General features: G+C 38.7%; 4 protein-coding genes across 12 annotated transcripts; 2 read left to right on the forward strand and 2 right to left on the reverse strand.

Moving 5' to 3' along the window:
- Positions 1 to 20,736: 20,736 nt before the first annotated feature.
- FTCDNL1 (formiminotransferase cyclodeaminase N-terminal like) lies at positions 20,737 to 192,466 on the reverse strand. The gene is made up of 10 exons (XM_042995018.1): positions 192,250 to 192,466; positions 190,313 to 190,381; positions 189,178 to 189,265; positions 179,091 to 179,207; positions 144,155 to 144,279; positions 141,153 to 141,231; positions 122,994 to 123,016; positions 118,021 to 118,188; positions 24,832 to 24,982; positions 20,737 to 21,013 (listed from the first exon to the last, which is right to left on the reverse strand). Exons 5-10 carry the CDS (start codon positions 144,267 to 144,269, stop codon positions 20,818 to 20,820), a joined length of 732 nt encoding a protein of 243 aa, XP_042850952.1. The 5' UTR covers positions 144,270 to 144,279; positions 179,091 to 179,207; positions 189,178 to 189,265; positions 190,313 to 190,381; positions 192,250 to 192,466; the 3' UTR covers positions 20,737 to 20,817.
- Positions 192,467 to 192,593: 127 nt separating this feature from the next.
- Positions 192,594 to 219,200, forward strand: CC1H2orf69 (chromosome C1 C2orf69 homolog). 5 transcript variants are annotated; one of them, XM_042995011.1, is made up of 5 exons: positions 192,594 to 193,035; positions 203,273 to 204,167; positions 205,166 to 205,238; positions 216,015 to 216,176; positions 218,676 to 219,200. In XM_042995011.1, the coding sequence occupies exons 1-2, from the start codon at positions 192,697 to 192,699 to the stop codon at positions 204,098 to 204,100; spliced, it is 1,167 nt and encodes a 388-aa protein (XP_042850945.1). In that variant the 5' UTR covers positions 192,594 to 192,696; the 3' UTR covers positions 204,101 to 204,167; positions 205,166 to 205,238; positions 216,015 to 216,176; positions 218,676 to 219,200. The 5 variants fall into 5 exon arrangements, with proteins under 5 accessions (XP_042850945.1, XP_042850946.1, XP_042850947.1 ...); XM_042995012.1 differs by lacking the exon at positions 216,015 to 216,176; XM_042995013.1 differs by lacking the exons at positions 216,015 to 216,176; positions 218,676 to 219,200 and adding an exon at positions 207,752 to 207,931.
- Positions 210,063 to 229,907, reverse strand: TYW5 (tRNA-yW synthesizing protein 5). Of its 2 annotated transcripts, XM_007094731.2 has the most exons (8): positions 229,713 to 229,907; positions 224,907 to 225,061; positions 220,114 to 220,183; positions 217,211 to 217,255; positions 216,020 to 216,157; positions 213,491 to 213,578; positions 212,992 to 213,108; positions 210,063 to 210,662 (listed from the first exon to the last, which is right to left on the reverse strand). In XM_007094731.2, exons 1-8 carry the CDS (start codon positions 229,788 to 229,790, stop codon positions 210,406 to 210,408), a joined length of 948 nt encoding a protein of 315 aa, XP_007094793.1. In that variant the 5' UTR covers positions 229,791 to 229,907; the 3' UTR covers positions 210,063 to 210,405. The 2 variants fall into 2 exon arrangements, with proteins under 2 accessions (XP_007094793.1, XP_042850949.1); XM_042995015.1 differs by lacking the exon at positions 216,020 to 216,157.
- Positions 229,805 to 239,708, forward strand: MAIP1 (matrix AAA peptidase interacting protein 1). 4 transcript variants are annotated; one of them, XR_006220877.1, is made up of 5 exons: positions 229,805 to 230,558; positions 235,465 to 235,536; positions 236,155 to 236,281; positions 237,579 to 237,732; positions 239,404 to 239,477. XR_006220877.1 is itself a non-coding variant. In XM_042995016.1 (5 exons), exons 1-5 carry the CDS (start codon positions 230,118 to 230,120, stop codon positions 239,480 to 239,482), a joined length of 867 nt encoding a protein of 288 aa, XP_042850950.1. In that variant the 5' UTR covers positions 229,826 to 230,117; the 3' UTR covers positions 239,483 to 239,708. The 4 variants fall into 4 exon arrangements, 2 of the variants coding, with proteins under 2 accessions (XP_042850951.1, XP_042850950.1); XR_006220876.1 differs by lacking the exon at positions 237,579 to 237,732 and adding an exon at positions 237,440 to 237,541 and having other exon boundaries at positions 229,816 to 230,558; positions 239,404 to 239,490; XM_042995016.1 differs by lacking the exon at positions 237,579 to 237,732 and adding an exon at positions 237,394 to 237,541 and having other exon boundaries at positions 229,826 to 230,558; positions 239,404 to 239,708.
- The last annotated feature ends 48,650 nt before the right edge of the window (positions 239,709 to 288,358 follow it).

Consider the following 288,358-nt stretch of genomic DNA (forward strand, 5'->3'; position numbering starts at 1 on the left):
TTGTGAGAAAGAACGGGCTGCTTAAATGAATCCTATATTCCGTCTCCCAGGCATCCCAGGGTGCATCTCCCAGACATGCACCCCAGGATCCTAAGGGAACTTCTAGGCATGATTGTGAGGTGACTTAGGGCAATCACTGAATCACGAAGACACTGAGATATGTCAGGAGACTGAACAGAACAGACTCCCTTTGGATTTTCAGAAGGTGGTCAATACAGGGTTTGGGAGCAGATTCTAGAAACTGTAAGTAAGTAGACATGATATTGTTATCTTGAAAAATCCTGGAAAGGACAATTAAAACAGGTGGGCTGTTGACCCTAACAAAACAAAATGCTGATCAGTAGGATCTGGTGTGTGTTCATAATGAAAATCCACTCCAAATGTGCTTCATTCCCTGTATAGTAAACAGAGTAAATAGATGAGCAGGTAATAAACATGCACCATAAACCTGGCACAGAGGAACTCTTATCAGGTAGTCTCTGTAAACACCAATGTGAGAAGCAACTTTTCAGCAACCTTTATGCCACAAGGGATTTTTTTTCCTTTTTAAAAAATAATTTATTTTCTAAATATATAAGCAATATTTTTTAAAGCATGTGGACATACAGTTCTTTTCCGACTCCAAGATGCAATTCATTTTGAGATAATGCAGCAATATAAAAACAGCTTTTGGGGTTGAGAAAGGAAATACGTTAAATATATAATACATCTTAATTTATGAAGCACTAAAATATGAAAAATGTACCTTAGAATTGAGGAAACGCACACACACACACATTTATAGGACTAAAATCATACATTTCATTCACTTGACATCTGATTATAATCTTTGACTCCATGTCATTTAAAACTCTATAAACATAGGGGCGCCTGGGTGGCTCAGTCGGTTGGGCGTCTGACTTCGGCTCAGGTCATGATCTCACAGTTTGTGGGTTTGAGCCCCGCGTCAGGCTCTGTGCTGACAGCTCGGAGCCTGGAGCCTGGAGCCTGCTTTGGATTCTGTGTCTCCCTCTCTCTGCCCCTCCCCCACTCATGCTATGCTCTGTCTGTCTCTCAAGAATGAATAAACATTAAAAAAATTTTTTTTAAACTCTATAAACATAATTTCTAATGGATCCATAACACATTATAATTTATTCAGTCATTACTCTATTATTCTGAAAATTTTTTGTTTTTATGTAAATAATTTTGCAATTTATTATTCAGAAATAATTACCTGCATTTCTGATTATTTCCTTAGGACACATTTCTAGAAGTGAAATTATGGAGCAAAAAGATGTCTTAAAGATTCCTGATACACAGTACTGAACTAATTCTTTGAAAGCTTGCACCAATTTACATCACTACCGGAACTGGTTTGAGAAAAAACCCATTTTACTATGATTCAAAATAATCTTTCCTTTTCAAATTCTTTGTTGATTTGGTAGGCAAACAGAGCAAACAAACAATCTCAAATTTTCTTTCAATTTGGTTTGGATTTTATTGACTAGAGCAACACTGAGTATTTGTTCATACAAATATTACCATTTGTGTTTCTTCTGTAAATTGTTATTCTTTTATTCATTTTTCTAATGGAAAATTTTTTTTATTTTGTCAATTAGTATGGGGTCTTTATATATCAATGATATTAATCACTTTTTGTTCAATTAGTTGTAATTTTTTATGTTTTTATAGTAAACATTTGTGTCATTTGGTTTAAATCTGCCTATTCTTTATCTTTTCTTAAGCTCATCCTAAAGAATATATGCTTTTAGAAAGCTTGCAACACTTACTTCAATTGTTATACCTGATATTTAACTTTACCTCTAGTATTTTGTTTATTCCTTCTGTTTCTGGGTAATGTCTTGCTGTTTATTTTGTGTGTGCCTGTGTTTTGCTCTATGATTGGTGTTTTGATTGCTTTTATCTTCCACAGTGATTTGGAACGTAGACATCTTATCTTTTTTTATTTTACTTGTGATTGCTGCTAAGTTTTTCAAATCATATGGGAACTTGTATTTCACAAGATATCAAATTCATGAATGAAACAAAACCTTTGATTCTCTTTGTGTGATATTAGGAATTTGGTATATTTATATTCTCCCTATCTCATTCACTTTACTTCATGCACTTTCTGGCCTTTATTGATATAATCTGGGATTTAGAGCTGGATCATTACTCCTCAATTATTAATTTTCCATTTATAACTTTTAAGATATTTTTATATTTCCTTTCAGAGGAATTATTTTATGTTTGCATTCAATTTTGTTCTCATGTAATACTGATCATTTTTATTTAAATGTATGTTTATTTGGTTTCATTGCTCACACGCAGCAACAGTTCTTTTACATTAGAACCTTAATGTTTCTGGGTCCTGGATATTTTATGTAATTATCAGACAGCTAGATTTTGAAAGGCTAGAACAATAGATTGACCAGATAAAATTTAACAACGAAGATGGAGAAGTAAGGATGGAGAGGTTCTTGACTGGCAATGATTGTAATGAAAAAGACCAGGAGATTTGAGTTGTTATAATCTCAACATGAGGGGCATCTGGATGGCTCGGTAGGTTAAGCATCTGACTCTTGATTTTTGCTCAGGTCATGATCTTATGGTTCGTGAGATGGAGCCCTGTGTTGGGCTCTGTGCTATAAGCTTAGGATTTTCTCTCTCTCTCTCTCTCTCTCTCTCTCTCTCTCTCTCTCTCTCTCTCTTTTTCCCTGAAACTCCCTCTCCCCCCGCTTTCTCTCTAAAAATGAATAAACATTAAAAAAATAATCTCAATATGAGCAAACCATGAAAATGATGGTTAATAAACCAAATGTAACTACAATTGTCATGCTAATAAGAGTAAGTCATAGGAAAATACAGTAGTAATTCCACTTTACTAGTGCACTTTGGCTGGTGTACTTAGGTCAGTTCTGAGGCATAACATTTAAATCTAGCAAACATCCAGAAGCACAATTAAGAGAGAGAAGAGTCTAAAAATCATGTCATATAAAGATTGATTGAGGGAACTTGGGGCTTTAAACTGGGAAAAATGAGATTTAGGAGCATGTAGTAGTCATGTATTTAAAGGGCCATGATAGGTAATAAAGACTCATTGTTCCTGGAGGCAGACGTAGGAGAATGAATCAATTTGCAGAGGAGAAGACTTTGACACAAAGGAGAAAATTTCCAACAGTTAGAGCTGTCCAAAATTGATATGTGCTGTCTCACACACTACCATACTTCCCATCCCCTTACAGAGTGGAGGGCATCAGTTGAAGAGGGCATATGACCTACATGATTTAGGCAAAGAAATGATTAATTAGAAATGTCCTTGGGACAAATATATTATTATGTGTGATCTCCCAGCTTTCTCCTCTTTGCTACACAACCTTCCCTCACCCCCACTCCCAATACTTCTAAGGTTCTCTTCTGCTAAAGAGAACCTTGCTTTCACCTGCTCATTCTTCTCCTCATTCATCTTTAAAGAGAGTTCTGCTTTTGCAGGGTAAGGCCCTGGGCTTGTTGTACAGAGATATCAGGTCTGGAGAAGGGGAAGGAAATTGGGAAACACTCTTGCTTGCTGGCTTAGTTTCTAGAATCACTTGGTTACTGAGAATCCAGGAAAAGTATGATTAATATTTTTAAAAGAATTGCCTGATTCTTGAAAAAAGTTAAATGGATAGAATGCTGTGAGAAAAGAGAGAATGGCCAAGCTTTGTCTCTGAATGTTTGCAGGTTTTAGAGTATGAGAAGCTCTGAATGTCTGTGAGATATTGCAGGGCAGGAGAGAAGAGAAAAGTAGATATGAACAAGTTCAGAAGACTGACACCCTGAAATAAATAATATTCCCTGCCTAGACTGGCTTGAGACAAGAGTCTTATGGAACAAACAAAAGATGAGAAGAATCTAGAAGAGTTTCTGGATCTTATTTACATAGGCAAGTCACAAGACTCTCAGTGGGAAGGAAGTAGAATTTTAAACAAAATCCCTTCCCCCACTTTAAATATTATGCAAATGGATATATGTACTGGCTAGTATTAATTATCTGGCAAAATGTATAGTGTTGTCATTTCATAATGTGAATCCATTCATTCTCTATTAACTATTCCCTGCTTTCACAAAATCTAACTATGAACTCCTGTGTGTGTGTATTTGTATTGCTTCCTATCACAATCAAAATTGTGCTGCCCAAACTGGGAAAAAAGAGAAAAGCAACACTCTCCTTCAAATGCAGCTATTGGCTATCATAATGGTTAACTTTATGTGTCAGCTTGGCTGGGACATGGTTCCCAGATATGAGGCCAAACATAGTATTCTGAGTTTTTCTGTAAGGGTGTTCTTGGATGAGATGAGCATTTATATCAGTGGACTTTGAGTAAAGCAGATTGCTCTCCATAACGTGGGTGGGCCTCATCTAATCAGTTGAGGGCCTGAATGGAACAATAGGTGGACCTCCCATAAGTAGGAAAGAATTCTGCCAGCAGGCAGCCTTCAAACTTGAACTGCAACATCAGCTCTTCCCTGGTCTCCAGGCTACCAGCTCATCTTGCAGATTTTGGACTTGCCAGCCTCCATAATTATGTGAGCCAATTCTTTAAATATTCTTTTTATATATACACACGTCCTATTGGTTCTGTCTCTGTGGAGAACCTTGGCTAATACAGGTTTTCCATACACTGGAGCTATAAAAAGTCACTCCATCTTTTCTTTGAAAGTCTCCATCTTTTATTTGAAAGACCAGACCACATGAACCTACAACTCTGGGCCTACTCTGAGATTTTATATTCTAACAGGCTCCAGATTCCATATAAAATTACAGCACATTGTTTAACAGACACAGTGTTTATATGGACAGGGTTGCAACTCACCAAAACTTTGAAAATGTCTTAATCTACTTACAAATAGATTAGGCAAAAATATTCAGGAAGGTACTGTTTGGGTTGAGTGATGATAATCAAGGCATATGTATATTATGTATATTATCAAAAAATGTGAGTAAATTCTTGAGTTAAAACAGAACTGGTGGCAAGTAATAGATTTCTTCTCCTGCTCAGACCCTTTCACTTAGAGAACACCTATCTAAAATGGATTACTTATCATCAGATGCTACAGTGAGAATTCTTCTATAGGAAGCATTTTATAGGTTCTCTTCAGAACAGAGAGAAGATAATCTGTCCTCCAGGAATTCATATTCAAGACAGATTATTCAATGACATCATTTGGGTGTCCTATTCTGCAACTGTAAGGAAGGGACACATTGTTTTCAAAGACCAAAGTCCCTTTCATCTCTCCCCCCACTATACAACTCCATTTAGGTCTGAAGTTTTGCATCCATCCAAAACTATGAGCTTTTAAGACTTAGATCTGATTCATCACAATCCTTTCCAAGAAAAATTATCTTGCAGTTTCTTCCAAATTAAAACAGCAATAGAATGCTATTCCATTAAAAGCACAATGACATTATGTGAATTGTGAATAATATATTAAAATAGAGTTTGTATTTGGATGAAGTTGCTAAAATAAAGAGCAGAGAAGAACAAATGATCATGATGAGTCACAATGCATATGATAGGGCCTGCCTTACTGCTTACATATGCTAGAAAAACAATAAGTCGTAGGGTCCTTTTTTGCCACTCAAATATTCATATTTCCAATCAAATACAAGTTCAAATCCAGTGTATCACTCAGGGGAATATTAAAATTTAAATTTCCTACAGCTTTAATAGGCTTGTTTTGAACACTGCCAGTGACAATCTCATGTGAATGACATTTCCATATAAGTGGGAAGTTGGCTAAGTGGCCTTCAAGATCCTACCCAAATCAGATACTCCGGAGCTTTCTTCTGGGAGAATGCAATTGGCTGGTGGAAGGATGAAGTGGCCCATTCACATTCTTGACAGAATTTTCCTTTGATCCTGAATGTATTTTTGTATTCACGCACTCTTAGGGTAATACCTGACTGAGGCATTAAGACTTTCAATTCCCTGTGGAAATCATAATTCTCCATCTTTTGTCTTAGAGCTTACATTTTCTACGGCAGTTTGCCCAGGGATATATGGCAGCCAGCAAAGTCATGTTGTTTGAAAAAACAAGAGGATTGAGAAGTATTCAGTTTGCACACATGATGATCTGCTGCTATCTGTTCTCTCTGGTAGGTGCCTAGAAGTCAAGGTCTATGCCCACTTTAATTGTTAGTATAATCCACCGTGTGTGGCCAGTGGCCTATGGGTGCTTAATAAACACTGTCAGGTAAAGTGATGATGGGTAACTGTTGCTGATGTTGTTATCACTTGCCCAAGAATTAGACTACATTATACTTTCAGTAATTACCTCTTATGCCAAATTGTTTCCATATGGACCCAAACATTGCCACATTAGGCTGGATTCACATGATAGCAGTGATTACTTAATTATTCTACTGCGAACAGAGGCCGGTATGCAAAAGAAACAACTTTCACAACTCACTAAACAAACCTTTGGTTTGCAGAGGGTATGATCATGGCCCAGTTGAGAATGAGATGGGAGTGGGATGCAGCAACTTTTACTGAAGACAGATGGCGCTGTAACTGCCCTGCTTTCCAGAGCCATGGTGCCTAAAGTCCCACATCTTTTCAATAAAGCAGTTACATTGCTAACCATCTCAAGTATGAAACCTTAAATGAGGTATACACAAACATGCATTATATCAATAGCATTTTTGTACTGAATCATGTGCAACTTTGATGAAAGAATCTGAAGGTATGGATTGGGATAAGGCATATGCTGCCACAGACTCAGGCATGCTCAGCAGACCACAGCCCTACCCTCCTCTTTTCAGTTAATACTCTCAGTTTCCAAATTCTCTGGATTAAATACCCACAGTGTTGAATAAGAACATTTTTACTGAATCTCAGATTAGGTGTCAATTTAGTTGACAGGGGAGAGAGGAGTTGGGGGCAGGGCAGATTTTAGAGAGTATCAAAGTCACTTATAATCTTTTTTTTTAAGTTTGTTTATTTTGAAAGCACACAAGCAGGACAGGTGAAGAGAGAGAGAGAGAGAGAGAGAGAGAGAGAGAGAGAGAGAGAATGAATGAATGAATCCCGGGGGAGAGAGAGAATCTGCACTGTCAGTGCAGAGCCCCATGTGGGGCTCCAACCCATGAGCCACAAGATCATGACCTGAGCCAAAGCTGGAAGCATAACCAACTGAGCCACTCAGGTGCCTCTAAAGTCACTTACAGTCTTTAAGGAACATTTCACTTCTAAGCATGAGGTACATATAATTTCTTTCTAAAAATTATTAATTTGGTAAATAATAACTTTTGAGAAAATATATATGCTTTTTTAAAATGTGGCAATAATACAGGTGACATATCTAGGAATAGATTTAAACTACAAAGGATGGTTGTACTTAAGCTTCTCCACAAACAAAGGTTTCTGTGGTTTTCTTTTTTCCATTGAGTCTGTAATCTTTTATGATGATCACTTCATTAAAATTTACCACATGCTGACTTGTATTTCCTCTGTGGAGTTGTGCTTCTTCCGTGATGATGTTGCTTTCCCTTTCTCTGGACTGATCTTGATTTGACTGAAATAATGCGCAGTCAAAATAATAACTTAAAGATGTAAAACCTTTTATTCCAGATCATGATATAATCAGCGTCAGTAATCTATAATGGAAACACTAATACAAAGAGAAACACCAACCCAGAGGCATATAAGGAGAAGAAATATTCAGCCAATATTGACCACCATTTAGTGCCTTCGGCAAGAATATGACTCAAGTGACAGGATTTTGAAATAGAGCCTTAGATTGGATAAAAGTGCCTTTATCCAGATACTGTACTACCTCAAGAACCTCCTAAGATACCCTCCTCCCCAATACACACATACATCATCTTTCTATCTATACTTCAGGCCACCCATCCATTCCATATTATATTCATTTGACTGTACAGATTTTTCTCAGCCAAATGTCTCCCAGAATTTACAGGTAGCTCCATTCTTACTGTGTGGCTGATCAGCATTACAGTCTTGTTATAATTCTAATGTGCTTATGCATGCATATATAAGGGGAAAAATTAAAGCAAATCTTTTAAGTAATCCGGTTAAGTTGCAACCAATTTATATAATTCAGTCAATAAGTGTTTTGAAAATACTATACTCCTAATCCAATGTTGCAGGAATATAGAACCCAATTTCTGCACCCAAGAGCTTGTAATATTAACCAGATACAGAATGCAACCTCACAAACAAAAGTGACAATACAGCAACTGATATTAAAATATAGGCTAGTAGAAGTTTAGAGAAAGAGCCAGTGTGTGAAAGATAAACCAATTGGAGCAATCAAAGGCTCCCCTTGACCTGACATGTTCCTGGAAAGCTCTAGGCTCTTCTTCACTTCATATGTGAGAAAGATCTGACTGAAGTCTTAATCTGTAGCACGAATAGCTATGGAACATAAATCCTACATTTTACTTAGTAGACCACTGGGAAAATTTCAGTTAATAACTGAAAACTAATGTGGGTTATGGCAGGACAGCTGGGGAAGTATCCCAAACTCACTGCACACCCCAGAAGGAAGCCAGTGGGCTATCTCCACCGTTCATCATGAGTGTGAACAGAGATAGGATCATGTTGGTAAAAAAAAAAAAAAAAAAAAAAAAATCAATTGGTTTTCTAAAAGGAAACCTTGGGTAGTCAGATTTATTTTTCTTTGTCATACACTATGAATAAAATGATACTCATATCACTGCATGGTTCAAATTATTTCCTGGAGTGCCGTTGAGCTTTGGAAGTCAGTGATTTTAAAGTAATTTTAAAGTAATTCTCGGGGGTGAGGGGCAAAAGGAGTTGGCATTGCACAGTGAAGCATTTCATCACCTAAGCTCCCTTACCCCCTACCCCCTAAAAAAGAGAGAGAGAGAAAAAGAAAAAACTCTTTATATTTTAGGTACAAAAATTCTATTACTTTAGCCTGAGATTGAGTTTCATCATTCCATAGGTTCAGTTAACACACTCCAAATGAAAGAATACAAACAGACATTTGATAAGCTATCTACCATGTATTGAGTCCATGCCAGGTGATTAGACGAATATATTCTGAAATGACTAGCACTTCTTTGACAATACTAATTTATTACCTGTCAAGCTGCAAGGTACGCTTTTGATATGCAGAAGTGAAATAATATTGAAATAAAACTAACACAAAGTTAAAGCAGGAGTCATGCTATTCCAAATAGATCCCAGATGACTACGAAAAACTTATTTGTCTGGAGAATAATAATTAGATAAGTGACACATGGTTATTACATAGATGACAAACTTCAATGCAGTATACTGTGTAAGTGCTTCTACCCTATTAAAATACAAGACAACACTGAACCCAGGAACACAAATGGAATATAAATTTGGAATTAGGAATTTGAAGAGTGATATATGGCAAAAGTTTGGTAAGTAGCATCAAGGATATGAGTTATTTCCTTCAAGTCAGTTAAGAAAACATCAGGAAAAGTCAGTTTACCTCTGAGTTTCAGACCCATACTTTAGAGAAAATGTGTTATAATTGGTTCACTTTGGGTGAAATGACTGATATTTTCAACATACGAAACCTGTTATTTTGTAGCTGAGGTTTATCCTGCTTTCCTATAGCTTCACAAACTTTCCATTTTAAATTACAGAACTTCCATGCTAATTATAAACTTTTATCTTTAAAAGTGCTGCTGCCTTTAATCATTTGCTGTAGTTGAACCTTACAGAAACAGTACTGTTCTTAATTTTGACCAAGAAAGATTTTATTCGTTTCGCAGAAGCTCAAGGTCTTATTGATATTCTAGGAAGTCTTGGTAAAAGGCAGAATTTGATGCAAAGCAAGATGTTTAAACACAAGAATTTATCCTTAGAAGATACAAATGTTTATCTAGGTTAGCAAAGGAAAGAAAAGTTCTCATTGTTTTCTACCTGTGGAATATATTGAGTACTATTTCTCCCTTTCTCAAAATTAGCCATGGCTGGGTTGGCTCAGGTAATGAGGAAAGCTGTAGTCAGCTCATGAGGGGCCAGTTAGCATTATTCTCTTCTCTATCATCTCTAGCTGTGCCCTAAGCTTGAAAATCTGTGCCTCCGTGCCTCTGGAGGTGAAAGTTGAGGGGTAAGTGCAGATCCATCTCCAAAGAAGCCTAAACTGCTAAATATATGTGGCCCAGGGATAGTGGTTCAGTAGCCTTAACCTCAAGTGACAAAGAAACACAGGAATGAATGGGCTGTGGAAGACTACATTAATGCTAGTCATTAAGTACCAGCCAGTGTAAACAGCAACAATAATAACTGTGATTTAATTTAGTACTCCTTAAGACCAGGCATTGTGCTACGTATGTCCTCCCTCTGTGTAATGTGTTTTTGTCTACATTTTACGGAGGCTCAGAGTCTATATAATTTATGCAGTGATGGACCCATGATTTGAAGCAGGCATGCCTCATCCCAAAGCCCATGCTTATAATCCAGAGGCTTTCAAACCTGGTTCTATAGACCAAGAAGATCAGAGTCACCTAAGAAGTTTCTTGTAAGCATATTTCCTGGCCCCAGGAGCCAAAGAATTTGATTCTGTGAATCTAGGGGCAGCCTGGAAGTTTGGTGTCTCCTTTTTTTTTTTTTTTTTTTTTAAACTGTTCTCTAGGGGATCCTGACCCTGATCTAGACTTGGAACCCATTGCTTTAACCAGTGTCTCCCAATCTTGTTCACATCAAGCCACATTAATAATGACACTATCTGTATGGTTTACAGGGAAAGACGGACAAAACTACTCCCAAACAGAAGTGATGGGTCTGGATCTAGCCAACACTGATCCTACCCAGGCTCAAGGGGTCAAAATTCCAGCACACAGGTAAGCCAGTCCAAGAATACTAGTGGGATTCGTGTTGCCTCAGTTAGGACTCCCCAATCTAACACCCTAAGCCAGGCGGTGAGAGCCCTACACTGCTTCGTGTTTTGATACCATCATATAGAGAAACACTTGTATCAGAAACCAAAAGAACCAAACTTATGAAATGGCTTCAAAGTTTCCAAGCCTGTAACCCACTCCCCAGGAAAGGCTGCTGTCCTGAGAGCTATATTACTCATTGGTCTCAATCTTGGCTGAGAAGTGAATTACCTTTCAGACAAAATGTAAGGAGCTTAGAAGTGGAAGGTTGGAGAAGAGAAGGGAGAGAATTTTTCGTCACTTGTTTCATGAAGGTGATTTTTCTAATCTTGATAATACAAAATTAGCCCATAAGCTAGCAAATACTCAACAGATGGATAGGTTTCTTTGAACTTCTCTGTAATGTATAGGGAGGATGGGGCAAGGGTCTACCTAAATGCACTCTCATGCAGCTTTGCTCGTAGGTTTTTGTTTTTTTTATTAAAAAAATTTTTTAATGATTATTTTTGAGAGAGACAGAGAGACAGAGCATGGGTGGGGGAGGGGCAGAGAGAGGGAGACACAGAATCTGAAGCAGGCTCCAGGCTGTAAGCATATAACCTGATGCGGGGCTTGAACTCAAGAACCATGACATCATGACTCGAGCCAAAGTTGGACACATAACCGACTGAGCCACCCGGATGTTCCTGCTCATAGATTTTTAAATCTGGGTTTGCATTCTGACTCTGTCACTCACCAGCTTTATGATCTCCTTAACCTAATCACGTGAACCTCCTATGAAGACTACATGAGACAGTATGTTGCACAGCAAGCATCCTTTAAATGCTGGCCTTATTGTCCAACCACATTCATTGTGAATGAATGGTAGCCTGCTTGGTGAGACAGGTGAAGGATTCCCCCCTGCCCAACCTTTCTGTATTTTTAGGGTCATGCTGTGAGCAATTAAATGTGGCTGGTCCCTTATGTTCTGAATAATGAAGGGCCACCCTGGCACCAGCGCACACCCATCCATGAAATGCCACCATGAAATGCCCAAGCTGGAAATCTGGGAGTCACCATGATTCCTCCTGCCTAGACGTGCTGGAAGTCTTTCAGTTCCACTACTGCAGCATTATTTACAATAGCCAATAGCCAAGATATGCCCACTGATAGATGAAAGGAGAAAGAAGAAATGATAAACGTACACAATGGATAACAGCTAAAATAGATGAAGGGGGTTAACTTACAGTTAAAAAATAAATAAGTCATACAGATTTAAAAAAATACAGCATACAGAACATAGTCAATGATGTTGTAGTAACATCATATAGTGACTACACTTAACCTGGTGAGCATTTCCTAGTGTATGTAACTGTTCAATCACTATGCGGTACACCTGAAACTAATATAACATTTTTTTAAGTTTATTTATTTATTTTGAGAGACAGAGAGCATGCAAACAGGGAAGGAGCAGAGAAAGAGGGAGAAAGAGAATCCCAAGCCATTCCGTATTGTCAGCAGGATTGAACTCACGAACCATAAGATCATGATCTGAGCCGAAATCAAGTCGGATGCTTAACTGACTGAGGTACCCAGGTGCCCCAATATTTTATGTCAACTGAACTTCAATAAAAACAGACCAAAAACCCCACCAATGCCTCTTTGTTCTCTCTCTGTGTGTCCCCTCAGCCTAGAACACTCTATTTTTCATCTTCTTCTCTTCTGGTTAACTTTCTCCCAAAGATGCCAATTCCTTTGTAAAGACCCCCTCTGATGCTAGAGTCTGGCTCAGGTGTCCTCCTGCAGCTTTCCCAACACCCTGTATGTCCAGTATCTTAACACCCACTGACCTGCATCGTAATCGCTTGCTTCCTTGTCTAGATGAACCTTCTGCTACTAAAAATGTTGTAAAGCGACAATCTTGTCTTTATGTTTATCTCCCCAACACAGAACATAGCGGCTGGCATGTAGCAGCGACTGATAATTATGTGTTGAATAAGAGATTTAACTCTGCCAACCTTCCCTATTTGAAACAAGAAATGTCCTAGGTAATTAAAACTCCCTTCTTATTTAACCAAGACCTAGGCAGCGCTCTCGTCAACCCTCTGTGTTCACTTTAAGAAAGAGGTGTTGGGGCGCCTGGGTGGCGCAGTCGGTTGGGCATCCGACTTCAGCCAGGTCACGATCTCGCAGTCCGTGAGTTCGAGCCCCGCGTCAGGCTCTGGGCTGATGGCTCGGAGCCTGGAGCCTGTTTCCGATTCTGTGTCTCCCTCTCTCTCTGCCCCTCCCCCGTTCATGCTCTGTCTCTCTCTGTCCCAAAAATAAATAAATGTTGAAAAAAAAAATTAAAAAAAAAAAAAAAAAAGAAAGAGGTGTTGTCTTTAAATTGTTGGCTCCTGGCTCAGGACTGCACAGGATGGGAGAGGGGAAGGATATAAGGTGGAGAACCACAATGGGGTGCCTGGGTGGCTCAGTCAGTTAAGCTTCCGACTTCGGCTCAGGTCACGATCTCGTGGTTTGTGAGTTTGAACCCCTTGTCAGGCTCTGTGGTGACAGCTCAGAGCCTGCAGTCTGCTTCGGATTCTGTGTCTCCCCTTCTCTCTGCCCCTCCCATGCTCATGCTCTGTCTCTCTCTGTCTCTCAATAATAAATAAACGTATAAAAAAAAACAAGGTGGAGAACCACAGGACCTGAGTTCTATTCCCCTGTAGCACTCTGAAAACATCATTTCATGCATTCAGGCTCAATTTTTCATCTATAAAAGGAGGAAGGTTAGACAAAAAGACCCTTTCTAGTTCTAAAATTCTGTATCAGAAAAAGCACATGCCTGGCTTGGAAGCAACATCAGTGCCGTTCTGTCTTTGGTTGATACTGAATTCCTTCATTCAGGGCCATGATGATAAAATACCTGCCCCAAGCCTTTCCAAGTACACATCCTCGAGTTTTTTTGTTGCCCCCTTTTCCTGCCCTCTCTATAACCACCATGTAAAGAGCTGCGCATAAAGAAACTACTCAGGTAATGTTCATTTGAATTAAGTGGGGTCATTTTATTTACCTTAATAGAGAATAAAATAAAAGAATTTTTAATAAAAGAAAATTAATAAAAGAGACTTTTTCTAATGCCTTAAGTCTCAGCATTTAGATCAAAAGAAGTTAGGGGTGCCTGGGTGGCTCAGTTGGTTGGGTGTCCAGACTTTGGCTCATGAGTTAGGGCCCTGCGTTGGGCTCTGTGCTGACAGCTCAGAGCCCGGAGCCTGTTGGGATTCTGCGTCTCCCTCTCTCTTTGCCCCTCCCCCACTCATGCTCTGTTTCTCTCTCTCTTTCAAAAATAAACATTTAAAAAATTAAAATAAAAAAAGAAGTTAAAAAGTTGGTGATGTAAGGAATAGGGAGTAAGGCAGAATACTCATTCCTAAGAAAACTTAAGGTACATAATACAGGACTCCGGTACTATCTTTGTCATTTAGGTATATCCATGTTTCCCACCATCCAAAATAGGAAGCTGGAGGTCATCCCAGTTGTCTTCTTCTTCTTTTTTTTTTTAAATCATTCATATATCAAATATTTATTTAGCACATATTATGTGCCAGGTAGTGTGTTTGGGCTATAGGCAAAAAAAAAAAAAAAAGAACAAAGATCTAGCTTCTGACTTCAAGGTTGTCTCAGACAGTTTGGGTTAACAAAAAAAGCCATAATAATTACAAGATCTATTGCAGATGCCTTCCTTTTTTGATCTATCACATTCAAAAAGTCACACTGGTAATTCTCATTTGATCAACAGAAACAGTCTTCTAATATATCTCTTGGCCTATAACCCTACCCTTCTCCAGGACAATTTTCATGTTTCTCTGGAGGGCGATCTGGCAATATGTATCAAAGTCATTGTAATTGTTCCTAATCCGTCAGCTGGCAATTGAACTTTTAGGAATATATCTTAAGAACCTAATCACATATGGGCACAAAGATGTATATACACAACGATGTTTCATGGGCTGTTGTTTATGACAGCAAAAACATATGAAAATAATACCTATATCCAATAATTCTTTCTCAATTGGAATTCTTCTCCATGATGGAATGTTACGCAATTGCTAAAAGTCATTTTGTAGGGGCACCTGGGTGGCTCAGTCAGTTAAGCATCTGACTTTGGCTCAGGTCATGAACTCAGTTTGTGGGTTCGAGCCCTGCGTAGGGCTCTGTGCTGACAGCTCAGAGCCTGGAGCCTGCTTCGGATTCTGTGTCTCCTCCTCTCTCTGCCCCTCCCCTGCTCACACTCTGTCTGCCTGTCTCCCTCAAAAATCAACATTAAAAAAAAATAAAAAAATAAAAATAAAAATCATTTTGTAGAAAAAAATTGATATGGTAAAATGTTCAAAATACACTCACTGTAAAGTGAAAAAACAGGTTATCAAACAGCTAGTATGAAGCCATTTAAAATATGTGTGTGTGTGTGTCTGTGTGTGTATATATACACACACACACACAGATAGATACATACTACAATATATACATATATAGAAGAGTGATCAGAAAAATCTATACCAAAATGTTAACAATAGTCATCTCTAAGTTGCTGGAGTATTAGCATGTTGAGGTTTCCATTATATGTGTTTAATGTGTTGCATTTTATAATAGAAAATATATTATTAAGATGCAACCACAGAAATCCAATTATGTCGACTCTTTGAGTGATTAATTACCTCAAAAAGCAAAATCCTAACATGGCACCTAAGAGCCCTCCCAACCCAACTCCTGCTTAACTCCTGCCTAACCTCGGTCCTCACGCTCCCTTCCATTCACTTCACTCTCCAACGCTATCAGACCTGCTTCCTCTTTCACCCACTGTGACTTTGCACACACTGGGCTCTCTCCCTGGAATCCCCTCTGCCTTTCGTGACTGGCAAATTGTAACTGACCCTGCAGAGACCACCGCAGAGAGGCTCTCCTCAGAGACAGAGACGCTTTCCCTTCCTCTTCTGCCGCAGGCCTGTGAGGTGGTCACAGCTTCCTTTGCGCTATGTCCAAGGACACCCCCTTCCACTAAGGTTCTACGTTAACTTTTCTGTTTTCCCTACAACACTGTGAGCTCTGAGAAAGCAGGGACCAGGTCTGGGTCTCACCAGAATTAAGCACTGAGGTGGAACATTTTTCAGGGATTCAAAAATTACATGTTAGATTGAAACAAGTGACAGAAATTGAAGGAGGAATTTCTGCTTCCTCTGCATTTTTGGTAGTTAGGCTTCAAGTTCACAGCTGGCTTCCTCTACATTAATTTACTCCAGGTTCTGAACTTTTGGACCCAATGAAATTTGCATGCCCAAACTATACAAGCTTAAGCATCTTTCAAAGTAGCTAATTTCCATCAGATAAGCTCATTAAAATAGTGAAATGACCCACATATACAAATACAGCTAAAGTCGATAAATAAAAAATGAAGAACAGTTTCACTCCTGAGTAAAATGGTTTCGAGATCCAAGAAGAAAAGTGTGGTACTTGTTACGTTGCATTGCTTTTGGTTAAATGTTTTGGTGAGAATAAATATGGCCAATTTTTATCAACACTAAATAATTGTTGACATAAGAGCCACATTTTGTAGAATTATATTTTTCTATGTAAATATTTTCCTCCAAGAAAACCCCAAACTACTTTAGTCATGCCAATGTTATAAATGGTAAAGTGTAAGTCCAATAAGATCATAAAACTGGAAATAAAAATTATTTTTAGTTTGGTCGTTTTACCAGAATTTCTCAACTTTGGAGGTAAAATATCATTAGCATTTTAAAAAAAATTTTTAACATTTATTCATTTTTGAGAGACAGAGAGAGATGGAGTGTGAGTGAGGGAGGGGCAGAGAGAGGGAGACACAGAATCCAAAGTGGGCTCCAGGCTCCAAGCTGTCAGCACAGAGCCCCACGCGGGGCTTGAACTCACGGAGTGTGAGATCATGACCTGAGCAGAAGTTGGTTGGATGCCCAACTGACTGAGCCACCCAGGTGCCCCTCATTAGCATTTTTTTTTTAATTTTTTTTTTCAACGTTTTTTTATTTATTTTTGGGACAGAGAGAGACAGAGCATGAACGGGGGAGGGGCAGAGAGAGAGGGAGACACAGAATCGGAAACAGGCTCCAGGCTCCGAGCCATCAGCCCAGAGCCTGACGCGGGGCTCGAACTCACGGACTGCGAGATCGTGACCTGGCTGAAGTCGGACGCTTAACCGACTGCGCCACCCAGGCGCCCCTCATTAGCATTTTTAAAACTGTTCTATACTGTTCTTTTGCCACATCATCATACTATGGGTGATTCTGCCTTAAATGCAAATCCAGCTGAACATCATTCATTATTCATTTTAGCAAATATTATAGCTTTGACGTTCTCAAGTTTCTCTTCCTCTATCCCGCGCATGTACCTAACTTTATGAGATTGGTATTTAATGTGCAATTGTCTTCCAACTTTAAAAAAACAAATTATTGACCAATAACAGCAGGGCAAGAGACACAAAAGGTTTTATTGATAGAACTCATAGAAATAACATACTGAGATGACTCTCAGAAATTTCTCCACTCATGCATCTATATTCTTGAAATAGCTTCTATTAAAATATAACAACACTCATAAGGTATATTCTATGCTATTAAGTCAAAATTTAGAGCAAACAAGTGAGGGCAGAAGAAAATGTGTAAGAAGAATGGCAAAAAAAGACATTATCCAGATCTTTTTTTTTTTTTTTTGATGTAACATAGATCAGACTAGCTTCATTCTTCCAAGGCCTCAATAATACTCTACCAGGCATTAATTTTAAAGCCTCAAGCCACCTTGAGTCACTCAATAGAAACAAAAATCTAAGCAGGGGGCAGAGAAGACTAGCAATTTTTTTTTAAAGAAATGCAACTAGAGAAAATGAGATGTGTTTTGTTCCACTAGAAATATGACTCTTCACTTTCCCAATCTAACCAGAGCTTATTCTTGTAATATGAATAATATAGCTGTAACTCATCAGAATTGTCTACATTCTAATTTGAAAAATAGTTCCTATGTTAATCTTTAATAGCCTGTCTTCTGGACCAACAGAAAGAGTTACAAAAGAAGTCATTTACAGTGGCTTAATTAAGGCCTATGAGAAGCATATTTAGTAATGCGGTGCTGTTCTCCTTTTCATCCAATGGCCTTGCTGGTATATAGATCCACCATTTGATCAGTGCATCTGGCCCCAGGGGCTTCATGGTCTGCAAGCCACAACCTACTAATAAGCACCCTCCAGCTTGTTTGCTAAACAGATCAGTCCTGGCAGGCACCCAAAAACTCCAGTCCTTGAAACTTGGAGCTCTTTAACTTGCAGGGTCTATTGTGTGGCAAGCAAGAGAATAAACTATGTACCTCATAAATGCAGAGCAATTATGGATCAGTTAGTAATACAGCTGTGGCTCAAAAGATTGCTTACCTAAACCAAATCGAGACCTAATTTATTTTTGTATTGTCTTTGTTAAAAACCAAACAAACAGCTCTACAGAGCTTAGATACACAGTTAAGAAAATGGCTCCATTTTCCTTATAAACAAGATGGCAACTACTGGCTAAAAGAAATCATACTCACTAGCTGAAGGTTTTCATTCTGAACCGAGCCATTGCTTGCTGTAGATTTATTAGGTTGTTTAAGGAGACATGTGGAATGTTTTATCTGACAGAAGTTCAATGTGCTGGAGGCTGGGGGACTATATGGTGCTATTTCCAGTTATAGACACCAGGTAAGGTACCATCAACTTCAGGCAAAAGGATTTAAAAACAAAATAGCCTTCATTTAAAAAGAAACAGTAATGGAAATCCTCAGCATACTCAATAAATATTTTCCCAAATGCTTATTTCAATTTTTGGTAAATGAATATTAGCAAATAACCCCTGGCATGAATTCTGAAATGTTCCCAAATCAGTCCTAATTTCATAGGACTCTTTTTCTAATGGCCCCTCGGAGGTCAACTGAACCATGCCTCTAGCAGAATATAGCTCTGACTAGAAAGGACCTCATATATACAGTGTTACCCAAATGCTAAAAGGTGAGAAACTGAAGAAATTTATAACCAAGAGTTCCTAAATCAATTCATATCTCTCAACATATTCTTAAAGAAAGAAAGAAAGAAAGAAAGAAAGAAAGAAAGAAAGAAAGAAAGAAAAAAAGCAGCAACAAAGAAGACTACATAAAAACATGCCCTCAATGTGAATAAAACTCTGAATATCCAAACTTCAAACTATTTCAGGTAAAAAAGTATACATCATATCCCAGAAAGCCACCTTCATGCTCCTATTGCCCTAAGCCTCCAAGAGGAGAAGGGCAGTCTGGGGAAGACTTCAATATGGCAAAAGCCATAGACTGAACTAAATTAACAGAAAGTGAAAGTCCATCCTGCATGTGAAAATGTTGGAAAGGAATCACGGTCAATCAGAGCAGAACTAGGGAAGAGATTTAGTGTCTGCAGGATTAGAGGTAGCATCTTAGAAAAGCAACTTTTCCAGAAAAGGGGGAAGGGGAAGCAGTTAAATGGGAAGGGAGAGGTAAGTGCCTTACAAAACTGCATAGTGATGGGGGAGAAAGCAAGAGTGGAGAAGTTGGGATCCTTGAAGACAAAAGATTACTAAAAAACATCAAAGAATGCATAACTCTTCCTCCCATCAGTACCCTCAACACACACAAACACAGACACACACACACACACACACACACACATACAAACATACACAGAGGCAACCAGTAAAAAACCACCGACCAACCAACCAAAAAATCTCACCCATACTTTGCCACACCAACAGCAGAGGGAACTCTTGAACTAGGAATTGTGCAAACCATCCCAAATCACCACCCCATATGTAGAAATGCAGAGATGTTAAGAAATTTTTATTTAAGGGGTACCTGGATGGCTCAGTCAATTGAGCTTTTCTTGATTTCAGCTCAGGTCATGATCTGATAGGTTTGTGAAATCAAGCCCCATATGGTGCTCTGCACTGGGAATCTTTCCCTCTCTCTCTGCCCCTTCCCCACTCTCACTCACTACTCTCTCTCGCTCTCTCCCTCTCAAAATAAATGAATAAATGTAAACAAAGAAAAATTTTTATTTAAAAAAATATCATAAAATAAAGATTAAAAAAATTCTGCTGATGAAATTTACTGCCTCCCCCCCCCCCCCACACACACACATACACACACACACACACACACACTCCCCAGTAAGTCAGGTTCCTTGGAAGCCTCCACTCAGGAGTCAGGACTGTTCTGCTAAGACACATGCTCAGATAAATGTTTGCTTGTGAGGTCATGGCCCCTGAAACAGCAAATGAAAGCACAGAGGCCAGTTAAGAGATCATGAAAGGGAGACAATGTTGGAATGCTCTAGGAGAGGTGGTGAAAAGTAGTAGGATTCAAGATGTATTTTAAAAGTGGCACCAGAATTGTTGATGGACTGCATATGAGATGAGGAGGGGGGAAAGTAAATATATCCTATGGTTTTTGTCTGGATAGCCGGCAGAATGTAGGTACTATGGGCTGAGACAGTACTGAGGGAAGTGAGTGAGAATCAAGAATTTGGTCTTGTTAACTTTCAAATGGCTTCTAATACATATTTACAAATTTCATGGGTTTTATGCCATTATAAATTGTATTTTTCTTTTAATTTTAATTTCTAATTGTTTAGTTCCAGAATATAAAATCATACTTCATTTTTATACATTAATCATGTGTCCTGCTACCTTGCTAAACTCACTTATTAGTTCTAGTAAGTTTTTTTATAGATAACTTAGGATTTTCAATGTATATAATCATGTCATCTGTAAGTAAAAGCAGTTTTATTTTGTCTAGTCTAGTACATACACTTTTTATTTATTTTTCTTGCCTTGTTGCTCTGGCTAGGACCTCTAATACAATGTTGAACTGGAGTACTCTGAGTATATATATTTGCCGTATTCTCTGTCTTAAGGGGAAAATACTCAGTGTGATGTTGTAGATTCTATGTAGATGCCCTTTATCGTGTTGATCAATTTCCCTTCTGTGTCATTTGGTTCCCCAAGGAAGTAGATGCCAAGACTTGATGAGATGTGCAAGAGATTCACTGGGGGGAAGGATAAACGCGGGGCGGAAGCGAAGTATTCAGGAGAGACTTCATATCTGCTGCAGGTCCAACACCTGTGAAAGGAGAGTAGGAAATACTGGTAGCTAACTCAGTGATATGAACCAAACCTTCACACTTCATGGGTCTGAACTCTTGGTAATAATACCTTTTTCAGGCAGAGATTGCCACACATGTCCATTCACAGTTACAATAGGGTAAAAGAGTACCAGGGGGTGCCCAGGAGGATCACCTGGGTTCCACATGTTGAGCCTTTGAATATTTGAGTCTGACTCTGGAGCTCAGAGAAGAAGTCTAGTCTGAAGCTATAAATCTGAGAGTCGTGTGGCATAAGTGTTTCTCCAGAATTGATTACACTGTATGGAGATAGCACGCCTCTCAACCCTCAAGGCAGCTGGCTGAGAACTGTCGCCTGGACCCGGCCAATAGCTCCAATAGAAAAAAATGTTAAATATATATTATTTTTACCTATGGTACTAGAAGAGTTATATGAAGAAGAAGAATATAGAGCAAAGGGTTAAGCCCTGGGCATTCTAATATTTAGAGATTTGGGCAAAAAGGGAAAATCTATCAAGGGAAGTAAGAAGAAGCACTCGTGTAGTAGGAGAAAACCAGGACAGCATGGTTTACTGAAGGCCAAGTGACTAAGATGTTTTAAGAAGGCTACAGTGATAAAATGGTGTCAGAGGTTAAGTAAGATGAAGAATTGAACACTAGATTAGGCAAAATGGAGAATTAATAATCCAGCAAGAGTATTTTCAGTGAAATGGTGAGAGAAGTGAGGGAAGGAAGCAGACAAGTTGTCCTGAAGAGGAGCAGAGAAGGCACCTAGAAAAGAGGGGAGGTGTGTGGGGGGATGGGTGAAATAGGTGATGGGGATTAAGAAGTACACCTGTCGCCATGAGTGCTGGGTGATGTATGAAAGCGTTGAATCTCTATATTGTACACCTGAAACATATAACACTATATGTTAACTAACTGGAATTAAAATTAAAACTTTAAAAAAAGGATGAAGAAAGTAGGATGGATTAGTTTTCAAAGACAAGTGTTCTTTACAGAGAAGTCCTATTTATTTCTATAATAAAAGGTCCCAGTGTTGCCACAGAACCTCTTTTGTACCCCTAGCTTGCCCCATTCACAGATTTTTTTAAATTACCTTTTCCATATACAATTGATCCTCATTATTTGTGGATTTCATATTTTCAAATGCCAAAATCAGGATTCATAGCATTTTTGTGGTCATTTGCAGATGTGCAGAATGGTGAAAATCTGGAGTGGCCCAAGGTGTGCATTGCTAGCTGACGTGAACAAGGCAACACACTGTCTCCTGTTTCAGCTCTGAGGCTGTAAATACGTGTCCCTTCACAACCTATGCAGTGCCACATTTATCACATTTTTGTGCTTTTTGTTGGTGAGTTCACTGTTCAAAATGTCCCTCAAGTGTAGTGCTGAAGTGATATCTAGTGTTCCTAAGAGAAAGAAGGCTGTTTATACCTTATGGAGAAAGTGTATGTGTTATATAAGCTTCCTTCAGGCCTGAGTTATAGTTCTGTTGGCCATGAATTCAAAGTTCATGAACCAATAATGTATTTCACATAAAATGTCAAACACACCATACACTGACCAGCTGACAACAGTGTTGTGACCAGAGACTCACAGGATCCTAACCCTGTTTTCCCCCTAAGAGCAGTGATTCAGTGGTTGCCAATTAGCAGCAACTTTATAGAACTTACCTGTTGCAAATTAATGAGAATTGACTGTATATGTTTTTCTTTATTTTTTTAAATTTCTTTTAACGTTTATTCATTTTTGAGAGACAGAGAGCGTGAGCAGGGGAGGGACAGAGAGAGAGGAAGACAGAATCTAAGGCAGGCTCCAGGCTCTGAGATTTCAGCACAGAGCCCAACGCTGGGCTCGAACTCATGAACCACGAGATCATGACCTGAGCTGAAGTTGGATGCTCAGAAAGACACTCAAAAAGAAAGTATGGTATAGTACAAAAAGCACTAGACCAAGAATTTAAGACTTTGGTTCTAGTTCTGATTCTTCCAGTAACTAGTTGTATATCCTTCAGTGAATACTCTGGCTTCACTTGTTTTCTTCATCTATGAATGGAACTCTTTGAATTAGATTATTGCTAAGGCTCCTGAAAGCCCTAGCATTCTATGACCTTGACTTATCAGGCAGGGAAATTCCCAATGATAGTCACTTCCCAAGAAAGTCTCTCCTGCTTTAGATCTAACCACCTCACTCCGTAAGAGGAGTGCAAGAGGGAATAACGATCTTTTTTATTTTTAATCTTTTTAATGTTTATTTATTCTTGAGAGAGAGAGACAGAGCATGAGCATGAGCATGAGCAGAGAAGGCACAGAGAGAGAGGGAGACACAGAATCCGAAGCAGGCTCCAGGCTCTGAGCTGTCAGCACAGAGCCCGACATGGGGCTCTAATTCATAAACCGCGATATCATGACCTATGCTGAAGTCGGACGCTCAACTGACTGAGCCACCCAGGCACCCCTAAATAACAATCTTATAATAAGACAAATGAGCACCATATTCTAGAGAGTGCCACAGAGATAAAATAAAATACACTGATTTTAAAAAAAACTGGGAAGTTTTCCCAGGAAAAGAGTTGCTTATGTCTTTGGAAGTCATATCAAAATAACCCCCACATGTTAACAGTACATGTCACATTAAGAAATAGATATTAATGAGGGATTTTAAAAGAAAACAGCCACAGTAGGTTTAAATAGGGTGCAGCCTTCTGATGACAGCTTTGAACACAGAGTGCCAAAATGCAGCCAGACTGAGTGAGGTCTGGGCACATTGCTAAAATTATAAGGAATACAAAGAGTACGCTAAGGTGGCAACCTGAATTCACACTCAGGGTTTTTAATATCAGAAGCAAGAAAGCCATTTGCAACTCTTTGCTAAAGGATGAGGCTCTAAGTGTTAAGAATACAGGCCCATATGTGTAATGACAGAAGGTGAATATCTTACGGGGGATGCAAGGGGGCAGGGAGGGGATTGAAAAGTGAAAAGAATTCACTGCATAATTTGGCTTTTTTTTTTCTTTATTAGAAAAACATTTATAACAGTAACTTGAAAAAAGTCAGGAATAGATTTTCTTTTTTAAGTTTTTCCCTGAGTAGCCTTTGGTGCTTTGTGTGGACCTCGATACAGGGTTGTTGGGGACCTACACCCCATCATGGGTTCTTGTTTGTATGGGATCATGCTGTTTTACAACACTGGAAGTGAGGTTTGCCAGCTGGTCTGTGTGGGTCAGAAATGCTATCAGGAAATTGATGGCAAAAATCAAACTGGGGTAGTTTCAAGAGAGTTTTTAAAGGGACCATTAAAAAAAAAATCATGTGGAGGGTTGCCTGGGTGGCTCAGTGGGCTGGGCATCCGACTTAGGCTCAGGTCATGATCTCACAGTTCATGAGTTCGGGCCCTGAGTGGGGCTCTGTGTTGACAGCTCAGAGCCTGGAGCCTGCTTTGGACTCTGTGTCTCCCTCTCTCTGTCCCTCCCCCACTTACACTGTCTCTGTCAAAAAATGAATAAATTTTTTAAAAATGTTGAAAAAAGGGTGTGGGGAAACCACAAAGAATAGGGCAGTCCCCTAGGACTGGTAACAGTGAAAATGTTGCCACCCTTCTCTAGAGCAGATGAAGGGAAAGATGGGTTTCCAGATCCTGCGTTTGCAGACACTGGAATGAATCATGAGGAGAAGGTCATGAGAGTCATGAGGAGTCATGAGGAGAAGGTCACCTTGGGAGGAGCAGTGAGAACTGGTCAGTCATCAGCCAGCCCAAGACAAGTCTACAGGAAGGGAACTATAGAACATATATTGCAATTGTACCCACGTCTCACCTCCTGATGGCTTGCCTCTGTTGCTCACTGCACAACCGGAAGCCAGAGAGTAAAAGGCCTGATGATGTGGCCCAGCCAGGAGAAGCCAAAACAATTCCAGGCAGAAGTTGCTGATTACTTTCAAGGTAAAGGTAGTCTGAATAAATACACACTTTGGTCAAAAAAGGGAAAAAAAAAAAAAAAAAAAGACCAAGAATGAAAATCTATATCCAGCCAAAGCTAAAAATCGCCATCATTGAATGAACCTAAGAGATGCAAGAATAAATTTGAATTTTGTTTCAGAATTATTTATTTTTCAAAAAAAATTTAGTTAAATTTTAATAGGGCAAGAGAAACAATTATTCAGAACTGCTCCTAACCTGCTCCTGCAGTCACTGCAGCATTTGGGATGTTAAGTTGGCCTTCACTTCAACTGGCACTTTCAGTAATGTCACTAATCTTTTATATGCAAAAATATACAGTTCAGAATATTTTGAGTAGTGTGCTTTCTAGAAGAAACCCTATACCTATAATGCACTGTTATCCCTTATCTTCAAGAACTTAAAAATGGTTAGCAAACGATAGGAATCATTTAGTAACTTTTTAAAAAATGTAGGCTCCATTTCAGGGCTGCCAGAGCAAAGTACTGTAGACGAGGTGGCTCAAAACAACACTGATTTATAGTCTCACGGTTCTGGGGGCTAACCCTCAGAAATCAAGGTGTTGGCAGGGCCACCCTGAGTCTCTGGGCAGATTCCTTCCTTGCCTCTTCCCCTCTTCTGGTGGTGGTGGGCAACCCTCAGTGTTCCTTGTCTTATAGCTGCATCCCTTTACTCTCTGCCTTTGTGGTAACTGGCCTTCTTCCCTCCTGTGACTCCATGTTCATATGATCTTAGAAAGACACCAGTCAGGGAATGCAAATTGATGCAGCCACTCTGGAAAACAGTATGGAGGTTCCTCAAAAAGTTAAAAATACCCTAAAACCCAGCAATTGCACCACTAGGTATTTATCCAAAGGATACAAGGTTGCTGGTTTGAAGGAACACATGTACCCCAATGTTTAAAGCAGCACTATTGACAATAGCCAAAGTATGGAAAGAGCCCAAATGTCCACTGACTGATGAATGGAGAAAGACGATGTGGTATATATATTATACAATGGAATATTACTTGGCAATCAAAAAGAATGAAATCTTGCCATTTGCAACAGCATGGATGGAACCAGAGTGTATTATGCTAAGTGAAACAAGTCAGAGAAAGACAAATATATGACTTCACTCATAAATGGAATTTAAGATACAAAACAGATGAACACAAGGGAAGGGAAGCAAAAAATAATATATAAAAACAGAGAGGGAGATAAACCATAAGAGACTCTTAAATACAGAGAACAAACTGAGGGTTGATGGAGGGGTGTTGGGTGGGGGTGATGGGCTAAGGACAAGGGGCATTAAGGAGGACACTTGTTGGGATGAGCACTAGATGTCATATGTAAGTGGTGAATCACTAAATTCTATTCCTGAAATCATTATTACACTATATGTTAACTAACTTGGATTTAAATTTAAAAAAAAAGAAAAAGAAAAAGAAATGTTTGAAGCTGCATTGTAGTGGTGGCTACAAAAATGTATACATTTACTAAAAGCCATTGAATGGTACCCTTACATGGGTAAATTGTATGCTATCTAAATTACAGCTCAATAAAGCTCAATAAAATTTTTCAAAACCCCCCCTCCCAAAAAAAAAGACCTCAGTCATCCTGGATTAAGGGCTCACCCCACTGCAGTATGACAGTGTCTTAACTAGTTACATCTGCAACAATGCGATTGCCAAATAAGGTCACGTTCTGAGGCACTGGGGTTAGAATTTCAAAATATCTTAAAAAAAAAAAAAAAAAACTAGAAGTTTTCACCTCTGTTTTTCTTTTTATTTCAAGTTCTTATTTAAATTCTAGTTAGTTAACATATATGATAAAAATGGTTTCAAGTATAGAATTTAGTGATTCATCACTTACATGTAATACCCAGTGCCCAACACATGGAAGTTTGCACCTCTTAATCCCTTTCACCTATTTCACCCATCCCTCCACCTCCTCCCCTCTGGCAACCACCAATTTGTCCTCTGTATGTATAAATGTGTTTCTGATTTTTTTTAGTGTCTTTATTTATTTTTGAGAGAGAAGGAGAGTGCATGCAGGGACGTGGCAGAGAGAGAGGGAGACACAGAATCCGAAGCAGGCTCCAGGTGCTGAGCTGTCAGCACAGAGCCCAACGTGGAGCTTGAACCAGTGAACCGGGAGATCATGACCTGAGCTGAAGTCAGACGCTTAACCAACTGAGCCACCCAGGTGCCCCAATATGTCTGTTTTTGTTTGTTTGACTTGTTTTTTAGAGTCCACATATATATGAAATCATACAGTATTTATCTTTTTCTGTCCGACTTATTATATCACTTAATATAATACCTCTAGGTCCACCCATGTTGCAAATGGCAATATTTCTTTCTCAAAATGTCTTTTTGGGAGACACAATTCAAACCATAATAGTGCCATCAACTCAAAATAACAGGCAATTGCTTCTTAAATTTTTTTTAAAAAGTTCTTTAAGTTTATTTATTTTTGAGAAAAAGAGAAAGCACAAGTAGAGGAGGGGCATATAGAGAAGGTGAGAGAGGATCCCAAGCAGGTTCTTTGCTGTGAGCACAGAGCCTGACATGGGGTTTGATCTCACAAACCATGAGATCATGACCTGAGTGAAAATCAAGAGTCGGAGGCTTAACTGGCTGAGTCACCCAGGCACCCCTTAAAGCATTCTTTAGTGAAGTTTTGTAGAATAAAACAAATGTGTTCAGAGTTCCCCATTTTTCACTAATTTTTCTTCATCTGGTGCATTTTTAAAATTCTTTATTATGTCTGGATCTTTAATTTAAACCATCGTGAGCAGTATTCTACTTGGTTTAGATTTCCTTCACGTAAAAATTTAAGTTTACGGTACTTTCACCTCTAGTTAAGATGGAATATAGGAGCCATATTTATCCTTCTGCTTAAAACACCTGAAACACCAGACAAGACATATAAAATGTTCTTTGGGACACTGGGCATCAGGCAACAAAGGAGAATGATTCTTAATACATGGAAACAAACTAAGTAAGCCCTACAATTGATTCAGTTTATAGCCTGGAGAGAGTTTCCAAAACACAGCACAGGGAAAGAGAAGCCAGGCAGTGCCCAGAGATCTGCCAGAGGAGGAGAAACAGGGCTGGGAGTTACCTATCACATACCGTCTCCTAATGGTACTATTAACTCTCAATCTCTTTGCCTCCTTGTTTAAATATTTGAAAGTTCTTGGTAATCATTTTTAACATTGTAATATTTATTCTTAATATCACTACTAATTATTAGTGTGACATTTTAGTCTTATCATAACTATGACACATTTATACTTTGATTGATAGAACTTTAAAATACAAGAAAATGTTTTTCTTACTAAAAGACCTAAAAGGCCTACCTATATTTAAAAGGACTAAGATATTAGCAATATCTGAATGTTAGCAATCTGAATGACATGTCTTACTTGTAATATTATTATTAGACCGATTAAATAAACTTATCTAAGCACATGATTATTGATCATACGTAAGTTCAGGGACACCAGAAATGACATTGAAATCTCATCTATTTTGACTTGCAGTGGCTGAAACCAAAACCTCACAGTGGAATTGGGCCAAATACCAAGACTAAATCAAAATATGGTATATCCTAACAAGGGAATGAGAGTCATATTGACTTTGGACATCAAAATAATTGAATTCCAGAAGTCAATGGAACCATATTTCAAGAAGTCTGAAGGAAAACTTGAATTTAGAATTCTACAAAACCAGGACTAATAATTTTAAGAACACAAAGTGAAGACATGTTCATATATGCAATGATTCAAAAGGTTCACCTCTCATGTCCACTTCCTGAAAACATTAAGGATATGCTCCAGCAATGCAAAGAAGAAATCCAAAGAAAAGGTAAAGTCCTAAGAGTTAAGAAACAGTAAAACAACTAAAGGGTTCAAAGGAAAAATAATCAGTCCTAAAATGAACTGTGTATCTGGCTCAAAAGACAGTATGTCCAGGGGCACTTGAGTGGTTCAGTCAGTTAAGCATCGGACTTCAGTTCAGGTCACGATCTCACAGTTCATGGGTTCGAGCCCCACATCGGGCTCTGTGCTGACAGCTCAGAGCCTGGAGCCTGCTTCAGATTCTGTGACTCCCTCACTCTCTGCCCCTCCCCCACTTGCGCTCTGTCTCCCTGTCTGTCTCAAAAAATGAACATTAAAAAAAATGGTTAAAAAAACCCCAATATGTCCAAAATTAACCATCAATAGTATTTGTCTCCTATTAACATCAGACATGAATACAACATTAAACATGACTATAGTAACAGAATAACATGTAAACGTTACAATTTATGGCAGGGCAAAAATAACGATACGGGAAGAGCAGGGAGACGAGAGAGGAAGGGAAGTGTGGGAGGTTAATTTCTAAGAAAATGATAACAGATTGAAATGTGATAGATCAAGAAAGAGGCTTAAGTATTTTATTTAAAATGGTAAGCTAAATAATAGAAGAACCAAAAGATAAAGTTTAAACTAACAAATTGAAAGGCAATGGGAAGAGATGGACTAAGTAAGCCAAAGTTCTCATCTTTCAGACCTAGAAAACAATCGATATGATTAAAGTTAATAAAGAGAGAAAGAAAAGGATACACACTTTTTTTTATTATGGAGATAACAAACAAAAAACTGAGAAAAGAAAGAGTCAACAAAAGTTACTTCTCTAAGAGTTGAACTACAGGTTGGGAACACAAAGAGACACGCTTGTTTTCTCATTTTACATACTTCAATACTGCCTGAATTTTCATGGTCATGTGTACATTGAACTCTTTATCATGGTTTTAAGGTAAGAATTTTTAAAATGTCTTTCCCCCAAAAAATATGATGTGTAAGATAAAAAACCATATATATTATCAAGTTTATTGACACAAAGTATAAATATTTTTCAGACTTTTTTATTACCAGTCTTATAGTGATATCATATTCAATTCACAATCAGAAGAAAAAAATTATTTTGAAAGTGTGGTCTTTTGTCTGCTTAGAGCATACAACTTAAAGAACCAGGTCTCCACACTTCCTCTTAGCACCTATAATCTGGAAGTCTGCCATATCTTAGCTACAAAGGAGGTCTTTGACACCTAGGTTCACCTGCAGCAATATGAAAGCTCTCTCAGTCCTGAATGGCTCATGGTACCAAATCTTGTCTTTATTCAGTAATTTTATCAGAAAAAAAATTAGTTCAAATACTCCTGGGTAAGAATTTCCCTCAAAATTCCTTAATTGTTTTGACTTACATTTTTTGAAATATATTATGTTTGAAGATGTTAAATAATCTCAAGTAGTTAAATAATCTCAATAATCTTAATTATTATACATAAATTTATTTTCCTTCCCAGACCTCACATTTCCTAGACAAAAAATGGAAACAACATCCTCTAAATATGTACATGTTATCATGTAGATTGTGGGAAAGATTTTAAAAGTCACCTGAATCTCATTCTTAATGTCCCTTATTGTAACTTCAAACTTTCCAAATATTTAACACTAAATCTCCAAGACAGAAATCATTTGTAAAAAGCACAAGTAAACACTGCCGAGCAGACTCACTGTCATCATAGGCAGTCTTCATGTCATGAAATTGAAGGGGGTGTGGAAGATCCTCTCTTCCCCAAACACACCCACTACTGGTTCCCAGATCTCACTGTGGGAGCAATATTCTTATGCACTGAACGGTAAAAATGCAAATCCAATATGCCTACCAACCATCCATACCTAAGTGCAAACTGAATTCTCCCTCTTTCCAAGTAGACAAGTTAAAGTTGATGGTGGGAAGAAAGTCTCCAGATGAGAGCAAGCCTGGCTGAGGAGTGCTGGGAAGCCTGAGAGACGAGGACGCCTATGGGGCCATAGAGTGTGGGACCCCTGCAAGACAGAAAGGGCCACAGATACAGGAATGGGCAGCCTCTGCTTGTACAAGGATAGCAGAATAGAAACACAGATGCCTGATTCCCATTGAAGCCATCTCACCTTCCCTGGATACTTGCCTTCAACCTTCTTTTTACCTAAGTGGGAAATACATCTCTACTTTGAGTCGGTGTTATTTTGTGTTGTTGATACAACTAATCCTATCTGTTACATAGGAAATCATCTCATTTAATCATCCCAGCAACCCTAGGAGGTACGTAGTATCATTACCTTTACTTTACAGATGAGCAAACTGAGGCACAGAGAGGTTAGGTTTCTTGTCTAATGTGACATCAATGGTAAAAGGTATTGCCAACAGGGCAAGGAGAACGACAGAGAGTAGAAAAGGGTTGACAAGAGTAGCAATCAGAGTAAGGGCACAGGAATGGGTCCCTAAACCAGCAGATTAATCCACATCCAAAACGCATCCTTTCACATTTTGTCTATAGGAATATCAGTCCTGAATTGTCTGAAGTCTTTAGAAATTGACTACCACAGGTAAAATGGGATCCTCAACTATACAGCCTATACAAAAGAAAAAAGCAAGAGGCACACATAACAGATTTTAGAGCAGAGAAGTAGCAGCCTCAGGACACCCTGGTAATTGACGGTTCCCTTTTAATTCAAGATTGGGCACAAACACTATTTTCACTCTCCTTTCAAAACTTTATCAATTGGTTTTCCTGCTTTACTAAGTGTAACGAGGATACTGTTAGTTTTATTTGACAAATGATGATCTAGAAATTGCTCCAAACCATTACACCGGATAAAACAGTCACCTTGGCAATTCAGAGGCCATGGTGGCCACCGATGAGCTCCCGATTTCAGACCTTGCAATTGACATCCTGGGTCTCTGTTTCCTCATTTATTAATAAAGATGGTTGCACTACTTCATATTTTCTAAGGCCTTTCCAAAAGTCCTAATTGTCAATGATTCTGAATATAATTATATCCCGTATAAATGAAGAAAAAGTAGAAGGCGTTTCCCGAAGGTTTTTTTTTCTTCGTAATTCCCTGTGAGGAAGTTGTTTAACTAACCCTGTTACCTAGCCTCCCTGCACCCTGAAACAGCAGCATGCAGTAAAAACATGAGATTGATGGAGGTTCCTGATTATTTAGGAGCTGCTTAAATAGGACTTTATTATAATACTATTTACCATGAGGCCCGAGAAAATTGGTGGGATTAGAGTTACAGCCCTAATAATTTGCCTTTATAGATTTAACCTGAAATAACAGGCTGAAAGGACAAATAAAATTAGCAGTTTCCTGAATAATTCCTGGATAAATGTAAAGTATAAAATCCTGTTGAAAAAAAAAAGCAACAAGTTGGTAGCTATGGTTCAAAAGAGGCAGAAAGGGAAATAGGTAGGGTTACTCAGACCCCAATTAAGGTCTTGGCAAAGTTCTGGCTCCTGTAGAGTGCCTCACCTTGGAGCCGTTCTGTTCCTTTTCTTGCAGTGTTAGGTGTCAGAATGACAAATGTCTTTCTTTGTGGGCAAAACCTCCCTCATGTGGCACTTTGCCAGGTATCCAGTAATAAGCAAGATGGGGGGAGGGGGAAGCCCTCTAAGGAATCCAACAGGGACTATGAATTTAGTTTGTGTCCTTAATATAATCTCATTCATTCATTCATTTATTCATCCACTCATTCATTCATTCATTCATTCATTCAAGTGCCTTCCTTTTGTTGGCATTTGTCTAGGGGCTGTGGGACACAAAAAGATCTAGAAACTATAGAAGATATAGCTATCTCAGTCATCATGGAAATCCCATGGAAATGATACTTCAGCTTCCACCAACAGAAGGGTGTTTTTAAAAATTTTGTTTTACTGGGTGTTGTATGGAAACCAATTTGACAATAAATTTCATATATTGAAAAAAAATAAAAAATAAAAATAAATAAAAAAAGAGAAAAAGAAAAAAAAGAATATATTATCAAAAAGAAAAATTTTGTTTTTACCTTTGCATATTGATTTAGTACGGACTTTGGCAATTTTAATGTTCATCCTTACCTTTACCTTTGCCTCCCAAACCTCCATCTTTGTGTCTCCTTTCTAAAAAATTTTTCAACGTTCTCCAATATTTCTTTAGAATTGCTCAGAAGAGAGAGAATCTCACGGCAGCAAATGGCCACATGACAAGGAGACATTTTCTGCTTCATCAGGCATAGCAAAGCCTGTTTTCACTGTCATTTCATAGAAAAATATTACAACCAACAAGGACTGTTTCCAGGTCTTTATAAAAGCACCTTTCTACTAAGAGGAAACAAATTTCAGCGGTGATGCAGACACAACGGATTAGCACTAGCTCACTCCTATGTGATCATGAAGGTAAGCAGGGCAGGATTTCAGAGCTCTTCAAGGGGCAAAGCTTCACTCCCAGGGCGGGACAAATTAAACCCACTTCATCACTTCCAGCACTGTCAGCAGTGCCTGAGCATCCTGGCCCAGTCATTTTCAAAGAACAAGATCCTGATTACAGATGCAGCCAGGAGATCTACAACTGACTAACTTGCTACTCTACCAACCATGGGAAATAGGCCAGGGGCAAATGCTGTAGCAACACAATCATCCCTGGATTCACTGCTCAAAACGTTCTCTTAATTCTCCTGCAAAAATGGCCTAACTAATGTTTCCAAAGAACTTTTGAATTGTATGATGCCAATGAAGCTGTCCTTGGGAGTTCTTAATTTCCTGTAATAAAAATTGGGCAAGACTGATGAAGAGAAGAACTTTATAGCATAATATGAAATTGGATTTGGCTGGTGAGTTACTATGCACATTAGTTTCCTAGAGCTGCCCTCACAAATTACCACAAACTGGCAATAAACAGCTTAAAACAGCAGAAATTCATTGTTCTGGAGGGCAGAAATCCAAAGTCAAGGTGCTGGCAGGGCTGAGATCCCTTCCAAGTTTCTCGGGGAGAATCCTCCCTTGCCTCTTCCACGTCTCGTGGCTCCAGATGTCCGTTGACTTGTGGTGGTACAACTCTAATCTCTTTTTGTGTCTTCACATGGTCTTCTTCTCTGAACCCTTTTCCATTCTTCTCATCTAAGGACATTTGCCATTGGATTTAAAATCCGACCTCAACTAAGATGATTTCATCCTGAGATCCTTAACTTAAATTTTATCTCTGTAAATATCCTTGTCCCAAATAAGTTGATATTCATAGGTTCCAGGTAGACAGGTCTTTTGGAGGCCATTCAACACACTATACTATGTAATTCTTTTAATTAGACCTTATCCACTTCAGAAAGTTTTGTACTGGATGCTAGTTGAGATCTTCCTGCTCTTTAAGATACAGATGTAATTTGCTAGAATCCCTATTCCATGCCCTGGGAAAATCTGCAGATTCCCGGAATTGGGTGAGAGAGATAGGCAATAACCTCCACAAATTAATTCAGTTCATAAATTGTCTCAATGTCTATTATTTCTTTCCTTCACTTTGTAGACCCAGAAACACAATTTGATCTAGTTCTTCAATTAAAAACAGCCATTCTCACAAGGCTCTTACAGAAATAACAGATTTTAGTGGATTATAGATAATAGGGGGTTGAACACAGGAAGGCAAATCCCTTTAAACTGAATATAAGAAATTCCTGTTCTTAAATTCTTCAGCCACATTCCCTGTGACTTGGCCATCATCCCTCTTCTCTTTCTTTACTACCTTCTCATTCCTATTTATTTCTTAGTAGGACAGCTTCATTACCTACCTTCTTTCCTCTGTCAGCAAGGCTTGCCCTTAGGGGCTTACCTTTTACCCTGACATCTTATTAAACTAGTTTCCTTTTAGGGACAGTCTCAACCTGAGAAGAATTCTGGTATAAGCTATCAAGATTCTAATCCCCTCTTCCCTGCCTACTGCAAATCATTTAAGATCTATTAGAAAAGATCTTCAAGATCAAAACCTCTGTGCTAACACTGTTCCCACAGGAATATTACAAATTAACCTTACTACTTTTTACAAAATTTATTCCAGTGCTGCTATTTAGACAATAAAAAAGAAGAGAGGGAAAGTGCAAAAAAGAAGAGTCTGTATTAATGACTAGAGGAGTTGCTGCTACGATCATATCGAATCTGATCTGTAATTTAATCACACTGAGGCTGTACTGATTCCCTCATTTAACAATATGAAGTCACAGGTCACTTTCTTCCTTTCTTCGGAGAAATGTGAGCCTCTACCAAAGCTTGTGAGCTGCAATACTCAGAGTGACACTAAATGAGCAGCAGGACATGATTGATTAATATGTGCTGATTTTCCAGGTTTCCAACAGCCCTAGACTACCAAGTGCTAAAAGTGCAACCCCCAGCATGGATTTGTCCTTCCAGATACCCGGGAGGGGGGAGGGCAGGGAGTGGGGGGGGGGGGGCTAAGAAGAGAAAGGTGTGAGGAAGCAGCTGTTGCCAAAAATGTGGATAGACCTACAACACTGAGGTCTAAGGCAAACAGTCAAGGCCATTGAGAAAAGAACCTTCACTTCCTCAGTCAACTACCTTGGGATGAAATGAGAGAATAGACAGTGTTCGGAAAATAAAAACTGGAATGTATAGAGACGATGGCTTAAATAATCCTTTTAAAGGCACAGGTCTGACACACGAATGTCTATTTCTGGGATTAGGCCTGATTTCAAAGTCCATCCATTACCAGGTCATGGCTCATTGATGCTGATGGAATTGTAGCCTAAATGGAGATGAAGGAATGAAATGGCAGACTTCAACAGCCAATCTACCTGAAAGAATTTATGTCCAGAGAACCGTATTTAAAAGATGAAGAAAGGGGCACCTAGATAGCTCAGTCAGTTAAGTGTCCATCATGATCTCTCTTGGGATTCCCTCTGTCTCCCTCCCTCTTTGTCCCTTTTCTGGTGGTGCTCTCTCTCTCTCTCTCTCTCTCAAAATAAATAAATAAACTTTAAAAATACATATATATAAAATTAAAAAAAATTTTTTTAAAAGATGAAGAAAAAGAAGTTAAGAACAATACAATTAAATAGATGATCTGGACTCTCACATTTTACCCCTTCGTTAACATAAAAATAGTGCCCCCTAGGAATTTGAGTTTGCTGAATCAGTTACTATAGCACAAGCTAAGGGCTTACAGATAATTGCGAGCTAAGAAGTTCTCCACCAGGAAACATCCCTGAGAAGTCATCTATGTCAGCTCCTTTGCTATTAGATAAGAACACTGTTATACTCTTCTTAGAGACGAGAAACAAATTTGCTTTAAACGTCTCAAAAGGGGGACTCATAGTTATCCTGGATGTAACAATTCTCATGCTGACTCTTCTTATGTTCACAGTTCTCTCTGTAGACAGACAGCAGTGATTGTCGCAGTTACAATATTATCATGTTCAAAGACTCCATTGTAGTCTTCCTTCCTAGCCCTTATTTTTGACTTCTCTAATCTTTTTTAGCCTCCTCGAATCCCCCATTTATGTTCTTCATGTTTCACCCTAACTGTGAATACCAAATATGAGCTGTCCTCCAGGAAATTTCTTTAGGCCACCACAAGTGGTTCACGTTACTTGTGTCCTAAACAAAAAGTTAAAAAGTCAAAAGAGCTTGGGAAATCAAGTCAACTCCACAAACATTTACCAAGTACTCATATGTGCAAGGCACTGTGCTAGGTTCGAGATAAGAGAGAAGCAGGTGTTTGTAATAACACAAAAGCAAAAACAATCCTTATATGCAGTGCTTAAGTGACCTCTGCTGCCTCCATTCTTGGAATGCTATGGGCCAGTTACAAAGTCAGGCAGATCTATGGGTATTGATATGATCACATTTCTAAGACAGATTGCTGAATGACATAGATAAGTTGCAGAACAAAAGTAATAATAGCTAATTCTAATATAGGTCTTGGCATGTGTACTCAAAAACCAAAACTACTTCAACAGTCATACATGTAAATACAGAAAAAAGGAAAAGGTGTCAAAAAATGTATCCCAAACAACTAAACACAGGATTATGGTTACCCAGGAGACTGAGATTAGGAGAAGTGATCAAGGGAAAATTACCTTTCTCCGTATTGCTTGATTGTTTTTATGACCAAGGGAATTTATATATTTACTCAGTAATTAATAACTTTTATTTAAAGGATTAGTAAAAGTCATGGCCCTTCACTTCAAACTGTCCATAACTGAGTTGGGGTGGTGGTGAGGAAAAGCAGAGGGAAGCTGTTCAATCTAATCCACAAAGCTATGCTGGGCAGAATAAGTGAGAGGTCCAGTTTGTTACAGAAAGGACAGAGCACATCCCCCAACAATGACTTCTCTGGGAAGATGGTATGTGACATAAGCTTGAGAGGTGAGAAGAAGGCAAATGTCAGGATACTGGAGCTGGGGGGCATTTTAAGCCAAGAGGATAGCATGAGAAGAAGGTAATGGGCAGTAAAGAGGAAGGCAGGCAGTGCTTAATTTGACAGACAGCAGGGAACCTTAGAAGATCTGTGAGCAAGGGGTGATGTAATTAGGGGTGCGGCTGAGGAATGTTAATTCTGCTACAGCGGGAGGTGCCTCCGACTGAACTGAGGCTGGAGTGGCCCAGCAAGAGTACCTCTCCAGAAAGGTAGCAACAGCAAGAGAGAGAGAAGAGAGATGCCTGAGGAGTACAAGTTATGGGTATGGGAAATGGCAGAATCTAAGATGATGCCAAGGCATGAAGCCTAAAAGAGCATCACTGAACATTTAAATGTGAAATATTCAGAAATATGTCTCATAAATGGAGCTACTGCATCTAGGAAAGCAGAAAGATGGCAGTTGAAAACCACACATGACAAAAGTTAGAAACCACCGATGTCAGGAGCCGGAAGCAGAACATCCATAGGATGATAAGTTGTTGTTTCTTCCTGCTCCATCTGCCAAAGCACAGCTACTCAAAGTGTGGTCCGTGGACCAGTGCAGGTCCGTGAGCTATTTGTTAGCCTTGTGTAAGGCTATAGGAATTGAAATTGAGAGACAGTATTTAGAAACTTTTATACCAATTTAACGGATTAATCTTGTGTTTATTGTCTCTAATCATTCTTCAAATTGCACTTATATTTTTGTATGTCTTTTAAATTTCATTTTTCTAGCAATTCATTATTGTATTCTATAAAAGTTTCAACCCACAAAAGATTGAAGGGGAAAAAAACTCATTCACCAAAAATAGTTTGAGAATTACTATTATAGATATGCTTCACACTTAAAGATTTGATAGTTCTTTTTGTTATTTCACTTTATCCTGAGAAACATATTCAAATAAGTACTACAAGCCTGTTTCCCCCAATTTTACACAAGGAAAGACCCAGTCTTAGAAGGGTTTTATAAATTATCATAAAATCACACAAAAATGCAGGGGGCTGATGAGGGGTGGGGAGCAGGTCTGGAAAGCTGAGTTTCTGACTGACTATGAGCCAAAGAATTTCCAGTATTCCAGGTTTCCAGAATTTCTAGTATGGTATAGGCCAAAATTGCTTTCTAGAAGACAGATGAACCATTTTGCTTTATAAAACATGCAACCTGTACTGCAGGGTTCTCAGAAGCAAATTTAAGATACCATTGGATAGAGGCAAAAAGCTTCCAACTTTTTACTTTCTCTTAACTCAAGGATCTCAAATGAATCTCAAAGAGCTAGGCTGGCATCAACAAATATTTTAATAAATTACTAATGATTATATAGTAGGCAGGATATTTGGAGATGATCAAACTTTCCCAAATATCCCCTTTTTGGGAAATCTTTTAGAGTTGATATTTAACTTAAAAGCCATCTTTATATCAAATTATTTTTCTTATTTTTGCTCTGTGCCCAACAAATTTGAATGACACACCATCATCAAAGGCTGTGAACACGTTGGTATTTCAAATAGCACCAGAATGATTGGTTCCTGTAAATATAGAATCATGAAGTTCAAATTTTGTTTATTCTCAGAAACAGTGGCAGAAAAAGGATAGCTTGCTGGAGGATTCACCAAGCTCCTAGACAATGAAAGAATTCTAGAAAAATAACATTCTGATGAGCTAAGTGTAAATGAACTAGGGATATGTAGATTAAATTTCTTTTGAGACACACATGGTTTTTTAAAAATTACCGAAAGTGCTTGGCAAATGTGCTAAAGGAATATGCCAAACCCCAAATGTTTGACAGACAGTTGGAGAAATGAGGCCAATACAGAATCTCTGGTTGGTCATCCATTCCCTCTAGGTACTAGCCACAAAGGTGTCTTAGACCCCCATCAAGGCTACAGGAGACTAGAATATTCTTAAGCTACTTTACTAGTCAAACAAACAAACCCCATCAACTTTAAAAAAAACTGATCATTTTTCAGGGAAATTGGTCCTAAATTAGCCTAGTGATTAGCAAGACAGAAACTCTAAGAAAGGCTTGATTTTTAAAGAGAAATTGACCATAGGGCTGAATGACCTAATCCTAATTTTGACTCCTGAATTGATCAAATGTTGGTCAAGGTATGGAGGACAACTACGTGCCACATCACTGACGCTGTGCTTCCGTGCAAGCACACCAACATTAATGACATAGACTAAATGTTCAGCTTTATGAGATCCATTGTACATAAAAGTATTTTATAGAGTAAATGGTTGGTTTGATTTACCCAATAGTGAATACTACTCTGCTTTTTCTTTTTTTTTTACTTGTGTCTAACAAATTAAAGTTTACAGCTTAAATTATTATCGGGGCCTATTCCATGCTTCCTTGGTTTTTCCCTAGACATATCTTTAGTGATAGGCAGGAAGATTTGTATCTGCCCCTCAGGTAAGAGCTTCTTTTATAGAAATGGGCAAAGAAAACAGGAGAGTTCTTGTTTGTCTTCGTATGTTTGGTAGTGAAAGTGTATGTATCCAGATACCCCATTTGCGGGCTTCTCTCTCACTAAAAATTGTAGCTTTTTGGAGGCAGCATTCTCATCTGCCTCATTCACCACTCTACTATCATTCATAGCATACCCCTAGGCAGAAAGAAGGCACTCAATAACTATCTGTTGAATATTTATGAATGAATAAAGCAGACCCAGAATAATTCGCATCTATTTTTCTCTCAGAGACTCACATCTGACAGTGGACAAAGCCATCATCTGAGTATGTACACTATCTTCTAATAGCCTTTCCCTTCATGGTGCTGAAGTCATTCAGAACGTTCCAAGATTTCCTGCCCAGCAAAGTTGTTGGAATAACCAGTGCCAAACCTGAATAGCTTTGAGACTGTTGAGAAGTGAGTGGGACAGAGGGCATTTTTATCAGTCAATCAGCTCCAGCGGCAACCGCCTTTAAAAAGTGCTTTCTGATAAGTAAAGCTCCCCAAGCCCCGAGGCACTTAAACATTGATCTGTAAATATTTAACAGTGATAAAGAGATATGTGGAGGTAAATGGATCATCCTGCTGATCTTTACAGAGCAAAGAGACTACCCACCTGACTCTTAAAAACATTCCTCAGGTTTTGAGTCTGCTGCCTTTCAGAGCTTCCATGAGCCTCCTTGGATCACTGACCTGCCTTAACCAACCTTAAACAAATACGGGTTTGTCCTCTGGCCTCCAACTTGTTCTTCCAGAGCCTTAGGGGATACCTGACTTGCTTATTGGCTTTAGAACTCACAAATGTGGGCACTAACCTTGACTTTGTGGATAGAAGAAAATCTTCTCAAGTATTGTCAGCAGCATTCTCCCTTAAAGGTATAAATAACAGTAGGCCTCTGTCCTTTATTTCATCTTTTCCACTGTATTATATATTCAGTCCATTATTTAAACCATTTAGCTGCCTTCACAGAGGAATAACAACATTTAACTTGCTTAGATTCAGTCAGGGAAAAAGCAAATGCCCTTTCCACAGAGTCAAGTCTGATGATTTGGATTTTGATAGTGAAAAATTGGGACTAATGTCACTTAGCATCACAGTGCTGGCACATCACTTCAATCAAAGGTTGTGTCTGCACTGCCCTGAAACACCCAGATGCCCATTCACTCAGTTCAGATAACCAATCAATCAGCCAAGTCAAATAAGCAGTCAGGAAAACTGGTGATTTAACCGAGTTCAATGGTTGTTTGACTGAACTGATTAATTCAGTTCAAAGCAGTCATCCTGGGGCCCCATGTTGTCCATACCTGCCTCATGGTGGAATGAGCGCTGACTATAGAGGACACACAGAATTATAGGACTGTCTGGCAGAAGGTGACTGGCTGCCAGACTGCTTGACCATAGTACCTGAATGGTCATGGAATAAACTTCCAAACCAGCAACGTGTCCAAGGGGCGTGATGTATAGGGAAGGGGTATAAACTCTGGAATCAAGACTGCCTGGGCTGAAATCTCAGCTCGGTCATTTAGCACCTTTGTGACCTACATGTACCTAACTGTTCTCTGCCTCCAATCTATAATTTGAACATAATATGACTTTATCTTAAAGGGTTGGGTGTTTGATGGATCAGTGAGGTAACATAAAGCACTTAGTAAGTACCCAATAAATGTTTGCCATTGTTTTTATTATTATTATTTAACAGAAAGAAACTTCAGATCAGTTGGAGCCTTCACTGTATGACTAGAATTTCCCAGTGCCTTGGATGCTTTTAAATTTGAAATGATATATCTCCCAGCAAAAACATTTTCATTTGTCAATAAATATTTTATTTTTCAAGAGTTCTCTAGGTACTCATAGTTTATACTAGGTGTAATATCAACAGATAGGTTACCTGGAATTATCCTGTGGAAAACTTCCATATCGGCTCCAAGATGACCAGAAATCTTCTTGTGCTCACTGAAACGTATCATCTTTTAGGAAGGTGAAATATGTGGGAAAAATACATATTGAGTGGAGGGCGAGGGCCAGTGTGTGTCCTAGGTGCGGAGGTGACTTCAGAAGTGTATAGCCTGTGAGGTTTCATAGTGCAGCATGCGAAGAAGTCCCTGCACTTGGTGCGAGGTGCCGCTGTTCTCGTCTGGAGATTCTTAATAACTTTTGAATAAAAAGCGCTGCAAATCATTTAGCTGGTCCAGACTGGGTGTGGCCTACTATTGGTAACTAAGATTCTAGAGTAACTAATACACCTCCACAGATCAGAGCCTGTTAGAAGATTTTAATAAAATATTGATTAGCTCAGCTGGTGTGATACTCGTAGCTGAAATATGAGTTTTCCTGTGGTTATTATCCGTGAAGGAGCTACTTCGGATGACCATGTGACCATGACTGCCTCACAATACGGACTCACAAGACAGAGCCACAGAGTGTCTCCATGAAGCACTTCACTGGGTTCTCAGATCGGGGGATGCTGATGAGCAGGAGTGATTGGGGGTCATTTCTCTCATGTGTGATTCACTCGTGTCAGCTCGTTATTCAAGAATGTATGTTGAATAATCTCAAGAGCCTAAAAGTATCTCATACCAAACGCTAGAATAAAGATTTGGATTCTCTGTCCTTCATCCAGCCTTCCTTAGTTCACATCCCATTCGTAAACTCTTGACATGATCTCTGTATTGTTTTTCTACGGCATGAGACAAACCACTGTTTTAAGTTGTTTGATTTTTACTGTGTGATTAGTCTAGGCATGACAGAGAGAAAAGCACGTAAAGCATTATTTTATTTGAAAGCCAGAAGCGCATAATGTTTATTAATAAAGAGCCTGGTTTACATAGATTTTATTATTATTGAGCATAAAATGGTTTATATTACAAGCAAGGGTGAAATTACTAACTAATTAGCCTGTGAAGATCATGTTTAATGGAATATATAAATCTAGGGTGTTGCTTTTTTTGCAAACCTTAAGGGTCTTATTCATTAAACATGTATATATGCAGCCTCTATGCTGAAACAGGGGGCTGTGATACACAGTTCAAGGTCAAATGATTCATTTTGTGTTTCTCAAAGTCCAAAATCGAGGACTTTAAATTCCTTAATCCTTATCAAAGTCAATTTCAATATACAGCTGCCTTAGTGTGAACAATGAATTCAACTATAAATGATGGCAATTGAAAAAGCAAAAGTGAAGAATTTAAGGGCTACATTCTCCCTCTCTCGCTCTCTCTCTCTTTGGGTACTACAGCTTAAGACCCACTTAACTCTTCCAAAGGAACTTTGTTTCTATTAACTTAGAGGGTTGCACAATCTTTGTAAACACACCATTCTCATATATTTCAGTTTAAATTTTGTAATAGCACCATAAAATGTGTCAAGCATTGCAATAAACTATCAGTCACAGGAAGCACAAATTGTATGGGAAAATTACTAGAAACCATGTCTTAGAAGGAAGAAAAAAGCGAAATTCTTCAAGAAGTTGGAAAAATAATCCTAAATGTTTCCTTAAAATGTGTGTTTCTCATTTTTAATAAAAATAAAGACCGTGTGTTTTAAGTCAGATTTCCAGGTTTGAAGCAGTTGTGGCTCCTTTAATCCTCAACAAATGCTGGTTCCTCAAGGCCACTGAAGAGCAGATAACCTTCCCTCTTTACCCAGCCCCCGCCGCTTTGGAGTGAGGGCATTGTTAGCAACAGGGGGCTAAAGCAGAGAGATGCACAGGAAAGCATGCTGCTGTTTCTTTCATCTCAGAAAACGTTCTGTGTGTAAAACTTAGAGGACATTGGGTTCGTCGTATATTACACTGTTGGCTAAAAGTTGACTTGTGACAGATCCTGAACCTAGTCCTTTCACTCAAAATCCAGCTCAGCACAGGTGAACGATTCACTTCAGTTCTGGGAGGCTATAGAGTGCTCATTCGAAAGAATAAAGAAGCCTCATTTGATTGAATGACACCCAGTTGTCTCTCTTTGGTCTCTTGCTTGTTTGAACAGCCTTAGGGAGACTACAAAAAGCAAAATCGAACCCAAACAAAAAACTCCGTTTAGCTGCTATGATAATACCACAGTGATTTTCACTTACTCTGTGACCATCCCCAAAACCCCAAACTATTAAAACATTAGTCACAATGATGATAAGGCAGTGTGCTGCCATAAAGTCTCCAATGTTCTGTTTTATGAAAGTGCTTTGTTTTAATGTCACAACTAAGAGCAAATCTAGACTTACCAAGCCATAGATTTGTATTCAGGAAATTTGTGTTTAGGAAGAACCTTGAATGTTTGCTCTGGGGGGTCTGGGATTCTTGGACAGGGGCAGGCGTTTGCAGGCTCCAAGTTGGGCCAGCCAGGTTCACGTCATTTAAAGATGAACACTGCCCCCTGCTGGGAAGAGGCCACATTACCTCCAAAGAACCACATTTGAAAGTGAAAAGCCACACTGTGTAACTAGGGAATTTAATTTTTATTTTTTCATCTTTTTTCAGTTCTTAGCTTGACAGCTAAATTCAGAAGAATTGTAACTTTGGAGAAACATTATTGCATTTCAAGACAATCTTATTCTTGTTACTCAGCCCATTATTATGAACTACCAGCCCTGGCAGAGAATCACCCAAAAGAAAGGATAAGAAAAACAAAGGCAGTGACTGTGGTAACTGGGGGGTGGGGGGGAGGGGGGGCTTTCGAAATAGAACAAGACATGGAAAAGAGAAAACTCTGCAAAAGGTTTTGATAGTTGATAGTTCGACTGTAGCCAGCGACACCACCAAAAGCTAGAGAGAACCAAAGCTAAATTATCGTGCTCAGAAGAGCTCGCAAACACGTCTGAATCGCCTTATTTTCTGCCCATACCTTTTCCCCTAAACCGAGCACCCCCGACAGAGCTGCCTGGAAGAATGTGTGGTGCTTAGGGCTGGAGACCAAGCCCTAAGGAAGGGGTAGAACACTACAAGGACGTTCCACGCCCTGCCCTCACCCTGACTCCCTTCCTGCTTCCTGGGGTTTAATGCAGTTGAGCTGAACATCAAGAGCTGCAAGGGAGAAAGACTTGGAAACAAAGAGCTGCCTGCTCATCTTGCCACCTCAAAGGCAGTGCATTTTGTGGAACCTCCGGAAGCCCTCTTTGGTGAGGAAAACGTGTGGCTCGGTTGCTGAAGGGACCCTGTAAAGCATAGCTCAGATTCATCTGACAGGGAGCCGACAGTCCCGGGGAGAGGTCACAAGTGACTACTCTCGATTTTGAAAGTCCAATCATGCAGACTGAGGAAGCACCCATTTCCCTGCTGCTAGAAGACAGCACCAAGACCTGCTTTTATTGAATGGTTCAGCAAATGTTATTGAAGGCCCACAATATACCAGGTTCCTCTAGTGTTTAACAAGTACTCATTTTGGGAGTTCTGTCTAGTTCACAAAGTACTTTAATGCCATTCTATCATCACAATTCCTGGAGGCAGGAGACAGTACTTGTCACCTGTACAAGTTAAGAAATTTGGAATTAAAAAGATTAAATACCTTGCTCATGGTCATGCAGTTAGTAGGTTGAATAGACCCTGTGTTCATCCTACTTTATACATCTCTAGACTTGACATAGCTCTGCTTTTCAAAGTCACTGTATCTATCTATCTGAAAGAATAAGACAGGAGAGAGAGAGAAATGTGCTACACTGAGTAATCCAAGAATTCTATTAAATATTCACCCAATTTGTTGATAAATTCCCTGTAAGAAGTAGGGCACCACCATGCTTTGTAAATAAGAACTAATTCAATATTTTAGTTTTTAATTAACAATCCCTTTAGATTATGTGACATTTTCATTGCCCAATTCCAGAATAATATTATACTTATAGAACAAATTATTATATTCCTTTAAAAACATCTTTCCTTCATAGAAGTTAACCCTAAATAAAATATGATAATATGCCACTCCCCTCCTTAAAGTTATTCATGATTCTCTGAAACTGAATGTTAATAGATGCTCAATATAAAAAGTATTCAAAGGGCGCCTGGGTGGTTCAGTTGGTTGAGTGTCCGGCTTCAGCTCAGGTCATGATCTCACAGCTGGCGAGTTCGAGCCCCGCTTTGGGCTCTGTGCTGACAGCTCAGAGCCTGGAGCCTGCGTCTGCTTCTGTGTCTCCTTCTCTCTGCCCCTCACCCACTCGCATTCTGTCTCTGTCTCTCTCAAAAATAAAGAAACATTAAAAAAAATTTTTTTTTAAGTATTCTAAAATCACATTAGTTTAGAGAAAGGTTCATTTTATAGCCTCCTCTTGGTATACTAACAGCTCTAAACAAAATCTTACAGTAAGAAAAACTATTTAATTTTGTTGTTAACAAACATTTCTCAAACTTATTGGGCCACAGAATTTTGTTAACAGAATATCTACTAACATATCAAGGAATCTAGGAAATGCAGTTTAGGGAACACTGGCTTTCAGGATAAAATCTAGACTCTTCAGCTCAGCACATAAGCCTTTCATAAACCAATACTTGCCCACCAACTCCAGCTTCATTTCCCATCAGTCCCCTCCATGTGCCATGGACCATGGCTGTTTCCTGAATTCATCTTGTTCTCTCATGCCTGTATGTCTTTAAAAATGCCAGTCCTTCTGCCTGGAACATCTTTGGACTTCCTTTTCTACCTGGCCATCTCCTAACCATTCTTTCAAGTCTCAAATCAACTCTTCTCTTCTCTGAAGACTCTCCTTCCCTAACTTCCCCTAGGAAGATTTAGACACTGCTCCCTCTGTATCTGGACCTTTATGGGTACCTCTCTCCACTCACCACATCAGTGTGTACTTTTTCCTCTGTTTCCCCACTAGCTCTTCCAGGGACTCAAAAGTTATCTGTTCCTCAGGACTTATGGTACCTGGAACACTCATGGATCCTTGCCTGGTGGATTTATTCTGGGATTTCCTTCTTTATTTACCATCCTTTTTTTTTTTTTAATAATTTTTTTAATGTTCATTTATTTTTGAGAGGGAGATGGAGTGCAAGCAGGGGAGGGGCAGAGAGAGGGGAGACACGGCATCTGAATCAGGCTCCAGGCTCTGAGCTATCAGCACAGAGCCTGATGCAGGTCTCGAACTCACGAGCCCTGAGATCATGACCTGAGCGGAAGTTGGATGCCCAACCGACTGAGCCACCCAGGCGCCCCTAACATCCTTTCTTTACTAAAGTAATTTTTTTCCTTCATGAAATTACACAAAGTAATCTTAAAAGTCTTGATGATACTACTAATAGTAATAGTAGCTAATATTTATTGAATGTCTACTATGGGTCAGGCTCTACACTAATTATTCTTACCAGACTAGCCTATTCAATTATCACAGACAAATTATATGAATATATGATTATTTCCATTTTACAAATCAGGGAATCAAGGCACATGGAAGTTAAGTAATTTGCTCAAGGTCACACACAACAGGTGAATGCAGAGCTAGGATTATTCGTAACCAAAGATTCTCTTAGTTCCTACATTATAGTATGCTCATGTCTATTCAAACATGGAAAAGGTTCACAGCAATAGAAATAGAAAAACAAAGTATGAGTTTTCCTCCAATTCCTCAAGGAAGAGAGGGAAGGCTTAGATATCTGCGGTACAATGTAAGGAGGATCGTAGAAGCACTACACACAGGTCTCACAAAGAAGCCACCTGTCCGCTTCTAGGGGAAAAAAAGAGAGCACCATAAAAAAGATTAGAAATGTTATTTATTCATAAAAATGAAGCAGCCTTCAGGGGTTACCTGCAGTGCCAGCTGGAGGCTAATCTCTGATCAAACCTTCTGTTCTAGAACTGGAGCCGATGGAGGGGTGCCTGGGTAACTTAGTCGGTTAAGGGTCTGACTTTGGCTCAGATCATGACCTCGTGCTTCATGAGTTTGAGTCCCACATCAGGCTCTGTGCTGACAGCTCAGAGCCTGGAGCCTGCTTCAGATTCTGTGTCTCCCTCTCTCTCTGCCCTTCCCCTGCTCGCACTCTGTCTCTCTCTCCCTCAAAATAAATAAATATTAAAAAAAAAAATTTTAAACTGGAGATGATGGGAATATCAATGGCAGGTGTATTAATAGTAGTTGGAATCACAGTCATGTGGCCATAACAACCACAATGACCACTCCAACAGCTCAGATGTATCTGTCCTCACCCCTGCAGTTTCCCCTTTACAGGTAGGGAAAGTGAGGTTCGGTGAACTCCATCATGGCTCAAGGTCACCCAGTTAGTAACACAGTTGAGTTCATCTAGATCTGACATCAAAGCCACTTGAAACACTCCAAGAAAACCAAGCAGTCTTTAAAAGCCCACTAGGCTTTAAAAGCCCACTTCTGTGATACCATGGTTTGTTCTTGTATTTTTTCTTGAATTTTAGCCTGGTCATCCAAAACCAGTGACATCTCTTGAAACAGAATGTTAAGCTTATCTCTATTGTTGTTAACATAAAGCACAGATTCACTTAACACTTGTTCACTGATTGATTAAATGAGGCCCAAGAACAAATGTGTCTGTCAAGTGGCCAGAAGCCCTCTGTGACCTTCAAACAGCTGTCAAAGTCAGCCAGTGAGAAGGCTCCAGGCATTTCCTAGACCACATTGGAACCCAGGCACTTTTGTTCTACCTCTGACTGGCTGCAAACATTCATTAAGTCTTTTCTCTGGGTCTGCAGTACCTTAGTAACAAAATGAGGATACAGATTTCTCTGAGCGTCCTTCTAGCTCTAAATTTCTAGAGTGAGATTTTCATCCCTGAAGGAAATAGGAATTTCCCCAAGAATGCTGGCATTCCCGGTAAATAATTTGTATTTTTGGTACTTTGCATAAGAATTTGAAAGCCTAAGTACCAGGTTTCCAGTATATAACTTGGCTTTAAAAATACGTGAATAACGAAATAGATGGGCCCTCTTTCTAATTAACATGCCCGTTGTCTAGGCTTTCCAATCATAAAGCAGGCCTTAGGTTTCATATATATCTTGTGGCATAACTGACTGCCACAATTCAATAGTAATAATGGTGCTTTAAATAGAAGTCAGAGATCATTGACATGCCTTACATTGCCACCACCTTAACACATGAGAAAATTCTTAATTTTTAATGCCCCTGCTTCAGGAAAACTCCCCCGTGGCTGGGCCTCAGAGATGGCCCTGGATGCTGGCATCTTCACTTTAATCTAAGAGTGGAACTGTTTTACCCCCTGTTATGGGCTAAAGTGTGTGTCTCCCTGAAATTTATACATTGAAACCCTAACTTCTGATGCAACTGTATTTGAAATAGGTCCTTTAGAGAGGTAATTAGGGTTAAATGAGGTCAATTAGGATGGAGCCCTAATCCCACAGAACTAGCGTTCTTTTAAGAGGAAGAAGCTGCAGAGGTCTTTCTCCGGACACAGCAAGGTGGCCCTCTGCAAGTCAGGAAGAGAGGCCTCAGGAGAAATCAACCCAGCCAACACTTTGGTTTTGGACCTCAGCCTGCAAAACTGCAAGAAAATAAATTTCTGTTGTTTCAACCACCCAGTTGGTGGCACTTTGTTTCGGCAGCCCTAAGCAGGGTTACACATTCCCTAAAACCAACACTGTGAAACCCCTAAAACAATTCCAATTTTTATTCAGCAACTAAATCAGGGCAACTTGTTTTTATTATTCCAGAGTTTATGGATTGAAGCAAAATTTCTAAATTCTCCTACCCTCATCTCATTTCTTTCCTCTATCCCCACAGCCATTCTGGGGGTAAGAGATTTGATTGTCCCAGAACTCCTCCTTGTATCCCAGCCCTGGAGACTTGGCCACAGGCCAAGGGAGAGGAAAATGCCAAGTCCTCACAAGAGCCCCTCCATTTTGTTCTTAGAGAAAAAGTCCTTGACTTGCCTCTCAGCCAGTATCATTCCCAGACATATCGTGGAAGCATGGCCACTCAGGGCACCAGGATCCAGAATTTCCCACTTTATGCATATGTCTGCCTATCTGCCATGTTCCCCATATGTCATTGTACTGCTTTGCCTGAGGACATCTCTCCCCTGCTGTGCCGAGGTGTACTGATATTTTTCCACCCATTCTATCATTCAGGAGATATTTATTGAATGCCTTCTAGATTCGAGGCATGATTTCAGGGACTTGGGAGATTACAGTGAGCAACATAAGCAAAAATCCCATCTTCATGGAGTTTATGTCCTAATGTAAACCCTTCTGATGAAATAAGTTCCAATGGAGCAAAAATTCTCTTTTATTTTATCTTATTTGCTTTTTCTTATTTTAACACTGCTCTTTATTTTGCCCTCTCCTACTCTACGTCAGGTTTCTGTCTTTAACCATTTCCTTGATCTGCTCTCCCATTTCCTCAAGAAAGCGAGTAACATTACCACAAGTCCATTTTACCAATAGGGATGTTGAAGGACAAAAAGTAATTGAATCTGCTTTTCCCAAAGCACTCACACACCTCATATCAGTGCAAGGCTTGGAAATCAGGATTTCTAAAGTCTGGAGTACAAATTAACCATCAGAAAGCAAAGTACAAGTGCTTCATATTCTTAGTTTCCACTTAAGCCCTGTACTGGCAGTAAAAATACAAACAAAATTCCCCATAACTTCTCCACAGGGACCCTTCTCGGCTGATTTCTTATAACTCCACTGCACTGGTTCAGACAAAATCAACCAAGGTCATCACAGTGAAATGCATATTGCACGCTGATTGGAGAACCTGGATGGGAGTTACAAGCATGAACTCAAAGCCAGAACACTGAATTTACTCTGTAATTATTTTATTTTCGACTATAGCAAGTCTCAATCAAAGTGCTATCCTGGGCTCAAAGCACTGTTTTCTAAAAACATCTAAAAGCCAACTTATACTTACGTGTATAATGTACATATTAAATATAAATGATTCAGCAACATGGATCAGATTTTACATAGTGTAAAACTCTCTTCTTTAAAGTTAACCAACCAAGAAATTACCTTTATCATATTTAAAAATGTGTTTGAAGATAAAGTCTTTTTTTTTTCCTTTACCAAAATTAGTTGACAATTGTCAGTATCCCAAGGTTTAAATTAAAGTGGAAGACTTTCTCTAGGCTGTGGTCACCACCCTCTGCACTGTACATTCTTTCTTAATTCCTCTGACAGTCTGTCTCATTGAAAGCTCACCCCCTCCAAAACTAAGACTGTAACAGCAATGCCAGTGAGGGGTGGGGGTTGGGGGAGGAGTGTGTTTAGGGATCAAAAAAAGGATGGAGTCTAATTCCAAGAAACTTATCTTAGAGAAGTTGCCTAGACTTGGCCTTCTTCCATGGAGGGACAAGTGAGAATCATTTCTTGGACTGGTTGTACAGAGTCAAGGCAATCTGGTCATTAAAGCAGCACTTAATTTCCACGTCACAAGGTCCAGATCACCACAGAAATCTAAGTCCTTGTCCTTGGACTGCTACGAGGTCAGCACCTAATGTATACATGAAACCAGCTTGGTAGGCATTAAAGATAATAGGCATTGTTAAAAATCACTACTGTTTGGCCACCATACTTCAAGCTGGTTTTCAAAAATCAAACTCAATCTTCCTACCAAGGGCTCAGATTCTCTTGAAGACAAGTTGAAACACTAAAGCCTCATGCCTGAGATAATAAAAAGACAGCCTCCACTGCGAATCCCAAGTAGATAGCCAGCGCATCCCATGAACAAGAAAGGTGTTCTTTGTGTTTATTTTTCTTTGGGAAATCAACTGAAAAGACTCCAACCCTGGCACCCCAGTTGAAGAAGAGAGAATGTTCCTTGTGTTCTGCCAATTCGACATCCTTCTTAAACCCTCCTCCTGCCTTCATCTCCCACTACCTTAAACCTGTCAGGTTGCCAAGGTCAGATTCAGATTGACGTTCTGATTCTGTTAGGCTGGTGTTGGCATGAGGAACATCCTGTTTCAAATAATAAGGCTTATTTAAAAAAATAATAAAGCTCCTTGGACATCAAATGACTCTTACAAAACAACAATTTGATGAATTAAGTGTAAATGAATCAGAAACATGTGTATTAGATTTCTCTCAGAATACGCATGGGCTTCAATACTCAGAGGAAAGTGCTTGGGAAAACGTATTCTGAATTGTCCTGGACCCAAAATGTTTGAAAAATAATCTCAAACTTACGCGACAGCTTCCCCACCCCAGGTCAAGCCAAGTGATAAATATATGTATATAGGTATAGCGCATGGTCACAGAGACGTTCACAGCTCTGCTGCCCAGAGTAATAACTATGGTATATGGAGTGTGCCGTGAAGACAGGCTGTGAGGCCTCGGGCTTGTCTGTGTTCCCACTCACACAGGGTTTGTTTTTGTTTGGTTTTTCATATGAGAGAAGAACGTTGTAAAGATTTCCACTACCACTCACCCACCCCCTCCCAATCATTTTATTCCCATCGCTGAAACCCTCGGGGAGAATCTACTGTGTGTGACAAAGAAATATGTCTTTTCTCTGTGTTACAGACCTTGGATCGCATCCAGGGCCCCCTTTTCCCCGGAGGCCAGCTCTCATGGTTTATGATTTGCATTTCATTGCCATACACTGAACCCAGCAAGAAGTAGTCTGAACCAGCAGAATGACGAGAGCTAAAAGTAGCAAGCAAGAAGTCTCCATTTTCCAGCTCATTCTGCAGAGTCTGCATTGCCAGAAATCTAAAGCCAAATATGATTTAAAATTTATACAAGCAAAGAACATCAACACTAGTACACTCAGTCTCTCTTCCCTTCCCCTTTCCTAAGACCCTTCTTGGCCTGGGAGTCTCTATTTTATGTTTAATTTAATTTGGATTGCTAATTATTACCTTTTCTCTTTCCTCTACCCACATTTAATCTTGTCATCTACTTTCACAAGGTCCTTATTTTCTTGAGCTCTCTTTACCCATGAATCTTTCACTTGTAAAACTGAACAAAGTCAACTTCCAGGATGTGAACAATATGAATTGAAAGAGGAAAGAATGAAGAGTAGTCTCGTATTTGGAGGGAAAAATTCAATTTAGAAGGTATTAAAATACATAAAATATGCCCTATATAGGGAAGGAAAATCTATTCATCCTGTCCTGTACATCATCAGTCTTACAGATGTTAATGAAAGAGTTACAGGAAAGATTTTTTTTAATGAAGTCATCTCTGATATACCGATAGGTTAGTTAGCACTACAAAATAAATCTTCTAATTTGAAAACAGGACTCTTTCCATAACTATACATTTATTTCTTTTAACAGATATCAAAATGTCTCCATGGGGAAGTCTTACTGGCATCTCCAAATAAAAAGTAATCTGCTTTCTCTCCTATAGTTCTACGTTTGTTAGAAGAAACCTCCTCTTTCCACACACCATGTCCGAGAGGCCATAAAGAGCGATCATTTTCTAAATGCTTCCTTTTTTAGCTCACCCCTGAGCCCCTCTGCCTGAATTTGTACAATCACATGCTAATCTGTCCCTGATCTATATGTCAGTCCAGCATCCACACTGCAACCCTAATGATGGTTCTGAACACACACCCCTGAGTGTGCCCCTGCCCTGCTAAAATCCTCCCATGTCTTCCACTGCAGGGGAAGGTGGTTCTCAAGGGTCAAGGGATGGATGGAAAAGAATTTACCCAGATCTCCCCAGGAACCTTTTTTTAAAAATATTTTTTTCATTTTTATTTACTTATTTTGAGAGAGAGAGACAGAGCATGAGCAGGGGAGGGGCAGACAGAGAGGGAGAGAAAGAATCCCAGGCAGGCTCCTCACTGTCAGTGCAGAGCCTGATGCAGGGCTCAAACCATCGAACTGGAGATCATGACCTGAGCTGAAACCAAGAGTCGGATGCTTAACCATCTGAGCCACCCAGGCACCCCTGCCCAGGAAACTTTTATACTCTGTACCATTTCTGCAATAACTGCCCCTCCTCCCTCTTGCCTGGGATATGCTATGAGAGTTTGAAGGGGACCTGGGAAGGTTCTAGTTCATTCATCCCCTTCCTGCCAACCTCCTCTTCTCCCTCACCACTAACCCCTCTGACCTAGAGGATGAAGTCCAAACTCCTCAGGGCACAGGAGGCCTTGCAGGAGCTGAGGCCTGGCAGCCATTCCCCACCCCTCTGCCCTGCACATACCCCATTGCAGCCATCCCAAGCTCCTTGCCCATCCAGACTCTCTCTGTTTCCATATTAGTAGTGCCTGCTTCTCCCTCCATTTGAAACGCTTTCTTTCCTGGCCATTCCCCCGCTTCTCTATCAAACTTCAACTCATGAATTCCTACTGGAAGGGGCTCTTTCATCACCTGGGGCACACTGGCCCTTCTCACAAGTGTGTTACCTATCTTTTTCCCAGTCAGGACTTTCTGAGACCAGATCTTATGAGTCTTTGTCCCCACTAGTAAGTGCTTGATGTTTTTTGAATGACCACATGCACTCATGTGCAAATAAATAAATGGGTGAAATCATGGTAATCAGGACTATATGAGTTGATTGATCATATATGTTTTGCAAACAGTTTGTAGTAATATCATATTATTATACAATCAATCCAATTTGGCCACTAAGCCACCAGCAATAACCAGAGTATGGTACAACTGAAGTAGTTATTTTGGTTATCTTAACATGTAGACAAGATTTAGCCATTTGTTGACTGAGTCACACATGAAATAAACTCTCCATCTGAAAAAGAGTATATACCAACTATTATGAATTTTTTAAATGCTAACATTTATTTATTGACTGCTTACTATGCACTGGGCAGTGTCTTAAGTGTCTTATGTGCACCAGTTTATTTTGTCTTACAAAAACTCTAAAAGGCACATGAATTTCTGGTGCCCACTTTACAGATGAGAAAGCCACATACCCAGTGGGCACACCGGGACACACACAGCCCATGTTCTCACCCACTAGGCTATACTGTCTCTCAGGACACAGATGGCTAATGGGTGATTTCTACTAGAAACAACAAATGATTTTTCCAAAGTAGAGCCATAATTAAACTATCTTTAGCTTCAAACTTATATTCAGATCAAAAAGACACCAGAAATCCCAGTTGCTCTGCTCTAGATCCTGTCCCTTCCATCGTTCACTTTATTCATAATATATAACACACCAAAAATCCGGCAAGGAAAAGTTTCCAACTTGACCAAACTGATTTTTCCCCATTCCCCTGTAAAAATGACCTCTCTCTCTCTCTTTTTTAATGTTTATTTATTTTAGAGAGAGAGAGAGAGAGAGACAGAGAGAGACAGAGAGAGACAGAGAAACAGAGCATGAAGAGGGGAGGGGCAGAGAGAGAAGGAGAAATAGAATCCGAGGCAGGTTCCAGGCTCTGAGCCATTCATCACAGAGCCTGATGCGGAGTTTGAACCCCCAAACCATGAGATCATGACCCAATGTGGGGCTGAAACCCACAGTGAGATCATGACCCGAGCCAAAGTCAGACGCTTAAGTGACTGAGCCACCCAGGAGCTCCTGTAAGATCTCTAAGATGACCTTTACTTAATCATTATCTGGAGAGCAAAAAATACGGGTGCCCTGCAGCGTCAAGTACACTGGGTTCCAGAAATAACCAAAGAAATGTACTGAGGGGCAACACAGAATCCGAAATGAACGGGAGAGAAAGGGAGGGGCCCCAGGACTCTGAAATGAACAGTGTTTCCGTGGCTGACTGTCCACACATCCTGATTTCCCCTCAAAATCTGAACTTCTGAATAAAATCCACTACTTTACCTGCCTGTCAATATTGTTTATCCAAGACAGGAAAATGGACTGAAAGGAGATAAAAAAAACTTATTTGCAGTCATGCTACCTTTTGCTACTTCCTTTGGTAACCCTGTATTATGTTATAATTACTACAAAATAACAATGAAAATTAAATCAATAGTAGTTCCTCTTTCATAAACGGTAGGAGGGAGGCTTTGATTTCCCATCCTTACCTTCATGGCCCCACCTGTTTCTGAGTGAGTGAGAGAGAGAGAGAGGACACCTCCAGCCCTACCACACCCTGGGTTGAGCCTTCTGATCTACCAGGAAATCCTATAACTTTATGGACCTGAGATTGAATTCTATGCCCAGTTCCTCAGTGGAAAGTGGACTATTTAACCTCCCTTCACCTCTACGTCTCCATCTGCAAAGATCTGAAATAATGCAGGCCACCAGCTGCCCTCACAGGAGAGATGAGAAGCAATGACATTAGGTGAACACCATCAGCTTTCTGAAGGGCTCAGGAAATTTGGAACAAGAGACTCAGCGTGGACATCAAATAGGGTTTCCTAATCAAAGGACTTTGGGCTGTCCATATATCTTCAGAAACAGGAGCACTGCAACACCAGCTTTTCTATTTGTTTTTTGAAATGGTGCCCAAAAGAGAAGAGGACAAGACATGACTGAAGGATATGATCGCGGCAACCCTTCTGGTGACTGTCCATTCAACATCTGTCCAAGGGGAGGTGATTATGGGCCCTCAGATTGCCGAGTCCATTATCATTAGCGCATTATTTGGCGCTGAATGCGTTGAAAAGACAGGTCAGGCCACAGATGTCTTTGCTAAACGCAGAGTAACCCCCACAGTCCAGCCTCCCGTTCCAGGTTATGGTACAGTGAACCGCGGGGCGCCTTTCCCCCTTCTGTGTACCCCGCCTCTGCTAACACCCACTCCTGGCCCCCACCCTTCGTTTAGGAGTTCACAAACTGTTCCTGCCAGTTTAAGCAAAAAATGTTCTGAGAGGTAACAGGGCCACGGTAATTAATTTTGTTCCTTGACTGGAAGGTGAAAAGCTTTTTATTATGTAAATTATAAATGTCCTGAAGGGAAACTTTATCTCCCTCTCACCAATGAGCCCATCAGGCTGCCTGAATCAGGATTTTTTTTTTTTATGTTTATTAGTCTAGGGGGGGCAGTTAGGACGTTTCATAGCTTCTAAGTGCTGACATTTATCTATTGCTTCCAAATAAGCCTAGTGGCAGGGAGCCACGGGCAGATCAGTAAATATGAGGAGGGGGGGCATTCTGTCCACAGACAGGCAGAGAGCAGGGGAGCACCTCAAGGCCTGAAGGCTGGGTGGGAGCCTGCCATTATCTCCAGACTCAAGGCTCTTGCCTTTCTCATTTGTTGCCCCCCCATCCTCCTCCCCACCATGATTCCTCCTTACCTGTCTCATCTCTGCCTTGGGTCAGTGACACCCTAGAGCTCTGTGCACAGCAGACTCTCCCTGGGGCTGAGGATGCCCTACTCCTCCCTCTACACGCCTCCCACATCCCCAGCCATGCTACTTCTGGTCTTTGAGGACTGTTCACGCTCTCAAAAGGACACTGGAACTTTTTTTCCTCCAGAAGGACAAGTTTGTACACTGTGATGGTTACATTTAACACATCACCTTGGCTAGGCCACAGTGCCCAGATGTACGGTCAAACATTCTGGATGTTTCTGTGAGGGTGTTTTTGGATGAGATTAACATTTAAATCAGTGGGTTTTGAGTAAAGCGGATTACTCTCCGGAATGTCAGTGGCTATCTTCAATTAGCTGAAGGCCTGAATAGAACAAAAGACTGACTTCCCCTGAGCAAAAGGGAATTCTGCAGCAAATGGCCTTTGGACTTGAACTGCAAGAGGGGCTCTTCCCTAGGCCTCCAGGATGCTGGCTCACCCTACAGACTGGGGACTTGGCAGCCTCCAGAATCACTTGGCCAATTCCTTATAATCTCTCTATCTATAGATAGAAAGTCATAGTAGATACAGAGTAGATAGACAGAGACAGAGTCTATTCGTTCTGTTTCTCTGGAGAACACTGATGACTATATATGCCAACGAGAAAATATATATATATATATACATATATATATACCCACACACACATACATATATATATATATGTATAAACACCATTCCACTCCAAAAAGTTAGGGTATATGGTAGTGATTTGGGTCTAACAGGCCTTGAGAAAGACTGAGTTTTGGCTTTCTTATTTTATACAACAACATCTCTTTATCTATAGCTGGGCTGTCATATAACACATCTTTGGCTACGGGGTAGAGCAGAAAGTGGATGGAAATGAAACAGGAAGAGGTGAAATGAGCATTTCCTAAATAGTCCAGATTTGGTGTAGGCTCTGGGTAGGTAGAAGGGACATATCTATCATAAGAGGCTTATAGGGAGAATTTCACCCTCAAAGGTCTAGGTACATGGTGGTCGGTGCAATAGTGCCTCGCTTTCCTGAAGCTTATAGGCTAGTGAAGAACTCAGGGATTAAACAAATAAAGTCACATATAAATGTTCGTCAAGGTATCTGCTAAATCCTGTTAGAGGAAATAAACCTGTTTCATTGTAGACTGCCAAGTCAGGAAAGGCATCTCTGGAAAAACAGCATTTCAGAGAAATCGACAAAACACATAGGAGTTGCCTGAGTTGGGGAGAGCACTTCAGGTAAGGCAGCAGCCAAGGTGGAGCTTCTAGGCAGGAAAGCTCTGGATGAAGAGCAGAAGGAGAGACAGGCTGGAGTGCAGGCTGGAGTGCAGGGACCCTGGCAGGAGGTGTGGTGGGCCCAGCCACACCACAGGGAAGCCTGTCTGCCCTGCAGAGGAAGCTGTGTTTTCTCCCAGTGCAGTGAGAAGTTTGTGAAGTATTTCAAGCCCAGGAGTGACATTATCCTAATTTATATTTGTAAAAATTATCTTGGCTACCTCTGTGTGGAAAATAGATGGGAGAGTACACATGGCAAGACCAATATGACGGCATTCTCTTGTCACTGCCCTGTCCAGCTGTATTTCCAGGTGGTAGATCCAAGGAAGCACAGTCCAACAACCGACAGTAATGAATACGTAACTCAAATCCTTAACTTATTTTTCTTAATAGATATGGAAAGATCCCATCATAATCCACAGTAATCCTATATTTGGAAACACAGGAAAGCCTGTATTTGCCTTCTCCCCCTTAGCTTGTTAGCTTTCAATCGGAGAGACTCTTGCTTATAGGAAATAGACCTAACTGAGGTATATGCTTTAAACATGGAGAGATGGGAGAGACAAAAAAAACCATTTGGGCTGAATATTGAAAAAAATCTGTGAGAGAGGGAAAGGGGTTGCTAGTAAGTAAGATGCTTATTTGGGGCTTTTTTTTTTTTCTTTAAAAAAATTTTTTTAAATGTTTATTTATCTTTGAAAGACACAGGAGAGACAGAGCACAAGCAGAGGAGAGCAGAGAGAGAGAGAAATCACAGAATCCTAAACAGGCTCCAGGTCCTGAGCTGTCAGCACAGAGCCTGACACAGGGCTCAAACCCACAAACTATGAGATCATGACCTGAGCTGAAGTTGGATACTCAACTGACTGAGCCAGCCAGATGCCCCTCTTGTTTTTTTTTTTTTTGTTTTGTTTTGTTTTTGTTTTTTTTTAAGAGCAGTTTCCCAGGATAGAGAATCAGGGAGAAGGCCAAGGGAGATTTGAAATTATTACTGTGGATTATGATGGGATCTTCCCATATCTATTAAGAAAAGTAAGCTAAGGATTTGAGTTATGTATTCATTACTGTCGGTTGTTGGACAGTGCTTCCTTGGATCTACCAACTGGAAATACAGCTGCACAGGGCAGTGGCAAGAGAATGCCATCATGTTGGCATGTGGTTCCTGGTATCTACCATTCCTCCATGACTAGACCACATAGAGTTCTTTATAAAGGGTCGTAACTTTACAAAGGGATGCTTAAGCACCCAACAGATGAAAGCAATAATGGCTTGGATTTCACTGGGAGAAACTAGGGCCTGACCTTCTTGTGGTGGCGGAGACATAAAGCAGAAGAGGGAGCAGAGCTGATATTGCTCCCAAATAGCAGTTCTCTCTTTCTTCCATAGTAATAACATTTTTACCTCGGCATTTGGGGACCCAGAATATAGATTTTAATTCCAAGCTTCTTCTGGAATTGAGTGTGACACACAGCCAAATTATGAATAATAGGAGAGTAGCGGGAATAAATGCAACTTCCAGACCACACCTCAAAAGGGAAGTGGTGTACTCTCTCCTGGCCCCTTATCTCCATCTCCATGGACTGCACTATGGGTACAGTGATGAGCCATCTTGGATGACAGGACCATGGAGCATACTAGGGGTGGAGGAGCTGAAGACACAAACAGCCTAGATATTTGACACCATGGATCCCACATCCCACCAGGCCCAAATGGCTAGTGCCTGGGCTTGTATATAAGAAAAAAATAACTTCTATCTTTTTTAAACCATATCCTAACTAATGTAGCCTCCAGTGCCTTACAATTTTCCCATCCCCTCCATTCTAGAGGTATGGGGGTTAAAGAACAAGAGGAGAATCTTCCCACAACCCCGTTCACAGATCGGAGGACTCAGGAGACCCATCACTGTGCCCAGAAGTTAAGGTTAGCAGTGATTTACAAGGTTAGTCCATGTCCTGTAACTACTTTCTTAGTTTTAATTAATTACAAATTAAAACACACACACAACTTAAAAAAAAAAAAAAATTCCCAGTATCTCTTCTTTTTCAAACAGTTTAAATGCTTTCAGTGTTAGAAAACTCTACCCAGGCTTTGGAAATCTCTGCAAAAGACATTCTCAGATAGTTGAAACTGTGAAATCCATCATATAGAATGTGATATCTGAGTAAAAGGACCTTGGTTTTACTAGCAGCCCCACAAGTGACATCAGAGTTAAGCAGCCTGAGCACTTTAATATTCTGTACCTCTATTTCATGTTTTAAAAAAGAGGGGGGAACAATAGCAACTTTCCTAAAGAAATATTGTGAGAATTATAGCGTCATACAGACGAAGGGACCAGGTGCCTGGTCCAAGCACCATCCAATGCCTGTTTCCCCTTCATCACTTCCTTGATGAGAAGGTTGCCATCTGCTCAGAGGCTATGTTTCTAGGTTTTAGACCTCACTATTATTCTACTTAGTGCATTTGATCCATAAAGCAGTAAAAATTTACTGAAAGCAATGCCTTTACTCTGTCACACTGGTTTTTTGGTTTGTTTGTGTTTTTGTTTTTGTTTTTTTGTAGAGAGGGCATGAAAAACAAAAGCAGCATGGAAAAATGAAGGAAGGATAGACTTTGAAACCAGATGGATCTGGCCTTGAACATCAGGTTCACCATTTATGTGACCTTGGACAAGTCACTTGATGACTTTAAACTTCCACTTCCTAAGATATTGTAATACATATTTTAGGGATCACAAATCAACATAAAATGATACACTGTACCTGAACATAGCAATTGCTTTATTATTACTTAATCACTTCATTATTACATGACTGTTGTTGCTGCTACTGTCCCTTGATCATTATCATCATTATAGCCATTCTAGGGACAGTGTGGCTAGGCTGCCTCAGTACAAATCCCAGTTTCACCATTCACTACCTATGTGACCCTGGGTAAGTCACTTAACTTTTGTGTGCCTTCATTTCCTCATCTGTAGATGAAGAGTGATAATAATACATCGTATCACACATTTGCTGTAAGGGCTAAGTGTATACAAAGATATAAGGCATTTTGAATAGTGCTTTAGTAAGATTAACCATTATATACCTGTGACCTTCTGTTATGATTAAGGAGTAACAATTTACAAAATAAGAAGGCCTGTTTTCCAGGAAGTGAGTGGAACCCTTCATATGCACGAAAGTAAAATTAGACATAACCGATTTAGAAAAACAGTTGCACAGAGACAACTCTTAACTCTATGGTAAATGAAGAGGATGGTGAATGTGGGTATTTTGGAACAGTGCCTAAAAGAAAAACCTCTTATGCTTGTCCTTTAGAGTACAGCTTCTCTAAATATGCATTTCATTTTGGTAATATTAAATGTCTTCAACATGAAGCAGCAGTATAGGGAAAGGGAAACAATCTGAGGTTTCCAGTGGGCAGATGGAAATTTCACGTGTGGAAGGCTTTCAGACATATTTTAAATAAAATCATAGAAAATTTTTACTTAAGAATCTTCTCTTAGATCTCTTTAGCACTGCTGGTGAGAATGCAAACTGGTGCAGCCACACTGGAAAATAATATTGAAAACAGTATTTTTTGAGGTTCCTCAAAAAATTAAAAATAGAACTACCCTATGACCCAGCAATTGCTACTACTAGGCATTTACCCAAGGGATACAGGAGTGCTGTTTTGACAGGGCACATGCACCCCAATGTTTATAGCAGCACTATCAACAACAGCCAAAGTATGGAAAGAGCCCAAATGTCCATCAATGGATGAATGGGTAAAGAAGATGTGGTGTGTGTGTGTGTGTGTGTGTATATATATATATATATATATATATATATATACACACACAATGGAGATATACACACACACACACACACACACACACACACACACACACACAATGGAGTATTACTTGGCAATCAAAAAGAATGAAATCTTGCCATTCACAACTATGTGGATGGAACTGGAGGGTATTATGCTAAGTGAAATTAGTCAGAGAAAGACAAATATCATATGACTTCTCTCATATAAGGACTTTAAGATACAAAACAGATGAACATCAGGGAAGGGAAACAAAAATAATATAAAAACAGGGAGCAGGACAAAGCATAAGAGACTCTTAAATATGGAGGCCAAACAGAGTAAGGTTACTGGAGGGGTTGTGGGAGGGGGGATGGGCTAAATGGGTAAGGGGCATTACGGAATCTACTCCTGAAATCACTGTTACACCATGTGCTAACTAACTTGGATGTAAATTTAAAAAAGAAAAAGAAAAAGAAAAAGAATCTTCTCTTAGAGTTTTCTCACTGCTAACTGAGCAGAGAGCCCCAGGAGAAGCCATGGTTGACAGAGCACGGGAGTGAAGACTGGCTTCCTCCAGTCTAGACTGCATTCTTCCCCCAACCAGTTGGCTGGATTCAAGTGTATCACTTAACATCTTGGAGCCTGTTTCCTTATGTGCAAATTGAGGGCTTCATTAGAACTCTAAGATCCCTGAAATTTCTCACATATTAAGATCCCCTGTTAACCTGGCCAGATACACATTAGCAGGCAAGCAGCACTGCCTGGTTTTAGGGATAACTTTCCTAGATTTCTTATTCCATGTTCTACCAAGTAATTTCAGCGTGTTAAGAGCATTTTATCATAGAGATCTACAAATGAAAGGATATAGTGTCAGTCAGAGCAGGCTAAGTTGTGCTGTAGTAGAAATCCCAAATATCTCAGTGGCTTTCAACAATTGTTTTCTCTAGCACTATGTGTCCATCAAGGCACAGCTACTGAGCTACTCTAAGTCTTTGTTCCACGACCTAGGCTGATGGAGCAGTCAGTCTCTGTCTGAGTATTGTTGCCCCTCTGGCAGAAGGAAAAAAGACTTTTCAAACAAGGTGGCTCTTAAAACTACTGTGTGGAAGTTACACACATCACTCCTACCCACATTTTATTGGTGGAAGCAAGTCACATGGTTTCTCCTGACTTCAACAAAAAGGGGATGAATAATCAATCCCACCCACAGGGAAAAGCAAGGGGCGGGGCGGGGGGGGGGGAAGGAAAATGACAAACACTAGTGCAATCTACTACAGATGTCAATGAAGAATTTCTCTCCTGAAATGGAAAATGATTTGCTCCTAAATGGAAGGAAGAACCACCTCTTGTGGTGGGGAAACATCTATACAGGAGTATTTGGAACCCAAGTGCACAAATATGAGAACACATCTAGGCAAACACTAGCAGAGGAAGCACTTTCTTTTTGCTGTTTTGTAAAAGAGAAAAATGCCAAAAATAAATCAATAAATAAGGAGGGAAAAACAAGGAAAAGGGTGCTGTTAGGGCTGGAGGGAGAGACCAGGAGCCGGGGAAACCCAGACTTGGAGAGATGACACCATTTGCTGCAGCTCCAGGCGGTTCCAGCTAATGACTGTGCGCAAGCAAAATGTGAATGCAGAGGATGCCAGCAAGTACATAAAAGGCAGAGAAAGAAGGATCAACATGTTTTGCTGCCATTTCCAGGAAAGAAATGGTGTCCCCAGCAGCCTCCCACAGTAGATGACCAGAAAAAAAAAAAAAAAAAAAAAAAAAGCAAACACAAATAACACTCATTGAAAATCTGAGTCGTGACTACTGTGTTTCACAGCACATCCTCCCTCAAATCCTGGCTACGAACCAGCCCAGCCACTTGAAGCAGCGCTGGCAGCCTTGCGCTCTCCTGGCACCGGGGACGCGTGGCAGCTGGATGGCTTGTAGTCAGTGTAGTTTTGCAGCTGGTGGTGGTAGCAATTGGCAGACGCTAACTGTCCAGATGGGCATTAAATTTTCTTTAATGTTTATAATATGTCAAAAGAGAATAATCCCTATGTCAAAGTGGTTTAGAAACTTTTACTCAGGAGCTTACGGAAATTCCTTTCTGACAAGACGGAAGTTGCTTTATTTCAACTACGTATGTGAGTTTCATCCCCTGAATTTAGGTTGGGTGCTCCTCCAGCGATGCAGTGCCCTTTGGCTAAAAGAGGCTGGGGAATGTCCAACCTATTCCCTTTCTCAGGTTCTCCACAATCTGTTGATCTGGTGAGCCCACAGTTAGCAGTATGGCCACAGGATTTGAACTGAGGGTCCAACAGGAAAATAAGGTGGTATTCTGGCATTTTTATGATTCTCAGAGGGACCAGTACCATTCAGGTAACATTAAAATATTACGAATAAAGTAATAACTGTATTGTATAGAAGAAAGAGCACTGGGCAAAACATTTTCAGACATGAAACAAGCAAGGGATTAATATCTGAAATATGTATCTTTAAATTGCTATAAATCAATGAGAAAAACAAACCAATAACCTATTTTTAAAACATGCTTAGGATATAATATGCAATTCACAGAAGAGGAGCTGCAGATGACCTGTATGTTACAAAATGATGATCACCCTCATTAGTGATTAGGGGAAAGCAAGATACCATGCTCATCAAATGCACTGGGGACAAACTAAAGACTGTAAGTATCAGGGGTAGAAAGGATGTGAGGAAACACTCTCATACTTCATATACTGCTCGGGGGGCAATAACCAAATATACAGAGCAGTATAGCCACTTTGGAGGGTAACTTCTCAGTATCTATAAATTAAAAATACACAAACCTATGTATGACCCAGGAAATCCTTCTTCATATCCACCTTCTCCTCCCACCCCCGTCCAAGGGCACTCACACATTGCCGGCATTCCCTGAGAGCTTGTTAGAAATGTTAGAAATGAAGTGGATGTCCCATCCCGGGACTACTGAGTATGTGGAGGTGGGGCCCCAGAATCTATTTTAACAAGCCCCTCTGGAGATTCTGTTCCACTGCTCAACTTTGAGGAGTGCTGTGTCATAACACCCGTTGTAACGAAGGAAAATGGAAACAATCCAACTGTCCATCACATGCCTTGGCTTATTTATAATTCAGAAAATTATCCAGCAGTTTAAAAGAATAGGGTAGATATACGCTGATCCAGAAAAATATCCAAGATGGTCATACTGCAGAACCACATGTAAAGTATAATGTTAATTATGTTTTTTAAAAAGTACAGAATGTTATCACATGTTTCTACACACACATTTCCACATACACATGTACACGTATGCATAGGTATAAACAGTCAACAAAATGTCTGGAGAATCCACATTAATTGATAATAGTTGTTATCCTGGGAAGGATATTGGAATTGGGAGGGTAGTCAAGGAAGACTACAGTTGTTTTATCTTCTGTTTTTTTGTGCAAGAAGAGCTCATATATGTACTATTTGTGACACTATTATTTTTATCTGGAGACCCAGGTTCTAGACCCAGTCTGGGCAGCATCCTGCTGTGTCATCTGAAGCAAGTGCCAGCCTCCTTGGACTTCAGCTTCTTAACCTGCCAAACTAGGAATTGGGCAAATTAACACCAGCATCCTTTTACTCAGCTTTATCATGCTATGGTTCTTTTTTTCTTTTTTTTTTTTAAGTTTATTTATTTATTGTGAGAGAGAGAGCACAAGTGGTCAAGGGGCTAAGACAGGAAGAGAAAGAGAATCCTAAGCAGGCTCTGCACTGTTAGCGCAGAGCCTGATGTGGGGCTTGAACTCACAAACCATGAGATCATGATCTGAGCTGAAATTAAGAGTCAGGGGCTTAACTGACAGAGCCACCCAGGTGTCCCCATCATGCTATGATTCTTGCCAGAGTTGTCTGAGTATGAAAATCAGATTGCTTAATAAATTTGACTAAAGAAATAAAGAGATGCCTGCATTTCTGTGTCCCTTGAGGAACTAGTTAATAATTATTTCCACATGTCATCTTAGGACAAATGACTTACATGAGATTTCCTGTGTTTAAATATCATTGTGACTGAGAAGCTATTTATTTTTAAAGTAAATGTTTAGAGACCTGATAAAACAAATTGCTCCCCCAAATTTTTCAAGGGCTTGGATTTAAGTGAATCTTCAGGACTTTGGTTCCAGTAGCATCAGTGTGTAAAAATAAATAATATGACTGCCCTGGCAGAATGGATTGGCTCGGATGATAATCATGCATGTGGTGAGCATGTAATTACATTGGGCACATAGGTGATGCCAGATTGAAGACCTATAGTGATAGTATCACGTTTCCATTCTAACAGAAAAACTAGAGATTTGTGTCATTCACTCTGCATTTTTCAATTTTACATATCATTTTTTTTTTTAATTAAGAAAGAGAAGTTGCTTGTATCATGTATGAACCTGGATTGGTTTTGACCAAGATACAGAGAAATCTAAACAAACCAGAATTCCCATAGGGAGATAGATAGATAGATAGATAGAAAAAATAGGAATTAAACAGAAAAAAACTGTATTAAAAAGCAAAGAAAAAGGCAAAGCTAATTATAAAACTCAATCAACTTTGACCCTTAAGAAAAAGTCCTGCTTTCCTGATCAAATGCAGTATTCAAACACAGCAGTGAACCAGAAAGAGCTTTAGAGACCATTAACAACCCTGTCATTTTATAACCAGTTAATGATAAACTGGGGACTTGAATCCAGTTTTCCTGACTCTTAAGCCAGAGATCCTTCCTGAGTGTAAACAGAACACACATGAATGCCTTTAGCACCTGTATACAAGTGGATGAGTCAAACCAATTTCATAAGGAAGCTATTTTTGAAAAACAGAGTTAAATGCCTCACATTGTATATCTTCAAAGTTAATTTTTAAAGAAGATTCATGGGGAAAACATTCTTTTGTAAATATAAACACAGTATACTTTTTATTAGAATTTAAGAATTCTAGATATGAAGTAATTTTCTATTAACCTTTAAAAAAATAAAATGGTACAAGGTACTCCACATGTGCCATCCCAGACCTATTCTCCATCTTTCTCTGCTCTGCTGTGGTCCCTGGAAGCTGACCTCCACCTTCAAAGTAGGCTCCCTTGCCTACAGGCTTCTGCTGGGTTTGTACAGTGGGAGTAAGGCAGGAGAGATTAGTATTTGGAGGATAAAGTGAGGTGAGGGTCTTATCCCTTTGCACCTCGGCCCCCATTCCTCTTCCACCTCCTCACTGTCTTGCTGGCAGTGGCTACCTGGCAGTCTCCTCTCTCAAGGCTCCAAGTTCTCTCTGGACTTGGTGACACTGGTCCCTGAGTCCCTCACCATCCCTTATTGGTGTCCAGCCCATATCTCTATAACTAGCCCCTTCACAAAACCCTTTTCAGTTAATTCCTTAAATACACCATCAGTTTCCTGCCAGGACCCTCTCTGCTCACTGCACAGAGTAATAAGAAGCCTGTAGGTAGGTATCTATGAATACTGGTATAAAGCCAACAACTGGCAAATGAAGTCTCATGCCATCCCCGAATAAATCCTGGACAGGGACACATCAGGTCTTGCACAATTCAAGTCTGCCTCTCTGCATGCGCTTCCCCTGTGTTGGGATGGGTCACCTGCCAGGAACCTGAGCATCTGGTGAGTTCTTGCTGGGTGTATGAAGAATGCAAGGGCCTGCCCACTCTTGACCCAGATCAGTTGGATGAGATAACGTCTCTCTGCAGGACAAAGAGCAATCTTGCTTGCCGTTTGTTATAAATAAAGCAGTGGGATCCTGAGCTCAGTGTTACTGGTCTGTACACAAACCTACTGAGTACTCAGCATCCACCTGGCCCATCTATGTTGCCCCCATGGGACTTGGGGAACAAAGGGAACTGATACTATGATGTTCAAGCTGCTTGCTATGCTGAGTCTGACCCAGAAGTCTCAGGTCTTTGTCAGTGTCCACGAAATAGGAACAGGCTAAACTATGAGCTTGTAAGTAGGGTAAAATCTCAAACCCCGACATCCTCATCTACTATACTTGGCCACACTGGCCTCTTCCCTCCCAAGACACACAGCTGGGTCCCAACTGTAGGATTTTGCACTTTCTGTTCCTCTCTTGTGGATTGCTCAGTCCCAAGGTCTTCCCATGGCCAGTTCTGACTTTTCTCAAGCCCCAGATTCCTTATCATCTTCCCAAAGAGGCCCTCCTTCACCATCCAAGCAAGACTGGATCCCATAAAAAACACTCATTTTATTTTCTTCTTAACGTCTTTCAAAGATAATGCCTGAACGTTCTTCTGAACGTCTTTTCAAAGATAATGCCTATCTTTCCCCTAGTAAAATGTAAGGTCCAGGAGAAGAGGGGTCTTTTCAGCTTGTTCTCTATCTCCCCAGAACATGGAATAGTTTCTGCCCCAGGGAAGTAGCACAAATGGATATTTGATGAATAAATGGATAACTGAATGAATGAATGAATTTCTATAATGTTATATTTTATTGTGTTATATTAAACATTCTTTGACTTTTGGGTGTCTCATCTGTACAATGATGGTAAGAAAATAATATGTCTTGTGTCAGATATATTATATTATATTATATTATATTATATTATATTATATTATTACATTATATGTATCATATAATTGTATATTTGTATAAAATAACAAATTTCATCTTATATATGTTCCATATAACAATCAAATAGGATAATATAACAATAACCTGAAGTACAATATCATTCCTATAAAATGCAAGATTTGGTTTTAGCATAAATGAATATATGCGAGGTCAAGCTTAATATTTTGTTGTGTATATAATTTAGAGAGATAACATAATAGTTACTAGATGCATGTTCAACTCAGAAAGGGGATGCTAGAGAAATGAAGGAGTGAGAGAGGCATTTCTCAACACATCTAGTTCTAAGTAATAACATATCAGTGTCCTCTAACCAAAAAGCACTGCAAAGGGGCCATCCAGTTCTAAGTCACCACAATTATAGAGACATCCTGCAGAGATGACAAGGCTCCAGTGACTTCCAGGACTTTACCCTCACTAATGAGGTAGATTCCACCAATCCTTCAGGAAAACCAGGCTCATTGCCTGATGCTCCATCTGGGGTTTGGAATGTTCACACTCTCCTCTCCCCCAGCATGACTTGTTTGTACTGAGTTTTGCAAAGCCTCTTGCCACGTGGGTGATTTGCATCCCTATGCTACAAAATAAGTCTGGTACAATATTACAAGGTGGAAGAGGACAGAAGGCTCCCTGCTTTAGATATCTGTATACAGCCCCCAACAACTGGAGATTCACTGGTGGTCTTTGCAGAAGAAATAATGATGCCTTCCTCACCTTTCTTTCAGCTCCCTCCTCGCCCTTCCCCAGCATTCCACTATCCACTTCTGTTCCCTGACTGCATCTGCCTGGCCTCCAAACCATTTCTGGTGGTCCTATCCAGGGATGGGGCATTCTAAAGGCTTCAACATACAGACCATTTAGTAAGAAAGAGCCTCATGCACTGCTGAGAAGTAATTAGAAAAAACTTAAAATTTTGATACCTGTGACTTCATAAATACAGGGTTTTATGGTCAGAACTGGAGAAATACCTATGAAAATTTGAAGTAAATAATTCCTAAGACAACTTCCCTCATCTGTTAGGTGACAGAGTTAGAGTATTTATTTAACAAATACTTCCAGAATACACACTACATGCCAGGCAATGTCCAATATGAAAGACACTACTAAAACATCACTAAATTACTAAACGTTACTTTGCTTAATCCTCACAAAAACCCTTTGAAACAAGCACTATTATTCCCCCATTCTACAGATGAAAAAATTGAGGCACAGAGAAATCAAGTTACCTGCTCAAAATCACACAGATGACAAAGCAGCAGAACTGGGTTCTGACCTCTGGCAGCCCGGTTTTCAAGGGCCATCTCTCAACCGGTGTGCCATGTGGCCACTTAGATTATCACCAAATCTCATATTGTGCTAACGTTCACGATTTGGCTTCCTCAGTGTCTTAGTATCCGGTATGTTCTAACATCTAATATTCATAAGATAGATTATTTGGCTAGATTCTCTCTTTCTGTCTGATAAGCCTGCTTTCTGGATTAGTGTGGGATACAGGAGAGGGATGCCACTGTTATTTGGAATTCAAAGCTATCGAAAGCTACCCCTTTCCAGGGCCCAGAGAAGCCAGCCTGCTATTTATTTTACTGGAGAACTTACTATGACTACTTTAAAGAAAACGTCTCCAGTGGACCCAGGCATGTGGATCCTGCAATCCAGATGTGCCTTCAGTTGTGATAGCTCTGAGTACACGTGGGACCTTCAAAAACCCTGGGCCCTGCCCACCAGCTCTTCCCTGGCACCCACTTTCCCCATCCCCCTCACTAGCATTCAGACCTGGACAGGCACAGCCTTGAGACTTCTCTGCTCTGGATACACAGTCCTGGTGAAGCTCTCTTGTGTCATCCAAGTATAGCTTTGTGAATGGTCCAAGGCCTGACAATACACTTCAGTGTCACTCATGGCTAAGCGGCCCACATCTAGAACCTGAATCCATCTAAGTCTTCCTTTTCCCATCTCAACACCCAGATCAACAAGATTCAGTCCCAAAATATACCACAGCAAAAAAGCATTGAATAATAACATAAGTAGTGATAGGCAGAGCACAGAGGATTTTTAGGGCAATGTAGTTATTCTATATACTACTGTAAAAGCAGACACATAATTTCACATACTTGTCCAAACTCACATAATGTACAACACCAAGAGTGAACCCTAATGTCAGTTATGGCTTCTGGGTGATAATGATGTGTCAATGTCAGTTAATCAATGGTAACCAATGTAAAACTCTGCTGCTGGATGCTGATAGTGGGGGAGGCCAGGGAGAGTGTCGGGCAGGGACTTTGTGGGAACAGTGGGCTTTCCACCCAATTTTGCTATAAACCTAAAACTTCTTTTTAAAAAAAATGGAATCTATTTAAAAATGACATGAATCTCTATATCAATCTCCTGAAGAAGAGCAAAAAGAAAATCCCACCTGAAACTACAACCACATGGCATCTTTTCTGTCTCCCCAAAGACTTCAGCCTGCTGTGGTTTTTCTGCCTTGCCATTGGGTCCCTCTCTCATCCTCTGTCCCTCTCTGATTCCTTTCTACTCATAGATGCACACGCATACACAGCAACATGTAATTCAACGTAGCTTCTCTTTTATAGTTTCCCTCACACCCCTTATTCCCATCATTCAGCAATGTACAGACAGCCTGGACAGGGCCTGCATGAAACCTTCAAAGTGTCCGGCTGGAAATGCTGTGAATGCAAGAAGGTAGCATTGTAAGTGCAAATTTAAATTTAAAATTGTACATGGTACAAAACTGGGTGATTTTAATGATACTAAGAGCTTCACTTTACACACAGATTTTGAAATAATGTGCATCCCCCACAAATAAACATTTTATAAAGATTACCTTAAAACTGATAACATAAATAAACTGTGAACTGAATTTAGCCATTGCCATGGCCTTAGCCACAGGAACCTATGAGCAGAAATCCCACCATCCTTTGGCCTGACATGTGGCCTTGAACTATGGCAGATTAGAATTCCATAAGGGCATTGGGATGTATCTTTTGATGAAATGAGAAAGATGGTTGTTATACTTTAATAATTTTGTTCCTGCTATATAATTTAGGTATCATGGCTATGTAGATAATCACAACATACTAAATTATAGCTTTAATACAGAATTCAGTATTTCATTTTCTACTTAAAGTGTTAAGTATTTTTCAAAGAAAGATAATGTATCCATGCACAAAACCATGCATTTTCAGCATATGTGGCCATGAACTGAAGCACTGACTTGATGGTTAATAATGCGTCTAAGTGTACAGACTATAAAGAAAGTAGTTTCTATTGTTCAATAACATGTCCTATTTAATTGCTCTGTTATTGAATAATAATCCCTAAAGAATTTTCACTTCCAGCAATGGTTTCTGACTTTCTTTTGGTGTCTAGACAATAATGATTTACTGAAATGTAGTGGGGGGGGGGGCAACTTAAGAAAAGTCCTCAAAAATATTTAATATTTATAGTTAGTTATTGGAGTTAGGAGGAGGGAAGAGAAAACAAAACAACATCGTGGGTTGCCACTGAGTTTCCAGATCAAACCAATTTTGATATAAATATGATTTCATGATCAAAAACTCCAATGTAAATTAGTGATATGTGATCAAGATGACAATACCAGGATCAGAGGTGAGAAGTCTATGAAGTCAAAATGCTTTTCTATTAAAAGTTCAAAGTAAAGTGACAAGTAATCTTTAAGAAACAAAAAGTTCCTGAAAATTCTATTCTTTTCCACACCAGGTACCATGTTTTCCATGAGTATTCATAAATAAGTACATCAATCACAGTTTTCAGAGAACCCTGGAAACTCAGGGTTCAGAAGCCTTTAAAGCCTTATCTTTCACTTGGCATCTGAATCTTATCAATTTGATCTCTCGTGTCTTAGCCACCAAGCATTAATGGGAGCCTTGGAACCTACTTGAACCTCTCTCAATACCACTTTACTCCATCATGAGGTAGCTTGGTTGGAATTAAATTTCACCCTCTGATATTAACCCTGTGGGACAGATGAAAGAACTGCATTCATTAATATTTGTATAATCTTTTATTTTTTTAAGTTTATTTATTTATATCGTGAGAGAGGAGAGAGAGAGAGCACAAGCAGGGGAGGGGCAGAGAAGGAGAGACAGAATCCAAAGCAGGCTTTGTGCCATCAATGCAGAGCCCAATGCGGGGCTTGAACTTACCAACAGTGAGATCATGACCTGAGCCAAGATCAAGAGTCAGATGCTTAACTGACTGAACCATCCAGGTGCCCCCAGTCTAACTTTTAAAACCTCCAAACAGGGGCACCTGGGTGGCTCAGTTGGGTAAGTGTCTGATTTCAGCTCAGGTCATGATCTTGCAGTTCTCACAGCCTCCAAAGTAGGCTCCAGGCTCCGAGCTGTCAGCACAGAGCCCGACACAGGGCTCAAACTCACAAACCGCTAGATCGTGACCTGAACTGAAGTCAGACGTTTAACCAACTGAGCCACTCAAGCGCCCCACAAACAAAAGTCTTTTACAGTCATCTCAAAGCCTTTCTGAAGGAAGAATCTACAACCCCACTTAGTTTTACTGACCCAAGTAAAATCATGAAGAAGGTAAACTTTGTCTTTGACATTTCTTTCATCTTCCCCTTTTGAGATCAGTTTTTCTCATTTGGAAATCAGAGACGAGAGCATTTAAGGAAGGAGAGGGAGACCACTTAAAGAGTAATGGTAGGTGTCTGATGCTAAGAAAGCCCCCAGAAGGCAGGCCCTCCATGGACCACAAGGTGTATCACAGGACACTGAAGGCTTTCTAGGACTAGTTCTAATGTGAAAAGTGAGAATTCGACTTTTATTATTATTTGTTGAGGCTCCAGCATTCCTCATCTGCCTGGCACACACTTGGTAAGAATGAAAAGGGATAAGTGGTGTAGGAGTTTGCCCCTCCAAAAAGGGAAGTTCTGAATGACGGGGCATGGCGAGCACTCTCCCCACAGCCAAGAAACACTCAGAAGTGTTCTCCAGGCTCTTTCACACGCCCAAACGCCGTGAACAATCGGCGGTGGTCCTGCAATGAAGGGACACTGCTCAGCAGCTGTATGTGTGCAATTCCCCTTCCTGACTTTCCATACTCCCTACAGAGAGCTCTCCACCATTCCTTTGGTTTGCACTTGTATACCTGGGAGTGCAGGTCTCTGGCTCTGCTGGATGCCTTCTCTTTGCTTCTATAAATCCACTTTTCACCCTTTCTCAACTGTGCCCCAAGAGGCTGACCTTCATGGATCTTCCAGTTGAATTCAGCCAGGCAGAGGCTCCAGAAGGAAACTGAAGGCACAAGGAGAATGAGGTTTGGGTATTTGTGTCCCTCACTCCTGCCTGCTGGGTCACGGCGGGTTGACTGCCATCAGTGCCTCTACTGAAGGCTCCCCTTCCTTTTCAGTCACTCTGAAAAGTCCTTTCATGGTAAGTATCTAACCTCCTGCTTGTTCAGGCCTAAAGTGGTAATGACACACTTCTGCTAGCCCAGGGCACTGCATCATGTCCGTTCCTTTACTTAAGCCTCGGCTATCCTTGTGTAAATGTCCTCTTTTTTTTTTTTTTTTTTTTTTAATTTTTTTTTTTTAACGTTTATTTATTTTTGAGACAGAGAGAGACAGAGCATGAACGGGGGAGGGGCAGAGAGAGAGGGAGACACAGAACCGGAAGCAGGCTCCAGGCTCTGAGCCATCAGCCCAGAGCCAGACGCGGAGCTCGAACTCACGGACCGCGAGATCGTGACCTGAGCTGAAGTCGGACGCTTAACCGACTGAGCCACCCAGGCGCCCCAATGTCCTCTTTATTAAAGTCTTCTCAGTTACCCAGTCTGACTGAATCATCGATTTTCTGCCAAGAGACTGATTTTCCCTCAAACCAGGAATGATCTACTAATCCTTTCTCTACCTACCCAAATCCTACCTATCCTCTATAGCTCAGCTCACATTTCAGTTCAAATCTCACCTCACACTTGTGGATTCTACATTGACACCTCCCATCTGAGGTTCTTCAGATTTGGCATCTACAGCTCACAGCTCATCCTCTGTTTCAGCCTCTTTTCCAGTCCTCTGTTTCAGTTTCAGCGTCACCATACAGCTGATAACATACTTCGTGTGTATCCTTACAACTGAGCACTACGTAATGGTGCTGAGTATCAGGCACTCAGTACAAGTCCTTCTTGGACTGTGGAGGTCACTCCCTCCCTTGAAGGTGGCATGAGTGCTTGCGTACCTGAAATCTTACCAGCATGCCAAAGGATCATAGTTAGAGTAAGAGGAACTAGGGAACTAATTTGACCCGATCTCTCCATTGTGGTGATGAGAAAACTGAGGCTTAGAGAGGTGACCTAATAGCCCAACATCTCACAGTCAGGAGGCAGCAAAGCTGGGGCCCAAAGCCAGAATTTTTTTATATCATTCTTTGCCACCCTGATACTAGTTCTAGTGTCTCTGTGTCTTATTAGCAAAAACTTCACCTCTCCACACCTGGATCCTCAGTATATTCCTTCCTTTTCAAAGACAGCATATATTTGTTTCCCTAGTGAAATACAATTTTCCTGAGTCCCCCAGAGCTATTACCTATTCATGCATTATCCCTACACCTACCATTTTGAAAATTTACCACCCAGTTAAAGACTGGAGTCTATTCTTCTGTGCATATCTGAGAAGGGAAGAATAGAGCCCTTTAGCTCTTTATTTCAATATTCTCAGACAAATCCAAGCTAACACAGAGAGTATTCTGGCCACTGTCTGTAGCTTCACTCACAGCTACATGCTGAATAGAAAAGGGATCAACGACCCACATTTAAAACATTCAAACTTACACTCTCTGACCCATGAGGAGCACCTGGCATACACATGGAGAACTGCACGGGGCCATGAGCCCCTACTCTGCTGTGGAATCCAGCTTCTTTAGAGGTTGAAACACTAGAGTTCTGAATATTCAGACCAAATTCAAACTCCCAGTACATGTGCACACTGAAGGAGCCGACCTCCTCTCAAGTCTCTGACTGCCACGTGCTAGGAACCCTGGATATGCAGTTGTGAATTTATTCCCTACTCTGATGGAGAGTGAGAGGCATGTGCATTAGTCACCTGAAGGTTAACCAGACACGAATGTCGAGATTAGCACTTTATTACACCATTCAGTCTAGTCACACAAGTCGACGCGAGGACAGCAGAGAACATGAACCATGGTGCAGTGCTATGGCCCGTGACATGACCTGGAACATCGCAGGGTGGGTTTCAGACAATGAGTGAGCCACCCCTTCCTATGTTAGATGCATCATTTGGTGCAACACTTTTTATTACATTAAAGAAGGCTCCACATAAAAATGTCAGCAGCATCCAGTTGACTCATGGAATTGAGAACTGTGCATTAGCTGCCGATTTAAATTAATTTTGCTTCTTGAACCATGAAAAATAGTTCTTTGAACAAGAATTCATGATAAATACACATGTGTAAAAGGCTTTTAATCATAATTATTTTAAATACATAAAACACGGTTTAAGACTCTCAGCCTCATTAATTTCTTATGGTATTAAAGAACAAAAACAAACAGTAAATGAGAGAAGTAGAAGTCATAATTTAAATGTATTACACATGGTCATTTGGCTCATTAAATGAAAAGATTCTTTGTAAACTCTGGGCTATGGAATATTTCTCCATTAGCCAAAGATGAGGAGCAATGTTACAATTTTCTCATTGACAACCAATGTTTGATGTCATTTAGATCTTAAAAGAATACCACCTACAATTAAAACAGTAGAATTAGAATAATGTAATCATTTTCTAATACCCTGGACTTCCTTTTTCACATCACTTAACTCTTGTTTTCTCTGCAGAGTCCTAAAGAGCAGGGGTCACATTGTCAAGACATGGCACATAGTAAGGTCTTAGTCAATGAGAAAATGGCCTTAGGTCCCTTGGGAAAAAGTACAGATGAGCCATTACCATACACACTTGCCATGTATACACATGATCCTTCCTCCTAGAGACTGGCTTCCCCTTTCAGGTCTGAGAACTAGCTCACGTCCAGACGCTGGTAAGGGATTGTGACTTTTTTGTGAGATGCTTGCCCTTAGCCTCCTTGACTTCTTTTCACTGCATAGATTGAAAGAGTCCTTTGCTGAGATTATCTGGCTGTGTTCTAGTAACCATCTCCACAGTTCTACATGGATTACATCCCCCTATTACTACAACCTTGCAACCTACAACCTGGCATGGCCAGCTGGAGACCAAGGGACACTTCAGCCGATGTTGAAGTTCAAGTGTGAAGGTGGCCTCCTGGCAGAATTCTCCTTTCTTCAAGGAAGGCCAACCATTTCCTATGAAAGTCTTCAACTGATTGGGTGAGGACCACCCACCTTACAGAGCACACTCTGATTTACTCAAAGTTTACTGATTTGTTTTTTTATGAATATTTATTTAATTTAAATTTTAGTTAGTTAATATACAATGTAATATTGGTTTCAGGAGTAGAATTCAGTGATTCATCACTTACAAGTTTAACAATTTAAATGTTAATTTCATGTTTAAAATACCTTCACAGAAACATCTAGAAAAATATTTGACAAAATATCTGGATACTGTGGCCTAGCCAAGTGGACACAAGAAATTAAATATCATGCTTATATGATGGAGATTTCTGAGGGGAACAGGGCTCCAAAGCAGATCCAAAATCACTTGAGAGAGTTTGGAAAAGGGGCTGGCTTGGGATTTCAATGGTAGTGAGGGGGTGGGGCCAAGGTGAGGGTTCCCACAATCAGGGGTTTGCATGGTTTGAACCTCCCTCCAGCACTAAGGGGGGTAGCACCCAGGCTTCCTTAACATGAATGTCGAAATGTGGGGTACAAGGGGAAGAGGGGGGTGAACCTTAAAATAGGTCAGCAATCACACATCAGAAAATGGAGTCAGACGGTTACAAAAGGGAATGTAGATTTTACTCAATTCAATGGATAGGAAAGTATAACAAAAGAGGCAGCAAACTAAGAGGAAGAAATATGAACCAAAGCAGGTTTAAATCCAGCTGGATTAAAACTGCAAACACCTGCCACTTAAAGAGAAAGCCCACTTGCTGCTACCACCATACACAGTGCAAACTAACCCGGGGTATCATAGATGGCAGCTGGAATGTAGCCAGCCAGTGCATTCCTAGGTCCAGAGAGGAGCCAGGCCGTGTCTCCCTCACACATCAGTGATTCTTGTTCTTTACATATTGAAAACATTTTTGAAGAAGCAACAACCCAATAGCCAGTATGTTTCTACTTCCTAGCCAGGAAGAAAAAATTGGGAATGCAGTAGAAATGTAAAAAAATAGAGAAAATCTCCACCCTGTGGGATTACCCAGAAAATTTCCATTTAGTCTCTAACTTTGCCGAGAACCATTTTGTACTTGACGTTATTTAAGGTAACATATCAGCGTCAAACTCCAGTGCCCTCCATTCCCAGTGTCTAAGGGCACCTGAGAGCACTTGAGGCCCCTTTAAGCCATTACAAGACTTTAATTCGGCCTTCCAGGGAGCCAGGAGGGTGGTGAACTCAACAAGCCTATAAATTAAGTCATGAGTCTTATTTTCCCAGCAAAGCAAGTTCAGAATGTACCATATAATTCTCCAGGCTTGACATACCTCCATTAAAGGGGATGCCCACTGAGTGTGGGATTACAAAAAGAAATTACAGATTTTCTAATAAATGCTTCAAACTGCCAAGAAAATCTGGTTCTCAGGATATTTTTTTCCTTTGCGGCTCAAAATAAACATGTTCATTGCTTTATAGTTTCCTGAAATGATGACATTCTAGCGTAATTGCAAATTCTTGTGACAGGCAAACAACGTCTCCTGACTGCAATGATCTATGAAGCGCATTTATAATGGCTCAGGGTAGCCTCTATCAGTAGACACCAGTATCAAGTAATCATCGCAAGGACTTTTTTGCTAAGAGGCACTTGCTCATGTATTTTCCCATCAGATTACAACTGAAACCTCTGCTCAGCCTTAAACGGCACCTCTCCAAGTTCATGAGCACAAAGACTGACAGTAAAACAAAGACTTGAGACAGTACTGGTCTCCTGATCATTTAAGAGAAAGCCTAACTGAAATATTCACTACTACAGTCAGATGATAGTTACAAGGAGAATGAGGGGTTTTTTTGTAAGTTGGCTAAGTCATCTGAGCCAAAGGCTTCATTAATGTTCACTCAAGTAAAACTTCAAGACTAGAACTATAAAGTTGAAGTGAAACATATTCTAGATGAGTTATTTGGTATGCCAAAGAATCTAAATTTCCCAAATTTACTGGATGATTATGTAAGTGTTCTTGTCAATTAACTAGGGCTGGCATCATTGCTTCATGTGGAAGGTCTACCCATCACCCACATTCACACTCCCAATTCCAGTCTATAGGTCTCTCATGGACCAAAGAGATGCTGGAGCGTTCGGGCTCTACTACATGCCTGCAGCACCTTCAGGATACAATTCCTCTCCTCCCTGAGCAGGTCCAGCCCTTCTCCAGCCAGGTTACATTGGAAATCACCAAGTTATTGGTCTGGCAGCCTGCAGGCAGGAAGGCAGGGCATATTCTAAGTGAGCCACATGCTGGCACATCATGTTCAAGCAATAAGGGAATACCAGCCTTCAATAGGAAGGAGTGGACCGCTTCTGCAGGCCTAAAGAGTTCAGATGAATCTGGGGATTCAAGGTTTTTGAGTGTGTCACCCCACAGGCCTCCATTCCAAATCTCAGGGTCCCATTCGTTCCCAGCCATGGCCCTAATCTCAATGCATCCAAACTCTCAGAGCTAAGAAATGGCCTATGTGATGCTCTAGTGCCTTTATCAGTTAAGTCCAGGTTCTGATTCTTAGTCTTTTCTGCCGTTCTATTACAGGAGCTGACAGCATCCTTATATGCTAGCAAGTAGGCCCACTTAGAGTAATTACCCTCTAAACTTGTCTTGTTCCAATGTATCAATGGTTCCCAGGAACAGCAATCTGTTTCCAAAATCCTTATAATTACTACTCTCAAATTCCACCGGTGCCTTCCAATCTATACATACCCTTTCCCTGCTCACCACCAGGTAAAATTTATGAACTGCATCAAAACCATATGCCAGGGGGCTGTCGGTACTCCATCTAATACTAGCAATGGAGGTCCTCACTGTCAACCAGCAGCACATGATTCAGCTCTAAAACGTCTGCTGTAGATTGTGTTCCTTGGGAAATAAGCTTTGAGACGCTGGGACTTGCACGCTAGAGGTTTATTGAGGGACACTGACAGAAACACTGCCTGTCTGGGGTAAAGGCAGTAGGATTAGGCAGAGGGAGTTTAAATGTGATGCAGTTGCATTAGAGGCCTCAGCCCGTCCCTGGGGGTCAGTCAAGGGGGTCAGAGCAGGGAAGCTCCCTCAGAGTTGCCCTGGTTGTGGCAAGGATGCTCAGGCTTTGTAGCACACGTCTGCCAGTGCTTGTGTAGACTCTTTCCAAGGGGGAAACATGACTTGGGCAAGGCAATTATCCTTGTCTGGGGACAATTCCTAGGGAGAAACTCATCTGTGAGCTGTCAGCAACCAACTGTCCTAGCAGCTGGGAATTGACAGTTTCTAGAAAGGGAGATCTGAGTGGTTCAGCATCCACTATGCCATCGGAGAGGGATTCGTAGCCAGAGAACAGTGAGAACACATAGAACACATAGAACACATACCCAGTTAACTAGAATTGATGGAGACATTTGGTATTCATTTGAACAAAAATATTAAAATTACACAAGGCTATTCATCTGAAGCTCAAAATTAGGATTTCCCAACTATATAATGACATGGCAAGGTTGCTCACCACTGTTTGCTCTTTCATGTTCCCCAACTTATCTGTTCTGCTTCACTCACTGTTTGAGCATATTCTTGTGTAGTTTCACAGATCTCAAATGTGAGTGATCTGAATTATTATATATTATAAGATACTTTTCTTACTTTGCTTTCTATAAGGGTCTTTGAATCCTTACAGATTCTTAAGTTGCAGTGCTTTTCAGTCATAACCTGTATATTGTTTCAAATCACATTTTTATAAAGTTTTACCTATTACTGGCAATAATTCACATGATGGGATTTAGTCGCCAACAGAATAATAATGGTGCCGGAAACAATTTTTGTGTTACACCCCTGACTGCAGGGTAGTGAAATGACCACAGATTTGAATATTGTCTCAATTCTTATCTGGGACAACAATAGGCTGCCTCCAGCCTTATTTATAGTATATAATTGGGGGTGGGATGGGGTAGCTCCAGAACTTTAAAAGAGGATGTCACTTAGCCCATTTCCCAGTTGCCACATCAGTTGATTAAACTTTATAATTTTTTTGGCTCTTACGTATTTACATATATTCCCACTTAGCCCTAAAGACCTTTGAACTCTTAGAATCTCACTTCTTCCCATATTTTTATTTGTGGCACCATTATTATAGACATTAAAATGATGTCTAGCTGGATTCTGTGTATCACAAGACCATCTGGGTCCACAGTCACAATTTCTAAGATGATCCTTCCTATGATGCTGATTTAATATACATTTTCCATATTTCATTAATTTTAAGGTACATATTTTTTCACACTTTAATGTCCCTGAAATCAGGGTATGTCATCGAATTCCTATCAGCCAGCTGTCAGTCTTGAAACATTATCATTACTAGTACACTGTACTAGTTTTTTATTGCTGCTGTAACATACTGCCACAAACTTAGTGCCTTAAAGCAATACAAATTTATTACCGTTCTGGGCTTCAGAGTCTGAAAGAGGTCTCATTAGGCTAAAATTAAGGTGTTAGCAGGACTGTATTCCTTATGAAGGCCCTGGAAAAATCTGTTTCCTTGTCTTTGCCAGTTTCTAGAGGCAGCCCTCTTTCCTTGGCTCACAGTCCTCTTCTTCTGCCTTCAAAGCAGGTCAGCTTCTCACAGTGCATCACTCTGGCATCCTGTTCTGCTTCCCTCTTCTTCATGTGCAGATCCTTGTGATTAGGTTGGGTCCATAGGGATAATTAAGGATAATCTCCATATTTTTAAGGTCGACTGACTGAGAACCTTAATTCTATCTTCAATGTTAATTCCCTTTGGCCATGTAACCTATTCACAGGGTCCAGGGATTAGAATACAGATAGCTTTGGTGGCCATCACTCTGCCTACCACCCATGTGTATATTAAAACTTGCAGAACTGGTGTCAGAGGTTTGGAAGAACATCTCAGAGACAATAGTGAAGCATTCTTTTAAAATATACTGCTTCTCTAAGACTCTTAATGTCACAGAGGATATTTTGTGGGGGGAAAATGTGAATATCAATAACTATGATTTGAAGGTGACTCAGAAAAGTCAAACTCTTCCTAGGAAGAAGCTTGGGGAAAACCTCATCTAATTTATTTCATTTATCTGTTCCATTTTATCTATGACAAGAATAATGTATAATTAAAAATCTGTATCTAAGGAAGTCCAAAAGCACTCAGTGACTCCATCAAACATAATAACATTCATATCATAAGGAGTCCCAGAAGAAGAGAGAGAAAAGGGAGCAGAAAATTTATCTGAAGAAGTAATAGCTGGAAACTCCCTAATCTGGGGAAGGAAACAGACATCTAGATCCAGGAGGCACAGAGAACTCCCACCAAAATCAACAAAAGAAGACCCACACCAAGATATACTGTAATTAACTTTCCAAAATATAGTGATAAAGAAAAAGTCTTAAGAGCAGAAAGATAAAAGAAGTCAATAACTTACTAGGGAAAATCCATAAGGCTAGCAGGGGATTTTTCAACAGGAATTTTGCAGGCCGGAAGGAAGTGCGGCAGCAGTATAAAGAATACTCTATCCAGCAAGGCTATCATTCAGAATAGAAGGAGAGATAGTTTCTCACACAAAAAACAAAAGAGTTCATGACCACTAAATCATCCCTGCTATATGCAGAAGAGGTTATAAGCAAACCAAATGGTAACCATATATCAAAAACTGCTAATAAACATGGAAAGAATAAAGAAAAAGAAATCCGGGGCGCCTGGGTGGCTCAGTAGGTTGGGCGGCCAACTTCGGCTCAGGTCATGATCTCACGGTCCATGAGTTCGAGCCCCGCGTCGGGCTCTGTGCTGACAGCTCAGAGCCTGGAGCCTGTTTCAGATTCTGTGTCTCCCTCTCTCTGACCCTCCCCTGTTCATGCTCTGTCTCTCTCTCTCAAAAATAAAATAAACGTTAAAAAAAATTTTTTTAAAAAAAGAGAAAGAAATCCAAATATATCACTAAAGAAAATCAGCAAAACATTAAAGAGAGAAAGACAAGAAAGGATCAGAGAAAAGCTCCAGAAACAACCACAAGTAATAAAATGGCAATAAATACATACCTATCAATAATTACTTTGAATGTCAATGGGTTAAATGTTCCCAATCAAAAGACATAGGGTGTCAGAATGGATGAGGAAAAAAAAAAGACCCATCTATATGCTGCCTAACAGAGACTCATTTTAGACCTAAAGACATCTGCAGATTGAAAATGAGGGGATGGATGGGGCGCCTGGGTGGCTCAGTCAGTTGAGCGTCCGACTTCGGCTCAGGTCATGATCTCACGGTTCGTGAGTTCAAGACCCACATCGGGCTCTGTGCTGACCGCTCAGAGCCTGGAGCCTGTTTCAGATTCTGTGTCTCCCTCTCTCTCTGCCCCTCCCCCGTTCATGCTCTGTCTCTCTCTGTCTCAAAAATAAATAAATGCTAAAAAAAAAAAAAATTAAAAAAAAAAAGAAAAAGAAAATGAGGGGATGGAGAAACTTTTACCATGCAAACGGATGTCAAAAGAAAGACAGGGGGCACCTGGGTGGCTCATGTGGTTGAGCAACAGACTTCAGCTCAGGTCATGATCTCATGGTTTGTGGGTTTGAGCCCCATGTCAGGCTCTGTGCTGACAGCTCAAAGCCTGAAGCCTGCTTTGGATTCTGTGTCTCCCTCTCTCTCTGCCCCTCCCCCACTCATTCTCTCTCTCTCTCTCTCTCTCTCTCTCTCTCAAAAACTGAATAAACATTAAAAAAAAAAAACACTAAAAAAAAAGCCAGAGTAGCAATACTTATACCAGACAAACTAGACTTTAAATTTTTTTAATGTTTTTATTTTATTTACTTATTTATTTTTGCAAGAGAGAGAGGAAGAGAGAGAGAGAGAGAGTACGAGTAGGGGAGGGGCAGAGAGAAAGGGAGACACAGAATCTGAAGCAGGCTACAGGCTCTGAGCTGTTAGCACAGAGCCCGACATAGGGCTCAAACCCACCAACCGTGAGATCATGTCCTGAGCTAAAGTCAGACTTAACCGACTGAGCCACCCACACGTCCCCAGACAAACGAGACTTTAAAACAAAGACTGTAAAAAGGGACAAAGAAGGGCACCATATAATAATAAAGGGAAAAATCCAACAAGAAAATATAACAATTATAAATATTTATGCACCCAACATTAAACCACCTAAAAACATAAGACAGTTAATAATAAACATAAAGGAACTAATCAATAATACTACAATAATAGTAAGGGACTTTAACACCCCACTTACATTAATTGACAGATCACTGAAACACAAAATCAACAAGGAAACAATGGCTTTGAATGACATACTGGACTAGATGAACTTAACAGATATATTTAGAACATTCCATCCTGAAACAACAGAATACACATTCTTTTCAAGTGCACATGGAACATTCTCCAGAACAGATATCAGGCCATAAAATAGGCATCAACAAACTAAAGAAGATCAAAGTCATACCGTGCACCTTTTTTGACTACAACACTATGAAAACAGAAGTCAGCCACAAGAAAAAATCTGGGAGGACCACAAATAATGGAGGTTAAATAACATTCCGTTAAACAATGAATGGATCAACCAGGAAATCAAAAAATATATGGAGACAAACGAAAATGAAAACACAACAGGCCAAACCCTTTGGGATGCAGCAAAAGTGGTTCTAAGAGGGAAGTATATAACAATACAGGCCTATAAGAAGCAAGAAAAATCTCAAATAAACAACCTAACCTTACACCTAAAGGAGCTAGAAAAAGAAAAACAAACAAAGCCTAAAGCTGCCAGAAGGAAGGAAATAAGAAATATAAGAGCATAAATAAATGATATAGAAACTAAAAAAACAATAGAACAGTCGATCAAGTCAGGAGCTGGTTCTCTGAAAAAAATTAGTAAAATTGATAAACCTCTAGTCAGACTTATCAAAAAGAAAACAGAAAGGACCACATAAAATCACAAACGAGAGAGGAGAAATCACAATCAATACCACAGAAATACAAACAATTATAGGAATATTATGAAAAGCCATATGCCAACAAATTGGACAACCTAGAAGAAATAAATAAATGCCTAGAAACATATAATTTACCAAAAGTGAAACAGGAAGAAACTGAATCAGCAATCAAAAAACTCTCAACAAACAAAAGTCTAGAACCAGATGCTTCACAGGGGAATTCTACCAAAGATTTAAAAAGTTAATACCTATTCTTTTCAAACTATTTCAAAAAATAGAAAAGGAAGTAAAACTTCCAAATCCATTCTATTAGGCCACCATAACCCTGATACCAAAATCAGATAAAGACACCACCAAAAAAGAGACCTACAGGCCAATATCCCTGATAAACATAGGTGCAAAAATACTCAATAAAATAACTAGCAAACCAAATCCAACAATACATTAAAAAAATAATTCACCACAATCAAGTAGGATTAATTCCTGATTTGCAAGGGTGGTTCAATATTTGCAAATTAATCAATGTGATATATCACGTTAATAAAAGAAAGAAGGACCATATAATCATCTCAGTAGATGCAGAAAAAGCATTTGACAAAGTAACATCCATTCATGATAAAAACCCTCAACAAAGCAGGTTTAGAGGCAACATAATAAAGGCCAAATCTGAAAAACCCACAGCTAATATATTCCTAAATGGGGGAAAAAACTGATAGCTTTTCCTCTATTGAAACGAACAAGACAAGGATGTCCATTGTCACCACTTTTATTCAACATAGTACTGGAAGTCCTAGCCACAGCAATCAGACAAGAAAAAGAAATAAAAGGCATCCAAATCAGCAAGGAAGAAGTAAAACTTTCACTATCTGCATATGATATGATACTATATATAGAAAACTCGAAACAATCTGCCAAAAAACTGTTAGAATTCATAAATGAATTCAGTAAAGTCACATGATACAAAATCAACATACATAATTTTGTTGTATTTCTATACACTAATAACAAAGCAGAAGTTGGAGAAATTAAGACCCAAAAACAATAAGATACCTAGGAATAAACCTAATCAAAGAGGTGAAAGACCTGTAGTCTGAAAAGTATAAAACACTAGTGAAAGAAATTGAAGATGACACAAGGAAATGGAAAGACTTTCCATGCTCATGGCTAGGAAAACAAATACTGCTAAAATTTCTACACTACCCAAAGTAATCTACACATTTAATGCAATCTCTATCAAAATACCAACAGCATTTTTCACAGAACTACAACAATTCTAAAATTTGTATAGAACTACTAAAGACCCCAAAGAGCCAAAGCAATCTTGAGAAAGAAAAACAAAGCTGGATGCACACATTTCCAGACTTCAAATTATATTACAAAGCTATAGTAATCAAAACAGTATGGTACTGGCACAAAAATAGACACATAGATCAATGAAACAAAATAGAAAATGCAGAAATGAACCCACATTTACATGGCCAATTAATCTTTGACAAAGCAGAAAAGAATATCCAGTGGGAAAAAGGACAATTTTTCAACAAATGGTGTTGGGAAAACTGTACAGCAATATGCAAAAGAATGAAACTGGACCACTTTCTTACACCATGCACAAAAACAAATTAAAAATGGACTGATGACCTAAATGTGAGACCCAAAACCATAAAAATCCTAGAAGAGAGCACAGGCAGTATTTTTTTTTTTTTAGGCAGTAACTTTTTTGACATCAGCCATAGCAACTTCTTTCTACGTGTGTCTCCTGAGGCACGAAAACAAAATAAAAAATAAACTATTATGACTGCATCAAAATAAAAAGCTTCTGCACTGCAAAGGAAACAATCAGCAAAACTAAAAGGCAACATATGGAATAGGAGAAGGTATTTGCAAATGACATTTCTGATAGAGGATTAGTATCCAAAATATATAAAGAACTTATAAAACTCAACACCCAAAAAACAAATAATTCAATTTAAAAATGAGCACAAGACACGAACAGACATTTTTCCAAAGAAGACATATCAATGACCATCAGATACATCAAAAGATGCTCAACCTCACTGATCATCGTGGGAATGCAAATCAAAACTACAATCAGATACCACCTCACACCTGTCAGCATGGCAAAAATCAACAACACAAGAAACAACAGGTGTTGGTAAGGATGTGGAGAAAGGGGAACCCTCTTACACTGTTGGTGGAAATGCAAACTGGTGCAGCCACTCTGGAAAACAGTATGGATGTTCCTCAAAAAAGTTAAAAATAGAACTACCCTATGATCTAACAATTATACTTCTAGGTATTTACCCAAAGAATACAAAAATACTAATTCAAAGGGATACATGCACCCCATACATTTATAGCAGCATTATCTACAGTAGCCAAATTATGGAAACAGCCCAGTGTCCAACGACCAATGAATGGATAAAGATGTGGAATAGTATTTGACCATAAAAAGAATGAAATCTTGACATATGCAAATCTTGCCATTTTCAACAATATAGACGGAGCTAAAGAGTATTATGCTAAGTGAAATGAGTCAGTCAGAGAAAGACAAATGCTGTATGATTTCACTCATATGTGGAATTAAGAAACAAAACAAATGAGCAAAGGAAGAAAAAGAGACAGAGACAGACAGAGAGAGAGAGAGAGAGAGAGAGAGAAAGGCAAACCAAGAAAAAGACTCTTAACCATAGGAAACAAACTGACGGTTATGAGAAGAGAGGTAGGTGGAGTGATGGGTAAAAATAGGTGATGGGATTAAGGACCTCACTTGCTGTGATGAGCACTGAGTGATGTATGGAATTGTTGGATCACTATATTGTACACATGAAACTAATATTATACTGTATGTTAACTAACTGGAATTTAAATAAAAAGTTAAAATTTTAAAGAGAAAAATAAAAAAATAAAGAAATCCAAAAGCAATCTTTATGTAAGTACAAAACAAAAATTCTAAGTGTTAGGAAGAAGTATTGAGTCATTGAATTATGTAACTGGCAATTTTTTTCTCAATGGTACAAAAAATAATGGTATGACCTAGATTCAATGGCATCTTGAATTCAATAAAACATTGAATAAAACATATCCACAGCCAATTTAAATATTTTCATAATGAAATAAAAACATAAATCATATGAATATATATGAACACATTTATATGTTTTCCAAGGACATAATTTTGTCTTGTATGCCTGTGGTTATAGTGTCATTACCACTAACTGTAACATTAGAATTGTAAGCATTGCATTTTTTTTTTTATTTCTTATAAAGGAATTTGATTTCTACATTAAAGAATAGGAGCCAAAATGTTATGAAAAGTCAACATGAACACAAGTTTGCAGATAAGGTGCATAACCACAAGAGCTAAGATGCTATAAGAAGGAGAACGTAAACAATGTCCTGTAAAAGACAGAAGTTCATTTTTCTCTCACATAATAGGTTAACAGGAAAGGCCCTGGCAGGGATACGGCTTTTTCAACATGACTATTCAAGGACCAGCTTCTGTCCAGCTTGCAGCTCTGCCATCCCTAGGACAGCTCTTCCCTTGACAAGAAGCAAGGACTGGGATAGCTGTATTGTAGCTGAAGAGAAGGGAAAGAGATAAATTGGAGAGAAAGGGACTTTTTTTGAGAGAGAGAGAGAGTGTGTGTGTGTGTGTGTGTGTGTGTGTGTGTGTGTGTGTGTGAGCAGGGGAGGGGAGAGAGGAGAGAGAGAGAGACAGAGAGAGAGAGAGAAAGAGAGAGAATCCCAAGCAGGCTCCAGGCCCAGTGCAGAGCCCCGACATGGGGCTTGATCTCACTACCATGAGATCATGATCTGAGCCAAAATCAAGAGTCAGATGCTTAACCAACTGTGCCACCCAGGCACCCCAGGGATTTTTTTTTTAAGTAGAAATTTTAACAGGGCATACTCTATGATCACAGTATAATAAAATCAAAAGTAAATAATAAAAGAGTGACCCAAATCATCTAAACAACTTAGAAATCTCGAAATGCTCTCTCAAATAAACCTCAAAAAAACCTTAAATAAATTTACTTCAAAGATGAAGTAAACAGAGAAATTAGAAACTGTTTAGATAATAAAGATTATGAAATAAAGTAAGATCTTTGCAGGGGAAAATTTAAGGCTTCACATTATTTGTTTTTACAGGAAAAAAAACCTAAACATTAAAAAGGTGCTCCCTCTAAAAATATTGCGAAAATAATCACAAAATAAACCTAGAGAAACTAGGAAGCAAAATAGAACACACAACAGAAAGGATAAATGTATCGTAAAAGTTCATTCTTTGAAAAGATCTAAAACGTGATTTTTTTTTAAAAAAAGGGACTCAAAAACTTGATTAAAGATAAAAACAAAGATAACCAAAACATGCAAAAAGATGCATTAAAACCACAGAAACAAAAGAGATTAAAAATCATGAGAATACTGTATATAACTTCATAGAAAACAAGTTTGAAAATCTAAAGGAAATGGGTGATTTCCTAACTGATTATAAATCACCAAATCAACCTAATAAGTAAAAACTTGAATATGGTAATTACCACCGAAAAAAGTTATCATTTCGAAAAAGTCACCAAGGCAATATGGTTTTATACAATATTTAAACAATTACAATTATGAACTTATTTAAATTAGTCTAGACTATGGAAAAAGATGTAAAGCTATCAAATTTATTTCATAAGGAAGTAGGACCTTGATATCAAAATCCAGTAATGATGGTAATACAAGGGAAAAAAAAACTAGATCAATTTTACTATGAATTTAGGCAAAATTCTGAATAGCAAAAATAACATCAACTTGCCAAAAGACTAGTATAGTATGACCAAGGGTGGTTTATTCAAGGAATTCAAGGTGGCTTAATGGTAAGAAATCTATCAACGGAATCCCTTACATCTACACATTAAAGAAGAAAAATCATTAAAAATATTAATAAATGTCAAAATGTTATTCGTTAAAATTCAGCAGTCCTCTCCAATTATAAACACTAAGAATAACAGCAATAGAAGAAAACAACTTACAATGCAGAGTGTTTATAAAGAATCAAGAGCATAGAGATGCCCGGGTGACTCCGTTGGTTAAGCATCTGACTTCAGTTCAGGCCACGATCGCACAGTTCACAGGTTTGAGTCCCATGTTGGGTTCTTGTGCTGACAGCTCAGAACCTAGAGCCTGCTTCAGGTTCTGTGTGTGTCTCTCTCTCTGCCCCTCCCCAGCTCGTACTCTGTCTCTCTCTCAAAAAAAAAAAAAATTTAAAAAGTCAAGAGCATATATTATTCTAAACAGTAAAACATTGCAGTCACCTTAATTATAATTAGGAACTTAGCAGATATGCTCAGTATCTCCATTATTATTTGCTACTGTCTTAGTTTTTAAAGAAAATAAATAGCTGGCCTAAAAACTGGACAAGAAGATGTAAAACTCTTTATTTTCTGTTGGTAACATGAATGCATGGTAATGAGAATGCAAGTTAAAAAAAATTCAGAATTAAAAAAATTGGCAAGATAGCTGAATATAAGATAAATATCTAAATGTCAACATCTTTTTCCCAGTTAGGTATCTAGAGATGAAAAAACATTATATGTACAGTAGCAACAATAAAATGCATAAAGTAAATGTTCCAAGAAAAATACAGGACATTTATGAAGGGACAATAATACCACTGAAAGATATCAAATAAGGTCTGGCTAGTGGAAGGACATACCAGATTCTTGGAAAAGGCTTAGCTCCATAAAAATGTCAAATACATCTTGTAATGTCATTCAGTTAGAATTTCATAGGGTTTGTTTTGGAGAGATGGGAGAAGGATTAGATAATTTTATCTTAATATATTTTTGAAGGGCTATGAAAAATATTTTAAACTTGTGTATAGCATAAAACACCTGAAAGGCAAAGAGAGAAACAATGCATATAGAAAAACGTATTTGCATCACAGATGATACACAAAGGGATATATATGTAATATACAAGGAGATTTCACAAATGATCTTCTTAAAGGTAAAATTTAATAAACGGGCAAGGATATGAATAAGCCAATTCTTAAATAGATATAAATTTTCAATGAACATATTCTTTAAAAGCATCCAAATTTTCAACCAACAAACTCATTATTAGTCAGGAAAATTCAGGGGAGCCTGGGTCAGTTGGTTAAGGGTCCAACTCATGATTTCACCTCAGATCATGATCTCGCAGTTTGTGAGATCGAGCCCTGCATGGGGCTCTATGCTGACAGCGTGGAGCCTGCTTGGGATTCTCTTTCTTCCATCCCCTGGTCATGTACGTGCTCTCTCTCTTGCAAATAAATAAATAAACATTTAAAAGAAATAGTCTGGAAAATTCAAATTAAAGTAACAATGAAACTTTACACCTATAAGAGTAGCAAAACCTAATGAGAATTCTAACACTTTTTGCTGATAAGGACAGGGAGAAAAGATACTTGTAAATACTGGTAGGTATAAATGTAAGGTGTTACAGTCCCTTTGTTTTTTGTTTGTTTGTTCTTTAATTAACTTATTTATTTTGATAGAGAGAAAGAGAACACATGCCAGTGGGGGGGGGGGGGGGGGGGGGGAGAGAGAGAGAGAGAGAGAGAGAGAGAGAGAGAGAGAGAGGATCCCAAGCAGGCTCTGCTGTGCAGAACCTGACATGAAGCTGGAACTCACAAACTGAGCCAAATCAAGAGCCGATGCTCAACCTACTGAGCCACCAAGGCACCCCTTATTATACTGCCTTGGGAAAGTAATATGGTAACCTCTTTGAAAGTTTAAAATAATTAACATGTTTTTTGACCCTGCAATCCCAACCTCTTGGAATCTCCTTCCACAGAAACAAAAACACCACCAGTAAGTGAAGACATGTGTATAATTATTTTAATTGAAGCATTATTCATAGTAGAAAAAAATAGAAACAAAGTGGTTAAATAAATTATGGCCTATTCACAACATGGAATATTAAGTACCCATTAAAAGGAATAAATAGGAACTACTGTATATCAATTTATTTGGAAGGACTTCCACAGAATCCTGCTTTGTTTTTGTACACGCATACATAGGTCTGTATGTAACAGTATGAAAATGGAGGAAAAAAATAAAAGACTACATACCATTTGTTAACATAGATTACTGGGATAGAGAAGGGATGTAGGAATCCAGCAAAAAGAAAAAGAAAAAGAAGACTTTAAGAATGTGTAATATGATCAAATTATACATTTATGTAAAGTTATAAAACTGTATGTGTGTATAAACATTTTTTAATAGGAAAATTTAAATGTCACCTGTTTGGTTGTGATTGAAAACACATGCATCTGAATTAAGACCCAGGGGAAAGACAACATCATAAAGCACTACAATTTAGTCACTATGGTAACTTGCAAAGTATTTTTGCAGAGCTGTTCTCACAGCTCCCACACGTACAATCAAAACAAATATGCTAAACACTAAAATTTAAAGAGAATTGGTCATTTTATGTGTTGTATTAACACATTTAATAGTGTCATTGTACATAATGTGAAATTTATGTTAAATCCATATAATATTATACAGTCAAGACCATCTACTTTGTTTACTTTGATAGCTGTGGTTTCCAAAGGGCTAATAGTATAAAGAAAAAATGCTGATGCTACAGTACAAAGTAATGAAAGAGACTACAGGAAAATGTACGGTGTGCCTTTCAAATACATGCATATACACATACTTGTATGTATATATACCTATTGCATATACTATATGGTATAGTATATACTATGTTTGTATGTACTATCAGCTTTTAACAATCACATCACTTAGGTGTGTTAATTTCCATTACAGTGCTAAAAGAATTAACTATGCTACCCTTCTTTATGCAGGTAAATGATGTGAAATGATTTCCATTATAAATTTTGCCTTTTTTCTTCTTACAATTTTATATGTAAGAAAAAAATTCACTGTGAATTTTGTTGAAAAGGAAAAAAAAAATAACCTAAAAATGGTGGAAGATGGATTTGGGGGGAAATTATAATTTTTCTATTATACTTGATGAATTGTTATCAATTTTCACAAATACTTGAAATATGAAGTCCCAAAGCTATTGTACAACAAAGTCTCATAAAGTAGTAGGTGTTCTGATAAATTTAGAAATAGTTGATACTAGATTTTAAAGTACATGGAAGATTGTTTTCCACCATAGATCTCACTTCCATCCAACTATATCTGGTATTCTCTTAGCCTGAAAGTCCCTGTCTCCTTCTTCAAATTTTACCTCCCCCTTGAGAAACCTTCCTAGAGTCCTTCCACCAGAGAATTTTTTTATTTTCCATCTATCCTCACTAACCACTGGTGCTATAATGAGTGGTTTGCATATTCTTCTCCCTGCTTGGCTGTGAGCATCTTGAGGTAAAAAGAAAAAAAAACAAACAAACAAACAAGGCCAGGTCCTCTCTGGACCTTCTGTGTTAACAGCACACATGCCTACCAATGGCCCATTTATGTATCACTTATTTCCCATTTCTGTGCTCTTGCTCATATTTCATTCTTTAATATGCTCAATCTCCTCAGTAATCTGCATTTCCTGCACAACTGATTGTCTTTCCCTCTGATGCTTTCTTGTCTCTACAGTCCATTTATGCCCAGCATAGAGATTTATCTCCTTCTTGTGTCCATGCACTGCTTCAAATTGCTCTCTAATTACTCCATATGTGCATACTTCACATCCACAGCAAGATCCTAAACAGAAATCGTGGGGACTATTTAAAAATTTTTCAAACATCCTAGTACTAAACATAAGTAATCTAATCAACAATTCTGGTTAAATTAAAGAACATACCCTTTTTTCCCCTCTCTTCAGATTCTCATTGTACCATCAAATATGTTATTAAATTTATAATTTTCTGATTTGTATTTAATGGATGGATTAGGGAGCACATACACAGACAATGACTTCAAAATGCTTCTGGAATCATACAATGGGGACAGCAGACCTTGAGAAAGTGATGAAATGGGCCTTTCTTTACTACCTTAGAGAGAACCCAAGTTCTTTCTTCCTACTAGAGACAGCCCTTGCTCCTAACTGCCACACTTGTATATAGGGAATTCACATATCCAACTGCCTGCATGTATCTCTATGCCCAAAGTTCTCTTAGAAACATGATGAAACTATAGGAAATGGAAATGATACATGAGGTTGAAAAAATAATAATAAATTAGGTGAAATACGAATAAAGAACAAACAACCCAAGACATAATTCTTGTCTAGTCTTCCACAGAAACCCTCTGAGAGTTGGTGCAAGTTGCCTGGGAATAGATAAGGGAGAGGGATATTTATTTGAGAAGCAACTGGCAGAAAAATAAAATATATATGAATGTTTATCCTCAACTTTAAAAATAATTACCAAAAACGAACTAGAGAACAAAGAGGGGATAAAAGTATTTTTAAGCTTGGCATAGTGCATTTATATAGACATTTTGCCCTTGTGAATCTTTACCACAAGATCTTATCCATTCTTCAAAGCCAATCATGATTTCACTACAAAGACAAAACTCTAAGCCAGTTTTTGATATAGACATTCTCATTTTAAAAAAGCAGGGTCCAGTACTGAAATGTATGTGTAGCACACATGAATGAAGGGAGGGTCTAAATAGCTGTTGGAATGATATTTATTCCCCCTAAACATATGGCATTGACATCAAGAACTTACAACTACTTGGGCCAAGACCTAAAACCAGCTGTAAAGTGAATCTGCTAAACAAGTAGAGAAAATTCCTGTGTTGCATTAAACTTCAGTTTCTTTCTAGAGCTATTATTTTAACAGATACTCATTATATGTTCATTTCACTTCATTATCATTTTTTTCTCTGCAAGGTTAGTTCAAAGTGTAGGACCAAAATCTTACAGAAAGAAGCGGCATAGCGAGTAAGATCTGTATCTCTAATTAAGCTGGTAGAAGATCACTTTTCCATACATCGCTGTCCAAATGAATCAATACTCCAGCTGATGTATCTTAGATAGAAATCTTTACACTTCATCACTGAAAATACAGATGCCCTAAAAAATGTATACTTCAGGATAAGTAGTAATAGATATTAACCTTTTGATCTATTTGAATACAGATTGGTAGACAAGTTGAGAGCTGGCAAATTTTTAATACATTTCCAAAGCTACTTTAAAGGAACTGGGTGGATTTTACTCATAATAGTGGGCTGGTTCTATCTGCCTAGAAGAAAGTAATCCTAATAAAGTATATAAAAGTTTAAAAATAAAAAAGCATTGTGGCCAAAGCAAACATTTCTCATTTGAGAGGAGAAAGGAGTCATGTATTATGGGGATCAGTGGCCCTGAGAGCCCAAACTTACAGGATAATGGTCACGTTTCCAGTTCTCTGTGGTAGAAAATCTTGCTGCCTTTAATGATACCAACAAGAGGTTGGTAGCCATTTACTTTTCTGACTTTTTCCAGTAGAAAATTCAGCTTTTCTCACCAGTAAAGAATATTAATATCTGCCACATTTTGAAACTATTTAAATAATCCATTCATGTTGCCATTTTCCCATTCATTTTACCTTCTTGGAGAGAATAGCATGCAGGGAGGGACTTCGGTGTAGGACTGACCCCAGATCATAGGCTGGCTTCACCATTCAAAGCTCTGTGGGCCTGAGCAAGTCACTTAACTTCAGTTAAAGCATCAATTTCCTTATTAGAGAAAGGACATCATAAAAACTTTGGACTGTTGCAAAATGCCCAACCCAATGCTTGCCACACAAGGTACTTAATAAATGGTAGATGAAAACACTGCTTTTCCAAGATGGTATGCACCAGAGAACACTCTCGTAAATTGTCTCTTACCTACTTGGTATGCTGTGCCAAACATGATCGCTGAATACAAGGTGGCTAGAGGTGAAGGTTTTACCTGCTTTATTCTCGTTGTCTTACTGCTTGCCTTTCCTCCCATATAAGTGAATTCTGTTCTTTCTGCCCTCTGCTCAAAAGGCATCTTATCAATAAGGCCTTCTCTGACCACCTTACAAAAAAAGCAAATGCATTCCAGGCTTGATTTTTTTCTTTTTCTTTTTCTCTTTTTTTTAAGTAAGCTCTACGCCCAACATGGGGCTTGAACTCATGACCCTGGTATCAGGAGCTGCATGCTCTACTGACTGAACCAGTAGGAGCAGGAGCCCCTCAGACCTGATCTTTAAACAGGATTAAAAAATAATCCCATCTCCTTACTCTGCTTTATATCTCTATGTGGTGCTTAGCATCTTCTGAGAATTTTTCTATTTACTTGTTGATTTGTAGACTATCATTAGGCAGCAAGCTCCCTGAGGGCAGGGGTCTTATTTCATCTGTAGCCCTATTTCTTAGAACACCACCTGACACACAATAGATCCTCAATAAACGGTTACTGAATAAATACTTTTGTGAGAAGAATAAGCTGCCTCCTGCCAGGTAATGATCTGGAAACACCAGGAGACTGGCATGTCTTCCAAATCCCCTGTTGGATCTCCTTCAAAGAGGGAGACCCTCTGTGTACCTGCAGGCTGAAAATGACAATGCAGTTTGAGGAATGCATGTTCCTCTGATCTGTCAGTGCACTTGTCTGTATCACACTGTCATTCGGCCTTCTTTTACTTGTTTGGATAAGTGCCAGTTCCCTTAATTTCAAGTTTTGAGGGGAAAAGTACCATGTTTATAGAATTCTCTACCACCACTTACTTTTAGGTGCTTAGTGAATGCTGAGAGGTGACGATTTTTGCTTTGTGGAAAATATGCAGCCCTCTTAATTTTGGCCTTAAAGACAATCTCCATTGTCAATCTCCATTTCAAGAAATGGTACACAACATTTTGGGAGGTATCTGCAGTCTCTTCCAGAGATTTATGTTATGAAAAGAATACAACAGAACATGCAGAAGTGATTTTAAATTATGTGATTTTAAAATTTTAAATAGGATTAAAAATGGCTTTTTACTCTTTTGTTACTGCTGTTTTAAAATCTTGTGTAAGTTTGTCATGGTGACAATAAAAACAATGACCATATCAAATAAATCCAGAAAAGCAAAATTTTATCTGAATTATTTAGAATGTTGCTTCAAATTGCTACTTTCCTATGTATCATATTAAATAATGAACTAAAAAAATCAATAATAATCCAAATACACTCATTCATGGACTTATCCTCAACTGAAGCATATTTCTCTAGCAAATAGTACCGTCATTGGAGTTAAAATATGTGAACTGTATTTATAACACTCACAAATTATATACTGCTTAAAATTGACTTTATTGAATTACAATTAAGAGACTATTGACCTTTTGGATGTTGAGTGCACTTGCTTTTAACTTTAAACAATCCACTCTAGGTCAGTCATTTCTTCAAGTCGATGTTGATTTTAATGGGTAATTGAAGATTTCAGATCACATACTCATAAGCTGATTCATTGTGATTGACACAGTCCCTGCTGCTAAAGTCTGGATCAATGGCAAATTTACTCATATTACAAAATTTGTTCATGCAGTGGTTTCCTTTTGTTAAGTACTATCTTTAAAAAAAAAAAAAAAAAATTCTGGGGTGCCTGGGTGGCTCAGTCGGTTGGGCAGCCAACTTCGGCTCAGGTCATGATCTCACGGTTCATGAGTTTGAGCCCTGCATCGGGCTCTGTGCTGACAACTCAGAGCCTGGAGCCTGCTTCCAATTCTGTGTCTCCCTCTCACTCGGTCCCTCTCCCCCTCATACTCTGTCTCTTTCTCTCAAAAATAAATAAACGTTAAAAAAAATTTTTTTAATAAAAAAATTTAAAAAAAAATCTGCTTACACCAAAACGCCTTTTCTAGCTCAGAAAACAGGCAGTAAATATTTAACAGTCTTTAAATTCCTAATCCTTTATAAAGTAGACTGTACTAAATTGCAGGACGATATACTTTAAGCCCTCATTGACCAACTCCACACGGTGATCTCTAAATGTTAGTAGTAACACTCCCTCCTTTGCCACTTCTCAAGAACTGACACTAAATATTCCAGAAACAAGAAGTAAAACATAAACAAATGCTACATTTCCTTTTATTAAATATCAGGATCACAACCACAATTATAGCAATAGAGCATTATTGATGCTCATAAGATGCAGCGATTATTTTTAATGAGAATATAATATTGAATAGTTATGAAAGATATACTGATCTCAATTTCATTTTCAATCTATGTTCATTAGCAATAGTCAGGCTAAATCTTATTTAAGTAGAAATGAATTTCAATATGCAGATGAATGAATCAATTTATACCACAGGTGAAATTCCACGAGGTAAACATGCATTTACTCGAAGTAAGTAGAAAGCTACATCTTCCACTGTCTGGGTAGGAATACCTGAAATTTCATGCTTTTGAATGCTTTAATTCTTTTTTTATTTACTAAAAAGTCACACACCCAAAATGCTATTTTAAAATCAAAGAAATCTGTTCTGAATCTCATTTTACTATTTAATAGAGCAGCTGAAAAATGACTTAAAGATGTGGCCATATGGTGTGAAAATCCAGAATCAAGGAAAGAATGAGATACTATAAACATGTAAAAAGCAATAAAAGGAGGCAACTCTGAGCTCAGTTAATGAAAAGCTGATGATCGAGACTGTCTTTTATTGATGACATTTGAGGACAGTGACTCACTGGTGTTTTCCAAAACATGAATTCTGCATCTCAAGTGTTTGAAAGATTCAGCTAAGTCTCTTTCCCTCAGCCTGGGATTGTTTGTACAGAAAGACTCCATAGAATAAATTACTGAACCTTCCAGCACAGCTCAATTAACTGAATAAAGCAGGGAGAGAAAGCTCCAATCTGGTAGCCACAGAACAGAACCTGGCATCATTTTTGCTTAAAGAGTTTACAAGTGGATCGTGGGGCATTTAAAAGACAGCCAGAATTTAATAGTAAAGACGACAGGAAGAGGTGTGAGCACTCAAGCTAACACTTCATCCTCTGCTAATGTTTCCATGGGAAGTGAGAGTCAGGTGTTTGCATTCTGGAGTCATTTTATTGCCTGTCTTTATGAAGAATTTTGGTGTCTCCACCTCGTTTCCCCAACAGCGCACATAAGCGGAGCCAAACTCTGTGCTCCCTAGAAGTTCCAAACAGTTCCTTCTTTAAACGCATCCCCTCAGTGTAAGTCAACTTCATGCAACAAAACCTCAGGTCAGTTGATAAGTGATTAAACTATCTATGCCTAGAGAGTCGTCTGGTTCTGACCCAACACCAGGGCTCTGGATTCAGTTATTTGCACATTAATTTATTCAACAAAAATTTTCTGATGCCAGACATTGGAATTACCAAGGTGAACAAAGCAGTCTCTGTGCTTAAAGAGCTCACAGTCTAGCAAGGAAAATACCCTTGCAAACAAAATTTATAATAAATGAGTTAGGTACACAAGCCAAGGTACGTAAAGTTTTCAGAGACTTCCTTCCGAATTGGGGAAGTGCTACAGGTTCTGCTGAGTTACAGTTTACTCATGTCCACAGAGCAATTTTAGATTTAACTTCTTAGGAAGCATGTGGATGCTTTAAAGCATTCTGAGATGCTTCCCTTACTTCCTTGAAAATGTGACCCTTCCCACCCACCTCTTCCTCTTAATTCCAGCATGTGGGTGGCAGAGAGAGATCAGAAGGGACTGCTCTGAGGCTGACTTGAAGAACAAGGAAGTTAAGACTCTGCCCCTTGGCTCTCCCAAACCACTTGGTGACAAGACAACAATAAAGGAAGAATAATGCTAACAGTTGTAGGGTTTGCTTACACATTAACAACTCACTCTTGCCCCTGACCATACATGATCCCACAGTCAAATAAGTCAGTAGCTGTGGAAGTTGGGAAAACCACAACGTAAAAGCTGAAAGCACCACATTGTATCCAATGGTGTTTTCTTACAAATAGATGATATCCCCATCAGTAGCAAGTGCTAGGAACACAAAGAATGACTGAAAGATAGGAGGGGTGGGCATTTGAGAAAGGAAAGAGATGTTTTGGAGAACGAGAGGAAATCCTGACACACCCACCTGACCCTTTTCCCCCCAGATCTCTACGTCTCCTTTCAGCCAATGTTCCCTCCTGCCTGGGGAATCTGGCCTCATTCCAGTGGCAGTGCCCTAATGTGCTACACCAAAAATAAAACAAAGGATACCATTCATCTTATTTTTCAACAACTGGTTTCTTAGTTGGGAAGAAAAACTTGGCAATCATAAAGCTAAGTTTTTTATTTTTATATATTTTCTTCTTAGTGTCAAAATAAACTGAAAGAGAAAAAAAAAGTTTGCCCAATGGTAAGAAAAGAAAAATACACAAAACCCTTCAGAGCTCAGTCGGCCACACACTGCCATTCGACTGACACCAAAGCGTGGAATGCAACACTCTCAAGCTCTCCCAGTCCACAGATCTGCCTGCCTTCTGCTTCTGTAAGATGTGGCTACTTAGGGAAATTCAAATAGGCTCCCAGTGTTAACTGTGTTGCATATTTACTTTAATCAAAGTGACATTTCCCAGATGGTGTCATCTAGAAAACCTCATCTGAAATGGGGAGTATAAGAGAACTAAGTTGCACATTCCAGGGAAAATTGGATACAGGTGTTCCCCCATTTTAAGATGACTCAGTTTACAAAAATACAAAACCATGAAATGGACGCACTTATGGCACGAATGGCCACTACCCCCACCACCTTGGAAATGGGTACCCATTCGAGGCACCAGACATCCATATGAAGGTGCGAATGAATCAACAGTAACATCTCTCCATGACCAACTGCACAACCCTAACACCCTCAGGGATTCATCCTGAACCTAATGTTTTGTGTTTCCAGACACCACCTCTGCCTGGGAGGAAGAAAGGTGAAAAGAGGTCTGGAGCAAAAAGCTCTTCTAAGGTGCCTCTGAAAATCAGGCAACCTAAAGGAACTGAGTCACTGACTATGCGTGCTGAGCCCCATGTTATAAACAAAACAGCTTCCTCCACGGAGGCTGAAGCATACTGATGACATTCTCTTTAGTAATTAAATAACTGTAGGGGCACCTGGGTAGCTCAGTTGGTTAAGGGTCTGACTTCGGCTCAGGTCACAATCTCATGCTTCGCGAGTTCAAACCCTGCATCAGGCTCTGTGCTGACAGCTCAGAGCCTGGAGCCTGCTTCAGATTCTGCATCTCCCTCTCTCTCTGCCCCTCGCCCACTCACTCACTCTCTCTCTCTCTCTCTCTGTCTCTCAAAAATAAACATTAAAAAGTAATAATTAAATAATTGTGATATGGGCTATGAAAGAAAAGATGGAACATATAATCTAACCTGGTGGTCTCAGAAGACTTTTCTAAGGAAATGTCTCATTGTTCCAGAAACTAGAGAGCAATGTGTAAAAAGCATGAACTTTAGAAAGGCCAGACCTAAACCTGGTCCTACAACTTACTAGCTATATGACTTCAAGGAAGTTACTTAATCTCTCTGAACCTTGGTTTCTGAACCTGTGGTACAGAAATAATACCAATATCAGATGGATGTTGTGAGGATTAAATAAGATAATGTATGAGTCAAATGCATTCGGCACACAGGTACAGACCTAGGTTCTGTGAGGCCTGAAACCTATACAAATTTGGGTGCCATCTTGAAGAAAAATAATCGTATGGTTACAGATGTTACTGGGCTTGTTGCAGCGATCATTTTACAATACATACAAACATCAAATCAATATATTATATAAGTGAAACTAACATAATGTCATGTCAATCATACCTCAAAAATAAACAAATGAAAATTAGATACTAAGCTCATAAGTGAATTTAGAATGAGAAAATAAACTAAAATATACATTTTTAAAATCAGAGAATTATTATCATTACTGTAAATTCCTGAAAAAATAACATGGCATGTTTACTAATTATCTCTATAATGCTTTTCTACATGTTTCCACTTTTATGGCTGCATACTCTTTGATCACCTATTCAAATAACAATGAATTGACATTTATATAGAGAAAATATAAAGCAAATTCATTCTTTTTTCTAGAATGGTTGATAGAAATCTGTTTATAATTATTAACATTTGGAATGCAACGTCCCACACGGACACACTCTTTTTAGTTTTACCAGAGATCTGTTCCCCGCCCCCCCCAAAAAAACCAGGAATCTTGAGTTCTATTTTATATGATTACCATGAAAAAAGCAAATAACCTAGTGTATTTACAACTGTATATACTACATCAACATGTATATTTCTGCAGGAAAGTTTCTGTTTTAGATGGGCATTATTAAGAACCACATCCTTTGCTTACAGTTTTATGCTACTAAAAATGGGAAAGATTTTCCAGAGACTAGCTTCTAGCTCCATACCTCCTGAACCTTGTTTTCCCTCCACAACTTACATATTTCTGGTGCTAGCACCAGAGGACACATTCATTTGTGACAATCCTCTTGCCCAGCTTTGTGGTGAGCCATCACAGTGGGTGAGAGGATTCCTGGAAGCCATTCCTACACTGGAGAAGTTGGCACTGACTTAACTGTGTATGGAAGTAACTATGAACCCATACGTATATCCTGCTAAATCCAAATTATCCCCAGCTCAACTTCCCCTTTAACTGGGTCCGAAAATGCCCATGGCGACTCCCAGAATCAGCTACATAATTTGTGGGACCCAGTACAAATGAAAATGGGGGTCCTCTTCTTAAAAATTATTCAGAATTTCAGTGACAGCAGAGCATATAAACCATGCACAGGACCCTGTGCGGTTGCACAGGCTGCAAGCCCACGAAGCTGACCCTGGTCACTCTAATACCACCTGTCATGAGAGGAAGTTTAATGGAGAAGTATAATTGGGAAGAGACACCAGTTTGAACAAACTGTGGCAAACACATCATATGTTTGCCAGTGTTACAAAATCATATGACCTTATGAGCTTATTACCAGGACCTGTCCAAGGCCTTACAAGGGCTTCATTCAAGTGAGGGCATCTGTAGCTTACATTTCATTCGCATCATGGTAAATCTGCACCACTAAAACATAGTAGGTGCTCAGTAAATGCTGTGAATGAAGCCCAAGAGACTGTACAGTGTAGTCAACAAGACAAATAAGAGATGAATAAACCCCTGCCACAGCTCAATGTGTCCAGTCCAAAAAACATCATTGCATAAAATGTGGGGAAGTGAATTCAAAGCAAAATAACCCAAGTGACTCTCTACAGTCAGGCAGCCAGGAGTGCTAGGGTACTGGCTGCAAACTCAAATCCACCTGGTCCTAGCTGCAGTTTTGGCACCATCTGGTGGCAATTTTCCTCCCTGAGTTAAACACTGATGGGGACCATTTTAGGTCCTGTGACGGACTTGACTCTTTGAGGACAGTGGGAGCAATTTCAGAAATCTCCTAATTAATTGGAGTAAGTTTTGTGCCTCAATTTTGGAAATTCAGCTGGGACAAGTCTGAGGGTGTGGGGCTTCCTCCTCCGCTTCCTCGCTTGAGGAGGCAGGGTTGTGCCTAGTAGCACACTCCTACACAGGATGCAGTGACAGTCCAGGGGAGGAAGCTATGAGACGGGACGCTGATGGATCTTCCAGATGCAGGAAGGAACAAATGAGAAAGAATTCAGTATATTCTAATTGTGTAAAAGACAGAGCTGGATGAAATTTTAAATGAAAAAAGAGTAGAGAAATATTGGAAAGAGGTCTAAGGTCTGGAGGAAATTTCAGGATTCTGTGGTGGACTATCCCATAGAAGTACCACAAAAGGGGAGGATCAACCTCCTGGATGTACGAATCTAACTGGATCACAAAAAACTAAAGACAAAAGCTAACCAGGACCAGGAGGAGAAGCCTGGAGTCCATGGGAACTGTTTAGGGTTAGAGCAGTGGTATAAATCTACAGGATATGGGATATGGTAGGAAAAGGATCCTGGTTGACCCAGGGAGCTAAAAGGAACTTGGAGAATTTTATTACTTTACAGTCATTTACTCCAGAGAGTTGTTGTGAAATCATATAATAGTACCTGACACCTCCTAGGAATTCAGTAGAAGGTAGTCACAATTAATGACGCTAACAGAGCTCAGGGCTCACTAAAGACTTCTTTTCCTGCATGTTGCTATTTTATCTTCCTTTAATCCTTGTGAAATATTGGTGTGGACATCATAAAGGAAGATGAACTATTAAACATAATTTTGGGACAATTACCACAAATTCATTATGCTTACTGGACACAATATAGTTTTACAGTAGTAGGTCCTTACTAGACTACATCAATAACAATGATTACTTTTTCCAAAGAAGTTGGTCTTCATGAAGATGTAAGTACCTAAGAAGTTAGGAAACAGTGACTGGCTGCAGTGACTTCCTTTCTACTAAGAAAAGCTAGTAGGACGCTACCCAGAAGGTTTGGGAAAGTTATTTGGCTGAGAGCCTACCATCAGCTAAAAAACATCATTTACCTGGCAAGGGAAGATGGTTACAAAAGGAAAGACACATAAATATCATAACTGAAAAGAATTTAATTTTAAAAATTATATTAGTCTACATTTTTAATTGAGGAATAAGCTACCACATGAAAGACATTCATTGGAAAACTCCACCCAATAGTCTACCATGATATTTCGCACCCTTAATGCAGGTCAATATTCAGTCTCCCTGTTAGCTGAAGGAATAACAAGACTGTCAAAGGGAACATAGGATTCAACAATAAAGAAAACATTGAAATTATGAGAATAAAATGCTAATGTCAAAAAAAAGGCAAGTAACCATCAATGGGTTGTTTTCAATAAAACTATATTTACACTCAATATTTCCTGCCTTATTCTCCCTTCCTTCAATTCAGTCTGCTGATAGATTTATTTCTGATAGGATCCAGTCAGGAAACCAGTAACTGCATTAAGTATTTCAAAAGAGATAACATAAAAAATTGGTCAACCAAAATTGTTGGAAAACAAAAAGAGGAAAAGACAGAAAATGGTAACCCCGCGATACAACGACAGGAAGCAGTAGGCCGTAAGGCTGAAGGAACAGGGGAGTCTGGGGTTCTCAGAGCCTAGAAGCTAGAGGAGAGCCCTTGCAGGGGCTTCTATGGAACAGGAAGAGGCCAGTTCTGAAAGTGTCAGAAAAAAAGTGTCCTGGAACGGGGAGCCCCTGTCAGTTCGAGAGCCACTGCCGGGGTGGGAAGCAAATAGGGAAGAGAAAGTCCCTCTCCTCCTCCAGCTCCACAGCCTCCCCATCCAGCACCCCATACTGGCAGAGCCTAACAGGAAACCAGCTGGCCAAGAAGAAATTCGGTGTGCAGAATCCCAGTGGTATAAAGCAGTGCACGGAAGGAGGGGCGTGTGGCTGAGAGACAATAGCTGGACAATGCGCATACTACACCTTTAGAGAGAGAAATTTATTCCATGCTGAGGTCTCTGACTCACACCTTAATTTACAACAAACTAATTTGCCTCAAAATGCTGCAAACAGGGACAAAAGAAGTGGCCGAGTTACCCAATGTCAGAGTGAGTCCAACAGAACCACACTCACCAGGGCTGCTCCTTATACCCTAGAGAAGTATTCTAATTCTGCCCTAATTGTTCCTACTTATGAAAAATGGGCTCCTACGAAGCCATATGCAGGCCTGCTTAAAACAATAAGCTTTTCTAACCCCTCGAGCACGACATATTCCGGGAGCATGGTCTGGATGCTTATCAAACAAGTTCCTGGGCTGTTCTCTGAAGTTTCTGGGCAAGTACAAACAGAGTCAAATAAATGCCTTTTAAAAGCAAGGCAGTGGAGCACGTACCCTGTCAGTGAGATCCTCATATCCCCACAGAGTAAACAGTAACATGAGAATATTTATACTAAACAAAATTGTATATCAAGCCTGCTTTGGCTCAGCCAGAGGGAATGATAAATTCCTTGCAGATCTCTCATAGAGTGGTCCTTTGTGGGCCGTGGACGCCACTTCCAAGACAGTACAAACCAATTATAGAGCAAGGCTTTTCATTATGTTGAGGAATGAAAATACCACCCTCCCCCATTTTGTTTTATTTTGCAGTTATATTTTATTTTGCCCACCCTCTGCCCTTTATGCTGAAAGTAGTTTTTATTTACTGTTGAGTCGAGCCCAAATTCAGGTTGGAAACAAATGACAACCCACTGCGCAATAACAATGGCAAAAGTCCTTATCACCCTCGGAACCTAGCTTTTTGCTTTCCTTGTCTCTCTTCTTAAGAAACTGAACGTTGAAGTTTAAAGTGGGAAAGAGCAAAAACACTAAAGAGATGATAGACTGTAAAATCTATTCGTCCACATGGATTTTGTTCCATTTGCAACAGGCACAAGTCATGGGCAAAGCCATCTGGCAGGAGCCAGAGGTCAGAGGAGCTATGAAGCCACACTCCATACAATGTCCACTTTGTGGTCCGATGAAAAGAAAAATACCGCGGAAACATTTGCATGAACCGTCAGTTTGTTTTTAAGAGGCCAATAAGAGAAAAGGTTAGTATGAGTCAGGGTACTTCTTAGCTCATTTTGTCAGATTTTCTCAATCCAATTTGATAATCCTTAGTTGTTATAGATCCATCCCAGCTATTTCCACCAGTTCCTGCATAGGAAAAGCTGGTGATACATGCTGTATCCAACCATAGGATCAACCTTCGGGAACGTACAGCTGTTTCAAATTTTCTAAAGAACCATGATGGAGCAAGGCAGAAGGGGGGAGAAGAGAGAAAATAGAAGGAAAAGGGGAATTAGAATATGAACAGGAGGTAACAAGTATGATGGTGTTGGTTTTGAAAATTATTTAAGGAAAATAGTAAATTACCCTTTTTTAAATAGCTGAATCAAAGGCCAAATTTAATTAGCTCTATTTTACACCATTAACTAAACTTCATATATAGTTGCAGGGTCCATAATAATAGATTAAAAGGGAAAAACAGGTCTCACGTTTGTATACTGTAACAGATATTAGAAAATTGCCAACATTTTATTTAGAAAGTGTAGGCTTAGTGAAATTATCTTATTCACATGCTTGTTTTTTTAACTTTTCTGAAATTAATATACACTTTTTAGTAATTAATTGTGGTAAAATATACGCAGCATAAAATTTACCATTTTAACGATTTCTAAGTATATAGTTCAGTGGCGCTTAAGATTCACATTGCTGTGCAACCATCCCCACCATCCATCTCCAGAATTTTTTCAACTTCCAAAACTGGAACTCTGTACCCATTAAATAGACGTTTGGTTTTCAATGGGCCTTGCTCGAAGCCAGTGGTCTGGAATGCAGTGATAGGAACCTGAAGAAGCTAATCACATAACTGGCAAATCTCTCAACTCCTACAACTCCAAATGACTCAGTGACATCATGTGTTTTTACCCTCTCTCATCTGTTTAATACTGATGCAAACTTCTACTAAACCAAACTTCTACAAGAGATCTGGAAAGAGTATGAATAATACATTTCATTTGTACATTACAGGTCTACCAAGTACTTCCATTTTATTCCCTCAGAATACAGCCCTTCATCAAGGCGAGAACTATTTTCCTTACTCAATAGGTAATGGAACTGTGGCTACATGGAAGGTGAGAACAAAGAGCAGAACCCTAGTCCTCTAATCCATTGACCAGTGCTCTCCCCCTACTAGGCCACATGGCCTTTGCCAAAGTAAGAGAAGAATGAACTGTTTCTGCTTCTCAGCTCTCATCTCACAGATGGAGGAATTGGCCCACTGGGTCTAAATGGACAGCATTTACTCTCTTCACTATAGCAACTAAACTTCTTTATGACTTAAAACCATACCTACTCCAGCATTTCTCTATCTTTGTGGTATTTATATTGACAGTGAAGAGAAAACACTCACAGAATCACAATTCTGTAGTAAAATTAATGTGATCATATTCGAGTCAAATGCAAGTAAAAAACATAAGGATAGGTGACTAAATCTTATAAAGAGATTAAGTTCAACCTCTTTTTTATTTTTTTATTCATTAAATAAATTCCTATTACATGTTCTTCCTAGACAACAATACAACAATCTTTCTTGCTAAAAAAAAATCTATGGAAAAATTTGTTTCTTTGTGCCTTATGGAGAGAAATCACCTTGTACTAAAGCAATATAAATACTAAAGATTTACATAAAATGGCCAGAATCAACAAGTGGCTTCTCTTAGTTCACAAAGAGGCTACATATTTTTATTTCTTTCAAATGAAATTCTTCCACTAATACCCTTCTCTTCACTCAAAAGCAATACATTCCCTAAACTTTTAGACTTTCCATTTAAATTCCAAAAAAGATAAACACAATTCCTTGAAGTCATGCCCAACACCACCATTCCATCTCCCTATATAAACATTAAAAAACTAGACAAATCTGGCTGTTGGAGTTACCTCTAGATTGAACAACAGGTCATCATAAAAGTGGGAAGGCAGAAAAGGACAATCATGCTTTGAAAAAGGAATTGTATTTTCTAATTCTCCCCCTAATGCTTTAGTCATTTAGTGTAATCTTTTGGTTTTTGTTTTGTTTTATTTTATTTTTGTTTGTTTTGACAGAGGGATATGCATGTGCAAATGGGAGGGGCAGAGGGAGAGAGAGAACCAAGTAGACTCAATGCCCAGTGCATTGCCTGATCTGACAGGGCTTGATCTCAGGACTGTCAGATCATGACTAGCCAAAATCAAGAGTCAATGCATAACTGACTGAGTCACCCAGGTGTCCCAGTACTTGATCTTTCAAAGTGTACATTTAAGAAAAAAATGATTGCTTGAAAACTGAGAGTTGAATACAAAACTCAGGAATAAAGAGTTCAGGAAATTAACTGAATTCATTCAATTAAATTGAATCCATTTTTAGTTTGTTCACAATAATTAAAGGTAGTTCAGCATCCACAGCCATTTTATCCAGCTGATTCAGGATGGCTTCTAAAGTACACAAGGGCATAAATAAACTTGATACAGAGTTAGGTTCTCATGAAGCAAGACGACAACTAGAAATACCATCGGGTGATTATTGACAATCTATAAACACCTGTTTTTGTTGAACAGAAAATGCTTCCAATTTTCCAATACACAGCTACAACCAAGCTCTTTGTATCTTCCTTTTATCCTCATTGGCCAAAAGAAAACTTTGTAGTGATGGTTATTTTCCTTAACATTTTAGGGACGCCTTAGATTGGATCACATGAAAATACCTCCCAGTATCTTCTAAACTTCCTCAATACTTCCTTTTATGGCATATTCAGCACAGTTCCTACACACTTGGGGTGTAAATCCAATTAACACACTCCCCATAGTACCAATTCCCGGATCACTCGCCAACTTTTTAACTTGAGCTTCTATGTAATTAGGAGATACATAAGAAGATTGATCCCAAGGACACTGTAAGCCGTGTATTGAAAGGTTTCTGAGGTTTCTGTAGCTTCTTGGTCTTCAAAACGCTCTACATTGCAAGCTATCTCAATTTTCCCTTCATGAGGAAAAGTCATTGTTTGGACGCCATTCAATCCCTGGCATTTGAGCCCCCAGTGGCACTAGTGGTCTCTTTTCCCAAGGCCAAGTCTTGAGAGTCTATAGTAACACTGCAGCTCATCACATATGGGCTGGCTCCAATGCCCAAGTTATTAGAGGAGCATGCTAATCAAGCAAAGCAAAAGCCTCATTTTTGAAGGTTCTATCCTTTAGCCAATTTCAGTCCAAGGAATTTCCTTTATTTTATTTAAAAATAGTACAAATATTCCTCATTATCAACTCCAGAATTTTCTAAAAGTTATTTATTTATTTATTTATTTATTTATTTATTTATGTATTTATATATATGCTTATTTGTATATAACAGAGCTATCTGAGCTACAAGCAAATACTTTTATCTACTCTAAAAGTATTTGGAGGACACTTTTTCTAGAATAGTTAAGAAGAACCCAGACCTTCCAACATTTCAAAAGAAAAAGGAAAGCACACTTGATAACTAAATATCAACAGCAGTAAAAGGTCTTGGAGGTCACATCCAAGGCCATTTCAACAGGGGTTGCAATTCAATGCCAAGCCTCAGGGTCAGGAAGACAGGAGTAAATCATACTGTGTGCCCATCCCTTCCTCCTCAAATACACACCTGGCATCATTGAGTTAGGCTAACATCTGATTCAAATTAATCTCAACAACAGTCTTGATAAGGGAATAAGGTCACTAAAAAGTGACAAACAGCCTTGGAATTGGGAAGGGCAAAGATACTTGTGTGTCTCATGACAATGTGGATTTGACAGGCTTTGGAGCATTATGTATACCTTTTTTGGTATAACCTGTTGATGGCACCTCTTTCTTCCATTTCCAGCTTCCCAAGTGACCGGGACTGACATTGCCACTCTAGTGCCCTGTTACTCTAGAGCCCAGGGGCAAATGTCCTGCTTTTCCCTGCTTCAGGGATGGTGTAGCTCATGTTACATAAATAGCCCTGCTCTAATTATAGTTTGTGTTATAAGACGGACAACTTGGTTAAATTAGCATTGATATAAAAAGCTTAGGTTTGCAATTTCTTCATTTGGGGGGAACCTTACATTTCTAAAAGCAAAGCTGACTAGAGATTGATGGGGGATAAAAGGCTGACCTCATCTTCAGCATATGACAATTCCTTAGCTACTACTTCAACATTATTTTACTGTCATTGCTTTTTCTTGCTACTTTCAAACTTATTACTCATGATGTCAGTATCCATCAGAGATATCCTGCTGAGTTCACTTTCTCCCAGACAGCCGTGGTTTGGGGGTTTTGCTGCCTAGTCTGTGTACTTTCATACTAATAGACGTTTTACGGAAAATCAGCACACGGAAACCACATTTCATCTTTTTCCCACACATGTACATAATGAAACATTTCAACTCCCGAAGCTGGGCCTCCTCCTACTGGGAATTCTGCAGGAATGAATCAGATTACATTTCTCCATAATGCTGATTTCATAAAAATTAAATTTCCTAACAGTCAATACATCTCTCTCTCATAATTTCATATACCAATCACTTACTCTAAATATCTTTGAGAATTATATCGGTTTTAACATTTCACAGAGTACGATTGGAAATTTTTTTGTCAATGCTAATGTCATTCATTAACAAAATATCCAAGCATGGTTTCTCTCTCCTCTACCCCCCAACAGGTAATGTTACAAATAGTCCTATTTCCTCAAAGCCAATATACATACCTTACTCTGACTAGAGACGGGGCCTCACCTCTACCATCTTTGCAACAAATAGTTGGATCACACTCAGATTTTGCTGAGGAATATCCATGTACTAGGTTATACAGTAAGTTCAACTATTCGAAATACATATTGGACCCATTGTGCTTTGCTATTCCAGAACTTCGATATGCCAACATTCAGATATTCACATGTAGTTTATCCGAATGGGGAACAAGTCACCTTCAACAGAAATTTCTTCATATAGACCCCAGGCTCTTCTTCCCCACACTACGGTGGCATGGGCCTTTCCATCCCTATAGTCACAGGACTTTTCCGCTCTCCTACCCAGCAAATTCTAAAGGGCCTTTTACCACCATGAGCCTCATAACTCTCCCCTTTTTAGTAGACTTTGCAAAACTGATCATTCTTGCTAGTAAATGAATTCATTTCCTAAGATAAATTGTTAAAGATTTTAAAAAGTTTAGATATTAAGCTTATAGTGCAAGAGTTCCATAAAGAATACACTTGTACCAACAATGATTTATTTAATTAAAATAAAAATTCCCTCAAAAGCCTACTTTAAAGTTAATTGTTTCTGAGAAAAAATAAAATTAAACATCAGAAGTAACTTTTATATTCTTTTACCTAAAATAAGAGGTAACCAATGAACACAGAATGATCATTTTCTGCATATGCCCTTGTTATATGTATTTTAAATTCTGTTAAACTTTACTTACACAATAAGTTATTTTGTTTTAGTGCTTTACCTTATTCAAGCAGTGAACACACAGAGACATTCAATGAATCTGAGAACTTTCTGACCTAATCAGGTAGTAGTTTCCTCCCTATGGGGTTATGAGGCCACGACCCATTTCTCCCTTGGAAAAAAAAAGAGAGAGAGGAAAAAAAAAAAAAAAAAACCTGCTTTCTGCCCAAATGCATGCTTTTCCAATTTCCTCAATTTAATCCTCCCCAAGTCCAACACCAATATGGTGATCCAATTCTAAAGAATCTAACTCTGCATTTAAATCCAGCAGTCCCACTGACCTTATTCGAATGCTGAATTTGATTTTTTATGCTAATTTAAACTTAGTGAGAATTTTTAAATAAGGGAGATAATTAATCCCAGCAAATCATATTTCTAGTTAAATGTCACAATTAAAGTAATTCCATTTTTTGCTCTAAAATTAGAAACCTGATGTGAAAGTTTGTTTCTCAGTTTGCGGTTTCGCTAGGCTCCCGCCTCCCGCAGATTGGCACTCGGCTGCTCTGGCGGCAGCATGAATCTCCTCACTGCAAAGCTGAAATTCCAATTTTATTCCAACGCAACTGTCAAAACGCCCTGAAGCAAGCTAAAAACAAGGAAAAAAATCTTTGGTATGGTTTCGCTTTCCATGTGTTCTTTAATGAAAAATTTATCATTCTAAATATTGGTGTTTACTCCTAAATACTTTTTTTTTTTATCAAAAAGAAAAAGAAACTGAGATTCAGTTGCTATTATTTCACAGGGATATATAACAGGCCTGATGTTTTCCTGACAATTCTGTTATTTTCTTGTGTGGAAACACAGTATTTATCATATACTGTATGGCTGGTGATTCAGATATTGTAGAGACCTTATGGTGAACTGATATAGATGTAAACTCTTTATGCCAGATTGTTTAAGCAGAAAAAAACCCAAATGCACTTAATTAACATCTGATGTGTAGCTTTGCAAACACAAATGCAATATTTGTGTTTGAGCACTGGCAGTAATGACTGTGAACTATGCTATTAATGTCTGGTTTAAAGATGCTTGCGGTAGGACCACGTCTGGAATAACACAAATAAAAAACTGCATTCAGACAAAACAATAGTGAAGAGCCCATTAGAAAAATGAAGAAGCAGCACTCAAAAGAAACACATGTATTTTTTTTTCCCCTTTAGATCAAGATTATTTTCAAAAATAGTTCCGAGCACCATTATCTTCAATCAATTAAAGGTGAAACAATTCTACAGATTTTCCTCTACAGAAAGATTTTCATTTTAAGGGGTCAGAAGTTGCTTAGGGATGTGTTTAGAAGTTCTACTTATTATATTAAGCTACTCTTCGGTGGGTAATATCAAAACATGAGTGAGGAAGGAGTTGAGATGGTGTTTCTGGATATTTTGCATTTTTGTATTTGAAGAGAGAACTTCAATAGTTGCATTGCAGTTTGAATAAATACAGAGACTCTTGTGGACGGAGGTGCGACTCCCTCATTAAATGTTTTTACTGAAACCCTGCTGAGTGCCAGGAACCATACAGGTTGCTGGGTATGAAAACACAAAGAAGGTTAAAATAAGATAAATCCTAGCCTAAATGTGATCTTTGTTTCAGAGTAACAAACACAGGAACAGACAGACTTGGAACGCAGGTTCAAAAACATAAACAGCTATTACACCAAAAGCAATTAGTCATCATTACCTATTGGTCCTTTACGTTTTTAAGAACGTGCACTAAAGGGAAACCGCGGCCGGAACGGGACATTTGATGACTAAAGCTGTAAAACGCAAACATAATTGCTAAGTCTGATGCTCCCATGGCAGGAAGAACGCAGGACTCTTATGCATGTGGTTGGATACACAGAAAATAAAGCTAAGTGAGAACTGTGTGGCACAGGGTGGGGAGTGGCACCCCAGGAGTCTGAATTCAAGTTCCGCCTCCTAAGGATGCTGCTTCTGCTCAGCTGTCTTTTGGGGAAATGGCTATGATGCTTTCCCACTCTGCGAGGAATTGTGAGCCTCAATTTCTCAACTTTGAATCTCTCAGAGTAACAACAATTCAGAAAGAAATTACAGAGGTAGGTACACATTAGCATCATCATGGAATGAAGTCAGCCCAGGTGAGGGAACCTCTGGTGACTTGCCTGCTCCCAGGTCTCCCATAGCAGAAGAGCACCCGTCACCAGCTCATGTGGCAACAACACCTAAGTCCTTCACATTTCAGTTTTAGGTCACATACTTAATTACACATTGAGACGTTCATTTTCCCTCATCCCAACTAGATTTGCAAGCAAACATAGAAAATTGTGAAAACAGGTTCCTTAAATCAAGATTCACTCTCCACTTAGAAATTGTTTCTCAAAGGCTAGACAAAATTTTTTGGTGTGGAGTAAATTTGGTTGTTCAACATCAAGAAAAGTGCTCGATGCTGCAATTCTTATTTATGGAGAGAAAGGGAAGCAGGGGCAGCGCTCAGTAACCCATTTCAATTCCAGGACATACCAATTCCTCCATCCACGATTCCCACGAAACCACACCTCAGAGAACTGTCCTAGTATTTTTAAACAATAATGCATATATGCAGGCCATTCATACAACATATCAGCCAGGAGTGTTTAAGTTATCTCATAAATGTTTAGGGTTTTTGAATATATATGTATAAAGTATTTATCTATAGACCTAAAAGTATCAACTACTACTGCTTTGCCCTTATTTATGTTCCCTATGAGTTAGCCAACTACAAACTTTTAAAAAGAACCTGGCTTAAAAGATTTTGCATGTTTAGCATTGACTAAGGGTGGTTTGTTAATCATTTCTGAACTCACTTTTTTTTTCTCTCTTCTGTTTATAATATTCTGAGGGAACTTCAAAACAGAAACCTGTTCCCGTATAGGTTCTGCTTCCTCTCGAGTAGTTTAGTAAGTGTTCAGCTCATAGCACCAACCATTTCTACTTAATTTTTTTAAGAAAAGGAATAAACACAGCCAACAATGTGTTGAGACTTTTCTGTTTTGATGGGAGGAATGAAAAAATATGCTGAGAAATACTGATATCAATTTAAAAAAAATGTTAGAAGAATATATTAAGTCATTATATTAACAAATAAGAAGGGAATTGGTCATTGTTGGAAACTAAATTCACTGAAAAATTAGATGAATAACATCTATCTTAATGACAGAAGTGTTATAAGTTCTCCTTCAATAGATACTGCTTTAAAAAATTAAAGCATTTACTCCTTCCTACATAAATTTTTTAAGGGAGAATTCATACAAATATAGTAACCTAAGATTTCAGTTAATCATATCTCAAACTTGAATTACAATCTGGTTTGTGAAATATTAGAAACTAATTATTTATCCAAATTCCTTATTTACAGTTCCTCCTTGAATCATTTTATTTTTCTGCTCTTAGCATCTGCTTTGAGCCTCCTTAAATGAGGGGTCTCTGGATGAACATTGCCTGCCTCACCTTGGCAACTCTTGTAATTTTCATGTGTTTTGTACAAACTAAGGTCTCTATCTTGTCAGGAGATATTAGCAATAAAGACATGGGGGAAAAAAGAGTTGTGCTAGTTTTTCCTTCTTATCTTAAACCTTCCATCAAACCCAAACTGAATGAATACACTGCAACACAGGTTTTATAAAACTGACCACTGCAAAACCTTAATAATTGCCCTTCAAGATTGATTTAGAGAAAATTTGAAAGTTGGAAGCATTAAGAATTTAAAAATTGTTTTTCTTATAAAATATATGAGATAAATAAAATACATGCACATATATTGTACCATACTGAAATCACACTGTTTATACCACTTTAATTATTTGGCCCTGACACTGGCTGTCCCCTTTGTCTGAGACTCTTCTCCACATCTCCATGTGGCTAACAGTCTCACCCCTTCAAGTCTTTCCTCCAGTACTGCCTTCACAATGAGGCCTACCCTGGATTATCTCATTTAAAATCACAATTCACTCTCACCCCAGAACTCATGATGATGCCCCTTGTCCTGTTCAGTTTTTTGTTTTTTTTTTTTTTCTTTTGGCCACATCACCTATCATTTGCTAGCTCACTATAGAATTCATTATTTATTAAGCTCATTATTTATTATCTTTTCACCCCCTTCCCACTGGAATATAAATTCTTTGAGGGCATATAAATTCTATTTTGCACACTGACCACAGTGCCTGGCACATACTAGGTACTTAATAAATATTTGTCACATTAGCCCATTAGTTACAAACTCTTTCTACATTGTGTTGTATTTTCCATATCACTAAAAATTCTTCCAAAACTTCACACCTAATTGCTTCTATAGTAATCTTTCATTTGTGGATGCTATAGTTTATTTAATCATTCCCAAACACTGAATATTTACAATGTTTCCAGTAGTCGCTATTATAAATAATGCTTTGATAAACATACTTGTGCATAAGTACATGTACCTTTTATTATTTCTGTAGGATTTATCACTAGAACTGGAATCCCTGTAAGGCAGTTATATACATTTTTAGAGCTGTTGATACATATCTCTGACTCACTTCCAGGAGGTTTTTTTTATACTACCATTAACAGTATGAGTGCCTCTAACTACATCTTTCCCAGAACTAAACATTACCTTTAAAATACCATCTTTAAACATTTTCGTGCCAATTTGGGCATCTTAAAGTCTTAACTTAGGATTTGCAGATGTTGATGAAATTATTCATGTAAGTCATAGATCTCCGTGTAGAGTAAAATAAGGAAGACATTAGAAATCCCAAAGGGTTGTCTATTTCAAATCAAAAACATGTAAAATAGCTGATGATGGAGTTGAGACACAGATAATCCCAACCACAAGCAATTCTTTCATGAGACTGGGAAGCAATATTCACTTTGGGTTAAACAATTACAAACCAAGTTTGCTCCTAGGAGACTTAATATGAACATTTAACCTAAATATGCTTTTTCCATTGGGTCCCAAATACTGACCCATTCATTCTCACTGCACTGCAAAAACAAGAATTAAGTTTTTCAAGGGTTTGCTTAACCTAATGCTAAAGCCAGTTCTTCTGTCCCCCAAGACTAGCAACCTGTTTCTAACTCCCATCCACCTGACCAATCCCAGTCACCTGGAGCTGCACTGGCTGGGTCTGTGGCACGATCCCTTCCATCTTTAGTGAGCTCAAATTAGAAACCAGGAAACAGATTTCTGAAAGTTAGTTACAAGCCTTACACTTCTACATTTGTGAGACAAATTGTGGGAAAATATGTGAGGTTCAAATTGGCAGGGAGCAATCAGTTTCTTCCTTTTTTCCATAACTAAATACTGAAAAACATTTATAAATCACGTTTTAATAAATCTCTCTACAAAGAATTGTTAAAATGGCGCTTCACTACTGTATCTGCCACTTACTAGCTGTGATTTCAGCTTCACAGTCTTGTGAGGGAGATATAATTATTATGTCCATTTTATAGATATGGGAACTAAGGCTTCATGAGATTAATGGCCAATACACAGCCAGTCCAGGATTTGAGCACAGCCTCACAGCTTATGCTTTCTCATTGTACTTTCTACTTGACTGTACACATCATTTGTTTAAGAGTGGAATTGTGCACAAGGCCTGTGGGCAACCACGGCTGAGCTGTGCCACAAGGAAATGTCCCTGCCTACCTCTTGCCTCTTGGGCATCTGGCATTTTAATAACTGCTAGATAGGTATTAACTGACTACCAAAATGCTGCTTGACATGATTTAATCTGTGACCCCTGCAGAAGGCATTTGAGAAGGAAAGAATTAAGACTCAAACAAATGGCATTAGCATGGAAAAGAGCAGGGAACAGGGAGCTGGATTTGGACAGGGGCACTGCCTGTTCCTAAGGGAAGCCCTAAGCACAGGAGAGGAGTGGAGCAGCAGAGAGAGGCAGGAGTTGATGAGCTCCAAAGAAAGAGAGAATACCATTCCCAGTGTTTGTTCTCTCTGTTCCAGGAGTCCACTGCCTCAAAAAGCTTTTCCTCAGGGTGGCTCTAGAACTGATTTCAAGCTGTAAGCCTCAACCTGGCCACACGGGATGTTCAAGTACTGAGAGACTTTCATATCAGCTCAAAGCAGCCTCTGTTCAAGTCCCTATACCCCAAGTGTCCCCATCACACCCCAAAGATACAAGCCCACGCTCGGAGGCACAGCAGCAGACCTCCAGGTGCCTTCCCCGGTGTCAGGAGCAGCAACCATTCTCATCACCGGCCATGCTGCAGGGCTCATTAAAGATCTCGAATATCACCCTTGGGAGTTCTCATCGAACATGTGACCAGGTTTCCAGCCTCTCTAGTCAGCTTATGAAGGCATGGGTGAGAGTAAAAGCCAAGAGAAGACCCTCATCTGATTCGTGAAGGAGCCCCCAACCATAAACCCTTCTGCTTATGTGGGAGAGACCAAAGGAAGGGGACCTCAATATTCTAACAAATTTAAAAACAAAAGCAGAACAAAAACATAATGAGAACCTGTTAAATCACATCTTCGGGCAGGTGCAGCTCCCGGGTCAGATCCAAGAGCGCTGAAATCTCTCCTCCAAAGCCAGTCCAGTTGCTTCCTTCTCTGGAGGAAGTCGGCCTCGCCAAGGAGAAACACGCCACAGCCAGGAACATGCAGAACCAAATTCTCAGCAAGGCCTATGAGCAGTGGGAAATTTTATCAAAATTAAATTGAAATCAAACCCAATAAAAAAAGTAGAGCATATGATTTTTTTATTGTGATAAAATACATGGAACATAAAATCTACCACTTTAACCAACTGTAAGAGTACATTAAGTATCCTCTATCACTGTATAACCATCACCACTAAACTTAATTTACACAATTTTTAAAAATCAAAGCTTGGGTCAAATTAATTTTCCCTTGAAGTTAGCCTCATGATAAAAGTTTGTCTTTGTAGAAGGCTAAAATCTCCAACCTACAATAAATCTAGTTTCACATGGTAAATTCATCACAAGAATTAATGAACTTGGTGCCTTCAATTTTTGGACAATTTTATAACAGTGCCAAATTGCTTATATTGTTAAGAAAAATCAAAAGTTAAGAGTAAAAGGATCAGATCTGCACTGTAACCTCTAGCTACATGTACTATTAAATTTAAATTCTAGTTAAACTAATTATAAAGGAAAAAATAAAATTGTCACTATTTGTGAGTGACATATATATAGAAAATCTTAAAGACGCCATCAAAAACTGTTAGAATAAACGAAATCAGTAAAGTTGCAACATACAAAATCAATACACAAAAAGCTGTTGCATTTCTATACACTAATAATGAACTATCAAAAAGAGAAATAAAGAAAATAATCCCGTTTATAATTGTATCAAAAAGAATAAAATACCCAGGAATAAGTTTAACCAAGGAGGTGAAATGTGAAATGTATATTGAAAATTAGATATTAATGAAAGAAATTGAAGACAACACATAATAACAGAAAGATAGTCCATGCCCAATATTGATTGGAAGAATCAATATGGTTAAAATGTCCACACTACCCAAAGCAGTCTACAGATTCAATGCAACCCCTATCAAAATTCCAACTACATTTTTCACAGAAATAGAATACACAATGCTAAAATTTGTATGAAGCCACAACAACCCTGACAGCTAAAGAAATCTCGAGAAAAGAACCAAGTTTCCCTGTTCTTTTCATCATGCTCCCTGAGTTCAAACTGTATTACAAAGCCATGGTAATTAAAAAAGTATAGTATTAGGGTGGTTGGGTGGCTCAGTTGGTTAAACTTCCAACTCCCGATTTCGGCTCAGGTCATGATCTCACAGTTCATGAGTTTGAGTCCTGCATCAGGCTCTCCGCTGACAGCCCAGAGCCTGCTTGGGATTCTCTCTCTCTCTCTCTCTCTCTCTCTCTGCCCTTCCTGCGTGTGCGCGTGCACTCTCTCTCTCTCAAAATAAATAAATAAACTTAAAAAAAAAGTATGGTATTGGCATAAAAACAGACCCATAGATCACTGGAACGGAATACAGAGCCCAGAAATAAACCCACACATATATGGTCAATTGATTCAGGATAAAGGAGCCAAGAACATATAATGGAGAAAGGACAGTCTCTTTAACAAATGGTGCAGGGAAAACTGGACAGTCACATGGAAAAGAATGAAACTAGAGTACAATTTTGCACCATACACAAAAATCAACTTGAAATGGATTAAAGACTTGAATGTAAGACCTGAGACCATAGAAGTCCTAGAAGAAAATATAGGTAAATTCCTTGACATAGTCTTGGCAATGATTTTTTTAATCTGACACCAAAAGCAAAAGCTAACAAGAGCAGAAATAAGTAAGTGGGATGACATCATACTAAAAAGCTCTTCACAGCAAAGGAAACCATCAACCAAATGAAATGGTAGTCTACTGAATGGGAGAAAATATTTGCAAATCATGTATCTGATAAGGGGCTAATATCCAAAATAAATAAACAATTCTTACAAGCATAGCAAAAAACAATCTGATTTAAAAATAGGCAGAAGACATGAATAGACATTTTTCCAAAGAAGGCTTACAGATGGCTAACAGGCACATGAAAAGATGCCTCAACATCCTCAATCATCAGGGAAATGTAAATCAAAACCACAGTGAGAGATCACCTCATACTTTTCAGAATGGCTATTATCAAACAAGTGTTAGTGAGGATGTGGAGAAAAGGGAACACTTGTGCGTTGGGATGACATCATACTGTATGGGAATATAATTTAGTGCAGCCACTATGGAAAACAGCATGGAGGTTCCTCAAAAAATTAAAAATAGAACTACCATATGATCCAGCAATTCCACTTCTGGGTATTTGTTTGAAGAAAATGAAAACACTCACTTGAAAAGATATCTGCCCCACTGTGTTCATTGCAGCATAATTTATAAAAGCCAAGAGATAGAAACAACCTGAGTGTCCACCCATGGATGAATGATAAAGAAATTGTGTCACACACACACACATATTATTCAGCCATAAAAAAGAAGGAAATCTTGCCATTCATTTGTAACAAAGTGAATGGGCCTCAAGGGAATTATGCTAAGTGAAATACATCTGACAAAGAAACAACAAATACCATATGATCTCTCTTATATGTAGAATCTAAACAAACAAACAAATAAAAAACAAAAAAACAGCAAACAAACAAAAAACAAGCTCATAGATACAGAGAACACATTGGTGGTTGTCAGAGGTGGGGTGTGGGGGGATTGGGAGAAATGAGTGAAGGGGAGTCAAAGGGTAAAAATAAAAAATAAAATTTAAATAAATAAATACAATATAATTAAAAATTAAATGTGGCAGTGGACACATTTCAAGGGTTTAGTAATCACACATGGCTAGGAGTCTCCCTATTGGACAGTGCAGATATAGAATATTTCCATCATCATAGAAAGCTCTACTGGATAAGCACTAAACCAGATATTCTGTAAGGAAGTCTAATATTTAAAATTAATTGGAGGCTACTCTGAATGACAACTTGTTTTGATCCTCTTCCTCCATTCCTTATTTCTGGATTTCCTGTCTCTAACCTTACCTTCCAAGGCAGATTACAGAATTGTTTTCCTATTTATTCTGGAGGACTGCTTCAGAGGACTTCTGTTTGCTGCAGACAGCATCTTTTCATGGGGCTAATTGCAGTCCCCTGTAACCAAGGATAGAGATGGCATACATGTCGGTTGGATATATAAAATTTAGGTATTTAGAGAATTGTGGTATTGCCTTAGGATGGCAGGAGTATGGGCCTTCTTTATTTAGAGGTACGTTATGGAACACCAGAGGATAAGATGGGGCCTCTAGCCACAACAAGCATAGAAAATCAGTCCAACTGCAATTTTAGAGTTGGCTGGTTTTTTTTTTCGTTTCTAATATAGACCACCATGTTGGTGGGAAGGGTAAAATGTGGAAGATACTTAAAAACATTTTGTACCTCTGGGGTGCCTGGGTGACTCAGTCAGTTAAGCATCTGACTTTGGCTCAGGTCACGATCTCGCGGTTCTCGGGTGTGAGCCCCGCATCAGGCTCTGTGCTGACAGCTCAGAGCCTGGAGCCTGCTTTGGATTCTCTGTCTCGCTCTCTCTGCCCCTCACCTGCTTGCACTCTGTCTCTCTCTCTTAAAAAATGAATAAACATTTAAAATTTTTTTTAAAAATATACTTTGCACCTCTGGGTTGTATTAAATCTAGGAACATGTTCTTTCTTTGAGTCAGGTTGGGACTCAAGCATTGGAAGCCCATGATGTTATACACACCACAAAGAAAGTCTCCAAATGTTACTAAGTGATCTCTGCTTAACACTACATCAAGATACCAAAGGACCACAGCTGGTGGGTGTGGCCAGGTGCTCGGGACACACAGCCAACTGAGGTTTAGGAATTATAAAATAAGGTTTAGGCAGTTGGTTAAATTCTCCCTCAAATCTGGAATGGCAGGGGGTGGGCATGGCGAGAACATTTAGGAGAGTTAGGGTATTAAGACATCGTAATATCTGACTACTCTCCAAATTGTTCTGATCACCCATATCTGCTCCACGGTGACTTAGAGTGACTCATACTTTGGCTGCTGCAGGAGTACAGAGCAGAAACTGTGATGCCTACAGTCTCCCCTCCTAAACAGTGTGATGTGCTTTCTGGCTTTGCCCAGCTCTCTGCCTATCCAGGCCAGCACCTCCATCTGGAACTATCATTCTGGAGCACTGCATACATTCATAAAGCCCAGAATGTCTTCAAAGAAGTATTCTTGGAGCCTGGTTCCTAAAGACCAAAGCAGTGGGAGAGATTTACAGGAGCAGCCCCCAGCTGTTAGTCAGCAATAGGGGTTCAAGGACAGGGGTGCATTTTGGTTTAGTGCAAATAACATGCCTTTTGAAGCCAGAAAATACCAGTTTGAATACAGTTTCCGCTCCTTAATAGCTATTTGGGATCTTGAACAATTTACTTGATATCTCTGAGCCTCAATTTCTCTGTAAAATTAAAAAAAAATTGTTAAGCTTCCTCTGAAGCACCAACTCCTTATCTAGAAATGTGGCAATTAAAAGGAATAGGAAAAAGCATTTATCCTGCCTTTCCTGTATAAATTGTGTATCAGGGTAGGTAGATAGCCTGAACTGATGACAGATTTTTTTTTTTTAATTTTTTTTTCAACGTTTTTTATTTATTTTTGGGACAGAGAGAGACAGAGCATGAACGGGGGAGGGGCAGAGAGAGAGGGAGACACAGAATCGGAAGCAGGCTCCAGGCTCCGAGCCATCAGCCCAGAGCCTGACGCGGGGCTCGAACTCACGGACCGCGAGATCGTGACCTGGCTGAAGTCGGACGCTTAACCGACTGCGCCACCCAGGCGCCCCGACAGATTTTTTTTTTTAACAGAAAAAAAATCCAACTAATACATGTGTAAGTACTGATATAATTAGAAAGTTGTCATTTCATAGCACCTAAGAAAATAATTATTTCAGACAAAGATAATCAATAGATGAAGCCCTCCGGAAAATTCCAGTAGTAACAAAGGTAATTCATCTTTGCACCACCAGATCTGAGATAACCAGACATTATCACATCTTGTTACAAGTGTAGCAGAAAGCTCTAGGCCCACTTTTTAAGAATTTTTGCCAAAAAAATACTGAACTTCAAACCAATCAAGCCTCTAAATCTAACTTAAAGATTATAAAAAATGTGAGTGATGGAGACAAAATTCAATGATACCACAAGAGAGTAAACAGATTCAGGACAACTGCCCCAGTTTCTACAACCAGTAATGGCAGGAGAAAAGGGAGTGGGGAGGGTGATGCAGGGCGACTGGTCTAGATCAAAACTGAGAAAGAGACAATAAATCAATGCTGTGTGTGAATGAGGTGTACATTCAGATTCAAATAAGCCCATCACAGAAAGACATTTGCCCGGGTTATACACTGGATATTAGATGGTACCAAAGAAGTATCATTTTGCCAGGTGTAAGGACACTGTGGTTATGTAAGAGAATGTCCATATTGCTTAAAGATCTATATTAAATATGTAGGAATAAAATAACATGATCTTTGGAACTTGCTTTAAAATACTTCAGTAAAATCAAAGGAAAAGAAAGAGGAAGGGTAAGGAATGGAGAGCAAAATAAAGGAAGAAAAAAAAAGTAGAGAAACAGCTCCACAGAATGAAGGAAGAAATTTAGATTAAATAAGCTAAGAGAAGCACCTAGCACAATCCCTGGTACACAGGACTCTAAATGCTTGCTTCCTTTCCTCTTTGCAAGCCCACCCTACTGTTCTGAATTCCAAAAATTCTGGATACCTTCCTGGATGGGTGTGTCCCTACCTACTAGAAATCCCTAAATATTCTAACAACACCCCCCTTCCATGCTCTCTTCTACACAAAATCATGGTGGAAGGAATCTAACTTAATTTTTGTTCTTTAGTGAAGCCAGAAATGGAAATATTTCATTATTTGAATACAGTGAAAAGACAACAAAAGCCAGAATGATAGAGATCAATAAGGATAGTATACGACACTCTTCATATTCAAGGAAATACCATTTGTGCTTCTAATAATTACAACTTAGGGGCCCATGGCGGGTGGGATTTGTAATTTTACTGAAAAGTAAATTTAGATTGCCTGCATTTTAAAGAAAAGCATCAATTTAGTCAGAAGCTTACTAGCAAGTTATTTTATTTGTGATATAAATTACATATTCAAAAGAGCTAGTTTTAATTTTATTATTTTATATTCACAATTAATCTATGTTAAAATCATCCCATGTTAACTTCAAATGATCACACCATGCAAATCAAACACATTTTGATACACAGAAGATAAAGATTCTGAATACTTCAAGCTCAAGCCCGTGGGAAACTACGACTCATCAGTTTTCGGATAAGTGACATTATTATTTAAAACAATAGTTCCGTGTGCATTTCCTGTAAAGCTGCCACTTCCTCTACAGTGGAGTCCAATGTTTCCAGAGCAGGGACTTTCAGCACTTTCAATGAATCCCAAAAAACCAGGACTTCTGAACTAATAATCTTTGTTTCATAGATGTGCTCTCCCTCCACTGAAATTCATTTCTCCCTCTCGTGTGTTCACACAGTATTTTACCGCTTTTATACAATATAACATCAAATCTAACCTACTTGTATTATATAGTTAATTGTGGACTTTTGTTCCTCCATCCAGGTTTCATACTCCCTGAGGTAGTGCCTTGTAGTTAACACTTTTTAGGTTGAGTGAATTGAATTTGGTTCCTAAGCGCTTTGCAGGCATTGGAATAACTGCAAACCAGGGTGAGTGGTGTCCATTCCAAACATACAAAAGAGAGTAAAGGGGTTGCTATGTTAACGAAGTGAGAATTGGGTTTAACAGCAGTGGGAGTACAACATATTCTTAGTGAGAAACCATGGATCCATTTTCCACCATTATCTTCATGTTTTACAAGCTGCCCTCAGAACAGTCCCATCAGCAGCTGTCAAAAGCTACCTGTACCTATGGGCTGCCTCAACCGGTCAGTACCATCACACAAGGCAAACATCTGGATCACCTTGCGCAGAAAGAGTATGATGCCATCATGCTGGTCTTGAAACAAGCAAAGCAAAACCCTGCAGCTTCCTAAATTGTGCTCTATTTAAAGAGTAATAGTTTTTCATTTTTCTTCCATTTTTGACAATTTTTTCCCACCATCATTAACGGTTCTATCAATTTTCACTAGTTTTCTCTTGAAAAGGCTGATAGTAACAATATTTTCTCAATATATTTGAACCCTCCTGATTGGGTGACCTTATTTACATTTCTATGCATGTGCATTCATCACTTTTAGTCTTAACTTTAGAGACATCTATGAGTTTGGTTAAACCTCTTTGTAAAAGGAGGGATCGATGCAATGAGATGCCTCCACTCAATGAGAAGTTTAAGCTTCATATTCTTAAAACACTTTTCTCTGAGCCTATAACAGACAGACATAAGGGTGGCTGAAATGCAGTATTTAATGAGAAGCTACAATAAAGTTGTATGTAAAGACAGTAGTTAAGGATCTGCTTAATTAAATGTCTATGCCTTCCTTACACTAACACATACTTCATGTCTCCAGTGGTATTTAATATCATCCTTTTCCCTTCTGCTTTTGTTTCATTCAGGACTTAGGACTACTGGTATAAATGGAGTTAAAATTTAACTGTTAAACAGAATTGCATTTCAGCACGAGGAACATAACTGACAAACTCAGTTTTGTTATGTTTTTAATAGCAGCCAAAAGACACAACCAGGAAAAAAACTCAGGCCTGTCATTCCTTTTCTTCTAGGAATGGGTAATTTTTTTTTTCCTCTGACCGACGATATGATGTGTGGTTTATCATAATTACTTTTAAACCGGAACTCTGATGATACCTAAACAAGAATCAACTTTTTTCATAAGTACACAGCAATCAGAAAGAGTATTTTTCAACCCTATCACCTCGCACGCAGTAACAAGTAAAGGGAAAGAAGCACAGAATCTAAAAATTAAACTGGGTGCTAGACTTGAAATCTTACAAGCGTCCTATGGTTTTAGTCTAGCTCTCTTCATATAGCCAAGTTTTTTGTTTAGTTGATTTTTTATTTATGTATTTTTTAATGAGAAGGGGAAAAAAAAGATTCTCTACCAGAAGCCATAAAAATCTCTCAGATGGTAAAACAGATAGCCCTAAAAGTTTTTGCCTAAATTCATACAAATACCTAAAATAAAACTGGCCGATTCATCTCACAGTCCTTTCAAAGAGAAGTCATTTCAAAATACAGCATCGTAGTGTCATACTGCACTGCCTCTAATTAAGTGCAGACTAGGAAAAAATTATTCTTCCTTCAGTCCACGGAAGGGGGTGAAAATTTCTCTCTTTGCAATTCAAGATTATTTTAAAGATAGACCATTTCTTTTCCAATATCTTCATCAAACAGAGCTGTTAAGAATTGTCTCTCAACCATCCATCCCCAAAGAGCACGAAGATACCCAGTATTCACCCCATATGCTCGGCTTTGAAGTGTGAAGCTGGGACCGTCCCACTAGACTCTTCCGCCACCATCAAAGCCATCTCATTACGCCCTGCGCTGAGAGTTAAAGCGCGGGGCCCTAACCGCTCCAACACAAACACTGCATTAACAAAGCAACCACAATATTCCTCCCCCACATGGCTAGAACTTGAAGAAATTTTTACCATATGTACATATGCACGAGATACGAAAATTTATTATGCTAGAACATCATTGAGAAGTACATTAAACATGCTGACTAGAACTGGATGTTATTCTAAGGGACTGAAAAAAAAAAATAAAATGCAGCTGATCTTTATGATGAAAGAAGAGAAACATCAGGCTGAAAAACGAGATCAAGTGCAATTCCTAAATTGCATTTCTACTGACACATTCTGTTGCCTGTTCTTTCTTGAAGTAGCAGAAAACAATTTGGGGGGGGGGGACAAAACTCTAGGGGACATCACTGGATGCTACTGTTCACTCTGTCATGTTCCATTCCTAAAGGGCAAATAAGCGTACAAATAATGATACACTGATAAAAGAATCTACGATTCAAAATGAACAGAACTTGCTGAGAAAAAGTAATTCCACTTGTGTCTCTGAGTTGTCAGTTTTTCACTGGCCTGGCAGTAAAAAATAAAGTGCAAAGAAAAAAAATTTGTTACCTACTATGGAAATGAGCTCATGGAGAAATGAGGGTAAACACTTGATAAATTTTCATGTAAAACTTAATCTGGCAAAATGTTAAAATATTTGTACCTAATAATTCCATTCCTTTCTTTTTGCACTAGAGAAATTCGTGCATTTGTGCACAAGAAAGACTATTCAAGAAAGTTCACTACTGCATTATATGTAGTCGGGAAAGATGAGAAATAATCTGAGTGTCCACAAATAGGGGAATAGGAAAAAATGTGATGTATTTACACTTTGATACTATACAGCATTTAAAAGGAATAAACTAGAACTATATGTAATACCATGCATGGATAGATTTCCAAGATATCTTGCTGAATGAAAAAGTTCTATTTTGATAGCATTTATATTTACACACACAAGCAATACTATATTGGGTTTATGACTATATACATACATATACATATACATACATAAACAAAAGCATGCAGAAATTCTGAATTCAGAGTGAGAATAATATACTCATACCATAACTTGGCAGGGAGTGTTCAGGAGACCAGAGATGGGGGTGATGGTCAGAGGTGAATTTTAATCTCATGTGGAAAGCTTGAAATTTTGAAAAAGAGAATTAATAAAAAGTCCTAGGCAAGGTCTAATAAAGAGTTATGAGGATCCTTCATAATGCTACTGTCTTGATGTAAAAACATGAGGTTCTTAATATTTCTAGGTCTGTTTTCAATTACAGAATGAAAAAATTCACCTATCCTCTATCTTTATTATAAAAATAGGAATCGCATGCCCCCAAACTCTTTATGTAGCATATATTTTCATGAAGAAATAGGTATCCAGGAAAATACATAGTATACTAATAGTTTGGGGATACATTTTTTATGTATTTTCATATCCTTGTATATGACATACTTTCATAGAGATATATATACAAAAGCTTGTTATTCCTGTGTAGGGCATATGCTGATATAATTACCACTTGTGTAGGCATGATATCGTTCATTTAAAGAATTATACTTTCCTGAGCGACCCAGCATATGTAATTTATGCTGTATTCAGTAATACGATGTTTTAATCTGTCCTATGGTGTTCCCTAATTGTTTCAGGTACAGATTCCATTGCCCCATCTTTCTTAGGAGAAAGTACTCCATTACACTCCTCTGATAGTCACAATACCATTAACTATGGAAAATGTAAAGATAACAGGCACTCCAGTACCGTCTGGATGTTCACAAATACTTCTTCATGTATCTTCATAATATTTCTCTGAAATAGGCACTGCATATTATTTTGCAAAGAAGAACCAACAGGGAGAAGTTGTCTACTACAGATCTTAGAATTTTAGAGCTGAAAGCACTTTAGAGATCTCCTGCTCAAGAGGTTTTCAAACATCTTGTCTTGCAATCCTTTTACTCAAAAGGCACCTTATTTGGAATCTTGATAACACAAAAGGGAGAAGAGGGATCTGCTCCCTTTATGGCGGAGGGGAATAGCCGCCCCCAACCGCTCAGCACCCTTCTCTGCAAGGCCACGGACAGTTGCCACAAACAGTGACGGCTACTTAGTGGTGGGAGGCAGAGTACCAGGACCTTTACACAGGCATTATTTCTCATAATTGTCCTCACAGGAGGATAGTATTCCCCATTGTATAGATACAAAAAAAAAAAAAAAAAAAAAAAGACTATAAAAGAGACTAAAAAATTTTCCTGATGTCAGCTGGCAAATAAGTGGCAGATCTGAAATTTGGATTCAGGTTTATTCAGCCTCAAAAATCCTTATTTTGACCACTTACCAGTTAGCTTGCCTCTCTAGCCACCCAATGTGATGCAACCCTTTAGTTCATGCTGATGAAAAATGCACAGGCACATAAACATGCATATGTAGGTGGCACTGAATTGGGCATGTCACTTCCTATGACTCTCCCTCTTAAGTAAGGGCCTCTCCCTTTCTTTCAAGCAGCTATTGAGAAGCAGGGGATGCCCCAAAGAAAAGTTCAGATGGGACATAGCAAAGCCTTGGGAATGGCTCTGCCAGAAGGAATCTTTCTGCTGGCTGATATATCATCACTGTGTAAATAGCCTTCAATAAACAGAAAGCCCACTCCCCACAGCAGCGAAGAGTTAATTTGGCTTTTCCACCCAACCAATGTTCCCCAAATCGTAAACAAATAGTCTGCATGAGTTAGTTTGGTTTCCTTGTATACGTCTGGCTCCCACACATCTTCCTGACCACTGGCCACCAACCACACTCAACAAGCTCTCAGTAATTACAAGCCTCGCCCTTACTTTCCACCATTTGCGCCTTAAACAGGCCATGTTCTCCCAGTGCCCTTTCCAGTCTCCCTGCTCTTCACCATCTCTCATTGGATGCCCATTTCCACAGAAACCATACCCACCTCTCTATATCTTCTTTTGGGGAAAAATGTTTCTTGCTCACTACTAACATTTCTTCTACAAGGAGAGAGTTCTGCTGGTCTTGCTCGGCTGTTAGAAGTTAAATTGTGGGGGCACCTGGGTGGCTCAGTTGGTTAAGTGGCCGACTTCGGCTCAGGTCATGATCTCGCAGTCGTGAGTTCGAGCCCCGCGTCGGGCTCTGTGCTGACAGCTCAGAGCCTGGAGCCTGTTTCGGATTCTGTGTCTCCCTGTCTCTGACCCTCCCCCATTCATGCTCTGTCTCTCTCTGTCTCAAAAATAAACGTTAAAAAAAAAAAAAATTAAAAAAAAAAAAAAGAAGTTAAATTGTGCCCTACTTCAAACTCCAAATTCATTTGTTGAAGTCATAGCCCCCAGGACCCCAGAATGTGACTTTATTTGGGAATAGGGACATTGTAGATAAAATTAGTTCAGAGGAAGTCATATACTGGAATAGAGTGGAGCCCAAATCCAATATGACTGGTGTCCTCATGAAAGAGACATCTGGACATAGACAATACACAAAGAAAATGACACATAAACTTGAAGAGGGCCATCTACAAGCCAAAACAGAATAGGTCCTTCTGTCCTGAACCTCAGAAGGAACCAACCCTACTAACGCCCAGATCTCAGACTTCTAGCCCCCAGAACTGTGAGATAAATTTTTGTTGTTTAAACCACCTAGTGTGTGGCACTTTGTTATTTTAGCCCTAGGAAATTAACATTGGCCATGCTCCCTCCTAAATTTCATTCCCCGATGGGGAGTTTGGGAGAGAAGCTGGGTTTGCATAGGCATACCCTTCCTCCTTCTTCCTTCTGGGGAGCTGTCAGCAGGAAACACACATTCTGGCCCACTCTTCCTTGCCAAAAGCTTTCCACAGGCAGGCCTGTGCTGCCCAGTGCTGCCTGTGACTGGCTGGATGAGTCTGTCTAATTCTCTGCTTGAGTTAGCTCATCTGTCAATGTTAGTTTCATCAGTATTAAAGGTAGTATTTCCCTTTCTCATCTGCCTTTCTTTACCATTAAACTGGTTCAAAATTTGGGTAAGGAAAAACTGTACTATTTATAACAAACACCCTCCTCTCCAACCCTGACCCCAGTCCTCACCTTCTTCTAGGCAGGGAGTGAGGTGGCCTCCTCCCTTCTTTTTTCTACTGCAATGGTATAAACTTTTTGTACTGGTTTTCCCAGCCTTCTCCTTTTGGTTGTCAAAAATTCAAACATGAACACTGACTGCTACTTCCTCATTCCCACTATAAAAATTCTACACCCCTCAAGGTAGCAAATAACTCAGCAGGAAACACACATGCATTAGGCTCTGGGGAAAGAAGTGCACAACAATTAATATCTTAAGATATTATCTTACTAATTAAAGCTGGAGAATGCGTTTTTTAATATATGCAATTTTAATAGTGAAACAAATGATAATTGATCTAATTGATAACAATGTTATAACAATATGTTGTTGTCATTACCATTACCACATGCTCTGGGTCTCCTGAAGAAGCACACCCTCACTTGATCAATGGATAGCAGGTAGAAGGGCTGTCCACATGAGGGTATGGACAGACTTGGGTTGATGTATTTCATTTCACAGGCCCATCAATGTCTTAGCATCACTATGTCATTTCTTTAGAATTTTCTAATTCTAGTTACCTTGATATTGGAAGTCACTGCAAATGCTAGGAAGCAGGGATTAAAAGAAAAAGAAACCCAGGAAAAGAATTGCCAAGGACAAGGGACCTGGGGTCAAAAAGTTAGCATTGGTGTCAGTCACCTGCTATAAATCCCTTATTAGGTCCACATTCTCTAAGAGACCATGAACAATCACATAAAATCAATCACTGGGTACTATACATACCCAAAATCAGAAAACCTAGAGCCCCTAAACTTTGATGACCCCTAGGGATGTCTTTACTAGTAAGGGGAGAGTGTTAATGTCTGCCACAATGATCCATGGTTTCATCATGAGTATGCTGAGACCCTTTACCCAGGTGAACGGGTGGGAACAAGGAGGCCTTCCAATTTTTAACTATAAATCTTACAAGTGACTTATAGACTAGGAAAGAATTATAAGAAGTGTACAGTCAGGTAGCAAAGATTTCATGTACTCCACCCATTCATCCCAATTAGAAGATTCTTAAAATATAGTCATTTTTGTCAATATTTCAATAAATCCTATTTGATACACATCAATAATGAAATGGGGAAGGAGGGAGAGCCGATACAATGGTGTGTTATCAAGCAAGTCAACATTGTGAGCAACTGGGGCTTGGCCTTGCTGGAATGGGTCTCAGGATTGTCCAACTGAGGGACAAAAGCTCAGGTCCCCCCACTGGTCATGGCTTGCCCCATGGGGTGCTAACTTGCTTGGACTTCAGGTTACTGCAGAGTCAAAGTGAAAGAAAAGAGTACAGTGTTTTCAAGCATGGTTGAGTTCACCCATAATTGCCAGTCATGGAAGAACAGGTCAGTTTATCCCAGTTCTCCTATTTGGCCTTATCCTTCCTCATCAGTACCTCTGTTTTTGCATTAGTAGATATAATCCTGTTGCATTTATTAAACCTGTAGCAATATGCATTTATGAACAACCTGGTAACTCCCTTTTGCAGTTAAAATGTGCTAAAGTCACTGGAAATCAATCTTAATATTTTAAGTACTTTCCCAATGCACAACCCCTTGTTTTTTAAGTTTCCTTAGAATATGGTGCCAGTTTCCTAAAATTCTCAAACTAAATTCTATGTCCTAAAACTATGTTAACATATGCTCGTAAAATCAGCCACTGTTTTTATGCTATGGCAATGAGGGCATTGCTGATGGTGGAGAGAATTATATTAGAACCCAGCATCTAAATTGACTAATCTCAACCAAATCCAGGGCTGTTTTATAAGACAATCTCCATAGCAACTAGAGAATCAGGGTAGAAAATTCTTGAAGTGGAAAGTTGTGCCTGATTTGCCAGATCAGCCCATGTTTTGACAATCTGTAATAAGGTAATCAAAGGGTCTCAAGACTATCACACAAGTGTTGACATCGTGTGAATCTGCCATGGCACATGTCCCCCAAGTCATAAAAATACTCGAAAAAACATCTAACAAGGCTGATAATTCTAATCAAATTCATTAATGTTTTATATATATTTATAGATAAATCAAAAAAATCAAAATCAATCATGTAAGATCTATTTCTTTATTCATATAACTTACTTAGCTAGCACATTATCTTTCCAGTCTTCTAAATAATGTCGGTTTATCTGGCATTGTACAAACATTATTTCATCTGACTAATGACATAAAACAAAAAGCAAGCTTCCATATCATTTATAAAATTCATAGCTATGGTCCAGGCTATTTTTTAATGTTTATTTATTTTTGCGAGACAGAGACAGAGCATGAGTGAGGGAGGGGTAGAGAGAGAGGGAGACACAGAATCTGAAGCAGGCTCCAGGCTCTGAGCTGTCAGCACAGAGCCTGATGCGGGACTCGAGCTCACGAGCTATGAGATCATGACCTGAGCTGAAGTCAGACGTTTAACTGACTGAGCCACCCAGGTGCCCCATGATGGTCCAGACTTTTAAAGTTGAATATCATGAGCCTACATGTTAGGTAAGCCCATTGCCACCAACAAATCACTGGGAGAACTTGCCTGAGCACCTTCTGTCCTGACCCCTCCCCCACATTTTCACTCAGTCCTTCTCATGAAGGTTTATGTGTGAATGGGAAACAAGGTCATGTTTCAGAAACCCTGGCTCCCACATGTAAAAACACTGAATAAGGAAGAAATGAAAAACATACAGGAAGCACTATGACCCACAGCAACCCTTCAGAGAAAATGCTTATGAAATATGTATAAAAGCCCAGAGATTGAGACTAAATATCTTCACTATCGAGTTGGACATAAGACAAAAAAATATATGTTCCCATAAACTTACCATTGATTCCAAATTAGGTGAATTAAGTGTTCTTGAATGATACAAACTAGTTAAAAATCATTGAAAAGAATTACAGAAGTAGGGACTTCCAAGTAAAGAGGAGAGTGTAGGCCCTTATCTTATGTTTACTTTCACTTCCTCCAAAGAACCCCAGGAAAAAGATGGGAAAGGGATACTTTTTAAAAGCAATGACTCACTCGGACAAATGGAAGAGAAATGGAAGCGGAGGCAACAGCACTGGAACTTGGAAAACAACTACACGAGTGACAAGGGACTTAAGAGCCCCAAGGCAACAAGAGGGACAGCAGAAAAGCAACCTGACTTATACCACAGGCACCTGGTCATGATCAGAAATGGCAGCCTTACGTTGGAAAGGAAGCTAACAGCAAAGCTCAAAACAGGAAGACTGGTGGGAAGTCTGTTTAAGCAGCAGTTAGAGCAACACCCCCTCCACACAGACAGGCAAGTGCCCTGCCTCCACCCTGGCAGAAGACACAAGAGGTAAAACCTAAGGCATCTGGGCTGGGGAACACTGGGCACGGCTGAGGGCAAGGATGATTAAGGAAAAGAAGGGAGCTTAGAGAATAGTCACAAACTAAATGCTGACTCTACCAGCCCTCTTCTACAACTCATTTCTTAAAACATACACAGCTGTGTCTACCCTGTGGGCTGACGATTGGAAGATACTTCTCTGGGAAACTTCAACAGCTCAAGAGGAAAAGACCAAAAAAACCAAAATACTAATTGAGGGGTTCCCCAAAGAAACAACCCAGCCAGATGAGTCTACAGCTGACAAACCCCACCTACTGAGAATACTGAGAATATCCAGGTTAGGGGCAGGGGTTGGAAAGCAGACACGATGCAGGAAGAAGAAAATATCAAAAAGTATCCACTGATACTGTATTCAAGAGATATGACCAGATGTTACTTAAAATAATAAAATAAAATAAACATTCAAAGAGTAAATAAAAGCATCTGGAAACTAATACAGAAGAAATGAAAAACTTACTGAAGGCTTTGCATATAAGGTAGGGGAGGGAAATTTTACAGAAAGTATTATAAAAATATAAAGTGATGGGCAAAAGAAAGAAAATAAATGTAGAGAACCAACACAAGAGTTCCAATATCCAAATAATGTGTCTTCCAGAAAAAAACTCGAAGAATGGAAGAAATCATCAATGGAATAATTCAGGAGAACTGTCTGGCACTGAGGAATAAGAGTTTCATGGATTCGGGGTGGCTGGGTGGTTCAGTGGGTTAAGTGTCTGATTTTGGCTCAAGTCATGATCTCACAGCTCATGAGTTCAAGCCCCGTGTCAGGCTCTGGGCTGACAGCTCAGAGCCTGGAGCCTGCTTCAGATTCTGTGTCTCCCTTTCTCTCTGCCCTTCCCCCACTCATGCATGTTCTCTCTCTTTCTCTCAAAAATAAATGAACATTAATTTTTTTTTTTTTTTTTTTTTTTTTTTTTTTTTTTTTTAAGTTTCAGGTGTCCTTGCATGGCTCAGTCAGTTAAGTGTCTGATTTCAGCTCAGGTCTTGATCTCACAGCTCATGAGTTCGAGCCCCTTGTCAGGCTCTGTGCTAAAAGCTCAGAGTCTGGAGCCTGTTTCAGATTCTGTGTCTCCCTCTCTTTCTCTGCCCCTCCCCTGCTCACACTCTGTTTCTCTCTCTCTTAAAAAGAAACATTCAAAAAAAAATTTAATAAGTAAATAAGTAAATAAAAAGTTTCAAGGATTCAAAGGGCCTAGCACATATCTAGCATAATAAATGAAAAGAGAGTCATACAAAGGGGCATCACAGAAATTTCAGAACACTAGGAATAAAGTGAAGATCTTACAAGCTTCCAGAGAGAAATGACAGATCACATACAAAGATCAGGAATCATAATGGCTTTAGAAGTCTCAATAGCAACATAAAAATAAGAATTCAATAATGCAATATCTTCAAAATAAAGGAATTATTATTTCTAACTTAGAATTCTACACCTAGTCAAACTACCAGTGTGAAGGTGAAATGAATGGAATTTTCAGACATGCAAAGTCTCAAAAATATACTGCTCCCACCTTTTTTAAAGAAAGCCAGTAAAAGATATGTGCGACTAAAACAAGGACATAAACTAAGGGGGACAAAAAAGAGAAAGTAAGAGATTTAGGAACCAGTGTTTCCAACACAGAGAGAGGTGAAGGGAGCACCCAGGATGATAATAAAGGGAGATGCTGTAATGACAGTTATCCTCAACAAATTTAGGGTTTACGGCAACCGGTCCTGATTGGAACAGGTCAGAGAGGTATAGATGATGGTTCTTTAAGATAATAAAACTGATAGAACATCCAATACATGGAATGCTCTATCTAAATGCATGGAGAGATCCCATTATTAACAGAGAGTTTGGGGTTAAACCAGTGATCAATATATAAAAAACGAAGTAAACAATCAAAAAGATAATGATCAGTTCCAAACAAAACAAGTTGCATAGAAAGGGTAAAATGATAACATTCTAAGTACTTCATTATGAATAATATTTACATAGTTGTAATAATGTAACCACTAAATATTTATCCAAATTTTGATATAACTATATCTAAAAGAGGGAGAATTGGGAAGAGTGTGCGTGTGTTGGGGGTCAGGGGTAGGGGTGGGGGTGAAAGGAAGCTAAATTCTCACCCTCTGTAGGAAGAATTCAATAGACAAGGCCTAAAACTGAAAAACCAAAAAGTACCAGTATGAGTTGGTATTTAGATATCTGGAGTTGAATCCTAAATGATAAAACAAAAGAGTGGAAAGTACTTGGCTCTGGGGAGAAGGAAATTAAAGTGATATGGAAAGGGGATTATGTAGGTACTTAGAGTTTTGAGAACAAACCCTGTAAAATATTCAACTTTCAGCTGTGTGTGTATCATTTTAACAATAACAAAGAGGAAAAAGAGGAAAGGAAGGAGGAAAGAAGAGAAACAGGGAAGGACACAATGAGGAGGGGGGGAAGGGAGGAAAGAAAAAAATTTAGAGAGACAATGGAGATAAAAATGAAATATAGCCTAATAGATCAAATGTGATTTTAATTGAAAATGAAAACCAAAGTCCAAAACATTTTTGAAAAAGTATAAGCTTAAAATAAATACAGACTAGATCGCTGTGTCTCCTAGCTCTCAATTTTATATCTAACTGCCAAATGGCAGCATGTAAAAAATGTATTCATGCTCTTTCCCCAAAATCCTCTTTCTTCCATCATTTGTAAGTGATGACACTTTCATGCCACCACTCTGTTCCCACCCCTCAACATCCCCCATTCTATTCTCTCCACTCTTGATTCTGTTATCACCACCTTTCCAAACTGGTCTGCCTGCCTCCTGGCCATCCTCTATCATGCAGGCAGAGTAATCTTTCTAAAATTCAAAGCCAATCATACCGCTTTCTTGCTTAAAACTCTTCTGTGGTTCCCACTGCTTTTAGGATAAGGTCTGAATTCCTTAACCTTGCATATAGGACTTCATGCTCTGACCTCTAATTATCTCTGAAGCTTCATTTTTTAACATGCCCAGGAATGCCTCTACCATCACACCTCATCTCTAAGTTCTAGCATGCCATGCTGAAGTCCTTTGCAGGTCCTCAAACCCAGGATGTTCTCACCTCTGAGCCTCTGCATTGCTGTGCTCTCTATTCTAAAAGTTCTTAAACTAAAATTATATGCAAAATTATGTGTGTCTGTCCCTATGTACATATACACAAATGCACATGCATAAAACTTGCAAATGATTTCGACATTTATAAGGCCCTGAACGCCAATTTTGGGCCTCATTTTAAGAACTCATTCCTTTGGGGCACTTGGGTGGCTCAGCCAGTTAAGCATCTGACTTTGGCTCAGGTCATGATCTCATGGTTCATGAGTTCAAGCTCCATAGCAGGTTCTATGCTGACAGTTCAGAGCCTGGAGCCTGCTTCTGATTCTGTGTCTCCCTCTCTCTCTCTCTGCCCCTCCCTGGCTCAAGTTCTGTCTCTCTCTCTCTCAAAAATAAATAAACATTAAAAAAAAAAAAAAAAGAACTCATTCCTTAAGTTACAAGAAAGCTTACAGGTGCTATAAAAAAGTTCTGAAATACATCATTCAGAATATTTGCATATAAAGCATACATGAATCACGCATGTAAATATTAACTATTTTTCATGTCACTGGAATGTTCTCCATTACCCTTCCTCCCAAAGAAAGTTAAATTATTATCTTAAAGTTGGTTTCCGGGGCGCCTGGGTGGCTCAGCTGGTTAAAGCATCCGCCTTCAGCTCAGGTCATGATCTTGCAGTTTGTGAGTTCAAGCCCCACGTCGGGCTCTGTGCTGACAGGTCAGAGCCTGGAGCCTGCTTCGGATTGTGTCTCCCTCTCTCTCTGCCCCTCACCCACTCATGCTCTGCCTCTCCTTCAAAAATAAACATTAAAATAAAAAAAAGTTGGTTTCCGTGAGAAGGTGTTACCCTAGTGAAAAACGTCCCTTCACTGTTGTGAGAACAGCAAGATCCTAGAATTGAATACTTCTACCTCATACGAATGCCTGAACATGCTATTACAACAACAACAACAAATAAAAAAAGCTTTAAAAAAATGGATGATATTAGATGAACAGCTGTGTCGAAAGGGGAATGTAAAAATAAAAACTGCATGTTGCAGCCATCAAAATAGTAACCATGTACAGTATATGACTGTTTTTAATCAGATGAAGATTGAAGCTATTACATTTCAAATCAAATGTTATAAATTACTTCAAGAACGCAGCTGAGCTCTCATTTAATTAGAAATGTCCATGTTTAAATCATGAGGTACAGTAGCTGCCAATGAAGCAAAAGGGCAAGGGAAGGGAGAAATACTGTGTCCAGACCATCCGACTGTCAACTGTCTCCTACGCGGGATGAACATCTGGGGAGGACCAGTCCTGATGTAATGGAGAACTTCATGTACTAGCTAATTTGAGATTTAATGTAATTGAACATAATTGTTTTGAAGACAATTAAAATCATTATTCAGGTCTGGACAATTCTGAACTCTTTGTTTTCGTGTGAAACGTATTTCCCCCGTGCTGAATTTTAACTCTTTCTTGGATAAAAAGTACAGCAAGTTTTGGGCCAAGACTTCCCTGGGAAATAATCCCTAGATTGTGAGGTCACATTAAAAGGCAGCACAAGTGGTGAGGTGCTCCTCTGGAAACAAGTCTCTTTTACTAGTGCCAGTACTTGATGTAGCTCAGTCAGAGTCCAAATCTACATCCCAAATGTTAGACAATTCAGTATGAAATACATGAGGCAACATCATACAGGGATTTCTGAGGTCATACAGAGAAGAATGCAATTATCCTAAGGCGGACTTTCCCCCAAAGGTTATGAGCCTCTGCATCTCGTAATTAACCACGGTGCAGCTAGACAGTCCAGGCAAAAGGTCTTTCTTTTCTCCCAATTTGCCTAATTCAAAAACACCTCAAGTGACATAGCTCAAATTTTCCAAATTAAACTTACCCCTGGGGCTGAAATCAAGCATGTGACAGTTCAGTTCCAAAGCAAATCTTAAAGAGAGTTGTACATAGGGAAAGAAAGAAAAAAAATCAGAGGAAAAAGGGGTAGGAGTTAACATTTAAGTGGTTTTTCAACCTCATCATTACCCCTGCTCAAGAAAATAGGACACAGATGGGCCAAACACACCATTGTTCTGCCTTGAAGAATCTAAGGAACTCATTAGAAACTACTGTTGTTTTTCCTCATGATCTATGGCAAATCTGTAAGGGACAAATGGCTGATTTGCCCCCATCCCACGGCATTTAGTGTTCCATAGTGTCATGGGGTGGAAAGTGGAGAGAGAAGTCACAAAGCCACGGTATGCACTGCAACCCATGAAAGCCTATTATTGATATAATTCTTCAAGGTCGACTCTTCCAGGGAGTTGAGGAATGACTATATTGTCACAAACTGTTCTGATTTGTTTAAAAAAAAAAGTGGTTTCCAACCAGGAATGACACACTACCCTAAACTTTCTCTTACTTAGGCCACAGCTCCACACTTGTCCGCTTGTACACGAGATAGAGTGTAAATGGGAATGAGGTCCACTGCTCCCAGGCAAGGTGGATCCCCTCTTGAGCCTCCATATTCACAGACTTAAAAGCCTCCACGCTGGCAGCCAAAACGGAATTGCCTTAAAACATGAAACTGGAAACAGCAATCACTAAACTTTCAATCGCATCTAAACCAGCAGCTATGATTTTACTGTCTTACTAGTTGTTCTGGGTTTTTTGTTGTTGTTGTTGTTGTTTTCAATCTGTATAGAAGACTGTTTTTATCCAAAACAAAGAAAAATAAAAGATCAACAGTTCCCTTTTGTCCTCCCAATTGTCATAAAGTTTCGTATTTCTGCCAGCTCTTTATTCCCCAAAGTAGAAGAATTATGCAATGTTCATCAGTCTTAAATAACTTTGTCAGTTTTTTAATTGGTTACTTTCAATTTTTTCAATTTTACCAAATTAATCTGATAAAATTCTATGTTTTCAGAATGTTTTATGATTATGTTAAAATATACACACATACATTTTTTGAAGCATAAGTATTTGATTTTTGCTCTTATTCAGTAGTTAGAGTTTTTCATTGAATCATTATATCGAAGTACATATTATAAACACCTATACTATTGCTACTCTGAGTTTTCATTAGTGTAATATGACCATTTTAGCCATAGAGATAAATAACAAAGAAGCAAATTTTACATCCTATGATTAACATTCAAGATAATCAGTCCTATGCTTGCTGGAAGTTATCAGTCAGCTTTTTGCTCTCCAAACAAATACACCTTTTGAAAGAAGACACTCAGTTGAAATCAGGTTTACTTGAAAATATTTGGAACCCTTTACTAAGTAGTATTAAGATAATATAGGCTTTTCTTTAAACAATTATGATTCTTCCAATTCAAGTTTTCCTATTAAATCTGAGAACATCCCTATGAGACATGGAGCTCATTTCATTTCAACCTATGAACAACTCAAGATTTCAGGCTCCCTGGGGCACCTGGATGACTCAGTCAGTTAAGTGTCCAACTCTGGATCTTGGTCTCAAGATCATGTTTGTGGGTTCGGGCCCCACATCAGGCTCTGCACTGATGGCTCTGAGCCTGCTTGGGATTCTCTCTCTCCCTCTGTGCCCACCCCCCCCCCCGCCCCCCACTTACACATGTACTGTGTCTCTCAAAATAAATAAACTTAAAAAAATAAAATAAAAGATTTCAGGCTCCCAACCCAAAACACAACTGTTTGGCATATTTCATTATTTCATTCCATGCCAAGTTATTGGTGAAATTAAGGCTGATTTCTACACTATTACTTCACAGGTTAAAACCAGAAAAGGTTTCCTTAACCACATTTGATACAGGATCATCTTCAGTGAAAGAATATTAAACCTTGGACCCCATTGCTCATTTTACTAAAGAGAAAATTGGAAACATTTGAGATATACATGTTCAGAAGAATAATGAAATGCAGTTTTAAGATAGATTCTCGGGAGTATTAGGATTTATACAGGAAATCAGTGATTAAAGAACATTCAGGTCTACCTGAAACTTATCCTTCATCAAAAGACATATACATAAAGACACCGAAATCTTACCTAACTCATTAACAGAAGCTGCTGTTTAATGATTGATCTGTTGTAGTCTTGATCAGAAAATGAAAATATATTGAGCACTGATACTTCAGGATACCTGTGCCCTGTAAAAAAAACAACACATACATGCTAGAATTTTTTTTCTGTGATGAATCCTTAATAATTTAGATCTTCTGGTGCAATTAAATTTAGTTTAACAGAAAAATTCTGGGGGGTGCCTGTGTGGCTCAGCCAAACTTCCAACTTCAGCCCAGGTCATGGCCTCACGGTTCGTGGGTTCAAGCCCTGCATTGGGCTCTGTGCTGACAGCTCAGAGCCTGGAGCCTGCTTGGGATTCTGTGTCTCCCTCTCTCTCTCTCTCTCTGCCCATCCCTCACTCACGCTCTCTCTCTCTAAAATAAATAAACATTAAAAATTGTGTTAAAAAAATAGAAAAATTCTGGTATTTGACCTTTGAAGTGACATTGGCTAATCATGAAATTCCCAGGTGGTAATGGCTACTTCTTATAGTGTTGCTATATAACCAGATTATAGTTATAACTCTATCTGGTTACTATATAACCAGACGGCTCAGCTCAGATGCTAGCCTTTGGTGTCTACACCAGATCATGCCTTGGACTTGGACTCGCTACTGAGTTTGCCAAGGTTCTCTTAACTCAGTCTAAGATGGTAGCCTCTTCTTTCAGTCGCCACATCACATTACTCTAAATTCTGCTCCTTCTCCATCTTCTCCTCTAGGCTTTGCCAGTTTTTCCTTCGAAAACCTCCAAATCAAACTGTCTGGATAAAAATCTGACATTTGGTAAAACGAGGATAGGCCAATTAGTGTCTGAAACACAGGCTTCTGGGATGTATGCACCTGTCCATTAGAAACTGTTCTGTCTCCACCATCTCCTTTCAGAGGCCACCAACATCCTTCAGATGTTAACGACTTCCAGCTTTTGGTGGCTTATGACTCACTTGAATGTGTAACCTGGAGGAGAAAGCTGCTATACACTTGTATGGCAGCCGCACATTACCCCAAAGTTATTTTTAAAGTTTACAAGCCTGGTTCAGCCTCCTTAAAAGTCCCCCTTAAGCCTACAAAAGCAAATTCAAAGTGAAGGACAAAAGTTTTCAGGCAGTAATTAAACCGTTAGCTATGCTATTATACCTTTGTCGCCCTGTCCCCTGGCAGCCTAACAATTAATCTTTTCAGAGGAGAGGAAAAATAAGTTACACACAGGAACTACAGAGCTTATAGCAGCCCCACACCATTAATTTTAATAACACGAAAAGATAAACATATGTCACTCACTCATAGCCAAATGAGCATCTATAGAGCCCTGCCCTGGTATACATCTAAAATTTATAACTCAGGTTCCTTTACCTAAGACCTTTTAGGCTACTTAAATGTTTTCACATTGCTTAATCAGAAAAAATATGGACGATATAGTTTTATTCCACCCACTTAAAAATAAACGTCTTTAAAATATTTGTAAAACAACAGGTCATTTTCTTAACTAGTGCCACCTTCCCTCATTTTTAAAACTGTAAAAGATGAAGCCAAGAACACGATTATACAACCTCTTACTTTATGTATTTTTTCAACATCCTCTAGCTCCTGGAAGAAAAGAGATAATTTTATTTTTTCATCCTAAATCTTCTTCTGAAAAGCTTTTATTCTCAGTTTCATAGGATACAATTGAATCAAATGCTAGAAGAATGAAATCCTCTCTCCTGCAATTTCTTAAGCATGCATATAGAAAAAAAATTACTGCTGGCAGTAGGAACTGTCAATGGATCTCCGCAGAAGTAAATTGTTTGGTGTTTGTAATGGAGTATAATAGCTATAATTCCACTTGAGCTGCTGCCACTAATAAGTTGATAAAAACGGGAAGTTGAGACTCAGACGTCCATCAGTATATGGCTTCCACAGATGTCTCTGCACGTTCACTTAATCACAGAGACAGGTAACCCAATCCCATTAGAGGTACTATGTCTGACAATGAGGGACCCAAGCTGGCTCTTCCCACAAAGACAATGGGAAAGCATAGCTGCAGACTGACTCCAGAGGGGCTTTCTTATCGGCAATTTATCAGGAATTTTCTTAGACATTTGCAGCTCCTGCAAAGTTGTAAGGCGGTAACTTAAATGTGCTCATCATCAGAAATGGGCTAGGGGAAAACACTTCCTTCTCATGAAAAATAGCCACCGAATCAAAAATGACTATCAGAAATTAAAATATACTGTCTCAAATGCTTCAGGATTGTGACTCTAATGCTCACCTGTTGCCAAAAATTTAAATTTAATCTACTTAATGATTAGAAGTCTGAAAATACACTGTGTTTTGTGTGTGCATGAAAGTAAAAACAAGTGGTATCTAGAACTGTGTGTCACCACATGAACATATTAACAAGAGTAAAATAAAAAGTGGTATCTCTCACAGGAAACACTGGCCCAGGGAGTAAGGAGGTTTGAGTTCCAGTCTTCTGAATTGCTGAGTGATCTTACACACATCACTTAAAGGCAATCGCCTAAGAGTTTTTATATGGAGAAAATGGAGTAGAAATAATAACGTTGTAATGAAAGTATGGGCTTTGCTGGCAGGAGAGCTTTGAAAAGTAGCTGGTATTTGGCAAGTTTATTTTTTATTTAACCTGTCGAATAAAAAGCATAAGGTACAATTATGCTCATTCTATTAATGATCACATAAATGGCCCATGAGGGAAACATTAAACCTTTATGTAAATATATCCTCCTCAGGAGCCTGAAATCTTGAACAATGCTCATCTCAGACACTCACTCTCCAATGTGAATCAGTGCGCTGCTGAGCGTATGCAGGCTTTTGGGAAAGAGCACATGTGCACATCTGAGTAACCGACCTATCTCAGTATCCTGGGGTCCTGCAAAAGCTGTAACAGCCCAAGAACAAGGAGGGAAGTCTAAGAAGAAAGAAGAGTGTTCTGTAGCACTGTCTGCATTATACAAAAATTACTGTATTTATCAAAACACTACATATTCGCTTCAATTGTCTGTTGTTCCTACCATTTTTTTCAAGCAGAGCTGCTTTTGCTATGTTCTCAACAATGTATTTCCTTATGGCTTCTGAAATATTTAGTAAACAGGCAGCCAAACAGAGCCCCAGTCTGGAGGAAGACATGGTGATTTTTCTAGGAGAAAAAGTATTGTTCATTTTGGTCTCTGTGGTGTGTTCATATTTTCATGTTCATTAACCTTATAAAAATTAGTTTTTTGGAAACCAAGCAGTCATAATATGAACATTTCACTATTTCATTACTGCAGAACACCTAAAGGATAAAATCCTCAGATCCAGTCAACCAGGAAACCATGCGTAGGTGGCCACACACGTATGAACGTAGGAACATAGTTAACACTACTAGAACACACAGGGCAAGTTACTCAGCCTGAATTGTCATGGAAATGAAACTTTTTTGTTAAAGTATGTTATTCCCTTTGAAACATCATCTTCCTTAGTTTATCCTCTTTTTGAGGTCTGTCCTATTTATCAAATAAGCATGATCCTCTTGTTAAATGAGACTTAACTAGGGAACTGTAACAAAGAGAAATAAAGATTCTTATAAAAATTATTTTTCTGGCAAAAGAAAGGATATCTCTATGGGCCATGCCACAGGCAATATATGAACAAATAAAAGGGACTCTTTGGGTGCTTTAAGTGACAACTATTTGACTAAATTCCTCTTATATACTTCAGTCTCCAAAATTCCTGTATCAGTTGAAAATCTTTTCACAGGATTCTCTTCCTGGAACTGAAATCTGATATATATCCTACGTGAACCAACAATGCCAAAAATGTGACTGATCCTTTTGGTGAAAATGCATTAATTACACAAGTTTTAGAGGTTGCTTTGATTCTTTTTAGTACCTAGAATGGCATTTTTCAACTCTCAAATATTATTGACTAAAGAAATTTAAATATCTCAAAACAGTAAGAAAAGAATTCCCCTTTTCAAGACCAGGCCATATTTAGGTCTCTTTTAAATATCGTAACTAAAAATAAATATGGCCCTCACGAATTCATTCAACAAATTATTTGATAAGGGTTATTTTGTATCGGGTAATGTTCTCAGTGTGGGGAATACCGCAGTGAATGGTGCCCAAGCTTGAGACAAACTTTAAGCTTATGAGTTTTGGCTAAACCGTGTGCTCTGGTGCAAATAATAGTACTCTGGATGCATCAATCCTCTGGCTTCTGTTCACTAGGATTGTTCATGGGCCTAATCATCCTAACCTAGAGGGAACACAAGGCTCCATGTTAGTTCAGGTTTGTAAGCAAGTTTTCATCTTGTGACCATCATCTCATGATTGAAAATTCATGAAAATACGGTCATTAGGCTTTTGTAGACATTAATAACATTGTTGTAATAAAGCAGCTCAGACCTCTCTCTTCTGTGTAAACAAAAAATTGCTTTACACAAGGGGTGTGGGCGTCTTCTGGCTTTCATTTGTTTTCAGTGTGTTTATGTAGCTTAATTGTCTCATCAGGCACTTTCCCAACATAATTATGCTTTTTAACAAATGGTGTTTATGGCAACCCCTAACAGTGCAAAAGAAAGGATTAGTTTCATCCTCTCATTCCACATTTTGATTCCCTGTGGACAGTTAAATCACACAAAGATGGTGTTAGAAAAATCTACCTTCACAGCAAAAGCTGAAATTAGCGGCCACCGGAATTTTGGAGAGCAGTCAAGCTTGTTAGTGAAAAGGGTAAGTGTTTCTCTGCCTCTTCCACTTACAAAGTAACCCAGAGCAACCCCGCAAACACTCTGTGGTTTGGGAGACGGCGCTCCTAGTGCGCCCATCCCTCCAATCCCAGTTCGATTACTTCCGGCCATAAACCAAAAACCGGCCTCCCCCCCCCCCCCGCCCCCCGGGGGAGGAACCAGCAGGGCCAGCGCGGAGTGAAGCAGTTCGCGACAGTTCCGCCAGATCACCTGCCTCCTGCGTACGCACCACCGCTCGCGCTGTTAGGGCCGCAAAAAGGCTCCCCGAGGGGGCGGTAGCGCGTGCTCGGGTTGGAACCCGCCGCTGGGTCTCCCTGCGTGGCCCCGCCCCGGTTCCGGTGTGAAGTGGCTCAGGGCCACATGGGCCGAAGGCTAACCCGAGGGACTGGGCGCGGACCTTGGGGCACTCCCTCGCCGCCCCGCGATCGGCGTCCACGGGCCGCGGGGCCCGGGAGCGAAGGACGGCCGGCGGCGGGACTGCCCCGGATCCGGCTCTCGAGCAGCGCCCGCGCCTCCGCGTCGGGTAGAGAACCGACCTGCGCGCGCGGAGGGGTGGCGGAGTAGCACGGCGCCAAGTCGGGGTCGCCCCGCGGCAGCGACGCGCAGCTTACGCCGCCGGCCCCGCCCCCCACCCCGGGCGCCCAGCTCGTGCTCCAGCCCGCTGCACGCCTCCGGGAGCCGGCTCCGCTGGTCGCTGCCTGACCTACACTCCGCGGGGCCCCGCACCCACCGCGTGCGGGCGGCCCGGAAGCCTTAACGTTCAGCGTGGAATTGCCTTCTCACCCCCTCTGCTTTACCTTGGGATTCTCCACAATTGTCTCTTGTAAATGAATGACTTTTTTTAAAGGGCATTAGAATCTAATGATGAGGTCATTACCCATTGATCATACACCAGCAGGGGGCTCTTTGGCGCACATGCAAACGCACCCTTGCAGTAAAGTCTCTGCTGAGAAATGCTGCCCGGGAGCGCTTGTGAGTAGGCAAGCGCCGGAACCACCCCAGGACAAAAGCAGTACTAATACCTGCCCACGTACTTACGAGCTACATGAACCGGGCGCTAATAATTATTTCTCTTTTTTGTAGGCCAGTGAACCTTGAGAACACATTTACAAAAAATTAGGACCTGTTGTTTTTTTTTTTTTAATATATATAGCAAGGATTAAATGTTACCACTTTGATCTGGTTTCGTTCCTGAAGTGAAGTAATCACTAAATAACTACTTTGACAGAATAAATTAATTTTTAAATCTATTTTTTATTTTCTAATTATACTTTTTAAATACAGATTTGAGGAAATTAACATTTATGTGGACATTTGGTTTCTAGCCTAATGTGGCATAAAAATAAGTAACATAATGAGTGTTAAAAAAAATCAGGTTCATGATGCTTCTCACATCATCATCATTGTACTTAGATGTCACAACAGTATTATGTGCGATTGTGTCAGATCCAGCCTTCTCCATCTCGGAGTGTTGGCAGGTAGGAGGGCTGTTGGCAAGAGGAGGGGTGTTAACCTCAGGATCCTGGATCCATTCCAAGGCTGGTAATTACATTCTGCCAGCCAAAATTCATCCCATAATTTTAATTGGATAAATCCTTTCTGGCCTAAGCTACTGCTATGCCTGTCAAACTGTTGCCACATTTCACCCCAGAGGTGTCTGTGTTTTAGTTGCAAGAATGAGTCCCTTTGAGGTTGGCTTATCAATTTAAATCCTCAAAGTGCTTTGGGATCCTATGGAATTAAATATATATTTAGGTATTTTTTTCTACTGAATCTGCAACAGACATGCATAAGATAGACATATACCCATGTTAATGCCCAAAAACCAATACCCATCTAATGTCAACAGATAATTTCAAAATACTTTAACTAGATTGATGTCCCTAACTTTCTCTTTTCTTCTTTTGAGAGCTTTTATTGCCCATAGCATTAGCTTCCAATTAACGGTGGTGTAACCAACCTTTCCTTCCAAGGAGAACGGAACTAAAGGCCCTGTATCTCACCTTTCCAAACAATTCTGTGGTGAGACTACTTGCTACAATGGAAGATAAAGTAACATTACATCTAGGCTTATCTGTCCCTTCAGAGAAAACAGTGTGACACCTAGGGGCTTCATGGGTCTAGCTGTAACAGCTGCCAGACCTAAACCTTCTTCCCCACATTTCCTAATCCTCTCGATGAGAATATCTTTCCCCTGACAGGACTGCTGGGGCATTAAGTAAGATAACATTTCTGAAAGCATCAACACCCAGCAGTTACTCAGTAAACCTTAATCCCTTTCTCCACTAGACTGAGGTCAGACACAGGAGAGAAGGCAGGGTCCCAAGTTCTTTGTGGAGGAGGGCAGGGTCTGCCTCTGCTTGAGGATTGTAAACACAGAAAAGACAAAGAGAAAGATGCCAGCAAGTCTGATGAAAAGTTCGGCAGTAAGATTGAAAGTCTTATTTTGTTCTCTTCAAGGATAGAAAAGTACCCTTGGTGTTCGTTTAGCTCAACCACATGTAATCCTGCCTTTTTCATTGTTTGAAAGAGCTTTATGTCACAGGTACTATGTATGGGCATCAAACCTCTCATTATTTAACTTAGCATGCTTGGAGGAGTTTGGGGGTGAATACTTTTTGGGTGAATGTGTTATTCTGATTCCTTGTTTTTCCTACTAAGTCCACGTTCAGAGCATTTGTTCCTTCGCTCATATGGTTTCTGTCCAAAAACAAATAAGCACTGGAAAAGAGCACAGCTAAAAGTCCCAGTTTCAGTTCTATCTGTGATACCTGTTTCCTAATACTCCCATCAGGCCCTTGTAAGACAAAATAATTTTCTGTACCTTTCATTTTCATTTACAAACAAGGAGAGGGTAGTTCTTGTAGAAGCTGTCCGTGGCCCATGAAGGCTCAGGTGGATAAAAGGGGGAGTTGTGCTCTAGTTTGGGTCCACAGAGCTGCTGGAACCTGACTCAGGCACTTACTCGAGCAAGTCTGGGATTGGGGTGAATGAGTGAGGCACTCACCTCTAGTGCAAAATTTAAGTGGGTGCCAAAACACTTGGTAATGCAGTGTCTTAAACAGTCAAAACTAATGCAAAATAAGAAATCTATGGTGAACAAAATAGCAACATTTTAAGTAAAGACAGAATCCTACCCTGTACTTGTCCAACTTGGTCTCCCTCACCTCACCCTGATCCCTGCCCTGTGGTTGTGTTCCCCTTGGTACAGCCTGTTCCTGATTGTAGGGTTAAGAGGAAACAGCACCACTTTGCCCTGCCTGCATCCTCTCTTTGTGTCCCCAAAATGGGCAACAAAACCAGAAATGTCAAGGGTAGAAATTTCCCAGCCAGTGGTTATATATTATTTATAGTCTGTTCGAGAGTTTTCTAGTCCTCCATATATAGGATAGTTGGCCAACTTATCTCAAGAGAAGGCAGACCTTTATTAGTACAAGCAAAAGAATCAACTCTACTAAATACATTTCCCTACCTACTTACCTTATACATTTCAAAATATGGTAATTAGAAAGTTTCCTATTGGGAAATAATAATTTTGAAATAATGTTTTAAATAACATTTTAAATAATGCTATGAGTCTCTTTTATATCTTCGTATTCCAGCATTTATCCTGTTCAGGAAAATGTGATAATTTTGCTTAGACAGAAATCTAATTCCTAATGCAATTTTTTTTCTTTGAAGATTTTACTTTCACCCTATTTTTTGTACTTTATCATTCTGCCTTCTTCATGGAACATGGAAATATTTTATTTCTTCTCTGATATAAATGTCCTTTGGTAAATGAAAAATTTTAACAAGTGACTTTAGTTATCATTCTAGGACAAGTTAAATGCAGAAGTGGTTTTAATTCCTTGTATTAAACAATTTGAATCGTGATATTATGCAATATGTGTTCTACTAGTCATTTTCTAAAAGAGCAAATGGGTTTCACTGCTGCCATTTTTAGTTTGTAGTGGGGGAAGCTATGCTATTAATTTATTTAAAATGAATATAATGAGCTTAATGTCCACAAAGAAGTTATAACAACTAACAGAAATAACTCCATTGCCCATATACTGCTGTCTTAATTATGGGAAATAATCTTCAGCCATTTTTGTCTTAATGAAGGAGGAAAAAAAGCCCACAGGATTTCCAGAATTAACCTTTTTTCACCTACATTTTTGGGAAATGTCTTTCCCTTTACATAATATGCATTCGGTTGGCTAAATTTGCCATAAAAGACCAGTAGACTGGAATGTAAGCATAGTTATTAGCTTAAAGTGGAATCACTTGTTATGCATTCTATTCATTCATACTAGGAATATCTCATGTAACTAGCCAAAAATTAAAAGTCTATGACCTATCCACCCCTTAATTCATTCTTTGCCTTTTTATACCATGTACACCATGTTTTATACCATGTATTCCTTTTTATTCCATGTGGTCATTCAGTTGTGCACTCCTTTATTATGGAACCTAGGCACTGAATGCAATGAAGTGTCTCTTAGAGCCTCTCTCCAAAGCTGTTTTTTATAGCCATTAGTCATATTGCAGATGAAAAGCAATTCCTAAAATAGCCTTGGAATTTTTGCTGAAAATTTGTTTTAACTTATGGGGGCTACATTAGAATTATTTCTAAAACTATAATTCACAAACTGTATCTTATTATATCCAGAAAAAAAAATGCTGGGAATATTTAGAAACATTTTCCCCTAAGTAACATGAATTTTTGTTGTGTCATGAGGTTTTGTCAATAAATATTTACTTTAAAATGCCAACCACTAGGTGATGACTGCCAATTTTCATTAAGAAAGATAATACATCTGTAATGCCTGGGTGGCTCAGTCGGTTAAGCATCTGACTTTGGCTCAGGTCATGATCTTGTGGTTTGTGAGTTTGAGCCCTGCTTCCGGTTCATTGCTGAGCACTCAGAGCCTGGAGCCTGCTTTGGATTCTGTGTCTCCCTCTCTGTCTGCCCCTCCCTTACTCATGCTCTGTCTCTCCCTCTCTCAAAAATAAATAAACATTTTAAAAAATTAAGGAAAAAAAAAAAGAAAGATAATATATCTTGTGATAATCCCAGTAGTGGCCAGTCATGCTCCATGCAATTGTAGACAATTCTCTATTATTGTTGTATATGCAAGAGAATGTCAACTCTTACTGACATCAAAAAAGCAACCTCCCCTATGCACAGGAATCAGAGACCTGAACAGAAGCTTCTGTGAATGCATGTGATGTCTGCATTTCCTAATTCACATGTGTGTTCAGAGTCATTCCTTGCTTTAAAAAAAAAAAAAAAAAAAAAAGCCCTTCTAGAGAGAACCACTTCTGCTCTTCAAACTGAAGGTTCAAATGAAGTTTTTCCTGCTGATTTGTTAGTTTTTTATTATATATCTCAGGGTTTGAAGGGATTAACTTTTAAATTTATTTTTCCTTAAGTAGAAAATGGCTAATTTCTTAAGAAGAGGTGAGCAAGATTAATTTTGGGGTGCTGTTGTTTTTAATGTTTTCTTTATCCGACCTTGTGCCTCTCAGTTATTATGCACCTCTTTTAGCTTGAAGTTCAATGTTTTTTGGAAGGGATTAGAAAATATAAATTCATAGAAGTTCAGGTCAGAAAAGCCCTTAGAAATCATCTGGCACTTCCTTATAACCTTTGTTCAAATGATGTCTGGCCTGGAACAGAGACAACAGACATGGAAGCAGAGCTTGTGATGAAGCACAAGGTTGGGGTGGGCATTACCAGTCACCTTCACTCTTTGCCCCCATCACTGCTTCTTCCATGGCCACTCTTTGAACCCTAAGTTGCCTTGGGAAACCACCAGTTAGTTCAACTACTTTTCTGGGGCCTGAAATCCTTTTTATAGCAGCATGCAAAGATCTCATCTTTGGAGATTAACTCTCTCTTGAAACAAGTCTGTGATGCTGTCTCAAAACATGAGTGCTGTGGAAAATTCACACTTTGAATTATTGGGTTTTATTTATTTTCTTTTTTAATGTTTATTTATTTTTGAGAGAGGGAGAGAGAAGGGGCAGAGAGAGAAGGAGACACAGAATCCAAAGCAGGCTCCAGGGTCTGATCTGTCAGCACAGAGCCCAACACGGGGCTTGAACTCACGAACTGCAAGATCATGACCTGAGCGGAAGTTGGACGTTTAACCAACTGAGCCACCCAGGCGCCCCTAAATTATTGGGTTTTAATAACAATTTCTGTGGAGGGGAATAAATATGAATGGATATTCAAATCTGAAATTATCCATCAAAGGTTTTTATTAATACTCAAGAAAATATGATACAGAAACTGCAAGGATCACTATCTGGGGGAAGGAGAGAAAAGGATTCAAAGAGACGCAATCAGACCGATATAGTGAGACAACAGGCAAGGATGGAAGGGGCTTAGTTCCTGCATCCCTACCCAGTTCAGAAGACTGTAACACAGCCCCGCCTTTCCCAGGGCCTCTGTCACCTTTAACATCAGGGTTTTCATTTCTGTTTGGGGTACAATGATGGCAGTGTTTCTCATAGGAGAGTTCTATTTAGATATAGGGCCCATTTTTCTTTTCTGTATTCCCCACCCATTTTTTTTTTCTTTTATCTCATCATATGTCATTTGATCTATGGACTTAACATTCTGAACTTGACTGCAGTGGGGTTTCAGCTACCTATATTTTAAAGCTGAATTTCAATTACAAATATAAAAATATTAAATGAGAGATATATCATGAAAATACATTTTATAAATCATACTCAAATTATATCAAATATTCAGTTGATAACTACTAATTTTACTCAAGTGAAATTCAAGCAATTATTAATCTTTAGGTTCTCTTCATTTATCAATGTATTACATAAAAGACTTCAAAGTTTTATTTCCCTAAAACACTCATATTTTTAAAGTAATTATTCAAATTATAAAACACATGGTAAATTACTTAGATCTAATTAGATTATCTAAAACTTATTGATAAAAGGGCCACCTGGTGGCTCAGTTGGTTAAGCATCCAACTCTTGGTTTCTGTTTAGGTCATGATCTCGTGGTTTTGTGAGTTCAAGCCCCACCCTGGTCTCTGTGCTGGCAGCTTGGAGCCTGCTTGGGATTCTCTCTCTCCCTTTCTCTCTGCTCCTCCCCCACCTGTGCTGTCTCTATCTCTCTCAAAATAAATAAGTAAACTTTAAAATTTTTTAAAATAAGTAAAACTTATTGATAAAAGTAGAAAAGGTTAAGGAAAAAATATTTTTAAATATTTATCCCAGGTACAACCAAAAGTAATAATTGACATAGGAATTAACCAATTGGGGACTCTATTCTACAGAATAACTTGATCTTCTCAACTATATCCACCCTTAAAACAAACACCAAATATATTAATGGGAATATCTTATATTTTGTTCATTATAATGAAAGAAAATATATGTGAGAACACAACTTTTGTGTATAAAGATATTTTCTTTATAGATATTGCAGTTTTAATTGATAGTTGTAATATCAATCTAAGAATATACAGCATTTAACATATCTAATGGACTGTCTTTATAATTACAAAACATAGTTTTAAAGCTAAAGGTAATCTGAAAGGTATCTCATCAAACACTTTAAGGGTGTGAAACCCAGGCCCTAAAGAGGTAAAGGGACCACCACATGTTTAATATCACTCTTCTGTTTTAAGTTTTGGTACCTGGAGGATGAATCCAAGGCCCTTCTCAGTGGGACCCCATTCTACCTTTTTAAAAGTTTCGCCTTTCCTTTTCCCAACCTCCCTCCTCACTCTAATCTCCTGCCACAGCAGCATATGGCTCACCAAACACACTTTGGACTACTGTATATCTCTGGCTTAGCTTATGCTTTGCTCAAAATTTCATTCTACGCCCACCCTTCACCCACCCAGTAAACAACTTCCACCCTTGTGAAGACTTCCTGAATTCTGCCCTCTTCTCCAGTGTTCATCATGCTCTACTATTCTCAGAATATCCTACATTTAACACTGAAACAATGATCACATATTGCTATATTATTTCATAAGTGTCTTGCTCCCTCATAAGGTTGAACAGTAATAGTATAATTTTTGTCTTTTTAATCCCTAGACCTTAGTCTGGTCTTGAATCATAGTAGACACTTTGTAAAAATTTGTTGAAGGGATGAATCCATACATGCAGAAGTCAATGAATATATGAATGAATTAATGAATGAACAGACAAACCAATGAAAGAGTGAACGAATAGGACAAGTTCCTCAACCTGGGCACTATTAATCTTGGGCAAGATAATTCTTTACTGTGGATAAGTCTTTCCTGTGCATTGTAGGATACTCAGTGGCATCCCTGACCTCTACCTACAGATGCAAGTAGCAGTCCCACACCGATGTCGTGATAATCAAAAATGTCTCCAAGATGTTGCTAAGTATTCCCCAGGGGTAAAATTGCCCTTGGTGGGGTATAGCTGAAATAGATGGAAGGCTGACTGGATGCAGCCATTCAGGTGGAGGGCAGAGATTAGAACTCTGGTCTCGAGACACCGGGGCGGCTCAGTTGGTTAAGCATCCAACTTCGGCTCAGGTCATGATCTCATGGTCCATGAGTTTGAGCCCCGAGTTGGGCTCTGTGCTGATATCTCAGAGCCTGGAGCCTGCTTTGGATTCTGTTTCCCTCTCTCTCTGCCCCTCCCCCACTCGTGCTTGTTTGCTCTCTCTCTCTCCCTCAAACATAAACATTAAAAAAAAATGAAAGAAAAAAAAAAAGAACTCTTGTCTCTATTTCGGTCCAGTACTTTTTCCATTATGACAGCCCTGCTGAGATCCAAATTCAATTCTTAGTCTTCTCATAAGACATTTTAAAACCTGAGACCAATAACAGAATTATAGAAGTATAATTTTGGGGACAAAGTATTAAAAAGCAACATTAGAAGTAAAGGTATGCCTTCCTTATATCAACTAATCTGGTTGACATTACTTTCTTTAAAATGGCATTTACTTGTAGTCAATATTATTAAATGGTACTTCTTTGGCCCTGCCTAAAAGTTGCTCCTAGAAGGCATATGGTTTTCAAAAATTTTCTAAACACCACTTCATAGCACCATCTTGTGGATTTTAGAGGAATTCATTGACTTCAGTTTAAAATGTCTAGTTATTTCTCCAGAAAGGGAGACAAAAAAAATAGAAAAACTGTAAAAAAAAAAAAAAATTAGGACATTCTTCGCTTATTGAAATGTTCTACCAAACTCTGAATCAGGGACTTAGTTAAGTTTGTTTTTGACTTTGGTATTTGGCCAAGATTTCAATTTGGCTTCAACTACAGCCTCCCTATGGCCTTTGAAAAGTCAAATAGCCACAATCCTACATCATCATCATCATGTCTGCATCATGTTCAGACAGCAAAGCAGGGGCATAATGCCAACAAGGAAGGCCATTCTAATGTATTTGTTAACATTTGAATATTCACTTTGAATGTATAGATATAACTTGGAATTAAAATTTCCTTATATGCTGGACATATTGGAAGAGCAAAGTATTACAAAATTAGGGAAGGTTATGAAAGATGATAGTTATATAGAAAACAAGAAATTTTATTTTTATTTTATTTTTATTTTTTTATGTTTATTGTTTTTATGTTTTTTATGTTTTATATGTTTATGTTTATTATATCTCTCTTCGAGAGAGAGAGAGAGACAGAGCATGAACAGGGGAGGTGTGGAGAGAGAGTGGACACAGAATCTGAAGCAGGCTCCGAGCTGTCAGCACAGAGCCCAAAGTGGGGCTGATACTCATAGACTGGAGATCATGACCTGAGCTGAAGTCAGACACTTGACCAACTGAGCCACCCAGGAACCCCAAAAACAAGAAATTTTAAATTGTTAAAATGAGAAATAGGGAAATAGATTGACAGAAATCTGAATATTTGTTCCTGTACCATATCAAACTTTAAAAATTCTATTTAGTGATGGGGTGCTGAGTGACTCAGTTGGTTATGCATCCTGCTGTTGATTTCGGCTCATGTTATGATCTCATGATTTGGCGGATTGAGCCCTGAAATGGGTTCTGCGCCAGCCCTGAGCCTGCTTGGGATTCTCTCTCCGTCTCTCTGCCCCTCCCTCCCCCCCCCCCCCCCCGAGTAAATAAGCATTAAATAAAAATTCTGGGGTGCCTGGGTGGCCAAGTCATTTAAGGGTCTGACTCTTGATTTCAGCTCAGGTCATGATCTCATGGTTCGGGAGCTTGAGCTCCACATCAGGCTCTGTGCTGACAGCATGGAGCCTGCATTCTCTCTCGTTCCCTCTCTCTCTGCCTCCCACCCCTTGCTCATACATGCTCTCTCTTTCTCTCTTTCAAAATAAATAAATAAACATTTAAAAAAGATTCAATTACTGACATTTTTGTAATGTGAAAGTATAGTTGTGATTACATTTCACATTTCTTCTTAGATCCAAGTTCATTCTATGATGATATCTGGTTTCAACCTCTAACAATTGTTGCAATACTAAGCCTTTTGGCATTCAACCTAAATATGTGTTTATATAAATCTATTCTAAATCTAAAAGGACAGTAAAATGAAAAGAAGATAATGTAAAACATAATAGATTTGAGGTTTCTTCTCTTTTTCAAATATGTGAGTTTTACTTTCTGACTTGAAAAGAAAATATTCAGCACAAACTACCAGGAGCACCAAATGCTAAGGGCAGTGTGGGAAACCCATATGGAATTGCTGATATGGAAAAGGCATTTCTATTAACAGATGTAATTAAATTCTAATTTTACAGACAAAATGTTCAATTGGTTATAATTCTTATTTGTTTTTCCCATCCCAATACATAATTGACTTCTCTTCTCCATGAGATAAAGTGAGCATAGCCTTACACTAAAAGCTTTTGTTCCCTGATACCTCCTTTGTTCATCTCTTCAAATGGAAACACCAAGAATTGCTAACCAGTTTCAGCCTGGGGCAACTGGGTAAGTTACCATTACTTTAGAAAATGGGAGAAGGCAAAGGTATTATTAAGAGAACTTTTCCTGCAGGAACTTTCACATAATTGTTTTGACCTCAAAGTAACTATTTTATGTTACAGGACAGTAGACTACTTTGCTTGCCTGTGTGCCTTTAAGTAGAGCCCCAGCAGGTGGATAATGGCCATGAAATCTAACAACCATGATAATAATTGCAAAGGCATTTAGGTCCCACATTACCGTTGTAAGAAGATGATTGAACTACATTTGTGATTTTTAATTGATATAGAGATGTCCCTGATTAGTAATATTGCATAGTGGAAAGAAATTCAGACCAGAGATCAGGAAGCCATGTTTTTATCCCAGCCCGTCATCCTCAAGTGTATAACATTGGATGAATGACACAGGGTCTCTGCTCCTCAGTTTCCAAATCTGTAAGATGAAGGAGTTGGACCAGGGCTTCTGTCGTCCTTTCCAGTTTAATAGGTTAAGATTCTATGAAGTGGTCTATTGGGTAGAAGCATAGCCCAATCTTCACATTCTCTTTCTTCTGAGAGTGGGTACCAAGGGATGATTTGAATAGTGTTGCCCTGTGCAGTTTAGGAAACTAACAAGACCATCTCTAACTACTTCTAGTGATTAGAAGTAGAATTACTATCTGCCAAGTTTTTTAAGTTTTCTTAATGCCATTTATTTTCTTTATATACATCTCTGCAGAAATATTTCATTTTACTTGTAAATATTTCCTTCAAATTTCAGAGCAGAGCTCCTAATTCTACTATTCAAAAATCTAGTTTTCAATTCTCTGAACTTTTCATATTTTACAAACCACTATCACATATCCTGTAAAAAATCTATTCTTGAAGAGGTCCTGCTCAGCATTTACTCCCTGAGGTGTAAGTTTTCCACAATGAAAACAAGATTGCATCTCACCACATGGTGTATTGTCTTCTTGGATATGTATAATAGTCACCATAATTTTAATGATTAGGAAATACATCTTTATCTTTCTTTTTTTTAATATTATTTATTTTTGAGAGAGAGAGCACGAATGAAGGAGGGAAAAGAGAGAGGGAGACAGAGAATCTGAAGCAGGCTCCACGCTGTCAGTGCAAATCCCAATGTGGGGCTTGAGCCCACAAACCCTGAGATCCTGACCTGAGCCAAAATCAAGAATTGGACACTCAACTGACTGAGCTACCCAGGTGCCCCATCTTTATTTTCTTATTGTTTTTCTCTTGGTTTAGTTTATTCTAGTTTTGTTAATCAGGTGGGATTTTTTTTTTGTAGGGGGTCTATTACTTCTGGAAATGGATTTATCCTTCTAAGCCTATCATTTTATCCTGACCTAACACAAAAGCCATTTCTGTGAAGATGTGATGCTTCTCTGGATCTTTTCCAGCTCCTTTGTTTTTATTGTGTTTAATTATTTCTTCCTAGAGACAAAGAAGAAATTCTGAACTTTCTTTCTAATCTGATGGTCATTTGACTGATAAGTGAACTACCTTAATCCAACATTTACAGACTCTCAATGATTCATGTATCTCCTATTCCGTTGCTGCAATTATTACTTCAATATTTGATACATTTAATTCAAAGGTAAACTAAAAACATTTGAGTTGAATTTGGTGGGTTCCTTTGTGTTACCTTGGTCAAACATGGTTTGGGTAGTGAAAATCCATGTGCAATATCAACTGGAATCAAAAGCACCCAAATATGAAAGTTGTGTACGTGTGCGTGCGCACGCACACACGCACACACAGACACATATCTGAGAACTGAGATCAGTGTAATGGCCTGGAATTTGCTGCAATAGGAAGTAAGAAGGGATAACACTTTTACTTAATGCTAACCTCATACCCTATGCTAACATCTCACCTACTGAAATAATACACTGACTTCCTAAAACCAGAATCCAGAGGTGCCTTATGTTGAACATTAGGCAATTGTTGTGGCAAAGGTAATGAGCCAGTAAATCTCAAAGTTAGGCATGGTTTTAAATTTAACCTATGGATACACCAGGCGTGCATGGGTGGCTCAGTCGGTTAAGCATCTGACTCTTGATTTCAGCTCAGGTCATGATCTCATGGTCATGAGTTGGAACTCCATCAGGCTCCTCGCTGGGCATGGAGCCTACTTAAGATCCTTTTTCTATTCCTCTGCCCCTCCCCTCCCTGCACGCACTTGCGCATTCTCTCTCTTAAACAATTTTTTTTTAATTTTTTAAAAATAAAATTAACCTATAGATGCACAATAATAAACAGTGTTGGGGGCAACCAACACTGGCATTGAACATGAAATTATATTGTCAAGCATTCTGGTAAATATAGTCAAAATATTTTTGGTAAATGAACTTCTTACCATTTCTATGTCTTTATTAATGCCACAATATGGAGTCACCTATTTTAATATTTTATGGCATATACTAATGATAATTTTATTTCTATTTAATATTTAAAGAGAAGATTTTCACATGTTTTTTTCTCTTCAAGTATCTTATACACATGTTATTTTTATCTTATTTACAAATTAAGCACATTTAAATTACTAATCTACTTTTAAATTTTAAATGAGAAATGCTTTTAAAAAAAGCAACAGGAATTAGACATCGAATGCCCAAAATATTGAAAACATAATCCCTTTAAAAATATCCACCATCTCTCTCCTCCCTCTCCTTCTAATTCAAACTAGTTAGTTTCCTTTGAAGATGTCTTTTGCCAATGTTTCTGCAAACTATTTTTGTTTGAAAATTTCAGGGTGGAATAGTTTTTTAGATGAAGGAAACTGTATTTGCAATTACAGCTTATAAAGTAAAGAAAACCATAAAGTTCCTTTGGCATCAATTTGACTCAAGGTCAAAATTAGATTTCCTCTTCCTACAATATTTGAATTATAAACCTCTCTTCTTGTAAGTAGATTTGAAAGGTCAGCTGGAAATTGCAATATATTGTATGAATACTAGAGTTACAGTACAATTTGAAGTGAACAGCTCACTTAATTTTGGCCTTCTTCCATTACAGTATGATTTTTCAGTCTTAGTACTTAATATACAGGGGGTGGGTTTCAATTGTACAATGATGCCATTGTGGATTTTCTTAATTCAATAACAAGTTATGCTTAAAAATTTTCAGATTAACACTATTAAATATGGAAATCACTTATTTTCATGTCAGGCTGTGTGGTGATACTGATGGTTAATAGTACAAAGAAAGGTATTGGGGTCTACTATGAGACACAATTATTTATAAGGTGCTGTGAGAAAATAAAAAAGGTACCCGTGGAGAGATAATTCCTGCCCTCCAGGATTCTATAATACATAGCTGTTTTTTTAAAGCTTTCATGCCAAACATTTGCAAATCAATCTCCATGAAAATACCCTTTGAGTAGGGCAGCATGGGGATCTGGCTAGAAAAATCACTTCATGTCCTCTCATCAACTTGCATTTGAATGCATCATATTACTTATGATGGTGCCTAAAAAATTCAAACTCATTTTACCTCAATTACTTAATATATATTAGGCTGTTTATTTATGAAGTCACAAATCACTGAGCTGAAAAAGACCCAAAAAAGTCCTCTGAAGAGGCAGGGAAAAGTCTCTCTTCCTTGTTAAGAAATTAGACTTTAAGAGAAACATAAAGTCATTAAAGGGTTTGCTATGGTCTGAATATTTATGTCATCCCCAAAACTCATGTGTTGAAAACATAATGCCTAAGGTGATGGTATTAGGAGGTGGAGCCTTTGGGGGTGATTAGGTCATGAGGGTGGAGCCCTCATGAATGGGATTAATGCCTTTATAAAAGGATACAGAGAAGTCTGTGGTCTGTAATCTGGAAGGGGGCTTCATAGAACTCAACCACCAACTCTGATTTCAGACTTCCAGACTCCAAAACTGTGTGAAGTAAATTTCTGTTGTTTATAAGGTCCCCAGTCTATGGTATTTTTTAACAGCAGCCTGAATGGACTCAGATAGGGTTGTTAGGCCAGAATTTAAGATTAATGTAATTTGATAAATAAATCTGGCTCATGATCAAGCAATGAGAATAACATAAAAGCACTACAAAGTAATAAATTCCAGTGCCTGATAAGAGGGCCACACCTAAGTCTTTTCTGCAAGTGGGCAGCAGCAGGTGGGTTATCAAGGCTACCTTCGTTATTTGGTTACCTTTCCACTAATCTCCTTGATTTCCTCAGCCCTCATCCGAGTGTGAAAATGTGCTGAGGACAACTTGGGCTTTGGGTAAAGATATGCTCCTTAGCTTTCCCCCAAGATTATTAAAAACCTGATATCAGTGATATGGCAATGATTTCCATCATAATTTATTGCATCTAGAGCTACAAGTAATTTTTTTGTCATGAAGACAAATCTTTTTAAAATTTTTCTTGATCTATATAGTATAAGTAGGCCTCTTTAAGATTAGACTATCTACATATTAGGCAATATAAATGTTTATTATCTCTGGCTTAAGTAGAGAGTTGTGTGTTTATTGACTTTTAACGTTTCAAGAATGAAAGTAGGGAAGAGTATATGGATCCCATGTATCTAGCTTCAACTATTACCAACATGTAGCCAATTTTATTTCATCTGTACTTCATCCATTTTTCCTGTTCCCCCTACCTTTGCCCTCAAAGTATGATTTTAAAGAACAGACCAGATATCATGTTTCATCCATAAATTTAAGAGGAGGTTTTGATGTCAGTAGATCACTGGTCTCTCCATGACTTACAACTACTTTGGAAAAGTTCACGTTGTCCAAGTGGCCATTTGCTGTCAAGAATCCTTGATCCCGGCCATAGTTCTCTACTCTCAAACATCTTCACTGTGTATACTTCCTACACCACTCACTGTCAGGGGGATTACCTTCAGTTTACCCATGGTTATTAATGTTAATATGGCAACTTGTTAAAAGGTATCCAAAGGAATCACTACTCATTCATCCATCCATTCACTCATTTATTCATTTAATACAAATTTGTTGTTCTAGACACTGGAGATATATGTTGTGCAAATTAGGTAAAGAACTTATTCTCCAAACTTACTTTCTACAGTTCTGATAAAGAGGCAACCACTATGTGGAAGAGTACCTCTTTGGAGAGCTACTGACATTCCTGATTCCACTTTATTTTCCCTCTGGAACACTCTTTACACCCTTATAGCAGCCTACACTTTTTATATGAGGGTTAACAAATTTCCCATATGACTATTGCTGCCATGCTCCCCAGCTCCCACTGCCTGCCCTACAGATTGCTCCAGCAAGGTCTGGAAAAAATGTGAACAACCACATCTTCATCTCTAAAGTATTAATGGTTTAAAAAAAATAAATAAAATAAATAAAGTATTAATGATTTTTAAAAAGTAACTGGTGTCTAAAACTCATGACTTTAAGAATGAAATTTTTAAATAATTACATGACAGCATTCAGAAAATATGTATGTCTCTACATAAAACTGTATAATTTAGTAACTATGATGTGTTATTTAAAAATGAATGACTAAGCAAAATCAGTTCCCTTATATATCAATCTCTAATTTAAAAACTTGATGTTTAGGGCTATAAAAGTTATCTTTGTTTTTTGCAACACTGAATACTATCTAATTCAAATTCCTTTAGAAAGCCATCTGTAGTACTTTGAGTTTTTGTGTTTCCAAAACTGACTTTTTCTCTTGACAAGTACTTGATACAGAAAAACTCAATTATTTAAGCACACAATACATACCTGTCATGAAAAAGAAAGCAAAATAATAAGCAATCACATAGAAGTTTTCTACTTTTAAAAATTTAGATTAAAATGGTTTTAGCTATTTATTTTTATTTCCTCAATCAACAAAAATTAAATTGTAATATGCTATAAGGAATATTCTGCCTTTGCTTCTTGGCAGATTGAGAATAGAAATGGCTTCTAATTTTAAAGATTGAAAAGATTTAATAACTGGATGAATTATATTTTAAAATTCCCATTAATTTATTTTCAAATGAGGAAAACCCACAACTTTGAGAACTGATTATTATGGGAGGAAAAAAGGGCCTTGATTTGTAATTGTACCCAAATATGAAAGCCTACATTTTGTAAGCATAAAGATTACATTCTCTTCAAAAGATTTGCAAATTCTCATAGGCACATAACTTAGAGAATGAGAAGATTGTAATTTGAAAAATTACAGATTTCATTGTTTTTTTGATGTGTGAAACCTATAAACAAATATCAAGAGATTGTATTGCAAGACTGAAAATCCCTTGTTTAGTTTTGTAAGGGACATTGCCCTATGTGGGTTACAACCCTAACTTAAAAGAAAAATGCAGAGTAATGCAAAAGACACTCTAATCACTGCATCTAATTACAAAGAAGAATAACACAGTAAAAAAATTTAAGTGTCCTTGGGCAGGCGTGTGGTCTAGTGGTCAGAACATGAGATTTCAAGTCAGTAGTCTAAATTTCTATTTTAAACACCACTTCTAAATTTCTCCATGACTTTGGGCATGACATGAACTTTATTTTTAAATATGAAATTGAGAGTCATGCTTGATAATTATAAACTAGTCTTTTAATCCTCTATGAGAGGTATAAGTCTAATATTATAAAAAAAATTAACAGAGGGACAGGTGTTTTCTTGACTTCTTGGTGATAAAAAACTTACTTGACATCATGCTCTGTCTCTCTCTCTCTCTCTCTCTCTCTCAAGAATAAATAAAACATTAAAAAATTAAAAAAAAACTTACTTGACTGAAAGAAAGTTCAGGTAAATATAAATGAATTTAGAAATGTTTTCTTTACCATTTGCCAGTAGCACTGCTATACCCATGTATTATTTCAGAGTTCGTTCAGGGCATTATTTAACAATTGACTTGCTTATATGGTGACTGATTCCAATAGTTTTCCTCTAAATTTCTCCTTTGCTTTTGAGGAAATAGTCCTCAATGGAGCCAACGCTACTCTTTTTATACTAATTGTTATTGTCACTCTAAGGAACTCGTACTCCACCCTGATGTGCCTGCTTTGTACTTTGTTTATGTGTAGTGTTTTTTAAGTGTTCCTCCAAGTGTAGTAAGTACAGACAAATTACCATGTAAGTTTTCTTTGAACTACTGCTAGATTTCTAGGGATGAATGCAGGTAAGTGATTCAAATTCTAACATACCTCTATAAATCAATTACGTCAGTAATTTTCACTGGGAATAATTAACATTTGAATTCAAGGAATGTGATCTGACTTGCAGGACTGTTTTCTTCTTTCTTTCTCTTTCTTCCCTTTCTTTCTTTCTTTCTTTCTTTCTTTCTTTCTTTCTTTCCTTCTTTTCCTCTTTCTTTCTTTCTTTCTTTCAATACCTTACGGATTTTTCTGAGTATGATAATCTTGTATGCTTTTTAGTCCTTAGTTTAACTAAAGACTGTGCTTTATTGTTGGGAGAATCTACCCAGTCTAATTTGCTAAAATTGCCAGTGTACAAATTAGAAACAACAAGCAAAGTCAGGAATATCATGGGGTATTAATACAGCATGCAGTAAGGTTATACATGTGGCCAAAATTTCAACCCCAACAAGAACCTTCAGTGTCTGATCTATTGCACATTTTCCAGGCAAAAAGTGATCTTTAAAAAACAGCAATTTATCAAGATAATGCCTCATGAAAGGAAATGGAGACCATTATATGCCAAGTAAAACAGCTTGAGGACAAATCTTGTTTTATGTTTCCCTGATTAGAAATGCAGTGTCAGAACGCCTTGCTCAAGTACTTAAAGCATGATTATGTGGTCCAAATCTCAGGTGAGAAATCACTGAGTTAAAGGATCACATCCCAACAGGGTCAGTTTGGTCTTCTGGCATTATATAGGAGGAAAATTAGAATTGAGCTTTCATTAAATATGTCCTCTAGGAGAGATCTTCGAATGGAATCCTTGTGTGGGCTTGCAGTAGTTCTAACAGCTTTGGAGAATGCCTCTAGATTTTAACATTTATTTATGTTAAATAAAAAAGGGGGAAATCCAACTTATTAAGATCGTGAGATCAAAGTTATCTGTTTTTTAAAACCTGAACATTTAGGAAAATATTAGTAGTAACTATTTCAAATGCAGAAAATTAGTCCTTATTAAGTCCACCAAAGTCCACTTCTCAATTCCTGCTTGGGCCTGTTCATTGAATCTTGCATTCTAAAGCAGTAACAAGAAAGAGAGTAATTTCTTAAAATTTGTTACCTTAGTGACGGGGTTTTGGGGTTATGGTGGGGTTCAGCACCGATGGCCAAGAAAGAATTCTTGAAGATGTCTTTGATGCAAAAAGGTGACTTTATTAAAGCACTGGGATGGGGGCGCCTGGGTGGCTCAGTCGGTTAGGCATCCGACTTCGGCTCAGGTCATGATCTCACGGTCGGTGAGTTCGAGCGCCGTGTCAGGCTCTGTGCTGACAGCTCAGAGCCTGGAGCCTGTTTCAGATTCTGTGTCTCCCTCTCTCTCTGACCCTCCCCTGTTCATGCTGTCTCTCCCTGTCTCAAAAATAAATAAACATTAAAAAATTAAAAAAAAAAAAAGCACCGGGATGGGACCTGTGGGCAGGAAGAGCTGCACTGGGGTTATGAAGAGTGACTGATAATATACTCTCAGGTTGGGAAGGGGTTAGGGACAGTGTAAGTCTCTAAGGAATTTTGGAAGCAACAGGACCTTGAGGGGCTAGCTGTTATTAGGAAAACATCATTTATTACTGTTTAGTAAAACCTCAATCATGAGATCCTTCAGATGTATGTCAGGGGCCATATGCTTGGAGTATAATTGCCGACATATACTTGGGGGTTAAAGATAAAGGAGGTTTGCAAAGGAATTTTTATGTATTTAAGGAGACTCACAGGATCCTGAGGGGTGGGAGATCAGGATAATGTTAAGCCAAGATTCCCTTTTGCCCCTAGCAAGTATCATGGAGGCAACTGAGCTCCTAGAGGAAGGTCACTCTGCTTGTCTCAAGGACTCATCGATGGGCTGTAGGCAGTAAGGGAATTTAATTTTTCATTTGCCTTTGTTTCCCACATCACCAGGGCAAGCACTTAAACCCCCTTACATCTTGATGAGAGTGATATTAGGACTCCAGGAAATGGAGTCTATAAATTTCTAGAGATTAGGCTATGGATAAAATGGCCTTTTTCTTGCAGTTTACTAAGCTATCCGTAAACTGAAAGAAACTCCTGTCCTGCATGACTGTGATCTCTATCAGCCAACCATCTGCTTTCTTTCCTTTCCCTGTACTTGGGCATCCAGGAGTGTCTGAGGAATATCACACATATCCCACCTGGGGGTGGGGGGCTGTTAGCCTGTACTCTGCCCTCAGCTTGCTCCTGGCTCCCTAATCATTAGTTATAAAACATTAATTTCCCTTTTTGAATCACACCGTTTGATTCTTCCTGCTCTTTATGGGTTTCCAAATTCACCCACCTACCCACTCCCTAAATATACAATGGATATAGATTTAAAGTAACAAAAACACCTCCTACATATATGATGCTGTCCCTCTGAGGAGGGCAAGGTGGAAAAATAATTTTAACCATGGGCATAATGGGTCATGTTCTAGAATAGGGAGTGTAGGATTTTCACTTAATTCTTCAGAAGACATTTTTCAAAGTATCAATTATAATGATAAATTTTAATTCTCTGACTAGCTTAGTTGATACTTGAACTTTCCCCAAGAGTTCGTATTTCCTCCTGTTAGCTCCAGTTTTATCCAATATTACAACCTAATTCTTGCGTTCCAATTCTAAAGCTGCTAGAGTACTTAATACAGACATAGGACATTTGGCTTTGGTGCAGTAGAGCCGGAAACCTAACTGTAAACTCTGGGAAAAGAGAGTACCTCTGTTGTCTCAATGTATTACTTGTCCTATAGCATTCACATTTTGGTTTTGACATAGCAAAGTTATCTCTAAAAAGTTATCACGGGGGGCGCCTGGGTGGCTCAGTCGGTTAAGAGTCCGACTCTTGGTTTCGGCTCAGGTCATGATCTCACAGTGTGTGAGTTCGAGCCCCGTGTCGGGCTCCGTGCTGCCAGCACAGAGCCTGCTTGGGATTCTCTCTCTCTCCCTCTCTCTGCCCCTCCCCCACTCACTCTCTCTGTCTCTCTCTCAAAAATAAATAAATAAAACTTAAAAAAAAATTAAAAAAAAAAAGTTATCATGGAATCAGAAATAATTATTTTAACAATGGTTTTCTGTCATTTTCACCTTGAGTTCATTGTACATTCAAAGTGTGCTACAAACAGTTCCTGTGTTTGATAACCACAAAACAGAATTTTAACTGTTGTAACTGAGAACCTATAAAAATGGTAACATATATGATAATCACTAGTAAAATACTACATTCTACATTACTACATTAACATGCATTAATACTATCAAAAAACTACATTTAGTATTTTACTAAATGTAATGATTTTTTGTATGTAAATGTAATGAGTATTTTACTAAATTATACCAAATATAGCTTTGTTAACTTTTACAATCATTAATATTTATCACGATAGAATTTTATAACAGAAGTATTTACTGTTTAGGATTAGGTTCAATGGTGAGAGACTAAACCCCAAATTACAGAATTTAAATGAGAGAGAAGTTTCTTTCTTATCTAAAATCTAGAAAGCAGTTCAGAATATTATGGATACACATTCAGACTCAGGCTCTTATCATCTCCAATATTCAGTTTCTAGTTTGTGATTTGATGTGGCAGCTCTACCTCTAGCTGTTGCATTCATAGTCTTGGTAGAAGGAACTAAAAATAGGCATTCCGCACCCAGAACAATTCGTTGTAGCTTTTATGACTAGCATGTGATCATGATTCTTTGACATAGTTAGCATATTCATAATTTTTAATTCTTTTGTCATTGTGTTTGTTTATATGTTTCCTATATTAAAAGATAATTTTCAGGAAAAGGTAAAGTCGTGGCTCTCACACCAAAGCAATCTTGAGAAAGAAGAACAAAGGTGAAGACATAACATTTCCTGATTTCAAACTATATTACAAAGCTATAGTAATCAAAACAATATGGCATTAGAAAAGAAAACAAAAACAGAGACATAAGGGCACCTGGATGGCTTAGTCAGTTAAGCGTTGGACTCTTGATTTTGTCTCAGGTCATGATCTCACAGTTTGTGAATTCACGCCCCACAATGGGCTCTGTGCTGACAGTGTGGAGCCTGGTTGGGATGATCTCTTTCCCCCTCTTTTGTGGCCCCTCCCCTCTCAAAAAAAAAACAAATCCACTTTTTTTTTTTTAATTTTTTTTAAAAGGTCTTTTTAATTTTTTTTTAACGTTTATTTATTTTTGAGACAGAGAGAGACAGAGCATGAACGGGGGAGGGGCAGAGAGAGGGAGACACAGAATCGGAAGCAGGCTCCAGGCTCGAGACATCAGCCCAGAGCCCGACGTGGGGCTCGAACTCATGGACCGCGAGATCGTGACCTGAGCTGAAGTCGGACGCTAACCGACTGAGCCACCCAGGCGCCCCACAAATCCACTTTTTAAAAAAATTAAAAAAAAAAGACACATAGATAAATAGAACAGAATAGAAAGCCCAGAGCTACACCCATTCATACACACTCAATTAATTTATAACAGGGGATCCAAGAATACACAATAAAGAAATAAATGGTTTCTTTAATAAAAGATATTGGGAAAACAGGACAACCATATGCAAAAGAATGAAACTGGACTACTATCTTATACCATACACAAAAATCAACTCAAAACGGATTAAAGACTTGAACATAAGACCTAAACCATGAAACTCCTAGAAGAAAACACAGGCAGTAAGCTCCTGGACATCAGTCTTGATGATGATTTTCTGGATTTGACACCAAAAGCAAAGACAACATACGTGAAAATAAACATGTGAAACTACATCAAATTGAAAAGCTTCTGCACAAAAAAAGAAACCATCAACAAAATGAAAAGAAAACCTACCGAATGAGGGAAAATATTTGCAAATTATGTATCTGACAAGGGATAAATATCCAAAATACATAAAGAACTCATACAACCCAATAGCAAAAAACCAAACAATCCAATTAAAAACATGGGCAGAGGATCTGAATAGACCTTTTTCCAAAGAAGATACACAGATGGCCAACAGATAACATGAAAAGATGCTTAACATCACCAATCATTAGGGAAATGCAAACCAAAACCACAATGAGATGTCACTGTGAGAATGGCTATTATAAAAAAGACAGGAAATAACAAATTTGGATAAGGATGTAGACAAAAGAAAACCCTTCTGCATTATTGGTGGGAATGTAAATTAGTGAAGCCACTATAGAAAACAGCAATTCCACTTCTGGGTATTTATCCAAAGGAAACAAAAACATTAATTGGAAAAGATATCTGTACCCCTATGTTCGCTGTAGTTGAAATATGGAAGCAACCTAAGTGTACATCAATGGATGAATGGATGAAGAAAATGTGCCACATATATATAACAGAATATTATTCAGCCATAAAAAAGAAGGAAATCCTACCATTTGCAACAACATGGATGGATCTTGAGGGCATTATGCTGAGTAAAACAAGTCAGGCAGAAAAAGACAAATATCTCAGCTATATGTGGAATCTAAAAAAAAAAAAATTGAAATCATAGATACAGAGAACAGATTGGTGACTGCCCAGAGATGGGGATTTGGGGGTAGGTGAAATGGGTAAAGCTGGTCAAAAGGTACAAACTTCCAGTTATAAAGTAAGTAAGTCCTGGTGATATTATGTCCAGCATGGTGACTATAGCTAATAACACTGTATTGTGTATTTGAAAGTCGCTAAGAGAGTAGATTTCTCATTACAAGAAAAAAATTGTAACTATGAATGGCGATGGATGTTAACTAATTTTATTGTGGTGATCATTTCACAATATATACAAATATCAAATCATGATGTTGTGTACCTGAAGCTACTATAATGTTTATGTCAAGCATATCAATAAAAAAAGCAGACACACTTGAATGAGTTTAATCAACTGATCTGTTTTGTAGTCAGCAGTATACTATGGGATTAATATAATCCCATATATATGATAACATTATTATATCTGATAGCTCTTTATGCTAAATTTAAAACAAGTACCATGCCATGGTTCTTAAAATCCAAGGTAATGGAGTCAGACATGGACTTTTCTAGTTACCAGTTTAATGACCTTGGCTCAAACCTAGTTTCTCTACTATAAAATGAATATAAGAACTATCTCAATGGATTTTTATAGAATTAAATCAATTAATAACATGTCTATGTAAAAATAGACCACAATACTGGACACACAATATATACACAAAAAGGATTAGTTCCTTCACTGTCTTAGGAAGCAAAGCTAAAATAGAGCAGTGGCTTTTTTCCTCTATTTTTTTTTTCTTTCCTTCGTTCCTTCGTTCCTTCCTTCCTTCCTTTCTTCTTTCCACTTCTTTCTACCTTTCTTTCTTCCTTTCTTTCTTTCTTCCTTCCTTCCTTCCTTCCTTCCTTGCCTAAGAATGACTTTGGGGTTGTTAAAAATGGAGATTTCTGGGCCTTATCTCCTGAATCTGAATCCTCAGATCTAGAGCAGAAGAGCAATGAAGATGACTTTTGATGCAGATGGTCCCTAGATCCCTCTTGAGAATAAAGTGGTTCGGGTGACAGTGCACCAGGTGTTGGTAGATGCGGGGCAGTTGATCTCTGATCTAGTTTGCCTTTCTCACAGACTTAACATATGGCTTATGGCAAGATATTTCCTTTCTATACCTCCTTTGGCCATCTGTAAACTGTGGGTAATAACTACACCTTTATCATAAAATACTAAATGAGAATTTAGAGATCAAATCTATTGTTTGGTCCCAGGAGAAATTTTTGTAAGTTTCAAATAATAGAATAACTTTTGTGAGTTAATGACTTGTAAAGTTAAAATTTATAAAGTAATAACTTTTGTTAAGTTTTCAAATAATGGCCAAGAAAGAGAGAGTTAAAGTTTTAAAAGGAATAAAACCAAGAGAAAATGTGTTTGGCACAAGGCAGAAAATTATGTTTGGAATGAGGCAGGACAAAAATTGAAAAGGGACTAGAGACAAGCAAAACAGAGATGCAGCAAAAATATGGGGCAGATTAGCAACCAAATACCAAATCTCATATGTTTATTTTGCAAATTGGAGAATTAATAGTTACGCACTCAGAAAAGGGGAGGAGTTCAAAGGAAAAGTAGCGAAAGGTACAGGGAGAAAAAGAATGAATACACGAGGGAGGAAAACTGAAGGTCACACACAAAAGGAAGGCAGGGGTGTTCTGAAATTTGTCTCTTGCCTAATTATTACTTTAAAATCCATAAAAGAAAATTCTGCCAAAGGAAAAAAACTATGCAGAATTTTTTAAGGGAAGAGCACAGAACTTAGAGCCTAAAGGGCAATTTGTAGTGGGGAGATTTTGTTTTAAGTCAGCAAATACCCACACAAGGATTTCGTTGAGGGAAATTTGATTATAAAGTCACTAGGGATGATTTAAGGCTCTTTCGTTGACTCAGATGCCAGGATGAAAGACTAACTTTCAGGAATAGACCAATTTAAAAAACATTTTGAAAAAATATGTGTGAGAGGAGAAAAGCTTCTGGCTGTTAATACTATTAAAATAGCATATGGCATTTTCAAATGAACATACTATTTATAACACTGATAGGAAGGGATCACATAAATGGTAAAAATCCTGAAAAAAATTGAATGGGGAAAAAGAAATTATAAAAGCGTAATGAAACATCTATAGCAGAGTAATTCAATTTATTAGTTTGTGCTTGTCCTCTCTCTATTTCCCTGTATTTTTCTCTCCTTCCATTTCAAGCAGACAGCTATGCTTTGGATCCCTTTTATCAGGGAAGTTTTGTAGCTACGGTTCCCTTTGTCAGGTGTGATTTAAAGGAAAAAGTTCCATGTATTCAAACTTCTTCCATCTTTTGTAAAAGCTAAAATTCATCAAAAATATTGTGGTAGGGACCCCATTGGGGAGTGGAGAAAGGGCAGCCAGAAAGAAAGGTATGGACTGTGCCAGTTGAGTTTTGAAATGTTCTAAAGTGCTTCTATGCGTGAAGAGGACCCCAGTACTTAACAACTGTTGTGCTTTTTATAGCAGCCAATTTATTCAAGTTGTAAATGTAAAACTAATTTTTCTTAAGCTTTGAGACACAATTTGGAAATCTAATAAATTCACTTTATTTTATTTTACGGTGAATTTCCAAAATTATGGAATAGTTCATGCTTACAAAAGAATATATGTATATATAAGTGCAAATACACACACATATAAAATGATACATATAAAATAATATGTATGATTTAAAAAAAAAATAAACATCCATATAGCTACCACCCAGTTTAAGAAAAGGAACATTACCTTGGAAATCCTTCCAGTCTCTCTGTGATTATCCTTATCACCTTTTCCAGAAGTAACTACCTATCTTATTATTTATAATTCCTTTTCTTTCCAAAATAGCTTTTTCTATAAATGAGTGTGTATATTCCTAAATCACATTTAGTTTGATATGTCTTTGAACTTATATGATATCATACCTTATGTTTGTCTGTAATTTACTTTTTTACTAACATTATATTTCTGACAATCACCTAAGTTATTGCCTTTGGTTATAGTTTGCTTATGTTTCAATGTTGTATAATATTCCATAATTTGAATAAACAAGAATTTATATATCCATCCTTCTGTCAGTGGACATTTTGGAGTAGTGGTTATTTTAGTAGTAAACAGAATGAACCAATAACTTAAATCCAGTTTTCTGGAAGGCTCTCTGAAGCTTTTGTACAATTCTGGGATTGTACAATTTTGTATAATTATTAGGAGCCCCACTAATGATTGAGAATGAATTACTCTCCAGGTTTACTAATCTGAGGGCCAGAGTTAAATTTAAATTGGCTTTAAAAAACAGTATGGTACTTTCTGTAGACCTGAGTTAGTGGATAAAGATTCACACTGGTCTCAGCTGGAGCTTTAATACTATTTGCTGATCCTTTTACTATTCCCCCTTTCATCTCACCTACCACCTCAAGCTGCTACTATAAACTTCTACCATTCTCCTCAGGGCCCCGACTCTTACATTCTCAACTGATGGTCTTGTTTCCTTCATGGATTTCCTGTCCATCTGTCTCCTAACATGATCTATGTCCATATGTATCCTTCCCTCCAGGGTCAGAGGAAGAAGTGTTCCTATGTTAGGAGGAGTTAGCTACTCCTCTGAAAGGCTGATTACCCTCCTGCCTCTTGTCTTCTGTAGCTACCTAGACTATCTGTACCATCAATTTCCCTGATATTCTCACCTATAAAACTGGTGAAATATATATTTTTTAATGTCTATTTATTTTAGAGACAGAGAGAGCACAAGTGGGGGAGGAGCAGAGAGAGGAGACAGAATCTGAAGCAGGCTCCAGGCTCTGAGCTGTCGGCACAGAGCCTGATGCAGGGCTTGAACCCACAAACCATAAGATCATGACTTGAGCCGAAGTTGGACACTTAACCTACTGAGCTACCCAGGCGCCCCAAAACTGGTGAAATCTTTAGCAGTCTTCATACTAATTGTTTGGTCCTAAGTTCCCTTCTAGTCATTCTGCTTTACCTTTTTTTCATTGCCAACTTTCCAAAAATATTTATTCTAAATTATTCCACATCTCTAGTTTAGTCTCCAAGGCACTGTATAATCTGGCTCTGACTCCCATACTTAATGCTAAAATTTCTCTTGCAAAGGTAACAAAGGCCCAGGCCCCAACTTTGGATTCCTTTTGACAGTTTTCAACACTGCTTTTGACACTGTAAACTAAACCTTCCTTAAAGATCTCCCCTCTTCACCTGTCTTAAGGAATTCCTATCTCTCTGACCATTCATTTTCAAGTTCCATCACTGAATTTCTCTTCCTGGAGATAATTCTTACAGATTCTTCAGAGTTTTGATCTTGGCCAACACTGTTTCCACTTATCCAACACTGTTTCCTTGGGCCATCTTATATGCCTCCATATGTCTAAATCCTAATTGGCATATACCTTCTCCTTTGAGATCCAGATCAATATATTCACGTCAAACTCCACAAGAGGCTGAGGTGAGAATAATGAGAGGACAACCACCTACCTTAAATAGTGAAGTCAGGGTAGACTTCTTTAGAGAAGTGTAAGTTGAAACTTGAAAAAATTAAGAGCTCGCCAAAAAAAAAAAAAAAAAAGGCAGAAAAAAGAGTAAACCAGGTAGAGAAAGGCCACAATCAGTAAGGTTCAAAGAGTTGGTTTTTCTAGGAAATTAAAGACCGGTATGGCTGAAACACCAGGGGCAAAAGAGAAAACAGAAATGAGTTTCCTAATGCTGAACCTGCTCACCCAGAACTGTGCAGCACTGGTCCAGAACAGGCCTCTTCCCATCTTTGCCCAGGGAAAAAGCCTGCCTTTAGAGCCTCTTTTTAGGCAGCCTTATCACCAAAGGGACAAAGGAAAAGTTGAGCTGAGCACAGCCAGTATACTCTTCCTAAATTTTCCAATCAGACAAGTTTCTCTACCTCTCCAGGCAGAATGAATAAAGAAGCAAAGATAGGTATTCTCAAAGGAGTCATCATAATAATTGCCCATATAATTTAAGCCAGACACAAAAGGTAAAGGGAAAAGGGGATTGATTGATAATGAAAATGGGTGGGATCAGGGTCCTGGGAATCTCAATTAAATAGACAGATTGTGGCTGGGGGAGTTCTACAGGAAAAGAGTATAAAAGGATAAAAGGATAATGGCCCAAAGCCAGATGTCAACAGCCCAGATTTCAGTGGTACCAAACTTTGGTTCTGATCGATTCAAAAAAATGACTGTGGTAGTATGGCTATGATGTAATGGAGGAATAGTTGTTGGAGGTGAGAAGATCCAAAAACTGAGAAAGCAGGTGGATAATGAATTATCCACACGAATGACACAGTTCTAGGGATGGCAAAGAAGGAGATGAAGAGAAAAACTGAATCAACAGCTGAAGTCTTCAGTGGTTAAGATGGGAGGGAGAACATTAAATATTGGTGATGAGGGGAAGAAGTGGGAATGAGTTTTGAAGAAAGAAAAGAAGGGTGTGAAATGGTTCGAAAGAGGCCATGGATACAAAGCCATCTACTCCACCTCTTGGACCGAGATGCTTTGGGTGTGCAAGATAAGACAGCTTCCACATGGGCAGGCTGCAATAACAGCAAGGACTTCAGAATTGAGGCAGCTTTCAGTTGTGCAAGGAAGCATCCAAACAAGAAGTTGAGGTTGTAGGACAGTTTGCTGATCACAGAGTAAGACACTCTGGAGGGCATTTTGAAGATCACAGTGAAAGGATTTGGGAGTTAAGGAAGGGACAAGCAGGTCATCATTCATCTTGTACCCTGCGTCCTATTCACATAGAATACAACGTAAATAGTACTCCCTGAGTCCTGCATCATGAGGGCCCTGGGGCTAGTAACTGAAGAAGTATAAGGGTGGGCGTTTGGGGAAGCTTGGCCCCAATAGAGATAAACAGAGGTAAACAGAGAACTATTTCTTGCAGTCTGTTAAGAAGGGTGGGATTTTGATTCTAACTTTAAGTTATCAATGTCTTTGTTGGTAATGCAGCTTTGGCAAGGGCTCATAATGGCTTTCCCAAAAGGTACTAAATCCTGATACTCTTACTTTCTAAATATTTCTCAAGTTAATCCTCTTTTCCCTCTCCCCACTTGTCACTGCCTTAGCTGAGGATCTTTTCCTTTTCCCTGGGTTTTTGCAGAAACCAGCATCATTGTCAGCCCTGCCCCTATGGAGTCCTGTGTTTCCCCACCATGTCAATGCATATGGCATTTTTCTACCCATGCTATGCTTTCTCGTCCCTTTGTATTTGCTCTCTTCTCCTGCATTGTCTTTTCTCTCCTCTATGGTTATTCATATTTTGAGACCCATTTTGAGTACCATTCTTTTAATTTTTTGTAATGTTTATTTATTTTTGAGACAGAGAGAGACAGAGCATGAATGGGGGAGTGTCAGAGAGAGAGGGAGACACAGAATCTGAAGCAGGCTCCAGGCTCTGAGCTGTCAGCACCCAGCCTGATGCAGGGCTCGAACTCACAGACTGTGATATCATGACCTGAGCTGAAGTCGGATACTTAACCGACTGAGCCACCCAGGTGCCCCAAGTACCATTTTTTAATGCCTTTCCTGACCACCCCCACTATGATCTCACAGACATTACTATTCCCGATTTGTGACTCTGATACCTTGCAGGACTCATTTCTATTTGTCTCCCCAGTTATGCTGTAAATTCCTTGGGCCAAGAGTTATTTCTTATATCTATTTCTATCCATAGTGCTTCACACATAGTAAGTTGTCACTAAAAGTTTGTTGCATGGATGATATAATTCATCAAATAACCCATCCATCTACTATGTTTTACACCACAGGGTATCTCTCGATATTTTTCCTTTTTCTTCTTTCATTAACATCAAAGGAACGTGGTCCAACACTTTCCTCTCATGTTCAGTCACAAAGCCCTACTCCCAGCTCTTTTATGCATCCAAAAGATGCTATCAGTTCTTTCATTCCCTCATTTATCTCCTCACTCTTTTTGAACTGGCTTTTTTCCCCTCTGCCATCAAGTATATTCAGGTTTTAATTATTCATCCCCAATATCACCACCTTGGCTATGCTACTCCTTGTAGACACTTTATTGTCACATCTTCCCACTAATGTGAGTTGCAAAAGTATCTCTTTTTCTGCTTAAACAGCAGCAGCTGTCAAGATTGCACACGCGCGCGCACACACACACACACACACACACAAAACCCCACAAAAACAAAAAATAAAACCCTTAAGAAAGTAAATATTTTCCTAATATTCCATAATTTAGCAAGACTAATGCACAAAAGCGAAGCCAAATTTTAGAAATAACTATTCGTTTTGGCCCATTTAATATTTTAGATAAAGGCTACCTTCTTTTTCAGGCCATGACTTGGTATCTTTGTTGCTCAGAGTCACATAGATAAAGCCCAGAAGGATAGACAGTTCTTAATCTTTGAATGATGACACTTTGAGAACCTGATAAAAGGTACATAGATCCCTACCCAAGAAAAATGCACATTGTCATTTTTTGCTTAGTTTCAGAGGTTCACAGATTTTCTGAAGCCCAAGCATGGACCTAGTTTTAAAATTCCAGTTTAAAATAGCAGTTATTAGAGATGGTTTAAAGGTTTCCTTTGTGTTCTTTATGTTCTAATTTTCCCAAAATGAAGATATTTTCTGTTGAGATATGTTTTCTAAAAAAAAAAAATCCCATACTATCAGTATACTTAAAAAAATCTTGCAAAATAAATTTATTAAGTAGCGAACTTGTCCCAGACTGACAGACTTTGAATTAGAAATGGTTGCCATAGGGGTGCCTGGGTGGCTCAGTTGGTTAGGCTTCTGACTTCATCTCGGGTCATGGTCTCACAGTTTGGGTTCGAGCCCCATGTTGGGCTCTATGCTGACAGCCCGGAGCTTGGAGACTGCTTCGGATTCTGTGTCTCCCTTTCTCTCTGCCCCTCCCTTGCTTGCACTCTGTTTCTCTCTCTCTCTCTCTCAAAAATAAATAAAAACATTAAAAAAAAAAAAAGAAATGGCTGCTATAGGAGGCACTGTTTTCCCATCTGTAAAATGGAGTAATTAACATTAATCAATCATGTTGTATAGATTAATACTTGCAAAATCCTAATAATTGTGATTTTTCTGTGCTCCCTCTGGGTAGTCTGTTATTTAGGTTGTAGTTTTCTTCTTTAGTCTGAAGCAGATATAATACCACAGCTGTTTCTTCAGCTATTCTGTTTTTTTGTGAAGGAACACCTGCTTAGAATGTACCTAAGGAGTTATTTCTTTGTTTTTTTGATAATTAAAGCACTGCTATGGTGATGGCTGACATCTGGATTCACTTTTAAAGACTTCACTGTGTTTTTCTGGCTCCTGGGAGATTCATGAACTATAATGCATTAGATGGAAATGTGGTGATGTGCTTCATTTTGCAACAGCAATTTTACTCTTGCTTTGTTATTTCCCCACTGCAATGAGTGAGAGCTGCCACTCTGTTACTGCTGCTAAGAGATTAAGGGAACTGAGTTGAGCTCCAGAAATTTAATATGCCATATAATGCCTGATTTATTTTGATTCTGGCTTTGATTCGAATTGATAAACTCACTTGGGACTGCTCTGCAGAATCGACATCCAGGGATTAAATGGGTTTGTTTGTTTGTTTGTTTGTTTAATAAACTGGTTCTGAAATAATTTCTTTGGGGGAGCATGAAAATCTAGGTCTCTTAACTATTTCCAACATAACAGAGAAAGAAAAACTTGGTAGAAGTATTCTAATATTATAATTTCCTCAAAAGCTATTCTTCAATCTCCACTCAATTATAGCTCATTACACTTTTCTAAGATTTGCTTTCTAGAACCATGTACTTTTGTTTAAGGTGGCTATACATTACATCATCACTGCTCTATCTTGACATTCTTCTTGGCCTGTTACTTACAGGTAGAAATACCAGTGAAGACACATAGATTAGCCAGGGCTCCCAGTTGTAAGAAACATAAGCTAATTCTGGCTGACAGAGCAGAAAAGAAGTTTAAGAGGAGAAGGATTTAAAGAATGGCTGGGAGGCTGGAGGGACAGTGTGGAACTGAGCTCCCAAAAACAATGCCCACAACTGCTCCATGGAACTGGCCCAGTGAGGTCACAGCCACTACTAACTACTCCAACAAACACTAAAAGCAACTGCTGCCATTTCTACTGCCCACTAGGGCCACTTCTGCACTAGGAATTTAACCTTGCGAACACTCCCACTCCCAAATGTCTGATGCCTTTGCCAGCAAATTGGTTTACAAGCAGAATCTTTCCTTCCTCAAGCTACTAACTTCCAGTCAAAGTCTTATGCAGGTGTGCTGGATGTTGAAGCCCAGGTCATATGTCTGCGCTCTAGCTGCGAGAGTCTGGAAATTTCATTTTCAGAGCTTACCTTGGGGAAGCAGCACTTACATTAAGACTAGGAATTCCCTAAGCATAACAAGTAAATATTTAAAACAACCTGGGCACCCAGAGAATATGAAAATGTTTTCTACAGGAAAGAATTAGTATTTTGAGAGTGTATGCTAAGAGCCAAGTGCTTTAAATAGATGACACTATTTAATCTTCAACAAAATAAATGTTTTGACCCTGTTTTAATGATGGGAACATTGATGCTCAAAGAAGTTGTTAGTAGCCCCAGATCATTTTGTGGGTAAAATGGAGAACACAGATTCATGTTTAGGCTTTTTTCCTTCAGAATTTTTGTCTTACAACGTACCTTGAATTTCCATTTCCCAACTTCTAATTCATATATAAGCAGCACTGGACCAAGTAGTGAGGTGGAAGGAAGACTAGAAGCAGCAGCTTTAAGAGCAGGCAACAAGGGCTGCATTGGCTGCAAGAAAATTTAAAGATAATAATCAAGCAGACTAAAAATAGGTCAACTTTATCATCATTAATATCATGTGACAGCAATTCCAAAGAATGTCACCAATAAAACATTCCTTCTTGCTGAGGTGAAATGTTCCCTACTCCTAGGTACACCAGTATCTATAAGGAGCCTTCAACTTATTTTTTTTTTTAATGTTTTATTTATTTTCTGAGAGAGAGAGAGCATTGAGCAGGGGAGGGGCAGAGAAAGAGGAGGACAGAGGATCCAAAGAGGGCTCCGTGCTGACAGGCTGACAGCAGCAAGCCCAATGTGGGGCTTGAGCTCACGAACCCTGGGATCACGACCTGAGCCAAAGTCAGATGCTCAACTGACTGAGCCACCCGGCACCCCAGATGCCTTCAACTTAATTTTCAAGGTTTTTTAAAATGAAGGTTGTTTAGCAATTGTCATTGAAGTGCCATGAACAGTTATATGTTCCTGAAATAGACCATAAAGGGGCCATTTAACATGTGATGTACCTGAGTACCTATCTTTTAATATTATTCCTAAGACAAAATGAATTCTAATTTTAATTTTAGAAGTATATTTCTCCCAAGTGTGGCAGTGTGAGCAGAGGCTCCTTTACCTTCTGGTAGCACCAGAGGCTCTGATAAGGCAGAACCTTCTTGGAGAGTCCCTTTGGTAGCAGAAACTGTCTTGGCAAAGTGGTTCTTGGTGATAAGAAAGGAGATGGATGCCAGTAATTTATACAGTGGAAGAGGAAGCAGTACTTCTTCTTCTTTTTCTCTTAGGTTTTTTAATGTTTATTTGTTTTTGAGAGAGAGAGAGAGAGAGAGAGAAAGCGGGGGAGGGGTAGTGACACAGAATCTGAAGCAGGCTCGGAGCTATTAGCACAGACCCCGACGTGGGGCTCAAACTCACAAACTACCAGATCATGACCTGAGCCAAAGTCAGATGTTTAACCGACTGAGCCACCAAGGTGCCCCGGAAGCAGTACTTCTTTAAGTTGGCATGAGAAAGACACTGTTTAAATGAATCCCCAGGTGTACAGAATATGAGATCGTAAAGAATTCCTTTACCCTATCACCAAGTCTTATAAATTCTATCTCCTAAATATCTCGCAAATAAGTTCTCTCTTCACCTTGGCCTATTCAGATCCTATTTTATCTAGACTACTGTAGCATTCTGCTACCTGCTCTTCCTTCCTGTCATTAGTTTCAGCTAATTCTAATCTTTTATGCACATATCTGTTGGAGTGATCCATCTAAGTATGAGTAAGGTCATGAAATTCCTTGCTTAAAACCTTACAATGACTTTCATGTCCTTCAGGAGATGCCATGCAAATTCCTTTGCAAGACTCAGAAAGTTCTTTAAGATGTAGCTGTTCCCTACTTGTATGGTTTCATCCTTAGACATTCTTTAACTCAAACATTTCAGTATAGCTAATCTGAACTACTTGCACTCCAAATGGGATGCTCTCCTAGGCCTCTCTGCTTTTGAATATTCCGTCCATTCAGCAGTCTACCTCCTATTTGTTGACATCTGATAAGTCTTCTCTTTCCCAGACTCACACTACATTAAGTACTCCATACTCTGTGCTCCATCCTACAGTACTGGAGGTTTACTTTCATGTTAGAATGTAAATCACAGAAAAACAATTGTATTCTGGTCTGGCTTCTCCTACTAGACTAGTAGGGTTTTTGTTTGTTTGTTTGTTTGTTTGTTTGTTTTTAAAGTGCTGGCTATGTCTTTTATCTTGGCCATCCCAGCATTCAGTGAAGTTTTTGGTATAGATATATACTCAATAAAATTTTTTAAAAATACATGCCAGGCTCTACACAGTATACAAGCTGCAAAGGTGGTGGCTGTCTGGTAGTAAGAGTGAGTCAAATTCATATAACTAAAACATAAGGCATCAAATATGCCACAAGTGAAGTTTAAATAAAAAGCTGTGATGACTTTAAGGAGAGAGCTCCTAGTTCCAATTTTGGGGTGAGGTGGGGGTACAAAATTAAGAAGGGTCAAGGGAGAAGATGGCATTTGAGACGGATTCTGACAAGAGGAATTGTGATATTTGGAGATGCAGCAAGTATAAGGAATATGTTAGGTCACATACTGATATAGTAAAGCAGAAGGTATAATACAAGATCACAGAGTAGTCTCACTGAACACGTAAGAGAATATAGGGAAAAAGCTGGAGAAGTAGTTTCGGCTTCAAATGCTAGCTAAGGAGTCAGTATTTAATTTAGAAGGCAACTATAGTGTAATTAAAGGCAGTAATTAGCAGAAGACAACTATTAGAGCAATCATAATAGTCTGAGTGAGGAGTTAAAAGGTCATCTTTAACAGGCGGTATAATATAGACAGACAGACAGACCTGGGTCACTTACTGGCGATATGATCTTGAACATGTTATTTAAATTCACAAACCCCAAATTTCCTCATTTATTTCAAAAGACTGTTGTGATTAAATTTATGTAAAGAGATTAGCACAGTACTTGGCATGTACTAAGTGCTTGAATTAATCAGTGATATTTCAGCTGCAACTGATAAAAATTCAACTCAAATCAGCATAAGCAAATAAGGGAAATTATTAAAAGGCTACTGACAAGATCAATGGAACAGAATAGAGAGCTCAGAAATAGAACCACACATAGATAATCAAATGATCTTTGACAAAGGAGCAAAGGCAATACAATGGACCAAAGAGTCTTTTTAACAAATGGTGCTAGAACAAGTGCACATCCATATGCAAAAAAAAAAAAAAAAAAAAAAAAAAAAAATCTAGACATAATTTTACACCCTACACAAAAATTAACTCAAAATGTATCGTAGACCTGGGACACCTAGATGACTGAGTCAGTTAAGTGTCTGACTCTTGATTTTTGGCTCAGGTCATGATCTAACAGTTTGTGGCATCAAGTTCCATGTTGGGTTCCACGCTGACAGTGCAGAGCTGCTTGGGATTCTCTCTCTCCCTCTCTCTCTGCCTCTCCTCAACTCTCTCTCAAAATAAATAAATAAACTTAAAAATAATGTAAAATGCAAAACTAAAAAACTCCTAAAGATAACATACAAGAAAATCTAGGTGACCTTGGGCTTGGTGATGACTTTTTAGATACAACACCCAAAACACAATCCATGAAAGAAAAAACTGGTTAGTGGGACTTTATAAATATTAAAAAAATATATAGCTTTGTGAAAAAAACTGAAGAGAATGGAATGACAATCCACAGGCTGGGAGAAAATCTTTGCAAAGCACATATCTGGTAAAGGATTGATATCTGAAATCTATTGAGAACTCTTAAAACTTAGCAATAAGACAACAAACAGTCCAATTTAAAAAGGACAAGAGATTTAAGCAGACATCTCACCAGAAAACATATAGAGATGACAAATAAACTTATGAAGACATACTCAACATTACATGTCAGCAGAAAAGTATAAAATAAAATGAGATACCATTACACATCTATTAGAATGGCTGAAAGCCAAAACACTGACAACAAATGCTGGTGAGGACATGGAACAAGAACTCGCACTCACTGCTGGTGGGGATGCAGAATGGTGCAGCCACTTTGGAAGACAGTTTGAGTTTCTTACCAAACTGAACATACCCTTACCATATGATCCAGCAATCACACTTCTTGGTATTTACCTAAATGACTTGAAAACTTATGTTCACACACACACACATAAAAACGGCACACAAGTGTTTATAGTAGCTTTATTTATTATTGCCAAAATGTGGAAGCAACCAAGATGTCCTTCAATAGGTGAATGGATAAACAAACTGTGGTACATCCATACAAGTCCATACAATGGAACATTATTCAGCAGTGAAAAGAAATGAGCTACTATACCATGAAAAGACATGAAGGAAACTCAAGAGCATATTGCTAAGTGAAAGAGGTCAATCTGAAAAGCCCACATACTATAGTATTTCAACTATAGGATGTTCTGAAAAGGGCAAAACTTGAGACAGTAAAAAGATCAGAGATTGCCAGGGGTTTGGGGTGGGGAGTGATGAGGGATGAATATGTTGGAGCACAGGAGACGTTTAGGGCAAGGAATTTGTTCAGTATGATACTGTAATGGTCAGTACATGGCATTATATAGTTGACAAAATCCATAAAATGTAAAACACAAAAAGTGAGCCTTAATGTAAACAAACTATAAACTTTAGTTAATAATTATGTAACAATATTGGCTCATCAATGGTAACAAAGTTACCACACTAATAGAAGATGTTAATACAGGGAAACTAAGGTGGGGAGATAGGGGAAATATGGGAACTCTTTGTACTTTCTATTCAATTTCTCTGTAAACCCGAAACTGTTCTAAAAATAAAGTTATAAATTTAAAATTTTTCTAAGCAGTATATATAAAATTCATGTAATTGAATATAAATGAAAAGGTTGTGCTTTAAAAAAAAAAAATGCTACTGAGGTGATTCCCAGAAACAAAGACAGCCCAGGGCTTTAGGGACTAAAACTGAGAATTTTTTTTCCAGGATTTTATTTAAATTCAAGTTAGTTAACATATAATGTAGTACTGGTTTCAGGAGGAGAATTCAGGGATTCATCACTTACGTATAACACCCAGTGCTCACCACAAATGCTCTCCTTAATGCCCATTACCCATTTAGCCCATCCCCCCACCTACCTCCCTAAAACTGAGAATTTGATTTCTGTTTTTTTGTTTGTTTTCTGATAAGTAAGCAGGTTTTCTGAAAACCTGCTTTCTTCATATGTCAGGAATAATGGTATTCCCCACTGCCTCCACCAAGAAAGACCTAGATTGATATCTGAGGCTGGTGACAGTGTAAGGAGTCTGGGATACTAAGTCAACTAGGAAATTATATTGAAGCCTTGAAAAATGATGCCCTATGTTACATGATAGCAAACAACTGGCAAAACTGTTGCCTACAATAAGAAGATGAAAAATGAGTCTAATGAAAGTTTTAAAAACTGAACGTATTTTCAAATTGTAGATTCATGTGTCTTCATTCCTGAATGATATTTTCACCAGGTATAGGATTCTGAGTTGACAGTTCTTTTCTTTCAGCACTTGAAAAACGTTATTTCCTTCTGACCTCCATGTGTCTGATAAGAAATTTCCTGTCATTTCAATTTTTTTTTTTCCTATAGGTAAGGTGTGTTGAAGTAAAATGAACAAACCTCTAGGAATCTCTAAAGGAAAGAAAGTTTTATTCAAGTCCAAGTTAGGACAGCTGAGGGGGTTACACAAACTTGACAAAGAGAGTGCTCCACAGATGAATATTTGGTGTAGGGTTATATACATTTTTTTACATAAAAAGTTACAAATTATTAGACAAAGAACATTTCAGAAAGTTGCAGACCTTATCTTAAGTTGCTAATAGACGTAGGGCTATATGATTTAACTCCTATGGGAATCAGGGAAGTTTCTTCCTTTTCCTTATCTTTTATTCAGAATGCTCCTTTTTGGTTATTTTAACAAAGCAGATGTACAATATGTTCTTGGGGAAGAAATAGAGCCCATGTTTTGAAATTTTGTCAAGTCACTTTGTCCTTGGCTGGTGTTAAAGTATAGCTTCCCTGGGAGCCCAGTAGCAGAGCCCACAAACGTTAAAAGTTGAAAATTTCCTTTATCAGGTGTCAGCTTTTCCTGGATGCCTTCAAGATTTTTCCTTTGTCTTCAGTTTCCACAAGTTAAACTACAATGTACAGTGGCATAGATCTCTTTTGCTTTATCCTGCTTGAGGTTCATTCAGATTCTTGAATCTGTAGGTTATGTCTCGCTAAATTTGGGAAATTTTTAGCCATTATTTCTTTAAGTGCTTTTTCAACCCTACTCTCTTCCTCTTCTCCTCCCAAACTCTGACATGAATATTAGACCTTTTGTGATAGTCTCACTACCCTCTACGGCTGTTTATTTTTAATTTTTTTCAGTCTATTTTCTCTTTGTTATTCAGGTGAGGTAATTTCTATTACTCTACCTCAGGTTCACTGATTCTTTCCTCTATTTCCTACACTGCTTTTGAGCCCATCCACAATGGTTCTTATGTAGGTTCTTTTTTTTTTTTTTTAAGTTTTTATGTGTTTATTTTGAGAGAGACAGAGACAGCATGAGTGGGGGAGGGAGAGAAAGAATCCCAAGCATGTGGGGCTTGATGTGGGGCTCAAACTCATGAAACTGTGAGATCACGACCTGAGCCGAAACCAAGAGTTGGATGCTTAACCAACTGAGCCACTCAGGTGCCTATGTAGGTTCTTTTTTATGTCTTCTATTGCACTGTTGAGACTTTCTCTTTTTCAATTTTGTTTCAAGTGTGTTTGCAATTGTTTGGTGAAACATTTTTATCATTGCTGCTTTAAATTCTTCACCAGAGAATTATAATACCTCTGACACTTCACTGTTGGTATCTATTGTCTTTTTCATTCAGTTTGAGATTTAACTCATTCTTGGTATGACAAGTGGTTTTCAAACAAAACCTGGAATTTTTCATATTATATGATTCTGTATCTTATTTAAACCTTTGGTTTTAAACTTTGATACCATTCCAGCAGGGGAGAAGGGCTATTAGCTTGCTACTGCCAAGTAGTGATAGAAATCCAGATTCCCTGCATGGCTTGCTTTGACAGTGGATGGGAGGGAAGAGCTTCTCATTACTACTGGGTATAGAGAGATATTCCAGTTCTCCACACAGTCTATAACGACACTGTGGTAGGGGTGGCCTCATTATTGCTGGGCAATGGCAGAAGTCCTGAATTTCCATATCGTATCCACTGACAATGTGGTGGTAGGAGAAGCCTGTACTGGAGATGGAGATAAAAGTCCAGGCTGTCTACTTGAGCCTCTCTGGCACCACCCTAGCAAGGGTGTCAAGATACCTCGTTCAACATGAGGGTAGAAGTCTAGGCTCTCCATTCAGCCTTTGCCTCTTGGGTGGCGCAGTGTTTCCTGTGACATTTTGCTGGAGTAGAACATTGATTTTCTAAAAGTTTGCTATCTTGCAAGGCTTCCCCTTCCCTCCTGCTGTCCCTACAGACAGCAGCCTTTCCTTGAAACTTTTGCTGTCTGTGCCTAATGGAGTTTCTGAGTTGCTGGATTCTTTAATTCTATAGTATACAAGGCAAAAAGAAAATCCAGTGTATTTACCATCTTATTATTCTTTGAGTCTCAAGGTCCCTGGCCTGTCTTTCTTTTTTCTACCTTTCAGAGTCATCTTATGTTTGTTTTATAGATAATGGCTTAGCCAAGTCTGCTTCCCTTCTTATTTTATTCCCCTTGTGCTTAAGTTCAAAGATCTCTGAATTCTATACACTAGAGTAGAATCTGGGTGTGGTTGTTTTAAGATATATCCATAAGTTTTGACATTCTTCCCTTCAAGTAGAGCCTAATTCTTCCCTTGAGTGTGGGCTGCACTTAGTGAGTAGTTTTTAACTAGTCTCCCTCCTCCCCAGCTCCATGCAACTACTAATCTACTTCTGTGCTATTTCCAGACACCTCATATAAATGGACTCATACAATATTTGGTCTTTTGTAACTAGTATTTGCCACTTAGCATGATATTTTCAAGGTTAATTGATGTTATAGCATGTATCAGCACTTTACTCTTTTTATTACTGAATAATATTTCATTATATGGCTATATCACATGTTATTTATTCATTCATCAGTTAATGGACATTTTATTGTTTCCACTTTTTGGCTGTTTTGAGTAATGCTACTATGAACATTTACAAACAAGTTGCTACCTGGATATGTTTTCATTTTTCTTGAGTATAGATCTAGGAGTGAAATTTCTGGGCCACAGGGCAAATCTACGTTTAACATTTTGAAAACTGTTAAACTGTTTCCTCAGCAGCTTCCCCATTTCTACCAACAGGCATTTCTACCAATGCCTGACAGTTCCCCAACTTGTCCACATCACGACCAAGACTAGTTATTATCTATATTTTTCTATTATAGCCATCCTGGTGGGTATAAAGTGGGATCTCTTGTGCTTTTGATCTGCATTTCCCTAGTGGTGAGTTGAGTATTTTTCATGTCTTTTTTGTCTATTTACAGATCTTCTCTGAAATATCAGATCCTTTGCCCATTTTAAAAATTGGGTTCTTTTTATTGTTAATTGGTAAGTATTCTTTATATACTTTAGATACAAGTTCCTTATCAAGTATGTGATTTTCAAATATTTTCTCACATTCTGTGGGTTGTTTTTTCACTTTTTACTGGTGTTCTTTGAGCCACTGAAAGTTTTTTATTTAGATGAAGTCCAACTTAACTATGTTTTTCTTTTGACTCTTGTGCTTTTGATGTCACGTCTAAAAAGATTTTAGTTAATGCAAGGTCATTATTTACTTTTTTTTTTTCCTCAGAGTTTTATAGTCTCAGTGCATACATTTACGTCTATGAACCATTTTGAGTTAGTCTTTATGTATGGTATAAGAAAGGGGTAACAGCTTCATTCTTTTGCATATGGCTATTCAGTTGCCCTAGCACCACCTGTTGAAAAGACTTCTTTTGCCATTGAATTTTCTTCGCACCCATGTTGAAAATCAATTCACCATAAATTTAAAGTTTATTTCTGAATTCTCAATTCTATTCCATTGGTCCATATATCTATCCTTATGCCAGTACAACATTGTTTTGATTATCGTACCTTTGTAGTAAGTTTTGAAATGGGAGAATTAGGAGCCTTCCAACTTTGATCATCTTGTTTCAAGACTATTTTGGCTATTTTGTGTCCCTTGCATTTTCATCTGCATTTTAGGATCAGCATGTACATTTATACAAAGAAGGCAGCTCAGATTTTGATAGGGATTACACTGAATCTGTAAATCAACTTTAAGAGTATTGTCATCTTAGTATTTTCTGATCCACAAACATGAGATGTCTTTCCATTTATTTAAGTCTTTAATTTCCTTCAACAACGTTTTGTAGCTTTCAGTATATAAATTCTTCATCTCTTTCATTAAACTTATGCCTATTTATTCTTTTTGATGATTTTGTAAATGAAATTTTCTTAATTTCACTTTTGTATTGTTCAATGCTAGTGTACAGAAATATGATTGATAGTTGTATATTGATCTTGCATCCTACATCTTTGTGGAACTTTTTTTATTATTCCTAATAGTTTTCAGTGGATTCCTTAGAATTTTCTGTATACGAGATCATGTCATCTGCATGGTTTTACTTCTTCCTTTCCAATCTGATGGTTTTTATTTCCTTTTCTTGCCTAACTGCCCTGGCTAGAACCTCCAGTACAGTGTTGATTGGAAGTGGCAAGAGTAGACATCTTTATCTTGTGTCTGGTTCTTAGGGAGCCATCAGTCTTTCACCATTAAGAATGATGTTAGCTGTGAGCTTTTCATAGATATCTTTTATTAGGTTGAAAAAAGTCCCTTCTATTTCATAGTTTGTTGAAAAAAATTTTTTTTTCAGTCATGAAAGGGTGTTGGATTTTTATCAAATGCCTTTTCTGAGTCCATTACGATAATCATGTCACTTTTGTTTTTTCTTCTATTGGTATGGTGTATAATGTTAATTAATTTTCAAAAGTGAAACCAACCTTGCCTTTCTGGGATAAATCCTACTTTGTGTGTAATTCTTTTTGTGTGTTGCTAAATTTGGCTTGCTAGTATTTTGTTGAAGATTTATTAAGTTTTTAGTTGGTATTTCCTAACTTTTTAATAGTGGATTAAGTATAATGTATGCAAGTACAATTAGTTAAATCATTGCATTTTAGCATTCACTGAGTGTTAAAGATAATCCATAAGGTCTTGACACATAGTGATTATATGTTGCTGAAGCAATGGATTTTGCTGAAGTATATATTTAAATCATATGCTACAAGACCAGTGTAAAGAGTGTCACTTAGCTAGTGAGACTAGCCAAAAAGTAAGCTTCCAAATCCCCAGATGCCTTTATTCTCTAATTTAGTTTTGTTAGGCATTTGGGGGCAAAACTATATGCTAGAGTTGCATACCTCATCTGAAGCCCGTTCCTTTCAGTGTCCAATTTTGGTACAGAGGCATATGAAAGCACGCTAAACACCTGTCCAAAATCGAGAAAAACTGAAAAGATTTAAAACATTATTGGAATCTCTCAAAGAATATCAAATGCGATCTGATTCAAGTTCCATAAAAAAAAATTTTAGAAACCTTTTTCCATTTCTTTCACATTCAGTCTCCCATAGGAACCCATATTTGAGGTCTTCTTTTTTCCCCCATTCTCTGCTTTTCTGTATCCATTCATTTTACCTTTTAGTAGAGAAACTGCACATTTGTGACCCGTAGGCCAAATTTGGTCTATGTGTGCATTTAATTTGATAAAACATTTTAAATACAAATTTAATTAGTTTGCAAGATTTATAAATTAGGAAATGACACATAAAAATCTATGTATCTGATTTCTCTTGAAAAATTTGAGTTCGAAAAAAAAGAAAAATTGGAGTTTGGTAAAATGTTGCCTTCATTTTACTACTGGCTGGCAGTGAATAGTGACTGCCTCCTTCAAATATGATTATTTTCTTCTAGTTTGCTGCGGTCTTTACCATTCCCTATTGTATTACACATGGCCAATTTTACTATTTATGATACAGGCTTAGCCTCTGTAGATATTGGAATTTATGACATTTTAATGCTATCCTTTTTAATATATATTAACTACGCTCTCTCAGATTCCTTCCAATTCTGCAACTTTTTCTATTTATTTTACTGAATAGTATAACAAAAGTTCTGAAAGCCCCACAGGATCCCCTGAGCAATGTCTAGAGTCCAGAGATAAGCTATGGCCTTTTGGGCCCTATAAACATATTAAAATACCTGTGGAGACCGCTATCTGATGAAAACAAAGGGGAAATCCAAACAACTGGTTACACTAACTTTGTATATGCAAGACCTGTTTCAGGGAAGAAAAGCCCATCTCCAAGAGAGAATAAAGGGGGAAAGTGGTGGGCAGTCTGTGCCTACTGCTGTTAGCTAAGTAGAGATTTACAAAATTGGGCCTTTCTGGAAAAAGGAAGAGGAGATAGGGAAAGAAAAGAGATATTACAGTAACATCAATAGGACCAATGAAAAGGAATTATAATGTCAATGACTTAACATAAATGACATACATACCTCAACTAATGAATTAAGAGCTGTTATTTTCTCTGGAAGTGGTTCCTGTAGGGTTATGTAAATCCTTAACTGTGGGGGAAAAAAAACACCTTGTGCTTATTTCAGTCTGTTTCTTTACTTGACCCTTTAAATCTTTATTTGTATTTCTTAAAGACCTCAATTATCTTAGAACAACTGGGACAACTTATAGTATTTAATATTTACTACAATTAATCTTTCTAAAGCACAAGAACTCCTCACCCTCTTGGTTTTTTTAAGGGAAAGGGCAGAGAGAAAGAGAGAGAGAGAGGGAGAGAGAAAATCTTAAGCAGGTTCCATGCTGGGCAGAGCCCAACTCAGGGCTAAATCTCATGACCGTGAGATCATGACCTCAGCTGAAATCAAGAATCAGATGCTTAACCAACTGAGCCACCCACCAGGCACCGTCTCCATCCTCTTCAGTAGTGACAAATTCAGTTAAAAGGTCAACCTAAAAACAAGACTACATAAATCAAAAACTGCATTTGGAGTACATGTACATGTTTGGGTTACTGGATTACACTTCAGTAATCCTCTACCTAACAAGAGAAAGTAGCAATATGTATGTGATTCACAAAATAGAGTGAAGGCTGGTTTCCTAAACACGACTCTATATTCATAATTATATAATTGGCCTCAGTTTCTTTTTAACCAGTACTCTGTAAAAAAAAAAAACAAAAAAACAGACCTACTTAATAATAATAATTAATTCTTGATTGGTTACACTATTATGATGTCAGATAGAACCCAATAATTTGAACCAAAGTAGGTTAGCATAGTACACTTCAATGAAGTCACTATAGTATATAGAAGAAAATTATATTTTATCATTTATTCATTTGTGTTCTTACTTCAAGACTATTTGTTAATATTTGAAATGTGGAGAAAAGAAAACAGTATGTATAAACACAATCATATACAGACTCAGAACAGTTAATAATATGAAGTTCTTAGTTTGTCAAAATGAGCAATCTTTTAGAATTTCTAAAAGAAAGAAAGTTTTATTTCATCCCAAGTTAGGACAGCTTCCCAGGATGCACAATCATCATAGAGAGTGCTCCAGGGAAGGAATATTTTGTGTAGGGTCTACATAAAAAGTTACAAATCATTAGATAAAAGACATTCCAGAAAATTACCTAATCTTAAGCTTTTGGTACATGCAGGGCTGTATGACCTTAATCTTATGGGAACCAGGGAGGTTTTTGTTTTGCTTTTTTAAACTCTTTATGATTGAAATGCTCTTTTTTAGGTTGTTTGTAAACAAAGCAGATGTACAATGTGTACTCAAGGCAGAAACAGAGCCCATGCTTTGAGATTTTGCTGACTCTGGTAAATGTATGGCTTCCCTGAGAGCCCGTGAGCAGGACACAAACACTGAAAGTTGAGGATTCCCTTTATTGTATCAACTCCTGACCTACAGTAAAGCCCCAGTAAATGTTGGCTGTAATTTTTACAATCATCACTAATATTGTCTTCTATAGGGCTCTTTACAGTGCCTTGCCTCACAGGCACCTGAAGTTTAGAATACTGGACCCTTCCCCTTCCCCTCCCTGCCTTTAGCATACATTTGGCCAAATCTTCCTCTTACACAACTGGACACAGATGGTTGTTGGACACCTATCATTTTCCTACTGTCCGAACTGGTTTTTGAAAACCCTAAAATAGCAAATCTTGTTGGCTGCAAACCCCAGGGACAACAATTGTGTAACAGCTAATGCCTTGCCCCATTTTTCCTGTTCCAACTCATGTGCCCTGTTCCCCAGTACCAGTCAAAGGTGCATTAGATTTCGTATCTAACCACAAATTCTCATCAACCTAGAAATCTTAGTTTATCTACAAAGAAAACGACCTGGTGAGAAAAGGGAGATTCCCTTCATTTAACATTCAAAGAACTACAAAACAAACAAACAACACCTCACCTGCAAGGTGAGCCTACTGAAACGGGAGTATAGCATACTCAAAATTCTACCCAGTTACTGGACAACGACCTTCGAGCCACTCCTGCTGCTGCGACTACGCTACAACTGCTGCCCTTCTTTCAGAGTCCTTACTACATTCCCTCTTCCTTTGCTCTCCCAACTCTTTCCCAGACTTCCGTTCGAACTTCCCGGGCAAAGCAGAACCCACCAATCACAAACGTCTTTCCTAGGGCCACGCCCCCATCGCCCCCTCTGGGAGCCGAGTCGGATTTCGTGCACACCCCTCCTTCCCTTACGCACGCTGCGCGCGGACGTCGGCCTCTGACGCCGTCGTCGCCCCCGCGCCGAGTCCCGCCCGGGCCGCTCCCGCCGACCGTTGGGCGGCCTGCCGATGTCCCTCCCTCAGGACCTCCCCCCACCCCTGAACTGCTCTCGCGGCAGCGACCCATGTGGGAGTTCAGGCTCCTGCGGTCGCCACCGCTGCTGCTCCTCCTGCCGCAGCTCAGCCTCGGAATCGCCGCGTCCCGCTCGCAGGCCGAAACCATGAACCTGGGCGGCGGCAGCGGTGCGCCGTTCTCCCCGTCGGCGGAGGGGCGCCGGCCGCAGTGCCTGCAGCTGTCCACGGTGCCGGGAGCTGACCCGCAGCGCAGCAACGAGTTGCTCCTGCTGGCGGCGGAGACAGCCGGGGAGGGACCGGAACGGCGGGCCCTCCCTGGGGACCGGGCGAAGGAGGAGCCGCAGCCAGCGCCCCAGCATCACGTTCTCTATTTCCCCGGGGATGTGCAGGTAACCTGGGGCCTGCCTGGACACCTGTTCCTTCCTCGTGTGCATATGCGAATGCCCCCATTTCCCCCTCGTATTAGTGCGCGGTTCCTTGCCTGTCCTGAACACACCCACACATGCGCTCACGGCGTGGCTCTTCCGTTACTCCACGAAATCCAAAACCGCCCCTGCCACACCCCTGACCCTGTGCTTCTGGAGCCCCAGAGGGAAGGTGTCCTTGGAGGGTTACGACCTCGAAAGAGCCAGCTATTTAGGCTTCGATGGGGTGGAATTTGAGACAGAAGGAATGAGACACATAATGTATATCCATTCTAGAACTTGGTTTCTCGGAAGTGTATGTGTGTGTGTGTATTAGACAGGAGACAGGAATGACTTGTAAATTAACTTAGCACTTTAGGGTTCCGAAAACGCTGACAGTAATTAAAAAGCAAGCAAGTAAAAAAATAAATAAATAAATAAATAAATACAAGGGTATGACACTTTCAGTTACCCTAGAAAGGGAGGGTGGGTGGAAGAAAAGGGACAGTAATTAAGCATGTCAATATTTTGATGATCACCTAAATTCTTTACTTTTGTTTTTGTATGTGATTTTATCTTAATTATTATTTTTATAGCTTCAGGCAAATATCTGTGGCTATTTTGTCTTGGAATGCCGGGTCTTAATCTGGATCTTAACTCAGAACTGCGTCGTCTAATACACTAGCCATTAGGTATATGTGGCTGTTTAAATTAAATAAAAAATCCAGGTTCTCAGTCACACTAGCTACATTTCAAGTGCTCAGTAGCACCTAAGGTTTGTGTGTTTCCTAATGGACAGCACAAATACAAAGCATTTCCACTGAATGTTTCCATCATCATAGAAAGTTCTGTTCGGTAGTGCTGATCGGTAGTGCTGATGTAGACAGCATGGCTTGTCTGGGCAACATGGCTAGATAGGTTTCTTATACCATGAAACAATATTACTTTATTGTTTTTGAAATTGATGCTTTAAATGATATAGTTACAAACTTTGTGCCTTGTGTCGAGTAATGGTTAAGATATATGTAGTTTTTTCTCTCGTTCTTAAAACAATTGACTAGTCTAATTGACTTCTAATAAAAACTCTGAAAAAAGTAGTATTTAGATTTAAGACAAGATACTGAATTTACTTAATTGATGCTCTGTTGCTCAGTTTGGGAAAATAGCATGGCAATGCTGACAGCAGCGACTTCCAGAGATTTGAGGACCAGCTACTGTGTGCATCATAATGATGATGATGATGGTGATGATAGTAATGGATAGTAGATAGTAAAGGATAGTAACTAACCTTTCTTGAGTACCTATTAAATGTTTATAAAGTGTACCAGCCAGAATACAGTATCTTCAGATGAGGTCTAAAAAGTGCTAAATACACTTAGAGTAATACCTCCTTTCGTTTTGACATTATTCACTTCCTAATGTAGCCCGAGATTCCATTAGCCCTTTGGACAGTGATATAGTGTTGATTTATGCAGAATATGAAGTGCTTTAAAAACTCAGGTCCTTTAGAGAAGAATAGGATAATGCATCAAAAGACTTTGAGGCCAGATTGCCTAGGTTTGAACCCTGATTCTGCACTTTTTAGCTATGAAATCTCTGGCCAATTGCAGCTACCTCAACTATAAAATAAATAGGAGTAATAATTTAGAAGGTATCAGTGAGGACTAACTATATGAATACCTAATGACTGACAGTTTCTTCTCATCTTTCTGATGACCTTTTTTATTATTGGGCTACCCTTGGGCTCAGTTTGTGAACTTTTCTACTCTACCTTTATTCCTTTAGTAATCTTTCAGTCTTGTGGTTTTACATACTATCTGTACTCTGATGACCTTCAACACTTTTGTATGTAGCCTAGATTCCTGGAACTTTGGACTTACCAGTCACCTGCACAATATTGCCTTTTGGATATTTAATAGATACCTCAAACATATCTCAAAGCAAACATGAATCTTTGCTTTTAAATCTGTTCTTCTTGCAGTCTTCCCCATCTCAGTTAATAGAATTTCTTTTTTTAGTTGCTCAAGTTAGAAACCTTGAAGTTATTTTTTAGTAACCTCTCTTTCACACTTCATATCTCACTCAATCAACAAAGTTGCTTCTCCTCCTAAATGTATCTGGAAGTGATCAGAATTATCAATTTGAAATGTAAGTCAAATCATGCCATACCACTGCTCAAAACTCTCCAATAGTTTTCCATGTCACTCAGAGTAAAAGCCAGAGAACTCTTGATGGTTTGTATGGCTCTTCACTATCTTTACGTTTTCCCATTCTGTTGCTTTCCTGTCTCCTTTTTCTGTTTTACTCTGCCATAGCCACACCAGCATTCTGAAAGTCATTCATGGTAGCCATACTTCACCCCAAAAGCTTTGCACATACTGCCTGCAACAGTATTCTTCCAGATACCTGTAGGATTCATTACGTCACCTGTCTCAAGGCTGCTCAAAAGTTGCCTTCACAATGAGGTGTTTTCTGACCAACCTATTTAGTAATCATATATATGCACAGGATTCCTGTCAGTTTTTCTCTTTTATTTTTATCCATTTCATTTACTGTATTAGTCATTTTGTTTTTTACCTGTCTTCAAACACTACAATGTAAGCTTCATGTCTGTTTTCTTCACTAATATGTTTTATGATGCTTACTGACTGGCATGTTGTAAATATTCAGTAGATAATTTTTTGAATGAAATAAATGAATGAATATATGTAAGTTGCTTTGAGCAATGCATGATGAAGTGCTTGATAAATCTTGGCTATTATTATATGAAATGCTTTTGGGCTAGATTTTCTCATCTGTATCTTTGTACTTGATTCTTCTGAGCCTAATGTTTATCTCTATGAAATTTACGCTGTTAAATACAGCTCAGCTTTTTTTATTGATCCTTTTATAGAACCATTATTTTGCTTTGTATCATACATAGATTAAATAAGCATTCTTTCTGTATCTTTATTCTTAATTTGGATAAGTACTGAACAGAATAGGGCCAACAGAACTTTGTAGGGTACCATTAAGAGCTTACCTTATGTTAACACAGACTTGGTATCATTTGGATCTGATGGTCCATGTAATTTAAAATTTTAATTATCATTACTTTGTTGATGTTCCTTTTGCAATCATTTTGTCCTTTTTTATTCTATACGTTTTATTTTCTCATATGAATTAACAGATGAGATGAGAACATAGTAATTCATATTTCTTTAGGTGCTCTGATTTTGGAGGGGGAATCTATTTTTTTTTTTTAGTAGACACTTTCCAGTTTTCTTGAGTTCTCTCGCTTTGTGAAGCCTCAGGGTGTAAAATTATACTTATCTGTCTCTTTTAAGTATAAGCTTACAATTTGATGAATTTTGACAAATGTTACAATTATGTAACCAACATCACAATCATGTTATACAACATTCCATCACCCTAAAAAGTACCCTTGTGTCCTACTTCTGTCAGTCTCTTTTCTCAGCCCCAGGCAACTAGTGATCTGCTTTCTTTCACTATAGTTTTGCCTTTTCTAGATTTTCAATAATTTGGAAGCATAGTATGTAGTCTTGTATCTGGCTTCTTTCAGTTAATATATAATGCTTTTGAAATTCATTATTATTGTTGCCTGTATCATTAGTATGTTCCTTTTTATTACCAAGTCGTTTTCTGTGTATAGATATACAGTTTGTTTACTCATTCAGCACTTGGTGAACATTTGGTCATTTCCAACTGTTAAAGAAATTTTGTTTTCCTAAAGGCTAGGATACATAGTATGCCCTACGTATGTCCTGGTGAGTAGAAGACTCACTCCTTTACTATTTACACTACTACCACACTCACAGTACTTCTGAAACCTGATATGTGGGGTTTTTCCCCATACCAGGTGATCCTCTCTGACACTAGCTGGATATCCTACAGTTCAATTCTGACAGTATCTACCTGGAGTTATTGTCACATTTCATAAGTTAAGGACTGAGTCCCACAAGACTGCTCCCTCCACTTCAGATGCCCATCCAAGTCCCAGGTTGTCACCTGTACTGCTGACCGACTGGCTATAAATTGGGCTTCCCATGACCCCCTCCATGGGTTCAGTTAATCTGCAGGAGCAGCTCACAGAATTTATGGAAACAGCTTACTTACTGTTTACCCACTTATTATGAAAGGATGTGATAAAGGATACAGATGAATATCTAGATGGAAGAGATGCATAAGATAAGGTATGTGGAAAGGGGTATGGAGCTTCCATTCCCTCTCTCAGTGCACCATTACCCTAGGACCTCCATGTGTTCACCAGCCTAGAAGCTACCCAAACCCATATTTGGGGATTTAAAAAAAAATTTTTTTTAACGTTTATTTCTGAGAGACAGATAGACAAAGCGTGAGCAGGGGAGGGGCAGAGAGAGGAGAACAGAATCTGAAGCAGGCTCCAGGCTCTGAGCTGTCAGCACAGAGCCCAGTGTGGGGTTTGAACTCACAGACCGCAAGATCCTGACCTGAGCCGAAGTCGGATGCTTAACCAACTGAGCTACCCAGGAGCCCCATATTTGGGAATTTTTTTTTTTTTTTTAAATGGAGGCTTCATTGCATGGTCATAATCAATCATTATTAACTCCATTTTCCAGTCTCTCAATTGAGAATGGAGAGTGGGACTGAAAGTTTCAAACTTCTAATCATGCCTTGGTCTTTCTGGTTGACCACTTCCTATCCAGGAGTCCACCAAGAGTCATCTCATTAGAGCAAAGATGTTCCTGTCACCCAGGAAATTCCAAGGGTTTTAGGAGCTCTGTGCAAGGAGCCAGGGACAGGTGTGTGTGTGTGTGTGTGTGTGTGTGTGTGTGTGTGTGTGTGTGTGTATTCTATTATTTTGCACTTGATCATATACTCTGGGGTTTCCTGTGCTTCTTGTTGGGCAGCCTTCTTAGGCTATTATGGTCCTTCTAGCTTGCTTACTTGGGATGTCCACTTTGTGCTCAATAAAGATGTCCCCTTCCCCCATTTTTGATGGAAGTACAGCTCGTATCCCATATAGTTATCCTTGCTCTGGTGTAAGAATAGTTCGCCTAGCTTAAAACTTTATCTTGAATGTCTCCAAACTATTGGAGACACATGCATGTCAAGCTTTCCTAAAAATCTTTTGTACTTTTACTTCAATAGCAGTATGGGGTGGGCCTGTAAGTTTTTGCAGGTCAATCTACCTGTGAAATAACCACCTCTTAATTGCTCCAAGACATTCTTTTGCCACTTGTCTCACTGGTGATGAAGAGAAGCATGCCCCACTAGAAGCATTCCCCCTTAAAAGGTAAATAAGTGCATTGCTTTCCCAACTGGGATGAAAATTCTCAAAAGAAAATGCTCTCTCCCTGCAGTCTTTAGCCTTTTCTGTAGATTGGCCTTGTTTTAATAGCCTGAGTTGCAGAACCAGCTCTGGCTACCTTTAGCAAGTCCTATTGGGATGTCTCTTTTTAGAATATGGGAGTACTTATCCATTGTTTTGAGAGCTGCGAAGGTTTTGACACAACAGTAACCATCCTGTTTTTATGTTTTATGTTTTAGTTTTACGCATTAAAAGCATTTTCCCCCTCTGATCATGTAACCTGGGACTAATCAAAGAAAATACCAAGTTTTTAGATTTACCACCTCCTATGTGGTAAATTGTGAGAATTGTAAAATCTTGAGTTCATTTTGGCTCACTAACTAAATAACTATATAATATAATAGCTGTAGTTTCTAGGATCTCCATTTCCTTAGCTATATAAAGGATTTAGATAAGCCCTTTCAGATCTAAGCTCCTATTTTAATTATATGTCACAAATCAATATGCAGAGTACAGTAGTAGAATCCATAAAAAATTAAATGATAGCCTTCTGGGAATTAAAAGTTTTTACATGTATGACAAAATTGTCAACATTAATGAGATTACAAACTGTTAAGAAGGACTTGAGCATCTGGGAAAATTATCAAAGGACATGAAACCGAGAACAGAAGAAGAGAAAGAAAATTGCCAATAAACATAGAAAAAAATTCAACCTGATTAGGAATCAAAACATGCAAGTTAAAAGTAAGCTATTTTGGGGTGCTTGGGTAGCTCAGTTGGTTAAGCATCTGACTTTGGCTCAGGTCATGATCTCACAGTTTGTGAGTTCGAGCCCATGTCAGGCTCTGTGCTGACAGCGCAGAGCCTGGAGCCCACTTCAGATTCTGTCTCCCTCTCTCTCTGCCCCTTTCCTGCTCATGCTCTCTCTCTCTCAAAAATAAACAAACGTTAAAAAAAAAAAAAAAAAAAAAAAATATATATATATATATATATATATATATAATAAAAGATAAAAGTAAGATATTTTATCATAGTAGAAATTTTTTAAAAATTGATGCTAATAGCCACTGTGGGTAAGGATGTGGGTAAGTTCTTATATACTTCCAGTGGAATGTAAATTGATATTAATCTTTTTATGGAAAGTCTAATAATTATGATGCAAATCTATATTTATGATATGGAACCATGCCTGTAATATATTTTTAAGTGAAAACTATATGCATAAGCTTGTTGAGGGAGAAATAAAGAATGCTCTTTTTTTTAAATGTTTATTTTGAGAGAGAGAGAGAGAGAGTGTGCATGTGTGCAAGCGTGCGAGGGAGGGAGGGGCAGAGAGAGAGGGAGAGAGAATCCCAAGCAGGCTCCGTGCGGTCAGTGTAGAGCCTGACTCTCCACTCAGTCTCAACAACTGCGATCATGACTTGAGCCGAAATCAAGAGTTGGACGCTTAACTAAGTACCTAGGTGCCCCAAGAATGCTCTCTTATATATGTGTTTGTATATGTGTATGTATACTAAAGAAAACTGGAATGCTAGACTCCAAAGGTTTAATAATGATTACTTCTAATTGATAATTTTATGGAGGATTTTTCTATCTTCCTTATGCCTTTGCATATAGACAATTTTTATAGTGAGTATTTTATTAGTTTTAGTTTTTTAATAGAAAATATATGCATATTGTTAAAAATTCAGTTCCTTTAAGGTTATACATTGGTAAGTAAATCTCCTTTTCATCCCAGTCTCTCCAATCTCCCATTTCTCTTCACCAAGGCTACCATTGTTACTGATTTATATGTTCTTCCAGAGACATTTTATGCTGATGCAAACTTTTTAAAAAAAGCACAAATGGTAGCATAGCATACAGTGGATTTTTAGCTCTTATTTTACAACCCGTGTTAGTACTCACACATGTCTATTCTTTTGAAACAAATAACCTTATACATACTTAATTATTCATGCATATATGCAAGTATGCCACTGAGATAAATTCCTAAAAGTGGAGTTACTAGGTCAAAAGAGAAGTTCATTTAAAATTGTTCCACATAGGGGTGCCTGGGTGGCTCAGTCAGTTAAGCATCCAACTTTGGCTCGGGTCATGAGCTCATGGCTCGTGAATTCGAGCCCCTCATGGGGTTCTGTGCTGCCAGCTCAGAGCCTGGAGCCTGCTTTGGATTCTGTCTCCCTCTCTGCCCCTCCCCCACGCATGCTCTGTCTCCAAAAATGAATAAACGTTAAAAAAAATGTTTTTAGTTCTAAAATTGTTCAACATATATGGTTTATGGCTGTTAGAAAACAAAGGCAAATCACAACTCTGTTTCTCTTTTTCTCACATCGTGTATCCAGTCAGTCAGCAAATGCTATTGACTCTACTTTCGAAATACGTTCAGAGTCTGACCACTTTTTACTGCCTTCATTTCTACTACCACTTTTATTCAAACTACCTTCTTTTCTCAGGATTATCCTTCAGTAGCCCCCTACTGGTCTCCCTGCTTCAACTCCCGACCCTTCAACATAGGAGCCAGAGTAATCATTTCAAGACATAAATTATTTCAGCCCTCTGTTCCAAACCCTACCAAGCAAAAGCCAGAGCCCTCATACCTCCCCTCCTCCCCAACAATCTCTCTGACTTTGACTTTTCTATTTGTTTCTGATACGGAGCTACGCTAGCCTCATTACTGTATCTTGGCTCTACCAAACATGCTTCCACTTCAGGGCCTTTTGTGGTTGCAGTTCCTTATGCCTGAATTGTCATGATTCACTCCCTTGGTTCCTTCTGTTGCTTCTCAAGTAGCCGCCTTATTGGAGACCACCCTGTGTTTTAAATAAGAATCTTCCACCCTCTCCAAAGCCTTGTATTCTTTTTGCCCTGCTTTTTAAAAATTTTATTCCATTGCACTTAACTACCATCTAATGTTTTGTGCCGACTACTAGCCGCTTATGGCTATTGACCACTTGAAATGTTAGTCTAATCAAGGAATGAAATTTTTAATTATATTTAACTTTAAATTGAAATCTAAAAACTGATACTCAGTTCAGTTCCTAGAAAACTTTTAAGTATATTTGAACAACTTGGATAAATGAGTCTACTTTTTTGACTGTAAATTTTACGAAATCTAAATTCAGATCTAGTATTTCCAATGAAAATTCAGCATCCAAATTGAGATGTGCTATAAGTGTAAAATACACACTGGATTTCATAGACTTTGTAAGAAAAAGAAATGTAGTAATCTCTCAGTAGTTTTTTATAATGGTTACATGTTGAAATTATAATATTTTACACATCTTGGGCTCAAAATACATTATTAAAGATAGTTTCACCTGTTAACTTTTTACTTTTTAAAATGTAGCTACTAGAAATGTGTGGCTCATGTTATATTTCTGTTGGACAGTGTTGCTCTGTTTACTTACACAGTAGTTTATTGTGTATCTCTGTACTAGAATGTGAGCTCCATGTGGGCAGGGGTTTAGTCTGTTCTGATCCATACCCAATCAGTAGGTATCCAATAAATTTCATAAAATAAATGAATAAATCTGAATTTCCTCTTTTTTTAAAAAAGCTACTATGAATACAAATTAAAAGGAAAACAAAATTTATGTGCATGTCCTAGAACCTGAGCAAAAAGTTACTACTATATATAGAATGCTTATAAATAAATAAGATCCAAATAAAAAAGGGCCACAGTTATGAACAAACACAAGTAGAAATCCCGGTCGTTAATAAATATATAAACAAAGTTTCAACTTCATTCAAATTTTCAACAAATCCAAATTGGAATAAGCTATCCTTTGCCTAAGAAATTGCACAAAGATAGAAAAAAAATTATACATATCTCTCTGGAAGACACTATTGTAGTCTGTATAACTAATCTTAAATTATGGATATTTTTTTACCCTGTTTTTCCATATCCAGGAATTTATTTTTAAAGAGATAATCACAGATATATAAAAAGATGTTTCTATTAACATCCATTGCAGCTTTGTACAGATGAAACCTTGAACAATGCAGGGGTTAGGGGCACTGACCCCCACATAGTTGAAAATCTACATATAACTTTTGATTCCCCCCAAATTTAACTACTAATAGCCTACTGATTAGAATCAGAAGCCTTACTGATAATGTAAATAGTCAATTAATGAATATTTTGTATATGTATTATATGCTGTATTCTTACAATAAAGTGACATTTTTCTTAAGGAAATGTTATTAAGGTGGCATCTGGCTACTCAGTAGGTGGAACATGCAACTCTTGATCTTGGGGTTGTGGTTCGAGCCCCACATTGGGTGTAGACATTACTTAAAAATAAAATCTTTTTTTAAAAAAGAAAATGTTATTTAAAAAATCATAAGAGAAAATACATTTACAGTATATGTATAGGAAAAAACTTGCTTATAAGTGGACCTTCACAGATTGAATGCATGTTGTTGAAGGGTCAACTGTATGTAATACAAAAATGAAATCAAATTTAGCATTCAGTTCATTCCAGTAGTCCAAAGAGGGGTGGGGTTCAGGGTAACAGCTTTAAAGGGAAAATATTTTTAAAGTTCTGTCTTGGTCAAAAAGTCTGCTTAATAAACCAGTTTTTATTTTCAGTTAATATGTTAGGAGTAGGAGATTGTATGTATACTAAATAACATTTAAAATTATTTATAATGCTTTTAAGGTAAGTTTTATTTTTAAATTTCTACTGTGCTATTTAGCTGTATCTCATAACCCTGTCTTTTGATGGTTTTGGGGTTTAAACTGATTAAATGATTTGTTTAAAATTCTATCAAAGTAATGACATATTTATAGTTTTCATTTCTGGTATGTTAACCATGGGTCGGTCATATAACATCCCAATTTTCTCCACAATAAAAATGGGAAACTGTTTTGTGGAAATAGTTTTATGTAAATGTGTATTTAATGCTTGTTTCATCTTTCTTACCTTTCAGAATTACCATGAAATTATGACTCGTCATCCTGAGAATTATCAGTGGGAAAACTGGAGTCTAGAAAATGTGGCCAACATTTTAGCCCACCGGTTCCCCAATAGTTACATTTGGGTGATAAAGTGTTCTCGAATGCATTTGCACAAATTCAGCTGCTATGATAATTTTGTGAAAAGTAATATGTTTGGTGCTCCAGAACACAATACTGACTTTGGAGCTTTTAAGCACCTTTATATGTTATTAGTTAATGCTTTTAACTTAAGTCAGAACAGTTTGTTATCAAAGAAGAATGTGAAAGATTTAAATCAGGACTCCAAAGCATCTAATTGTAGATCCAGTTCTTCTCACACTACTAATGGTTGCCAGGGAGAAAAAGAGAGGACCTGTGAAAAGTTTGATGAGTCCGCCATGAGTTTTTATCCACCATCACTAAATGGTGCTTCTTTTACTTTGATCGGATTCAGTAAAGGTTGTGTTGTTTTGAATCAATTGCTTTTTGAATTAAAAGAAGCCAAGAAAGACAAGAACATAGATGCTTTTATCAAAAGCATAAGAACAATGTACTGGCTGGATGGTGGTCATTCCGGAGGAAGCAATACTTGGGTTACTTATCCAGAAGTCTTGAAAGAATTTGCACAAACAGGAATTATTGTTCATACCCATGTAACACCTTACCAAGTATGTGATCCAATGAGATCTTGGATTGGAAAGGAGCACAAGAAATTTGTTCAAATACTTGGAGATTTTGGTATGCAGGTGACTAGCCAAATTCATTTTGCAAAGGAAGCTCCTTCCATAGAGAATCACTTCAGGGTTCATGAAGTATTTTGAGACTACAAGAACATTAATGTCCTTGTTCAGTGGAAGAGCAGAAGCACTTTGAGTGTTATAAATTCAGGTAGTGAGATCTAATTCATAGATGCACTGTCAGTTTTTCAGGGGCGGGGGGGCGGGGGGAGGAATCTTTACATTCCTAAAGAGTGTAATGTGCAATAGTATTCCTTGCTCGTGAATGTGAACAGTTTTTAATTTGGATTGGGTTAGAATTAGTTCATTTGAAAAGTAAAAGGTGATTTGTGATAACCTTACAAGGAGATACAAGACCCTTAGGAATGAAAGTTATGATATAGTCCTTCTAAAAGGTAATGAAAATTGTTATTGTTGGAAATAGTTTATTTTCTGAGTACTAATGTTTGGAACTAATTTTGGTGACACTAACAGTAATTAGCTATTTTGGCACTCAAAACTCCATTTTTCTTCAAATAAAGCAAAGGCACACTGATGTTTTCCATAATTCTGGAATAACTATATCCTGCCTCTCCTGTTTTATAAACTCATAGTCATCCTTTAATGTGCCACCAAGTGTTTTTTTTCTTGAAAGTCAAAATGTATTTGTTTCCACATTTCCAAAAACATGTAGTAATGTACAGTTGGTTTTTAAAAACATTACACTTAAGCACTGTGGCTTTTAGATAAGACATTTTGGACTTGACTCTTGGCCAAAAACCAGCTCTTTGGCAAAATTGTTTTAATTAGAACATAATTAGGTATACTGCGTAAAAATAGACTACAAATTTAAAATCTTTTCATCATATCAGTCTTTTGAAAGAGATCAACTTAGGTGAAATAAATATATAACACTCGATTTGTTACTGCTCTATTGAAAAGGAGGCAGATTCTATACATCTAAGTCGGTGTTTCTCCAGAAGCTTGATTTTGTCTGCCAAAAGAAAGCAGCTCTCTTTGGCCAAAATGCAAAATTATATTGCTATAAGAAAAGTTACAAGGGAAAGTTTGAAGACACAAATGATTTAGTTTTGGCTCAAAAACTGAATTTGCTTAACACTGCTACATAATTTGGGTGAGGTTTCCTTCTGCCTGTTTTTCTTGACCTAGATAAATACATTTTGAGAAACCAAGATCTAATGAGTGTCAACTAACACTGACAGCTGTATGATCACAATAAAAGGTGAGCAGTCACTTTTTTATTGCTTATTAATAATTAGCTTTTGCAGGTCATGAAATAATTAAGCAGGCATTGCCGCTTTCAAATTGATAAAAAAAGATACTGAAGCTTAATATCTTAATAACCCAGAGGACCTAAATTTATAAAATACAGAATTAAAATGTTAATCTCTTGGTTTCTTCCCAGACTTATATTTTAATGACTCTATAATACATTCCAAATATTCAAACTTATAAGAATTCTTGCTCACCAAATGCTTAGAAATGACATCCCTTAATTGTATAAAGTACAGAATAGTATCTCAATTTTTTTTAAGGACAAGTTAGTTTATGTTGGTTCAATTTCTTTACCGGCTTTTAAGACCAAAAATTCCCAGTAAGGAAACCAGCAACCTGATTCTAGCATTTTATTACCTAATCTTAAAGTATCATGATTGATCGGATGGCTTCTTTCAATGTTTAATAATCCTTGGTTAAATTCATGTGTATCTAATGTTAAGTAGCTAAGTTACTGAATGCACTACTGAGGGGGAAGGAAAAGCACTTATTTCACAGGATTAGGTAAAATGGAAAAAAGACTTTTGTAGAAGGATTTATTTTAAAAATCTGAGATATTTAAAAATCTGGGTTCTTTAGCTATCTAGTCATATGACTGCTTAATTATAATTGTTATGTGTTCAATGGATGTTAAGAATAACTCACTGGACACCTGGAACTGCCATTGCAACAGGATGAGAGTGTTGAAAGTAGAAATATTTTCTTGAATGAAAATATATTCCAGCTGATCCATATTCAAATATTTATGACTTCCAATTTGTTCTTTCTCTACATTTGTTTAAAACTATTGTAAATGTTAGTGTATCCTTTTGGATTGTGCCTTTGTGTTTGTGTCATGAGAATCAACTGAGAAGTCATATAGATAATGTGAAAGTTGTTACCGCCACAGCATGAATGTACAATTGTATTAAATTTAATCCAGAGAAGTCTGTTTGGATGTGCTTTATGTTAAGAGATTGGTTAAAATTTCAGATTGTTACTTGGAAGGAAGCTATTTCTATCCACTTTGCTAGTTTAGGTTTGTATATGTCTTCATTAACCTTCCATGTCTTTTCATATGAGCAACTTTGAGTCTTTCCTGTAAAAATACATTTCTTCTCTAAGTTGCCCCACAAAAATTTGCTTTATTTCCATTTTTGCTGAATTTCTTGTGGAAGAAAAACTCAAGTAAGTAGGTTTTTCCTTTCATGTGCTAATAATTTCAGGTATATGTATTTCTTGTGCTCTCCTTAAGAGTCTTAGTTAAAATATGGTGTGATCTGCTTTTCATTTCACCCATGTAATGACATATATAAGCACCCACCCAGGCAAGAAAGATCTAGGTTCGGACAAACCAGTCTCAAGCATTTGAGTATGGAAATGTGTAATAGACTAAGGCTTCAAAGTGAAAATATGAAACAAAAGGTAGTATTTTTAAAAGAGCTATTCTGTTATACTTCATTTAAGGGCCTCAGAGGATACGATCGACACATAGGTAGACCTCATCTGTAAGTTCAGGTTGGTCTAGTAGCTCTTAGTGGTAGAGACAGGCAGTTGCTTAGGGTGGTCATTTTAGGATCCCATTTAATGGAGCTTTAAAAATAGAATACAACTTAGGCGTACTTAAAACACCAAACACTCAGCATGTGTGCTTGCAACAAGACTGAGGTAACAGCAGGGATGTGTGAGTGACTGCCGGTCGACTGGCTCCTCACCACGTCTGGTCTCAGCCCTGGAGGAAGGAGTCCCAGCAGCACAGCTCTGACCCCACGCATACCTGCACTCCAGCTTCCTGCATTTTGCTTTCCTTCAACTTCTCAGGTTCAGCTTAGATGTCTGTTGGCAACTTCAGATAGGTGAGAGAAAAGCCTCCTTACCAAGATTCTTTCCAAATGTTCCCATAGCCACTCTTCAAAAGGGTGGAAAGATACAAAATAAGCCTTGTTGAATTTATTTCCCTTTTTAAAACTGTAAGTGACAAGTTTTAAACCAATTACTGAATAAGTAGAATTCCAATGTAATTATGTGCCAAGGCAAATACGGTTAGTGTTCATGAAAAACTAATACAGTCTAACACATGTATTTAAAAAAGTTGTTTTGAAAGAATGATGGGCCAAAAAAAAAAAAAAGTCAAAATATACAACTGCAGATTCCAGTCTGCCCACCTAAATTGTCTAACTTCTTCCCAAAGACAATCACTATCACTGGTTTCTTGTATATTCTAGCAGAGATAATTCTATACATATACAAATATAAATGTTTACTTACAGCAAACCTTTGTTTTACACAAACGGCAGTATACTATATCCATAGTTTCCAACCTTTTTCTCATTGAATTACTCATTTAATTACCTTGAAAACTTTCTTGCCAATACTACAATACCTCTGTCTCATTGTTTGACTGCATAGTATTCCATTTTCTCTTACACTCTGTTGTTTACTTGTTAGTCTTACTTTGTATCCCTTGTCTATGTGGTACAGTGAGTGGTACAGTGACAAGTTTTGCTGACAGAGAAGAAAAATTCCTTTGTGTATCAGGTCAAGCCCCCAAACTGTAGTCAAAGAATAACAAGAGATGTGCTGCACCTAAGGGAGAAAGCGTGGAGAATTACTGACCTGGTCACCACAGCTGTAATTCCAGTTTCTGTCACAAGCCTGGACAATCACTTAGGCGATGTGGATTGATAAAATGATTTCTAAGATCCCTTTCAGCAATAAAGTTCTAAGATTTGGAATTCCTGAGACGTTGCAGCTAACACATACTGTTTAATATGTTATATGTTAAAAATATCTCATTTGGTCTCAATCAGGTCAGCAAAAAAGATAAATGCAAAATTAAGACTCTAACATTAAAAAATATGACCAAGGAAATCATTTTAAAGTTTCCCTAAGGGTTCACTTCTAGTTTTGTAGGCATTATAGTTTAATACTGCCACAAGAGCCACCCCAAATCTCAAAGCTAGCACCAGCCATCACTGTCCCTGCCCTGGAATTATCTCTGTAATTTTGTAACAACCCTATAAAGTACAAGTTTAAAGATGAGGAAAATAAGCTTCAGAAAGATTAAATTATTTAACTTGCCTAAGGTCATGCAGTGTGCTTCCCAAATAAACTGAATTAAAATGAATATTCATTGGGAAGATTATAATCTGTTTTACTTCCAAGTTTTCTACGTGATTCTGGATATATACTTTGCACTGATTCTCTTTGTGTTGTTTTTTTTAAAGAGGCAAAACCCAGGAGGTTTATTAAAGAGCTGAGCATAAATACTGTTCAAACTAACAGAGGTTTTTTTTTTTCTTCCCAAAGGAAAAGGAATCATTAAAGAATTTCTTTGCTTAATCTAAGAACTAAAGATAATTAAAAAAAAAAAAAAAACTAGTAATTAAATCAGGCTAATGTGACAATTGCTTTTCTAACAGACCGTCTTTTTACTTTTGTTGACCTGAGTAACTTCAATATCTCTTCCCAAAGGCACCTAGGGAGTTCAGAATGATTTTTTATATACTTTTCCGTTATTTATCATAATGTTTTTTATACCTGAAATTAATCAAACTCCAAACACAGGATATGAACAGACGAATTACTTTAACAGAAAATTTTGTCCATAATTAAAACACACCAACTTGATGCACTCAGATTGCTTTAGATGAACACATTTGTGTTCTGTAAATATATCTGGTCTTTCTTCAATGAAATTGCAATATAATTACAAAGAATGGCACAGATCCACATACAATGGCTCATTGTCTTCAATGATGACAACATTATTGGGATCTCTCCTGTATTCTTAAAAAAAGAATTTTTCTCTTTAAAAAGAGGTGGAAAAGCATTTAGTGGGGAAAACTAATTGGGCTGAGATTTAGCTGTAAGTATAAATTAAAACAGATTTGAACATTTTCTGACGTTGAATAACTGAAAAAAGGGGCAGATCTGACTTACATTGAGTGCCAAAAAAACCCAGGGTCAGATTAAACTTTTTGGACAAATCACAAAACCAATAATCCAAATTACTATCATTTAATCCAGTTGTTCTCAATCCTGATTATACATCAAAACAACCTATGAGGTCTACCAGATACAGATACTATACCAAACCCTAAACATACCGAATAAAGTCTACAAAGTTGGTGCCTAGACAACTGTATGTTTTAAAAAGCTCAAAGGAAAAATGTAGTAGACATCATTGGTTGCTCATCTTCTTTTCCTAACCTGAATCCTAATTTTAAAAATTATCCATGCTGTCCACATGTATACCTCATGTACCTCAGAGGAAGAGGATTCTACTTATAAGCTCCAGGAGACCCAGTTGTTCTAAGGGTTATTCCATACCGTTTCCCAGTGACTGGCTCAGCGGTAGACAGGTCTAAGCCACTTTAGATCAATGAGACCCTGGGAAAGCTTTTGCATATTAAGAGAAGGCCCTTGGAATCCAGCCTGACTTCTCCTCTGCATGTAAATGAAGAAGCACATGGCTCCAACTGCTATTGGCAATCATCCCATGACCACGAGGGTAGCCAGCCTTAGGATGATGCCAATGCTGCATTTGAAAATGGGGGAAACAAACCTAGGTTCTTGGTGACGCTACTGAATCACTGGATCAGAAATACTGAAGCCCGTTTATCAGTTGACTTCATGTATAATGATTCAGTATATTTTATTAAGTCATTTTATTTTTAAGTTTGAGAGGGAGACAGCACACAAACAGGGGAGAAGAACAGAGAGAGCACAAGCGGGGGAGAAGAACAGAGAGGGACAGAGCATTCCAAGCAGGCTCACCACTGTCAGCATGGAGCCCGATATGGGGCTCAATCCCACAAACAGATCATGACCTGAGCCACTTAACCGATTGAGCCAACCAATCTATTTTATTAAGTCATTTTAAGTTGGATTTTTAATTATTTGTATCTGAAAGCTAGAGTGGTCCCACCCAGTACAACATTCTTTCAACCTACTGTATTAAGTAGAAACCATATAAATACAAATTCATATTTAATCTATAAGTCTGAGATTGATTTATCTTTCCTATTTTAACAAAGAATCAATCTTTAAAAAATATTTTATATGTTATACTTTTCTAATATTTGACTTGAACTGTATTGCAAAGTTAATATTCATTGCATTCACTTCATTATTTACTCAAAGTTTTTACTATAGGCTTTATCTTGAATGTGTAAGACCATTCGCCGTGCATAGAAGTCCCTGTATTCCTCTGGTAATTCAGACAGTGTTTTTAAAGCTCTGTCCAGAATTTGTGCAGCTCTTGATGCTGCCGTAGGGTCTTTGTTTCCATAGGTATCCGTTTTATCATAGCATTCAGACGGAAGGTGCTTCCAAAAAACATTCACTCCCACTCCAAACTCTTCAGAGATTACGTTATGGAACCATAAAGCTAGAGAAAGTTAAAAAAAAAAAAAAAAAAAAAAAAAAACAACCAAGTTAAAAATAAAACCTAGAGTAAAAAAAAAAAAAAAAACACCAAAATGTCAGTGAAATATCACAAATTGCATATAGCCAATGTAAGAAATTCTTGTAACTAGATGCCTTCGTTAGCACACTCCCAGCTTTTAACAGAATCATTTTAACTTTTATGAACTGCCAACCAATTTAAAGTGTCAATAACACAACCCTACGTTTAAAACCTTTGGAAATAGCAATTTTCCCTTTTAACTTGAAAGACATAATAAAGTTGTATTTGTTTTGTAGTTCTGTAATTTGGGGCTATGTTTTGTGTTACTTGTTTACACTTCCTGAGTCCTACAACCACATCAAAAGTGTTTATTTTTTGTACACAGAACATTTCAATTATTTGAGGAGTATCTTTGACCTTTTCTGCCTCAGCACAGTACTTTTGTTCTCAAAGACTTCCTATTCAAGCTGCATATTTGGTTTTCTAACTTGCTTAAATTTGCATTCATTGTAGCCTCCTTAGTTTCATATTTCTAATTAAATTAATTATAATTTTCTTATATTTCTTTCAGCTCCTTTACAATATATAAAACTAAAGCACATATCTGGTGGTGGAGATGATGAGGAAACTTTGTCAAATGATATAGCTAATTAATTTTTCACTTCCTCTAGAACATTTCTTTGTTTTCCATTGAGTCTAAACATTTTCAAACTTACAGGTGCTATAGGAATATGAAAGCAACATCACAATATAATAAAGATGAAATACTAGTCACATCAAAAAATGTTTAATCTTGTGAATGGGAGAAAGTAAGATTTACAAGATGCTAAATTTTACAAACAAACTCATTCTAAGAGTGCTCTAGGAAAAACAAAGCTTAAAATATTTTGATTTGCAAAACTAGTTTCAAACATAGATTTAATCTTAATTATTCTTTCTTTAAGAATCTTTTTGCCTTATTCAGTATAACAGGAAAAAAAAGCTAACCATTCTGTTAAATTTGAATGCAAAGATGGGGGTTTTGCTTTTATTTCAAAATATATGCAAATGTTCAGTATTTCTGGCTTTTTTTTTTTTTTAACTTGTATATAGAATAAGGGAAAACTGCATAGCTCCTAACCATTGTCTAAAGATATAAAACCCCAAGATTTAAATAATGGCAATAGATTTAAAGACTAGTATGCTGGTTGTTTACAGAGAACATAAGAATAAATAAGTCAATGTATCAAATCAGTATTATGTTAAGGACATGGTAACAGGCCCCTTGGAGAATACAAAAATTACCAAAACATGGTTACTTATCCTCAAGCAGTGTATAATGTAGCCCCAAATGAAATCATCATATTAAAAAAAATTTTTTTTAATGTTTATTTTTGAGAGCGAGAGTGAGAGCGAGAGAGAGAGAGAGAGAGAGGACAGAATATGAGTGGGGGGTGGGCAGAGAGAGGGAGACAGAATCTGAAGCAGGCTCCAGGCTCTGAACTGTCAGCACAGAGCTGGATGTGGGGCTCAAACTCAGGAACTGTGAGATCATGGCCTGAGCTGAAGTTGGACGCTTAACCGACTGAGCCACCCAGACACCCCTCATCATATTTTTACTAATACTTTTTTACTTAATTCTGTCCCTGAAAAAGAGGTATTAATGATTAAAAATATATTAAATATGGGAAATAGGACTATATAAACAGAATTTGTTAATGGACTCCTTTAATCTTAATTATGATTTTTTTATCTTCAGGTATTCACTTTTGAATAATTACAGATATTAATTACATCACTAACTACAACAACTAATGCCTATTTATTGTACAAAGAAATTAAGCGACACTAATTCAGACCTTAGAATATAATGCACAAAAAAGACATCATAGGTGTTAAGATTATAATAATTTGATACTTAATAAAATTTCTAATCTCCTTTGGCTTTGAAATATATTTACCATTTCTTCGTAAATGCTTAAGTGACATAATTCTAAAATATATAAATATTTTAGAAATGAAGTGATTAAAAAGAACAAACTAATCTTTTCCCAGATATAAATCTATTGCTTGATGTCATTAAATAATTAAGAGTATTATATTAATTAATAATATATTTATAGGTTGCCTTTGAAAAACATGGTTCTTAATTTTATAAGAATTTGCTTAAGCATACTTTAAACACACATACACAGTTGTATATAAAAATCAACTTGTATAGGACAGAACATATAATAAATATACTTTTGTACTAAAAAAAATATCATATAATGGATGAGTGACAGAGTACAGAGTTTATAAACAGCAAATTAATGAGGTCTAGAAATCTTACCAGGAATGAATAATACATCTCCAGCTTTAAGGGAACATTCATACCTTCTAGCCTTGCAAAACAGTGGATATTTAGCTAAGTCTGGATTATCTATATTCAGTACTTCTGATTTAGTACCTGAAAAGTTGCAAAAAAGGATAATAAAGATTAAGCAAAGTTAGCATTTCTTAAAAGGTAATCGCAAGTATAAACTTGAAAGTGTATTCTTTTCTGTACAATTATTTATTTTATCCACACTGTGAGAACAATTACTATTCTGAAACCTAAGCCAGTTTTCAGTGACCCACCCTTTATGACCAGGGACATCCATGTAATATAATTAAGAAAATTTGAAAATTTCATTATTCACACAGCCTATTACCTATATACACATGCACAGTGAACACAAATACATCATAATTAGGAAGAAGCCCTAAGATATTTTTCTATGAAAATAGAATTCTTAAAAAGAGAAACTGAATAGACCAGACCTTAGAAATATAAACTTAAAAAAAAGTACCTGATAAATATAGATACTGGGCATCTCGAGGACTGAATAGTACAACACGTTTTTTTCCTGTCACTTGTATCAAGAAGTTATCCATTACCTGAAGGCCAATAAGAACTTATGGATAAGCAATATCTAAAATTCAAATAAATAGAACCAGTGGTATTCCAAACAGTTAAATGTAAACCCTATCCTTTAGTAAGACTTGCCTCACATTATCTAAAACTCTTTTTTTTTTTTTTTTTTAATTTTTTTTTTAACGTTTATTTATTTTTGAGACAGAGAGAGACAGAGCATGAACGGGGGAGGGGCAGAGAGAGAGGGAGACAGAATCGGAAGCAGGCTCCAAGCTCTGAGCCATCAGCCCAGAGCCCGACGTGGGGCTCGAACTCACAGACCGCGAGATCGTGACCCGGGCTGAAGTCAGACGCTTAACCGACTGAGCCACCCAGGCGCCCCCTATCTAAAACTCTTAAAGTAATATTCTAATCTAACAAAGAAAACATTTGTATTCTAAATACAACTGTGCCTTTATTAGAGGTATTCCAGCAGCATTGCCTTAAAATGGTAAGGACTGGCAAGCCATTAGGAAATCTGAGGACTATTTGCCCTTGCCCCAGTACTCTAACAGAGAAGGTAGTTACATCTATTTGAGGCTCCCCTTGGTTAGTACTTATTTTACTTATCTGTCAAGGGATGCTATGCAATGAACATTGGACAACAGATTGAAAGCACTTAGAAAAATTAGGTGCTGGAAAAACACAAAGTATTGCTGTAATCAACCACTACTAAACTCTTATATAGCTAACCATAATTTAGTTACAGGCATCCTGATTTCCAAATTATTTCTACCGGACTATAACTTGGCAAATGTTCTTTATGTACTTACTAATGGAGTAATCTTGATTTCTGCATATGCAAGGATATACTTTGTTGGTACACATTGTGGAAAATGTTAAAAGGTGGAGATACATAATTCTTAGCCAAGGAATTAAAATATATACTAAGCAAGATATATTCATAATTATTTACATTTTGCTTCTACCTAAGCATTTCTCCTTTCACTAACCCTTTTCTTATGTAAACCTTAACTATATAACAAGCACTCCTTTGACTTATTTTTAATTTAGAAAAGATTTATCAAATTTCATTATAAATCCAGATAAAAGTGATACTAGTTAAAATTTAAAATAGTCACATAATACAATTAAAAATATATTTCAGGGGCGCCTGGGTGGCTCAGTCGGTAAAAGCGGCCGACTTCGGCTCAGGTCATGATCTCTCGGTCCGTGAGTTCAAGCCCCGTGTTGGGCTCTGTGCTGACAGCTCAGAGCCTGGAGCCTGTTTCAGATTCTGTGTCTCCCTCTCTCTGACCCTCCCCCGTTCATGCTCTGTCTCTCTCTGTCTCAAAAATAAATAAACGTTAAAAAAAAATTAAAAATATATATATATATATTTCAGTTACCATATCATTTTCTCACCATATCATTTCTGTAAAACATTTAAAAACTAAGCTAAGAATTTGTCTACCTCATTTAATTAGAGTTATTATGTTACAATCCTCCCAAGAGATCCTCAGCTGAATTATAATACATTTATAAAACAATATAGCTTGATTTAGAACTTAAAAAAAATTATTTTATCCTTATTTATTTTTAAAGTTTATTTATTCTGAGAGAGAGAGAGAGAGAGAAAATGGACACATGAGTGACAGCAGAGGGAGGGACAGAGAGAGAGGAGAGAGAATTCCAAGTAGGCTCCGCAGTGCCAGCGCAGAGCCCGACATGGGGCCAGAACCCACGAACCATGAGATCATGACCTGAGCCAAAACCAAGAGTCAGACACTTAACCAACTGAGCCACCCAGGCACCCCCAAAATTATTTTATGTTTAGAAACTTATTAGGTATTGCTTTAGCTTCCTAAATTTCTCCACACAACAACAAACCATACACAATCCTACACTTTTAATGTGTAGGATTAATGTGTTTAAAATATTTATATGCATATATTTAAGCAAGTAAAATTATAATACCATGATATGATCAGGGACAATATTCTATACATCTTGCTGCTCAACCAATACAGTTGACATTTCACATTCTCAAGGGATATATAATCTAAATCTTCAGATATCCCCAAATTCTTACAACTGGAGATGGCTCTCCACAAACTTCTTCCTTTCTCTTGAAAAACAGTTCCACCTAGTCACATGTGTCATCTTCACATCCTCATATCATAACCTTATGACTTTTGCCATTTGTGCAACTTTCCCCCCTCATCTGGTGGCCATTTTTCACACACACACACAAAAAAAAACTGCACAAAACTTACATACACACAATATAACAAGACCACAGAGAAATGCAAATATGAGAAACTAGGCACCAACTTGCAGAGCACCTGTTTTCAAAGCTCATGTCTCAGCAAATTATATCTCCAAGATCTTTAGGGTAGTCTACAGAATGTTAAAACTGTAAATGTTATATCTATAAATGCGAAAGATTGACTATAGCTTCAGATTTCTCATTTACGTAGCATACATCATAGTGGGTCCAAAGTTGTAATCCTGGTGAGCTAATTCGAAAAACACTGGAAAAGAACTGCTCCTCTTTGAAAAATTTTGGAAACTTAATATCTCCTTCCAGTAAAGGAAACTGCTTTCTGATATCTGCAACATCCTGCATTGAGAGAAACATGGTAAAAATTTTAATGGTAAATGCAATATTGGTGTAATGCTTGTTTTACTTCAGTCTGCCATCAGAGCCCAAGATATCAAGAAGGAATGGGGCAAAAGTCTGTTCATTGCTTTAAAATACTAGTAGGTGACCACAGCCAACACATGCTCTTTCAAATGAAGTAATAACAGACTATGTAACAAGACTGCAGATTCAACAATATCAGTACTGTTAAGCTTTATATGCTTAATTAATAGAGAGGTTCTTCCTATTTAAACAACAATCATACAATTGCCATCTACTCCAATATTAAGTATTTAAAATCTATGAGTCAACAATTTGAACATTATCAACTATGTAAAACCTGTGGGTTTTACTAAGGGAGGAAACTAAAAGAAAGTAAAGAAATGGGAAATAAAAGGAAAAACCAGAATCTTATTTGATCGTTTTATTTTTTAACTTTTTTAATGTTTATTTTTGAGAGAGAGTGAGCGAGAGCGAGCATAAGCAGGGGAAGGACAGAGAGGAAGACACAGGATCTGAAGCAGGCTCCAGGCTTCTGAGCTGTCAGCACAGAGCCCGATGTGGGGCTCCAACCCATGAACTATGAGATCATGACTTGAGCTTAAGTTGGATGCTTAACCGATTGAGCCACCCAAGCGCCCCTTACTTGATCATTTTAGGCAGCCATATTAACTTGACTCTGAATACATGTCAAAACTTATATAATGAATTATTCAGAATGTTTATAATTATTTTAGATTATATTTTATTAGTTGAATGGCCATCTGTAAAATATATTGTTGAAAGGATTTCTTAATTATATAGAGATTAGAGTAGATGACTTTAAACACTAAGATACTATGGTCCTGCTTAAGAACTAAGTAACCAACTTTTAATAATTTTATCCTATTCAAGGGCACAAATCATTGAGAAAATAATGGAAAAAGATGAAACAAGTCATGTGTCAGGCACTAAGTATAAAACTACAGTGCCAATTAAAATATATATATCCATTTAGGTTTTAAGCATTTGTTTTACATTCAGAATTCTTACCTTTCTAGGGTCTTCCCCAAGTGACCGTAAGTAGTACTTCTCATCCTTAAATATTGCAAAGAAAAATAACATAAATATTCACTTAAAAATATTAGAAAGTAAAGACAGAAGGAAATGAGTCTTAAAATCTAACCCAGTTAAGTTGTTTTCGAAACAGTTCTGTTTTCTTACCCTTTCTACTAATGCTCTCTGGTGGCCATATGAAGAAATAGCTTTATAGGCCGCTTATTAGAAGGACTAGATCCACAAAATGTTATATGAAATAAATTTGAAAGGCAACACATACCTACTATGTCTAAAACACAATGCTTAATTTATTTTTTAATGTTTATTTATTTTTGAGAGAGAGAGAGCACGAACAGGAAAGGGGCAGAGAGAGAGGGAGACACAGAATCCAAAGCAGGCTCCAGGCTCTGAGTGCTCAGCGCAGAGACCCACACAGGGCTCAAACTCACAGACCACAAGATCATGACCTGAGCCGAAACTGGAAGTTTAATTGACTGAGCCACCCAGGCGTCCCTACAATGCTTAGTTTAGATTTTATGCTCTAAATTACTTAGACTCTTAACAGTTTACAAGACTGAAAAGAATTCTCATTTGTATAACACACATGATCTCAAGGTATTGTGGAAACTAACAACAAACTTTTTCATGTAATGCAAATGTAGAATAGGAGATAAATATAACAATTTATATTTTCAGTAATAAATATTTTAAAAATCCGGAACACTGCATTTTATCAAGGTAAGCCTTATAACTGATCATATAAATTCTCAAGCCAAATCCTTTAGAGTCAGCTCATGTATGAATTAGAAATATGTCACATCAGAGTAGTAAATTTATGTTGATACTTTAAAAAACTGTCAACTACCCTTCACTGAGTAGCTAGAGTAGAGAAGTGTTTGAATTATAAAACACTACTGTTGCTTGCATTTCCTCTAAAAATTAAAGAACTGAGATACTGGGTCAAGTACAGGGGCAATCCAACTCAGGAATTCTGCCTCTTTTATACCTACACCTTACCATCATAACACAAAATTCAAAATCTACATCATTTATCTTAACAACATATTATAAATCTAGGACCAAAAATTTAACTCAGCTCTCAGATCCAGTGTTTTCAATTTTTTTTTTTAACATTTACTAATTTTTGAAAGATAGAGAGAGACAGGGTATGAATGGGGGAGGAGCAGAGAGAGAGGGAGACACAGAATCCAAAGCAGGCTCCAGGCTTCAAGCTGTCAGTACGGAGCCCGCCGCGGGGCCCAAACTCGCGGACCGTGAGATCATAACCTGAGCCAAAGTCGGCCGCCCAACTGACTGAGCCACCCAGGCGCCCCTCAGATCCAGTGTTTTTATGTTTTTAACTAGCCTCATATAATTTCTATAAATTTCTTACTGGGTAAATAGGTTTCAAAGTATGGTTTTCAGAATTCTAAGTTTTCTGTCTGTTCTAATATTTCAGGATTGAAAAAAATAAATTCAGCCTTTCAAGGTCACGCTCTTGTTGGGGTAGCCCCAACCACTGACTGAGCAAGATGGAAAAGGACTAGACACTGTCACCCACCCACACAGGACTCCTCTAACAGGCAGTCTTTGCTGAGGAGTTCCACCTTGAGCTGGCAGAGATGCTGTCTTCCCTCACCTAACCCTCCCCTTTCTTTTCAGAGGTATTACTCCCCAATAAACCTTTTTGCACTCCTAAGCCCATCTGTGCACCTGCTTCCTGGAGGACTGAGTTGATAGTCTATATTCATCTTACACCTAAAAATTATGGATTTATGTCTAAAAATTATGGAAAGTTGTAAATAAGATGAATATATACTGTTAGTTCAGGTAAAGCTAATGGATTCAGTTTTAGTAGACAATCTAATCATATCATAGAATCACAGCCCTGCAGAGTGTGGAGGGATCCTGGTGATAATCTAGTGTAACCACTACCTGCTGAAACAACTGTGAACAGGCAGCACCCATCACAACCAAACTGGCCACCAGCCCAGCTGGCTCAAATGCAGACAACAGCTTTATTCAAAACTTAACAAGCAGTTTATTTTTAAAATGTGCTTTTGAGATAACAGTGAATTTGTTAAAAATGTATTTCTATATAAGCCGCAATGTCTTATCTCAAGATATTTAAATTGAATTATTTAAAACTGGATTATAATGTAAATAAGTAGAATTCTTCTGCATTTAATCCTGAACAAATGTTACAGCAAATACAACAGCAATCACATTGATAATAACTAACAATAATAAAATACAGAAACAGTCTAACAGTCAATAAGATACGAAAATAAAGTTCTCTTTTAGCATTTGAACTTTGCATATCAGACCAAAGCATTTTCTTAAAGCATTTTTTTTTTTTTTTTTTAGTTCGTTTATTTTGAGAGAGAGAGCATGAGTGGGTGAGGGGCAGAGACGGGGAGAGAGATTCCAAGCAGGCTCCACACTGTCAGCATGGAGCCTGATGTGGGGCTTGAACTCACAAACCGTGAGATCATAACCTGAGCTGAAGTTAGACACTTAACTGACTGAGCCACCTAGGTGCCCACACACCAAAGCATTTTCTAAGAAAGTATTATTAATACCTAACATTTAGTGAGTAGTTTCTACATGTCAGGCATTGATTTTATTTAGTTAACTGTATCAAAAACTTTATCAAATAGGTACTATTATTGTTCCTGTTTTATAGATGAGTATATCAAGGCACAGAAAAATAACATGGCCAAGGTTTGAGATCTAATAAATAGCAAAACTAGATCTATGGCATATATAACCAAACCTTAAAAACAGCTATCAGAGAAGGCTACAACTCTGGTATATCTAATGTTCTTGTACAAGAAAATCCACCTAGTATACAGATATTAATGCTTTCTAAAGAAAATAATGTTCAAAGCAGTTACCTCTGAAATAAAGAATTCTTCATGCTTTTCTTCAGCTGCCCTTTGAACCAACTTATCAAAAGGTAAAGTTCTGAAATAAACACAAAAGAAGACTTAGACTTAATAAATCAAAAGGTAAAGTTCTGAAATAAACCAAAAAGTAACCTTAGACTTAATAATAAATCAACCAGTAATATTCTATAGGTATATATATAGGTTTGTTGGAGTTGTATGATCTTCTGTTTTACAGTATCCATAATTTTTATTATATCTATTATGTGCAATTTTTCAAAATTCATTTAACAGTGTGTTTATTTGACCTAGATTGTCTAAAATTTTGATTTCAAACATTAAAGGTTTTTAAATCTATGGTGCAAATGAATCATTCTAATGTCAGTATCCTCCTATTCCAAGTTACTGTTAGAAAAATGTTTCTGTGGTATCTGGTTATCTCTCCATATACACAAACTTTCAAACTTGCTACTTATTTTCAAGTGTCATGGCAAAACAAGTCTTGTGACTGACAAATGGAACAAACTACTAGTGCTACTTTGGAAGAGATAGTAAGCGAATGGTCCAGTGAAGATCAAGTCCTTCCCTCTCACTGATCTTCCTGCCTTTAGGCACTACCACAGAAAACAGAGGCCCATCCATAACACTGCTCTCAGTCTCCTTCACTACTATGTCATTTAAAAAAAAAACATTTTTTTTAGTGTTTATCTATTTTTGAAAGGGAGAGAGAGAGACAGAGCATGAATGGTGGAGGGGCAGAGAGAGAGAGAGAGAGAGAGAGAGAGAGACAGAATCTGAAGCAGGCTCCAGGCTCTGAGCTATCAGTACAGAGCCCAACACGGGGCTTGAACCCATGATCCATGAGATCACGACCTAAGCCAAAGTCAGATGCTCAACTGACTGAGCCACCCAGGCGCCCCACCACCACTCTGTCATTTTAAAGATCCTGAGGTGGGGCGCCTGGGTGGCTCAGTCAGTTGAGCATCTGACTTCAGCTTAGGTCATGATTTCACAGCTTGTGAGTTCGAGCCCCATGTCGGGCTCTGTGCTGACAGCTCAGAGCCTGCAGCCTGATTCAGATTCTGTGCCTCCCTCTCTCTCTGCCCCAACCCATTTGCATTCTGTGTCTGTCTCTCTCAAAAATAAATAAACATTAAAAAAATTTTTTTAAGATCCTGAGGAATACCTCAAGAAGAATTCAGTGAAGTGACCAAATTTTATTCTTCTTCAATATTTCTGTTTAAATGGCTATCTCCTTCCACCCTTATAAACAGAGATGAACATCACAGAAGCAGTTTGTTTCCTTTTGTCTTACTCTTGAGCCTGGAAGGCTACCATTTCTCTGGGTCCCATCCTATCTATTCAACATTCTAGAATCAAAAATACTGACCCCCACATGAAGATGACAACAGTAACATCAAGACAATGAAGTCTTCAAAAGCATCTGGGTCAAAAGCCTCTCCTCCACCCCTCCACTGCACTCCAACCTCCAAAAGTCCAATTAAGAGTTGTAATCTTTTCATTCTTCCTACCTAATATCTTCCCACTTAAATGTGTACTGAGGAGGTGGGGAGAAAGGGTTAGCAAAAACCCTTTCTCCTTCTCTATAATAAGATGACCTTGGGTCTACCTTCTCCTAGCAATGTTTTCATAAAAACTTACTGATTTAAGATAAATGTGGAATGTTAGCTGTGATATCAGGTAACATTGTTTATTGTAAAAATGACCCTTGATTGATAAACTATGTCTGAACTAAAAGGCTGATGAGTGGACTGTAAATATTTGTTAAGAAGCAAAAGATTTGGCTTCCCTGTGTGCAGTGTAACTCTTGTAACTGAGTTTGTCCCTTGGTGGAACCTAGAAGCTAAATTCACGGGGCCATTTCATGTCACTGGTTTCTGTGGATTCTGTGGCTTGACTAAACTAAGGTGTTTCTGTACCCACCTATATAGTCTTGTTCCCTTACAACTAAGCTGTCACTTGGTGAGCCAAAAAATGGCTACTGTATTGGAATAAAGACTTCCACTGATCCTATACTGCTAGAATGTGGTTTCCCGCCTTGTATCCTTTTGTAAAGCTAAGTGAATCTGATGCCAGATTACGAACTAGTGAGTCCTGTGGCTATGAATGTCAGTCTGAACTTGAGGACATTGCTGATAATTATGTACAAGAGTGAGCACTGCCAAGAGAGAAGAAAGGAGTCTGCCATTTGCTCAGACCAATTTCCTACTACAGTTTCTGGCTAATTATATCAACAAATTTACTTGGAATCCCCCTATGCAATGTTTTCCTCTCTGACCTCATCACATACCCTTATTCCTACTAAAGCATCTTTGAAGAGTTTGGGGAAAATGTAGAAGCTTCTCTGGTCCAGAGCTACCCCTGTAATTGGCACAGTAGCCCAGGCTTATCTTTTTACTAGGAAAACTCAGAAGGGTTTTAAGACCTGCACGAGAACAAGGCAATGAAGAAAAGCAGAACTTGGGTGCTATTAGCAATCTTTTCCCTCATGTAGTGGTGCCTGTCAGAGCTTCTATGTAAGCAAAGCTGAGAGAGGTGGAAATGAGGTATGAATTAGGAAGTTCCTTGGTCTAGAGGTTTTAAGTATCCTATGCGTGTTTCAAAAAAAAGGACACCTGCTATTTAAATTCCATTTGTCTGGACTGGTAGACAGACCAGTAAGGGAGATAGTATCAAAGAGGGGTTAGTCTCATGGGCTCTGTGGAGTCAGGCAAATTTGGGTATAGATTTGGTTCATTATTTCAAGGTATATGATCTTGGGTAAGTTACTTAATGTTTTTAAGCCTGTTTTCTCAACTGTATAATCATAAACAACAACAACAAACAACAAAAACTACCTCACAGATAGTTTCCAAATTAAATGACTAACATAATCTAGGATGCTTGGCACAGCACCTGATATATAGTAAGTGCTCAGGAAAGGACAGATGGTAGGGTGAACAACAATGATAATGTACCCATTAGCAGCATGAAAGTAGTTACCAACATTTTAAAAAAGAAAAAGAAATCTTCACTGTCCTGGTCCCCATTTGCAAAGGCTGCTTTGCAAAATCAAGATCAGTATTAATAAAAGTATAAGTAAGAGCAGGATGATGACAGGAATTAGATGACGTGATAGACAGAAGCAGTTAAATAAAGCTTATGTAAGAGTCAGACTTATTTATTTTTTTAAACGCCCAGAAAAATACCAACAATATTCTTTCACCACACAAGACTCTCCTCATACTACCCTGATTCTAGAGGAACAATGAGAGGCACCAAGAAGGAAGAAGTAAAAGCTAAGACTTGGGAATGTATTGCTTTTCAAATATTTAGTAAGCAGAAACGCAACCCTAAACTGAAGTGGTAACAATGATACATGTGTGTAGGATTTCTAGACTCCTTTTGACCTAGATGCCTCCCTTCTTTCCTACTCCCTGGTTGGTAACTGCCAAAAATGACTGCATCTATTTTTTTCTTGCACTAAGAAAATAATCTTGCAACTGTTTAGTAGCTCTAGTGAAAGGCTTGGAGAAAGCTGGGATAAGAACTATTACATAATGTATGTGCTTCAAAACAAGTTTTGAAAAGTTTATGGAACATGACAAAACATCAAAGCAATTCAAGATGAAGTTTCAATGCCCATTTGTTATGGTTTTGGACGCTCTGGAAAATAAACATCATTAATTGCTGGCTTGAAAATGTTCATCATTCCAGCACTTTCTTCCACTTTTCTGGTTTAATAAAAAATGAAAAGTTCTTGCACTTATTAAAACTTATGGCAATTAAATTCAATTCATGGCCTACTAAACACCAAAACTATAATGGTGAATATTCAAAGGCTCAAAAACTAAGAAATACTTTGGCAAGCTGCTATATGAGCTTGGATATTTCTAATGAGAAAGGAATGGCTCTGGACATTAGAAGCTCTGTTTAACTCATCTCTAAACTCTGGAAGGAACAGTGAGAACCACCTTTCTTTAAAAATCAGTCTTTTGTGAACTACATGGTTTTTCAACTGAATTTGCTGGAAACTGCATGTGCACAGAATATAAAAATTTGGTTTTTTTAAACATTTTTAATGAAACTTATAGGAATAAATAGCATATTAAATATGTAAGATTATAGCATTTAAAACATTGAAGTTTGGACGTTCAGCAGCTTTTAACTATCTTACTTACTTTTAAGACATCTCAAGCATAAAATGATAAACACAAGGGAAATTAAAAGTATCTAAGGTTATTGTGTCAAAAAAGAAAATTATGATTTTTTAAGTTATCCAAGTTGATGAAAACCTATAGCAAACATAGCAACTACCTGACCTATATTTCTGGAGGGAGCAGAAAAAAGAAAACATGGGCTTATGCTTTTCTAACAATGAAGAATTAGAAAATCTTTTAAAAATAAGGGCATTAAAAATCAAGCTAGGTTATGAAGGGAAACTTTAGAATTCATTACTCTAGATAACAATTACTAATGAGGTAGGATCAATTAATTAATGAAGCACTGAATGACTACAGCAGACCCAATTTGGGGGTTAATCTAACTCAAGTTATAGAAATCTGGTTCCTTCCAGAGTTCCAGAAGGTAGCAGGCATATACCCTATTTAAAAAATGGTCTTTGAAAATGTCTTTATATAATTATGCAAATTTAGAATTTAAAAATTAGTAAGCTATTCCATGACTGTATCAAACTAGCCAAAAGATGAAATGCAGTATGGTCTTTATATAATAATACAAAACTATTTTATAAAGGTTTAAAAGCTATTTGTAATCCCAGAGTAAGCCTCAGAAGAAAATACCTATATACAAAGTTCTTACTAATGAAGTCCATCTGGGCAACTGCAGCAACATGAATCTTTACTTCTTTTTTCCCTCCAACTTGGCTCAGGTAATCCACTGTCCATTTGCTTGTACATGCCCCCAAATCGATTCCTTCCAACACTAGAGGTTTTCTCTGTAAGTGGCAAAAACATACAACAAAAAATTAGGGAAAATGAATAATATATGAGGAGTTATATTTGGCAATACAGGGACAAAAACAGTAAGAAATGATTCTTGATCCTAAGATGCTCAGACTCAGACCTTTTGACAATTCATGCTGTAACTGAAACAGGAAGAGCAACAATGTAATATACTTAGAACAAAATTTAACATTAGGAAAACAAACCAAACAAAACAGCAGTGCCATCACCAGCTAGGAACAACAAATCTGAACATTACTTACAGCATTTTCACAAGTGCTATTTATAACAAAAATATAAATAATTAAAATGTGTACTTTACAGTCAATATTGTTTGTAACTTTTTATTTTGATACTATTCCAACTTGTGAAAAAGTTGCAAGAACATTACAAAGAACTCCCATATACTTTTACTCTGATTCACCAACTGTTAATATAACATTTTGCCCCATTTATTTCACCATTTGCTCTCATGTTCACTATGTGTATAGAGAGGAACATATTATTAAAAATAAATTAACTTCAAGGTAAATTGCTGACATCACACTTCTTTATCTCCAAAAACTTGAGTATAGTTTCTGAGAACAAAGATGTTTTCTTACATAGCCACAGAATAATTATCAAAATTAGATTTAACACTGATAAAAATACTACTACTTTACAATCCATATCCAATTTGCTAATTGTCCAATTATCTCTTATAGCTTTTTTTTTTTTTTTTGTCTATTTCTGAAATCCCACATTGCATTTAGTTGCCATGTCTCTTTTAATCTGGAACAGTTCCTCAGCCTTTTTCTTCCATTACCTTGACATTTTTGAAAAGTACAAGCCAATTATTTTGTAGGATGCCCTTCTATTTCAGTTTATCTCATGTTTCTCTGTGATTAGATTCAGGTCATATATTTTTGGAAGAAATGTACCACAGAAGCAATGCTGTGTCCTCCTCAGTGCAACACATCAGGTAGCACATATTTTGCTCTATTATTTGTGATGTTAATTTTGAGCAACTGGTAATTCCTGCCTGAATCAAGTATTACTATGATGAATGCAAAAATCATGATTTTAAAAAAATTTCATCATCTTCTACATTAGGTAGGATTCTAATGTCAAAATGAGCTCTAACATCTCCATTTATTTATTTTACTCACTTGGTTTAATCTACTGATTTAATTTGATGCTCAAAATATCTCACATTTGGCCAGTAGGATCCAATCAAGCTGGCTCTTGTGAATTTTTACCTGAACACTTCCTTTCTTTATAGCAAAAAACCACAATCCAGAATCCTTTTATACTTTTTCTGTCCCAGCCCTACAGTCATTTCATATTTAGAAACCATGATCTTGGTATTAGGTGTGTTCATTGCTATTGGGCTGTCATTACTTCTAGGCCTTCTCAGTGGACAGAGCTAAGAAATGTGTGAAAGTCTGTGTATATTCATTTCTCCTTTTCCCAAAGACACATAATCACACATAGCCCACATATGTATATACCTATATCTATTTCTCTCTCTCTCCAAGCATACATATACACTATATACACATATGCACTTAATAGATGTATGTATGAACGAACCAAAATACCACCAACACTGAAACCCCAATACCGATCTTACACCACAAGGTTCATTTTAAATTTCATTGTTTATACATTTGTAACTCTCTTCTGTTAACAGTGAGAAACCTTGTTGCTATCATCTTCAATGTTTAATCAATTGCATAATCCCAGAATTCACAATAAATACTTTCACGATTGCTAAGTCATATCACTGTAAAAAGCAAGTCTATTAACTAGAGTTCAGTATTTGTTTACAGTTCTTTTTGTCTTTAGACTGAAGACATACCAAGTACTGTGCTCAAAAGTGATTTGGGTTACTTATCTCCCTCCCCCTTACTTAAGTTCACTTGTTATTTTTTTAAATTCTACATTAGAGTTTTGGTTTTTTTAATCACTACTCATCATTAATTTTATTATCAGTATTACTTTAGAATGTAAAACATTAATGTGATCCCCAGAGTCAAAACTATGCGAAGAGGTCATCCCATCCATATTCTTCCACTTCCTGCTCACTCATCCCTTATAGATAACCAGTCTCATTTTTGGCTTATCGTTCCTGGTTTTGTTTGTTTGTTTGGCAGAGAACAGAAACACATATACTTCCTTATTTCCCCTTCTTTTTTACAAAAAAAAAAAAAAGTGGCATATTTTGTGGGGGTTTTTTTGGTAATTTGATTTTTTTTTTTAATTTAAAAATATATCCTGGAAATCACTGCTATCAGTTCAGATTATCTCCCTCATTCTTTTTTACTGCTTTGTACACCATAATGTAAATGAACAATTTAACCAATCACTCTCCTGTGCATAGTATTTTTAGATTATTTGCAATAATCCCCAAAGTAAACTCCTCAAAGAGGGATTGCTGGGTTATAAAGTAAACACACATAGTTTTGTTAGATATGCCAAATTCCTCTCCACAAGGGTTGTACCACTTGGCATAAAGTGTGAGAGTTCCAGTTTCTTCACAGCCTCACCAAGAGTATTATTAAAGCCATAGATAAGAAATGGTATATCAGTGTAGCTTTAAGTTCTCTTATAAGTAAAGTTGAACATCTTTTCATGTGTAGAGGCTATTTTTTATCTTTTTTTTTTTTTTTTTTTTTTTTTTGGTCAACTGCTCACATTTTATCAGATTTTTGGCCTTTCACACCCCACCCCTTTAATTTTTAGAAGTTCTTCATATACATGGCCTTTTCTGCCCTTTTATGAAACATGTTGCAAATACTTTCTTCCCCAGCTTGTATTTTATGTATTCAAATTTTAATCTGTTACCACACCTGAATTTTCAGTCACAGTTAGACTGTCCACTGACCTAGATTATGGAGGAATTTATCCATGTTTTCTTCTAACACCCATGTAGTTTAATTTTTCTACATTTATGTCTCTGATCCATTTAGAGATTTGATTATTCTTGTGTATGATGTCAGATATAAATCTAATTTTATCATTTTTTAAAATGACTATCTAGTTGCCCCGCATCATTTATTTAAAAGTTCCTTTGCCCCAGTGATTTTTTTTTTAATATTTTTTTTAACGTTTTATTTAATTTTGAGACAGGGAGAGACAGAGCATGAACAGGGGAGGGTCAGAGAGAGGGAGACACAGAATCTGAAACAGGCTCCAGGCTCTGAGCTGTCAGCACAGAGCCCGACACGGGGCTCGAACTCACGGACGGCGAGATCATGACCTGAGCCGAAGTCGGCCACTTAACCGACTGAGCCACCCAGGCACCCCTGCCCCAGTGATTTTTAACACATCATGGTCATCACATACTAAATGCCCATATGAATGGAAATTTATTTCTAGATGTACACCTCCAGACTTTCTATTCTGTTTCTCTGGTCTATCTATTCATGCACCTATATCACACTGTTAATTATTAAAACATGTTAAAAATCTGAGGACTATGCCCCCTCATCGATTTTCTTTAGTGTTTCCAAGTAGAAAGGTCTTGTTTCACAGTTTTATTAGTTTCTACTTTATTACATCGTGGCCAGAGTGTTGTTTGCAATACTCCACTTTAGGAAACTTAAGTATGTCCACTTTGTGACATATTATATGTATCTTGTCTGTCTTAGAAAGCATTTTCACATGCATTGTTTCTCCACAATCGTGCCCTGCAAGCATCTTATACGATCACACCCTGAGGTGGGAGTAGGGAGGGCAACAACCCATCCAGCACTAGACCCACAAATAAATGAAGGCTTAGATCTTCGCTCTAGATTGCTAACTCCTAAAAACAAACAAACAAACGATCAAAAACTTCGTTCCTGACTTTTTTCATACTGAGAACTGTAGCTCTGTGACCACCCTTCTAAATATCAAGTAAAATTGCTGAGGGAGAGTTCTACCAGAAGCATACTTAACTGTAAGCTTGTGGATTATATTTTTCTTTTAAGTACCTGCTGGACTTTTTAGTCTGTTCTGAAGCCTGGATTCCCTTACAAAGCACCGCGAGTCAAAATACTTCCCTTTAATATTGTCCTCTTGAGTATTCTCTTAAGGAACTGAGGTTCGAATTACACATATATGAGGTTCCAACGTCTGGACTGGAATTCAGGTTAGTTAGAACCGAAGACCAGGGGAAGTCAGTTTCCCGAGGGATTCCCATTGCTTTCCCTTTTGGCTCGATGCAGTGAAAAATTGCTCTTCTGAACCCAGTCAGTGGAGTAGACTAACACGCGCCTTTCACGCAACCAGTAGGGCGACGAAACCTCCAAACTTTAAGAAACCCAACGCAACTCCCTTCGTTGCCATGGTAACGGAGGAAGACAAAATAATAGAGTCAGTCCAGAGCCACCCTTCGCAGCGAGCAGCGCTTATTAGGCAAGCTATTTCTCGCACTCCTGGCTCCGCTATCACCCTGCTCCCCGAAAACGTGGCGCTGTTCTCCCTGGAAAACTTGACAGATGATCCATTCGACATCCCCCATGTGCTCTCTCCCCTGGCCACAGAGCCAACAAGCCATCTTCAGCCGCCTGCCGCCTCCTCCCCATACCCTGGGTCTCCAGAAACCAGTTCGGAGCCGCCCGAGTGGCAGGGACAGGTATTCCCTGGCTCCCTGCGGTTCGGCCTGCCCGAGGGCCTCACCTGCGGGTAGAGCTGCTGCGTGAACTGTTCCTGCGAAACGCCCTCCAGCCGGGCTACCGGGATGCTCTGCCAGGCCATGGTCGCTCACGCCCGTCCCGCTCAAGTCCCAGGAACCCCGGCCCGACACGTCCGTCAGCGCGCCATCCGCCCGGAAACGCGACCCGGAGAGAAAAGGTCCGCGGGGCCGCTCGACTCGCTAGAGCGGCTGGTCGGAGATCCGGTCCCGGGGCCGCAGGGCCTCCGTGTGAGCTGCGTGCCGGAGAGCCGGAGTGAGGCCGACTCACCAGAGGTGGCAGCAGCAGGCCAGATTCACTCTCTAGTCTCCTCCGGATGCGGCCAAGCTGGTTTCCCACCGACTTTCATTCGACACGGCACAGACAGGGACTGGGGTGAAAAGCCATAAAGATGGCGCTGGCTGTTCGTCTTTTGCCCCGCTTGCTGCTCGCTCCGCCGCTGCCCGGCGAGGCCGGCCGACCCCGGACTCCCCGTGGAGCCGAGGTGAGACCGCCGTTGGCTGAACTCTGTCGCTTCTGCCGCCGCCGCCTCGGCTCCGGACCGGTCCCGCTTCCTCGAGTCACTTGGGCCTCGGCGCTGCCCGCTCGGGGCCCGCAGCGTCCCCTGCTCAGCCCTCCGGGACTACCCGCAGCCCTCTCCGCTTTCCCTGCCTACCCCCGGCGCAGCTACAGCGCCGAGGAGCAGCCCCAGCCGCGCCAGAAAACCAAGATGATCATTCTGGGATTCTCCAACCCCATCAACTGGGTTCGGACTCGAATTTACGCCTTCCTGATCTGGGCCTATTTCGACCAAGAGTTCAGCATCGCAGAATTCTCTGAGGGAGCGAAGCAGGTTTGTTCATTTGTTTGGGGGTGACCTGTTCGCCTCTCCTGCATTCAGCGGTTCCATGCAAAAAGTGTTTAGCGATGAGGTTTCCTCACTGGGTCCCAAGGTATCCAAAGTGGGTAGTGACCCAGACACAGCCCTCCGCTACTTCTTGACTAAAGTTCAGCTGCTTCTTACGTTTGCACGGTCGCCGAGGAGGAAGAGGGGTTCGATTGAGACACCAGTTCCACCAGCTGAAGTCCTCCAATTCCTTTTTCTGCTCTACAGGTTTTGAATCCGATAGAAATGAATTCGATTCAAAGCCCATTTCTGCCACCTAAAAGCTACATGGTTTTATCTTTCTGAACATCACTTTCTGCAAAATTAAGAAGACCATGCCTGGCACATAGCAGGCCCTCCACAAATGTTAGTTGAATAAATGAATGAGTAGATGCGATCGTTTTGAAGAGTAAATAAGGTAGCATTTTCAAATGCAATAATGTAATTTTAGGTAGAAAAACAAAACTTCCTGCTAGCCATTTGGCAGAACTCCCCAGCCCATCTCCCTAACCCCGAATTCTCCCCCATCATACTCTTTAAAGACTAACTTAGAGATAAGGAGTTTTACCCTTTCAAAGAATTTGCTGAGCAACCTGGTCGCTAATAAGTGCATAACATCCTACACACTGAGAAATAGCCTTTGGTGATTCATAACCCTGACCCCTTCCCTTTTCTTTCTCTTTCTTTCTGAGTGGCTGATAATACCTTGCCTTACCCTTGTCCCATAACAGTCACTTTGGGTCCTGAGATTATTTACGGATTTTTTTGTGTACATGCATTTTTCTGGGATGAAAGTCCATCTATAAATGTCTTTCGAATCCCTCGGAGAGTTTGTCATTCCCAAACATTTCAGAACTGTTGATAAATAGAAGTCATAGTTTATTTCCCAGTTCATACTGCCATATACCTTAAACTTATGCTATAACTGTAATTATTTCGCAGTACTGATTGTATAAATAAATGTTTCCAACTTCATATAATCAGTGTCAATATTAACTCCTGCCTCCTGCTTCCCTGAGTCAACTCTTGACTGATTTATGTGTTTATAAAAAAGTTAAAAAGCAAAAGCTTTTAATTAATAGCGTTATAAGTGGTAAACCTCTGCTCATATCAGTTCTCAAAATCTTTTGTCATGTAGAGGTAAATTGGTGTGATTCTACTATCCTCCACAATGCCCACTGAGGACACATGAACTTGTGTGCCTCATAACATATTAAATGACTGGACCAGCTCATTTATGTGTCAGTGAGGAATGGAAACCCTCTCCCCTTCTTGGGCAGGAATCAGGTTTTACACCCCATTTCCTCTGAACACAGAGGAGTATGGGACACTTTTTAGCCACTCTCTGATCCAGACCACTCTCTGGTCTCCAGCTATTAGCTATTTTTGCCCTCATCCTTGCTATTAAGTAGTATCTCCATCCTTTCATCAGCCAGTCTGTATACACGTTTTGCCTCATCTAAGTCGGTTTTTGTGCATTTAACCATTGTGATTTCCAAAAGGAATGTTGGGTCATCCATGGCAAATATTTATCAATTCCTTTAAACCAATGCTTACTTATAACATACCTTTTGTATCAAGCAAATCAGTCATTTCACACCTAAGATTTAAGAGGACATGGCCAAAAAACCTCCACCCTACTAGATCTCTTTATGCAATAATGCAACTGTGTCTTCTTTGCATGGGTTTAAAAGTCTAGGGCTTAGGAATAATCTGGTGCAAAAGCCTTAGCTAGTTCATCTACTCTATGGGCTCCACTTGCCCTTTCTCCTTAATCTAACCTCTCAGCAAGAAAATGTTATCTTGGGTTGTGAATATCAAGTTATCATTAGAGCACGTTCATTCAGATTTTTTTTTTTTATATCAGAGAACATGAAAACAAAAAGGCATCTTCAGGACCATTCTAGTCTAATTCTCCTTTACAGATGATAAAACAGTTGGCTCAAGGATGCATTGTAAGCAATGTCTTGTGACCCTGTCTATAAGCAGTCTTGGTCTCCAGTCACTAGAAATTGAGAAGGTTAATTATGGTCTGAATAAGCTTTTATTCATCACATGAGCCAGAGAAATATGTGGTCCAGTGCTATAGCTTTATTAGCTCCACAGACCCTGCTTTCCATTAATATGTACATATAATATGGAATCTTCCCTCTTACTGCCATCAAACAGCAGTAATCATATACTGTATGTTTTCTTATATATCTTAAGTTTTGTCCTTTTCTATGAAAAAGAGGGCTATCTCTTCGAAGCCTCTCTAGGTTAGATACTCCTTGTCATCAATGCCTCATCAGGGCAGCTTACGACAGTTCTGACACTAACTCCCTGGAGTTAATACAGATCCTACAGGTTAAGGGCTCAGTCCCACATGACTGACTCCACTTCAGATGCTAATTACAAGTCTAGGCCTCCATTTAACTGGCCAGTTATAAATAGAGGGTTCCCACATTCTCCTTCCTCAAGTTCCATGATTTGCCAAAACAGCTCATAGAACTAAGGAGTGCACTTTACTTGCTATTTTCAGTTTTTTAGAAAGAATACAATTCAGGAGCAGCCAGATGGAAGAGAAGCATAGGGCAAGGCATGTGGGAAGGGTATGGAGCTCCCGTGCTTTCTGGGTGCACCACTTTCCCAGCATCTCCACATGTTCACCAACCTGGAAGCTCTTCTAATTCCTTCGTTAGGGTTTTTAATGGAGGTTCCATTATTTAGCCACGAATGATTAAATCATTGGCAATTGGTGATTAATTCAATCCCCAGCCCCTCTTCCCTTCCTGAGTCTAGGGGTGGAGCTGAAAGTTTCAACCCTCCGATCACGTGGTTGGTTCTTCTGACAAGAGTCACCTCATTAGCCTGAACTCCGGTATGGTTGAAAGGGGCTTGTTTTAGGAACTCTGTGCCGGGAGGTGGAACAGAGAACAAGTGTATATTTTCTTCTTATATCACAATGTCACACTATTGATATGTGCATATGATCCATCTTCCCTATTACTGCCATCAAACCACATTAATCATATAGTGTTTATTTTCCTGTATCTTCCTGTATCTTCTTGCATGTTGTATAGGCTATTTCCTAGCCTCTTTAGGTTAGACACTCATGTATCATCTAAGCCTTCTCAGAGCAGCCTCCTGATCGATATTATCTGATCAGATAATTTGCTCAGGTGTGATCTTAGGCCACACAAACATCACACCTTGGCCATACAAACTAGAATGTAGTGGTTGGTTTCACCATGATTGTTATTGTCTTTTTTCTTCTTACCTAAATACCACCCGTCTTCCTCACATGAAGGCTTATTAATACAGATAGTGTCTTTGAACCCTGAGGGCCTCTCACATGTTTGCAAGGGGTCCTGGAATCCATTTGGATATATGCATTTTCTGAAAATTCAACAACTCTTATTATGTCTGTTTGCCAGGGCTGCCATAGCAAAATACCACAGTCTGGGGCACAGAACTTTATTTCCTCACAGTTCTAGAGGATAGAAGTCCAAGATCCAGGTATTGATAGGTTTGGTTTCTTCTGAAGTCTCTCTCCTTTGCTTGCAGATGGCTGTCTTCTGTGTCCTCACTCTTGTCCCCCCCCCCCCCCCCACCTCTGTGTGCATGTGCCCCTGGTGCTTTGTGTGTCAGTATTTCCTCTTATAAGGACACTAGTCAGGTTGGGCTAAGGCCCCCCCTCATCTTACTTAATCACTTCTTTAAAGACCCTGTCTCCAAATTCAGTCCTGAGGTACTGGGAGTTAGGGTTTCAACATATGAATTCGGGGGAAACAGTTCATCCCATAACATTCCATCCCAAACTATTATTGTCTGTCTGACATGCCTTTGCATCTGCTTTGTCTTGCCAGTTCCTTGCATTTCATCTGAGATGTTCCTTCCTTTAAGAGGCCCTCTCTGGTCCTCCCAGATTGACTTAAGTGGTGCTTCTGCTCAAGTCATCCTGTTCTTGCCCCTGTCATAATTCTTGAACTTGTCCGTTTACTTGCCTCCCTTCTCAAGTAGACTGAAAGCTACTTGAAAACAGGTAGGTCTTATACACAGTTTCATTTCTCACGGCTAAAAATATGGAGGATTGTAGTCGGTTCCTCCCTACTTTAAAATGGGATATCGGGGCACCTGGGTAGTTCATTTGGTTAAACATCCAACTCTTGGTTTTGGCTCAGGTCATGATCTCGCAGTTCATGAGTTCAAGCCCTGCATTGGTCTCTGCACTGATAGAGTGGAGCCTCCTTGGGATTCTCTGCGTCTCTCTCTGCCCCTTCTCTGCTCATAATCAATCTCTCTCTCTCTCTCTCTCTCTCTCTCTCAAAAATAAATAAAATATTTTTTTAAATGGGATCTCATACATCTCACTGTATTAGACTGTGTAAACTCATTATATTTTCTCCCACTTTCCCAAACCTGCCTTCCCTATCTTAATGAGGTTCAGATTGCAGCCCAGATCTCCAGACTCCCATTACAATCTAGAATGTACTACTTACAAAATTCTTTGGGTTCTTGAGGAACGGGGAGGGGTCATATAATAGTTATTACAATGATAACAGTGATTACTTCATTATTATTTTAAAAGGAATTCTGTAGGAGGATTCTTATGTGAAGAGTTATGCTTATACATATACCATCTTTTCCCAGGTCCCAAGAGTGGTTACCTAATTGGCAATCAGCTCACTACTGTATATGTGGGAAGGCCATATGAGAAGAGACAAGCCAACAACATTGAAGCATATCATAGTATTTGACATTGCTTATCCTTTATCATAAAATAGTCTTTGTGATATCAAGCTAATTAAGTATGAGCATTGTATGTTGTATGGTATTTTGCATGATGTTTTGAAATAATGATTACCACTCCTCACCTTTTTTTTTTTAAAAGGCTTTTGCTCATGTGTCCAAGTTGCTGTCACAATGTAAATTTGATCTATTGGAAGAACTTGTGGCCAAAGAGGTAAAGTATACTTTTAATTTTCCTTTAAAAATAAGTGTATTACTCTCTTGCAATAGAATGATATGCATTACCCTTATTTATGCTTAAAAGTAGTATGTGTGCCATCAGCCAAAGTAGAGTCCTTGTATGTTTACTTTTGGGTACTTTGGGTCATATAAAAGCATAGAATGCTTGCTACTTAAGGTATAGCTAAGTAATTACGATGTCTTACACTTGTTTTTGTACTGAATGTTCTGTAGGAATTACCTGTTGAACAATTAGATGCCTTTCAGGATTGCTTTTGAATATGAGTAAATGTAGTAAATTTAAAAATAGGTTTAGGGGTGCTGGGGTGGCTCAGTTAAAGCATCCGACATCAGCTCAGGTCATGATCTTGCGGTTCGTGGGTTTGAGCCTCACGTCGGGCTCTGTGCTGACAGCTCAGAGCCTGGAGCCTGCTTTGGATTCTGTGTCTCCCTCTCTCTTTGCTCCTCTCCTCCTCATGCTCTCTCTCTAAAATAAATAAACATTAAAAAAAGTAGGTTTAGAAAAATTCATTCCATAAAGAATTCATCTGCTTACTGAAAGGCTTTTGAAAATTCAGTAGGTGAACTATGGTTTGCTTTTTTCCATACTTAGGTGCTACATGTATTGAAGGAAAAGGTTACTTCATTACCTGATAACCATAAAAATGCCCTTGCTGCTGACATAGATGAAATTGTATACACATCAACAGGAGACATCTCCATTTACTATGATGAGAAAGGTACTGCTGGAACATAGTCAACTTTTAATGATAAATAATTGCCCAGATAGGCTAAACTAGTGGATAATCATGAAATAGTGGGGTTTTGTTGGTACAGTGGATATGTTTAGAAATTCAAGAAAAATAATACGTTCATTCTTTAAGGACCTACCTACGAAAGAGTTAAGATATGGTAATAGTTATTTAAGCCCTTCTATCTAAGCACCTTCCTCTACTGTTATTTCATTCACAAGAGAAGATATTGTCACTTAAGTTGATGACGATTGTCTAAGGCTGCTATCATGTCTCAAATAGAAAATATATGTTTCAAATTTCCTAATTTGAAGGAAACAATTGAACATTTTAAATGTCTAGCTGTAGATTAAATAAGAGTGAGGAGTAAAAAGTAAAAAATATCAGTTAAAGACTGTTTTGAAAGTAAGATTAACTGTGGAACTCCCAAATTGGATTTATTTGGAGATAATGAAAAAGATTGAAAGGAACTTTACTGGTTATCTCATTTTTCTCCTTGTCCAATGCAAACATTTTTCCCTATAATATTCCCCAAAATTTATTGACTCATTTGTTCCTTTTACAAATATTTGCAAATGTATTATGTGCCAGGCACACAGGAAATCTAGCCTTTGCTTACATACTTTCCAAGGCAGTTCTGATATAGGACTCTTTAATAGTTAAACATTTTTCATACGCATGTTAACTTGAAACATTTCTATAGGTACTTTTAGTGATAAATATTTTCTTCTCCCTAACATTTCAAATTAAATCTCAGCACCATGGTCACTACTTGATTTTAACCCAGGACCTTGTTAGAATCACTAGGCACATAGCAGAGTGAATGAAGGTAAACAGTACATGTTCAATAAATCATAACTATTATTTCTGAGATACAGAGAAGGTAAATATGTCATAAACCCTACGAGAATTTTCTAAAAATAAGAAGAAATCAATGTAAGTATCTTACTTTGTTATTCTAGTTAGACTAGAATACGTACAAAATAGGATCTATACAAACTCGTGTAGCTACTGCCACTTTCTAATTTCATTTTGAATATATGGATGATAGATTATTGTGATTTGTATTTGTATGTGTGTGTGTGTGTTTTTTCTCTAAGGAAGGAAGTTTGTTAACATCCTGATGTGCTTTTGGTATCTAACCAGTGCCAACATCCCCAGTGAAACTTTAAGTGGAGCCAGTGTATTCCAGGTTAAATTGGGGGATCAGAACGTGGAAACTAAACAACTTCTTAGTGCAAGCTATGAGTAAGTCTAATCCCATCTCATTGTTTCCTTTCTCTAGAAAATGGAAGGTAGTATGAAGGAAGTATGAAGGTATGAAAGCTAAAGGGAGCTTTAGGAAGAAAAGCATTGAAATTTGACAAGTTATTTAAGAAGAGAGAAAGTCATAAAGGCATACTGGATATGAAACAGAAGTGTTGAGAAATTAGAAAGAGGTAATGCTGCTGAATGTAATTAAAAGGTGTTTCAGCTGTCTATCGATGTGTCATAAACCACTCCCGAACTCAGTAACTTTAAGCAGCCATTTATTTTGTCTGCTGCTTTACTGCTCAGGAATTTTGGAAAGGCACAGCCATGAGGTTTTCGTTGCTTCACCTGCCATCAACCAGGGTGGCAAGGGCTGGAGAAATCATTTCCACGATGGCTTCTTCACTCACACGTGCCCCACTTGGTGCTCCTTGGCTTCCGCACATAATGTCTCATTCCCCAGGGCCTCTCTTCATGGCTTGGGCCTGTGGCAGTCTCCAGCTGTTCACATGTTTTACCAGGTGGTCAGCTAGGCTGGTAAAGGGCTATCCCAGGATTGGAACATCGTTTCCACCTTAGTCTACCTGTCAAAGCAGTCATAGGACCTACACAGTTGAAAGGACATGGAGAGATTCCACCTTTTATCGGGCAATAGCAGGGTCCCATTGCAGAAGAGCATGTGGGATGGGGCGTATGGTTATAACCTTACTCGGGAAATAAAATATGCCACAGGTGGCACATGGGTGATTCACTCACTATACATTTACTGATCATTCCTTATTTATCAAGTACCCTGCCTGTTAGGGTTTCAGATACAAAAATGAAGAGTTCCTGCCTGTAAAGAGGTACTATCTAGTAAGTTAGCAATGTATTTAAAAGAGACACTATCGTGTATTTTTTGCTAATAAAATTTGGAACAGTGAACCAGTCAAGCAGGTTACTGGAGACATAATTTAATATTTAAAAGAGAATACTATTATGTTGCCGAAAGTATATAAACCTAATTTAAAATAACAAATCCCAAAAATGACCTAAGAAAATCTATTCTGTTTCAGTAAGGTAAAAGGGAATTGTATCCTTATTTTTTCACTTTATTTGAAAGAAATGTGCTTTTTTTCTTTTTTAAATTTTGCTTTATTTGTAATTATATAAAATATATATTTAAATACTTCAATCTACAGAATCATCTCCTTTTAAAGATATCACTTGTAATTAAAGAACAATATAATCAATACTCATCTTTGATTCCTCTGATATTCCCTACTAAGGCCATGGGCAGCTCATAAACACTGTTATTTTCAAGATTGATCTAATGTATATAAACCAAATTCCACTAAAATACCCTTTTCATCACCATTGCCCAATTTATTTTTCCTCATATTAGGCATATGTTCTAGCTAGTATTTAACAACAGAATGATACCCAAGTTTCTCTCAAGGACTGGTAGATGTTGGAGTATATATCAGTTCATTAAAAATACTCATTTTAGGGGCACCTAGATAGATCGGGTGGTTAAACGTCTGACTCTTGATTTCAGCTCGGGTTATGATCTCACCATCATGAGTCTGAGCCCCACATTGGGCTCTACTGGGCGTGCAGCCTGCTTGAGATACTCTCTCCTTCTCCCTCTGCCCCTCCTCTGTGCATGCTCTCATTTTAGTGGAAAATGTTCTAATTTTGTGACGATACTTTTCCTGATTGAATTGGTAAATTAAACTTTTTTGTTTTGATTTTTATTTATGATTAACCATTAGCTTGTTGCTAAAAATTGCCTCTAATGTACATTTGGAAATGATATAGTTATCCAAGAAGTATTTGGACTAATGTAAGATTCATATTATTTGTAATTTTTCCCCTAGATTTCAGAGGGAGTTTACACAAGGAGTAAAGCCTGACTGGACCATCGCACGGATTGAACACTCAAAGTTATTAGAATGATCTTTCTTGAAAAATCAGCTTGTTGGACTTTTGGCAGTTACTATGAAAAATTAAGGAAAAAACCATTTTGGATCAGTTGATCTTCACATAGTCAAGTCTGTGGATCACTTTTGTATTATTTTGAAATATTCCTTGTAGTATATTGGCATGGTACAGTAAAGCCTTTTCCACAGATTATTATCACCTTCTATAAAAGAGATCAAAGTAAAAAAACTACAACAGCTCATTGTTGGTGTCATATTCAGTATCATTTCTTTTTTTGTTTTAAATTAAAAAAAAAAATTTTTATGTTTATTCATTTTTGAGAGACAGAGGGAGACAGAGTGTGATTGATGGAGGGAGACAGAGAATCTGAAGCAGGCTCCATGCTCGGAGCCGTCAGCACAGAGCCCGACCTGGGGCTCGAATTCACATGCCGCGAGATCATGAGTTGAGCCGAAGTCAGATGCCCAACCGACTGAGCCACCCAGGCACCCCTTTAGTATCTTTTCTATTCTTTCCTTTTTTCTTTTCTTTTCTTTTCTTTTCTTTTCTTTTCTTTTCTTTTCTTTTCTTTTCTTTTCTTTTCTTTGTTATATTTGTGTGTCTTTTTATTTTGTATTTACTTTTTTTTTTAATTTACATCCAAATTAGCATATAGTGCAACAATGATTTCAGGAGTAGATTCCTTAGTGCCCCTTACCCATTTAGCTCATCCTGCCCTGCTACAACCCTTCCAGCAACCCTCAGTTTGTTCTCCATATTTATGAGTCTCTTCTGTTTTGTCCCCCCTCCATGTTTTTATGTTATTTTTGTTTCCCTTCCTTTATGTTCATCTGTTTTGTCTATTAAAGTCTTCATATGAGTGAGGTCATATGATTTTTTGTCTTTCTCTGAATTTCACTTAAGGATAATACCCTCCAGTTCCTTCCACATAGTTTTAAATGACAAGATTTCATTCTTTTTGATTGACAAGTAATACTCCATTGTATATCTATAACACATCTTCTTTATCCATTTATCCATCGATGGACATTTGGGCTCTTTCCATACTATGGCTATTGTTGATAGTGCTTTTATAAACATGGGGGTGTATGTGTCCCTTCGAAACAGCACACCTGTATCCCTTGAATAAATGCCTAGTAGCGCAATTGCTGGGTCGTAGGGTAGTTCTATTTTTAGTTCTTTGAGGAAGCTCCATACTGTTTTCCAGAGTGGGTGCACCAGCTTGCATTCCCACCAGCAGTACAAGAGATCCTCTTTCTCTGCATCCTCGCCAACATCTGTTGTTGCCTGAGATGTTCATGTTAGCCATTCTGACAGGTTCTGACAGGTATGAGGTGGAATCTCATTGTGGTTTTGATTTGTATCTCCCTGATGAGAAGTGATGTTGAGCATTTTTTCATGTGTCGGCCATCTGGATGTCTTCTTTGGAGAAGTGTCTATTCATGTCTTTTACCCATTTATTCACGGGATTATTTGCTTTTGGGGTGTGGAGTTTGATAAGGTCTTTGTAGATTTTGGATACTAACCCTTCATATGATATGTTGTTTGCAAATATCTTCTCCCATTCTGTCGGTTGCCTTTTAGTTTTGCTGATTGTTTCCTTCGCTGTGCAGAAGCTTTTTATTTTGATGAGGTCGCTGTAGTTCACATTTTTGCTTTTGTTTCTCTTGCTTCCAGAGATGTGTTGAGTAAGAAGTTGCTGTGGGCAAGATCAAAGAGGTTTTTGCCTGCTTTCTTCTCGAGGATTTTGATGGCTTCCTGTCTTACATTGAGGTCTTTCATCCACTTTGAGTTTATTTTGGTGTATGGTGTAAGAAAGTGATCCAGGTTCATTCTTCTGCATGTCGCTGTCCAGTTTTCCCAACACCACTTGCTGACGGGAATGTTTTATTCCATTGGATATTCTTTCCTGCTTTGTCAAAGATTAGTTGGTCATATGTTTGTGGGTCCATTTCTGGGTTCTCTATTCTGTTCCATTGATCTGAGTGACTGTTCTTGTGCCAGTACCATACTGTCTTGATGATTATAGCTTTGTAGAGTATAGCTTGAAGTCCGGGGTTGTGATGCCTCCTGCTTTGGTTTTCTTTTTCAAGATTGCTTTGGCTAGTCGGGGTCTTTTCTTGTTCCATACAAATTTTAGGATTATTTGTTCTAGCTCTGTGAAGAATGCTGATGTTATTTTGGTAAGGATTGCATTGAATATGAAGATTGCTTTGGGTAGTATTGACATTTTACAGTATTTATTCTTCCTATCCAGGAGCATGGAATCTTTTTCCATTTTTTTGTGTCTTCTTCAATTTCTTTCATAAGCTTTCTATAGTTTTCAGTGTATAGATTTTTCACCTCTTTGGTTAGATTTATTCCTAGGTATTTTATGTGTTTTGGTGCAACTGTAAATGGGATCTATTCCTTGATTTCTCTTTCTGTTGCTACACTGTTGGTGAATAGGAATGCAACCGATTTCTGTGCATTGATTTTATATCCTGCAACTTTGCTGAATTTGTGAATCAGTTCTAGCAGCTTTTGGTGGAGTCTTTTGGGTTTTCCATATAGAGTATCATGTCATCTGTGAAGAGTGAAAGTTTGACCTCCTCCTGGCCGATGTGGATGCCTTTTATTTCTTTGTGTTGTCTGATTGCAGAGTCTAAGACTTCCAATACTGTGTTGAATAACAGTGGTGAGAGTGGACATCCCTATCTTGTTCCTGACCTTAGGGGGAAAGCTGTCAGTTTTTCCCCATTGAGGATGATATTAGCATTGGGTCACTTGTATATGGCTTTTATGATCTTGAGGTATGCTCGTTCTATCCCTACTTTCTTGAGGGTTTTTATCAAGAAAGGATGCTGTATTTTGTCAAATGCTTTCTCTACATCTATTGAGAGGATCAGATGGTTCTTGTCCTTTCTTTTATTGATGTGATGGATCATGTTAATTGTTTTGTGGATATTGAACCAGACTTGCATCCCAGGTATAAATCCCACTTGGTCGTGGTGAATAATTTTTTTAATGTATTGTTGGGGCCAGTTGGCTAATATCTTGTTGAGGATTTTTGCATCCATGTTCATCAGGGGAATTGGTCTATAGTTCTCCTTTTTAGTGGGGTCTCTGTCTGGTTTTGGAATCAAGGTAATACTGGCTTCATAGAAAGAGTTTGGAAGTTTTCCTTCCATTTCTATTTTTTGGAACAGCTTCAAGAGAATAGGTGTTAACTCTTCCTTAAATGTTTGGTAGAATTCCCCTGGTAAGCCATCTGGCCCTGGACTCTTGTTTTTTGGCAGATTTTTTATTACTAATTCGATTTCCTTACTGGTTATAGGTCTGTTCAAATTTTCTGTTTCTTCCCGTTTCAGTTTTGGTAGTATATATGTTTCTAGGAATTTGTCCATTTCTTCCAGATTGCCCATTTTATTGGTATATAATTGCTCATAATATTCTCTTATTATGGTTTTTATTTCTGCTGTGTTGGTTGTGATCTCTCCTCTTTCATTCTTGATTTTATTTATTTGGGTCCTTTCCTTTTTCTTCTTGATCAAACTGGCTAGTGGTTTCTCAATTTTGTTAATTCTTTCAAAGAACCAGCTTCTGGTTTCGTTGATCTGTTCTACTGTTTTTTGTTTTTTGTTTTGGTTTTGATAGCATTAATTTCTGCTCTAATCTTTATTATTTCCTGTTTTCTGCTGGCTTTTGGGTTTTATTTGCTGTTCTTTTTCCAGCTCCTTAAGGTATAAGGTTAGGTTGTGTATTTGAGATCTTTCTTCCTTCTTTAGGAAGGCCTGGATTACTATATACTTTCCTCTTATGACTGCCTTTGCTGCGTACCAGAGGTTTTGAATTGTGGTGTTATCATTTTCATTGACTTCCATATACTTTTTAATTTTCTCTTTAACTGCTTGGTTAGCCCATTCATTCTTTAGTAGGATGTTCTTCAGTCTCCAAGTACTTGTTACCTTTCCAAATTTTTTCCTTTGGTTGATTTTGAGTTTCATAGCATTGTGGTCTGAAAATATGCACGGTATGATCTCAATCTTTTTGTACTTACTTAGGGCTGATTTGTGTCCCAGTATATGGTCTATTCTGGAGAAGGTTCCATGTGCACTGGAGAAGACTGTATATTCTGCTGCTTTAGGATGAAATGTTCTGAATATATCTGTTAAGTCCATCTGGTCCAGTGTGTCATTCAAAGCCATTGTTTCCTTGTTGATTTTTTGATTAGATGATCTGTCCATTGCTGTGAGTGGGGTGTTGAAGTCCCCTACTATTATGGTATTACTATCGATGAGTTTCTTTATATTTGTGATTAATTGATTTATATATTTGGGTGCTGCCACATTTGGCGCATAAATGTTTACAATTGTTAGGTCTTCTTGGTGGACAGACCCCTTGATTATGATATAATGCCCTTCTGCATCTCTTGATACAGTCTTTATTTTAAAGTCTAGATTGTCTGATATAAGTATGACTACTCCGGTTTTCTTTTGTTGACCATTAGCATGAAAGATGGTTCTCCATACCCTTATTTTCAATCTGAAGGTGTCTTTAGGTCTAAAGTTGTAAACAGCATATAGATGAATCTTGTTTTCTTATCCATTCTGTTACCCTATATCTTTTGGAGCATTGAGTCCATTGACATTTAGAGTGAGTACTGGAAGATATGAATTTATTGCTATTATGATGCTTGTAGAGTTGGAGTTTCTGGTGGTGTTCTCTGGTCCTTTCTAATCTTTGTTGCTTTTGGTATGTGTGTGTGTGTGTGTGTGTATATATATATATATATTTTTTTTTTTTTTCATCTTTTATCCCCTTAGAGAGTCCCCCTTAAAATTTTTGCAGGGCTGGTTTAGTGGTCACAAACTCCTTTAATTTTTGTTTGTCTGGGAAACTTTTTATCTCCCCTTCTATTTTGAATGACAGCCTTGCTGGATAAAGAATTCTTGGCTGCATATTTTTCTGATTCAGCACACTGAATATATCCTGCCACTCCTTTCTGGCCTGCCAGGTTTCTGTGGATAGGTCTGCTGCAAACCTGGTCTGTCTTCCCTTGTAGGTTGAGGACTTTTTTCCCTTGCTGCTTTCATGATTCTCTCCTTGCCTGAGTATTTTGTGAATTTGACTATGATATACCTTGTTGATGCTCAGTTTTTGTTGAATCTAATGGGAGTCCTCTGTGCTTCCTGGATTTTGACATCTGTGTCTTTCCCCAGGTTAGGAAAGTTTTCTGCTATGATTTGCTCACATAACTTTCTACCCTATTTCTCTCTCTTCCTCTTCTAGGACCCCTATGATTCTGATGTTGTTCCTTTGTAATAAGTCACTGATTTCTCTAATTCTTAAATCGTGCTTTTTTGCCTTAATCTCCCTCTTTTTTTCTGCTTCATTATTCTCTATAAGTTTGTCCTCTATATCGCTGATTTTCTGTTCTGCCTCACCCATCCTTGCCGCTGCTGCATCCATCCGTGATTAGAGCTCAGTTATAGCATTTTTAATTTCATTCTATTTTTTACTTCTTTTAATTCTGAAGAAAGGGATTCTAATCTATTTTCTACTCCAACTAGTATTCTTATTATCGTGATTCTAAATTCTGGTTCAGACATCTTGCTTGTATCTGTGTTGGTTAAATCCCTGGCTGCCCTCTCTTCATGCTTCCTTTTGGGGTGAATGCCTTTCTTTTGTCATTTTGAAGGGAATAAAGGAATTAATGATGTAGAAAAATTAAAATTAAAAAAATAATAAAATTAAAAAATTAAACACACACACACAAATCGAAAAATGATGCTAGATCCTAGGTGTGTTTTGGTCTGGGTGTTGAAAGTGGTTGAAAGGGTTGGGGGTGGGGAGGAGAAAAGAAAAAAAAAAGGAAATTGAGAATTTGAAAAATTGAGTACACTGAAGTAGACTAAAATGAAATGATGGGAGTAAAATAGAATTTGAAAAAATATACACAAAAGTAAAGAATATAGTAGGAAAAAATTAAAGAAAAATATTTTTAATAAAAATTAAAAATAAAAATGAATTATTTCTCTGTATTCAAGAAAAAATGAAAAAGGGAAAAAAGATTTAAAAAAGAAATAGTTTGAAAATTTGAAAAAGTGAATACCCTGTAGTAGACTAAAATAAAATGATGGAAGTAAAATAGAATTTGAAAAAATTTACATAAAAGCAAAATATATAGTTAACAAAATTAAAGAAAAATATTTTTAATAGAAATTGAAAGTAAAAATGAAGTTTTTCTCTTTCAGCATTCAAGAAAAAAAAGATGAAAAAGAGAAAAAAAGAAAAAAAAGGAAATCATTTGAAAATTTGGAAAGGTGAATACACTGAAGTAGACTAAAATAAAATGGAAGTAAAATAGAATTTGAAAAAAATTTACACAAAAGTAAAAAATATAGTAATAAAAATTAAAGAGTTTTAATAAAAATTGAAAATAGAAATGAATTTTTTCTCTTTCTGTATTCAAGAAAAAGAAAATAAGCATAGAAGAGAAAAAAAAAGAAAATTGAATAGATGGAGCTGGTAACAGATTGAAGTAGGACTGAAATTACTTTGTTTTCCACTAGAAGTCAGACTATGTAGTGCTTTATAGTCCATAAACTAAGCAGCCGTTGTGATTTGTGTTCTTGACGAGTGAAGTTGGCCCAGTTGGGCGGGGCTCAGTGTAACAGCTCAGCTCTCCACTAGATGGCACTGCTAGCCTACTGGGTGGAGTGTTGTGGCGCTCCTAGGTGCGTATGCACATGCACGGGAGCGGTGAAAATGGTGCCACCCAGCTACCCAGTCTCTAGTTTGGGAACTCTGTTCTCCAGGGTCAGCAATCACGCACCTGTCCTCTGTTTTCAGCTTTCGTCCACTCCCCACTTTTTCACTCTCCGTGACCAGACCCCAGGCAGTACCTCTCTCCCGAGTTTTGTCTCAGATGCAGCTGTTTTCCCTGACCCCTTACTTCTGAAGGACTGAGGCTTTGACCCGTTCCGCCCCTCTATGGGAGGGTCTCACCGAGCAATGACCGAATGAGCAATGGCCAAATGCCGGCTGCACCCAGGAACGCTTGCTGGACCCTGCTGCTGCCGGTGCCCCAAGACTGCAGCCACGTGCCAGCCCGCCCCAGAAAAAGTTCACGAGTTAGTGTAGCAGCAGCTTTTCAGGGATTATGGGAAATCACATCACACATCTGGCACCAGGCTTTACCCTTAACCACCTTGTTCCAGCACCAGTGAATGTGGTCGTTTTCTGGGGTCTGCTTGGACGAGGTGGCTTCAACAGTCTCTACCAAATGTCCTTCTGGCAGTGGAACTGCTTTTTCCTGTGTGGCCCGAGAACCTCCCGGACCCCACTCTGTTCCTGGGGATTCGCCCTTCCCACCAGAGCACCACCAGGTATCGAGCTGTGGAACTGCAGCCTTTGCAATCCCCTTGTTTACAGTCTTAATGGAATTTAAACCCTCTCCTTTCTCTTTTCTCCCTTTTTAGTTTGGTCCCTGTGACTGTTTCCAATTTTCCACTTTCTCTCCAGCTGCTTTTGGGGGAGGGGTGCTTTTCTTGTATTCTCTCCCCCCCACCCAGTCTCCGTCCTCTCTCCGCTTGCAAAAGCACCTCCCTTCCTGTGCCTTCTCGCTCCCGAAGTTCACTTCTCCGCACCGGGTGCCTGCTGAATTCTGTGGTTCAGGTTGTGCAGATTGTTGTGTTAATCCTCCAATCAGTTTTCTAGGTGTGCAGGATGGTTTAGTGTTGGTCTGGCTGTATTTCATGGATGGGAGACACACAAAAAAAACTTCCATGCTGTTCCCCTTCAGTATCATTTCTAATGTTACCTATATTATGTATATACATAAACTAATTTTATAGACAGTAAAGAAGGTATTGAAAAAACTACACATTTCTAAATTAATAGTCCTTAAATATTTTGTGGTTAATACATCTATACCAATAATTCAAGTATGTCTAAGATTTATTTTTAAAAATCACTGCTGCTATTTGATTACCTCTGTTCACTAGCTAGTTAAGAAGGACTAGATGGAATTCTATATCAGTCACTGCAGAACTAAAGATCAATGAAGTTGAAGCTTACTACAAGCACCAAGAGAAAAATATTACAACATTGCCTCAGCCACCTCTGGGATAATATCAGGTCTTCTAACATTCTTGTGTTTCAAATCCTAGAAGCTGGGGTAGGGGAGACAAAAACAATGTAAGAAATAATGTCTGAAAATTTCCCTAATTGATGAAAACTATAAACTCACAGATCCAAGAAATTCAACAGGAAGGGTGACACATAAAGAAAACCTCTCTAAGGTATACCATGATCAAACCAGAGAAAATTGTAAAGCAGCTGGAGAAAAAAAAAAAAAAGGATACATTCCATACAGAGAATGACTGTATATGTCTTTTCTCAAAGTGGAAATTAGAGACCTTGGTATAACATCTTTAAAGTGCTTAAAGAAAAAGCTTGGCAACCTAAATTATACATTCAGCCAAAATATCCTTCAGAAAAGGTGAGAAAAGACTTTTTCAGACAGGGAAAAGATGAGTAAATTTGTTGCCAGTAGACCAGCACACCTGGTTTATAAGAAATGTTAAGGACCAATGCACAGAATGGAGTTCAGAAATAGATCCATGCCTATTGGACATTTGGTTTTTGACAAAAGTGCGAAAGTAATTTAGTAAGGAAAAGGCAGTCTTTTTTTTTTTTTGAAGTTTATTTATTTTTGAGAGGGAAAGAGCGTGCATGTGTGTGCATACGAGTGGGGAAGAGCCAAAGAGGGGACGAGAACCCCGATGTGGGGCTTGATCCCATAAACCATAAAATCATGACCTGAGATGAAATCAAGAGTGGGACGCTTAATTGACTAAGCCACCCAGGCACTCTGAAAGGTAGTGTTTTTAACAAATGGAAAAATTACATATTCAAATGGGAAATAAAGCTCAACTTTTGCCTCACACCATATGTAATTTTAGTACAAAATTGAGATTGTGAAATGGGTCATAGACTTAAATAAAAGCTAAAACTCTAGAAATTCTAGACAGAAATTGAATTTTGAAATCGCTTTCTTTTGATAGACAAAGATTTCTTAAGACACACAAAGCATGAATTATGAAGAAAAAAATAATTGGAATATATTAACATTAAAACTTATGCTATATTTGGGATAAATATATCCGACAAAAGACCTATACTTGGAATATATACATAATGCTTATAGGTCAATAATGAGCTAAATATTGAGCAGGGAAAAGCTCCAGCCTAATTCCAAGCCCCTGAGGCTTCCAGGTGTCCACTGGAACTCCCTGCTGGCTTCAAGGCTGCACAAAAGGCAAAGGGCCCACCTTCAGGGCTGATGTGCCAGGTTATTCCTGGGGTCAGAACATCCTCATGGAGCAAGAAAGAGGCCTTCTTCGAACAACCTCCAGTTAAAATCTGTCCTGGCGTCTGATAGAAACCCACTAAAAGCAAACATGCTGTATGACCACGGGGAATCACCAGGAAGCCTCTCTCCAGTTATCTAAACTGCAAGAGAGATCTCACCTAATAAAGGCTTTAAGGAAATTAAAAAAAAAAAAAATGTCAATGGATGTTCCATGAAAGACATTAAAATTACCAATAAACACATAGAAGGATGCGCTACATCCTTAGTCCATAGGAAAAGAAAACCACATGGAGATACCACTACAAACCCACCAAACGGCTTCAATAACAAAAACTGCCAGTACCAAATATTGATGAAGATCTGAAGCAGCTGGAACTCTCTAATATTGTCAGTAATCAAAATGGTACGGCCATTTGGAAGGTATTTTGGCAGTTTCTTATAAAGTTAAACATGTGCTTACCATAGGATCCAGCAATTTTATTCCTAGGTACTTATCCAAGAGATGTGAAAACATACATCTACACAAAGTGTTGAATGTTCATAACAGCTTTTTTCTTAATGACTCCAAGCTGGAAAGACCCCCAAATGTTCAGTAGATTGATGGATAGACAATTGAGTGAAGGAAGCCAGATACAAGAGAGGACTTACTGTATAATTATATTTCTGTGAAATTCTAGAAAAGTTAAAACATGTTCATTGCAGCATTATTTACACTTGCCAAGGTATTAAATTGGGAGCCAGTTATTTTGTCTAAAGGGACATAAGTTTGGTTTGATTTCTAGCTAGTTAACCATTTAAAGCTCTTTGAAAATGTTCAGCTACATGTTAGAACTCTCCAAATTGGCAAATTTCCATTTCATTGTACTTTTTCTGATTAAATCTTCTATTTTAGGTGTGAGCCCAGTCATGCTAAGAGAACAAAGTTCCTTTCTTTCAGGTGGTGGGTGTACTCTGTCTACTCTAACTGTTTAAAAGTTTCCTGAAGTTTATTTTTAAAGTCTGTTATTAATTTATCATTACTTCCTTTACAATTTTGAATCTGCCTTCAATTATCCATAACAGAAAAATGACATGTCCCTATGTAGTGCAATTCATACATATATTTTTTTCCCTTTCGAAGCCATTTTCTTATGCACAGTTGGGTTATTTAAGTCTCCTCCTGCTGTCCCCCAACCTGCTGCTTTTAATCATTTTTTTGCTTTTTGAGAGGCTAGAAATTAAGCAAGCTAACTGTATAAATTAGATAGCCAGGGAAGATACATATATAGTAAAACCTTGGATTGCAAGTAACTTGTTCTGCGAGTGTTCCGCAAGAGGAGCACACATTTCTGGGGCACCTAGGTGGCTCAGTCAGTGAAGTGTCTGACTTTGGCTCAGGTCATGATCTCACCATTCTTGAGTTTGAGCCCTGCATCGGGATCTGTACTGACAGCTCCGAGCCTCTCCAAGCCTGTGTCTCCCTAGCTCTCTGCCCCTCCCCCACTCATGCTCTGTCTCTCAAAAATAAATAAACATTAAAAAAAAAGATGAACAAGCATTTATAGTAAATTTTAACTTGATAAATGAGCAATGACTTGAATTACAAGCAGTATGTGATGTCCAATGTCACATGATCACAACTGGGCCAATGGTTCTCTCTCTCACTCTCTCTCTCTCTGCGGGATTGTGGGTGATCGTCTCCTATGCTTGGATGCTCAGTCTCAGGGTATGGTGTTTGGCAGAAATTAATGATTTTTCACAACGTTGGAAGGTGCCCACAACTGGCACCAGTGTAATTTTTGTCACTTCAAAGCACGTATGGAGCGTCCTTTCTTTTTCCATGCAAGAGTAAGCTTAGGAATGCTTTGCTTCATTCTAGGTCAGGCTGTCTAGAGATATAGATCCTTTCCTCTGCTGTCTTATTGCCAGTTACATTAAATACAGTATATTACAAGAGTTTATTAGTAAGTACTGTAGTCAACATCTGTGCAAGCTAATATAATGGCCCCATGCAGAAAAAGATTCCATCGAGCCAACAGATAGCAGTGATTCCATTAGCAATAGTGGAAGTCGTCCTGCACAGTAACCCTCCTCTCTCTTTTCTCTCTCACACCAGGCACAAAGGTTTTCAAAGGTAAGTGCAGTTAATTTGTTTGTTTTTCTTATATTTTGTATTTTCTTTACTATTTTATATTATATTACAGTATTGTAATAATCTGTATGTGAATATTTTGTGTTTGTGGAATGAATCATCTGAGTTTCCATTTCTTATGAGAAGTTCACTTTGATATATAAGTGCTTGTGATTTCAAGCATGTTTCTGGAACGAATTATGCTTACAAACCAAGGTTTTACTGTGTATATACATATATATATGTATACATATATATATGTATACACACACACACACACACACGCAATATATATACAGTATATATATATACAGTGTATATATATATATATACTATATATATACACAGCGTTTGTGTGTGTGTATATATATATATATATATATATATATACACACACTAGGATGTAACATATATATCCTATTATGTGTGTGCTATATATATTATATAATGCTCTATATATGATATATAATAAAATATTTCCTGGTATACATGTGCTAGAGATAGAGGGAGAGATGGAGGGAGAGATTTTAAGGAATTGGCTCATGTGATTGTGGAGGCTGGCAAGTTCAAAATCTGCAAGATAAGCAAGCAGACAGAAGACCTAGGGAAGAGTTGATGCTGCAGTTCAAGTCAAAAGTGGTGTGCTGACAGAATTCATTCTTGCAGGGGAGTGGTATCCATCTTCTTCCGTGAAAGCCTTCAACTGATTAAATGAGGCCCACCCACACTATGCAAGAAAATCTGCTTTACTCAAATCTCCTGATTTAAATGTTAATCTCATCTAAAGATACCTTTATAGAAACGTCTAGAATAATGTTTGGCCAAATATCTGAGTGTAATGACCCAGCAAAATTGACTCATAAAAATAACTGTCACAGGTACAAGATACAACTACATACTCTCTCCTTAGAGTCAAAAAACATTAACATTTTGCCATAATGTTTGCTCTTTCTCCCACCTCTCTACATATACAGTTTTTATCTAAATCATTTGAAAGTAAGTTTCAGGCAGTGTATATTTCACTCCTAAATATTTCAACATGCATTTCCAAAAAAAAAAAGGACATTACCCTACATAAATATCAGAACATTAGCAATAATTCCACAATATCATCTAATATTTAAGCCAAGTTTAAAGTTCCACCAATTGTCTTTAAAATAACTTTAAACCAAGATCCAATCAAGGTTTATACATTGCATATATTTATCATGTTTCTTAAGTTCTTTTAAAACTTTTAAAGGAGAGGAGCACCTGGGTGGCTCAGTCAGTTAAGCGTCCGACTTCGGCTCAGGTCATAATCTCACGGTCTGTGAGTTCGAGCCCTGTGTCGGGTTCTGTGCCGACAGCTCAGGGCCTGGAGCCTACTTCTGATTCTGTGTCTCCCTCCCCTCAGCTCCTCCCCTGCTCACACTCTGTCTCTCTTTCAAAAATAAATAAAGATTAAAAAAACATTTTTTTTCAAACTAAAAACACTTTTAGAATATCCTTCATTCATTTTTATGACATTGTAATTTTGAGGGGTCTAGGGTAGTAAACACATAGCATATCCCATATATGGAATATGTGTTGTTATTTTATTATGGTGTCATTTTTGTAAGCTGGCTGGAACTTAGGGCTAAAGGTTTGATTAGATTCAAGTTAAACATTTTTGGCAAGAATATCCTACAAGTGATCTGTGTACTTCATATCATATATATATGTATGTATATATATGTTTGTGTGTATATATATATGTATGTATATGTATATACACATATATATGCACATACACATATATTTACACACATATATACACATATATACACACATATATATGTGTGGTAGGCTGTATAAGTCTCCAGAGATGTTTATATCCTAATGCCTGGAATCTGTGAATATGTTACCTTACATGGCAAAATGATAGTTTGCAGATACCGTTAATGATCTTGTGATGGGGAGAGTATCCTGGATTCTCTGGGTGAGCCTGATGTTATCACAGGGGTCCTTATAAAAGGGAAGTAGATAGGTTAGAGTCAGAGAGAAGGAGATGCAATAATGGAAGCAGAGGTGGGAGTGATGCGAGGCCGTGAGAGCCAAGGAATGTAGACAGCATCTAGAAACTAGAAAAGGCAAGAAACAGATTTGCCCTAGAGTCTGCAGAATGAAAACAGCCATGCTGACCCATTTTAGACTTCTGACCTCCAGAACTATAAAATAATAAATCTGTGTTGTTTTAAGCCACTAAGATTGTAGTAATTTGTCATGTCGGCAAGAGGAAATTAATATACAAGATGATCCTTGCATGAATTTCTATTACAGTTTGCAAAATAATGATTCTCTAATTCCATAATACCTTCTATTGGCACTCTATAAAACAGAGCCCCTTCCCTTCAAAAAAATAAATCACCGCAAACTCATGATTTTTAATCATCCAATGTAATATCAATTATAGTTACTGTTCTCTTGATGCTTAACTAGTCCCCATTTTGGCTAATGGGAGCCCCTATAGTTTGTTTACTGTGACAGGTTAAAGACTATCATCACCCTGTTTTTTAGTTTTTGAATGCTTCTGCATTTTTTAGCATAACAAAATGTCCCAGGATCTTCATATCTATTTCCTGCCTCAGACTTGAAAAAAATCAATGTTACCTCAAAGAATCATGATTTCTTTTCAGAATGATTGCTATAGACTGAATGTGTCCCTCTCAAATTCATATGTTAAAATCCCAACCCTCAATATCATGTCATTAGGAGATGAAGCCTTTGGGAGGGATTCAGTAATGGGGGAAGAGACCTCATGAGTGGATTAATGCACTCAAAAAAGAGACCCCAGAAAACTCCCTAGCTCCTTTGCCATGTGAGGACATAGTGATAAGATGGCCATTTACAGTCCAGGAAGGGGATTCTCACCGACACTGAATCTGCTGTCACTTTGATCTTGGACCTCCCACTCTCCAACTATGAGAAATAAATGTTTGTTGTCTAAGCCACCCAGTCTATGGTATTTTTATTACAGCAACCTGAATGGACCAAGACAGGATAATGTTTAGAAACCAAGCTTTGGGTATCTTGAAACATTGAATATCTGCAAGAGAATGCTCATATTTATATATATTTGCAAATTTGGATCATTTATCTAAAGTAACTTTGGGGCAGCTAAATGTAGACTGTTTTCTTTTATTTCTGTCAACATTTAAAATAATTCCTTCCCTTTCACACTCTATGCCCTGGCCCAGATTTATTTTGGTTTATAGGACTTATCATATCTGCCATTGTAGTATATATTACTTTGTTGATTTATTCCATTGTCTGTCTTTCCAACTAAGGCAAGGACTTTGTCGATCTTGTTCATTGTTGTATTTCCTGGGCCCAGAACAATATCCGGTACATGGCAGACCTCAGGAAATATTAGTTGAATGAACAAATCAATGAGCAAGCCTCACTACTACTGAGTTTCCATGCTCACATGACAGGAACATTTTCCCTCCTGCTTTTGATTTGATGCCCTAGCAAGGCGTATGTAGTTTCTTTTATTATGTATAATCCCCTTCTCAATGGGTAAATGGTATAATTTGATAGGTGAACTTGCTTTTACAGTCCTATAATAAATGTCATTTATTCTAAATACCACACGGTGGCGCTAATTGTGTATGGAATCTAAATGCCAGGATGGGCAGTAAATTTGACAGGGTCTGAAGTCACTGAGCAATGGGAAGATGGCTTTGCTTACTGGCAGATTTTTCGTAGATAGATATGTTGTAGGAAACTGCTCAATAAAAAGTTTAATAGACATAATTTGTTGATGTTAAAAGGATTAAGTGCATCAGTCAAATCAGAGGGAACTTACCTACATCTCTTCTCTGATTGCTGGAACCACAGATTTTATCATTGAGTTCTGCTGTGATTACCCCCCATCCTCAGAAGGTTTTTTTCTGGATGGTGTAGTATATCAGTTAGGATAATATAGATTATGCAGTAACAATCAATCTCTAAATCTCAGTGGATTCAAACAAACAAACAAACAAAAGGTATATTTTTTATTCACACTACGTGTCCAGTAAGAGATACTTGGGGGCTGTGCTCCGCAGTGGTATCACCTGCCCTCCTGGACTCAGCTTATGGTCAGCCTCTACCTGATATGATGGTAAATGAGACACTACCTCTGAATGATCTCACATGAGCAATTAAATACTAAACCTGGAAGTGATACAGTTTATTGGCCAGAACATGACCCTTCTCAACTACAGAGGTCCCCCAAGTACAATTTTATCATGTGGCTGGAAGATTGAGAAGCATTGGGTAAGCAGTAACAATAGTTAGCACATGTTGCAGGTAACTATCTCTCTTGTTTTAATTCTAAGAATGGCTATTGTAGAGCCAATTAACTCATACTATTACATCAGAAAGATCAGGAAGCTCAGGAGAAAAAGGAACTTCCCAGATCTTCTGGTGACTTATTATTAGTTGAGAATTATTTACTACTCTGCTATAGGAGCCTGAAGGTGAAGGTCTCTATTTCTATATACCAATGATTGCAGATCTTAAACCAGTGTTAAATGAAAAAGGCCATAGAACACCTGAATTCCATTTTCTTCATTTGATGAGATCTACCAAGGTTCATTAAAACACCCCTTGGAGGGCTAGTATCCAAAATCTATAAAGAGCTCACCAAACTCCACACCCGAAAAACAAATAACCCAGTGAAGAAATGGGCAGAAAACATGAATAGACACTTCTCTAAAGAAGACATCCGGATGGCCAACAGGCACATGAAAAGATGCTCAATGTCGCTCCTCATCAGGGAAATACAAATCAAAACCACACTCAGATATCACCTCACACCAGTCAGGGTGGCCAAAATGAACAAATCAGGAGACTATAGATGCTGGTGAGGATGTGGAGAAACGGGAACCCTCTTGCACTGTTGGTGGGAATGCAAATTGGTGCAGCCACTCTGGAAAACAGTGTGGAGGTTCCTCAGAAAATTAAAAATAGACCTACCCTATGACCCAGCAATAGCACTGCTAGGAATTTACCCAAGGGATACAGGAGTACTGATGCATAGGGGCACTTGTACCCCAATGTTTATAGCAGCACTCTCAACAATAGCCAAATTATGGAAAGAGCCTAAATGTCCATCAACTGACGAATGGATAAAGAAATTGTGGTTTATATACACAATGGAGTACTACGTGGCAATGAGAAAGAACGAAATATGGCCGTTTGTAGCAACGTGGATGGAACTGGAGAGTGTGATGCTAAGTGAAATAAGCCATAAAGAGAAAGACAGATATCATATGTTTTCACTCTTATGTGGATCCTGAGAAACTTAACAGAAACCCATGGGGGAGGGGAAGGAAAAAAAAAAAAGAGAGAGGTTAGAGTGGGAGAGAGCCAAAGCATAAGAGACTGTTAAAAACTGAGAACAAACTGAGGGTTGATGGGGGGTGGGAGGGAGGGGAGGGTGGGTGATGGGTATTGAGGAGGGCACCTTTTGGGATGAGCACTGGGTGTTGTATGGAAACCAATTTGACAATAAATTTCATATATTGAAAAAAAAATAAAAATAAAAAATAAAACACCCCTTTGATGCAGGGCATCTGGATGACTCAGTTGGTTGAGCATCTGACTTCGACTCAGGTCATGAACTCACGGTTTGGGAGCTCAAGCCCCATGACGGGCTCTGTGCTGACAGATCAGAGCCTGGAGCCTGCTCTGGATTCTGTGTCTGCCTCTCTCTCTCTTTGCTCCTCCACCACTTGTGCTCTCAATCTCCCTCAAAAATAAATAAGTGAATTAAAAAGAACAAAACCTTTTAGATTAATGGGGGCATCAAACAAACTCAAAATTGATTGGCTAAGACTTTATATAGTGTCAACCTTTATTATATATTGTTTATTTTTTAAAGTTTATTTATCTTGTTTTTAATGTTTATTTATTTTTGAGAGAGAGAGAGAGAGACAGCATGAGTGGGGAAGGGGCAGAGAGAGAGGAAGACACAGAATTGGAAGCAGGACCCAGGCTCTGAGTGGTCAGCACAGAACCCCATACAGCGCTCGAACTCACCAACAGCGAAATCGTGACTTGACCCAAAGTCAGACACTTAACCAAATAAGCCACCCAGAAGCCCCAAGTTTATTTATTTATTTTGAAAGAGAGAGAGCTTGAGCAGGGGAGGGGTGGAGAGAGAATCCCAAGCAGGCTCCATGCTATGACTGCAAAGCCATACAACGCGGGGCTCCATCTCACGCATCCTGAGATCACCAGCTGAGCTGAAATCAAGAGTCGGATGCTTAACCAACTGAGCCACCTGGGCACCCCTATAAGTTGTTTATTGCTTCAAAATAATAATTTTAAGAAACTTAGATAAAATAAGACCTTATGAGAGTACTTAATCTTGGTCATTCAATCTCAATTTGAGTAGATTATGCACATATCGATGTATCATTTAGGATTAGTTCTGACTGCGTGAAATAAACTTTTAAGATCATGACTTAAATAATATAGAAGTAGTTGATTTTTCTTACACACAAAGTCCAGATATAGGGTTCTTTGGACTGGTATGCCAACTCCATAGAGTTGGGCGTCTCCACAGAGTTGGGAGTGTCCACAGAGACGCTCTTTGGGCGTCCACGCTTCTTCCAGTCAGCATTGCCTTCCTGAGAGTATGACCCTTGTCCTCATAGTACAAAATGGCTAGTGGAGCTCCAGCCACTAAATCCACATTCCAGTGGCAGAATGGGGGGAAGGAAAGAATAAGCAAAGATATACATCAGTTGTCTTTTAAGATGCTTTCCCAGATATCATACAAAACCCTTCCACTTAATTTCGTTAGCTGGGAATTAGTCATACGATCATACACAATTTTGTTAGGTCTGGGAAATACAGTGTTTTAGCTGGGTACATTTAATTGCCCCAAATAAAACTAGGGGTTCTAAGACTAAAGGAAGAGGAAGACGCAACTAGCAATTTGCTCTAATTAGGTTACTTGAATCGTGAGTGTGGACTCTGGTAGATGGCTGACAGGTTCGCCTTGCCAGATTTGCTGACTGAGAACGAGCTTTTAGAGACCCCACATGCTTTCTAGCTGGGGTCTGGTAGTAGTCCTAAACATTGCCCAACTAGTTTTTAAAACCTTGATGTAATAGAGCACCCAGAGAAAATTTTGATTCCAGAGTGGCTTAAGGATGCTCCAGATAATATATCCAGACCTTTGAGGGCTCACTTCCTGTTGTTTACACCACACACATTCCTGCCTGGAGGACTCTGGATATAGTTTATCCCATATTCAAAAATAGAAACCTCCTCTTGACTGTCCTCCCCTCCATTTTACAAACCAAATCAGTCTATTGGACATTCTATCAGAATTTGCCTCATACACTTGCTTAATAAATTACAACTCTGGTTCAATTTTGTATGAGTAGTAGTTAAAGTATCCTGTGATACTTTTTGCCTTCATGTGAAGAAATCCATCAGGAATGGTGGAAAAAGTCCCTAATCAGATCCTTTGGTGAGACTTTCCTTAGACTCTGTCTGTGAGTGCAGGGGAGATATGGGCAAAGCTGCATGGGTTTAGCGGAGCACCCTGTCTGCCCCCCTCCCCGCCCCCTATCCTGGCTTTATCCCTCCTCAGAATGTGCATTGCGATACAGCATCCTACTCAGGGCAAAAGCTCTGATGGAGCAAAATACGGTTGATCTCAAACAGAAACAGCAATTCCAATAATTGGCTAATTTATTGTTAACTAATTTACTGCTAGGAAAGAGACTCCCTCTTATTGTTCCCTAGAGGAAAAAGACCAACTTAAAATTTACGCCACATAACAAATCATGTATTTTAGTTACCATCAGGTGCTTTGAGGCAACATTTTTTCCTAGGGAGTACACCACGAGGCAGCATTGTCCAAAAGAAGCCATTCTGATTGGAATTTCACTTGCCTTTCTACCTCCTTCCTCAGCACTAGCTTCCTATTCTGCTCCTGAGGCACATCCAGGTTGTCCCTACCGTGGTATCTCTGCAAAACCTGTCCCTTTGCCAGCTCCGTGCTCTTTGCTCAGATCTTCAATGACTGAAGGTTCCAGTTTAAATGTCACCTCTTCTAGGAAGACTTTCTGCTTGTCCAGTCTGAAGCAGCCCGACCCGACCATGCTCTGTTCCTGCTTTATTTTTCTCACAGCATTTACTGTCATCCAGTAGTTTCTTGTTTATTTATTTGTGTATTGTCTGGCCTTCCTCCACTAGGATGGGGGCTTCTGATTTCAACTTAGTGCCTCCTCATATCTGGCAAAATACTCTTTACCTCATTTGTGTTCGGTTCAGGGCAGAGTTTCTTAACCTCGGACCTACTGACACTTGGGCTACACACTTCTTTGTTGTGGGAGGAGCCGTCTTGTTCACTGGAGGGTATTTAACAATATCTCTGGCCCCGAGTTGTGACCACCAAACACGTCTTTGCAATTGCCAAGTGTCCCCAGGGGAACAAACTCGCCGTCAGTTGAGGAACACGGTTTTAAGCTATTGGCTGCTGTGTTGCCGTGTTGGTATTCAGGAGGCAGTATTGTCTGAGAGTGATGGTACCTTTCATTTAGTGATTGCTACAGATATTGGGCACTGTTCTGTGGGTTTTACATGTAATCAATGCAACATCCCTTACTACAGGTACTGTTATTATCCTCAGTTTACAGATCAAGAAACTGAGGCACAGAATGATTCGTTAACTTGTCTAAATTCACACCATTAGTAGGTGGTACAGCTTGGGATTCAAACCAGACAACAGGGTCCCGGACTCTGTGCCACGATGAATGGGTAGTGTTGTGGGTATCTCACTGTCCTGCCTCTGGTGGTGGAGACTGGGCATCAGATGGGCTCCCATCCCCCCAGCCACACGGCAGTTCATTCAGTGACCATGGGCAAGTGACAAGTTTCCTCTTCAAACTTCATTCACATCCGTATATAAAATCAAACACACAAACAAAATAATCTAAAAATTCCGTGCAGAGTTGCTTTAGGAATTGATTGCGATAGCATATTTGTACACACCCTGGTTTCCAGCACAGTAAGTCCTAAATTCATTTCTGCTCTCCTTCCCTTCCACTTGTCTCCATGCTCCAAGTACTGAAAGCAGGTCCTAAAGATCTTGATTAGACAAGCCCATTGGGAAATCTAACCTTTAAGCAATCTGCAGGGTTTTTGTTATTGTTGAGCAGGAGCAGGTCAAAGCAGCCCCCTTACAAACAGCCTGCCAGGCTGGCATCTCTTCCTCTTCAACTAATGACCAACAGCTACAAAACCATCAGCACTTCCCCATTAAGCCAAATGGAACTTCTAAATCTGCACTGATTAGATACCCCAGAGCCTGGCTGACAAGTAGCTTTCCTGCTCCATTTCTTGATATGAGTCAGTGAATTAATTGCCTGACCCATTGTTTTCCAACACGGCCAATTAAATGAATTTTCCGAGGACTAGCATGAGCCCTCCGGCCAGCAGGGGGCCTCCTTTGCCAACATAACTGAGTTGGTGCTCAGGCTAGCTCAGGCTACCCACCAGAAATTGGGTACCTCTGAAAAGCTTGCTTAGAACAGGGGTTCTAAATTTGGGGGCCACCAATCTCTATGGATAGAATTCTGTGAACTTGGGTGGGGGAGAAACTATGTTTTTTTTCACTAATCTAACTGAAACTTAGCATTTTCTTTATGAATGCAGGTAACAAATCACAGGTATCTGTGGATCCCAACATAGTTGTGGCAGAGATCTTGAAATATTGGTTGTATCCCTCATTACTTCAAAATTCCAGTAGCAAGAGGACCTGCTGCTGGATCTTGTTATTTAATACATTAATAAAGAAGCACGTATGGACCATAGCGCAAATTTGTTGTTTTTTGTTGTTGGTATTTTAATATTGAGAAAATTAGTTTACTTTGCTTTGTTTTTATTTTATTTTATTTTATTTTATTTTATTTTATTTTATGTCATTTTATTTTACTTTGTTTTGTTTAAAACATTCTGAGTAGAGGCCCATGGACTTTACCAAACTGTCAAAAGTATTCATGGTATAGAGAGAAGGTTAGGAACACTTGGCTGAGAAGCCACTAGGCTGGTCTCTGGGAAAAAGAAGTTAGTCTTCAAGGGAATCTTTACACTTAATAATTTTTAGTTATGACTCACCTCTTGCTCTTCCATCTCCTCTGGTGACATAAAGATATGTCAAACATATCAAAAGTATTAGTTACAGTGCTTGTCAGTGTACAATTTATATCAGAATGAAATTTTAGTGTATTCAGAATTGTGTTGAGTAAATTTTAGGGCCTGTCATCCTGACCTTGGGGAGGAAGGGACCTAGCTTTTCCAGTGCCTTTGATTTCACATTTTCACTACACTTGGTTGAAATCACCTGAGGAATCATCTGAAATTGTAGGAGTTTCTGTGCATGCTCAGCTCTGAGAGAGAGTCACTTACTTTTCAGTGAGAAGGCCTCAGCCCATGGGAGTGTGGCTTCCAGAATCTCTTCTTCTTCCACTCCTGTAAGAAATGTTCTGAAATACGTACACTAGAAGTGGGGATGTGGAGAGTTTCTTTCCCCAGATTCTTCTGTTCCTTTTCCCTCATAAAAGTTCAGCCACACTGGGAGATGGCCAGGCTGTGCTCGGCTGAGGTCCAGTTTTCCTGACCAACGTTGATAGCTTGTCCTGGGCCTCAGCCTTGGGGGCGCTCAGGAACCCAGTAAGCCCACACAGTAATTGTCACCTCAGCACTTTCTCCTCCCTCTTTCTGAACCTCCTACTTTCTCTGTCGGGCCTTTATGCTGTCCCTTCCCCTACCACTCCTCAGGCCTGCCCTTTCATTCCCAGGTCAAACCTTTTTTAAAATTCTCTAGGAAGAAAATGGTTCCAGGGGCAGCAATAATATCAAAACCAAGAACCATTCCCTTCTGAAAGACCTGTAACATGCAAGTATTGTGTGAGGCACTTTTCATGTACCCTGTCCCCAAATTCATGTCCACTTGCAACCTCAGAATTTGACCCTATCTGGAAATAAGGTCTTTGCAGATGTAATTAGTTAAGAATCAAGATGAGATCATCTGAATTAGGGTTGGCCTAAATCTAATGACTGATGTCCTTCAAAGAAAAGGAGAGGACATAAAGATGCAGAGAGAAGGCAGTGAGAAGATGAGGCAGAGATTGGAGTCATGCTGCCATAAACCAAGATATGTCTGAGCCATAAGAAGCCAGAAGGGACAAGGAAAGATTCTTCCCTAGAGCCTTCAGAAGAAACATACCCCTCCCCGCTAACACCTTGATTTTGGACTTCCAGCCTCCAGAACTATGAAAGTAAAAGTCCCTGTTATTTTAAGCCACCCAGTTGGTGGTGCTTTGTTACAATAGCCATAAGAAACTAACATGCCAGCCAATGAGAGGGGCATTATTACTCACCTTTGTCAAATGAAGACACCAGGCTCAAGAGGCTACCTACCTGCATAGATTTGCACAGCTGGTGGAGGACCTGGAATTTGAGCCCTGATTTAAGAAACCCCCAGTGCCTTCCAACTTCCCTTCAGCAATATTGGATCAATTAGTTGTTAACTTTGATAGTGGATTAAAGTAATTCATTTTCAGGTTCCAGGGAGACATTGGGCACAAGCTGTGGCTGCATTGCAAAGAGCGTATGGAATTCCTAAAAGACCTCCAGTCCATCCTGGGAGGGGAGAGGAGAAACAGGAACCGCGTGCCAGCCTCCTGCTTAGTTGTTGTTGGAGAGCCACCGTGGAACGTGCACTCCAGGACCATTCTTTGGGGAGGCTCATTCTCTCCCTTCACTTGCTTCCTTATCCAGGCTCTTTCCTGGGCTCTATGGATATTCAGATGAAGAATCAAGATCTTCCTCTAAGGCAGGACTCTTGTTATTACAGTGAGCCCTCTATTTCCCAGCAGAGTAGGGTCCTAAAGGCTATTAGGGACTTTTTCATAAGCCCAAAGTGGCATATGTTGGTGAAAAAGGCTTGATTTAGCTCAGGTGCACAATTTTTTTTTTTTTCACAGGGACATTTCTAAGAAAATGGGTGTCTGTCCTTATAAAATCATTTAATTCCTGAGGCTCTTAGGGGTTTTGTCGTATTTTACCTATCAGGCCTTATAGTGGGGTGTGAAGTTCCTGGGGATGTTGGACACCTGTGTACCCCATCAGCATGGTGGACGGCTGGCCTGTGACTTGCTTTGGTGATGCTTCCAGGAACTCAGCAGTGTCGGGTCATTTGACTGAGGGGCTGGCAATTTATTAATGTCCCTATCCCTGGCCTGTCAAGAGTTACAAGGTTACACGCTGACAGGAGAGTTTTTATTTAAAAACTAGGATTTCTAAGACAAGATCAGTTTTAGTCTTGGCAGTCCTAGTACTGTCACTATAGGTAAAACTCATCACAAGTTCAAATCCCAGCTCAGTTCTTACCAGGTGGGTGTCCTCAGGCAAGTTCTCAAGCATCCGTGGTCTCTGGGCCTTTCCATTTTGAAAACACTAACCCATCTCAAAGGCCTGTGGTAGACTGAAAATTTAAAAGTCAAACAGGATATAAAAATGGGAGAAAAAAAGTAATAAAAAAAACATGTGCTATCCTCTCCCCAATTTAATACTAAGGACTACAGTCAGATGTGAAATGACCACAGTGTCACATGCCCAAAGCAAGAAACAGATTATCCTAAATGATTTTTTCCTAAAAAGCTATTGATCCCCTTCCTTTTGTTTCCCACCTAGCTCCTAGCAGGAGAATAGATGATGGAGAATAATAACCTATGTCAAGTTGGCAGTTTTTGTACTGAAGTACAAGATTGTGCTGTTATCAGTCCTGTGAGATCAGGGGTCCCTAAATATGTGAGACAGGCTTTCTTTGTAGTTATGTTTTAGTCAGGACCCTTGAGCTTTTTTGTAATAGGATCCTAGTGTCTTGTAGAAAAAGGCTTCAGTGTCAGCTGGTCCAACCTCCTCATTTGACAGACAGGGAAACGGAGGCCAGAGAGTCACAGTCTCTTCAGGCTTCATTTTCCTAATCTGTAGATGAGGCCCTATATTTTTAGGGCCTAGAAAGGTGCCTGGCATGTGATAAGCCTCATATAAATGTTTGAGATACAGCAAAGCTTGTTAGTGGAGAGAAAAATCTCTACATCAGACTGCTGGGTTCATATGCTGGTCTTCCCCTTACTATTTTGTGGCCTTGGGTGAATTAACTAAAGTCCCTATTCTTTTAAAGAAAAAAATTTTTTTTAATCTTTATTTATTTTTGAGAGAGAGAGTGAGACAGAGCATGAGCAGGGAAGGGGCAAAAAGAGAAGGAGGCACAGAATCTGAAGCAGGCTCCAGGCTCTGAGTTGTCAACACAGAGCCCAATGTGGTGCTTGAAGTCACGGACCTCGAACTCACCGACTGTGAGATCATGACCTGAGCCAAAGTCAGATGCTTAACCGACAGAGCCACCCAGGCACCCCAAGTCCTTATTCCTCATAGAAATGTTGTAAGGATTAAATTAGTTACTATATGTAAAACACCTAGTGCTCAACACATAATAAGCACTAGACAGTGATTAATTCTTAATACTGCTATTTTAAAAGAGATTACATGGTTTGTATTAGACCACCTACTTAGTGGCAGAGCCAGAAAAAGAATAAAACTTGTTGGCTCCTACCTATGCATACTCTCTGCCAAACCAATGTTCCTCCCCAAGGAAACTAGTTATGTTTCTAACCTCTTTGAGGCTATTTCTGACTCCTAGAATTATGATAGAGCTGAATTGTTTATTTCACCCACAAGGATCGTAGAGTTTGCAATACAACTTACTCGATAAACTGAATAAGGTTCATCGACAAGCTATATACAATTCCCTGGGACTGAAAGGGAAGCTCTGCCATTTGTCTCCATTAGGGGGCGCCAAAGAGGAGACAAAGGTCCAAGGAGGAGGAAGAACTAGCTGCTTCCTGTTCTTTCTGTTCCCGTGGGGGTTACCCAGCAATGGCCCTTCCCCCTGACTCTCGCCCAGAGGCAATGATTTCAGTTGTGCAGTTTTCCCAATCTTCTCTGACACCCCTTGTCGGAGATCTGAATTCATTCTCTAAGATCCTCAGGCACCAGCACCAGCCAAACTCCCTTCCAAACGTCTAAAATGTAATAATCCAAAAAATACTACTACTAATAATCCTGGCCTCTCTTTATTCCCTAGATGGAGGTGGTGGGTACTTTGTGCAGTTATTACCTCTGTGATACTTCAGTGTTCTCTTTATGCTTTTTTAATTCTTTTACACCTGGTTAAAAATTCTTTATGTTAAATTCTCACTGTTAAAATAATTAGGGTGGTTTATTTCTTCTGAGACCTTGGCAGATACACACGGAAACATGCATTTACAAAAATAAAAATAATCCACTAATAGAGGCAAATGCAAGTCCTTAATCATCCTTTCTCCCTTCTCACACTCCATATTGGATGTGGTCAAGTAAATTAGGACTTTTTTGAGTGCCTATCAGTTACTCCATTCCCTAGAAGAAGTCACAGTTATTGGCAGGTATCTGTCCCTCCAGAATTAAAAAAAAATTTTTTTTACGTACATGTGTGTACACACTCATATATCATAGACTATGCTTACATAATGAAAACATAATGAAATAATGTAGCATAAACATAATCCTATATTAGCATTTAAAGTCCTTTTTGTCTTTTCTAAGAAAGTTGATTTCTTCCATTTCAAATCTTAACTAGAATTAGATCCCAGTTCTCTAATTTTCATCTGTTCCTACTTTATTTCCCCACTGAAAATGCCATAGTCTTTCATTTTTTTCTTTGATATAACTTATGCTAGGTACAAGGTAAACGCACAATAAATGGTGTCACGAAAAGAAGAGAATGCCAGAAGGGTTCAGAATAGGAAGAAATCACTTTCAACCGAAGAAGCCAGCAAAGACTTCACAGAGGGGATAGAATTTGGGTTGAATCTTGAAAGATGTGTTGGACTTGAAATAAGAGAAGAGAAAAGCCAGAGAGAACATTAAGAAGCCTGATGTATGTGGTCTAGAATCTCTATGACGGTGAAACAAACTGCTTCCTGCCTCATGGAGTAGGATTACACAAAACCCACCATGAGGCTGATCCAAGAAGAAAAATATCCATACATAAAACCATGAGATGGACCCAAAAAGGAAAATATCTATTTCTCTGGTCTCGGATGGGATGAGTCTACCCTGCCATGTCCAAGATGCTATAAGATTCATTTCCTTCTTTGTTTATCCTTCCCACTGTTCTGACAGCAGCTCCATTGTGCCCTCTTTCCCAACACTGCTCAAGGCCCCTCCCCACCTCAGAAAACCCAAGCCCTCACCAATGAACAAACAGGATTTTTTTTTTTTTTTTACATTTTTAAAATTCACCTAAATTTGCAGACCCTGGTCTTACATTCAAAATCAAGCAGCCCTGTTGCATTATCATTTGTAATCCCTTTAGATTTTCCCTCAACATCTCAATGAAATTCTCTCATAAATCCCCTTCTTTGCTGACCAAGTGCTGTGCAGTTGCTGATTTTGCAAGATACGTGCTAATGTAAAGTATGTCTCCTTTGAGTCTCTTTATCACTTGGTTGCTCTCTGCTCCACCTTCTCCATATTTATGTCCTTATCAGAGCTGCACACCGTATTTCAAATGAGCCTGTGTTCTTCCTGCCATGCCAGAATATTGACTGTAACCCGATAGCCTATCTCAAAATTGGTGAGGGGGGGGGTGGGGAGGATTCTTTTTCTCATTGTGGTTAAAATAGCTTGCCTTGTAAATGCCAGAATATATTTTGGCAGATTAGGGTTTTTACAAAGAATGGTGTCAAATGCTTTCCCGAAAGGTGTTTGAATTATTTGGATAGGCTGCTTCAGCCATTAACATGTTCCTTTGCAGCTTAACCTCACAGGTTTGCAAGACAGTTTCCCTGCTGAAAATGTGTGCTGATTTCTTTGTAATTAAACATAACTTTCTTAGCAATCCCTACATTCAAGCTGTGGCTTGGAGCTTCAAAACGCTTTCCCTGCTGCTGAAATCATGAAGCCCGTGGTCTCCTAGATATTTTCTAAAAGCCTCGCTTAACAGAGAAGAAGCCTTCACAGCTTCTGTCTTATTCAGCTGTTGCCACTGATAATTTCAAAGACATATTCACAGACTCTGCTCTGCATCAGGCAGCTGTTATGTGGTTACTGAGTGTTTGTGTGAGAGTTTGTGGCTCCATGTCTCATTTCAAGTTTCTACTTGCATGGAAGATCGTCTGTTTGAGGAAGGTTTTGTGCCCCGCCCCCCCCCCTCCCCTTCCCTGTGCTCGTGTTTCCTGTTTTCTTTGGGAGGGCTCTGTGCTGTAATCGTTTTTCCATTCCAAGTGCCTTCTGGGCTGATTTACTTAACTGTTTTGACGCCTTCTCTGTGTCTAAATTTGCATTTCCGCAATAACAGTTTTGGCATTTATTTCCTATGGGCAGAGCACATTTCACTTCTGTCTCCTCCCTATCATTTCTCTCGGCTCAGTTTATCTCTGCACATGCCGCATCCTTCCAGACCTGAGACCTGAAACCTCAGTTTAGCTTTCCTACTGCTTGGATTGATGTCAAGATGATTTATAAAGCACTCTCATCCCAGTGCCATGGGCCAATGATACCATCAGTTTCGCCGCTTCTGAACTGCTTACCTGGACTCGCCTATTGATTAAGGCCACTACCAGATGCAGCTACTCCATGCATTCCATCCAGCAAGCCCTGGTTTATAAGCCAGTCATTTATGATGAGCATCATTTCAGTCATCATTGCTCGATGTGCCTTTGGCACTTTTTTGATTCACATTCATAGACTGCAGTCACCCATAATTAAGTCCTGTTGCTGTTGCATGAATTATTTTATCTCGTCATATTTAATTCACCTCTCTCTTCTTTTGGAAATCTCTAGTGAGCTTCAGGCTTCATCCTGTAGATCTTTTGTCTATTTCTGAAGCTAAAGCTAGATTGATTACACATTCTGGCCTTTGAATACTTCGTGCTCGTCCTCATGCCAGGAATAAAAAGCAACCTATCACCAATTTCATTTTCTCCTTGCTTTCTTTTGTGGTATCCAAGGCTTTTCAGATCACTGTAATCCACCTGAAGACGGTAAGTGTTTCCGTAGACCGGTGGTTCTCCACTGGGATGATTTTGCTCCCTAGGGATGTTTGGCAATTTCTGGAGACATTCTTGGTTGTTTACAACTGATGATACTGGCATCTAGCGCACAGAGGCCAGAGATGCTGCTGCACATCCTGCAACACACATGGAAGCTCCTCACAGTAAAGAATTATTCAGTCCCTCAATAAAGAATTATGGAGGCTGAGAAACCCGGCACTAGACCATATGGTTCTAGATGTACTTGAACATGGTAATTATATATCTCTGCATGTGCCTTCCCAGATCCCGGATACCTGGTCTCTGGATGCAGACGCCATCAGACTCTCCTTTAATAATATATCTATACTTCCAACTCCGGTTTTAGGATTATGCATGTGAGTGGTTGAAACTGTGTGTGCAGAGCCCAAGTTCACTGTTAATCCTTGCTACTTTCTTAATTTTGTTACACATGATCCTTTCTTTTAACCAGAAAAGAAATAATAGCCAGCCGGTGTACATTCGTTCATTCACAAACATTTCACAAATATATTTTGAGTGCTGAGCACTGTGCTAGGATGAACGCTGTACTAGGTGCTGGGAAGCAAAATCAAAATGCTTTTTTGTATTTTTGGAATTTACAGTCTAGTCAGGAAGACTGACAAAATGGAGAAAAGTATTATGAAGAAAACCCAGACTGGTGATACAGAATAATGGGAGGGAGGGAGAAGGGCAGAGGGAAAGGGGTTCACAGAGACAGAGGACAGGGAAGACCTCTCGGGGGGGGGGGGGTGACGTTGTGGTTAAGGAGGATCCAGTCATGCAGAAGCAGAGATGGAGGGGAGAGCATGTGCTAAGGACCTTAGGCCAGAGCAGCTCGGCTTGTGGGAGGCACCAGTGTGGCCATCCCACAGTGAGCAAAGGGACAGCAGGCCTATCCCAGGTCAGAGAGAAAGAGGAGGGCTGCCCCTCGCAGGGCTTTTCAAGCCATAGGATACAGTAGACTTTATTCAAAGTGTTTTGAGGTTTCCCCCACTCCAATAACCCCATCAGTCCTTCCTCCCCTCATTCTTTACTTGCTGCTTCCACAATGTTAGGTAAATGACACTCAACAGTCCTTCTTCCAACCTGTATAGAAATTCTGAAGCTGCTAGTGCAGTGGAGGCTTTAGCAGGACAGAGATATCATCTGATTTGCATTTTAAAAGATCATTCTGGCTGCAATGTGTGGAAAATGGGGAACAGGGAGAAGAAAAGGAAGTGTCTGGAATTGTAATCACACCAGTGTCGATTTGGGCTGGGCTGGTGGCAGTGGGGATGGAGAGAAGGAGGTGGCTTTGAGAGATCTCTCTGAATGTCTGGCCTATATACTGAATTTGGAGGGAGTGGAGGAAGGGGAGGAGTCATGTCAGTGCCTGTAGTGCTACAGAACTACTCAGTGAAGGAAGTAAAAGGACTTTGGGTCCCTACTGACCACAAACATCAATCCAGAAGCCCCCTAAATCCTCACTTGTAAGTATCCCAAGTGAGTTATGACTGAAGGCAGAGGAGAAGAGACTGAGTAGGAATTCATTTACTCATTAATTCTGACCAAGTGACCTCCACTGAACCTAATCTAATGAGGTAGCAGTCAAGAAGGCAAGAGGCAAAGGAGGGTGTAATGGAAGCATTGGTAGTAGAAGCCATGTGGAGAACAAGAGTACAGCTCTGGTCATCAGGGGGACTGCGCCTGGCCCAGTGGACAGGCCCCAGCTTCCTTCAAAGGCTTGGCTTACAAAGGAAGCATGTTGGGAGAGGCAGTGAGCTGGGAGCAAGCATTGGCCCTGTTTACCATCTGTGGGGAAGAGGACAGCCACAGGAACGACAACAGCCACTCATTTCTCCACCTCACCATGGATCCATAGATGGTGGGACGGTCCTCTCTCTGTTCTTTCTAGAGCATGTATCTCTCTCAGTAACCCACAGAAATATTGATGCTTACCATTCCATGTATAATCCCATTCCCCATTAATTTAAGCAAGCCGGCAATGGCTCAGACCTCTCTCTAAAGTAGAAATTCTTCTGTATTTAGAGACCAGGTTTTCTTGACCTGAGTGGTCTAGAATATATCGACTTGTACTCAGAGCAAAAGAGAATCTACTTCAATTGCAGAGTAAAGTCTGAGAGTGCAGTTTGCTCTGAGCTCTGGGGAGTCAGCTCTTATGTTCCTTGGGTAATCTAAACATGACCTTTCCAAATGTTTTCATCTAAAGCAAATGATTTCACTCTCTTTCACCAGAGGAACATCGTCCTTTTATTATTTTCCTTATTGTTTCTGAGATGTGTGGGGTTTCTTATGTGCTCAGAGTTGTTCTTTAGAAATCAAGTCAAACCATTGCACTGGTGTTCCATACTTTTATATCCAAATAAGGATTCCTATTTTTTCTCTGGCTCCAATATTAACTGGGATTTTTGTGAATGTTTTAAATCCTTTTCACAGCTCACTCTACCAGACTTGTTTACTTGGTCTACCTGAGCCAAGGTATACAACAGGTACACTGTGAAGGAGTGGAGGTTGGGGGGCTGCAGACCCAGTCAAAAGGAATCTTTGCTCAAACTCCAAAGTCATGACTCATCGAGAGTGGAGCCCATGGGACTCTGGCATTTCCACAGGTGTTCTTTGGAAAAAAACAAAACAATGGCCCAATCATTTCTATCTCTGTCTCTATCTTTATCTCTGTCTCTATCTCTGTCTCTATCTGTTTCTATCTTTATCTCTATCTCACTATCCCTCTATCATCTCTCTATATCACTATTAATGTAGGCACTTATAGCAATAAATATACTTCTCTTAATTGGTACACAGAATAAGTAGGTAAAATAGAGTAAAAAAGAAGTGCTTTTTTGAACCACAACCTGAAGTCACTCTGTTTCTAAGGCACCGGACTATGTCTGTATTTATTTGAAAGGCAAGTGTTGCTTTTCCCCTCCCATTTTGCTTTTTCCCACCACCTTCTGGTTTAAAAGAACAGGAAAAGAGCATTAAGCTACTTTTGAAAAGAAATCAGGGGAAGAACAATAGGAAAGGAGAAGAGGAGCCATGAAATGTCATCCGTGGAAAGTCAACAATGGCAGGTGGTGGTGGTGATGGTGGTGGCTCTAGGACTTTTAAGAACAAGAATGCTTAACATTGAAATTTAAAGCTATTTGTTGCTTAACATTGAAATTTAAAGCTATTTGTTGCTTAGTGCCGAAGTGTAAATAAACACTGTTGCTTCCCTGGCTTCTTCTCCATCCTGACTAATGCTCCAAGACTTCAAGAAAGTCTGCTTCATCCTCAAATGCCTGGTCAGGTGGTGTTTGGAACCAATGAGAAAGCCATTTCTCATCTGGGTCATGTTGGAGCAGAAATCTAAGAACAGCTTCGTGAGGAAAGATGTGAATGAGACGGAGAATTTACAGGAGCAGCAAATTAAAACCAGAAGTGCTCTTGAGAACATAAGACACCAGGAATTCATAAACATCCTGAAGAGGACATTGAACTTTTGCAGGAAAGAGAGTTCCTCTCAACTATATGTAAATCTGAAAGAATGGGTACCTCAGGCTGATGTCTGAGTTGCTTAACATTCAAATACCTGTGAAGGAGGACCAGATATCTCAACAATGCACATGTAAATTGACAGATGAGGCACATCTGAGTCATTCACTCATTATTCAATAAATACAGTATAGAGCAAATGCTGGTACATATACCAGACCCAGTAGCATATGATGATGGACAGGACAGACACAGCCTCTGCTTTTATGAAGTTAACATTTGTGTGGGAGGAGTAGGGGAAGACTCAGGGGGAGAGACAATAAACATTTACACAAATGGTCAAAATAATGATAGATTCTGGGGTGCCTGGGTGACTCAGTTGGTTAAGCACCTGACTTCAGCTCAGGTCATGATCTCACAGTTCGTGGGTTTGAGCCCTGCGTCAGGCTCTGTGCTGACAGCTCGGAGCCTGGAGCCTGCTTCGGATTCTGTGTCTCCCTCTCTCTCTGCCCTTCCCCCCGCTCACACCTTGTCTCTCAAAAATGAGTAAACGTTAAAAAAAAATTAAAAAAAAAAAAGATAGATTCTATCCAATGTTAATAATGGGAAGACTGTAATAAAAAATACCAAGGCAGGCTATTTATGTAGGATAGTCAATGAGGTCTCTTAGGAAAGGAATATTTAAACTGAGACCTTAATTCTCCATACAAAGAGCAAAGAGAAAGAACACTCCTAGGCAAAAGGAGAAGTGAGGGAAAAGACCCTGAGGCAGAAGGAAATTGGAGATTTCCAGGAATTCATGGAAGACCAATGACTAAAAGTTAATGAGGTTAGGCACTTATAGCCTAACCTCATGGTTATGAGGTTATGAAATGAGGTCAAAAAGTTAGAGCCATTCAAATCTTTGTAAACCAAAGAATGGAGTTCATATTTTCTTGCAGCCCAGTGGGAAGCCTCTGAAGGATTTTAAGCAAAGGAGTGATATCATCTGATGTTATAGAGAAAACAGATTGGCAAGGAGCAAAAGTGGAAGCAGCAAGACAAAAAGAAAGGCTATTTCAGACATCCGGGTAAGAGATCATCAGAATGGTACCCATGAGATAAAGAGGCATGGGCAGGTGGGAGTATGGTTTGAAATAGAAGTATAATTAATCAGATTTGCTGATGGATTAGGTGTGGAGCATGAGAAAAATTAAGGGAATCATTTATTCAACAAATACATATTGAGTGCTTACTATGTGCCAGTCACTGTTGTAGTTGTCTGGGATATGCCAGCGAGGAAAACAGACAAAAATCCCTTCCCTTGTGGATCTTACATTCAACAAGGATCACTAGCGAGAGCAACTAACTTGGTAGAATTGCTATGCCTTTTTCTTGGTTGAGGAATGCTGAGGAATAAAAAGAGGTTTAAGGTAATCAAAAGTTTCATTTTGGCCATTTGCAAATAAATACCTATGAGATCCCCAGTGGAGAATTCTACTAGTGAGCTGAGTCTGAATTTCAGAGGTGAAGTTTGAGGAATATTTGTGAATTGAGGAGTAATCAGCATACAAATGGTATTTAAAGAGATCTAAACCCAAGAGAATTGAGGAGACATATCTGGCCCTTGATAGGGTGTAAAGAAGGAAATGAGGTTCGGACTGAGCAGTGAGAAATCCCAGTATTTAGGGGTTGGACAGAAGAGGGTAGACTAGCAAAGGAGCCAGAGAGAGAGGGAGATTAGTGAATAAGGATGGAAATCAGGAGACAGTTGGCATTATGGATGCCAAGGAGGAAAGGTTGAAAGGACAGTGGTCAACTTCACTGAAAGCTGATGTGAAGTCAAGCGAGATGAAGATAGAAAATATTCTCCTAGATTTTCCAACATGGAGATCATTGGGGGTCTTGATAACAACAGTGGCAGCAGAGAGAAAGGAAGGGAAGCCACAACTATGACTATGTCGTGGAGGGAATGGGGATGAGAAAGAGGAGGCAGATAGTACTGACAATTCTTCTAAGAGGTACTGGGAAATAGAATAATGGTTGGAGAGTGATGCAGGGTGAGGAGAGAGTCTCTTTTATTTTGTTTATTAAATGGGAAATGATAAAGTGTGTTTGTATGGTGTTTGGAATGATCCAGTCCAGAAGGAAGCATTCATAATGAAGAGGAGAAAGGAGATAATGGCAGACACCATTTCAAGGACTGGGGTGTGAGCCCAAGCAGAGGGCTGGCCACCAGGGTCCTGGCCCTGTGGCTGCAGGAAGAAGACAATAAGGCAGATGCAGTTCTCCCCAGTGTGTCTTATTGAGAAAGCAAGTCAGGATCAGGAGCAAGTTCTGTGTCTGCCACTCTAAGCCTCTAGGGTTAACTGGATTCCCGGTGGCCAGGCTCCTTTGGCCGCAGCTGATATCACAGGCCAGAGGCAGTTGAGGAAGGAATGAGGGGATTTGAACTGCAAATACGTGCAACAGCCCAGAAGGAAGTTTCCAGGGTTCCAGTTTCTCCAGTTAGTCCTGTATCCTGCTCTGATCCAAGAGAAGATTTTAGTCCCTGTGAGGGTGTTGTAGAGGGCCTTCAGAATCAGGGGATGTTCAGTTATGAGGACTGCATGTTTTCACAGCTGTGGATTTACCGTCACCCTGGACTGGCCAGAGGCAGGTCATCTGGGCTGAGGTATCGCTTAGCCAACAAGCAGTTTTCTGTAGCAGGAGAAATTAAAGACTTCCTCCATGAGTCTCTGGGGCAGGGAGAACTTGATGCAGGCCAGGCAGCTGTTGAGGAAGGACATACTGTGACTGCTGAGAACAGAATTGGATAAGGGTGGGGCTCCATCAGAGAGTCAGGAACAGCAGCCGAGAGGGAGTTTGTTGCTGGGAGCAGTGGGGGTGGGCAAGAATTGTTAGATACAGCAGGTCTTCCTGGCCAGGTTCTACATACGCTTCGGTGTTTCCAGTGGGGAAGAAGGGAAGATGAAAGAAGAGTACAGCTCATACACCTGAATGGGCCAGAATGGATTTGGGGTTTTATTCGTACTATCTTGACTCAAGCCTCATAGCAATCCTGTGAGGTATTTCCCCCTCCCGTTCCTTTTACAGGTAGGAAAATTAAGGCTCAGAAAGCTACTATGTTTAAGACTACATGGGGAGCCTGGGTGGCTCAGTCGGTTAAACATCTGATTCTTGATTTCGGCTCAGGTCGTGATCTCACAGGTCGTGAGTTTAAGCACCGCTTGGGGCTCTGCAGTGACAGCGCGGAGCCTGCTAGGGATTCGCTCTCTCCCTCTCTGTCTGCCTCTCCCCCACTCGTGTGCGCTCTCTTGCTCTCTAAATAAATAAATAAATAATTTTTTTTAAAAAACCAGACTATGTAACTAGTAGATAGCAGATCTGGAATTTTAACCTGGTCTACTTGGCTCCAAACCCAAAGCATCTGCCATAATGGTGCTCTGCCATCCTGCGGCTGCAGTGAGTGATAAGAGGTGGAAAGATCAGATCAATGAGATCGTTGTTCTGGTGAAGGATTTAGCAGGTGAGGCAAGTTGGTGCTGGGAGTGAGCCTGAGTGGCCACTTTGCTGGTGCCCCAAGGGACTTGTACTGCCATCTTTTCTTCCCTAAGCTGCTGTGTGATGGCGTGTGGAAGACTTCCGTCAATAAGCTCCCAGGAAGTCTTTGGTTTTGAGGGGCTAATCAGGAAGGAAAAGGACAGACTCTTATAGGGAAGACTCCACTCCTTATTTTTTTCCCTTTCCCTCATTTCAACTGCCTCTCCTTCCCTAACTTTGCCACACTGGGCTGATAGGATTTAGAATTGCCCCTCCCCACAAGGACTGGATTAAAGCCCTCCCAGGACCCATTGAGCCAAACCAAACCTCCTATGATTTACCCATGCAGAGCACATCCTCAGTGTTTACATGTTGAATAGTTTATGATTTGCTCTACATCTGATCAGGCAGAGTCAACTACCAAAACTGCTGATCCGTGGAAACTTCACAGCCTTTCCGGGCATAATAACGGCTACAGCTACAGCTCATTCAAAGAGAGAAATAGCCTTTGATGAGCAGAGCAAGGACAAATTAAGACGTGACTCTCACCCAGTATCTAGATACCTACTACTGCAGGCTTTTCTTGAAAAGGAATGGGGCTGGGGAGTAGGGGAGGTTTCTGTCACCACCTCCTAAACAGCAGCAGAAGGACCAGGGTGTAAACATGAGCATACCCTCGAGGACCTTTCAGTGTATCAGAAGCAAAGGGAGGCTGTTGCTAAGGCAACTTTGTTACCTCTTCTCTTCCAACCTGTGGCAGAGTCCTTAATTGTCTGATTGTCCCTAAGTCTCCATTCTATTCTTTAGTAATAGAATCCCTCATTTTAGGGAAGTGAGAAGATAATCCAAGTTGACTGAAATAAATGCCATATTTCCAAGCCTCTTGCAGTTGGATTTGGCCATGTATCTAAGTTCTGGACAATGAAATGAAAGCAGAAATGCCTTGCGGGACTTCTGAGAAATGTCCTTAAAAGGATAGGTATATACTTTCTTCTTCTTCTTTCCAGCTTGCTAGGATGTGGATGTGATGACTGGAGCCTGAGCAACTACCTTGAGCCATGAGGTAGAAACTATTATTCAGAATGATAGATAGAAGGAGTCTGGACTCCTAGTGATTGCAGCACCAACACTGCAGCTTGGACTGCTACTATATAAGCCATTAATATTCTTTGGCATTTGTAGTCACACCTAGTCTTAGTATACCTTCAAATGCCCCTGATGGCCCCTGGTAAGCCATGTATCCTACTAAAACAGCCTTACCAAGCAAAAAGAGGCAACAACATTTGCACTGTTAGGAGCAGTGATTTTAGGGGCATAGCAAAGCTCCACTGTCTAACAACTTTCTACCATCTGTCAGTTAGTATGGGAAATCCCACTTAATTTTTTTCTTTAGCTCAGTGATGTTCAAGTTTCTGTTATTTGTGTTGCTTTTTTTTTTTTTTCTTTTTAATGTTTATTTTTGAGAGAGAGAGAGAGAGAGCAAGTGCAAGCAGGGGTTGGGGCTGAGAGAGAGGGAGACACAGAAGCAAAAGCAGGCTCCAGGCTCAGCCTGACCTGGGGCTTGAACTCAAGAACTATGAGATATGACCTAAGCCCAAGTCAGACGCTTAACCGACTGAGCCACCAGGGTGCCCCTGCTGTTTGTGGTTCTTTGATCAAACTTTACATCCATATTTCTCTTCTTTTACTTTCTTTTCCTTTTCCTTTTCTTCTTGAGAGAGAGAGTGAGAGGGCACGCAGGAGTGAGGGAGGGGCAGAGAAAGAGGCAGATGCAGAATCTTAAGCAGCCTCCATGCCCAGCGAGAAGCCCAACTTTGGGCTCCATCTCACAACTGTGAGATCATGACTTGAACTGAAATCAAGAGTCTTAACCAACTGAGCCACCCAGGGACCCCTACATCCATGTTTCTAAAGGCTTTCAGGACATCTCCACGTGGGTTTCTGGCCACATCCTCAAATTGGACACATCTAAAGCCAAACTTCTTCATTCTCTCCTAACAGCCTCCAGGCCAGGAAGAGGAGCCCTGCATTGGACCTCAGGCATTACAGGACCTCATTCCCTCCCTTCCCCACCAGTCCCCACAAGGCAAGAAGTCCATGGGTCACAGGAACTCTCCATTTAAAGCCACATCCCCTTCTTCAGGCCACATCTGCGTGGGTATCCAGTACCCCAGAATTCCCTGTCCAGATAGCCTCAGGCCTGCTTCCAGGGCCTGTGCTGGCCTCTTCCCTGGGTTAGTCACCCCAGGGATGGGGTGGGAAAAGGAAACATGTTTTCAAGGAAAGTGGATGGAATGTGGGCATGAGGACTGGGATGTCTGTCCACACATGTCCTTGCACGATTGCTCCCCATGTGGAGCAAAGCCAGGTCAGAAAGAAAAGGGGGTTGTCGGCAGGTTGGGGCCTAGTTCTTATGCACCTCCACACTCTGGCATAAACTCTGAGGAGTTCAATAAACGAATTTTCAATCTAGACTTCAAGGACAGTGTGAAGGTATATTTGTCCAGATAACATAATAGAACATGTTTTATTTAGCGGTTGGTTGGCCTGATGTATGTAGAACTTCAACATATTTAGACATGCTATATATAGACCTCTATTTGTACTTCTACTTGGGGCCCAGGTCCTCCACATGACCCTGCCCAGGACACAGGGCCTGTTGCCCCAGGGAGGGCACCAGGAATCCCACCTCTCCCAGGCAGGAGGTGACAAGTCAGATGCTCTACCTGGGTGAGCAAGAAGGTATGTTGGAGCACAGGACACAGCTTCTGCTAGAAGCAGGGAGCAGAAAGAGCCAATGAGGGAAGCCAACCAGGGGTGGAAAGAAAGTGGAGCAAGGAGATGCTGAATTGAGAAATTGTGGGCTGGAGGGATGGGATGAAAAAGGAGCTCCTAGCCACAAAGGTAGAAACCGGGCACCATCAAGGCTGGAAACAGGGACAGCAGAGGCCAGATGTATGGGACTCTGCTTGAATCAAAGACTTGCCTCTGGTTCTCTGTGTTCACATCTCGTCTATCCATATAACTAGTTTGATGGCTCCCCACTGCCCAGGACGTGAAAGGGAAGAATAGCTCCAGACAAGCTCACTGGGGCCCATGCCAGCGGGTAGGGAGGGGCCGTGGGGATACAGGCAGCAGGTTTCACCACAGCCAGACAGGTAATGGCACTAGGCATCTAGGTCATTTTATTGATTGGGGCATCCAGTCCCTGTAAGAGGAGATGGGAAGAACTGGAAGGGTATCAGGGCTCCGGTCAAGGACACAGGAGTCCGGGAAGCATTCCAGCTCTAGCAAGTGGACTGGGACAGAGCCTCAGTTGTATGGACTTTGCCAGTGTAGCAGGGAGTGGGATGAGCCAGGAACAAATATCAGATAGAAAGCAATGCCAGCTCCAAGCAGAAGTATGGCCATAGCAACTGCTCATAATCTGTGTCTATTTTTACCGGTAGAATGGTTGGATGATTGGATGGTACTCATGCTATGTTCATTTTAAAATAGCTTTTAGGGGCACCTGGGTGGCTCAGTCGGTTAAGCGTCCAACTTCGGCTCAGGTCATGTTCTCACAGGTCATGAGTTTGAGCCCCACGTCAGTCTCTGTGCTGACAGCTCAGAGCCTAGAGCCTGCTTCGGATTATGTGTCTCCCTCTCTCTCTGCCCCTCCCCCACTCGTGTTCTGTCTCTCTCTCTCTCTCTCTCTCTCTGTCTCAAAAATAAATGAACATTAAAAAAATTTTTTTACAACAGCTTTTAATGTCATCACCAACCTCTTCTTGAGTCATGGCTTGCTTTTGAAGATGGAGAAAGGGAAGTGGTGAAACTGAGAGCTGAAGGTATCAGGAGTCTATGGGACAAAGGGAACACAGCCATTAAGGGGACCCTGACTCCCTTTCTGAACCATACTCCAGGTATCTAGGGCCCTAGAAGTCTCTGCCCAACAGGCCCACTTCCTGTGCAAACCACTGCCTGGGCCTGCCTTGCTGAATGTGGACAGTACTCCCCCAGCACACTCTTCAGCCTGACCAGTGGCCAAAATCACTAACATTTATGGAGAGTATGGTTGGAGCTTGGGCTTGAGGACAGAGATGTCCACATGTGTGTGATCTTAAGACCCCCTCCACGTGCAGGATGGAATATAAAGGGTGAGCTAGGAGCCACCATGTCCTGGAAAGGAAGTCTGAGAAGCCTGAGGAATTCTAAATTTGAAACTGGCCTTCAAGGTCAATGTTTGTCAAAATATGAGAACACAATATATTCACCTAACCACTATATTATTTCACTTGGTACTTTAAAAATTATTTTTTTTTAGTGTTTATTTATTTTTGAGAGAGAGACAGAATGCAAGCAGGGAAGGAGCAGAGAGAGAGGGAGACACAGAATCTGAAGCAGGCTCCAGGCTCTGAGCTGTCAGCACAGAGTCCTACACAGGGCTCGAACTCACGGACAGTGAGATCATGACCTGAGCTGAAGCCACCCAGGAGCCCCAGTTTACTTGATACCTTAAAAATATTTACACACAGAGAATGTGGATTCCCATTCTTCCTCCTGCCCCAGGCCCCTCGAAAGTAAGGGGGTATGGATGAAAGGAGTGTAGAAATCCTGCAGGCACAGAAAGTGTCCATTGATCCAACGTGATGAGTGGCACCCTGTGAGTGGCAAAACAGGTTTCATCATCCCCATTAGTGAATGGGAAAACTGAGGCTTAGTGAAGTTACATAACTCTGAGATCTCATGGCAAATAGAGGGAATGGCCTAGGTAGGAAACCAGGCCTCTCTACTCGTACGTTAGCACTCCTTTCACCTCATATGGCCCCAATTTAACTCAGAAATAGACGTGCCAAAAGAAAACTCCAGCATTTCTTTTCTGAAATAGCCTGTGAACTGTATTTGCTCAATGGTTGGCTCGTCTGTATATGAGACTTCTTTAGTTCCCTTTGGTTAATGATATTTAATCACATGTACCTTGTAGTAAGCCAGCATAACGGGGAAGAAATACATAGAGGTCAACTAACAACATGTAATTTGATAAAACCCTGAAGCTTTTAGGGAGCAAAACTGATGCATTATATAAGGTTTCATAAGCCAAAGGTAAAATTAAAGTCAGAGAAACTGCCTAAAAATGTCAGGTAGGTGTACTGGACCATGAAGTTTCTTTTTCTCAGGCAGCTTCAGGATCTGATAACCTCGCAAGATTGCAATCTTTATGTGTGAAAGTTGGACATATAAAACAAGTCAGTAATCAGAGTGGCCAGTGTTCCTTTGGATAAGCTGGGAACTTTGATGTCTCCAGTGAGCCAGATAATGAAGCCTTCTGCAGCGCCATCGGGAGAACTTCACAGCGGCTGTTGGTGGTGATGAGGTTTCTATCGCTGAGAGATGGGAGTTACTACATCAGTTCAACTGTGTTATGTAACAAACCATCCCCCAAAACTTAGCGGATTAAAGCAACAATTACCAATTAGATCATGATTCTAGGAGTTGGCCATTTGGGCTGGACTCACATAGGCAGTTCTGCTGGTCTTCCAGGCTTACTCATGTGGCTTTGGTCAGCCCGTGGATGGACTGGATGGCTGCAACCTATTTCCATACCCTCTTATTCTTTAGGAGGCAAGTTCAAGCTTGCTTACATAGTTTCCAAGCAATAGTTCTGAACCCCAACATGCAAGCACATTTCAAGCTTCCTTTGGTATGTTTGCTAGTGTCCCATTCATAAAAGCAGGCCACAGGACCTGCTTTTGTGGTCCTGGGTTTGAGAAGGTCAGAAGCACAGGACAGAGTAGAATCTAACACCATGTTAATGATTTCTCAGTTGGATGAGGCAAGCTAAAATGGACGGACACTTTCCATTCTGGACTATTGATTAAAACCTGGCAGGTTCAGCCTTGTAAGTTAGTCCATGATTTTAGTTTTCAACAATATAGTTACTAGTTCTCTAGATCAAATGCCTAATTTTTATAACATTCTTATTTGTTCTTGGCTTCAATTATTTGAGGGACCCTCAAGTTGCCCCTCTCTCAACCTGCCCCTAGATTCAAGTCTTGTATGCTTTAAGATACTGCCTAAGGGCCAATTAATTGATCCTTATTTTTTAAATGGTATCTCGTACTAAGATGCCTTAGTCAGGGATACCTTCCCCTAAGACCATTTGGAAACACGGAGGAGAATTTTTGATTGTCATAATGTTTAGGGGGCACAATGACCATTCATGAGATAAGTGTCAGGGATTGTATATATTCTGCAATAAACAAGATGGTTGTGCATAGTGAATAATTGATGCATGATCAACACAACGTTTAAACATCCCAAAAGACATCAATGTAGGTGAATAACTTGTTTATAATTATGTAAGCCTAAAGCCTAACTCTCCTTTCACATAAACACAGACCATATTGGGTATAGTTTAAATATATACTGAATTATCTATGAGTGTAACTACCATGCAAATTGATGGAAGATTATACTTTGCTTTGTTGTGAATTTAACAAAACTTGTTAGCCACTTCAGAAAATTGTTATCACTGACAGCAATACTGCTTGGGGCACAGGAGTTGCCAACATAGTGCCTGTAACACTGGTGTTTTTAGGTGTTGTGGTCATAGTAATCGTACATATGGGTACCAACATCTGACATTTTCATTCTTGTAATGCAGGCATGTCTGAGCTTTTACATATTGAAATATACAATATTTTATTATAAATTACATTCCTTTTATTTCTTAAAATTTCAGCTATGGCATTATATTGATTTTTTCAAGTTATGAATGAAGTTAAGATACGTTATCTGTGATTATCATCTCAAAATAGGAAAGAAGAGTCTATAAAATACTTGCTCTATAAGGAGATATTGGGTCTGACCCGGTTTTGAAGTACTACCCTAATACCCGAATATCTCTGAGGCTTAAGTAGCACACTTTAAATATGATAGGGGCTGTGCATTCCATGAGTCATACTCAGGGTCATGTGTAAATAGAAAACTATCTTTAACATTGGAAATACTTAGAAACTAGATAAGGTTCTGATGGGTTTTCTTAGCACACTGCTAAACAACATGATTTTTTTTATAGGTTTAGAAAGGTATTTTCTTATTAATTTTTATTTCAATATGTTCCAGAATTTAGCCATGCCTTTATGACCTCCTTAGATTATTTCAGTCAGTGGTCTTGGGTTCCAGGCCATTGTGTGGAAGCAACTGTCCTGTGCTCAGTTCCTCATCCCCTTCCTCCAGACTCAGGCTTGGTTGGGAGGTTGGTGCTGCTCTTGCTTCAAGGCCAGAAGGAGCTGTGGTTCCCAGCAAGGCACTTGCCTCTCACAGTGTTCAGAGAGAAGATGAGCCAATGTGATGCCTGGACAAGCCAGTTCTGGCTCTGAAACTGGCTTGCCTCCAATCCTGCCCGACATTTGTATCCCAGGTTTGACCCGCATTTTGGTCATATCAACTCTACCGATGTTAACCTTCACCAAGTTGCAACTTTCTTCTGGGGCTTTTGGTATCCCCTACTTTAAAAACCTGGACTTGACTAAATCCTCAGAGGAGACTAATTTAGATAAGAAGTGGAAATTTTGTTATTTAGTTCCAGAATCATTGTCTGTCTCTGTTTGTGAAAATGAATCTTAAACAATCTGGTTTTCCAAATCCTTGACTAGATTCCATCATGATGGATAGCAATTTTTTTCACCACAATAGAAAGAAGTTGGTCAATCTGCTCACCCAACCCCTTTTCATTAGTGTGGGTCCAACAGGAACATTTCACTCTGCTCTACTTCCAGACTTGCTTGGCCTAGCAAAGCTGTTAATCTTTTGTAGGTAGTAAATCAGCTATTTTACTTTTTTGACACCTTCCTTTTCCATCTCTGCAGCTCTGATAGAGGCTATAAACTAACCAGCTGGCATTTTAAAAGAGCCCTTCTTTCTTCCATCCTAAATTATGTCTTTTGGGAGGTAGATGTATCTTATTTGGCTTTAGAAGTTTTCTATTTCAAAACTTGGTCTATCACACTTGGTAGGTATATTGTAATCCATTGCTAACTTGCACTCTTGATATACCATGTCAAGGTGAGTCAAACGATGTTTTTAAAGCCATGAAAACATTTGGGCTGAAGAATGTGCCATTCTTTTTGGATGGAAAGGCAATACTCCCAGCCATTGTTGAAAGTACTCTGGCAAAGTATTGAAGAAATGCTTGCCAGGCAAAGCAATAGACAGAGGGGTTGCTGAGCTTCAAATGCCTCTTGGTGTCACCTCTCAGTTCACAGCTATTTTCCCGTGCCTATCAGAGAAATGCCCTATGGGAAGAGGGGGCAGTCCTCAGCAGCCATATTATGTCAAGGTGCTTTCCCTTCTGGCTAAAGTTGAATGATACAGCAAGGGACATCTGACCTAAGCTAAGAAAATCAGATTCCAGAAGGATTCTCCAATTTGGGATTTTGAATGGAGACACACAGAGATGGGACCACTTGGAGCTGATTCATGTCAGGGGCAGTGCTACAGAGAGAAGGTCCAGGGATTCCTGCTGCCAAGATTTCAGCCAGCAGGCTTGGCTGTTTTCTTCATCATTAGATTTTGAGAACTGTTTCACCATCCTTTCAATAAACTACTGTTTTACTTAACTTAGCCAGAGACTGTTTCTCTCACTTGCAACCAAAAGAATGTTAACTAACATACAGACTATGGCAGAGAATACCAATGTAGCAAAATGTCTGCCACACTTTAATGATAGAGGAATGAAGACAGACAGCCTGTATGGAAACAGGGCAGTCTTTTCATCGTGGGTGTACTAGTGACCTTGGTCTCCAAATTAAAATAGCATAACATATTTGAAAGCAGAAGTGTCTAGAAATATGTAAGATGTATGGTTACTTGATGTGTAAGTGTACATACAAGACAAAGAAAAACATAATGGGGCATACAGAGGAGGGGAATAATAGAGGATTTGACAAGCCATTCTAAAATTAAAATTAAAAGCCCACTTTACTTTACCCTGGGATGGCCCTGCTTTCTCCTGCTAACCCCAAATTCAACGTTCTCTCTGGAAGAAGGCAGGAACAGCATATTAATGAGAGTTCAACTTTACATTCTTATGATCAGTGAGAACAGCCTAATATTCTCTTGATCACATGGGGTCACCTTCCTGTGCTGTTTGTTTGTTTCAAATGCAGCAGAAAAGCTGATTTGTCTACAGCTCTGGAGGTCATTGGCTTCCAGTGGGAGAAAGGACAGGGAGATGAAAGGAGCCTGTCATGTGTTGCTTAGAAAGGTACCTTTTCAGATGTGAAGGATAGTTTGGCTTCCTAAACCTGATTACAGGGGGTCATCTCTAGGAGAATACACTTTAACTCCTGGTCCCCTGAAAGAGTTAATGTTTCTCCCTAGTCCTGACTCAAAACAACAGAGTACCATGATGTCGAATGGCATGGCAATATTTATGATTTGCCAGGTGATCCATTTTTCTTTGTAAGTTTAATGTTTTCAGTTCGATAGGTGATAACTCTGATTGGATTTATGCATCCAATAATCAACTGGGAAATAGTCCTGATTCAATAAGATACATTATACAGTTGCATCCATTTCAGTAAGTAATATCTCTGGATTCCTGTACACTACTGGGGAATTCATCAAATTTTTTTTAAAGAGGGCTATATCAGATTTTTAGGACAGTATATCTATCTCAGAACAAAGACAAACTATTGCCAGTAACATAAGCCTGCTAAGTTAATCTAGTTTGCAGTAATGTAGTCATTTTGAGGTCTAATTCATGGATACTCTTGGTAAAATCTGAAGTGAAATGAAGATGTTCATGGCCTTTGATCAAATGAAGGATGAACCAATAAGAGCAAATGCACCATTCTGTATTCCACTAGTAGTCTGACTAGTTATAGTTTATGTAATTTGGAGAAAACAAGCAGACACAATAACTGCCTCAGTTAATGGGATGTTCACTTTACAATCATTGGATGGGAAGGAATGCTTTTAACCCTAGTAGTGCCTTTCCCGCCCAACTGTGGTACGCAACATAGTGAAACTGTTACTACAATTCACAGCCTCTTGATTCCCTGCAAAAAGCCCTATCAAGTTCATAACTGCCTCTTCCCTGAATAGAAACCATTATTTTCAGAGAAATATATAGGCAGGTTCAAATTTTCAAAAGTCCATATATCTTTTTTTTTTTTTAACTTGGTGTATTAAGACTTGCACAATAGTGTATCTAAGCAAGAGGATCCACTTTACAGTTCTTTTTTGGTTTTCTAAAAAAGAACAAGATTCTAACATTTATCAAGTACTTCTTATATACCAAGCACTTTTTAAGAGCCTTATGTGTGTTAAGTCATTTAATCCTTATAGTGGTCCCACTAAGTGAGTGCCATCATTATCACCATCACCATATTACAGCTGAGAGGTTAACTAACTTGTCTAGGGTCTCATACATTTCATGTGTGCTAGAATTTCAAGGTCAGTGTCTATTACTGGGTCTCTAGAGGAAGCAGATATGCTAAAAACCTTGGAGTTGAACAACAAGCTGGAGCATGTTTCCTCTGAATGTGTCTCACCTCTGTTCTCCTGTTTTACCGACTCTCTTTTTTTATAATGTTTATTTGGAGAGAGAGAGAGAGATAGAAAGTGAGCACGGGAGGGGCAGGGAGAGAGGGAGACAGAATGCCAAGCAGACTCTGAGCTGCCAGCACAGAGCCCAACGTAGGGCTTGAGCCCATGAACCGCAAGATCATGACCTGAGCTGAAATCAAGAGTTGGATGCTTAACCAGCTGAGCCACCCAGGCACCCCTACCAACTCTGTCTTAGTAACCGTTTTTGTCCTCTTATATATTTTTTGGTCAAATAATATCTTTACTTTCCTCTCACAGTAAAGTGCACACATTGCAAGTGTAAAGTTTGATGAATTTTGATGAATGTATGTACTTATAAACCAATATTCCAATCAAATTATAGAACATTGCCATCACCCTAGAAAATTCTCTTTGAAGTCTACAACCTCTCTCCTCTATATATCTCCATATATTAAATTTGCCTGTTATTGAATACACAGCATGTAGGTTAGGGGTCTAGCTCCATTCACTCAGTAGTCTTTTGGAAATTCATTTATGCTGTTGTATGTATCAGTAGTTTCTTCCTTTTTATCACTAAGTAGCATTCTCTTGTGTGATTATGCCATAGCTGGTTTCTTCATCTTTTTGTTGATGGACAGTTTGATTGTTTTTAATTTTATGCTATAATAAGTGATACCATATGCTATATGTGATACTTTATGCTATAATAAGTAAATTCTTATTTCAGTATTTTTCTGGACATGTTTTCATTTCTTTGGGGTAAATATCTAGGAGTGGAATTGCTGGATCAAAAGGTAGATATATTGTGAACTTTATAGAAAACTGTTTTCCAAAGTCATTGTAACATTTAACAATTCTGTAAGTCATTTATGAAAGATCTAGTTGTTCCACATAATCCCCACACTTGGTATTACCATCACTTAAAATAAAATAATTTAAAAATTCTTGGCTATTTCTATCTCCATAGAGTTGCAGTCCCACTTTTGAGTAGAGTAAGTTGACTATGGGTCATGTAAAGGTAATGTTCACACACTGCTTCCCTAACCTGATTTGAGATCCAAATCAAAAGCGAGGCAAATACATTTCTGATATCTGCTTTGCTTGCCTTTCTCTGAAATTCTGGCAGAAAAATGTTAAGTTATCACCATCTTTAGAAGTCTTGAAAATTACTATAGTGGTTGAAAAGTTTCTTATGCGTGGTTGCAAGAACAAATTCACTCAAGTTGGGCTAATTAAGGAGAAGTTTATTTTAAGGATATAGATGCATTTCAAGGTGCCCAACTTTAGGATGTATAGCCAATTTTTACAGAACCAAAGAGTTATCAGTGAAATTCTCTCTTTTGCTCACTTTTTTTCTTTCCCTGTTTCTTTGGCTCCAGGTCCTATCCTGCTGCACCTGCTTCATGCTTTTGTCTATTGAAAAATATTCTATTACATATGGTTCTAAAAATAGCAGCTTCCATCTCCAATTACAAATGGCATTTTAGTTTGCATATCCAAAACCAAGAGAGAGAATGTAATGGCCTCAGGTTTGGGGAGATTTCAACCTTGGTCCAATCAGCTCACGCTGTCTGCTAGGCAAGGACACATTTTCTAGGATCCCTTCTGGTCACAGTCAGACATCTTCTCTAAGAGGAGAAAGTGGGCAGCAAGAAAATGACTGGTGGGTAGAATGGTAGTCATCTCCAATATAAGGTCTTGCAAGCTGGTGTTCATTCAATTTCTCAATTGCTATTACCAATTATCAATAACTATCTTATCTTTAGACTTGTAATTTGGGATAGATTCACCAAATGATGGACTACTCACCCATTCCCATCTGTCAAGAAAATGTTATTGTATATACACTTTGATTATAATTCCTTCCAAATTATTATATTTTATAGATGTTATGAAAAAAGTATATAAATGGCTCATATCCTTCAATAATAATGAAATCTATCTTAAAAAAATTTTTTTAAACATTTATTTATTTTTGAGAGAGAGACAGAGTGTGAGTGGGGGAGTGGCAGAGAGAGAGGGAGACACAGAATTCGAAGCAGGCTCCAGACCCTGCGCTGTCAGCCCAGAGCCCGATGTGGGGCTGGAACCCATGGACCGTGAGATCATGACCTGAGCCGAACTCAAATGTCTAATTGATTGAGCCACCCAGGTGCCCCTGAAAATGATCATTCTTAATGAAACCAGTTGAGAAATGATACCTCATATTTAATATATATGTTCTCTTTCTGGTATGTGACATTAAAATCATTTACTTAAAGATTATCATTGAACTCTTTCCTTTAAAAATAAAAATCCTCACATATTCAAATTAGAGAGAGGCTAAAGAGAATGACTTCAATCCCTAAAAGCAAGACTTTGGTAATTACCTTTAAGAGCTAAAACATTACCATATAATTATCATAAAATCCTTCTTTTTTTTATTTTAGAGAGAGATGCAGGGGAGAGGGAGAGTATGTGGGAACAGAGGAGAGGGGCAGAGGGAGGAGGAGGAGAGAAAGAGAGAGAGAGAGAGAGAGAGAGAGAGAGAGAGAGAGAGACTCTTAAGCAGGCTCCACCCTCAGTGTGCAGCCCAATGTGGGGCTGGATCTCACAACCCTAGGGTCATGACCTGAGCTGAAATCAAGAGTTGGGTGCTCACATGACTGAGCCATCCAGGTACCCCATAAAATCCTTCTTAACTTTTTTCTCTCTCCCTCTCTCTCAGAATTACAGATATT

This window comes from Panthera tigris, chromosome C1 (assembly GCF_018350195.1).
Source record: "Panthera tigris isolate Pti1 chromosome C1, P.tigris_Pti1_mat1.1, whole genome shotgun sequence".
NCBI lineage: Eukaryota > Metazoa > Chordata > Mammalia > Carnivora > Felidae > Panthera > Panthera tigris.

What these genes read in the sequence shown, in the direction of transcription:
- FTCDNL1 (XM_042995018.1), bottom strand. Translation starts at nt 144,269, where the DNA reads ATGTCTTCCTCCAGACTGGGGCTCTGTTTGGCTGCCTGTTTACTAAAT. An exon ending in TTCATCTATTGATTATCTTT is followed by an intron (nt 118,189 to 122,993) that starts GTCTGAAATAAT and finishes CACTGCTCATAG; the next exon opens with GCCTTGCTGAGAATTTGGTT. An exon ending in CCGAAGATGTGATTTAACAG is followed by an intron (nt 24,983 to 118,020) that starts GTTCTCATTATG and finishes TTTTGACCAAAG; the next exon opens with TGTGTATTTATTCAGACTAC.
- CC1H2orf69 (XM_042995011.1), top strand. Translation starts at nt 192,697, where the DNA reads ATGTGGGAGTTCAGGCTCCTGCGGTCGCCACCGCTGCTGCTCCTCCTG. An exon ending in ATTTCCCCGGGGATGTGCAG is followed by an intron (nt 193,036 to 203,272) that starts GTAACCTGGGGC and finishes CTTACCTTTCAG; the next exon opens with AATTACCATGAAATTATGAC.
- TYW5 (XM_007094731.2), bottom strand. Translation starts at nt 229,790, where the DNA reads ATGGCCTGGCAGAGCATCCCGGTAGCCCGGCTGGAGGGCGTTTCGCAG. An exon ending in CGCAGCAGCTCTACCCGCAG is followed by an intron (nt 225,062 to 229,712) that starts GTGAGGCCCTCG and finishes TGCCACTTACAG; the next exon opens with AGAAAACCTCTAGTGTTGGA. An exon ending in CCAGTATCTATATTTATCAG is followed by an intron (nt 213,109 to 213,490) that starts GTACTTTTTTTT and finishes GCAACTTTTCAG; the next exon opens with GTACTAAATCAGAAGTACTG.
- MAIP1 (XM_042995016.1), top strand. Translation starts at nt 230,118, where the DNA reads ATGGCGCTGGCTGTTCGTCTTTTGCCCCGCTTGCTGCTCGCTCCGCCG. An exon ending in TCTCTGAGGGAGCGAAGCAG is followed by an intron (nt 230,559 to 235,464) that starts GTTTGTTCATTT and finishes TTTTTTTAAAAG; the next exon opens with GCTTTTGCTCATGTGTCCAA. An exon ending in AAGAACTTGTGGCCAAAGAG is followed by an intron (nt 235,537 to 236,154) that starts GTAAAGTATACT and finishes TTCCATACTTAG; the next exon opens with GTGCTACATGTATTGAAGGA.